Source organism: Saccopteryx bilineata, chromosome 2 (genome assembly GCF_036850765.1).
Source record: "Saccopteryx bilineata isolate mSacBil1 chromosome 2, mSacBil1_pri_phased_curated, whole genome shotgun sequence".
In the NCBI taxonomy this organism is placed as follows: Eukaryota; Metazoa; Chordata; class Mammalia; order Chiroptera; family Emballonuridae; genus Saccopteryx; species Saccopteryx bilineata.
In genome coordinates this window covers 250,293,416-250,511,532 of record NC_089491.1, presented here as the reverse complement: position 1 = coordinate 250,511,532, position 218,117 = coordinate 250,293,416, and the positions used below count along the sequence as shown (strand labels likewise).

General features: G+C 43.5%; 2 protein-coding genes, 1 long non-coding RNA gene and 1 pseudogene across 9 annotated transcripts; 3 read left to right on the top strand and 1 right to left on the bottom strand.

Moving 5' to 3' along the window:
• Positions 1-5,097: 5,097 nt before the first annotated feature.
• SPECC1L (sperm antigen with calponin homology and coiled-coil domains 1 like) lies at positions 5,098-147,859 on the top strand. 3 transcript variants are annotated; one of them, XM_066260035.1, is made up of 17 exons: positions 5,148-5,221; positions 6,407-6,484; positions 39,897-40,086; positions 48,242-48,395; positions 56,159-57,792; positions 59,072-59,279; positions 67,328-67,401; positions 68,518-68,693; positions 75,255-75,418; positions 76,554-76,645; positions 83,973-84,063; positions 96,785-96,868; positions 100,563-100,719; positions 104,448-104,550; positions 142,247-142,363; positions 143,482-143,541; positions 145,264-147,859. In XM_066260035.1, the coding sequence occupies exons 3-17, from the start codon at positions 39,934-39,936 to the stop codon at positions 145,351-145,353; spliced, it is 3,357 nt and encodes a 1,118-aa protein (XP_066116132.1). In that variant the 5' UTR covers positions 5,148-5,221; positions 6,407-6,484; positions 39,897-39,933; the 3' UTR covers positions 145,354-147,859. The 3 variants fall into 3 exon arrangements, with proteins under 3 accessions (XP_066116131.1, XP_066116132.1, XP_066116133.1); XM_066260034.1 differs by lacking the exon at positions 6,407-6,484 and having other exon boundaries at positions 5,098-5,221; XM_066260036.1 differs by lacking the exons at positions 5,148-5,221; positions 6,407-6,484; positions 39,897-40,086 and adding an exon at positions 42,389-42,480.
• Positions 22,754-22,853, top strand: LOC136327964 (U6 spliceosomal RNA; annotated as a pseudogene).
• Positions 147,860-152,651: 4,792 nt separating the features above from the next.
• On the top strand, positions 152,652-170,322 carry ADORA2A (adenosine A2a receptor). Of its 5 annotated transcripts, none has more exons than XM_066260028.1 (3): positions 152,652-152,720; positions 161,325-161,901; positions 168,885-170,322. In XM_066260028.1, the coding sequence occupies exons 2-3, from the start codon at positions 161,579-161,581 to the stop codon at positions 169,789-169,791; spliced, it is 1,230 nt and encodes a 409-aa protein (XP_066116125.1). In that variant the 5' UTR covers positions 152,652-152,720; positions 161,325-161,578; the 3' UTR covers positions 169,792-170,322. The 5 variants fall into 5 exon arrangements, with proteins under 5 accessions (XP_066116125.1, XP_066116127.1, XP_066116123.1 ...); XM_066260030.1 differs by having other exon boundaries at positions 152,680-152,744; XM_066260026.1 differs by having other exon boundaries at positions 152,690-153,027.
• Positions 170,323-189,982: 19,660 nt separating this feature from the next.
• On the bottom strand, positions 189,983-213,449 carry LOC136325515 (uncharacterized). Its single transcript, XR_010729266.1, has 4 exons — positions 210,768-213,449; positions 196,614-196,741; positions 190,211-190,309; positions 189,983-190,060 (listed from the first exon to the last, which is right to left on the bottom strand). It is a non-coding gene; the product is annotated as an uncharacterized lncRNA (long non-coding RNA).
• Between the last annotated feature and the right edge of the window lie 4,668 nt (positions 213,450-218,117).

Sequence of the window (218,117 nt, the reverse complement as noted above, 5' to 3'; positions counted from 1 at the left end):
AGAGAGAGAGAGAGAGAGGAAGAGAGAGAGACAGAGACAGAGACAGAGGCAGAGAGAGTCAGAGAGAGGGACAGACAGGAAGGGAGAGAGATGAGAAGCATCAATTCTTTGTTGCAATACCTTAGTTGTTCATTGATTGCTTTCTCATATGTGCCTTGACCAGGGGGCTACAGCAGATTGAATGACCCCTTGCTCGAGCCAGCAACCTTGGGCTCAAGCTGGTGAGACTTGCTCAAACCAGATGAGCCCGTGCTCAAGCTGGCAACCTCGGGGTCTCGACCGTGGGTCCTCTGCGTCCCAGTCCAATGTTCTATCCACTGCACCACCGCCTGGTCAGGACACTTAACTTCTTAACTAAATGAGGGAACCAGTAAGATGTTACCATCAGGGCCCTGGCCGGTTGGCTCAGTGGTAGAGTGTCAGCCTGGCATGCAGGAGTCCCGGGTTCGATTCCCAGCCAGGGCACACAGGAGAAGCGCCTATCTGCTTCACCACCCTTCCCCCTCTCCTTCCTCTCTGTCTCTCTCTTCCCCTCCCGCAGCCAAGTCTCCATTGGAGCAAAGTTGGCCCCAGGCGCTGAGGATGGCTCCATGGTCTCTGCTTCAGGCGCTAGAATGGCTCTGGTTGCAACAGAGCGATGCCCCAGATGGGCAGAACATCGCCCCCTGGTGGGCGTGCCGGGGGATCCTGGTTGGGCGCATGCGGGAGTCTGTCTGACTGCCTCCCCATTTCCAACTTCAGAAAAATACAAAAAAAAAAAAAAAAGGATGATACCATTAGTTCAAATGAGAATTCTAAGATACTACCATCAGTTCAAAGGTGAATTCAAGTCAGATACATTTATAAATAAAAAAAAATTGAAATAAACTTGCAAATGGAGGCAAAGCTATCTTTTTCACTATTGGGAGGGTTGTCCTTAGGTAAGAATTATTTGCATGTCCCTAGACAAGAATCATTTACATTGACACGTTTTCTATAATTTACAGAGTTGTAAAAGAGCTCAAAGACAGGAAAAGGTCTAAAGGCCCCACAGAATCAGAAGCAGATAACTCAAAGTGTATTTTGCAAGAACACATAGCTTTCCATTGGAGACACCAGCAATCTTTTAATCCAATTTTCCTTCCACTAATAGCTTACAATTGGAGACAACCCAAATGTCCAATAGGAGAATGGATAGGGTAAATTCATACAATGGAATACTACACAGCAACCAAAATAATATTCATTTTTCACGCCACAGATATTTGCAACAGGATGGGTGAATCTCACAGACCTAATGTTTGAGTGAAAGAAGGCAAACACAAAAGAATGTACACTCGTGGTAGGCTGAATAATGAGTACCAAAGATATCAGGTCCTAACTGCTGGAACCTATAAATGTTGCCTTATTTGGAAAAAGGGTCTTTTTTGCAGATGTGATAAATTAAGAATCTTATGATGGGGGATTATCCTGGATTATCCAGACAGACCCTAAATGCCCTCACAAGTGTCCTTATGAGGAAGAATCAGAGGGAGATTTCACACACACGCATGCATACACACACAGAGGGAGAAGCTATTGACGCAGGCAGAGATTAGAGTAATGGAGCCACAAGCAGAAGAATACCAAGAAATGCAGGTTTCAGGCAGAAATTAGAAAAGGCAAGGAATGAATTCTCTTCTGGAGCCTTTGGGGGAAACTCATAGCTGCTGACACTTCGTGTCCAACTTCTAGCCTCCAGAGCTGAGACAATATATTTCTGTTGTTTTAAGCCACCCAAGTTGTGGTAATTTGTTACAGTGGCCCTAGAAAACCAATACAATATGATTCTACTTATTTGAAGTTCCAGATCAATCCATATTAATCCTGAGTTTGCATGCCTGGCTGATACTCTATTCATTGACCCAACCAGCCAGGGCTAATTTTGAATTCAATGTCAGAATGGTGACTACTTTTGAGGAGAATGTGTTTTTGGGGGCAGGTAATGGGAAAACTGCTAAAGTTATTTTTCTGGAATTTTCACTTTAGGATATCTCACTGAGTTGTACATTTATTTTGTGCCCTTTTATATAAAAGTATCTTTTAACAGTGTGTGTGGCTTGTAACTGAAGTGCTGGCACTAAACAGTTTTGTTCTATTTCTGCCACTTGCTAACTGGGCAGCCTTAGGTAAGTGAAATAACCTCTTTGAGCCTCAAATTTGTCCTCTGCACAGCTCTTACAGGGCTGGAGTGAGGATCTAAATTATGTTAAGTCCTTTTTGAACAGCAAGTGCCTAAACAGATGCAACATTAATGCACCTCACATTTACCAGGCACATGCTGGGTGCTGAGCCATGAACGCCACATATTTTAAAATGTAATTCCGTGAAAGCCATACAATGACCTATGTACATTATGCATTATCCAATAAAAATTTGGTGTTGTCCTGGAGGACAGCTGTGATTGGCTCCAGCCACCGGCAACCATGAACATGAGCAGTAAGAAATGAATGGATTGTAATACATGAGAATGTTTTCTATTTTTAACATTATTTTTTTTAATTAAAGATTTGTCTGCGAACCAGACACAGCCATCAAAAGAGCCACATCTGGGCCCTGGCAGGTTGGCTCAGTGGTAGAGCGTCGGCCTGGCGTGCAGGAGTCCGGGTTCAATTCCCGGCCAGGGCACATAGGAGAAGCGCCCATCTGCTTCTCCACCCCCCCCCCTCCTTCCTCTCTGTTTCTCTCTTCCCCTCCTGCAGCCAAGGCTCCATTGGAGCTAAGTTGGCTCAGGCGCTGAGGATGGCTCTGTGGCCTCTGCCTCAGGCACTAGAATGGCTCTGGTTGCAACAGAGCGACGCCCCAGATGGGCAGACCATCGCCCCCTGGTGGGCGTGCCGGGAGTTCCCCATCGGGCGCATGCGGGAGTCTGTCTGACTGCCTCCCCGTTTCCAACTTCAGAAAAATACAAAAAAAACCCAAACAAAAAATGCCACATCTGGCTCGCTAGCCATAGGTTTCTGACCCCTGTGCTAAGCCCTCTCCATGTATTATCTCATTTAATTCTCACAACAACCCATAATAGCACCCATTTTGTGGAAAAATTGAAACAGAAAGACAGCTACCACATGATAGAGCCAGGATTGAACCAGGCTGTTTGGTTATGAGGATCAGGACCTTAGACCTCCACTAGGGCTGAATGATTGTTTTCAGAGCATTAAAACATCATGGCTATGCTGGTTTTAAAAAGAAAGGTACAGATCAGCATGTATAATAGACTATGATTTGTGTAAAAAAAAGAGAGAAGCAGAAGAACATATCTGTTTTTACTGGATCTTGTTAATAGTCATAAGGTATCTCTAGAAGGATATAAAGAAACTGAATACAGGCAGTGGCATCTGGGAAGAGGAAGTACAGGAACAGATGCTTTCTGAATTTTGAAATATGTAAACATATTTGAAATGTATTCAGAAAGAAATTTAAAAAATGAATGAAATTCAAACAAAGACCATAAAGGAATTACATGAACAACTTTATGTCAACGATTTAGAAAACATCAACAAACAGACACTTTCCTGCAAAATATAACTTAGTAAAAATGGCAGGAAAAAACAGAAATTCTGTTTAGACCTAGATCCATTAAAGAAATGAAATGCTTAGTTTAAAAGCTGCATCCTGTCCCCTCAATGATCTTACAACAACAACAAAAAACAATGAAAAACACCAAGCCTGGATGATTTTATAGGCAAGTTTAGTAAACATTAAAAAAAAAAAATTCTGGCCCTGGCTGGGTAGCTCAGTTGGTTGGAGTACCCTCTCAATGCACCAAGGCTGCAGATTTGATCCCTGGTCAAGGCACATACAAGAATCAACCAATTAATGTGTTAATAAGTGGAACAACAAACCAATGTTTGTGTTTCTCTTCCTTCTTCTCTCTCTCTCTCAAAATAAATAGGTAAAGAAAAATAACAGAAAATTCTGATCTTATACATAAACATATCTCAACTTATTGTGCACATATTATAAGCTTAATCCTAAAACATAAATGGGCAGTACAAAAAACAAAAGTATAACATAATCTCACTTATGCACAATTGTGTAAAAATGCTAAATAAAATATTAGCAAATGGTCTAGCAATGTATTAAAAATATATCAAGACCAGGCAAGTTTTCTTTTTTTTTTTTTTTAGAGTGCCATCTCAGAAACTTTACTGATTGATTTTAGAGAGACAAAGGAAGGGAAAGAGAGAGGATTCATTTGTTGTTCCACTTAACTGTGCACTCATTGGTCACTTCCCTTATGTGCCCTGACAGGGATGGACAGCAACCTTGGTGTTTCAGGACCACGGTATAACCAACTGAGCTAACCTGCCAGGACCAAGCAAGTTTTCATTCTCCTAGGAAATTAAGATGATGTAATAAAAAATTTACTAATGGCCCTGGCCAGGTGGCTCTGTGGATAAAGCTTTCCGAGGTCCTTGGTTTGACCCAGGATCAGTGCAAAAATGAGAAGCAATCAAGGAGTGCACAACTAAATGGAACAATTAAGTGGAACAGTGAGTTTGTTTTTCTCTCTCAAATCAATGGGGGAAATCTACTAATGAATTTTAGATTATCTAAGGAAAAAACTTGTATGATAACTGCGACCTAACAGAATTTCCTTAACTTGATAAAGTATATTTAGCCTCATTCTTTTTTGGTGGCTCATTCTGTGTTCCCTGCTGCACCGGGAGCGCCAGGAAGGCAGGACTTCGGTGTTTATTTTACCACCATCTCGTTCATGGCTAACACAGTCCTCGGCACACTGTAAATACGCGATGGTGGACCTTTGAGTTAAATAAGCCTCTGAGACGAAGGACCTCCACACTTATCAGGTGTCCGCACACAGCGAGCTGGAGCTCCAGGGCGAGGCCTAACGCGTTTGCATAGACTGCCGGATCCCTCTTCGCGGCCAGCCAGACGGCAAGGAACAAGAACAACCCAGAACCTGCGAGTGGAATGGGAGGGGCTGCAGGCGTCTGCGCGGCAGCGGGCTATAGGCGGGGCCTGAACGGCGCCTGCTCAGTCGGCAACGGTCGTGTAGGGTGGGCAAGAGGCGGGCAGAGGGCGGGGGCTGCGAGGGAGGCAGGGCGGGGCAAGCGAACGGCGCCGCGGGGTTGGCTGCTGCCCTGAGGCCGGACTCAACGGATTCGGGCCGTGCCACCGGGCGACCCGCCGCCCTGCCCGGTCCCAAGCCAGCGAGCGAGCGAGGCGGCGCCGCGCGGTAAGAGCCCGGGCCCATTCCCCTCAATGTACGTTGGCGGGCAGTCCATCTCCTCAGCGCCGCCCGCGCGGCCAGGCCCAGGCGGCCCCGCAGACCCCAGCAGGCCCGCGCTTGCGCTGTCCCCTTCCCAGGCCCCCAGACCATCCGGCGCCTGCGCCGTCCCCCTCCCGGGTTTCCAGGCCGACCCAGCCAACGTCGCGGACGGTGGGTCTGTGGGCTGCCACTGGCCGGTGTTGGGACCTGGTAGTGGTCCCCACAACCGCCTGTATCCTCTGAGCCGAGGTGCAGGACTCGATCCTCGCATTTTGCTTTCTCCGTGTCGCGGAGAGGCCGGGCCGCCGCCTGACCGCCCTGGTCCTCTGGTTTCATGCTCCCGGCGGGAAGCGCCGTTCTGGGGCCCCGAGGACGCGGTGCGGGGAGCAGGGCCACGGGCAGCGAAACCCACGCCTCCTACTGGCTCAATTTCTGCCCTGGCCCGCGCCTCCACCTCGTCCCGCTCGGCTGGGAGGTCAGCCCGAAGTAGGCAGAATGCCCTTTTTCCTTTAGACTTGGTTAATTGCATCAGGTTAGATGTGACAATCTGGTGTTTTGTTGAGGAAAATTTTGCATTTCTCGAAATCTGGTAATTGTATGTATGGTTTAAGCAGTTATTTTAGAAACTCGATAGTTCATCCTTGGGCAGCTTCTCTGGAGGTGTCTGGAAAAAAGATCAGTTTCCACGTAGTTCCAGCCTATTTACTAAACCAAGTAAGAGTTCCTGTGATCATTCAAATGCAGAGAACCTTGGTTTTTTGATGCCTTTGATAATCTGTCGGCGAGGGAGGACCCAGGAAAACTTCCCATAAATTCACTTGATTACAGGGCAAAGGATGTTGTAAAAGAGTATCTCAAGCGGTTGATAATGTTATCCCGAGTTTACAACAAATTCATAAAACTGAAAAATGTTGCAGAACCCAACTGCGTTGGCTGTTACCCAGGAGGGTACATCTTGAGATGAAATCAGAGTGTGTTTTTAGATACCACCAGACCTCAGGATAATATAGGTTATTAAGTAGCCAAACCAGTACAGAAGGGTATATGGTGTAAGGAGAAGTAGAGTATTGATCTGGATAAGATTGTTTCTATAAAGAAATGGCTGATCCTAGAATGTTTTTCTCTATAAAACAGTGTCTCTTTTTGATTTAGTATGCACCACACAGAGTCTTTAAGACTCAGCAACTTTGGTAGCTGGGAATGCTGCTTAATTGCCTGTTCATAGTCCAGGTATGTGGGGATTTTCTTGACATTTCAATAAGAAAGTGAATGTTGTGCCATAAGAAAGCTTTATCACTGTGCCTTGGTAATAGTCCAAATATCTCAGTGTCAATCAAGTGCAGTATCATAGTGAGTGGGTACAGTAGTTGTGATCAAGGTGAATTTTGTATCAGAATTTTTATTTTAAACCTGAACTTTTAGGGTGTGTTTCTGCAATGCAGTATTAATTTTTTTTTTTTTTTTTTTTTGCGCGTGCCAGAAAGAGTGAGAGGAGACAGATAGCGACAGACAGACAGGATAGGAGAGAGATGAGAAACATCAATTCTCTCTCGTGGCACCGTAGTTGTTCATTGATTGCTTTCTCATCTGTACCTTGATGGGGGGAGGGGGATATAGCAGAGCAAGTGACTCCTTGCTCAAGCCAGTGACCTTGGGCTCAAACCAGCACCTTGGGCTCCAAGCCAGCAACCTTTTGGATCAAGCCAGTGACCAGGGGTCATATCTATGATCCCATGCTCAAGCCAGCAACCCTGCACTCAAGCCCGTGCGCCGGCACTCAAGCCAGTAACCTCAGGCTTTCGAACCTGGGTCCTCTGCATCACAGGCCTATGCTCTATCTACTGGGCCACTGCCTGGTCAGGCATAGCAATATGTCATCTTGAGATAGGATTTTGCTGAAGCAGAGGTTCTCCTTTTAACTGACTTGACATAGTACATTTTATATTTCCAGTGACTCAGATGGTAGTATTGCTTCTGTTCAAAGTTACTATCAGGATTGGATTTTTATAATATGTGAGTTGCTGTAGAGCTATATACATATTTAAATCAGATGGCTAACTTGTACGTGGTGTTATGCAAACTGTCCAGCACAGTAGAGGAACGGTGTGACCTGGTGTCAGTAGGCTAGAGAAATCCTCTTGGCTTTATGGTGTTGGACAAATCTCTACTCCTTTCTGGACCTTCATTTCCCCATTTGTGAAGTGTGGGGGTTGAGAGAGGAGATGGAAAGGAGCTTGAGTTGCCAATTTTAACATTTAATGGATTCTTGCTTACAGAGTCCTCTAGCTAAGGGGAGTCTTCTAAATTGGGGAGAATTGGGTCTTCTCACCAGTTCCAGAACATTGTGGTCCCTTCTCAAAGATGTGGACAGGGGGTAGCATAAGTTGGTGAGAACAAATTTTATAGATTCTTGGTCAGGCCCCTGAAATGGGATGTTGAATGGCCTTAGTGTATTGAGAAAAACAAGGAAAATAATGAGGTTTTACATAACACTAAATTTATTCAGTTAAAGGACTGACCTTTCTAAAAGAGTGTCATTTTCTCTTGTTAAAATTAAGTATCTTTAATGAAATCATGATGATAGTAAATGGTGGCACTTTATGTGGTAATTGTATATAGTAAATACAAGGTTGGTTATCTTATCAGAATAATATATATTTAGAAACAAAAATCTAACCATTATGCTGTTCATTTGAAACTAATGGAAAATAATATTAAATGTAAACTAATTGAAAAACATTTTTAATTAAAAAATAGAAATTAATAAAAAGAATGAGCGTGTACAATGTATTGTTTGTAGTTGTTAAGAAGTTTGGAAAGTTCCTTGGCTTGCTGCTAAGATTAAAATACAGATTATTTTTAAAGAGTAAATATGAATTTGTAGTCGTTAATCACAATCTACCTACAACCAAGAAAGCTGTATTAAATGTGCTTGGTATTAAAGATGTTCCTAGTCTGATAATTTTTTCCTATTGAATAAAAAAAGTTAGTATATTTTTTTATGTGTGCTTGTTCCAAGAAAATAAGCCTAGGAAATTTCTCCTGGTGGTTGGAATTATTAGTGCTGAATAGACTATCAGTGAAGTTAAAGAACTTTTATGGGGGGTTCTCTGTCGGCTCAGAAATATTGTAATATTGTGGCCTCAGCCTATTTGAAACAGAACAACCATCAAGATATTAGGCTTAGCTCTGGCCATATAGCTTGGTTGGTTGCAGTGCTTTTCAGCCACCGGTCTGTGGTGCCAATCTCTCAGAAATTTTGTGCTGGTCTGTGGAAGAGTTCACCACCTTTTATAACTCTTTTGAGGACCAGCACAAAATTTCTAGCAGACTGGCAAAAACATTGGGTTAGAGCAAATGCAAAGGTTATGGGTTCAGTTCCTGTCTGGGCACATACAGGAATAGATTGATATTTCTGTCTCTTTCTCTCCCTTCCTTTCTCTCTAAAATCAATCAAATTTAAAAATATAAAATAATTTAGGCTTATGTGTCAGCTGGTTTCTCAACAGAAACCTTGCAGGCCAGAAGCAATTGGCAAGAAATATCCAAAGTGATGAAAAGCAAAGACCTACAACCAAGATTGGTGTACCCAGCAAAGCTATCCTTTAGAATCAAAGGACAAATAAAGAACTTCCCAGACCAGTATTATATGAAATATTAAAGGGTCTTCTATAATAATAATAAGAAAATACATTAAAAATATGAACAATAAAAGGACAATAAATACATTATCTATCAACAATTGAACCTAAAAAAAACCCCAAAATAAATAAATAAGCAAAACAGAAACAGACTCATAAATACCAAGAACGTTTTGATGGTTGCCAGATAGGAGTGGGGATGGGGGATGGGTGGAAAAGTTGAAGGCTTGAGAAGAACAAACTGGTTGTTACAAAATAGTCATGGGGATGTAAAGTACAGCATAGGGAATATAGTCATTAATATTCTAATAACTATGGTGTCAAATGGGTACAAGATTTACTGGGATGATCACTTAGTTATGTACTGTTTAATTTCTAGGGTGTACACTTGAAACTAATATAATAATGTGTATCAACTGTAATTGAAAAATAAAAATGATTTAAAAACAACAAAAAAAGAAATTCGGTCTACAGATTGTGTTTCAGATATGCTTGGGGGGGAGTGGCTATGATCTGTTCCAAAATGAATGTAACAGATGACCTTTTTGTCTCTGAAGTCTTTAAAATTCATCCTTGTCTGCTGTTAATAGAAGGTAAGATTTAGAGTTATTATAAATCTCTTTTTTTGTACTCAACAAAAGTACAATATATCAAAATGTCTTGTACAATTTAAAAAATGTCTTGAATTTAAATTAATAATTCAGCCTCTAATTCTTCATAATACTCATTTCTACATTCAAAAGACTGACTGCTTTCAGCCACCCCTGAGTTCTCCATTGTCAAAGGATAATTTGGTAACCCTGTAAAGGAAATTTGTCCAGGAGAGGAGTGCAGTATTAAAACAGTGTTTTTCCTGACATTTTCCCACATCTTCATTGTAGTTGTTTTCTTTACTCTTTAGTTAAATCCAGAGGTTTGCGCTTGCCTGTCTTTCCAAAATACAGTCTGTTTATAATCACCCCCTCCCTCCCGCACCCACAATTTATTATAAAATACTTCAATGGCTCTCACTGTCTTTTTTGTTTTTTGACAGAGACAGAGTCAGAGAGAGGGACAGATAGGAACAGACAGCAGGAAGGGAGTGAGATGAGAAGCATCAATTCTTTGTTGCAGCACCTTAGTTGTTCAATGATTGCTTTCTCATATGTGCCTTGATGGGGGGGGGCACTACAGCAGAGCAAGTGACCCCTTGCTCAAGTGACCTCTGGGCTTAAGCCAGCGACCTGCACTCAACTCAGTGCCCTCGGGATTTCAAACCTGGGTCCACGTCCCAGTCTGATGCTCTATCCACTGCGCCACCGCCTGGTCAGGCTCTCACTATCTTAATAATCAGGTCTACGAATCCTTAGCTTGGTATCCAGGACACTTCATCACTGGGCTCTGGCCTCCACTCTCATCCTTCTCCCACCTCTTTTTAGGTGCTTCATTGAGCTTTGTTGAGAACTCTTGGTCCCTTGAACGCTCTCCAGTCTCCTTGTTCTCCTCTGCTGAACTGTTGTTCTCTCTCTTCATCTGATTATCACCTTTAAAGCTTAGGTCAGATAGTTCAGATCCTAGAAGACATCCCTTATCTTATCCCTTCCAGACTTGACCAGCACCCTGTCTAGTTAGGTTTTGACACCCTGTGTTTTTTCCTGTTCCCTTCTCTAGCCAGTGACACCACAGTGCATAGCAGAGTGTCTGGCTTGAGGTAAAGTTACTTGGTGGGTGCTAGGCCTGTAGGGGCTACGAGAAAGAGGACCACTTAGTCCCCTGGTTGGCAAACTGCGGCTCGTGATCCACATGCGGCTCTTTGGCCCCTTGAGTGTGGCTCTTGCACAAAATACCACGTGCAGGCACTACCTTAATAAGGAATGTAACTACCTATATAGTTGAAGTTTAAAAAATTTGGCTCTCAAAAGAAATTTCAATGGTTGTACTGTTGATATTTGGCTCTGTTGACTAATGAGTTTGACGACCACTGATTAGTCCCTGCCCTTAAGGAGCTTTTCACTCCAGGGGCACTTGACTTTACCAACCTTGAGACATTTCCCAGTCATGGATAACAGCTTGCAAAGTCCATTTAATTATATCTTAGTGTCTAATTCAAATCTTATTTTTTTAAAAATTTATTCATTTTAGAGAGGCTGGCGGGAGAGAGTGAGAGAGAGGGAAAAAAAGAGAGAAGGATGGGGAGAGTAGCAGGAAGCATCAACTCCCACATGTCCCTTGACGAGGCAAGCCCAAGGTTTCTAACGGGCAACTTCAGCATTCCAAGTAGATGCTTTATCCACTGTGCCACCACAGGCCAGGCCAAATCTTATTTCTTTTTTTTTTAAAGGATTTTTATTTTTTTAAATTTATTTATTTATTTTTACAGAGACAGGGAGAGTCAGAGATAGGGATAGATAGGGACAGACAGAGAGAGATGAGAAGCATCAGTCATTAGTTTTTCATTATGACACCTTAGTTGTTCATTGATTGCTTTCTCATATGTGCCTTGACTGGGGGGGGGGGTCTACAGCAGACCGAGTAACTCCTTGCTCAAGCCAGTGACTTTGGGTCCAAGCTGGTGAGTTTTGTTCAAACCAGATGAGCCTGCACTCAAGCTGGCGACCTCAGGGTCTCGAACCTGGGTCCTCAGCATCCCAGTCTGACGCTCTATCCACTGCGCCACCACCTGGTCAGGCACCAAATCTTATTTCTTGAAGAAGACTTTGTCTCTAATATGAAGGTGACCAATTGTCCTCCTTTAGGGAAGACAGTCCTTCTTTTGTAAGTTTTGTCCTCCCTCAAAAGGTGTCTTCCTACATTTCCTCCTTTTTGATATTAGAAGACTAATCTGTAAATGTCCATATTCGATCGATGCAGAGTTGACCCATTGTGTGTGATGTGATGTATTTGTATTTGACATGATGATTTGTCAAGATCAGTACAGTGTGGTGAGACGCGATTATGAGACGTATACGCTCCACACAGGCAACCTTGAGAGAGCGTGCGACATACCGAGCATGCAAATGGCTTTGTGTACTCTTACTGAAACACAACACGGCACATACAACATTATAGACTCATGATTATTTCTTTCTCAGTGAATATTCAATCATAGACAGGTAAACACAATTCACATTTTATTAATTCATTATCTATTTAATAATTTCCAAATACGTATAATTTTATTTACAACTATTTTCCTGAAATTCAAATTTTAAAGTGGAAACCTAACTTCAAACCATATCTATTAATAATGCATTTTGATTAAATAGTTGGATAAAACACGTTTTTTAATTAGAAAATGATAGGTACCCGAATATCACTCCAAATTAGTGGTTTTGTTTGATATTTAGTTTTACTAAATGAGTACTATTTTCTTACAATTATTTAAAATTAATAGGCATATAAGCATAATTATAACAAAATATTACAAATGTTTTTATTATGCATTTATCATATTATAGTGTATTATTATTGCAATGAATACAATTTTTTTATTTACAATATTGTTTTCTTCAGTTTATTTTTGTCCTCCTTTTCATTGTAAAAAAGTTGATCACCTTACTAAAATCTTTTGTGTCGTCCAGAAACCTAGCTCTAGAAGCAATATGCATTTTACTTCCCTTTTTTACCTTGTATACTTTCCACCTTGAGTTTTTTCCCCCCTTTAATTTGATGTGCTTGGACAGTAAATGTTGGAGATTAAGATAATGATAATAGGTTTCAGGGAAGGGGGTTGGCGGAAGGGTATAGAGGGACAAATATAAGGTGATGGAAGATGATTTGATTTTGGGTGATGGGTGTACAACATAATCAACTGTCCAAATGAGGTGGTTTACCCAAAATGTATGTACTCTTGTTGATCACCTGTTGAGTTTAATTTTCTAAAAATAAATAAATAAATGAATAAATAAATAATAGATTTCACCCTGGCCAGGTGTCTCAATGGATAAAGCATCAACCTGGTGTCCCAAAGGTCACAAGTTCGACCCCTGGTCAGGGTATGTCCGAAAAGCAGCCAGTGAGTGCACAACTAAGTGAAACAACCAGTTGATGGTTCTCTCTTTCTCTCTCAAATCAATGGAAAAATTAAAAAATATATATTGTAGTTTAAAAAAAAAAGATAATAGATTTGAAGTTTCTCTACTGCATATAGCTTACAGAAAACAAAAGGTTTAAAGAGGGAAAAATACTTGGTCTCTTGAAAAACCCCATACTTCTTTTCAAAATATATTGAGCTTACACAAAAGAAAATAAGACCCTGCTTAAGCTCAGGAAGGAGGCATGCAGAGAAACTGACATGTGCTAAGATTTGTTAAGCAATATCTGTCAAAAATTAAAGTCCCTTTTTTCCTTTCACCCTTCTCACATTCTAGGGAGAAATCCCTATTGAGCAATTTCCCAGTGGCACCTCTTCCATCGGGAGTTCCCAGGGCAGTCTTCTAGGGCTGCTTTTTTCCAGAACAGTGATAATTGGACTCGTTCTCCCAAGAGATGCCCCTTTCCTCCCAGCTATCCGTGTCATGAGTCCCACTCCCTTCTTTTCCTGGAAGATTCTCCTTGTCATGTTTTGGTTCTACCCCACCAGGCCCAAGAATTCTTGACCAGGAGCTTTCAAATTTTCTGCTTTTTTTTTTTTAACCATTGGTGGGTGTGGGTCTGTCTTAAATCTCTGTACCTGTTCTTGTTCTTCCTCTCTGGCAGCCTATCCTGAAAGATAAGTGTTTATGTCCTTGGTGGCAAAGTTTATACTTTATAAATTGCATCCACAGCTGAGAGTGCTTTGGGGTGGATATGATAAAAACTGCCAGGCCCATTCAAGAGTCTCGTTTTCTTCCTGAACCTATGTATATTTATTGTATTGCCCAATGAATTATTGAGATTGTACTCTGCAGTAAAGTCTACTTTAAATTATTCATGTAGGCCCTGGCCGGTTGGCTCAGTGGTAGAGTGTTGGCTGGTGTGCAGGAGTCCCGGGTTCGATTCCTGGCCAGGGCACACACATCTGCTTCTCCACCCCTCCCCCTCTCCTTCCTCTCTGTTTCTCTCTTCCCCTCCTGCAGCCGAGGCTCCATTGGAGCAAAGTTGGCCCGGGCGCTGGGGATGGCTCTATGGCCTCTGCCTCAGGCACTAGAATGGCTCTGGTTGCAACAGAGCGACGCCCCAAGATGGGCAGAGCATCGCCCCCTGGTGGGCATACTGGGTGGATCCCCGTCGGGCGCATACGGGAGTCTGTCTGCCTCCCCGTTTCCAGCTTCGGAAAAATGCAAAAAAAGAAAAAGAAAAAAGAAAAAAAGATTATTCATGTTGATGTTTAGGAAAAATAATTAGGGTCATCTAGATTGATTATGCTTGCAGGAAAAAAATCCATCTTCTCTTGAAAAGCAGATTATATTGATATGCAGCCTAATGGGCCTGCACTAACAACTCTCCATTGGCCCTAGAAGTAAAATAAGCAGTTAAGGTAAAAGTTCCTGCTCTGATTTTTTTAATTTGACTTTGAAATGAAGGTAGAAAGGTATATTTTAGACACAAATGTACTCATTTTCCTGTTACCCCTCCCCCAGGTCATTGGCTTGCTTAGCCAGATACTACAGTCTGGGATAGAGATTGATCATAATGGAATACAAATCATTTGTTAATCAGGATTTCACTGTAATGAATAAACTATTATTTTGCAAAACAATTTTTGGCATTTTAGTTACTAATGTTCCCCTTTTTTAAAAGATTTTATTTATTCATTTTAGAGAGAAGGGGGGGAGGAGCAGGAAGCATCAACTCCCCATATGTGCCTTGACCCAGCAAGCCTAGGGTTTCGAACCAATGACCTCAGCTTTCCAGGTTGATGCTTTATACTGCACTACCATAGGTCAGGTCTAATGTTTCTTGTTTTTAGATTTAAAAGAAATGCAGGCCCTGGCCGGTTGGCTCAGCGGTAGAGCGTCGGCCTGGCGTGCGGGGGACCCGGGTTCGATTCCCGGCCAGGGCACATTGGAAAAGCGCCCATTTGCTTCTCCACCCCCGGAGGGGCAGAGCATCGCCCCCTGGTGGGCAGAGCATAGTCCCTGGTGGGCGTGCCGGGTGGATCCCAGTCGGGCGCATGCGGGAGTCTGTCTGACTGTCTCTCCCCGTTTACAGCTTCAGAAAAATACAAAAAAAAAAAAAAAAAAAAGAGATGCAGCCTGCAAGTTTGTGTTAAACTAGTATTTTATTATTTATTTATTTATTTGCATTTTTCCGAAGCTGGAAACGGAGGCAGTCAGACTCCCGCATGCACCCGACCGGGATCCACCTGGCATGCCCACCAGGGGGCGATGCTCTGCCCCTCTGGGGCGTCGCTCTGTTGCATCCAGAGCCATCCTAGTGCCTGAGGCAGAGGCCACAGAGCCATCCTCAGCACCCAGGCCATCCAATGGAGCCTCGGCTGCGGGAGGGGAAGAGAGACAGAGAGGAGGAGAGGGGGAGGGGTAGAGAAGCAGATGGGCACTTCTCCTGTGTGCCCTGGCTGGGAATTGAACCTGGGACTCCTGCACGCCAGCCAACACTCTACCACTGAGCCAACCGGCCAGGGCCAAACTAGTATTTTAAAGGTCTAGTGTAGAATATAAATGTCAGCCAGAATGCCAGCAGCTGCACTGGGATTCTTTGTTACCTCCTCCTGCCTTTGCTTCTGACTCTCCCTCCCCTACCACATGTGCTTAGTTGGGTTGGGTTCCCAAACTTTATTTATAAAATGACTTTAATTCACAAAGTGTATGAAGTGTGTGTTAATAGTACTGTAGAATCTAATAAGCACCTATAGCAGCATAATTGAAAAAGCTTACATTTCATGTGTACCTTTCATTAAATGTCCTCTCAACACATCTTGAGGTAGTTAGAACAACTGTTATTTTCCTTAATTTTGTAAATAAGGAAACTAGATTAAGAAGACAGAGCTAACCAACGGCCAAGCTTGAATCTGAACCTAAGTTTCTAACTAAAAGTCCTATGTTCTTTTCACTGTAATATACTGCCTTTCAGCTAGAATGCATTTGTCATATGATTGAAGGAACTACAATGCTATTTAGCCTGGAGAATAGGAAACCTAGGTATGGCATTGTTCTTTTGTAATTAAAATATTTGAAGAGCTTTCACATGGGAACAGATGGATATTTTTGTATTTTGTGTTGCTTTTGCAAATACTCTGGTAAGTGGTAGTTATAGTTGCACTGACATTCGGTTCCATATATGAAAAACTGCCCAAGAATTGAACTGCCCTTTAATTTACCACCTAGTAACAGGCTATGGGGGGTGTGGTAGGATGATGAGTGGGGGATTAAACTTGATGTTTGCTGTCTTACCAACGTCTACTTCCATCTTTTACTTTCCTTGACTCCTCCTTCTATACTCTTTCATTTTTTTTCTTTAAAATTTTTTTACTTACTGATTTTTTTTTTTTTAAAGTATAGCTTGTTTTTATTTTCTTATTTTTAATTTTTATTTATTTATTCATTTTAGAGAGGAGAGGGGGGAGAGAGAGAGAGAGAGAGAGAGAGAGGAGAGACAGAGAGAGAGAAGGGGGGAGGAGCTGGAAGCATCAACTCCCATATGTGCCTTGACCAGGCAAGCCCAGGGTTTCGAACCGGCGACCTCAGCATTTCCAGGTCGACGCTTTATCCACTGCGCCACCACAGGTCAGGCTTACTTACTGATTTTTGAGAAGAAAGGAGAAACATTGATTTGTTGCTCCACCCATCCATGCATTCCTTGGTTGATTGCTGCATATGCATAAGTGGAACAACAAATTGATATTTCTCTCCCTCTCCCTTCCTTTTTCTCTAAAATCAGTAAAATAAATTTTTAAAAAATTGTCAGAGCCCAGAGTTTTTATATATATATATATTTTTTCAGTGGTCAAGTGTCTGTGCCATACTCTGTCAGAACTGAGGTTGGGAGATTTTAAATGATGGGGTTAGCTGAACTGAAAACAGAGGTCACTTCCAGGTAAGAGAAACAAGCAAGTGAGAAGTAAGCTAGGAGAATTCTCCCCGTGTAAATACAGTATGATGCTTTTAAAAATAATTGTTGAGGCCCTGGCCAGTTGGCTCAGTAGATAGAGCATCGGCCCAATGTGCAGATGTCCTGGGTTCGATCCCTGATAAGGGCAACAAGAGAAGTGACCATCTGCTTCTCTTCCCCTCCCTCTCCCCCTTCCCTTTCTTCTCTCCTGCAGCCAGTGGCTCAGTTGGTTCGAGCATTCGCTCTGGGCATTGAGGATAGCTCCGGTGGTCCAAGTGTCCGCCCCAGACAGGTTATCGGATGGATCCTGGTCGAGGAACATATGGGAGTTTATCTCTGTATCTCCCCTCCTCTCACATAAAAAAATTATTGAAGTTATACCACAGTTGTTTGGAGCCATTAGAGGTCAACCATTGTGAATATCTGAATAGCCCAATAAGGCCAGTGCAAGAACTTCACATTTCAGCTTATGTGTGATGATGCAGCAGCCCTCCCCACCCCACTAGAATGCTTGGTGAATGAGGAGAGAGGGCATAACTACTCTTACAGGCAGCTTATTTGATGTACAGCATCTCTGATTATTAGCTGCCTTAGAAATCTGTCTCTTGATAATGGTCACTAGTGCTAATCTATTCCTGCATCTTGGATCTTCTCAAATTTGAAAACAGCTATTTTCACTTGCTGACTTCTTTGAGTTGTTTCTAGAGCCCACTGGACTAGAGATATGCTGCTTATTAGATTCTTTCCTGGTATTCTAGAACTGTACACAGTGCCCCACAGATCCTCTGAGGAGCAGAGTCTAACTGGGATTCCTGTCTTCCTGGATCCAGACAGTGTAAATCAAATGATGTATTTCAGCTCAGAACTGTATTTTATTATTAACACGCTTGGAGCAGACCTGCCATGCAGTCAGTGGTGACATAGTAAACTTATTGTCAGCCAAAACTTCCACATTTCTTCATAGAAGCAAGCCTTCCAGAGGCTTTCTTTCACAATTTTCTTCTTATTGGAACTTGTGGACGATCAGATCAAATTTTGACTTTTGATAGCTCTTGTACCCTTCCAAAATATGCTTCTTCTTAATTGACCCTTTAAATTAGAGATGGTTCTCATAAGTAAATAATCAGTAATAGATATGTAAATTAACTAGATGGTGGCATTTTTTCTCAATGTATATATATATTGAGCACCATGATGTACACTTAAACTATCTTATAATTTTTTCAGTTATATCTCAGTAAAGCTGGGAAAAAAATTGGGAGATGAAATAACCATGTTTACAGAAGGTGAGGGTTTCTTACCTGGGACTTGAGTCATAGAGATCAGTCCAGATTGCATGAGACATACTGGTCTGTAGTTTTATTTTTTTGGTAATATCTTTGTCAGGTTTTATTATCAGTAATGCTGGTTTCATAGAATGAGTTGGGAAGTATTCTGTTCTCAATTCTGCGTAGAATTTGTTTCATTTCCTCTTAAATGTTTGTTAGAATTCCCTAGTGAATACACCTGGGCCTGAAAAAAAGATTTATTTTTAAGTGAGAGGAGGGGAAATAGAGAGACTCCTGCATGCACCCTGACAAGGATCTACCCAGCAACCCCCATCTGAGGTCGATGCTATGCCCATTTTGGGCCATGCTTGCAATGGAGCTAATTTTAGTGCCTGAGGCGGAGGCTGGATGGAGCCATCCTCAGCACCCAGGGCTATGTACTCAAATCAGTCGAGCTATGGCTATGAGAGGAGGAGGAGGAATAGAAGGAGGAGGAGGAGAGAGAGAGAGAGAGAGAGAGAAAGAAAGAGAGAGAAAGAAGGGGGTGGGGGTGAGAGAGGCAGATGGTTACCTCTCCTGTGTGTCCTGACCAGGAATTGCAACCAGGACATCCACATGCTGGACTGACACTCTACTGCTGAGCCAACCGGCAGGGCCCTGAAGTTTTCTTTATGAGAAAGTTTTAAACTATGAATTCAATTTAGTAAATGAATATAGGGAGGTACTTATATTCATTAGGTAACAGATACTTACTTTTAATTTTACCTTTTTTAAAAAAGATTTTATATATTGATTTTAGAGGGAGTGGAGAAAGAGAGAGAGAAAGGTGGAGGGGATAGGTAGGAAGTATCAGTTCATACTTGCTTTTCATATGTGCCTTGACTGGGCAAGCCCAGGGTTATGAACTGGGACCTCTGTTTCAGGTTAATGTTTTATCCACTGTGCCACCACAGGTTAGGCTATCTGTTACTTCTTTTTTAAAAAATTTATTGATTTTAGTGAGAGAGGAAGGTAGAGAGAGAGAGACAGGAACATCAATCTGTTACTGTATATGCCGTGACTGTGGATCAAATCAGCAGCTTCAGGCGATGTGCTAACCAACTGAGCTATCCAGCCTGGGCTATCTGTCATTTCTTGAGTGAATTTTATAGTATGCTTTTCAAGGAATTTTGTTTCATCTAAGTTGTTGATTTTATTGGCATAAAGTTGTTTATGGTAGTCTTTTATTATCTTTTTATATATAGCTGTAGAATCTGTATTATTGTTATCTCTCATTCCTGATGTTGATAATTTATGTCTTTTTCTGATGTGTGGCTAGAGACTTAGTCAATATTGTTGATCTTCTCAAAGAACCCACTTTAGGTTTAATTAATCTTTTTCCCCTTTTTTGTTTTATTGGTTTTTGCTCAGATCTTTCTTTCTTTCTTCTGCTTACTTTGAGTTTTTTTTGTATTTTTCTGAAGCTGGAAATGGGGAGAGACAGTCAGACAGACTCCCGCATGCGCCTGACCGGGATCCACCCGGCACGCCCACCAGGGGCTACGCTCTTGCCCACCAGGGGGGTCGCTCTGCCGCAACCAGAGCCACTCTAGCGCCTGGGGCAGAGGCCAAGGAGCCATCCCCAGTGCCCGGGCCATCCTTGCTCCAATGGAGCCTTGGCTGCGGGAGGGGAAGAGAGAGACAGAGAGGAAGGAGGGGTGGGGGTGGAGAAGCAAATGGGCGCCTCTCCTATGTGCCCTGGCGGGGAATCGAACCCAGGTCCCCCGCATGCCAGGCCGACGCTCTACCGCTGAGCCAACCGGCCAGGGCCGCTTACTTGAGTTTTATTTGCTCTTTTTCTTGTTTCTTTTTTTCTTTTTTACTTTTTTTTTTTTTTTTACAGAGACAAAGTGAGAGTCAGAGAGAGGGATAGATAGGGACAGACAGACAGGAAGGGAGAGAGATGAGAAACATCAATAATCAGTTTTTCGCTGCGACACCTTAGTTGTTCATTGATTGCTTTCTCATATGTGCTTTGACCGTGGGGCTTCAGCAGACCGAGTAACCCCTTGCTCGAGCCAGCGACCCTGGGTCCAAACTGGTGATCTTTGCTCAAACCAGATGAGCTCGCGCTCAAGCTGGAGACCTTGGAGTCTCGAACCTGGGTCCTCCACTCCCAGTCCGATGCTCTATCCACTGCGCCACCACCTGGTCAGGCTTTTTCTTGTTTCTTAAGGTAGAAACAGGGGTATTGATTTGAGACCTTTGTCTTTTCTAATATAAGTGTTTAGAGTTATAAATTTCTTGTTAAGTAGTGCTTTAGGGGTGCTCTACAAATTTTGATACGGTATTTTCATTTTCATTTTGTTATAAACATATTCTAATTTCCCTTTTGATTTCTTTGACTCATGTTTTATTTAGAAGTGTATTAGCTTTCAAGTATTTGAGAATTTCCCAGAGTTCTTTCTGTTATTTTCTAATTTAACTAATAAACAGTCTTATAAAAAACAACACAAGTACAATACCATTATCTTATCTTAAAAAGCATCAACTTGAAAGACTGCAGAAGAGATCAGGGAGAGCTCTGTCAGTCAGTGAGTGAGATGAAAGGCCAGGGAATGACTGAAGGAAGTGAATGAAGTGAGAAAGGGATGAACCTAGGGACAGAGGTAAGTAAGTTTGTAGCTGACTGAATAGAGGAAGTAAAGGGAAGGCCATGTTGAATTATACGTCAGTGTGATCCTGAGCAGTGGAGGTTAGGATTGGGAGAAGATGGCACGCACTAGACTGGAACAATTAAACTTTTGGTTGCTTGGAAGAACCCCTGAAGCTTCTCTGCTTAAACCCATGAGTAGGTAAAGCCCTGGGGATTGTAATGGTCAGAGAGTGTTATAGTTCTTCTGCTAGTACTGTGAGGAGATAGAAAGTTTAGGATAAAGGGAGATTTGCCTTTCTGGTTGTTGTGAAGAGGAAAGGACACCAATGCTCTTGTACTTCTATGTACTGAGTTCCATTCTTGTTAGTTTATGTATGCTTGATGGGGTTCTTGTAGCAGTTCTATGTGGTATTCTTTGTACTTACTGATGAGAGAACTGAAATTTGGAGATGAGTAATGTGCTCAGAGCCACATAACTAGTAAGTGGTAGAACTAGCGATTGAACCTAAGTTATAACTGAATAATCAGTTCTTTCCACTAGGTATGTAAATTCATGAGTATGTGCCAGCAAGTGTACCAGTTTGCTATTCAAAGCCTGCTTTCTGGTATCATGTGCTGTATTTAGTGCAATGGCAAAAAATTATGCTGTCCTCTTTTTAATTTTATTATTATTATTATTTTATTTTATTTTTTTACAGAGACAGAGAGTCAGAATGAGGGATAGACAGGGACAGACAGACAGTAACAGAGAGATGAGAAGCATCAATCATTAGTTTTTCGTTGTGCATTGCGACACCTTAGTTATTCATTGATTGCTTTCTCATATGTGCCTTGACCATGGGCCTTCAGCAGACCAAGTAACCCCTTGCTTGAGCCAGCGACCTTGGATTCAAGCTGATGAATTTTTGCTCAAACCAGATGAGCCCACGCTCAAGCTGGCGACCTCGGGGTCTCGAACCTGGGTCTTCCGCATCCCAGTCCGATGCTCTATCCACTGCGCCACTGCCTGGTCAGGCCCACTGTCCTCTTTTTAAAAAGCTGTTGATTTTGTTTTGAAGTCCTTATAAGGGATGGCTGTTTTTTAAGCTAAAATACTCAAATTACAGACATACCACATTTTATTGTGCTTTGCAGTATTGCATTTTTTACAAATTTTATTACTATATTTGTTATGGTAATCTATGATCTTTGATATTACTCTTGTAATTGTTTTCAGGGTGTCACAAACTGCACCCATGTAAGATGGTGAACTCAATTGATAAGTTTGTGTGGTCTGACTGCTCCACCAACCAGCTGTTCCCTGTTTCTCTCCTTTTCTTTGGGCCTTCCTATCCCCAAGGGACAACAATGTTGAGATTAGGCCAGTTAATAACACTGCAATGGTCTTTGAGAGTTCAAGTGAAAGGAAGAGTCTCACTTGTCTCACTTGCTTTGCTTTTATTTCCTTAGAATCCTTTTTTTTTTTAATGATTTTAGAGAGGGGAGGGAGGGAGATAGAAACATCGATTTGTTCTACTTATATATGCTTTCTTTGGTTAATTCTTTTTTTTTTTCCTTTTTCTTTTTTTACAGAGACAGAGAGAGAATCAGAGAGAGAGATAGACAGGGACAGACAGACAGGAATGGAGAGATGAGAAGCATCAATCATTAGTTTTTCGTTGCACATTGCGACACCTTAATTGTTCATTGATTGCTTTTTCAATATGTGCCTTGACCGCAGGCCTTCAGCAGACTGAATAACCCCTTGCTCAAGCCAGTGACCTTGGGTCCAAGCTGGCGACCTCGGGGTCCCAAACCTAGGTCCTCGGCATCTCAGTCCGACACTCTATACACTGCACAACTGTCTGGTCAGGCTCATTGGTTAATTCTTGTATGTGCCCTGACTGGGGATCAAACCTGCAACTTTAGTGTATTGGGATGACACTAACCAACTGAGCTACCCGCTAGGGCTACGTCTTTCACTTTAAATCAAAAGCTGGATGGCTTGCTTCAGCAGCACATGTGCTAAAATTGGAACAATATGAAGATCAGCATGACCCCTGCACAAGGATTACATGCAAATTTGTGAAGCATTTCATATTTTGTACAGTGTCCTGGTGGGCATCCTCACACCCTTTGATTAGCTCAGAAGAAATATGAGTCAAAGCACAGTGGGTGGTAATTCAATAGCAAAATTGTGACTTTTCACTATAAAAATACTCATGTAAGGCAGTCTGTGAAATGAAAACAAAGCTATTATAACTGGGGTACTTGTGCTAATATGTTAACTAGTATTTCCTTCATATACCTTAAAATCAAAAGCTGGAAACGATTAATCTTAGTGAGGCAGGTGTATCAAAAGCTGAAATAGGCTGAAAGCTAGGCCTCTTATGACAGCCAAGTTGTGATGCAAAGGAAAAGTTCTTGAAGGGAATTAAAAGAACTCCAGTGAACATATGAATAAGAGCGAAAGAGCTTTATTGCTGATATGGAGGAAGTTCTCGGTGGTCTGGATAGAAGAAGATCAAACCAGCCACACCATTCCCTTATACCAGTGGTTCTCAGAACCTTTCTAATGCCGTGACCCCGCAATACAGTTCCTCATGTTGCAGTGACCCCAAACCAAAAAATAATTTTGGTGGCTACTTCATAACTGTAATTTTGCTACAGTTATGATTCGGAATGTAAATACCTGATATGCATTATGTATTCTCATTGCTACAAATCAAATAATTTAAACATAATGATTAATCACAAAAACAATAATTATATATTGAGAAATATTTATTACTAATGGACCTCCTTACCTAGTGTTTTGGGGCTACCATTCCGTAAATAGCTGCTTAACTAATGGATCTGTTTTTTCCAGATTAGTGGCAAGTTTTCTATATAGAACAGTGTGAACTATGTCATAGGATACAATGCAGTTTCTGCACAGCATGGTCTCTTTCAGGGCTCTTTCACACTATAAAGCAGCAGTTTCTGCGGTGGAATCCACATCTCATTTACTTCAATGCCAAAAACCGCTGATTTCAGCAGTTTCCTCATTCAGAATATGGGAAAATAGTGGGAGATATGGGAGATAATTATACATTGGGGAACAGTGTGAACTATATCTTATAGTGGTCTCTTATAGTATAAGACTGATGTAGTTCACACTGTGTAAATGTATGATGCTTTGTGTAAGTGTAAGCTGCTTTGTGTACTGTGTAATGATTACATACAAAGCACCTTACACTTACACAATATTGTGTGTATGGTGTGTGTACTGTTTTTACATTATTAACCTTTTTTACACCAGCAGGCTGTCTCGCAGGCTCTCTTGGCTCTCTGCCTCTTGCCTCTCCGCCTCCTAGGCTTCTGTCCTCCGGTGCTTCCTGCACCCGCCCACTGATGACGTCAGCAAGCGCCGGACACATGTAATGCGCTGCTATGGACTGTGGAGCGTGTCTCCCCCTCCCCCCTTAGGCCTTGGACGGATGATGCAATCACATCTGCGCATGACCGCAGGCATTCAGTTTGGAACGCACGTCCATTCAAGCTGAATAACACTGCTGCAGACGGTAGCGTGGCTTCTCAGCGGCTAAAGCCATCAGAAATATGTATTTTCCGATGGCTTTAGGCGACCCCTGTGTTTTGGTGGTTCGACCCCCGCCGGGGTCGCGACCCACAGGTTGAGAACCGCTGCCTTATACCAAAGCCTAATTCAGAACAAAGCCCTCACTCTTTAATTCTGTGATTGTTGAGAGAGGTGAGAAAACTGCAAAAGAAAAGTCTGAAGCCAGTAGAGGTTGGCTCATGAGGTTTAAAGGAAAGAAAGAAGCTGTCTCATAGCATAAAAGTGCAAGGTGAAGCAGCAAGTGCTGACCTAGAAGCTGTAGCAAGTTATTCATATCTGGCTAAGATAATTAATGAAGGTGGCTACACGAAGCAACAGATTTTCCATGTAGACAAAGCAGCCTTATATTGAAAGAAGATGACATTTAGGACTTCCATATCTACAGAGGAGAGGTCAATACCTGGCTTCAGCGCTTCAAAGGACAGCTGACTTTTTTGTTAGGCGCTGATACAGCTGGTGACTTGAAATTTAAGCCAGTGCTCATTTACCATTCCTACAGTCCAAGGGGTCTTAAGAATTATGCTAGATCTAGGCTTAACCAGGTGGTGGTGCAGTGGATAGAGCATCGGACTGGGATGTGGAGGACCAGGTTCAAGACCCCAAGGTTGCCAGGTTGAGCGCGAGCTCATCTGGTTTGAGTAAAGCTCACCAGCTTGTGCCCAAGGTCGCTGGCTTGAGCAAGGGGTCACTCGGTCTGCTGTAGCCCCCTGGTCAAGGCACATATGAGAAATCAATCAGTAAACAACTAAGGAACCGCAACGAAGAATTGATGTTTCTCATCTCTCTCCCTTCCTGTCTGTCTGTCCCTATCTTGTCCCTCTCTCTGTCTCTCCCACACACACAAAAAAGAATTATGCTAGATCTACTCTGCCTCCGCTCTGTAAATGGAACAACAAAGCCTGAATGATAGCATATCTGCTTACAACAGTTTAGTGACTAAAGCCCACTGTTGAGACTTACTGCTCAGAAAAAAGGATTCTTTCAAAATATTGCTCATTGACAATGCCTGTGACCCAAAAACTCTAATGGAAATAGATTTACAATGAGATTAATGTTATTTTTATGCCTGATAACATAACACCCATTCTGCAGTGAGATACTTCAAGTCTTATTATTTAGAAATACACTTTTGTGAGACTAGCTGCCATAGAGAGAGACTTCTCTGATGTATCTGGGCAAAGTAAATTAAAAACCTGGAAAGAATTCACCATTCTAGATGCCATTAAGAACAGTTATTATTCATGGGAAGAGGTCGTAATATGAACATTAGAGTTTGAAAGAGATTGATTCCAACCCTCATGGATGACTTTAAGGGGTTCAGGACTTCAGTGGAGGAAATAACTGCAAATGTGGTGGAGATAGCAAGAGAACTAGGATTAGATATGGAGCTGGAAAGTGTGATTGAATTGTGGCAATCTCATGATAGAATTTTAACAGATGAGTTGCTTCTTATGGATGAACAAAGAAAGGGGTGTCTTGAGAGGGGATCTGTGCCCTGTGAAGAGTCTGTGAAGATTGTTGAAATGACAACAGAGGATTTAGAATATTACATAAATTTATTTGATAAAGCAGTGGCAGGTTTTGAGAGAATGGTCTCCAATTTTAAAAGTTCTACTGAGGCCCTGGCCGGTTGGCTCAGTGGTAGAGCGTCGGCCTGGCATGTGGAAGTCCCGGGTTTGATTCCCGGCCAGGGCACACAGGAGAAACGCCCATCTTCTTCGCCACCCCTCCCCCTCTCCTTCCTCTCTGTCTCTCTCTTCCCCTCCCACAGCCGAGGCTCCATTGGAGCAAAGATGGCCCGGGCACTGGGGATGGCTCCATGTCCTCTGCCTCAGGCGCTAGAGTGGCTCTGGTCGCAACAGAGCGACGCCTCGGATGGGCAGAGCATCGCCTCCTGGTGGGCGTGCTGGGTGGATCCTGGTCGGGCGCATGCGGGAGTCTGTCTGACTGCCTCCCCGTTTCCAGCTTCAGAAAAATAAAAAAATAAAAATAAATAAAAATTCTACTGAAAAAAAAATAAACAGTTCTACTGTGAGTAAAACTATAAAACAGCATTGCATGCTACAGAGAAATCATTTGTGAAAGGAAGAGTCAGTAGATATTGCAAATTTTATTGTTTTGTTATTTTAAGAAATTGCTAGTGCCACCCTAGCCTCCAGCAACCAGCACCCTGATCAGTCAGCACCCATCAACATCAAGCAAAACTCTCACCAGCAAAGAGATTATATGACTAGCTGAAGGCTCAGATGATGGTTAGCAATTTTAGCAGTATAGCATTTAAGGTGTATGTATTGTTTTTTAGACATAATGTGTATACTTAATAGTACAGTATAGTGTAAACATGATTTATATGCACCAGGAAACTAAAAAATTTGTGTGACCTGCTTTATTGTGACATTCACTTTATTGTGGTGGTCTGGAACCTAATCTGCCGTATCTCCAGGGTATGCTTGTACTCATTTAGTCAGTAAATCAGATTAGATAGGCAATATTCTCAGAGACATGCATATGTGTCTAGGGTTTTGGTAATGTTTTAAATATAAAGAATAGTTTTTTTTGTTTGTTTGTTTGTTTTTTGTTTTTTTTTACAGAGGCAGAGATAGACAGGGACAGACAGACAGGAACAGAGAGAGATGAGAAGCATCAATCATCAGTTTCTCGTTGCGCGTTGCGACTTCTTAGTTGTTCATTGATTGCTTTCTCACATGTGCCTTGACCGTGGGCCTTCAGCAGACCGAGTAACCCCTTGCTGGAGCCAGCGACCTTGGGTCCAAGCTGGCGAGCTCTTTGCTCAAGCCAGATGAGCCCGCGCGCGACCTCGGAGTCTCGAACCTGGGTACTTCCGCATCCCAGTCCGACGCTCTATCCACTGCGCCACCGCCTGGTCAGGCTAAAGAATAGTTTTGAAGGCTTAGATTTTAAAGATTCCCATCTGCTAAGTTGGGGGCAAGCTGCTGTGATGTTTGTATGGTAGACTACCATACACCTGTAATAGTAGTAACCTTTTACTGAAATTCAAATTTTATTAATATCATGTAATAGTGTTCTGAAATTTTACTTTTTAAAAATTAGATGAAGCATTAGAAAGAAACACTTACTTTACGTATTCTTTACTACCTGATTGGTTATGTTATGTTGAGATTCTGATGTGAAATTAAGCTTTATTGCTTGAACTTGTAATACATTACTCATGTAGTAAAGACACACAGTTTGATCCTACATTGGTAACAGCGGAATCAGTGTAATTGAGTTATATGGTTTGTCTCAGCATTTTAATACGGAAGTGTGGACCAGGAGGACATTTTGAACTCAGAAGACAGTGCTTTCTACTGTTTCCTCTTTTTCCCTCTTACATCCTCATTCTACCAGTAATGAGTGAATAGAAATTCTCCACTCTGTTACAGGATGTCTTACAACAGGCTGTGAACTATTTTTTTAATTATGTCTTACTGTTCAATTATAGTGGACATACAATCTTATATTAGTTTTAGGTTGCTTCATATATACAGCATTTGCATTCTAAGTGAGGCCTGTGGGAGAAGCCTGCAAACCCTGCCCTCTGAGGGTGTAGTACGTGCTAGAAGAATTACAATCTAAGTGCTGAGGCTTCATGAGTAGGGGAGGGAGGTGTTAATATGGGTGTTGGGTGTTGGGAAACATATGCTGGGCTTCTAGGGGCTTGAGCTGCACCTGTCCTTTGAAATTGGCTTTGAAGGAGGAAGGAGTTTCCAGTTAATGGACATTGGAGTGGGGGAGTAATACACCAGTTGGAATGAGCTGCATGAACCAGGTAGTGACTGGCACAGGGTGGCTAGTTTCATGAAAGTGAAACAGATGTGCTGCTCTGAATTTAAGCTGTGTGGAAGGGAGTTCCAGAGAGTGGTGCTTTTGCAATCGTAGGTCAGGAGGTTTTGTGGAGGACTGATGTCAAGCAAGGGGATTCAGGCTTCATACTCTTGCTGGTTATGGCATAAAACTTCTTCCCATCTCCTTTTGTTATGGTTCACTTTGTATATTATTTCTTGTGTTCTGTTACTCCCTTCACCATTGCCTTTTCTTTTCTCCCAGTTTGAGGATCTGGGTGCCAGGGCTAAACACAGAATGCCCAGTTACATTTGAATTTCAGATGACTAGCCTAAGTATGTCCCACATGTTGCCTGGATAAAATGCAGTGAGGTGAGTGCTGTGATACAAGTTCCAGAGAGGAGAGCTGACTCTTTTTCTAGAAGAGTCAGGGACTAAGGAGATGGCATTCAAGCTGAATCTTGACGTGCTGTGTGAGCAGTTAGTTGTCAGCCAAGAAGATGGTAAGGGGCTTTCAGGGAAAGGGCCCTGCAGGAGAAGTGTGGGTATTTGAAAGAGCATGACTGTTTGTGTGTAAAAAGGGATACTAGGTGGGTAAAGTGGATGGGCCCAGGCCTGGAGGGCAGCCTGTTGGGAACTGAGGCTTTTGGTCTGAGGTAGGCCCTGAGGTATTACCTGGCAGGGGAGTGGCAGGTGGGCTTTGTGCTTCAGAGTCTGGGGAAGCCGCGTGGTGCAGGAGGGTTGAGAGAGCAGGAAGAATATCAAGAGACTCTGGTCCTTGTCCAGCTGTACTTCTTCCCCGACACAGAAACACAGAGAGGCCGAGCAGGGCCGGCAGGGGTGGTGTCGACAGAGAGGAGGAAATGCTGTAGGCCAAAGACCTTCCCTCAGTTGCCAAGACACAGCTCCATCATTTTTAAGTGTCTCTGAAGACAGAGTGCCCCCAAAGCCCTCTGTAGTCTTACCATATAGGCCACCCCTTGAAATAAAGTTAACCCAGGGAGTTAGCGAGCTGTGGTGATATGGCATGGGATTTGGATTTACACATCTTCAGACAGCTGCTCTAGCCTTTGCCAGCTGTAGGAGGCTCTGGTTAGCCTTTTTATGGTGGACCTGATGGTCATACCCGCCTCCTCGGATAAAGGAGGATTGAACGTTTGGTTTGGAAGGACTTACTTTGTGCCATTAGCAAAAAAAATTCTCATCTAAAATTTTAAGCTTATTATTTTTTAAGGATTTTTAGTGATACACCTCAGTGATTAGTGAAGTATGAAAGAAAATATTTCATTTTGTATTTCAGATCAGAGTTATAAGCATACAAATATATCAAATTAAAAATATGGTTGACAGTTAATTTTATGAATATAATTGTACAAGTTTATAACTGCCTGCCAAAAATTTGAGCATAAAACCATGGTTTACAAGTATCCTGAATAAATGTTTTCTTTTTATAAATATTCAGAAACTGTGGCTGAGGAAGGATCGGTCAGAAGAGACTCAAAATTTTTTGCATTCTGGGATTTTAAACTTTGGGAACCAATTTGTTTTGGACTAAATCTGGAAAAATCATTTGTGTGCTGTAGCCAGAAATTCTTTTAGGCTGTCCTTTTCCAGCCTTGTCACTTGTGTGGAATGTTAAGTATTGTCAGTAGTTTAAGGACCTTTCAGCAGCTTGTATTACAATGAGAGATCTCCAGAAATGAATCTGTAGAGATCTTGCTATGAGATTAGGTTTTGTGTTTTGTTCTTTGAAAAGCAGTAAGAGGGAACAGACTTAAGGTTTTAAGTATGAAAAATCCAGGCAGCTTTTAGTTGTTGCTAAATATTTCCTTGTGTTAAATCTTGTTAAGTATTGGAGAAAAATCATAAATTAGTATGAGTGGACTTTTCTGTGGCCAGAACCAGTGGAAAAAGAGTTGTGCTTTTGAATTTTTGTTGCAGATAATTAATTCCCTTTTTCTAGCATCCTATTATCAATAATTATAGTTTAGAAGAAAGAGCTCAGACTTTGGACAAGCTGCTGACCTCAGTTTCTTCCTCCTTTCCAGCCCTGTAGAGCGATTACGAGACTCAAATGTGCTGATATGGTGCAGTGAGTGTGGTGCAGTGTGGTGCGGTATGGTGCGGTATGGTGCGGTGCAGGCCTTCCCCATTGGCCAGCTGGGGGCAGTCTCTAGAAGCTCACTCTGGTGTCTAAACAATAGCAGCATTGACTAAGTGGCTCTACCTCTTCACTACTCTCTGACTCCCACTTTCTCAAAGCCAAATTTTTGAAAAGTTCTTTATCCTTCATCTCCTACTCAACTTTTCGTCTCATTCCAGTGCAGTCTGACTTTGTCTCTGTGCTTCTACTTGGAGCTGTTGGCTTGGCTCACCATTACCTCCTTATTGCTACCTGTAGTGTCCATCAGGTTCTGGTAGGGTAGCATGGCTTTCTCATGTTATTTCACCTCCAGGCCCCTTCACAGTGTGGCCAGGCACAAAGGAGGTATCTGTGAGGGAAAAAGGGTGGAAATCATGGAGGAACTTGTTTTTCCTCCTGTGACCATAAAGGTGGTTAGGAGAGTGCACACCTAGAATCAGGAGAGGACACAGGTGAAGTTCCTTCAACTTCACGGGGCTAGCGGTAAAGGTGGAGGAGAGGTGGATCTAAATGCCATCTTTTCTCAGTATGTCATTTGCGTTATTGCTTTCTGGAAACAGGTAGAACTACCATATTATATGTGCATATTAGTTGATAATCACACCCTAATTTTTCATGCCTAATTTTAGGCATGAAGTAAAACGTCTTAAAAATGAGAAAATATATTGCCTGACCAGGCGATGGCGCAGTGGATAGAGCGTTGGACTGGGATGCGGAGGATCCAGGTTCGAGACCCCGAGGTCACCAGCTTGAGCGAGGGCTCATCTGGCTTGAGCAAAAAGCTCACCAGGTTGGACCCAAGGTCGCTGGCTCGAGCAAGGGGTTTACTCGGTCTGCTGAAGGCCCACGGTCAAGGCACATATGAGAAAGCAATCAATGAACAACTAAAGTATCACAACAAAAAACTGATAATTAATGCTTCTCATCTCTCTCCCTTCCTGTCTGTCTGTCCCTATCTATCCTCTCTCTGACTCTCTCTGTCCCTGTAAAAAATAAAAAATAAATAAAAAAATAAAAAAATGAGAAAATATTATGTTATCATATAAGTTAGTAAGAATTGAAGTATTTTGAGCAGTAATGGACTTTTGTGTGTGGATTCAGACTAAGCAGAGGATTGCACACCTGAAGACATCTCACCCGGGCTCCTCTCACCTTCCTGTCTCTGTTTTGTGCACTGTGAGTCCAAGCCCACTTGCACATGGACTGTTTTGTGTTTGTTTGTTTTTTACAGAGTCAGAGACAGACAGACAGGAACGGAGAGATGAGAAGCATCAATTATTAGTTTCTCGTTGCGCGTTGCGACACCTTAGTTGTTCATTGATTGCTTTCTCATATGTGCCTTGACCGTGGGCCTTCAGCAGAGCGAGTAACCCCTTGCTTGAGCCAGCAACCTTGGGTCCAAGCTGGTGAGCTTTTTTTTTTTTTTTTTTGCTCAAACCAGATGAGCCTGCGCTCAAGCTGGCGACTTAAGGGCCTCGAACCTGGGTCCTCCGCATCCCAGCCCGATGCTCTATCCACTGTGCCACCGCCTGGTCAGGCTGTTTGTTTGTTTTTTGATATGACAGGTCTCACTCGGGCTTTTCCTCGGAGTAGTAAGCCTTGACTTTTTCAATGAAATTTCACTCCAAGTCTGTCTTTAAAATGTATACATTTAAATGTATTTTTCTGATTGTGTGTTATTATTCACAATAAGTGAGATTAAAAACATGTATATGTTGAGGAATTCAGTATAGGATCAGTTTAGTGCATTATAATTTATTTAATGAAAGCATTTTTTATCGAATGTTTTCAACATTTTGTTTGGTATTTTTAGTACATGTGCTTTTATCAGATTGGTTATTGGTTTTGATTGATTTAGTAGCATTTACGTACTGACTCCATTGTAACAATTTGCTAAATTTCAGTTTTCCCTTGACAGTGTGATTTCTTCTCCTCGGTGCTTTAGGTCTGTTCTTAGTTTACAATTTTAACATGATTTCTACATTTTAAATATGGAGTTTGTGAAATAAAGGAGATAAATGTATTTAGATTGGTTGGGTCAAAACCCTTTTTGGATTTTTAATATGATATTGATAGGTATAAAAATCATAACTAATAAGCATTTTCCTTTTTTTTTTTTTTTGTATTTTTATGACGTGAGAAGCAAGGAGGCACAGAGACAGACTCCCCGCCCGACCAGTATCCACCCGGCATGCCCACTAGGTCACGATGCTCTGCCCATCTGGGGCATTGCTCTGTTGCAACTGGAGCCATTCTAGTGCTTGAGGCAGAGGCCATGGAGCCATCCTCAGTGCCTGGGCCAACTTTGCTCCAGTGGAGTCCTGGCTGTGGGAGGGGAAGGGAGAGAGAGAGAGAAAGTAGAGAGAGAAGGGTAGAGAAGCAGGAGGGCGCTTCTCCTGTGTGCCCTGACCGGCACGGGAATCGAACCCAGGACTTTCACATGCTGGGCCAATGCTCTACCACTGAGCCAACCAGTCAGTGCTGCATTTTCCTTTTTTAAAAGAAGTTTTGATTTCTGGTTCTGAGAGCACAAATCATAAAATAGAAAATTTGAATTTCTGAAAGAAAGATTCTAATACATCCTCCTCACCTTATAAACAAGGTTCAGAGCATGACTTGGTTAAGGTCATATAGACAGCAGACCTGTGACTACAATCTACCTCTCCTGATTATTGTTCTAGTGAACTCCCTACCAGTTTCATTATTTCCTGGTATATAATTTTCAGTGTGAAGAATCAGAAGCAAGTATTATTTGTTGACATCTGTGCACCGTAGTATATAATTTAATGTAAGTAGTAAGTAAAGACAATCTTTAGTCATTTCTTATTATAAATAGTCTTTCGAGTTGCTGTTTTTATTTTAATAAGGCATTAGTCATAGTTGGGCATACAGTGTGTGTTCTATAAATTACGATAGCTTACATTTATCCAGTCTTTACTCTGGGATGCCACCCTTCTAAGCACTTTAGGTTCATTATTTTATTTAATCCTCTCAACATTCTTTTAAGGCAGGTAGTATTATTACCAGCCTGTTTTACTTATGGGGAAACTGAGGTTTCAAGGAGGTTAAGTAACTTGCCCTGTAATACAGATTTGGTCAGACATGGTGGGGCAGTCTCCCAACTACTGATTCTTTAAATAAGCACAGTGGATTTAAAAATATCAAATAACAGTTACATTTAAATAGTTTTAAATAGCAGTATGTTGGGCAGATAAAATATATTATGCTCACTTTGTTAAAGATGGCACTGCCTACAGGGAAGCCTTTCAGCCAGGTGATATTAATGTGTATTGGGGGTGGGCTGTGGGCAGGCAGGATCCTTGTAGCCTGGGGCTTGGTTTTAGGGCTAAACCTTTCCCACCCTTTTTGATGTGGGGTAGTGCAATCCCATCATGCCTCAGATAAGTGACTTTGTATTAGAGACTTCCCTATTTTGTATATTGGATTAAAGGTTTTGATTTCTACACTATAAAATGGGGGCAGAACGGAAGCTTGCTCTCTTAGTTCCTGAGATTAGCATTAGAGGAGACAGCAGAGAGCAGAGAGAGGCCACGTGGAGACCAGGAGAAGCAGCCAAGATGGTGGAGTGTTGAGTGAGAAGCCAGTTTGTGCAGAGTTTGTGCAGGGAGAAGGAAGGAGATGGGGAACAGAGGTGAATAAGTCTGGTGAGCTAGAAACCTTTGATCCTAGGAAACTTGGATAAGTCAGTAGCTTTGTGAGCACTGAATGAGTGGGTTTTGGAGCCCAGTGTGTGTTTTACTTGCCCACCGGGTACAAGCTAGGATTAAAGATGATGGCCCATCAGTTTTTGGCTCCGTTGTTTCTTTACTGACTGTCCGAATCCAATGCAAACCTGCATGGGTTAGGTGGCTGTGATGGTAGCCTTGGCTACTGGCTTCACACAGTACATTTTATATAATAGAGGGAAAACATGATTTTAATTGGAGGTGAATAGAAGAGTTCAAAGGAAAAAGTAGTGAGTGACAGCAATCAAGATCCTGGCGTGACAATAGGCAGGAGGATTGGAGACCTCCCTGTAGTTCCACCAAGGATTCCTGTCCCAGACTCTGCCAGGGCTGAAGGTGCTTCAGAGCTCCCTCATGGTTTCTAGGACACACTATGTGCTCCACTCAGGATGAATCCTTCTGGATGCAATATAATGACATTTAAGACAAATTCTTGAGGTCCTTTGGCATTATTTCTGACGCTCAATTGGTATGTTTTTATGGGTGGATGGTTTGGGAGGGTGGAGTTTCTGAATCACTGAAAGCAATTACCATCCCTGATCTTGGATTGTTACACCATTTTTCTGACATTTGAGCCCTGGTAGAGTAACTTCTGGAATGAGTAGTCAGGATTCTTTTTCTTGGTTTATATATATTATTTTGTACAAGAACTCTATAAGTTAGGTTTTATTGACTCCTCTTTACAGGAGAGGAAACAAAGTTGCAAAGATAAGAAGTGAAGAAGTGATTTGAGAGATTTGCCCTTGGTCACACAGCTTGATGTCAGAACTGGAGTTTGACCTGACCAGGCGGTGGCGTAGTGGATAGAGCGTCGGACTGGGATGTGGAAGGACCCAGGTTTGAGACCCCGAGGTTTCCAGCTTGAGCGTGGGCTCATCTGGCTTGAACAAAAAAAAAAAAAGCTCACCGGCTTGGACCCAAGGTCGCTGGCTTGAGCAAGGGGTTACTGGGTCTGTTGAAGGCCCGTGGTCAAGGCACATATGAGAAAGCAATCAATGAACAACTAAGGTGTTGCAGTGAAAAACTGATGATTGATGCTTCTCATTTCTCTCTGTTCCTGTCTGTCCCTATCTATCCCTCTCTCTGACTCTCTCTCTGTCCCTGTAAAAATAAATAAATTAATTAAAAAAAAGAAAGAAAAGAGAACTGGAGTTTGAACATGGCTCTCCTGTGTGGCCCTGCATTTATCATATTTATGGCTTGTCTGACTAGCTTCTCTGAGATTGGCATTGGCATTGGCTTGCTGTAGCACAAAGTAAGTATTCAATGAATGTTGGGAAAATGATTTGCTTTATAAGCTTTTAGTAGTCATTATCCTTCAACAGTTGATGCTTGTGATAAGATTTTTTTGTCAGTGATGTTGCATGTGGGATTTCCTATAAATGGCCTCCAAGATATTTTCCATTTTAAAGTCTGTGGTATGATTTTTAAATACTATTTTATGTACCGTATGTGGAAGGTAGGAGATGGCTCTTTGTTTTCCTCAGTGGGCTTTAATTATGTGGTATCTTCAACTGTGTAAAGGAAACTCAGGCTTCCTGTGAGGCTGTGGATGTGTAATTAGCTGTAGGCAGAGCTCCTGGAGCAGTAAATCCTGTCCTGAGGAGCCTGAGTCCTGGAACATCCTGCTGTGAGTTCTGGCCACCCAGACTGGAGCCTTCTTAAAAGCAGGGTTATTTCTATAAATGCGAGCAATTGTGTCTCTGCCCATACTTAACAAATAATTATTTAAAATTAAAAAGTAGCAGGTATCTATAAATTAATATGTAATTTCTCTCATGCCCAGGGGACTCTAGGAGGTTTCTAGGGAAGGTCTAGGCCAGCAATTTCTTCTTAACTAGGTAGTGAGGTTGGGGGGGGGGGGAGGGACAAGACCTATTAGTAAATTATAGGATTATAGTTTTTTAGGATCCATGCCCTTAATAGGGGTTTTAGAAAATTGTGGAAGCGTTTTGGGTTTTGGTTTTTTGGTTGTCTCAGTGATTGGGGGGCATTTAATAGGTCAGGGCTATGGATTCTAGACTCAAGTGACAGTTCTGCAAAGCGAAAACATTTTCTGTGAGCTGCATAACTTTGTAATATGTTACTGAATAATTTATGCAGGTTGGGAAACTGTTTATGGCTTCGCCTAGAGGCTCTAATTCCATTTTACATAAAGAAGTCATTTTTAAAAACTTTTTTTTTGTCAATATGGAATTTTCCAGGAATGCAATGGGGGGAGAATTGGAATTGTTTTGTCCTAAGCTCTACCAAGTGTATTAGGGTTCTCCAGAGAAGCAGAACCAATTATGTGTATAACACACACATACATTGGCATACCTCAGAGCTGCTGTGGTTCAGTTCCAGACGTTTATAATAAAGTGAATGGTAATCTTTTTGCTGGTAGAGGGCTTTGCCTTCAGTTTGTAAAAACAGACAAACAAAAAAACTCAGCATCTGTGAAGTAAAGTGAAGTGCAATAAAACGAGCTATGCCTGTTTATGCACACACATGTGTCAAGAGATTTATTATAAGGAGTTAGCTCACATGATTATGGGGTCTAGGAGTCCCAAGATCTGCAGTTGGCAAGCTGGAGACCCTGGAAAGATGATGGTATAAGTTCCAGTCTGAAAGTTGGCAGGCTTCAGACCCAAGGAGCTGATTTTTCTTTCTTTTTTTATTTTTAATTATTTTTATTTTTTATTATTTATTCATGTTTGAGAAGAGAGAGAGAAGGGGGGAGGAGCAGGAAGCATCAACTCCCATATATGCCTTGACTGGGCAAGCCCAGGGTTTTGAACCGGCGACCTCAGCGTTCCAGGTCAACACTTTATCCACTGTGCCACCAGAGGTCAGGCAGGCTGATTTTTCATTTGGAGTCCAGAGCAGGAAAAGACCAACATTCTAACTCAAGTAGTCAGTCAATGAGGAGTTCCATTTTACTCAGCCTTTTTTTTTTTTCCTATTCAGGTCTTCAATAAATTAGATGAGGCCCACCCACTTTGGGGAGAACAGTCTGCTTTATTCAGCATATTATTTCAAATGTTTATCTTACCCAAAAACATCCTTACACCAGATGTGTGCTGGATCATTATGATAACTGTTTAAACATTTGAGGAATTGCCAGACTGTTTTCCAAAGTGGCTGCACCATTTTATATTCCCACCAGCAGCATGTGAGAGTTCCCATCACCCTATCTCCTTTCCAACCTTTGTTGCTATCTTTTTATTATAGTTATGCTATTGAGTGGAAAGTGGTAGTTCTTAGCAGTAGAAAAGGGACAGTCTACTACATTGTACAGTATAGCTACCATATAACTAAGTTTAAATAAATTAAAATTAAATAACATTTAAAAATTAGTTTCTCAGTCAAACTATCCACAGTTTAAGTGCTTAATAGCTACAAGTGACTAGTGGCTACTGTATTGGACAACACAGACACATATAGAACATTTTCATCATTGCAATAAGTTCTATTGGATAGTGCTGGTGTAGAAAACGTTAATTTGACAGTGAGTGGAGGAGCAGGCAGAAAATGGTAAAGGGTTTGAGTGGTGTTACAGAAATCAGTGCAGGCATGAAATTTGGACAAGAGAAGAATGAAACTTTGGGGAGCCATTTACAAGATACGAGACTTAGGAAAGGTAATGTAAATGTAAGGGAAAGTGAGAAGTTGAAGGAAAGGTTTTTTGTTTTTGTTTTTTTTACAGAGAGAGGGATAGACAGGGACAGACAGACAGGAATGGAGAGATGAGAAGCATCAATCATTAGTTTTTCGTTGCACATTGCAACACCTTAATTGTTCATTGATTGCTTTCTCATACGTGCCTTGACCGCGGGCCTTCAGCAGACCGAGTAACCCCTTGCTTGAGCCAGCAAGCTTGGGCTCAAGCTGGTGAGCTTTTTGCTCAAACCAGATGAGCCCTCGCTTAAGCTGGCGACCTCGGGGTCTCGAACCTGGGTTTTCCGCATCCCAGTCTGATGCTCTATCCCCTGCGCCACCGCCCGGTCAGGCTGAAGGAAAGGTTCTTAAACAATTTTTCTACAGTACCTTGAGTTTATGGTGGATCCAGTCTAGTTCCTTCATTTTATAGGTGAGAAAAAGCATAGACTTACTGGCTGGCATGGAGCAGTATAACTGTACATTGTGCCTTTTGTGGGAAGCAACTTGACTCTATCTTGGTCATTTTCAATGACCTGTGGGAAAGTGTAGGAAATAGACGGCAGAGCTGAACTAGTGGGAGCAGTTATAATAGGCAGATTACCCATGTGGAACAGGAAGGTGGAAAGCAAAAGGGTTAAGAGTGGATAGGTAATTTGTTACTATTGAAGATATACAGCATTTTCAATAAGAAATAACAAGGAAGTTGGATAGAGAATAATAAGGCTAGAAAAGAGAGTCTGAGGTTTTGCTGTTTTAATTGATGTTAATCATACGCTCTTTTGCTCTGAGGCCTTATCACTTAGATGGTAGAGCAGAGCCCCCCTTTGCTCTGTTTCACTGTCCTGCCACCAAACCAGTTGGTACAGTTTTATTGTGTCAAGGCAAGATAAATCTGGAGTGTTAGAGCACAGTCTAGGTAAATACTCATTAAGGCTATTAGAATTAGCATCTTCTTTTCAAAAGGAGTCTCTCTTTGTATTAGTGTATAGAAGTCTTCACAAAAATAGCCTTTTGTTTCTCAGAATCATTATACGTAAACCTCCTTGCATTCAAAATAGGCTTTGTTTTGTTAGATATATTACTCTACCAAAAACAGTCCATGGTGTCTTTCCAAACATATTAATGTAGTTACTGCTTATCTAGCTCAGTTAATAAAGGTATTTGGCTGCAGCTTTGTGTCCTGCCAGTGTTATTCCAAGTCCTCTTAGCTGTGAAATCAAGTATATAGTTAAGTCCTCACTTAACATTGTCAATAGGTTCTTGAAACTGTGATGAAATGATGTATAACAAAACCAGTTTTATCACAGGCTAATTAATTTAACGAGTTAAGTTTCTGGTGGCGCAGTGGATAAAGCATCGACCTGGAAATGCTGAGGTCGCCGGTTCGAAACCCTGGGCTTGCCTGGTCAAGGCACATATGGGAGTTGATGCTTTCAGCTCCTCCCCCCTGTCTCTCTCTCCTCTCTCTCTCTCTGTCTCTCATTCTCTCTCTCCTCTCTAAAATGAAGAAATAAAATAAAAAATTAAAAAAAAATTAAAATTAAAAAAAAAAAAAGAGTTAAGTTTCTATTGATGTTATAATGAAATGACATTATAGGACCTGCTGTGCTATGTAGCACTTGGGTATAAGATTTGTTGTCATATTCCTTATGTATGTATGGAATTTTTTAATTTTCTGTACCAAAAATGGAGGCAAATGTTCTGATAAAGAATTTTGATGCTGCCTCTTGGAAAAAAGAAAAAAGCTGCATGGGGAAATATGTTTGGATCCTGACTGTGGGGATTTTACAACAAATATTTGTAATTAAGACTTTGCTGAATAATTTGGAAAGTATAATCATCCCTAGATACCTGCAAAAATGTCTAACTCTCAAGCGTAAGGATGATTATTGCTTCATTAAATGCTAAAGATAATGTACACTGTTGTATTTAGCCATTTTCATTAGTGATCTAGGTTATTCTTTTTACTGACTGAATTAGAATACACAAAATAACTTCAAATTAGTAATATTCAAGAAGGAAGCCTTCTTGAATAGCGTTCATTAACAAGTCTAAGAATATTTCAACTTTTCTTTTCTGTAGCTACATCTAGCTTTCAGACATTTTTATTTATCACAAGGTAAAATTCTTCAAAAATCAATTTCTAAGGAGCTTTCTTTTAGTTTTGTTCTCAGTATACCATTTCATTCCACAGATTCGCTTGTAAATGTATCACGAAGAGGCAGCCCAGAATGAAGAAAGCAAGCAGGAGTGTTGGCTCAGCGCCTAAAGTGTCTGGTATAAGCAAAACACAAACAGGAGAAAAAACTAAACCTGAAAACAGCTCTTCAGTGTCTGCAGGAAGCAAACTTATAAAACCTGGAACAGCAACATCCTTGTCAAAGGTATTAATTTGGCTATGTTTGAGTATGTGATGGGTTTTTAGGAGGTGAGGATCTTAATATGATGTTTGATTTATTAAATAAGCATCATTTAGGGTTCGCCCTCTACTGGTGCTTGGAACAACTAGCCTTTGAAGAGCTTTCACAGCCTGTTGGACTGAATTGGTGTGTATGGTCTGTGTTTACGAATGAAATAAAATTGTAGGCCTATTGTAAAACAAATCATTGAGCACCTGCCTCGTGCAAGGCTCTGTGCTGGTGTGAGCTAGAGGTGGAGTCTGCCTTCAAGGAGTTTGTGGAGTAATGGATAGAGGTGAGTCACATAGCAAATAACTAAAATACGTGTGAAAAAATCAGATGTCCCAGGAGAGCAGGAAAACAGTGTAAGCAGTTTCAAATAGGAAAATGTTGTTTCTAGTCAATGGTTTATACTAGGTCTTAAAGGATGACCAGCCAGTAACATTCCTGAAACCCCTAGACAGGAGTTTTACTCCCACCATACTCCCTTATATACCATAACTGTTATTCTTTTTCTGACAACTGATCCAGTATTAATTCTAGTTATAATCGGATGATCCTAAATTTTTTTATAGTCCTTTTTAGGCTGGCTTAGTTCTTGTTAGTATAGGATAGTGATTCATTAGATCAGCTATTTTCAACCTGTGTGCCGCAAGAATTTTTAAAACCTGCAATACTTTACTGTTTAGTCAGGGGCACTGACCATTTTCCCCTTAGATTGTCAAATAAAAAAAATGACAGCAACTGCCTGACCTGTGGTGGTGCAGTGGGATAAAGCGTCGACTTGGAACGCTGAGGTCGCTGGTTCGAAACCCTGGGCTTGCCTGGTCAAGGCACGTATGGGAGTTGATGCTTCTTGCTCTCCCCCTTCTCTCTCTTTCTCTCTCTCTGAAAATTGAATAAATAAAGTCTTTAAAAAAAATTAACAACAACAAAAAAATGACAGCAACCAATACAACAATATCTATCCAGCATGAATGAATCAAAATTATGCCTATTTTTTGGTCAGATTGGCAAAAATATAGTATTTTGTTTGATGTACTGTGGAATTTTAGTAATTAGTTTGTGTGCCACGAGATTAAAAAGGCTGGAAATCGCTGCATTAGATCATGGGCTTCAGGAGCAGACAGATATGGGTTTAGTATATGCTACATGGGGCCATGGTCAGGATGAAACGAGGTGAATATATAAAAGTGGTGGCCCTGGCCAGGGAGCTCAGTTGGTTCGAGCATCATCTTGATGTGCCAAGATTGTGGGTTTGATCCCTCATCATGGCTCATACAAGAATCAACCAATGAGTGCATAAATAAGTGGAACAACAAATTAATGTTTCTCTCTCTCATCCCCTTTCACTCTTGCCTCCTTCCCCCCTTCTCTTTCTCTCTAAAAATTAATTTAAAAAAAAGTTGTTAGTACAGGGTCTGGCACACAGCAAATGCTTAGTAAATGAAGCATTTTTAGTGGTTCACTCTAGAAACTATTCTCTAGCCCAGGATGGACTCCTGTAGGTAAGTATTCCCTGGGTGTTCTCAGTGTCGGTGTTGGTTTGGACTATCCAGGGGACAAGATGGCTCCAGGTCAAGTCTTACGACATTGCACAGAGATTCATATGGTCTTCTTCCGACCTTTCTCAGTGCAGAATTCACTTGTTCTTTGTTTGTTTGTTTAAGGTATATGGTGTTTTGAGTGGAAATTTTAACTCGGTGGAGAAAACCTGGAGAGTGTTTCTACTAGTCTGATAGGAAGAAACCAAGCACTACCTGAAACATGATCCATTTAAAAGTCTTTTGTCTGCATAGAGCTTTGATAGATCAGGCTTAATTATTTTTAGAAGTACCTCAGAGGAACAGCTGGTGAGGGATTTCTTTATATGTGTTGAAAGATCTAGCAGGAAATGCTGGTTTTTCTATTCCAGGATTGTCGAAACTGAACCCAGACTTACCCCATGGACTTGGAGAGCCCCCAGATTTTCTCCTTGCTACTTCCCTTATGAGCTGCTGGTGTCATCCTGTGGCCTGAGGGATGGTACCAGGAGTAGACCTTTGCCCTACTTTCATTAGTCTTAATCAGCACCGTGAATTTTTTCATTGGTGGCAGTGCTGCCACTCTTTCGTGTAAGATAGCTGACATTTTCTGATCTAACTGGTTTACTCAGTTTCTGGGCTGTCTTTGGAGTGGAATGCCTGTTTGACCTGTTATTTACGCGACTGGAAGAACAGGTTGAAACATTGGCTTTGGATTTACACTACTGCCTTCCTTCTGTTGCTTCCTTATCAGTGGCAGGCAGTGTCTTTGAAGGTTTACAATGGAGTGTGCACTGTGCAGGCGTGTCAGATCTGAAGCTTGGATCCAGAGTTGCTAGTAGTTTGGTATTGAACAGTGAGTACTTTTTCATTGTAAAGCTGAGCTGAATACCTGCTGTGTGCCAGCACATACATGCCAGCTGTCCAGAGCTTTGGCTCTGCTATGTTGACTGGTTTGTTTAAGGAAGTTCTGTGTGTGTGTGTGTGTGTGTGTGTGTGTGTGTGTGTGTGTGTAGGGAAGGTTGTAGAAGAGATGAAGATACCTGGTAACATTTTACCTGGACTGGAGCAATTGCTTTTACTCAAGAGAAGAGAAAAAAGTCTTAAATAGAAATTGAAATAAGACACAGAAGAAACAAAGAAAACTGACAATAAACAGAAAAATTGAAAAAACTAAAAAGACTTAGAGACTCACAAACTGAAGTGTTACTTTATTTTTCTAAGTTTTCATATTTCACTGTGGTTCTCTAGCATATAGATACCTCCCCACAACTTGAACTCCTGTAACTGTGATGGAACATTGATGATGAACCAGATGAATGAAGCGTTTGGCTTTTAATTATTTAAACACCACACACATTTACTCATCCTCTCTTGTGGACACCCACGTGTATGAGTCTGTCACTGCACAGTGTTTTCGTGACACTTTCCTTACAGTGGTGGGGTACTGGTACTGGGATATGCCCTTCTTTACCTCTCTCATTTCCAATGTTGTTTGAGGCTAGATCTAGCTGAGTGTATGGGAAAGGATCCAAAGGACCTCACTGCTGAGTGGAGCTTTTGCAAATAATAAAATGAGGCACTACTGCTATTTCTATTGAGTTTTTGGGAACTTGTTCCCATTCTTTTTTTTCTTTTTTTAAAAAGATTTTATTGGGTGACGGGTATGCCACATAATTGAATGACAAGATAACCTGGAGATGTTTTCTTTGAACATATATACCCTGACTTATTAATGTCACTCCATTAAAATTAATTTTTTTAAATTTATTTATTAAATTTAATGCAGTGACATTGATAAATCAGGGTACATATGTTGAGAGAAGACATCTCTAGATTATTTTGACATTTGATTGCGCTGTATACCCCTCCCCCAAAGTTAAATTGTCTTCTCTCACCTTCTATCTGGTTTTTTTGTGCCTCTCCCCTCCCCCCACCCCTCACTCCTTCTTCGCCCCCTCCCCCTCCCCCCTCCCCCCACCCCCCACCCCTGTTGCCATCACATTCTTGTTCATGTCTCTTGAGTCTCATTTTTATGTCCCTTCTATGTATGGATTCATATAGTTCTTAGTTTTTTTTCTGATTTACTTATTTCACCCATTAAAATTAATTTTAAAAAGATTTTATTTATTCATTTTAGAGAGGGGAGGGAGAGAGAAAGATAGAGAAGGAAGGGAGGAGGAGCAGGAAGCATCAACTCCCATATGTGCCTTGACCAGGGAAGCCAGGGTTTTGAACCAGCTACCTCAGTGTTCTAGGTCAATGCTTTATCCACTGTGCCACCACTGGTTAGGCATCCCACTCTTGTCAGTAGCTGTGACATGTGTCTTGGGGCCTTTGTATGCTTAATTCTTTCTTGTCATAGCCAGTGGAAAAGATTATTTTCCATGTAGAGATGGTTTCCTACCTGCCTACACTTTTCAAGTTTCACACGCTGCTCAGGTGTTCATGTTCATCCTGGTAGAAGTGATGTACTTGTTCACTGTACTAATGAGAATACTTTTGTAAAAAAATTGACAGCCTGACTGACGGTGGATAGAGCGTCGGACTAGGATGCGGAAGACCCAGGTTCAAGACCCCAAGGTCGCCAGCTTGAGCGTGGGCTCATCTGGTTTGAGCAAAAGCTCACCATCTTGGACCCAAGGTCGCTGGCTTGAGCAAGGGGTTACTCGGTCTGCTGAAGGCCCACAGTCAAGGAACATATGAGAAAGCAACTAATGAACAACTAAGGTGTCACAATGAAAAACTGATGATTGATGCTTCTCATCTCTCTCCATTCCTGTCTGTTTATCCCTCTCTCTGACTTTCTATGTAAAAAAATAAAATAAAATTGATAGATGGGAATTAATAAGCTTCAGATACTTCAGTTAGAATCTATCTAAATAATTGATGACTCTTGACAATTATTTGTAATTATACCTTTTTAGTGTAAAATGAGTTAACAATTGGATTGAACAATTCATCTCTGAAAGTTAAAAGGTAAAAATTTAAAACTAATCTTGAATTTTGAGATGAAGATGCAGACTGTGAAACTTGGACTTTACCTTGAGAAGCATGTATACTGTGGTCGTAATATTTTATTATTTGTAGTTGGAATGTTTCTACCAAATGATTTGTATTTTGCATCTCTTATTTAAAAATGGTTAAAAGTCTGTTTCTTCATCAGTTTCATTTTTGGTAGGCTGTTGCTTATGGAGGATGTTTACATGTGGGAATGCACATGTATTTACAAAATGGTGTAACAAATAAGAGAAATAGGAGTAAAAGTTTACAAGCATCTGTGTTGAGCTTAATCACAAAGGGATCTTACTCTGCAGCCACCACCCACTAAGAAAGAGAGCAAAGCTCAGTGGCTCTTGTGTATCCACCTCTCAATCATTGCCTTTCCTATCCTCTTCAGTGTAGCTACCGTTCTAAAGCACCAGAGATAAATTTTGCCAGTTTTTTATTTTTATGTAAATGTACATTTGATTTTCTTAGCTCAGCGTTGCAGTCATAATACTCATCCATATTGTTGTCTGTAGCAGTATGTAGTGCCTTCTTCATTGCTGACTACTAGTTCATAAGGTGAATGTGCTGTAAGTTGTTTATCTATTCTGCTGTTGATGGACATCTCGAGTTTCAATTTTTTATCTAGTACAAATAATGTTATGAACATTCTTTTATTTTAATGTTTATTGATTTTAATGAGAGAGTAGGGGAGAGAGAGAGGGACAGGAACATCATCTGTTCTTGTATGTGTCCTCACCAGGGATTGAACCAGCAACATCTGTATTTCAGGACAATGCTCTGACCAACTGAGCTATCTGGCCAGGGCATGAACTCTTCTATGTATATTTTGGTACACATGTGCACCAATTTCTTTTGTCTCTATAACTAGAAATGAAATTACTGAGTCATGGGGTGCATAGTATTCAGCTTTAATACAGGACCAAATCATTTTCCAAAGTGGTTACCAATTTACACTGCTAGTGTTCCACATTTTCATCCACATATACTTAGTCCTCATTTTAACCATTCAGTTATGTATAGAGGGATTTCAAAGTGTTTTTAATTTTTTTAACTTAATTTTTTATTCAGTGAGAGGAGGGAAGGCAAAGAGACAGAGTCCCCCACATGTGCCCGGGATGGGATCCACCCAGCAAGCCCACTAGAGGGTAATGCTGTGCCCATCTGGGGCATTACTCTGTTGCTCAGCAACTGAGCTCTTCTTAGCACTTGAGGCAGAGACCATGGAGCCATCCTCAGCAACTGGGGCCAGCTCGCTCCAATGGAGCCATGGCTGCAGGAGGAGAAAAGAAAGAGACGTGAGAGAAGCGAGAGAAGGAATGGGAGAAGTGGACAAGCAGATGGGTGCTTCTCCTGTGTGCCCTTACCAGGAATCAAAGCTGAGACATCCACACTCCGACCCGATGCTCTACCACTGAGCCAACCGGCCAGGGCCAGTGTCTTTGATTTGTATTTGTATTATTATCAAGGAGATTAAGTTCAAGAAAAATTTATATATGTATGTATATACATATGTATATAGGGAAAATGACTAACCATGGTAAAAGGTTAACATGCCAAGAATCTCAATAAAGAGTATACTGGAATTCTTTGTACTAGTCTTTCAACTTTTTTTTTTTTTTTTTTTTGTATTTTTCTGAAGTTGGAAATGGGGAGGCAGTCAGACAGACTCCCGCAAGCACCCGACCAGGATCCACCGGGCATGCCCACCAGGGGGCGATGCTCTGCTGCAACCAGAGCCATTCTAGTGCCTGAGGCAGAGGCCATAGAGCCATCCCCAGCATCCGGGCCAGCCTTGCTCCAGTGGAGCCCTGGCTGCGAGAGAGGAAGGAGAGGGGGAGGGGTGGAGAAGCAGATGGGCGCCTCTCCTGTGTGCCCTGGCTGGGTATTGAACCCGGGACTCCCTCACGCCAGGCCGATGCTCTACCACTGAGCCAACTGGCCAGGGCTAGTCTTTCAACTTTTAAGTTTAAAATTACTTATAAATAAAAAGCTTCTAAAAAATTAATTTTAAGTAGATTGAGACTCTGAATATAAAATGTAAAATACTAAGGCTCCTAGAAAAAAGTATAGGAGACTATCCTGACCTTGGAATGGGTAAAGATTTCATAAACAAAACACACATACACACAAATCTAACAATAAAGAAAAGATAAACAATTGGACTAAATTAAAATTAAGAACTGTTTATCAAAAGATGCCATTAAAGGATTAGAAAGAGAAAGCACAGAGTGGGTGAATATCTGTGCAACATGTATAAATGACAAAGTGTTCACATCTAGAAGAGGTAGAAAACTATAAATCAGTATAAAAAAAGATGCTGCACTACCTCATAGCCATTAGGATAGCTACTATAAAAAAAACAAGTAAGTGCTGCCAGGATGTGGGAGAATTGGAACCCTTGTGCACTATTGGGAGGACTGTAAAATGGTGCAGCTTCCGTGGAAAGCAGTGTGGTGATCCCTCAAAAAATGAAAAATAGAACTATCATCTGACCCAGCAGTTCTACATCTGGGTATATACCCCGGGAAAAAGAATTGAAAGCAAGGTCTCAAAGAGATAGTTGTATACCCTTGTTCGTGTCTATTATTCACAATAGCCAAAAGGTGGAAGGAACCCAAGCGGCCATGATCAGTGGAAGAATGGGTAAGCAAAATGTAGTATATACACATAATGAAATATTATTCATCCTTAAAAAGGAAGGAGATTCTGACCCATTCTATAATGTGGATGAACTTTGTGAATATTATGCTAAGTGAAATAAACCAGTCACAAAAAGACAAAGACTGTATGATTCCACTGATGTAAGGTACTGAAAACAGTGAGATTCAGAGGCAGAAAGTGAAATGAATTGTGGTTGCCAGGAACGGGGGGGAGGAGGAATGAAGAGTTCTTTAATGGGGACAGAGTTTCAGTCTAGGAAGATGAAAAGGTTTGGAGATGGATGGTGATGATGGTTGCTCAACAGTGCAAATGTGCTTAATGACTCTGAACTGTACACTTAAAAATGATTAAAATGGTAAATGTTATGATATTTTCCCAAAAAAAAAGTCTTACAATTTTGGTTGAAATTAGACTACTAAAAAATTAGGTAAGAAAACATTTCAGAGTAATTTTTTTTAGGTAGTGGCTCTATCATTGAATCATTTTAAAGCAATGCAGATTGTTTGAGATTCTCATTGATATTTTTCTCTAGAAATTGAGAGATGGCATTTCCTGTGGCATTATAGCACTTTGCTGAGGTAACCCATGTAGTATTGCTCAAGTGATCTCTGTTCATAGGTCGTCGTGTCCTATATGAAAGAGTAAGTAGCAGGAAGGATGTCTTTACTTTTTCCCCATCCCTCAATGAATCTGGTTCGTGTGAGCACACAGTAGGCTTTCATAAAATTTTTAATTACATATGTGATTTCTGTATTTTCAAATGAAGTGTGAGTGCTTACAGCTTATAAACCAGTTGAGAGTTCTGTTTCTGTAGTATGATGCACTGCTTGCTGGTATAAAGTCTTTGTAGAACTCAATATAAATCAAGAGCTTTATTTAGTCTCAAAATATTATTTAATCTTGCTTCATCTAGTCAGTTTATTTTGATTTTCTGTTGCTTCCAGACCAAGAGTAGTGATGACCTTTTAGCTGGAATGGCTGGAGGGGTGACAGTGACTAATGGTGTTAAAGGGAAGAAAAGCACCTGCCCTTCTGCAGCATCGTCAGCATCTGCCCCTGCCATGAGCACCGTGGAGAACAAATCCAAAGTTACCACAGGTATGTGTGGCGTTCAGGCTAACAGTTAAATTGCTTTTTGTTTAACTAGGCAAAGTGCAGTGATATTAGGGGTTCCATCTGATAGAAAATTCAAACATGTATAAAAAAATAAACTGATTGGTATTTCATCCCATGTACTCATCAACTTTATCAACTGCTGGCCGGTCTTGACTCATTGATATCCACATTTTCTACCTTATTATTTTGAAGTAAATTCCAGACGTCCTATAATTTCATCCACAAATAGTTCATTATTTTTGAAATATAAGGATTTATAAAAGAATATAATCACAATACCATTCTTAGTCCTTAAAATAATTGTTCCTCATATTGTAAATTATTCAGTAATTGTGTATTTAAATTTCCAACTGTCTAATAAATATTATGGAAATAATTTTTTACTATCTGTTTGAATCAGGATTTTTTTTTTTTACAGAGACAGAATGAGAGTCAGAAAGAGAGATAGATAAGAACAGACAGACAGGAGCCTGACCTATGGTGGCGCAGTGGATAAAGCATCGACCTGGAAATGCTGAGGTTGCCAGTTCGAAACCCTGGGCTTGCCTGGTCAAGGCACATATGGGAGTTGATGTTTCCAGCTCCTTCCCCCCTTCTCTCTCTCTGTCTCTCCTCTCTCTCTCTCCCTCTGTCTCTCCCTCTCCTCTCTAAAAAAGAACAGACAGACAGGAATGGGAAGAGATGAGAAGCATCAATCATTAGTTTTTCATTGCGACACCTTAGTTGTTCATTGATTGCTTTCTCATATGTGCCTTTACTGTGGGGCTACAGCAGACCGAGTGACCCCTTGCTCAAGCCAGCGACCTTGGGTCCAAGTTGGTGAGCTTTGCTCAAACCAGATGAACCCACGCTCAAGCTGGCGACTTTGGGTTCTCGAACCTGGGTCCTCTGCATCCCAGTCTGACGCTCCATCCACTGCGCCACCTTGCCTGCCTGCATGGTCAGGCATGAATCAGGATTTATTTAAGATCCATATCTAATAATTGATGATGTGTTTCTCTTAAGTCTTTTTTTTTTAATATAAGATTTTATTTATTGATTTTAAAGAGAGGAGATTGGGTTGGCGAGAAGTATCTACTCGTAGTTGTTTCACTTTCGTTGTTCATTGCTTTCTTGTTCAAGCTGGCGACCTCAGCATTCCAGGTCGATACTCTATTCACTGCACAACCACAGGCCAGTTACATCTTTTTTTTTTAATGTATGGGTTTATCTCCTTTTTCTCTTGCAATTTAATTTTTGTAGAAGCTGGTTGTTTGACCCGTAGAGTTTTTTCCATGATCTAGATTTTGTCACATCTCCTTGATATCCTTGACTATATTCCTTTGTTCTCTCAGTTTACTTTAAATGTCATTGGATCTAGAACCTCAATGGCACAGATTCAGGTTCTGTTGGGAATTGTCCATCTGCAGAAGACACATCATTTCTAGTTGTCTCTGTTTCCATGATAGGAGCTTTTGATCATCCATTTATTTCAATTCTGCTGTTAGTAGCAGTTTGTTAATATTGGGGAAAAATTTATAGCATTCCCTTTTTTCCATTTGCAGTTGTTTCTCCCAATCTTGTTACTTGTACCTTTGAAATTGGTTACTGATTTATTATCCCCTCTCTATTTTTACGGAGATCTACATCTCACTCCCAGAATGTAGGACTTCCTTTATTTTCACTGCACTGCCTGTTCATATTCCTCCTTTACTCTTCCTTCTTCCTCATATGTTCCACTTATCATCTTCTAGATTAATTTTCATAAAGAGTCTTTTCCTTATGTTTCTTCCCTACTGAAGAAAATTTGCTGACCTCTGTGACTCACTGAATTCAGTGACATCTGGGGTGTTATAGAAACCTTTGCGGGGTACTTCTGTTAACTGTGTGGCTTTTCTTTACCTTGTTATGTGCCATGCTCACTTCTGCCTGCTCATCCTTTGCCTGTTTTTTGGCCTGCCGTAACTCCCTTTCCTCTAGGACACAAGACTTGCAAAATTCCTGTCTTTCTACATCATGTAGATCTTTTGTCCCTTGTTACTTCTGAGGCCCGGTGCCTGCCACATAAACAGCCAGTAGTTTATTTAAAAATACTCTTTGATTAGTTCTAGATGTCATTTTTCAAAGTAAAACATATTCTAATTATTTTTTAAGTGTTTGTGGGTATTTACACATATTCCTGTTATTTTTTTTTTAATAAATTTTTATTAATGGTAATGGGATGACATTAATAAATCAGGGTACATATATTCAAAGAAAACATGTCTAGGTTATTTTGTCATTAAATTATGTTGCATACCCCTCACCCAAAGTCAGATTGTCCTCCGCCACCCTCTATCTAGTTCTCTGTGCCCCTCCCCCTCCCCCTAACTCTCTCCCTCCCTCCCTCCCATGTCCTCCCTCCCCCCACCCCTGGTAACCACCACACTCTTGTCCATGTCTCTTAGTCTCATTTTTATGTTCCACCAATGTATGGAATCATGTAGTTCTTGTTTTTTTCTGATTTACTTATTTCACTCCTTATAATGTTATCAAGATCCCACCATTTTGCTGTAAATGATCTGATGTCATCATTTCTTATGGCTGAGTAGTATTCCATAGTGTATATGTGCCACATCTTCTTTATCCAGTCTTCTATTGAAGGGCTTTTTGGTTGTTTCCATGTCTTGGCCACTGTGAACAGTGCTGCAATGAACATGGGGCTACATGTGTCTTCACGTATCAATGTTTCTGAGGTTTTGGGGTATATACCCAGTAGAGGGATTGCTGGGTCATAAGGTAATTCTATTTGCAGTTTTTTGAGGAACCACCATACTTTCCTCCATAATGGTTGTACTACTTTACAGTCCCACCAACAGTGAATGAGGGTTCCTTTTTCTCCACAGCCTCTCCAACATTTGCTATTACCCGTCTTGTTGATAATAGTTAATCTAACAGGAGTGAGGTGGTATCTCATTGTAGTTTTGATTTGCATTTCTCTAATAACTAATGAAGCTGAGCATCTTTTCATATATCTGTTGGCCATTTGTATCTCTTCCTGGGAGAAGTGTCTGTTCATGTCCTCTTCCCATTTTTTTATTGGATTGTTTGTTTGTTTGTTGTTGAGTTTTATGAGTTCTTTGTAAATTTTGGATATTAGGCCCTTATCTGAGCTGTCGTTTGAAAATATCAGTTCCCATTTAGTTGGCTGTCTGTTTATTTTGATATCAGTTTCTCTTGCTGAGCAAAAACTTTTAATTCTGATGTAGTCCCATTCATTTATCTTTGCCTTCACTTCTCTTGCCATTGGAGTCAAGTTCATAAAATGTTCTTTAAAACCCAGGTCCATGATTTTAGTACCTATGTCTTCTTCTATGTACTTTATTGTTTCAGGTCTTATATTTAGGTCTTTGATCCATTTTGAATTAATTTTAGTACACGGGGACAGGCTGTAGTCGAGTTTCATTCTTTTGCATGTGGCTTTCCAGTTTTCCCAACACCATTTGTTGAAGAGGCTTTCTTTTCTCCATTGTGTGTTGTTGGCCCCTTTATCAAAGATTATTTGACCATATATATGTGGTTTTATTTCTGGGCTTTCTATTCTGTTCCATTGGTCTGAGTGTCTATTTTTTTGCCAATACCATGCTGTTTTGATTATCGTGGCCCTATAATATAGTTTAAAGTCAGGTATTGTAATGCCCCCAGCTTCATTCTTTTTCCTTAGGATTGTTTTGGCTATTCGGGGTTTTTTATAGTTCCATATAAATCTGATGATTTTTTGTTCCATTTCTTTAAAAAATCTCATAGGGATTTTGATGGGAATTGCATTAAATTTGTATATTGCTTTGGGTAATATGGCCATTTTGATTATATTTATTCTTCCTATCCAAGAACAAGGAATATTTTTCCATCTCATTGTATCTTTTTCGATTTCCCTTAACAATGCTTTGTAATTTTCATTATATAGGTCCTTTACCTTCTTTGTTATGTTTATTCCTAGGTATTTTATTTTTTTTGTTGCAATCGTGAAGGGGATTATTTTTTTGAGTTCGTTTTCTAATATTTCATTGTTGGCATATAGAAAGGCTATGGACTTTTGTATGTTAATTTTGTATCCTGCGACCTTACTGTATTGGTTTATTGTTTCTAATAATCTTTTTGTGGAGTCCTTCGGGTTTTCAATGTATAGGATCATATCATCAGCAAAAAGTGATACCTTTACTTCTTCTTTTCCGATATGGATGCCTTTTATTTCTTTGTCTTGTCTGATTGCTCTGGCCAGAACTTCTAGCACCACGTTAAATAAGAGTGGAGAGAGTGGACAACCCTGTCTTGTTCCTGATTTAAGGTAGAAAGTCCTCAGTTTTATGCCGTTTAATAGGATGTTGGCTGATGGTTTATCATATATGGCCTTTATCATGTTGAGATATTTTCCTTCTATACCCATTTTGTTGAGAGTCTTAAACATAAAATTGTGTTGTATTTTATCAAAAGCCTTTTCTGCATCTATTGATAAGATCATGTGGTTTTTGTTCTTTGTTTTGTTGATATGGTGTATTACGTTAACCGTTTTGCGTATGTTGAACCATCCTTGAGATTCTGGGATGAATCCCACTTGATCATGATGTATTATTTTTTTAATATGTTGTTGTATTCGGTTTGCCAGTATTTTGTTTAGTATTTTAGCATCTGTATTCATTAGAGATATTGGTCTGTAGTTTTCTTTCTTTGTGCCATCCTTGCCAGGTTTTTGTATGAGGGTTATGTTGGCCTCATAAAATGTGTTTGGAAGTATTGCTTCTTCTTCAATTTTTTGGAAGACTTTGAGTAGAACAGGAACCAAGTCTTCTTTGAATGTTTGATAGAATTCACTAGTATAACCGTCTGGGCCTGGACTTTTATTTTGGGGGAGGTTTTTAATAGTTTTTTCTATTTCCTCCCTGCTGATTGGTCTGTTTAGGCTTTCTGCTTCTTCATGACTCAGTCTAGGAAGGTTGTATTGTTCTAAGAATTTATCCATTTCTTCTAGATTGTTGTATTTGGTGGCATATAATTTTTCCGAGTATTCTACAATAATTCTTTGTATATCTATGATGTCTGTGGTGATCTCTCCTCTTTCATTTTGGATTTTATTTATTTGAGTCCTGTGCCTTTTTTCCTTGGTGAGTCTTGCCAAGGGTTTGTCAATTTTGTTGATCTTTTCAAAGAACCAGCTCCTTGTTTTATTGATTTTTTCTATAGTTTTTCTGTTCTCTATTTTATTTATTTCTGCTCTGATTTTTATTATCTCCTTTCTTCGGCTGGTTTTGGGTTGTCTTTGTTCTTCTTTTTCTAGTTCCTTAAGGTGTGAAGTTAAGTGGTTTACTTCGGCTCTCTCTTGTTTGTTCATATAGGCCTGAAGTGATATGAACTTTCCTCTTATTACTGCTTTTGCTGCATCCCAGAGATTCTGATATGTCGTATTTTCATTTTCATTTGTCTGTATATATCTTTTGATCTCTGCACTTATTTCTTCTTTGACCCATTCATTTTTTAGAAGTATGTTGTTTAGTTTCCACATTTGTGTGGGTTTTTCCCCCTCTTTTTTGCAGTTGAATTCTAGTTTCAAGGCTTTATGATCAGAAAATATGCTTGGTACAATTTCAATTTTTCTAAATTTGCTGATATTGTCTTTGTGGCCCAACATATGGTCAATTCTTGAGAATGTTCCATGTACACTAGAGGAAAATGTATACTCTGTCGCTTTGGGATGAAGTGTCCTGTAGATGTCTATCATATCCAGGTGTTCTAGTATTTTGTTTAAGGCCACTATATCTTTATTGATTCTCTGTTTGGATGACCGATCTAGAGCCGTCAGGGGTGTATTGAGGTCTCCAAGTATGATTGTATTTTTATTAGTTTTTGTTTTAAGGTCAATAAGTAGCTGTCTTATATATTTTGGTGCTCCTTGGTTTGGTGCATATATATTAAGGATTGTTATGTCTTCTTGATTCAACTTCCCCTTAATCATTATGAAATGACCATTTTTGTCTCTGAGTACTTTTTCTGTCTTGTAGTCAGCATTATTAGATATGAGTATTGCTACACCTGCTTTTTTTTGGGTGTTGTTTGCTTGGAGTATTGTTTTCCAGCCTTTCACTTTGAATTTGTTTTTATCCTTGTTGCTTAGATGTGTTTCTTGTAGGCAGCATATAGTTGGATTTTCTTTTTTAATCCATTCTGCTACTCTGTGTCTTTTTATTGGTAAGTTTAATCCATTTACATTTAGTGTAGTTATTGACACTTGTGGGTTCCCTACTGCCATTTTATAAATTGCTTTCTGTTAGTTTTGTATCTTGTTTGATTCTTCTCTTTTGTTTTTCTATCATTTGTTTTTGTTTGTGTTCCATACTTCTTTCCTCTGTTGCTACCTTTTTTAAGTCAAGTGTTTTTGTGGTGGTTTTTTCAATATTCCTGTTATTTTTATATTAAACAATGGGTTACGTTAATTGTTTTCACAGGTTTAAAATTCTAGCAGTTAAGTAATAGTGTGATTTGTACAGAATATTTAATTAACATGTCATCGTTATTGAGCATTAATTCAGCATCGTTTTCTAACAGAGAGGCAGTGGAGTATGCTGGTTAAGTTGCGGCTTCTAGAGCCTAATTGCCTGGGTTTGAATGTTGGCTCATCTGTATATTACCTGTGGAATGTTGGTAAATCACTCACATTTGTGTTAGTTTCATCTGTAAAACAAGATGATACAGCTCCTACCTTAGAATTTTGATGAGGTTCATATAAATTAATGTATGTGAAATGTTAATGCATGCATGTCCATGTGTAAGTACATGTTAGCTATTATTATTATTTATGTGGCATTCTATAATGTGGGAATTTTTGCATGTATCTTGATCATATTTTGGTGTTTGTTGTATATAGCTTAGATTTTTGGTTTGTCTGGAGGCTGGCTTTCCCTTTTTGCTCTCCCATGATCTTCCTTTACCATCTTTTTCTACAGTTAATTTGCCACCTGACTAGCTAATCCTAGAATCATCATCATCTAGCTTGCCCTAGAATATTATGTCCCTGACCACCTCTTTAAAGCCAAGATGTAGGTTTCAAGTTAATGTGTATAAGTTTTTAAAAAATGTAATAGCTAGGCCCTGGCTGGTTGGCTTACTGGTACAGTATCAGCCTGGCGTATGGAAGTCCTGGGTTTAAGTACCTGTTAGGGTACACAGGAGAGGTGACCACCTGTTTCTCCTCCACTTCCCACCTCTTCCCTTCTTGTAGCCATGGCTTGAATGAGCAAGTTTTCCCCCAAGCGCTGAGGATAGCTCCATGGCCTTGCCTCAGGCACTATAAAATAACTCAGTTGCTGAGCAATGGAGCACTGATCCAAGATAGGCAGAACATCAGCCCCAAATGTGGGTTGCTGGGTGGATCCCAGTTTGGGTGCATGTGGGAGTCTGTCTCTCTGCTTCCCTGCCTCTCACTTGATTAAAAAAAAAAGAACGAAAAAAATGTAAAAGCTATATTGAGATATAATTCACATTTCATAAAATTCACCCTTTTAAAGAGTATAATTTAGTGTGTAATTTCTTTTTCATTGGTAGTTAAAAGATGAATGATCTTTTGGTTTTGAGAAAAATGAATTTTATGGTAACCAGACTCTAAGGCAAGATTTATATAGGTCAAACTCAATGTGTAGATCCTAAGATTTCATCTTGTTAGACCTGGGACAAAAACTACATGCCTTTTTATTATTAATATTTTTGCCTTAACTTCTTTGTTTTAAACATGTTAGGCACAAGTTCTTCAGCCAAGCGGAGCACTTCAGCAGGTAATAAAGAATCCAGTTCTACTAGAGAAAGATTACGTGAACGAACCCGGCTAAACCAGAGCAAAAAACTACCTTCTGCAGGTCAGGGGGCTAGTGACGTGGCACTGGCTAAGCGTTCCCGCAGTCGCACCGCTACGGAATGTGATGTTCGCATGAGCAAGTCTAAATCGGACAATCAGATCAGTGACAAAGCTGCTCTGGAAGCCAAAGTGAAAGATCTTCTCACGCTGGCAAAAAGCAAAGACGTCGAAATTTTACATTTGAGAAATGAACTCCGAGACATGCGTGCTCAGCTGGGCATTAATGAGGATCATTCTGAGGGTGATGAAAAATCTGAGGAGAAGGAAGCTATTATTATTCACCAGCCAACTGATGTTGAGTCCACTTTATTGCAGTTACAGGAACAGAACACTGCCATCCGTGAAGAACTCAACCAGCTGAAAAATGAAAACAGAATGTTGAAGGACAGGTTGAATGCATTGGGCTTTTCCCTTGAGCAGCGGTTAGACAATTCTGAAAAATTGTTTGGCTATCAGTCCCTGAGCCCAGAAATCACTCCTGGTAACCAGAGCGATGGAGGAGGGACTCTGACTTCTTCAGTGGAAGGCTCTGCTCCTGGGTCAGTGGAGGATCTTCTAAGCCAGGATGAAAACACCCTCATGGACCATCAGCACAGCAACTCCATGGACAATCTAGACAGCGAGTGCAGTGAGGTGTACCAGCCCCTCACGTCGAGCGATGACGCCCTGGATGCGCCGTCATCCTCAGAGTCAGAAGGCATTCCGAGCACAGAGCGCTCTCGGAAGGGGAGCAGTGGGAATGCCAGTGAAGTGTCTGTTGCGTGCTTGACGGAACGGATACACCAGATGGAAGAGAACCAACACAGCACGAGTGAGGAACTTCAGGCAACTCTGCAAGAGCTAGCTGATTTACAGCAGATTACCCAAGAACTAAACAGTGAAAATGAAAGGCTTGGAGAGGAGAAGGTTATTCTTATGGAGTCTTTATGTCAGCAAAGTGATAAGTTGGAACACTTTAGCCGGCAAATTGAATATTTCCGCTCCCTTCTAGATGAGCACCACATTTCTTATGTCATAGATGAAGATGTAAAAAGTGGACGCTATATGGAACTGGAACAGCGTTACATGGATTTAGCTGAGAATGCCCGTTTTGAACGGGAGCAGCTCCTTGGTGTCCAGCAGCATTTGAGTAATACTTTGAAGATGGCAGAACAAGACAATAAGGAAGCTCAAGAAATGATAGGGGCGCTCAAAGAGCGTAATCACCATATGGAGCGAATTATTGAGTCTGAGCAGAAGGGTAAAGCCGCCTTGGCAGCCACATTAGAGGAGTACAAAGCCACAGTGGCCAGTGACCAGATCGAGATGAACCGCCTGAAGGCGCAGCTGGAGAATGAAAAGCAGAAAGTGGCGGAGCTCTATTCCATTCATAACTCTGGAGACAAGTCTGATATTCAGGATCTCCTGGAGAGTGTCAGGCTGGACAAAGAAAAAGCAGAGACTTTGGCTAGTAGCCTGCAGGAAGATCTGGCTCACACCCGAAATGATGCCAATCGATTGCAGGACACCATTGCAAAGGTACTGTTTGAGTAGGTGCAGTGTTCTGGGTTGGCATCATGCACCTGTGGTACATAGCTTGCTTACTGACAGCCAGCATCACTTGTATGAGGTGCCATTAACTTTTTTTAAGCTGATATTTTAAAGCTTGAGGATAGTTTTATTTTATTGGGATAAAGTGAAAAGTATTCTTATAATACTGTCACTTTCACTCGCTTGCATTTTGTTACTGTTTTTCTCCCTGTGAGAGGATAGGGCTAGAGTTTGAACTAATGACAGACTTTGGCCGTGGTTCTGGTTATACACAGGAGAGCATGTCATGGAATTTTACACCCTCATCTCTGATGTACTTTGGCATAAGAAAGATGGAGAGCCAGTATTCTAGGTGGAGTCTGCCACTTCTTATCCTGTTGTCTTTGTTGGTTTTCAAATACAGTTCTGTTGTGAGTTCAATATTTTTGAAGTATGATGGAGACTGCTTTTTCTTAGAGGACTATGGTTTGTTGCTGGTGGGACCTTTCAAGATCATTAGTCCAGTTCCCTTGTTTTACATGGCAGAGTAATTGTGAGGACTCAGAACTGTACTCTGAAGTTGCTGGTACTCTGGCCAGTGCTCTGTGCCCCATTGATTGCTGCTGTAGTATTTATTTGCATGAGTTATCTAATTAATCTATCTCGCATTCTGTTTCTTATTTTAGTGCAGTGATTCTTAAAGTAAGAAACATGAGTATGCCTTTGGCCAAAATTTGAATAATTTAGACCTTAATTTTTTTAGTAATGACTTCTAGAGATACAATTTAGATTTATTATTTTTGGAGTGTATATCTATCGATAGATATAGATAGATAGATATATTGGGGGCACTATGAAATAATACTTTTGCAATGACGGTATTTGAGGGTGTTTTGGTTTCCATCATTGATTTGATATGGAAACTGTCACAAATGTGAGGTCATTTTTGTGGGAGAGCATGTTAATCATTAATCAAAGGCATGCTTCTGGTCCAAACTTTGGAGAAGGGAAAATTTTCAAAATTTCCTCCTAAATAATCTAGTTAAGTTCAATGATTTATTAATGTAATTTTAGCCAGTGATGTAGTGACAAATTATGCTAATAAGTATATTACATAAAGTTCTATTGTAGAATGCTTTTTCATACTTCTGAACAATTATTACACTTATTTTAATTCATGTGGAGCAACTCACATTTAGCTTTCATTCAAAACCATGTATACCTCAGTTCTAGAATTTATATTAAAACAACTCTAACTTTTCTAATCTGTACCATCAATTTCATATAGGTAGAAGATGAATATAGAGCCTTCCAAGAAGAAGCTAAGAAACAAATAGAAGATTTGAACATGACATTAGAAAAATTAAGATCAGAGCTAGAAGAAAAAGAGACGGAAAGGAGTGACATGAAAGAAACCATTTTTGAACTTGAAGATGAAGTAGAACAACATCGAGCTGTGAAACTTCACGACAACCTCATTATTTCTGATTTAGAGAGTAAGTGATCAGGGAACAGTTCATTCCTTTTTATCCTACCCACTGTAACATGTCTGAATAGTTTCTAGTCAGTAACAAAGTATAAATCGGGAGATCTGATTGCAGTAGTTCAAAGACACTAGCAGTGGCTGGCAGAAATATGCATGTGGTAAAGTAGAATCCACACATTAGATGATTAATGATTTAAAGCATTACTTTAAAATTGTGCTTAATTATGGGAAATTATTCCACTTGATCTTAGCCAAAAGGTCGAGAAGTGATTTGGAAAATTAAAGCGAAAAGCTAATGGAGTATTATTTTTTCGATCCTAGAAAAAGCTATTTATTATCTACTTATAGGGATTACAAGTATATTGAAACAAAAAAGTATTGCTCCTTCATAACCTTGTGCCTAAGACACAAGTTTTTGTTTGTCCAATTTTCTTCCCTGCCATGGAGATTTTATACTCTGGTGGAATTGAGACTCAGATTTTAAGATACTTTGCTTTTTAAAGTTAAAGTCTTTAAAAACTTTTTTTTTTTAATTTTTTTATTATTATTTTTTTTTTTGTATTTTTCTGAAGCTGGAAACGGGGAGAGACAGTCAAACAGACTCCCGCATGCGCCCGACCAGGATCCACCCGGCATGCCCACCAGGGGCGACACTCTGCCCACCAGGGGGCAATGCTCTGCCCCTCCGGGGCGTCGCTCTGCCGCGACCAGAGCCACTCTAGCACCTGGGGCAGAGGCCAAGGAGCCATCCCCAGCGCCGGGGCCATCTTTGCTCCAATGGAGCCTTGGCTGCGGGAGGGGAAGAGAGAGACAGAGAGGAAGGGGGGGTGTGGAGAAGCAAATGGGCGCTTCTCCTATGTGCCCTGGCCAGGAATCAAACCCGGGTCTCCTGCACGCCAGGCCGACGCTCTACTGCTGAGCCAACCGGCCAGGGCTAAAAACTTTTTTTGTAGTTATTTCAGATGTATTTTAAAAAGTTATAAAAATAGTATAAAGCATTTCTGTGAGAAAATTTGATGAGCAGAAATTTGCATGATCTTAAACGGTCTTTCCACAGACTGTTTATTATGTTGTAAATGAGGAAAAAGAAACAACAGAAATTATACAGTGGAAAAAATGGGCCACATTTTAATGGGACGAGCATGTAAATGAGAGAGGCATGTAGCTATTGGACACAACATCAGCTGGACTGTACTCTGACTGAGGTGTAACTTCAACTAATCATAGAGAAACATGAAGCAGACGAAAAATGAGGCATGTTGTACTAATAACACAGGTGTGGGTGGTGCTATAATCCTTAAAAATGCCAATATTATAAAAGACAAAGGCTATGGAAAAGTTTTAGATTAAAGGGAGGCTAAGGAGACATGACAATTAAATGCATTACCTGTGCCTAGACTGGGTCCAGTACCATGGGGGGAAATGCTATAATCATTATAGTATAATGGATAGTATGTCGAAATTGGAGTGTGGATGGTAGAGTAGATGAACATATCAGTATAAATTTATGAGGTTGATGACTATACTGTGTTTACGTAAGAGAGGTCCCTATTCTTGGGAACCACACCCTAAATATTTAGGGATAAAGGACCATAGTGTATATCCTTAAAGGGTTCAGAAAATATTAGGAATAGATAGATATTAGGAATATCTATCAGTATATAGATATACAGAGTCAGACAACAATAGAAGATGGCAAATGATAAAACAAATGGGTAAACTTAACAGTAGGCAAATCTGAGTAAAAAGGTGTATGGGTGTTCTTTGTACTATTTTTCACATGTTTTTGTAAGCTTGAAATTATTTCCAAATAATATATTTTAAATTTCTTATGTATTCTTTATTGCGATTCCTAAGATATTCACAGATTTTAAGTTGTAATACACTTTATGATGCCCAGGTGGAGACAAGGAGAATGGGAATAACCTTTTGGGGGGAGCGTTGGTTAAAATTTTTAAACTTTTGGTTCATGATACTGCTCCTTTGAGCTCAAACCTTGACAGAGGGTTGATAATATATAATATATACAATTGAGCCAGATCTCATGTGCTATGGATGCAAAGGTGGGGAGGTTTGGACTATTTATCAGAGAGATTAGATCATTTACAGGGGCCCCAGACATGTTTTGTGGCTCTAGCTAGTTGACCCAGCACCTGTAGATTGACTTCAGGGTTATTCATAACACTCTGAAATATCTGGACATTAAATCAGCTGACTGGGACTTATTTCTTGGACATAGTGGTAGTCATAGAGATAAACTTTCTCTAAAGTTTTAAAGACCTTTTATTTTAACATTTCTCTGGAGTTTTTGTTTTATCTCTTAACTGAGAGGACTTTATATAATTTTACTTCTTAAATTTAGAACCTGAGAGGTTCTAAAATGTTTCATATTGCCTTGGAAGCTCAATGCATTTTTTCATGTGATACTAATAGCCTTTTCCCTCCTGAGACTTTTGATTTGAATGTGGAAGGAGTGACACCTTGTGGTAATTGTTAGAAAAATGTTAGATTATAAGAATTCTGGGGCCAGAATTTTATAAACCATTACAAAAATAAAATTATATTTACATTATATGGATTTTAATTATAAAATGGCTGAAAATTCTGAATAAATTTTTTAGCCATATAGCTTCTCTCTCCAGTTTTTTTAAATGAAATATTCAAATATACAGGAATACCACAAGAATGGTATAGTTAGCACCCATTGTCTAGATTTGACAGTTCACATTTTTAAATATTTCATGTGTATGTGTTTAACTGAACCAGTAACAGTAAGTTGTAGCCCTCATGACACATAACTTCTAAATATTTCAACATGTAACTCCTAAAACAGTCTCCTTATAACCATGATATTGTTATCACATTTAGTAAAATTAGTCATATTCCTTAGTATCATCTAATACCCGATTTTAAAATTAAATTTTTTTAATAAGAATCAGTAGCCTAACAAGTTTCATGCATTACCTTAGTTGTTATATCTCTGTAATCTGATAGAAGTTACTTTTTTTTCCTCGAGAATTCTAGCATTTGGGATTGATGCTAAGTCAGTACTTGCTTTAGGTGACTCGATGACAAGGAATACTATTACTGAGAAATTGAGATCTTCTGGGAACTGTTTCAGCAACTATTACTGTAGTCAATTTTAGAACTTTTTCATCACCCCCAAAAGAAACCTTGTCTATTAGTAGTCATTTCTCATTTATTTCAAAATGATCCTGAGTTTGGAATTAGTGGAGAGCTATTATAACTGTACTCAGGATGTAGAGGAAAATATGCTTGTAATGAATGAACAAATCTCAGCACAGCAATAAAAACTGTAAGAAAGACTTTGTAGGTATACTAGAGCTGGAAAAATTTAACAGTTATATAAAAAAGTTCACCAAACCATTTAAACAGCAAATTAGAGATATAACAGAGACTGTGAACTTGAAGATCAATCAGTAGAAATTATCCATTCTGAAGGGCAGAGAGAAAAAAAGATTGAATAAAAATAAACAAAAATGAGTAGAGCTGGCATTTCACCAATAGTGAAGGTAAACCAGGCAGGTCTGTATGTCTAGGCCCAGAGAAATGTCATAGATGAAAAAGAGCAAGTCATAGGACAGGAGAGTGTGAGCCATATGTGTTACATCTGTAATGAAAAACCATAAAAGCTTTAAATAAAACATTACACTGAAATGGTGTCCCTTAATAAATACTGGTTCCACTGTATTCTGTACAGTAAATTCTATAACTTTGTGATTTCTCTAAAATAATGTTGCATTCTTGAGCTAGAATCTTCTAATAGATTGACCCAGATCCTGTAGATAGTTTTTAAAATGGTCCTTCCTCATTTCTCTACTTCTAGAAATGTATCTTCAAGTAATACGAGAGCAATTGTGTAAAGGCACTCATGGTATTTATAACAAAAATTCTAATTTTGTTAATAGAAGTTTCTAAAACAAATCATGATATATCCAATAGATGGAATACTAACTCAGTCATCAAAATGGTGTTACAGATCTGTATTTATTGATAAAGATGTCCATAATCTACCACTAAGTAGAAAAGTTTTTGAAGCAGTATAATAGTTTAATTCCATTTTTCTTTTAAAAATATATAAACACATAGGATAATCTATTTTTGTTACCCTTTTCTGCTTTCAAGACTTACTGTGAGGTGTATTTTAGAATCAAGGGAGAAAAATTATATCTATCTTTTTCTCAGAAAATAAAAACAAATAAAATACATATAAAATATAGAAAGATAAAAATAGTAAATGGTTCGTTTGAAGCTCATTTGTGTCCTCTTTGTACATTAGGAATTCTGGTTTGAGATAAAGCTGTGACTGAATGGCTGGATACACTGCCTTGCCTCTCTTTCCTTCCCCCAGTGCATGGTATTTTAACTGATTAATTACTCTTGTCCTTTCCCTTTTTCTGAAAATTGTACCCAATATCTGCTGGAGGCACTTGACCAGATATAAGAGTCTGGCTGAGCCCTGGGTATCAATATCCTGAGGATTTTCTCAGATTTCATGAGGGCATGAAAAGTTGCTTGTGAACTCCCATCGTTTTACACACCCATGGTATCTGTCCAGTAATACCTACATGAGTGATAGACATATAACTGGAACCAGAGTGGAGGCCTAGCTCATTGTTCTTGATTTTTCATGGATGGCAGGTTTTGGAGGGAAAATATTATGAACCCCACTATTAAGTGGGCAGTACAGTGCCAGAATTGTTCAGAGAAAAATTGGTCTAATAGCAATGAGAACAGCAGTTTACCTGGTTTCTAGAATAAAAATAGCATTGTAAAATTATGTTATAAGTTGTAATTTAAAAATAAATGAAGTTGTAGTACTTCTGTTCTTTGATGGAGTTTAATGTTGCTTTTGAGTTGAAAACAGTAGATGGCAGTGTCTCTCACACTAGAATACCTTTGAAGGAAACTGCAATTAGAGGCTCCAGAGTGGAAGGCGTATGCTGCCCTTTTGTGTGACCGCTAATTGGGCCAAGCTACTTTTCAGGACAAGAACTTAAGCACATACTCCTTTGTTTCTAAGGAAGAAAGTCTATTGTCATAGACTGTCCAGTACTGATGTTACAAAGTGAAAATACAGTTATGATTTGTAAAGTTTAAATCAAATTTCCTAGAGATGTGTGTACTTTATTCTTTTTAAATAGGTCCATTGACTGCCAGCTTCTCTTCTGTTTAAAAGGAATACTATGACATGACAATAATAAATATGTAGTGTTGGGTGTAGCAGAATGTCCTTTTAAAAATAGTGATAATATGAATTCTGTGACCATGAACGTTGAGGTTGCTAAAGAGAAAAAGAGCAAAAGAAACGAATGAAATTTGGGATTTTATAATCAGTCTAAGATCATCATGAGGCTAAAAATATCTGAGAATCAAGATACCAGATGTAAAAAGTGAGCTATAGTAAGATTTGCTGTTGTTTCATATGAATTATCTAAAGATAGGTGATAGGTAGATGTGTCCTTTGTGATTAGAAGAAAAGGAAAACTGTTTTCAACAGAAGAGGAGAACTTACACTTTTTTATTTGCTTGCCTGTTTTAATTACAAAATTATTTTTTGTATAAGTGGATATAGTATAAATGAAAGATGTATTCCTTAGTGTTTTCAACACTAGAAATATTTCAGCTTCTATCCTTACTCCTTAATCTGTGGTTGATTATATCACCAAGACACTGAATCTGTCCTCATACAGAGCCAAGTTACCCTGCTGGTTCCAGAGTAATCCATAAGATACAAATTGGGTGTTGGACTTACCCATTCACCTTGGTGTTTCTTTGCCCTTAACCAAATTAAATGACCTGTTGACCCTTAGTTTCCAGGTTAAATTAGGTCTGAGGTTGTTTGTATAGAAACAGATTTATAAATGAATGAAATTTTCATATGGAAACATTCATCTTTGCTAGCTGGACCACAAGCCTGGCCTTTCTGTCTCTAAGAGGATATGGATTTCTTTTTCCATTCCCTTATATCAGCGGTTCTCAACCTGTGGGTCATGACCCCGGCGGGGTCACGACCCACAGGTTGAGAAAACCGCTGCCTTATATCTCATAAGCACCTAGAAAAAAACCTGATGCATGTATCCACTTCCCTGGTACAAAGAGATACTTAATGAGACTTGTTGAATTAATGAGTAAATTTGAATCCTTTTTCTTTTATAGACCCTAACTTTGTTGAAAAATTTTAGGGGTGCTGAGTGGAAAAAGTAAACTGCCGGGTGCCAAAATTGTGCAATCCCCCCCCCCATATTTTATCTCATTAATTTTTTAATTTAGCTTATAAAAATGCATCATTACTATATATAATAATGATTACACATATTGTTATCCTAGGCTTTATGTTGTTACTGAAATGAATTCATTCCATTTAAAAGTATCACAAAACAAATCAACATTAAATTAAAGATATAATGTCACAGAGGTTTCAGCAAGAAGAGGTTCCTGATGGAACTGGGAAGAAGACAGTAAGCAATGTAAGAAAAAATATTAGCATACTCATATGTTAGGATCTTGATTAAAAGCTAATCATTTGTTAGCTTAAGGAAGACTTTCTGATTATGTGTCATTGCACGCAGGTGTTCACTGTGCCTGGGTTCCTGCCACTAAGTATAAGGAATGGAAGGGAATGTTTACTCAGAAACATCATGTCTGTAGTTATGAGTTCTCTGATAAGTTAAGTTCTGTCAATGGAATATTAAAAAAAAGCCTATGTCATGATCTTAGTGTCACTTTCTTTTGCTACTTCCATAACTTTGCATTATACATTTATTACATTTACAATCTTACCATGTGTCAGGTGCTGGGGCTGTGAAGTCACCACACAGCTCCTGCCTTTGAAGTGTTTTCAGTCTTGCGGTAGACAGGTGTATGAAGAAATGTAATAGTGTTGGCAGCACCAGTTATAAGGCTATATAAGGCAGAATTGGAACCCAGAAGGGTAGGGATCTACTAGGGTGGAAACAGTTGGTAAAGTCAGAGTATTTGTCACTAGACGTGCATTTTCTGGTATCTAACCAAAGAGAAAGTCACCAGTTCCTGAGCTGTTGAAATAGCCAGCTGTGACAGATTTATTGAGCAAGGTCACCAGCACAGCACCCTCCTAAGGCGTTTCCTCTTAAGCATGAATTTTAGAGCAGAATCTCTAAATAGAATGTCACTTCCCCATACCTTGCTGGTTAGGTTACAAGGGGTCTGGCCTTGGCTGTGCTGTTATCCTTGCGTCCCCGCTCTGTCTGGTATGGTGGTTTACTTATTCATGTTCATTAAGTGTTTACAGTGGATGAAATTGTTTGAAGAAAATTTATTTTATGCAAGAAATAAGTTGAGTATTGATTTCCTTTATAAATATATTTTTATTTTGTAAAAAGAGTTCCCCTAGAATTAATGTAAATAGCAGTTCCCCAGGACATTAAGTTTGAAAAACATTTTAATTTACCACTTTTCTGCAGTTTATTTCAGTATATAAAGTAAGTTATGCTTGCATAAATACTTAGACTTAATAACCCTTGTGATTAAAAGTTTACATTGTAGTAGTAATTTTTATTTGAGAGCCAACAATATGTGTGGTTTTAACAACTGATTTTACTTAACTTTTCATTTCAGAATTAAGACTCTGAGAAGGAAGGTAATCCAGAAGTTGGATTTTTAAACTTGCTACTTTTTTTTAATCTTATTTTTATTAATTTTAATGCAGTGACATTGATAAATCAGGGTACATATGTTCAGAGAAAACATCTCCAGATTATTTTGACATTGGATTATGCTGCATACCCCTCACGCAAAGTCCAATTGTCTTCTGTCACCTTCTATCTGGTTTTCTTAGTGCCCTTCCCCTCCCCACTTGCTACTTTCTTTAGAAAGTAATATTCATTAATACTAGAGTGAACATTTCTTTTTTCTTCTAAAATTTTGTATTAAAAACAAAAAGTCTTCAGGCAGAATGACTTTTTTGAATGTCATATATAATTACCTCCTCTCTTTATATTCTTCTTTTTGAATACAGCTCTAAGAATAAATATTGAAACGTTTGTGATTTTTCAGATACGGTTAAAAAACTCCAGGACCAAAAACATGACATGGAAAGAGAAATCAAGACACTGCACAGGAGACTTCGGGTAGGATAAGTCTTTATGTATTATCTCATTAGAAAAAATAGTTTTCTGAAAGTTAAGCATAGGGCAGTCATTGACCATGTTAATGTTCATGTTAAGCTTCAAGTACAATTATAACATTGATGCCACGAGGCTTTGGGCAGAAAGCAGATGTCATCATTTCAAATTAGGACTGGCACTACATTCTGGGTAGGAGAATGTACTAGTAGTTTATGAGTGGTGATTTTAGAAAGATGGATTTAAGAAGCAAGTGTTAAATTTTGGAAAGAAAGCATATTAACTCTTTGAGGATAAAGTATCTGAAACCAACTCTTTTCAGTCTTCTGTGGATTTGATCAGCTTGCCAGCAGCTGTACACTCTGGTGCAGAGGGTGGGGGCAGCTGTGTCATAGACTGTCATGCGCTGTTGCTCAGGCTGCCTTCACAGTGTCAGAGCGTTGCTTTGGGGTGGCGGGCACTGGGCTTGGAAGTTGGCAGCTGTTGCTGTGGTGGACGTGATGCCCTGGGGAGGCTTCCCCAACCAGCCATACCCACCTCTGTCATGGCTGTGGGAAGCAGTGGACTGTACAGTTCCTTAGCTTTTCTCTTTGTCTCTTTCTGATTTTGTCTGCCTAGATTAAGTATAGTGTTTTTCTTCTGGCTTCCTCTTCCTTTTCCTTTACTTTTGATTTTTCTTTTCCTGTTAGATTTTGATGTCAGGATACTTGTAGTGTTGCACTATAAGATCTTTCATTATGGTTCACACACCATTTATCCACCTCCTTGAGCTTTTCAGAGGTAAAGCGCTATAAAATTTTCATGTTTATTTTCATAAGACTTACTTTGAAACTTGAATGAGGAAGGGAGACTTGATATTACCATCATTAATATTTTTTGTACATTTTTTGAATGCTTGATGCCTGAGACAGATTGCTAGGAAATCTTTTCCTCATTAAGAAGAAGCTCAATAATAATTGCATTACCAGTTAACTATAGATAATAACAATTCTCTGGGATTTGAACAAAATTTATAATTTGGGACAGTGCATTATAGCAACCTAACCATAAACACATTTTATTTTTTAAAAATAAGTCCTTATTGCTCTCTTTTGGGAATAAAAATTTAGTTTTTTAATATAGGAAGAATCTGCAGAATGGCGGCAGTTTCAAGCTGATCTTCAGACTGCGGTGGTTATTGCAAACGACATTAAATCCGAAGCCCAAGAGGAGATTGGTGATCTGAAGCGCCGGTTACATGAGGCTCAGGAGAAAAATGAGAAACTCACAAAAGAATTGGAAGAAATAAAGTCACGCAAGTATGTCTTGAGAAACCAATTGTGTACATGTGTTTTAATAGAGAACACTTAAATTTTCTCATGTGGTATTATGGAAAGAATGTGGGGTTTGATACTAGTATGACTGTGTTTGAATCTAGTGGAAGTTACTCAACTTTTCTGGCCTCGTTTTATGACACTTGTGAAATAGTGTTGTCTATCTGGTCTTTCAGAGTCGTCAGTGTCCATAATCATAACACCTCTGGAGGGGGCCAGAATGGTCCCTAGCGTAGGGTACACTATATGGTTCTCCCCTGTCTTCTAACCCCATATTCTAGCCCTGTGGCTTTTGTTTAGATTAAAGCCTTGTGATTAAGGATGCAGACTGGAGGCAGACAGACTTATCTCCCATCCAGCTCTGCCTCTTACTAGCTCCATGATCTTGGTCACAGCTCTTAGTTTGTTCATCTTTAAAATGAAGACAAACTGCTTGCTTTGCAGTGTTGTTGTCAGACTTAGATGAGATGTGCCTGCAGGGCCAGGACAAATATGCTTTAGCTAGTAGTATTAGAGACCCAGGTAAAGGATGCAAAGTGAATTTTTCTCCATCACTTACTTGAGGAGTTTTCACTTGTTTTTTGCTTATTACCACATGAATCTCTCCAGTGGTATTTTTTCTCATCTAACATTGAGATGATTGGAAACCCATAAAAAGTATTAGATGAGATGACATTTGTGATATGCTCAGAGTTTTTCAATGAGGCTCTTATCTAAGAGAGGGGGAAAACAGTTTTTGTGTTTGAGGTTATTATTACGAATTTGATTATTTATTACTTTGAGTAATTCTTAAGTAGGCGTAGGGAAAAAATTTCAGAAATATTTAACAGAATATCTGTGAAAAACTCATAATCATATTTTACTGTTGCCTAGCACTAGAATATGGCCTAGTAGACAGTGTTGCTCAATCATTTTTATTTGGCTTCCTTAAACAGAACATGAAACGAGGCAGAAGATTATTGTTTTTCCACTGGTATAAAACTCGTATTACATTACCTTTTTTTTTTTTTTTTTTTTTTTTTGTATTTTTCTGAAGTTGGAAACAAGGAGGCAGTCAGACAGACTCCCGCATGCGTCTGACCGAGATCCACGCGGCATGCCCACCAGGGGGCTATGCTCTGCCCATCTGGGGCGTTGCTCTGTTGTAACCAGAGCCATTCTAGAGCCTGAGGCAGAGGCCATAGAGCCATCCTCAGCGCCCGGGCGAACTTTGCTCCAATGGAGCCTTGGCTGTGGGAGGTGAAGAGAGAGACAGAGAGGAAGGAGAGGGGGAGAGGTGGAGAAGCAGATGGGCGCTTCTCCTGTGTGCCCTGGCCGGGAATCGAACCCAGGACTCCTGTATGCCAGGCTGACGCTGTACCACTGAGCCATCTGGCCAGGGCCTACATTACCTTTTTTATCTGTATACTCTGAAATGAATTGTGTATCAGAAATGTTACATTCAAAAGTTGAGTTTCTGCATTTCTACTTGTAAAGAATCATTCCAGGCCCTGGCCGGTTGACTCAGCGGTAGAGCATTGGCCTGGTGTGTGAAGGTCCCCGGTTCAACTTCTGGCCAAGGCACACAGGAGAAGCGCCCATATGCTTCTCCACCCTTCCCCATTTCCTTTCTCTCCATCTCTCTTCCCCTCCTGCAGCCAAGGCTCTATTGGAGCAAAGTTGGCCCAGGCACTGCAGATGACTCCATGGCCTCTGCCTCAGGTGCTAGAATGGCTCTGATTGCAATGGAGCAAAGCCCCAGATGGGCAGAGCATCGCCCCCTGGTGGGCTTGCTGGGTGGATCCCAGTTGGGTGCATACGTGAGTCTGTCTTTCTGCCTCCCCGCATCTTACTTCAGAAAAAAAAAAAGAAGAATCATTCCATTGGCTCCTGAAAGCTTGTCAGTCATTCGTGGAGATACATATTTAAAGGCATTGTGTCTTGTAGAGCAGCAACTCCCATAGTCAGGTCTGCAAGGGCATACTGTTTTCATACTAATACTGACATGTTGCTTGCCCTTTTCACTGTGTTGACTTTTACACCAATAGTGAAAAGCAAGTGCAAATTGTGGATAAATCATGGCCTTGGCATTGAATTATACTCATATTCATTGTATTCTTCACCACCACACCCTTGCATTTTCAAAAGTGCAAGTTTCACTTAAAAATATCCATGATGAAGCAGTAAGTTATTGATATTACTACATCTAGGTCCCAGAGTATACTCTTTTTAATGTTCTGTGTGACGAAATGGGAAGTACACATAAAGCACTTCTGCATATACCCAAGTATGACATTGTCTGGAGGAAAGTATGGTGTTGCTTTAGATTGTGCTATTTTCTTCTTTCATTTAATACCATTATTACTTGAGACTGACGACTATGAATATTGGTATTGGTGGCTATTTCTTTTTCTTTTTTTTTTTTTTTTTTACAGAGACAGGAGAGAGTCAGAGAGAGGGATAGATAGGGACAGACAGACAGGAATGGAGAGAGATGAGAAGCATCAATCATTAGTTTTTTGTTGTGTCACCTTAGTTGTCCATTGATTGCTTTCTCATATGTGCCTTAACCAGGGGGCTACAGCAGACTGAGTAACCCCTTGCTTGAGCCAGCGACCCTGGGTCCAAGCTGGTGAGCCTTGCTCAAACCAGATAAGCCCACGCTCAAGCTGGCGACCTTGGGGTCTCAAACCTGGGTCCTCCATATCCCAGTTCGATGCTCTATCCACTGCGCCGCCGCCTGTTTCTTGAAATTCATTAAGAGAGCCTGTCACATCTAGGAAAACAACTGACAGTATTTGTTGCCAGTGATAAAATAATGGGCTTTCAAGCAAATGTTAGGATTTTGGAAAACTTATATGTACCATTGCAAGCTTGGCAGCTTTCCATGTTTAAAGAGTTTACTGATGAGATCATTGGTAATATTAGCAAATGTGACTTCTAAAAAATAAATTATATAATGACAAGCATCAACATTTGGAAAATTCGTTTAATTTAGTGATCCATTATTTTCCATATGACCTGTGCATGAGGTAACAATCATGTATAGGTAAAAGATCCATTCAGAGTACAAGATAGACCAGGGAATTTTAATGGACAGAGTAGAAAATTCATTCATGTGCTTTCAGATTCCACATTGCAGCTAACTACCACTTATTGTGTTTTGGTGTAGTATCAAGGAAGAATAGCCACAGTTATCTAAAAGGCCACATTATTTTAATATCATTAAAATTTTCTTCCTTTTTCCAACTCTGTATTTGTGCAAAGCCTGCTTTTTTTTCACATTACAATACTTTGAATATAGAAGAAATGAAAACCTAGCAGTATTCTGTTAAATCGGACATTAAAGAGGCATGCAAAAATATAAAAACACTACTGATCTTTTTAATATTTTTTGGTTTTTGAAAATTTAGTCATTTTCCTTTAAAAATTTTTTAAAAATGTATTGATTTAGAGAGAAAGAAATATTGACCTTTTGTTCTGCCGATTTATACATTTATTGGTTGAGTCCTATATGTGCCCTGATTGTGGATCAAACCCTCAGCCTTGTTGTGTGAGGACGATACGCTAACCCGGTGGTTCTCAAACTTTTTGATGTCGGGGTGAATTAAAAAATCCTACAAATAATTGTAGGCGCACTATATACAAATTTCTGAGAAATATGTTAAAATAAGTCAAATATTAAAGAAAAAATATAAAGTCCAAGTGTTCTTTTATGGTAATTAAAATAAATACGACAAAATTAAATTTATTCTGACATTAAAAAACATTTTTATGTTACTTTTTTTTTGTATTTTTCTGAAGTTGGAAACGGGGAGGCAGTCAGACAGACTCCCGCATGTGCCCTACTGGGATCCACCTGGCACACCCACCAGGGGGCGATGCTCTGCCCCTCTGGGGCATTGCTCTGTTGCAACCAGAGCCATTCCAGCACCTGAGGCAGAGGCCATAGAGCCATCCTCAGCGCCCGGGCCAACTTTGCTCCAGTGGAGCCTTGGCTGTGGGAAGGGAAGAGAGAGACAGAGAGGAAGGAGAGGGGGAGGGGCTTCTCCTGTGTGCCCTGGCCGGGAATCGAACCCAGGACTCCTGTATGCCAGGCCGACGCTCTACCACTGAGCCAACCGGCCAGGGCCTATGTTACATTTTTTGAGTTATGCTTTATAGAATTCGTAAAAAAGAGGGGTTAAAAAATAATGACAAAAAAGTTACTTTTTTATATATATAGATACATTCTTGGTAAGATTTAGTAAATTCGGCAGGTCCCGGCACAAATGTGTTTAAGTTTTTTCATTCTTGTGTTTATGAGAAACATGAGCCTGATGTGTCCTAGCGATTTCTTCAATGTTTGGGCATATATTTGAAAGGCAAACTCTCATTTCCTCTTCAATACATTGAAGAACTCCTCTCTTTTTACTCTTAATTGTGTTGAGGGTAGAAAATCCTAATTCACATAAATAGGATGTTGAAAATTATAGTAAAATGTTCAAAGCCTTTTTAGATATTGCCACAAATTCTTCTTTTATAGACATCCAAAAGACTTCAAGAGACAATTCCTAATCATCAATGCGCAATCAGTGGATATAGCTTCCAGTTCTTCTTCTTCTGTTCATGTTAAACCAAAATCACTTGAAGCCTCCATGAATGGGTTTCTAATCCAATCGTATTGTTCAGTGTTAAGTGATGGAAAGTACTATAAATTAAATTCTGCCCGTCAGCCTTCAAGTCCTATTTTATTTACACTTAACTTTTGTTCACTTCCTGAATTGGATTCTTCAATATTATGCTTCTTTTTGAAAAATCTATCCAATTTATTTGGGTTTATTTACCTAAAAATAATATAATGATGTGTGCTAATAATAAATATAATAATAATGTGTTAACAAAAAGCAGTATTTCTGTAATGAAATGGTATAATAGAGTAACTATATTTATTTTATATTTGGGCACATGCTGTGAACCAGCGCAGCTAGTAATTCCAGGTCCCGAGTGGGAATGATGCGGAATTAAGAAAATATGGGGTCGGGAGAGCCCTGTAATTGCTGCTAGCAAGAACAAAGCACGCCCAAAAACTGCATCTTGCTTTATTTGTAGGGCAAAGTGAGGCCATTAGCAAATCAGTGGTCTTTGATCACATTTCCAAGGCAACCCAAGAATTTTACCAAGAGCAGAAAACCCCCCACCATACATATCATCTTAGCTTTACACCAAACAAAGGATAGAAGAAACTTGCCTCCGTTCTTTCAGGGGAACATAGAGGGTAGTATAAACAGTCCAGCACCACAGCTTAACAGCCTTTTGCAACCTAATCAGGCAAGTGAAGTGGAGGGTTGGGCAGACTGTCAGCTTACAGCCAATTCTCCACACCTGTGTCTCCCAAAAATCTAAACTCCAAAAACCCTGTTGGTTTTTTGGTTCCCAAAAGGCACATATTTCTCTGGAATACCATAGGGTGCACCTGGAAATCTTCTAGGGCGCACCAGTGTGCCCTGGCGCAAACTTTGAGAACCACTGCTCTAACTAGTTGAGCTATTATAGTTATTTCATAAAGTCCTGGGTTTATTTTTAGATTAATTAAATATTTTGAATATTTCTTAGGTTTAATTTCTAATATGGTAAATGTCAATAGATATAACCTACATAAAGAAAAGCTCTTTGGGGTTCTCAATAATTTTTAAGAGTGAAAAGGTGCTTTAAGACCAAAAAAGTTTGATAATCACTCTTGTACATGCTTTATTAAACTTTCTGTTTGTGTCTCTTATGGCAAAAAAACACTGTCAGAAGAGCCAAATGACATATTTTTCTAAGAACAGGATTAATTTTTGTTCACCTATAACTTACTTGATAGTTACATGACATGTATAAACCTGCAACTGAAATTTCATTCCAGATGAAACCTTATGCATTAGCTCAGTGAGTTAGAGCTGGCCTGAAATGAAGTGCAGTTGATTATTTTAGATGACTCATGACCCATCACACTGTACATCTAGGAGACTTCATGTTATTAATATGGGCTCGGTCTTTTTTTTTTCTTTTCGCCCTTTGTAGAAATTGTATTTAGAGACTACAGCAGTTTTAAAATTTTATTTTAAAAGTGTATATGGCCTTTGATTTCATTTCTTTGTATTTCCATGTGTATGCATGGCATATTAGATAGACATGATAGATTGTCTGTATGATATGGTGAGTTCCCAGACTCTCCTGAGAAGGCCGGGCCTTTTCAGCAGCCCAGAAGCTTGAGATTCCAGTACTGAGTCAGAATCTTGGCCAGTCCACCTCCCTTTTTACTGCTAATTGATTACTGATGTCCTCACCTTACACTTACTCAGATGAAAATGGAAACTGATGGTTACTTAACCTACTTAGGATAACCTGATATAAATATTTTAATGTCATTTCCTGGAATTTACCAAGCAAATGAGAATATTATACCAAGTAATTTACTCAGCTAAAACTGATACTATTTTTTATTTTAAACTGATACTTTTTAATGCTTTTTAGTTGGGAGGGGAAAATGTGTATTATCTAGTATATATGTAAAAAATGCCCCAATTTCAATATTGTTTTCAGGCAAGAGGAGGAACGAGGCCGGGTGTATAACTACATGAATGCTGTGGAGAGAGACTTGGCAGCCTTAAGACAAGGGATGGGACTGAGTAGAAGGTCCTCGACTTCCTCTGAGCCCACCCCGACTGTTAAAACCCTCATTAAGTCCTTCGACAGTGCATCTCAAGGTAATTTTTTAGACGTTGTGCCAAGGGCAGTCATAATTACTTACCGTATATTCTCTGGTCTAGTTTGATAATCTTTACTGTCTAACTCTCTAAATGTCATCAACTTGCATATAGTATTAGTGAGTTCACCTTACTATAAGGTGTTTTGTAACAGGAGATATAGGAAATTTTCAGCTTCAGAGATCTTGGTCTCAGACTTGTGCCTTTCCCCATGCAGAGATGTGTTTTCACACATGCCTGTGACTCTGAGAACCTTCTCTGTGCCTGAGAACTTCCAGATGTCTGACTTCAGCCCTTTCATTTCCTCCGAACTTTTTTCAGGCCTGTGTACTCAAATTCCTAGTTGACTTTGACATTCAGATGTTTCCTAGACATCTTATGTCTAAAACCAAATCTTGTTCCTCAGCTCTAATCTTCTCTGTGTTAGTGGCACACCGTTCTACCTACTTACTTAAGCCAGCATCTAGGAATCTTCCTTCTTCCTTATATCCTTTTTCTTCCTTTGCATCTAGCCCACTAGCAAGTCCTCTTAATCCAACCTCCAACGTGCATATCTTTGCTTTGTCTGCTTCCCTCTATCTCTTAGTGGCATAATCAACTAATAGTTCAAGCCACCATCAACTATTGATTTCTGTAACCTCCTAATTAGTCTCATTTTATTTCATGATAGATCTTATTTAAAATTATTTACTTGCTTTATTCTAGTGAGAGTGAAATTCAGATACCCAGATGCTGACATGGTTTGACTCTGCCTTCCCCTTAACCTCATTTGAACCACTTCACCCACCTGCCAGCTGCGCTGCACTTTGGGTCCTGAAACAAGTCAGGCTCTGTATCACATACGCTTTCTTCTGCTTGAAAGCACGCCCTCCCCACCTTCAAGCGACTGGAAAAACCATGGTTGGAAATAAACATAACTTCTGTAGGGAACAAAAAACCCACCTAGTGGTAAGGGCAGCACTGATTGCTGGGCAGGCATGGCTGTGAGTGTCTGGTGGGGGTGAGCATCAGCCCGCACAGTTTCTAGAGGAGCTGAGAGCATTGGTTTAGTGAACCCACAAGGAAGACCAGTTACAAAAGCTTCCACTGTGCTGTATGCATTCATTATATACTTGTTTGTTTGTTGTTTTCCTAGTACCAAACCCCACTGCCGCTGCAATTCCTCGGACACCTCTGAGTCCCAGTCCTATGAAAACACCCCCTGCGGCAGCTGTCTCCCCTATGCAGGTGAGTGCCTGTGATTGCAGAGGCTTGGGGGTCTCCGCATCTGAAAGGCTGTCCTCTTCAAAGTCATTTACACTTATGTCAGGTTGTGGGCAGAGGCAAATGACTACTGCATGAAGGATACAGTTGGATTTCTTTTTTGCTAAAATACTGTGAATATTGCTAATTGAAATAAAGTATGTAGGAGTGACGTCACGGAAATGGCGCCGTGAGCAGCGCGTCCGACAGCTCTCCCCTAAATCACAACAAATTTATCAACTAGAAACAGAAAAATTTATCCTCGGAGCATTCCGGAGTTCCACACAAACTGATAGCGAAAGGACTGTTATCACTTGAATCTGAGAGACGAGGGTGTGGAGGAATTTACCGCAGCGACGTTCATTCAAGCCTCGAGGAAGTGCGCCTGTGTGCTATCAACAAGACCACCCTCAGATGCCGATAAGAAAGAGGAAATCGAATATTATGGATACAAAAGAAAGAGAGGTAACACAAATAGATGTGGAAAAATCTATGGAGAAAAGACTTAACATATTGGAAGCCTTGGAGCTAAATGACAGAGAATTTAAAATAGAAATCTTAAAAATACTCAGAGATATACAAGAAAACACAGAAAGGCAATATAGGGAGATCAGAAAACAACTCAATGAACGCAAAGAATATATTACCAAGGAAATTGAAACTATAAAAACAAATCAAACAGAAATGAAAAACTCAATTCACGAGCTGAAAAACGAGGTAACAAGCTTAGCTAACAGAACAGCCCAGATTGAAGATAGGATTAGTGAAATAGAAGACAAACAACTTGAGGCACAACAGAGAGAAGAAGAAAGAGACTCAAAAATAATAAAAAACGAGAAAGCCCTACAGGAATTGTCTGACTCCATCAGAAAGAATAACATAAGAATAATAGGTATATCAGAGGGAGAAGAGAAAGAAAATGGAATGGAGAATATACTCAAACAAATAATAGACGAGAACTTCCCAAGCCTGTGGAAAGAACTAAAGCCTCAAATTCAAGAAGCAAACAGAACACCGAGTTTTCTTAACCCCAACAAACCCACTCCAAGGCTCATCATAATAAAGATGACACAAACCAATGACAAAGAAAAAATTCTCAAGGCAGCCAGGGAAAAGAAGAGTACAACATATAAAGGAAGGCCTATTAGATTATCATCAGATTTCTCAGCAGAAACTCTACAAGCTAGAAGAGAGTGGACCCCAATATTTAAAGCCCCGAAAGAGAGGAACTTTCAGCCAAGAATACTATACCCATCAAAGCTATCCTTCAAGTATGAAGGAGATATAAAAACATTCACAAATACAGAAAAGATGAGAGAATTTATCAACAGAAAGCCCCCACTCCAGGAAATACTAAGGGGGGTTTTCCAACCAGATTCAAAGAACAAAAGAAAACAACACCACAAGTAACAGCTCCACCAAGAACACAATAAAACCAAACTTAAACTGTGACAACAAAGGAAAAAAAGGGGGGAGAGGATGGAGATTAACAGTAGCAAAGGATGATGAAGTGCAGAAATACTTATAAGATAGGGTACTACAATGAATATGGTAGGTACCCTTTTCATTACTTAATGGTAACCACCCTTGAAAAAACCACCACAAAAACACTGGACTTAAAAAAGGTAGCAACAGAGGAAAGAAGTATGGAACAAAAACAAATGATAGAAAAACAAAAGAGAAGAATCAAACTAGATACAAAACTAACAGAAAGCAATTTATAAAATGGCAGTAGGGAACCCACAAGTGTCAATAATTACACTAAATGTAAATGGATTAAACTTACCAATAAAAAGACACAGAGTAGCAGAATGGATTAAAAAAGAAAATCCAACTATATGCTGCCTACAAGAAACACATCTAAGCAACAAGGATAAAAACAAATTCAAAGTGAAAGGCTGGAAAACAATACTCCAAGCAAACAACACCCAAAAAAAGGCAGGTGTAGCAATTCTCATATCTAATAATGCTGACTACAAGACAGAGAAAGTACTCAGAGACAAAAATGGTCATTTCATAATGATTAAGGGGAAGTTGAATCAAGAAGACATAACAATCCTTAATATATATGCACCAAACCAAGGAGCACCAAAATATATAAGACAGCTACTTATTGACCTTAAAACAAAAACTCGTAACAAAAATACAATCATACTTGGAGACCTCAATACACCGCTGACGGCTCTAGATCGGTCATCCAAACAGAGAATCAACAAAGACATAGTGGCCTTAAACAAAATACTAGAACACCTGGATATGATAGACATCTACAGGACACTTCATCCCAAAGCGACAGAGTATACATTTTCCTCTAGTGTACATGGAACATTCTCAAGAATTGACCATATGTTGGGCCACAAAGACAATATCAGCAAATTTAGAAAAATTGAAATTGTACCAAGCATATTTTCTGATCATAAAGCCTTGAAACTAGAATTCAACTGCAAAAAAGAGGGGGGAAAACCCACAAAAATGTGGAAACTAAACAACATACTTCTAAAAAATGAATGGGTCAAAGAAGAAATAAGCGCAGAGATCAAAAAATATATACAGACAAATGAAAATGAAAATACGACATATCAGAATCTCTGGGATGCAGCAAAAGCAGTAATAAGAGGAAAGCTCATATCACTTCAGGCCTATATGAACAAACAAGAGAGAGCCGAAGTAAACCACTTAACTTCACACCTTAAGGAACTAGAAAAAGAAGAACAAAGACAACCCAAAACCAGCCGAAGAAAGGAGATAATAAAAATCAGAGCAGAAATAAATAAAATAGAGAACAGAAAAACTATAGAAAAAATCAATAAAACAAGGAGCTGGTTCTTTGAAAAGATCAACAAAATTGACAAACCCTTGGCAAGACTCACCAAGGAAAAAAGGCACAGGACTCAAATAAATAAAATCCAAAATGAAAGAGGAGAGATCACCACAGACATCATAGATATACAAAGAATTATTGTAGAATACTCGGAAAAATTATATGCCACCAAATACAACAATCTAGAAGAAATGGATAAATTCTTAGAACAATACAACCTTCCTAGACTGAGTCATGAAGAAGCAGAAAGCCTAAACAGACCAATCAGCAGGGAGGAAATAGAAAAAACTATTAAAAACCTCCCCCAAAATAAAAGTCCAGGCCCAGACGGTTATACTAGTGAATTCTATCAAACATTCAAAGAAGACTTGGTTCCTGTTCTACTCAAAGTCTTCCAAAAAATTGAAGAAGAAGCAATACTTCCAAACACATTTTATGAGGCCAACATAACCCTCATACAAAAACCTGGCAAGGATGGCACAAAGAAAGAAAACTACAGACCAATATCTCTAATGAATACAGATGCTAAAATACTAAACAAAATACTGGCAAACCGAATACAACAACATATTAAAAAAATAATACATCATGATCAAGTGGGATTCATCCCAGAATCTCAAGGATGGTTCAACATACGCAAAACGGTTAACGTAATACACCATATCAACAAAACAAAGAACAAAAACCACATGATCTTATCAATAGATGCAGAAAAGGCTTTTGATAAAATACAACACAATTTTATGTTTAAGACTCTCAACAAAATGGGTATAGAAGGAAAATATCTCAACATGATAAAGGCCATATATGATAAGCCATCAGCCAACATCCTATTAAACGGCATAAAACTGAGGACTTTCTACCTTAAATCAGGAACAAGACAGGGTTGTCCACTCTCTCCACTCTTATTTAACGTGGTGCTAGAAGTTCTGGCCAGAGCAATCAGACAAGACAAAGAAATAAAAGGCATCCATATCGGAAAAGAAGAAGTAAAGGTATCACTTTTTGCTGATGATATGATCCTATACATTGAAAACCCGAAGGACTCCACAAAAAGATTATTAGAAACAATAAACCAATACAGTAAGGTCGCAGGATACAAAATTAACATACAAAAGTCCATAGCCTTTCTATATGCCAACAATGAAATATTAGAAAACGAACTCAAAAAAATAATCCCCTTCACGATTGCAACAAAAAAAATAAAATACCTAGGAATAAACATAACAAAGAAGGTAAAGGACCTATATAATGAAAATTACAAAGCATTGTTAAGGGAAATCGAAAAAGATACAATGAGATGGAAAAATATTCCTTGTTCTTGGATAGGAAGAATAAATATAATCAAAATGGCCATATTACCCAAAGCAATATACAAATTTAATGCAATTCCCATCAAAATCCCTATGAGATTTTTTAAAGAAATGGAACAAAAAATCATCAGATTTATATGGAACTATAAAAAACCCCGAATAGCCAAAACAATCCTAAGGAAAAAGAATGAAGCTGGGGGCATTACAATACCTGACTTTAAACTATATTATAGGGCCACGATAATCAAAACAGCATGGTATTGGCAAAAAAATAGACACTCAGACCAATGGAACAGAATAGAAAGCCCAGAAATAAAACCACATATATATGGTCAAATAATCTTTGATAAAGGGGCCAACAACACACAATGGAGAAAAGAAAGCCTCTTCAACAAATGGTGTTGGGAAAACTGGAAAGCCACATGCAAAAGAATGAAACTCGACTACAGCCTGTCCCCGTGTACTAAAATTAATTCAAAATGGATCAAAGACCTAAATATAAGACCTGAAACAATAAAGTACATAGAAGAAGACATAGGTACTAAAATCATGGACCTGGGTTTTAAAGAACATTTTATGAACTTGACTCCAATGGCAAGAGAAGTGAAGGCAAAGATAAATGAATGGGACTACATCAGAATTAAAAGTTTTTGCTCAGCAAGAGAAACTGATATCAAAATAAACAGACAGCCAACTAAATGGGAACTGATATTTTCAAACGACAGCTCAGATAAGGGCCTAATATCCAAAATTTACAAAGAACTCATAAAACTCAACAACAAACAAACAAACAATCCCATAAAAAAATGGGAAGAGGACATGAACAGACACTTCTCCCAGGAAGAGATACAAATGGCCAACAGATATATGAAAAGATGCTCAGCTTCATTAGTTATTAGAGAAATGCAAATCAAAACTACAATGAGATACCACCTCACTCCTGTTAGATTAGCTATTATCAACAAGACGGGTAATAGCAAATGTTGGAGAGGCTGTGGAGAAAAAGGAACCCTCATTCACTGTTGGTGGGACTGTAAAGTAGTACAACCATTATGGAGGAAAGTATGGTGGTTCCTCAAAAAACTGCAAATAGAACTACCTTATGACCCAGCAATCCCTCTACTGGGTATATACCCCAAAACCTCAGAAACATTGATACGTGAAGACACATGTAGCCCCATGTTCATTGCAGCACTGTTCACAGTGGCCAAGACATGGAAACAACCAAAAAGCCCTTCAATAGAAGACTGGATAAAGAAGATGTGGCACATATACACTATGGAATACTACTCAGCCATAAGAAATGATGACATCAGATCATTTACAGCAAAATGGTGGGATCTTGATAACATTATACGGAGTGAAATAAGTAAATCAGAAAAAAACAAGAACTACATGATTCCATACATTGGTGGAACATAAAAATGAGACTAAGAGACATGGACAAGAGTGTGGTGGTTACCAGGGGTGGGGGGAGGGAGGACATGGGAGGGAGGGAGGGAGGGAGGGAGAGAGTTAGGGGGAGGGGGAGGGGCACAGAGAACTAGATAGAGGGTGGCGGAAGACAATCTGACTTTGGGCAAGGGGTTTGCAACATAATTTAATGACAAAATAACCTAGACATGTTTTCTTTGAATATATGTACCCTGATTTATTAATGTCATCCCATTACCATTAATAAAAATTTATTAAAAAAAAAAAAAAGCCCTGGCCGGTTGGCTCAGCGGTAGAGCGTCGGCCTAGCGTGCGGAGGACCCGGGTTCGATTCCCGGCCAGGGCACATAGGAGAAGCGCCCATTTGCTTCTCCACCCCTCCGCTGCGCCTTCCTCTCTGTCTCTCTCTTCCCCTCCCGCAGCCAAGGCTCCATTGGAGCAAAGATGGCCCGGGCGCTGGGGATGGCTCCTTGGCCTCTGCCCCAGGCGCTAGAGTGGCTCTGGTTGCAACATGGCGACACCCAGGAGGGTCGCAACATGGCGAAGCCCAGGATGGGCGAGCATCGCCCCCTGGTGGGCAGAGCGTCGCCCCTGGTGGGCGTGCCGGGTGGATCCCGGTCGGGTGCATGCGGGAGTCTGTCTGACTGTCTCTCCCTGTTTCCAGCTTCAGAAAAATGCAAAAAAAAAAAAAAAAAAAAAAAAAAAAGAAATAAAGTATGTAAATATCAATTGTGTTTTTCTGAAAATCTCTAATAGTGATAGCTAACATCTGTTGAACCTTACTATATGTTCTACACTGTTCCAAATGCTTTAAAATGTTAACTCATTCAATCTTTATAACAACTATATTGGGTATTAGGTATGGTTCTTATCCCTAGTTTTCACATGTAGAAACTGAGGCCCAGAAAGGTAAGCAATTTGCCAAGGGTCGTACAGTTAAGTGGTAGAGCTGGGCTTTGAACCTGGGAAGTGTGGCTTCAGAGACCATGCTTTTAAGCACTATACTAAGATACTTCTGTAGGTTGAATATGTAGTTAGCATGTCTCAGCCTCTGCTGCATAACAAATCACTTCAAAGCTTAGTGACTTAAAACAGCAATTTTACTATTTTTTCTATTTCTCTGTGTTGACGAGGCATTTCTTTGGCTTTGGCTGGGATCATTCCAGCACCTACCTGCACCTAGCTGCGGGGAAGGGGGGCTGGGGCCTGGGCTCAGCAGGGATGCTGGGTGCTCTCTCGGTGGGCTTTCTCAGGCTCTCTCAGGCTCCTTCAGGGCATGGTGTCTCAAGCTCCAAGAGAGTAAAAGCGAAAAGTTAGCAAAGCCTGTGAAGACTGAGGTTTGGAATTTGGACTGTGTCACTTCTATCCCATTCGTTTTGTCTACACAAGTTATAAGGCCAGCCCAGATTCAGATTGGGAAGGTCTTCACAAGGCACAAATTCAGAGAAGTGTGATTTATTGGTGGCTGTTTTGTAGCTGTCTAGCACAAGGGCATGGCTGGTCTGTTATAAATGAGTTTCAGAGGTGCTCTTGCCACTCTGGAAATGCAGATCAGAATCAGGACAGGTGCTGTTACTCTGTCATGCTTAAGTGGCCCTCTCATTGTGCCCTTGCTGATAAGCCACTTTTGAAAAGAGGGGTTGAGGTAGAGAGAGAGTTTTAGCCTTAACAGTTTGGCAGCTATAATGCAAATTCATAACTAAATATTTATGTAACTTTGATACTGTTCATCTTGTGATTTCAGAGACATTCCATAAGTGGGCCAATTTCTGCACCCAAACCCCTGACAGCCTTGTCAGACAAGAGACCAAACTACGGGGAGATACCTGTGCAAGGTACATTTCACATGTTGCATTATTTCACTTGTTATTAATTCTTAAAATTCTGACCTTTTTTGGCTAAACTGTTATTTATTTTTGTTCTTGACATTATTTAAACCAGTGTAGTATACTACATCTTTATCAGAAGTTTACTCATAATATGTCTTAATTATAAATGGTGAGGCTAGTTATTAATAAGTGCATCTTAGAGGACAGCTCTCTCGTAGCATCATGATAGGTAGTAGAGAGTTGCTATTTTGCTAGGCACTGTGATTTTGTAGTTTTTCATGGTATATGGATTGTTATCCCCATTTTATGTATACTAAGAATGAGGCTTCACAAAGTATCTTAATACAGTTAACATAGTTACTGAACCAGGGACCTGGGCATTCTCACTCCAGAGCCCACTTTTAAAATCTCTGTGCTGCCCATTGTTCATAAGAAGAAACTGAGACTCGCGGATACAGTACAGCAATTCTTTGCATTTGTGAAGGGGCTTGCTCATTTTCACACAGCTCTTTGTGGTAGAGCCAGTACCAGAACCCAAAACACCTCCCTTTTGGGGTCAGGCTCTTTCTCTTACCTGTACTGCATTACATGTGGTGCTGAAGAGCACTGGGAAAGGGGCTCGTGGCATTGGTGTGGTGCTCTGGAAAGCAGCACTTCGTTTGGGGTAGGTGTGGAGGTGCCCAGCAGGAGTGCAGGGCACTCAGCAGCCTAGAGCCCCTCTAGGATGATACAGGCCAGTCACCTCCATGCGTTCTTTGTGCATTCTCTTGGTTATAGCAGTTAGGTGTTAGGCTCTGCCTGAAAGACTACGAAGTTTTGATAGATGTGGGGAAGAAATAAACAGACTTGTGAGAATAATTTCATTGAAGAACCTAGAGGATTCCATGGGCTCCATTTACCCCCAGTGCAGGAAGAGTTCAATTCTTAAATCCCTCTCTTCTCAGGCCCTCTTCAACCTTGCAGTCATTCACCCTTAACTATTCCATCAAGATATTTTTTTAAGATTTTATTTTAGAGACAGGGGAGAGAGAGAGAAGAGAGAGCAAGAGAGAGAGAAGGGAGGTGGGGAGAAGAGCAGGAAGCATCTCTTGTCATAGTTGCTTCTTGTATGTTCCTTGACCGGGCAAGCCTGGGGTTTTGAACCAGCAGCCTCAGTGTTTCAGGTCGACACTTTATCCACTGCACCACCACAGGTCAGGCTCCATCAAGCTGTTTTCATCAATGTTGCCAATCATGTTTTGTCACTAATCCAGTCAGCCTTGAGTCCTAATCCATGAACTGTCAGCAGCAGCATTTGGCCCCGTTGAGCACGCCCCTTTTCCAGGATGTTCTTTTGGGATTTCATGGTACCATAGTATTGCATCTTTTCTTTCCTTCTTGGCTGCTCCTCTGTCTCCTGGTCTTCTGGGCTTGTTCCTCCTCCCTGACCAGTAAAGGTGGTGTGCCTCAGAGCCTGTCCCTAGGCCTGTCTTCTCTCTGTCTGTACTCACTCTGTCACTGTATCCTGTCATTCTCTACCTTTAACTACTATTTTTATTCTGAGAACTGCCAAGTTCATATCTCCAGCCTGTTCTCCTCTGGACTCTAGATTTATATATCTATTTGTTTATTTGACATCACTGTTTTGATATTGAATACTCTCAGACTGAGGTTGTCCAGGACAGAATTCCTACATTTTTCAAACTTCTTCAATCTATAATTTGCCTTCTCTACCTCAGTTAAGGGCAATTTTATTTTCCAGAAATGTTGGCATCATTCTTAATTCCCTTTGAGACCTGTCCATTTCTTTAGGGAACCCCATTGGCTCTACTTTGAAAATAACATCCAGAAATGGAGCGTTGCTCTTTCTCCACTACCACCTTCTTGGTCAGAGCCACACGACTCTCACCTGGATTCCGGCATAAGATTTCTCATTCCTTTTTCAGTCTATTTTTAATCTTATAGCCAGCATAATCTTGAAAAAGATAAATTGGAGCATGTCACTTTACTCAGAACCATCCACTGGCTTCCATTTCTTTCAGAAGAACTGGAATTCTTTTAGTGGCCTCCAGACCCCCCTAGTCTGGCCCCGTTGCCTCTCTGGCTATATCACCTTTCTCTCTTGGTCTCTGCCCAACCACACGGCTTCCTTGCCATCCTGGGGCACTCAGGCCCTCTCCTGACTTAGCGACCTATACTGGCTCTTCTTCTGCTGTAACACTTGTGCAGGAGGCAGGCTTGCTCCTGCAAGGCTCCACTCACATTTCACCTAGGTGAGGGCTTGAATACCATATTTATGATTGTAATCCACTCTCTTCTCCATATACCTTTCTCTGATCTCTCTCTCTCTCCTTTCTTTAACTTTAGCACGTATCCCTTCTATATACTATATAGTTTACTTATCTATAACTTTTACTAGTTTTTCCCTGTTCCCTAGTTGTGAGGTTCATGAAGTCAGGGCATCCTGAGCACCTATAGTAGTTTTGGACTCTTGTGTTTTTTTTTTTAATAAATTAATTTTTATTTAAATGGGGTGACATCAATAAATCAGGGTACATATATTCAAAGAAAACATTTCCAGGTTATTTTGTCATTTAGTTCTGTTGCATACCCATCACCCAAAGAGAGATCGTCCTCTGTCACCCTCTATCCAGTTTTCTTTGTACTCCTCCCCCTCCCCCCCTCCGTCCCTCCCCCCACCCCTGGACTCTTGATAAGACATATGAGATGAGTGAATAAAATAAGAGTTAAAGCATATAAAATGCTAAGCATGAATTTTAGCCAATAGAAAATACTCACTGTTAGATTTTATGACTGTTTTTGAGCTTCTTAGCATATGTGACTGAGAATGATGGCTCTTAATTATCTGCAAGTAAAGCAGTTCAGTTAATTGCAAGGCAACTGAGGTCTGCAGGTTTTGCTGAGCTGCCAAGATGTGGCTGTGAGAAAGCATAATACACATTATGTTTTGGGCATGTTAAAAGAGTGCATGCATTGAGAGCAAAGATGGAAGCCAAGGGTTTAGGAGCAGTCCCACTCTCCCCTGCCCGTTACATGTGCCCAGTTCTGGCAAATAAAGTCAGCCTTTTGACCTGCAGTCACAGTCACTACAGTTGGAGCTAGGAGCCAGGATGCCACAGCCTTTGAAAATGTGTATAATCTTGAGCTTGTGACAGCCCTGTGTGACAGGCCCCTATCAGGAGAGCATTGAGGTAATCCTGGGACACTAAAGAATATTGAGTCTCCAGGTTTCAGTTGGCTCTGGAGGAGGGCAGGGATGCTCCAGTAGGAAATGACTCAGGGCCTTTCCAAACCTCCTAAAGCCAACCCTCAGGGCCTCCTCCCCACTTGACTGACCCACTACAGCAGGGGTAGTCAACCTTTTTATACCTATGGCCCACTTTTGTATCTCTGTTAGTAGTAAAATTTTCTAACTGCCCACCAGTTCCACAGTAATGGTGATTTATAAAGTAGGGAAGTAACTTTACTTTATAAAATTTATAAAGCAGAGTTACAACAAGTTAAAGCATATAATAATAATTACTTACCAAGTACTTTATGTCAGATTTTTGCTAAGTTTGGCAGAATAAATCTTTATAAAACAACTTACTCTAGCCTGACCTGTGGTGGCGCAGTGGATAAAGCGTCGACCTGGAAATGCTGAGGTCGCCGGTTCAAAACCCTGGGCTTGCCTGGTCAAGGCACATATGGGAGTTGATGCTTCCAGCTCCTCCCCCGTCTCTCTCTCCCCTCTGTCTCTCTCTCTCCCTCTCTCTCTCCTCTCTAAAATGAATGAATGAATGAATGAATGAATAAATAAATAAATAAAAAATATAAAAAAAACACTCTAGTGAAATCTTTTTATTTATACTTTGGTTGCTCAGCTACTGCCCACCATGAAAGCTGGAATACCCATTAGTGGGCGGTAGGGACCAGGTTGACTATCACTGCTCTTCAGGCTCATCTCAGTTGGCTCACAACAGGGCAAGGTTTACCAAGAACAACCAGTACCAGCAGTGTTGCTTGAATTCACCTATTACTAAGACTTACCTGAGTCACTGATAAAATATGGAACCCTGGGCCTTACCTCAGATCTGTTGACTTGGGGGAGTTTAGAAACTTCATTTTTACAAGCACCCTAAGTAATTTTAGGAAAGGAAAAATTGGGAAATTAGGCAAAGGTTTTTTTTTTTTTCACTTTTCCTATTGCTTTAGCTTTTGTGGGTGGGGAATGGGGTTTGAAAGGTTTGTAAGCCAAGGTTATTGAAGACATAGACTGAATATGTTAAGTGTCTTTTAGGGCCTGCTGAATCAAATCTTTTTGGTTTTTTTTTATTATCTGGTAATATAGCAAATGATAATGCCATTGGGGATGGAGTGTGTGTGGTCAGTCTGTGTTAAGCCTTAATGGGCCTTAGTGGAAACAGTGCAAATATACACAGAGGTAGACACACTTAGTTGAATTTTTATCTGAGAATTTGTTGATAGTGAGATCTTAATCTTTCACAGTCACTAGAGAAAGAAACCACTTACAAAACTGAGAACAACCGGATGATTCTTGGTCATAAAAGGCTACCATGGCCTGACCAGGCGGTGGTGCAGTGGATAGAGCGTCAGACAGGGATGTGGAGGACCCAGACTCGAGACCCTGAGGTCGCCAGCTTGAGCTGGCTTGAGCTCATCTGGGTTGAGCAAAGCTCACCAGCTTGGACCCAAGGTTGCTGTCTCGAGCAAGGGGTTATTGGTCTGCTGTAGCCCCACGGTCAAGGCACACATGAGAAAGCAATCAATGAACAACTAAGGTGTCACAACGAAAAACTGATGATTGATGCTTCTCATCTCTCTCCGTTCCTGTCTGTCTGTTTCTATCTATCCCTCTCTCTGACTGTTTCTGTAAAAAAAAAAAAAAAGGCTACCATGGTTATCCAGACGGTGAAAGAAAGTAGGATTTCTGAGCTCTGTCTCAAACTGCTTTTTTTCCTTGACTGTTTCTTTTATCTTGGCCTAAATAAAGAAAAACAGTCTATAATTTTCATTTTGAAAATTTTAGTGGTTTCATTACTTAAGTTTAAAACAGTGCTGCCTCTTGTTCTACTACACTTAGGGAATTTATTGGGTTGGTTTTTTTTTTTTCCAGTTAAGTACTTTATAATAGGTGTGGGGGTTTTGTTCCATTTTAGCATCATGCTTGTATGTCACTTGCAGGAGAAGGTTTCAGACCAGCAAAATCTTATTATAAATGGACTAATCAAATGCCCTTTTGTTATTATTGTCAGCAGTTGAGCTAAATTGCTAGGTTCAGGACTGGTGCTGCCTCAGTGACTCTTTATAGGTAGAATGTGAATTAGTGTTTGTGGCCAAAGCAGTAAATCTGCTACTAGGTAGGTACATGGATACAGGTAGTTGAAAAGGTCTTTACTATGCCTTTCTTTTTTCTTTTTCTTACTGTCTCTGTTTGCATAGTAATCTTAAAAGGTCCAGAGTGTTAAGTGAAAACCCTAGCTGATGGTTCAGAGGGTTGGAGAACCTGGGGTTGCCCCATATCAGCACAACCTTGTGAATGCCATGTCTGTGCCACCAGCTCAGACATACAGATATCTGAGAAAGCTGATTAGTCTAAGTGAAGTCATGTTCTGTAAAGAAATTAATACTGTTATTTGTCCAAATTGCATTACATGAGGCTTGGAGATATAAAAAATTTTTTAAATTCAGTATTTTGAAAAAATTGATTTATGGTAAGAGTACATATAATAAACATGACACAAACTTAGAAGATTTTACTAGAAAGGCAGACCTTTGATACTTTGTTAAAAGTTATCTCTTTTAAGTTAAATAAAGAAAAGAAAAAGTACCTTCTATTTTAAAAGTTTCACAGCAGTTCTCATTCTCCAAAGGGTAGAACTGAATTGGATTCTGGCTCAGCCCTAGATCCAGCATGGTGGGGAAATCGCCAGGAGAAATTCAGATGGAAATCTAACCTTCTGTATTTTTAGTCTAATGGATATCAGTTCACTTATAAAGCTTCCCATCCCCATTTTTCTTCTCTTCACTGTGGTTCTTGATAAAGTAACTAGCCTATTTTTTCCAACATATTATTATCGTATGAAATTTTCAAGCATACAGAAAAATGGAAAGAAATTGTGCAGTGAACATTTACCTCTCACTACCTAGATTCTATAGAATTCCTATATTCTTAAATGTTTTTATTTAATTTATTGGGGTGACACTGGTTAACAAAATTATACAGGTTTTAGGTGCACAATTCCACAACATATCATCTGTACATTATATTGTGTCTTTTTTTTTTTTTAGAGATAGAGACAAACTGACAGACACAGGAAGGGAGAGAGATGAGAAATATCAACTCATAGATGTTCATTGATGCTTCTCATACATGCCTTGACCAGGGGGCTCAAACTGAGCCAGTGACCTCTTACTCAAGCCAGCGACCTTTGGGCTCATGTCAGTGACCATGGAACCACTTTGATGATCCCACACTCAGGCCAGCAACCTTAGGGTTTCGAACCTAGGACCTCAGTGTCCTCGGTTGATGCTCTATCTACTAGAGCCACCACCAGCTGGGACATTTCCATCTTTTTAAAATGTTTTTCAAGATAAGTTGCAATCAGTATACTTGAGCATGTCTTGCAATATTTAAAGTGTTCTCTCTGTTTTTAAAAACTCTTCCTTTTGAGGCCCTGGCCGGTTGGCTCAGTGGTAGAGTGTTGGCCTGGTGTGCAGGAGTCCCGGGTTCGATTCCCGGCTAGGGCACACAGGAAAAGCGCCCATCTGCTTCTCCACCCCTCCCCCTCTCCTTCCTCTCTGTCTCTCTCTTCCCCTCCCGCAGCCAAGGCTCCATTGGAGCAAAGTTGGCCCGGGAGCTGAGGATGGCTCTGTGGCCTCTGCCTAAGGCACTAGAATGGCTCTGGTTGCAACAGAGCGATGCCCTAGATGGGCAGAGCATCGCCCCCTGGTGGGCATGCCAGGTGGATCCCGGGCGGGCGCATGCAGGAGTCTGTCTGACTGCCTCCCTGTTTCCAACTTCAGAAAAATACAAAAAACTCTTCCTTTTGAGATAAGTTTGGACTTACAGAAGAGTTCCAGAATACTATAGTTCTCTTATACCCTTAACCCAGATTCCCTAATATGAACATCCCTCATAACCATCGAATAGTTACCAAAAGTAAGAAATCAGTATCACTGAAATGTTATTAACCCAAACTACAGACTTCATTTGGATTTTACCAGTTTTCTCACTGATGTTCATTTTCTATTCCAGGATCAGATTCAGGTTCCTACTTTGCATTGGGTTGTCTTATCTCCTTAAGTCTCTACCAGTCAGCAACAGTTTATGTCTTTTCTTGTCTTTTGTGACCTTGATACTTTTGAAAAATACTACCCAGTTGTTTTTTAGAATATCACTCAGTGTGGGTTTATCTGATTTTTTTTTTGTTTGTTTCTCCTGATTAGGTTGAGGTTATGTGTTACTGGGAAGGATACCACAGAGGTGATGTGCACTTTTAAGTGTATCATATCAGGGGACACATGTCAATATGTCTTATTATTGGTGATGTTGACCTTTGTGACTTGGATAAGGTGGTTGCCTGCTAGTAATTAATAAATATTCTATTTCTGCTTAAACTCTCTCTCATTGATTTTAGCATCTGTGCCTTGACAGATTTTTTTCTGCAGCAGTTATTACTGTGATGTTGTAGTGCTGATTTTTTAAATTTCCTCCTTTTTGCAAGGAATTATTTATAATGTTATTGCACTTATATTTATAGCATTCATTTATATTAATACAGACTCATAGACATTTATTCTTTGTGTTAAAATCTATTACTATTGTTATTTTGTTGCTCACATTATCCCACCCTTGGCCATTGGGAGCTTTTTCATGTTGATTGCTTGCTCTTTCAATGCATCATTCCCTGCCGAACCCCCCAAAGCATTTTCTTACTTTTGAGCATCACAAGGTGACCCAGAATTGTCTTTTTCCTGCATCAGCTTTGGAATCAACTATATACTTCTCCAAGTACCCCTGGTTACTTTTATTAGAGAATGGTATTTTTGAAAACAAGATCTGGATGCTAGATGTACTTATTGCTACTGAGGTGCCTCCAGTCCCTTTCTGGATAGAGTTAGGACAGTTTTATGTATGTATAATCAACCCATGCATACACAAACCACAAGTTACACTCATGCCTCTAACTCCAAGCCAGCACCAAGAGTGCATTCTAGCATTTTCCTTTTCCTTACTTGTAACTTCTTTCTTTGGCCAGTGAGAAATCTGGCTCTCATTATCTACATTATGTTTGTTTATTTCATGACTAATATACAGTGGTTTCAAAATTGTCCCTGTTTTTAAATCCACTATTTTGCCTATGAATATGGTTAGGGAAACAATAAAAGGACAACTGCCTGCACCAATTTATTTCTATGATTTATGAAATAGAATTAAATAGCAGACCTAGTGTGCTCGTGTTACTGCTGTCTGTTGTAAGTGAAAAGAATATCTCTGTGTAGGTTTATCCTTTTATCTTAGCCCTGGATCTCATCTGTTTGGGCTTTCATAAATGCTATTAGCCTCATGCTATGATCCCTTTCCTCCTGTGTCTTCAGCTTTACCTTCTCTACTGGGTCCCCCTTCCATTGTCATTTTAAAATGCTCACATCTCTTCTTTTTATTTATTTATTTATTTTTTAATTCATTTTAGAAAGGAGAGAGAGAGAGAGAAGGGGGGAGGAGCAGGAAGCATCAACTCCCATATGTGCCTTGACCAGGCAAGCCCAGGGTTTCGAACCGGCGACCTCAGCATTTCTAGGTCGACGCTTTATCCACTGCGCCACCACAGGTCAGGCCACATCTCTTCTTTTTAAAGAAAGAAACCCTTACCTGCTACCCACCTCCTCTAGCTACTATACTTTCTCTACTTTTCACATACATTTTGTCTCCTTCCTATTTCCCATTCATTCCTTAATACAGGATATTCTTACCTTACTTCTGTCCCCAACAATGTATTAAATTGCTTTGACCAAGGTTCAGCCTCCTTGTCACCAATTCATTATCTCGCCATCAGCTATATGCTAATAATTTCCAAAACTAGATCTTTACGTTGCCTTTTCTTCTGAACTCCCTCACTAACTACCTGTTCCTCATCTTTCCCTGGGTATCTTATATGGTTCTCAAATTCACTGTGTTCTCATTTCATTTCCTCCCATGATACTTTTCTACTTTCTTATCTCTGTACCTAGAACCTCTCTCCTTCTCACTTCTGTATCTAGTAGGTCAGCAAGCCTGTTGATTCTGCCATTTTGAGGAGCTCCTGAATCTTTTCTCTCTCTCTTGTGGTACCACCCAAGCCCCTAGTCCAAGCCAATTTTATCTCCTCTGTACAGTCTAACTGTTCCTCCTTCAGTTCACTACAGCCAAAAAGATATTAAAGTAATAAAACTTGTATTGGTTCCACATTGCTAACAGTAAAATCCAAATTCCTTCACTTGACCTGAAGCACCTGCATGCTTTGCCCTTGCCTGGTCTGGCCCTCCCAGCCTGCCTCTAGCCTTACCTGCTCCTCTCTTCCCCCTGCCCTGTGGATCTCTTTGGATGTACACTGAACACTCCACTCCATGCTCTTCTTTGCCTGTATAAAAGCTATTAATTATCCTTCTAGTCTTAACTGAGATGTCATTTCCTGCAGAGGTCTTTCCGGATCTCCTCTGAAGACCGGGTTACATCCTTTGCTGTGTTCCCAGAGCCCTTGTATTTGTTCTGTTCTAGCATCCTCCACTTGAAGTGATTTTTTTTTAATCTACTCTAGACTCCCGGTTCCATTGGGGCAAGTTTCCTGCCTCCTATCTTCCTTTCTCTCTGACCTTTGCACCCAGCCCCGTGCCTAGCAAGTAGTGGAGACCCAAATAATTTTTGTTTAATGACTGTATTAAAGACAAGAATAGCTCCATATGGCAGTAGTCTTTATTACTGTAAAATATAATCTCTCCTGCCTGCCACTTGCTTGTGATACACTCATCTTATTTCCTGAAGAGGGCTAAACCAACAGTTTGACATAAAGGTTGAATCCAGCCTGCTTACAGCAGTAGATGGACATGCATTCTTACTGTAACAGTGCCTCTGAGCCCTCGTTTGATTCTCAGTGAAAATACTTCATGACCTGGCAGCAGACTGTGTTGTGCCAGTGGAAAGTTAACACAAATAATTTAAAAATGACTAATAGCCAATTTGGGTTATTTAAATGAGAGCCATGAAATATGTATTTTTTGTATGTTTTCAGAAACTGTCTGCTAAATTAAGACAGACTTGGATTTGTAGACATGCAGTAAAAAAAAAGACTTAACCAGCTGTTGGGCAAATGAATCAGCAGTACATTTCATGAGTTTTGTTTCAGTTCTGTGCCTAGAGGGTACAGTGCCAAAGAGGAAGATATAAGACAGCTTAGAAACACTTTCCATGTAGGGCACGACAAAGGCTATGTCCGAACTAACACACATTTTGATTCATTTGTCTTTATACCCTTTGTTTTCGCTTTCTTCATTTGCTGTGTTCTTTGGAAGATTAAGATTTTAGGGAATGACCAGTTTCATATTTGCAAAATGGAAAATTTAATTAAGTAAAAAATGTTGATTTCTGTTTCCAACTATTTCTGTATGCTACTACTAAGTTTGTTTTGTCTGTCAGACTTTGTGTTTAATAATGCTCTTCCTGTGAGAATGAAAGGCACCTGGCGACAGGGTTTAGGACTGATGAATGCTTGTGTGTAGGCTTTTTTTTGCACAGAGGCAGTGTTTGTTCATGATAAGAATGATGTAATGATGCTAGGCTATATAAGTCCTCTCTTCATTAAGAAAGTAAGTTCCTCCTTCCCACTCCCTTCCAATCCAAGTAGTTTGTAATTACAACCAGATATTTCTCATGTGTTTAGAAAATAAATTTTAAAATAAAAGATGTGCTGTCCTTGAAAGATAATGTCATATGCCATTACTTTATTTATTTATTTATTTATTTTCATTTTTCTGAAGCTGGAAACGGGGAGAGACAGTCAGACAGACTCCCGCATGCGCCCGACCGGGATCCACCCGGCACGCCCACCAGGGGCGACGCTCTGCCCACCAGGGGGCGATGCTCTGCCCATCCTGGGCGTCGCCATGTTGCGACCAGAGCCACTCTAGCGCCTGAGGTAGAGGCCAGCCACAGAGCCATCCCCAGCGCCCGGGCCATCTTTGCTCCAATGGAGCCTTGGCTGCGGGAGGGGAAGAGAGAGACAGAGAGGAAAGCGTGGCGGAGGGGTGGAGAAGCAAATGGGCGCTTCTCCTGTGTGCCCTGGCCGGGAATCGAACCCGGGTCCTCCGCACGCTAGGCCGACGCTCTACCGCTGAGCCAACCGGCCAGGGCGGCCATTACTTTTGACAGCATATTAGGAGAGGGAATATTTTTAAAATTGTTAATTCTTAGAAAGAAGTACTGAATTTTTTTTTTTTTACTAGCAATAAACTGTGCCTTTTCCCTTTTAAAAAAATGTGTGCTAGAGGGACTTTCTTGGTCAATGAGACTAATAGTCTTCATTAAGTATAAGAGGTGGTGTTTCCTCTCATCCTAATCTACCATTCCTGATACACTCCAACCAAGCAGAACACATCTCAGCTGTCCTTGTGCTTGTTGGCTTAGCCTGACGACAGCCTTGTTGGGATTGTAGCCCTATGTACGTATAAAGCGTGCTGCTCTGTTTGGGGGCTCCCACCTCAGGGCAAACAGGTCCTGAGAAGGCAGTGTTGAAGCTAGACCTGCAGGATGATAAAGGTAGCCAGGATAAAGAGGGAATAGAGGAGGAATACAGGAGATGTAGGAACAGCTGTGCCAACGTTCAGGGGACTCAAGAAGCGCCCTATATATACATCTTGTGTTTAGAAAGCAAGGGAGGATTAGAGCAAGGTGAGGCTGCAGACGCAGAATGTCTTGGCTGAGTGTTCAGAGATGTCTGACGCTTCCTTGTTTCCCTCAGACTAAAGTCCACATACCAGGTGATGAAGTCTCTCTTCAGTCAGCCTCCTCCTCCCTTTAAAGCCCATTTTCCTGCTACCTTCTCTGTTTCCCATGCGCCCAATGTTTTAGCTGTGCTAGGATTTTATTATTATTCATCTTTAATGACCTTGTACCTTTGCTCTGGGTATTGTCTGTCTGAAATACTGTTAGCCACCCCTCTTCTCTACTAGTAAAGCCCAGCTTAATGTCATTACAGTGTGCTGTTGAAACCTTTCCTACTCCCTAAAATTAAAATGAATGGCTTCTCCCTCTGTGGTTTAATAGCACTTCATCATTCTAGTATTCTGATTAATTCCATCCTGACCTGTCTGTTATATTTACGTATGGCTTTCCTGCTAACTATGTAGACACAAGGCAAGGCTTTTATTTAGTTTCTACTTTTTATACCTAGATATAATAGGGGATCTTCGAATTTTGGTTGAATTGCATCGAAGAGGTAAATAGCAGTTGGTGATTTAGAAGCATTTTCATCTGTGTTAAATGTCTCATCCCTAGAAATAAAACATTGAATGAAATGTTTTCCCAAATGTTCCTTGTCTACAGAAGTTGTTTAGTATTAGTAGACCTCTGGGGAATTGTGAAAGGCTGAGTGTCAAGGGTAAGGGGAGTAAAACTCACCTTCTTGCTACCCTTGTTATGTCAGTGTTCAGTACCAGATTTCTTTATTGTGACCCTTTCCACTTGGTGCAGAGCATCTACTAAGAACATCTTCAACCAGCCGACCTGCTTCTCTGCCAAGAGTACCTGCCATGGAAAGTGCCAAGACCATCTCAGGTGATGACTTTTTTTCAAAATTCCCCTTTTTATTCTGACAGAGACAGATAGAGGGACAGATAGGGACAGACAGACAGGAAGGGAGAGAGATGAGAAGCATCAAGTTTTCGTGGCAACACCTTAGTTGTTCAATGACTGATTTCTCATATGCACCGTGACCAGGAGGCTACAGCAGAGTGAGTGATCCCTTGCTCAAGCCAGCATCCTTGTGCTCAAGCCAGCGACCTTGGACTTCAAGTCAGTACCATGGGGTCATATCTATGATCCTATTCTCAAGCTCAAGCTGGATGAGCCCATGGTCAAGCCGACAACCGTGGGGTTTTGAACTTGGATCCTCTGCATCCCAGTCCAACTCTCTATCCACTATGCCACCACTTGATCAGGCTATTCAAAATTCCCTTTTAAATTTTTTTTTTTTTTTTTTTTTTTTGTATTTTTCTGAAGCCAGAAACGGGGAGAGACAGTCAGACAGACTCCTGCATGCGCCCAACCGGGATCCACCCGGCAGGCCCACCAGGGGCGACGCTCTGCCCACCAGGGGGCGATGCTCTGCCCCTCCGGGGCGTCGCTCTGCCGCGACCAGAGCCACTCTAGTGCCTGGGGCAGAGGCCAAGGAGCCATCCCCAGCGCCCAGACCATCTTTGCTCCAATGGAGCCTTGGCTGCGGGAGGGGAAGAGAGAGACAGAGAGGAAGGAGGAGGGGGGGTGGAGAAGCAAATCGGCGCTTCTCCTATGTGCCCTGGCCGGGAATCAAACCCGGGTCCCCCCCGCACACCATGCCGACGCTCTACCGCTGAGCCAACTGGCTAGGGCCTCAAAATTCCCTTTTAAAAGACTCAGTAATGGTATTGAATACCTGCTCTTTAGACTTACTTAACTTTCCTTGCCTCTGGCTCTTGAGTTGATTATTTTTCATTCTGAATTACCCTTTTTGTATCTTTCAGATTTATAGAAGTGATATGTCCTGATTTAAAAAACTAAACTAAACTTAAATAGTGCTGTTCACTTAAAAAGTATTTATTAGATGCCTAGAGTGGGTTAGATGATGTGCTGAAAATATAACTTCATAAAAAGTGTGTATAGTTGTGAAAGATTAGAATATTTATTCCAAGGTGTGTCATGACAGTTTTTGAAGAGGTATTTCAGAGCACATAAAAAATTCTCTGGAAGCCAGATTTTTTCCAGTAGGATAGAGCTGTTCCATAGCGATAAATTTGGGGGGCCTACTTTGCCTGTCTCCTGGAGTTAACTCTTCAGTTTATCAGTTGGTCACGTTATTTTTCCTCTATGGCCTTTTCTTTTTTTTTTTTTTTTAATTTTTTTTTGCATTTTTCTGAAGCTGGAAACAGGGAGAGACAGTCAGACAGATTCCCGCATGCGCCCGACCGGGATCCACCCGGCACGCCCACCAGGGGGCGATGCTCTGCCCATCCTGGGCGTCGCCATGTTGCGACCCTCCTGGGTGTCGCCATGTTGCGACCAGAGCCACTCTAGCGCCTGGGGCAGAGGCCACAGAGCCATCCCCAGCGCCCGGGCCATCTTTGCTCCAATGGAGCCTTGGCTGCGGGAGGGGAAGAGAGAGACAGAGAGGAAGGCGCGGCGGAGGGGTGGAGAAGCAAATGGGCGCTTCTCCTATGTGCCCTGGCCGGGAATCGAACCCGGGTCCTCCGCACGCTAGGCCGATGCTCTACCGCTGAGCCAACCGGCCAGGGCCTCTATGGCCTTTTCTTACTCTTAATAGCTCAACTAGAAATTGGACCATGAGGCTCTAGCTAGCCGGACTGGCTCAAGCAAGTTGGCCCCAGGCACTAGGGATGGCTTCCTGACCTTAGGTGCTAAAAAATAGCTTGGTTGCTGAGTAACAGAGCAACACCCCAAATGAGCAGAGCACCACCCCATAAGGGGAGTGCTGGATAGATCCCTGCTGGGGTTCATGGGGGAGTCTGTCTCACTGTCTCCTCTGTTCTCAGTTAATAAAAAATAGGTATTAGACCATGAAAGGAGAAATCCTATAATTCTGCCTCCAACAGTTAACATTTCATTTATATGTGGATTGAAGTTAGGCAGTTTTTATACGTCATAGCTGGGTCTTTAAACCAGTGGGGAAGGCTCTGGTTGGGTATCTCAGTTGGTTGAAGTGGGTTGTGGGTTCAGTCTCAGTTGAGGCACATACAGGAGTCAACCAGTGAGTGCATGAATGGGTTGAGCAACAAGTTGATGCTTCTCTCTCTCTACCTCTCCCTCTAAAATCAATAAATAAGTAAAATTAAAGAAAATATATCAGTGGAAAGTCTGGCCAAAATTATCATCCCAAAGCCTTTTCCTATAACAGAATTAACAGAGTTCTTCCTATTCTTTCTCAGTCTGTTTACTCTATTTTTATAAAAAGTGTTTTCACCTGACCTGTGGTGGCACAGTGGATAAAGCATTGACCTGGAACACTGAGGTCGCTGGTTTGAAACTGCGGACTTGCCTGGTCAAGGCACATATGGGAATTGATGTTTCCTGCTCCTCCCCTTACCCCTCCCTCCTTTCAAATGAATAAATAAAATCTTAAAAAAAAAAAAAAAAAAAAGAAAAATCCTTTAAAAAGAAAGGTGTTCTAATTCAGTTTCTTAGCATATCACTAAAAGATACTACTGATTTGAGGCATAAAGAGATGACGTGAAAGAGAGAACACTGAAAAAAAATAATTATAAAATTACATCAGAATATGGAAGTACTTTATTATTCTAATAAGTTCATGTAATACGAGAAAGCATCTGTCTCCTCTGGATTTTTTTCTAAAGCGGTTTTATATTCTGATTGTGGTTATTCAAGGGAGGCAATTTCACTAATCAGGGCAGAAGTGATTGATGTGTAACATTGATTGCATTATAATCAGCCCAGAGATGATACAGTTAATGGCTCCCTCATTTCCACTGTCTTCTGAGGTAAGATAGAATTTGTCTGAGGTCAGGAATTGTGTCTCACTGTGTCTACTTCTCATTGTGCTCAGCCGGGCGTTGTGAGCATCTGCTTGTACTTAGCACGTCATTGCTAGAAAACTGCTTTTATTGTGGCTCTGTTATCAACCGCTGAAGTGGCTACTTCCTCCCAACAGTTCTTAGAGCTTTCTATAATTCTAACAAGATACAGTGCCTTACTATGCCTGCTTTCAAAGTCAGACTTTTCTGATTGTTTTTAATACTCAGTAGCCAACTTGACACCTTTTAGTTTTCTGTCTCATTGATTTATGTTTTTTAAAACATGGCCTGACCCAGAATTAAGCATACCTCTTTTATGTCCTGTTAACAGTGTTTTTGGCTAAATTCAGGAGGGTCATGTTGATTTTAATGGAGAATGTGTAGTTGTCGATTACTGCTTTAATTAGCGTTTGGTTTTTTAGATGTGTTTGTGATTGAACGAATGAATACTTACTGTGTGCTAGGTAGACACTGTGAGTGTTGCAAGAACAGGCTAGACACACTTACCATCAGGGACTATGAAGTTTAATGCATATTTCAACTACTGTACCTTTTTTATACCTTTTAATGAAAAAAAATTAGTTCTTTCAACTTATCAGTAAGATAAAGAAAATTTTAGTTTTCCTTCCTTTACGTTAATTTCTCCTTTTGGAAGCTGCTAGAGAAAATGTCTTGAACTCAATTTAAAATGTTTTTGCTATAAAATGAATAATGGCTGTCTTTCACAGTGTCTCGACGAAGTAGTGAAGAGATGAAACGAGACATCTCTGCACCTGAGGGCGCCTCACCAGCCTCTCTTATGGCTATGGGAACCACATCACCACAGCTTTCCCTCTCCTCCTCCCCCACGGCGTCCGTGACCCCCACCACCCGAAGCCGGATAAGGTAGAGAACAGTTAATATTGATGCATGTTTTCTCACCTTTCCTGGCCTTTTGAGAGTAAATGATCAAGTTATTAAGGAATGCATTCAGGCACTGATTTTTTTTCTTTGTGTGTTATTAAGTATTTTCTGATCTCCTCTTCTGTGCCCGGGCTTAAGATGGTACAGAAGTAAAAAGTAAAACAAAGTTAAAGAGATAGTTCCCCTCCCCAAGCAGCTGGTGTTTCTGTTTTTGTTTTTGGTTTTTTAAATTAGAGAATGGTTGAATGCAGAAGTAAATATTGTGAAATTCAAATACTGGGGGTGTGGGTGGAATGTTAGTGAAGGTTAGAAAAGTGGAATTTGAGTGGGGCAGGGTCGGGAGGGTAGTAGGTGGGGCGGGAGCACAGGCATCATTGTTCGAGGCCAGTGATTTGAGTGAATGTACAGAGAGGGTGACTATGCGAGGAGGTGGTACTACGCACACAGAGAGGGTGGGTACAGAAAACCAGAACAGGGTGTGTACTTGTTCTGTCCAGGGCAGTGGGGAAAGATAGGCCGGGTAAGGTGTGACTGAGCAGTGGAGTGTCTTCAGAGTCAAGTGTGGAATCACTTTGATGTGGTAGCAGTTCTGAGATGGGGTAAATAAACTAGTGTGAGAAGGTGATGCAAGGATTATTCTACCCTGAACCAGAGTTGAGGGAGCAGCTAAAGGATAGTCTGATGTTTCTGGGACAAAGTTATCAAGTCTGGACCAGGGTGATACAGTGGAAATGGTGAAGGCAAGGTTGGACTCAAAGAAGTTTTCAAAGGGAAAGATTAATTTTGGCAACAGATTTTTAGAAAAGGAATGAAAGAATGAGAGCCACCGAAGAGGGCTCTGATTGTTTAGACTGGGAGCTGAGAACAAGAGGCTATTCTAATGAGAAACGGTACATGAAAGTGTAATATATTTTATATCTATTCCTGTTTCATTTATGTCAGAAGCCATTTGGGACTAAGAAGTATTTACAATTTTGAAGAAAATAATAGACATAAAAAATTTAGTATACAGGGGGAGGGGTACAGAGAGAACTGGATGGAGGGTGGCAGAGGACGATCTCTCTTTGGGTGATGGGTATGCAACATAACTAAATGACAAGATAACCTGGAAATGTTTTCTTTGAATGTATGTACCCTGATTTATTGATGTCACCCCATTAAAATAAAAATTTATTTATATATTAAAAAAAAAAAAATTTAGTATACATTGTTTATGGGAGTGAGGAAAAACTCTTTTAAGTTTTAGAAATTAAGTATAAAGAGTAATTAAGAAGGATTAAGACATATTAAGAATTGAAAGTAGGATAGGGATAGGTTTCAGAAATTTAGCCATATATCGACTTACAGGTTTGAGGATAAAATGGAATATTTGGCCTTTTATTTATTTATTTTTTTTTTTATTTATTCATTTTAGAGAGGAGAGGGAGAGACAGACAGAGAGAGAGAGAGAGACAGAGAGAGAGACAGAGAGAGAGAAGGGGGGGAGGAGCTGGAAGCATCAACTCCCATATGTGCCTTGACCAGGCAAGCCCAGGGTTTTGAACCGGCGACCTCAGCATTTCCAGGTTGACGCTTTATCCACTGCGCCACCACAGGTCAGGATATTTGGCCTTTTAGATTCAAATTATATACTTCTTATTAAAGTAAAGCCCTGACTCTAGGGGACCAATGACTTAGAATAGTGGTCCCCATAAGCAGAGCACCGTTGGAGCCAGTAGAGGTGCAGTGATGCGGATAGCTCACTCTCTGTCTTGCTGATGCAGGAGAGACCACTGTTCGTACTCGTCTTTGAACCTTTGGGAAGGACACCCACTATTCCTGGCTCCCTAGTTCGAAGCTGTGATCTTCAACAAGGCATCCTCTGGCCTTAGTGTCCTTGTCTTACAATGAAGAAGTTATAAGAGATGACTCTCAAGCTCTGGAAGACTCTTTCTGCAGCTTCTTATTGTGTCCATAGAATTTACTGTTTTGAAGCTTTCTCTGCTGTTTTTTTTTTTGTTTTGTTTTGTTTTTGATAAAACAGACCTGGTGTGAGCAAGAGTGAACCTTTCACATTGACTGTGGTATAGTTACTTTTATTTTGAGCATAATAGAGATTTTGGGGTTTTTTGGCTTGCTTTTTTGCATTCATTCACTTTTCTTAAATTTATCTTTATTTTCTTTTTCTATGTTTAGTGGTGTTATTAAATAAACAAACTTTTTTGAACCCTTTAAACCAAAGCAGGAATCTGGTGGGCTGGTGCAAGGATATAATGGTGTGTTTCTTCAAAGCCACAGTCTAACTGCATGTTGAATATTTTTGTATTTTTCTTTTGGTTCTAAGATAAGTAGAAATTGGTACTATTTCGGTGTACCTCCCAATTGGAAAAGCTTTTAGTTCTAAGTGTGTATTCTTTGATTTCCTAATATCCTGAAGTTGTAAATACAGACAGCATTGATGTGCTGAGGAATACTAACCCACTTGTAATGCAGCAATCTCTAGGGCACTTACTGGGCTAAGTTTATGGGGCTTGGGACTAGCATCTTTGCTTATAAAGGAAGCACTAGAAAATAGACCAAACGTTAGGAGTAGGTCATTTGTCAAGGAGCAGGTGCTATTATTTTATAAAGCACTCTCTCTCCAGGAATTCCTTAACATTTTCTTCTACTTCTGAAGCAGCTACTGAAAGGAAGGGTTTGGTGCTAGATGAGTATGATTGTACGCTTCCTCTGCTCTGTCACCAGGGTGATCACAAAATCTTTTTTGTTTCAGTTCCTGGCCTGGAGCTGGATATTTATTCTGCCTCCAAGTCAATTAACTATGCCCTCGTCCTATATAAAATTTTAAGAAATGAGTTACATATAGCCATTGATATTTTGTTTTCAAGCTTCTTTAGTAAATTCTGAAGTTCCTTGAAGAGGCAGGGCCAGCCCCTCTATTATTCACTGTCCTTTGCCCAGCAGTCACATTGGTGGTGCTCCATAAGGGGTTGTTAAATGAGTGAGTGAGTTTACAGAAAAATTGCATTCTCTATGCAAAGTAAAATTCTAACTACCTACAGTCAATAAAGAGTGTACAGTTTAGCAATAAAACACATTTGAGATATTTTATGGATGTTTTTAGTGTTTATTGCCATCTTTTGTCTTACTTGTTTCTGATTGTAAGCACCTAAATGTAAGGCAGGAACTATGCCTTATATAATTTTTCACCTTGCATAACCTTGTCCTTTGTGTTTATAATAAGTGGAGTTTTTTTAGAAGGTGAAATAATTATAGACATAAAGGTTGAAAACAAAAATGAGTAAAATAAAACCAAAACAAAAGGATTATGGAAGGGTAAGATATGAATAAAAAACAGCCATGACAGTTTTCAGAGGGTGCCAATATCAGGTTGTTTTCCCCCTTCTGAGCATCCTGGATGCATTCCATTAATGGGGAATGCATGCTTTACTGAATCTTTGCCAGTGTTCATGTGGGTAAATGAATGAGTCTCTCCCTTCAGATAGCAGAAACTCCTGGCAGTGGTGGGTCGTGTGCACCCTGTAAAAATTGATAGGTAAAATCAAATGAATGAAAAGATACATCTTGCCTTTGGATGCCTTAGTATATGCATTTATCCTCTTCAAGAGTACAGACCAACACTGGTCTTTTCTGTTTGTTGGATTTCTGGTTTACAATGGTGCTCAAATAAAAAATATTTCAACTTTGGGTTTCTTATTTTTACTTATCAGGGAAGAAAGGAAGGACCCTCTCTCGGCATTGGCAAGAGAATATGGAGGATCAAAGAGGAATGCCTTGTTGAAGTGGTGTCAGAAGAAAACAGAAGGCTATCAGGTAACCATATGGGTTCTTTGTCCCACATGAGCAAGTGCCAAATCAAGTGCTGGAGTGTCAGAGCACACAATGTGTCTCATGTTAGAAATGGTGAGTCCTATACTGAATTTCAGGAATACATTTAACACGCTGAAAGTCTACTCCAGGTTTTGTGGCGTGTCACTTATATAAGTTTCTTACCTTTCCAGAGTCGCTAATTTTTACAGTACTCTTATTCTGTTGCTATGACACTTTATTTTAAGTCTTGGTTAAACACTTTTGTTGAGATGTCATAAGAGTGAAAATTATTTATCTTACTTTAAATTAATATTTTAATTTTTATTTAATTCTTTTGGCTGAGTTGTTTTCCATAGTCTTTCCCCCTTCCTACTGTGCTGTCTTTATGCCCCAATCATTTCACATCTGGACTACTTTAATAGCCTGCCCTTCCCTTCCCTGTTTGTGTCTGTCTGTCTGTCTGTCTCTCTTTTTCTCTCTCTCCTCCTCCTCCAATTTTTACTATTTTAAGTGATTTTAAATATGGTATTTGGGAAAGAAATCCTCATTCTACATATAGTGGAAACCTCTAAAATATATCCATTAGACTACTACAAAGTGTAGTTTAGATTTCCAGTGTCTTCACATAGGATTTTATTCATGAAGATTTCCCAGCCTGCAGCCGTGTTCTCAATTGCTGTTTCATATTTTGGTGCAACCACACAGAAACACAACATGAGAAGGAAATTAAAGTTCTATATTCTTGATCTCATCATGTCAGCTCTGTCTCACCAAAATGACATAAAAGAACTAGCTATAACATTTTCTGAGTATTTTTATGTGAAAGAAGTAATGGAGTAGTGGAGGAACAGGTTAAGATCTGCCATAAGTAAGTTCCTTTTGGAAAATTTTTTTTCCTTCTTTTCCTAGTGAGAGGAGGAGAGATAGAGAGATAGACCCCCGCATGCACCCCAACCAGGATTCACCTGGCAACCCCCATCTGGGGCCATGCTTTCAACTGAGCCATTTTTAGCACTTAAGATGGAGGCTCCACGGAGCCATCCTCAGCACCAGGGACTGATGTTTTCAAACCAATTGAGCTATGGCTGCAGGAGGAGAAGAGAGGGGGGTATGGTGGGGGAGGGGTGGAGAAGCAGATGATTGCTTCTCCTGTATACCCTGACCGGGAATTGAATCCAGGACACCCACACACCAGGCTGACACTCTACCACTGAGCCATCCAGCCAGGGCTTGGACAAATTTGTACATGACTTCAGGCAGTGATCATCAGCTCATTTAAGAGTAAAGAGCCAAGTGTATTGCAGTGGTCCTTTAATTCTCAGAAAGTCATAATAGTCAATGGGGATTTGCTAAGTGTTCATATGTCTCCAGCTTCCATTAAATAAACAAAGGAGACTAGTAGTGTTGGCTAGGGTGTGGAGAAACTGGAACCTTTGTGCACTGCAGTGGCTGTAGAAAAAAGTATGGTGGTTACTCAAAAAATTAACCATAGAAATTACTATATGATCCAGCAGTTCTACTTCTAATGTGTATATACCTACCCAAAATAATTGGAAACATGGACTGGAGGAGATATATTTATACAACCATGTCCATAGCCACAGTATTATAATAGCCAAAAGGTGGAAGGAAACAGTCCAAGTGTTCCACAGATGGATGGATAAACAGAATGCAGTATACATGTACTGTGGAATAAAATCCTTAAAAAGGAAAGAACTGCCCTGGCTGGTTGGCTCAGTGGTAGAGCATTGGCCTGGTGTGCAGAGGTCCCGGGTTCGATTCCCGGCCAGGGCACACAGGAGAAGCGCCCATCTGCTTCTCCACCCTTCCCCCTCGCCTTCCTCTCTGTCTCTTCCCCTCCCGCAGCCGAGGCTCCATTGGAGCAAAGATGGCCCGGGCGCTGGGGATGGCTCCTTGGCCTCTGCCCCAGGCGCTAAAGTGGCTCTGGTCGTGGCAGAGTGACGCCCCGGAGGGGCAGAGCATCGCCCCCTGGTGGGCGTGCCGGGTGGATCCCGGTCGGGCGCATGCAGGAGTCTGTCTGACTGTCTCTCCCCGTTTCTAGCTTCAGAAAAACACACACACAAAAAGGAAAGAACTTTCAGCACACATTGCAAATGTGAATGAATCTTAAAGACATTATACTACATGAAATAAGCCATAGACAAAAGGACAAATATTTATAAGTCCACTGACATGAGTAGTCAGATTCACTGAGACAGAAAGTAGAATGGTGTTTGCCAGTGGTGGGTGGCAGGGGCCAATGAGGAGTTACTGTTTGAAGGGGACAGAGTTTCAACTTAATGCAAGATGAAAAATGTTCTAGGGATGGATGGTGGTGATGGTTGCACAGTAATGTGAGTGTACTTAATGCCACTGACTGTACATTTAAATATGGTTAAAATGATTTATGTTTATGTATATTTTGCCACAAAGAAAAATTACTTAGCAAAAAGATAAAAGGTAAATGGTTGGGTTACAACTAGATAGAAAATCAGCAAGGACATAAAAGGCTTGAACTATATACTATATATCATATGTGGACCATATACTAACTAGACCCAGACCTAATAAGACATCTATGGGGCACTTCACCCCAAAAACAGCGAGAGTACACAGCGTTATCAAGTGTACAAATACTATTCCAGTATAGGCTATATGTTGAGTTAGAAAACCAGTCTCGGCCCTGGCCGGTTAGCTCAGTGGTACAGCATCAGCCTGGCGTGTGGAAGTCCCAGGTTCGATTCCTGACCAAGGCACACAGGAGAGGCGCCCATCTGCTTCTCTACCCCTCCCCCTCTCCTTCCTCTCTGTCTCTCTCTTCCCCTCCCGCAGCTGAGGCTCCATTGGAGCAAAAGATGGCCCGGGAGCTGGGGATGGTTCTGTGGCCTCTGCCCTAGGCGCTAGAGTGGCTCTGGTCGCGACAGAGCGACGCTCTGGATGGGCAGAGCATCGCCCCTGGTGGGCGTGCCGGGTGGATCCCGGTGCATGCGGGAGTCTGTCTGACTGCCTCCCCGTTTCCAGCTTCAGAAAAATACAAAAAAAAAAAAAAAAGAAAACCAGTCTCAATAAATTTTGAAGTATTGAAATCATACAAAGTGTCTTTTCTGATTACAGTGGAATTAAAGTAGAAATTAATAACAGCAGGAAAATTTACAACATACTAAAACTTTTAGGAAGTGTTGAAAGCAACTCTCTGAGGGAAATTTATAACTATAAACACTTACCTTAAAAAAAGGAAGGAAGGAAGGAGGGAAGGGAAGGAGGGAGGGAGGGAGGAAAATCTTGCCTGACCTGTGGTGGCACAGTGGTTAGGATGTTACCCTGCAATACTGAGGTCGCTGGGTTCAAAGCTTCTTTGAGTTGATGCTTCCTGCTCTTCCCCCAACTCTTTTCTCTCCCCTCTCCCCTCTCCCCTCTCCCCTCTCCCCTCTCCCCTCTCCCCTCTCCCCTCTCCCCTCTCCCCTCTTCTCCTCTTAGCTTGTCCCCCTTCCCTCTCTCCCTCTCCCCCTTTCCCTCTCTTCTCTCCTCTCTAAGTCAATAAATAAAACCTAAAAAAACCCCACCTTAAATAAGTAACCTAAACTTCTATCTTAAGAAAGAAAAGAAGAGAAAACTAAACTCAGAGCAAGCAGAAGGAAGAAAATGATAGAGATTAGAGCAGAAGTAAAGGAAATAGAAAATCAGAGAAGATGAAATAAAACCACAAAAGTTTATTCTTTGAAAAGATGGTGAATCAGCAACAGTTTGGCCATATTGACAAAAGGAGAAAAAGAGAAGACTAAAATTACTAAAGTCAGGGAAAAGAGACATGACTAATAATTTTATAAGAAAGAAAGGATTAAAAGGTAATAATACTATGAACAATTGTATGCTGGAAAATTAGATAAGTTAAGGGAAATGGAAAAATTCCTAGAAATACATAAACTATCAAAATTGACTCAGGAGAAAGAAAATCTGCATAGACCCTGCAACAGCTAAATAAATTGAGTTAGTAATCAAAAAACTTCCAGTAAAGAAAAGCCCAGGACTGTACAGCTTCACTGGTAAATTCTACCAAGTTTTTTAAAAAAATTAACATTAGTCTTTCTTAATCACTTCCAATAATACAAGAGAGAACACTTCCTAACTCATTCTGTGAGGCCAGTATTACCTTGATAACAGAGTCAGAAAAAGATAATTACAAGTAAATATGACTACAACACAAAAACCCTCAACAGAATACTGGCAAATAGAATCCTGCATTAAATATAAAGAATTATACACCATGACAAAGTTGGATTTATTCCAGGAATGCAAAGTTGGTTTGACCTATGAAACTTAATGTAATGAATCATATCAAAGAATAAAGGGGAAAAAATCATAAATAATCTCAGCAGATGCAGAAAGGATATTTGACAAATTCCAAAGCCCATTCATGATTTAAAAAATAAACAAACTAGGAATAGAAGAGAACTTTTTAACTCTGTTAAGGGGCATCTATGAAAAACCCACAGCTAATATACTTAATTGTGGAAGACTGGATGCTTTCCACCTAAGATTAAGAACAAGAAAGGATCTTGTCCACTTTGACCACTTCTGTTCCACATTTTCCTGAACATTCTAGCTAAGCCACTTAGGCAAGAGAAAGAAGGAAAAGACAGGAGGAAGAATAAAATTATTTGTTTGAACTGATGTATGGTGGTGCAGTGGGTATGTATTGACCTGGAATGCTGAGGTTGCCGGTTCAAAACCCTGGACTTACCTAGTCAAGGCACATATGGCAAGCAATCAGTGAACAAGTCAAGTGTATTAACTCTGAGTTGGTACTTTTCTCGCTCTCTCTCCTTCCTTTCCTCTCTGGCTAAAATCAGTAAATAAGTTAAAAAAGAAAATAACTATAAAGCTATTTTAAAAATACAAGTCAATTACTTACGACCTTCAGTAAATAATTTTAAGTTTTTTTCATTTACTGGTATGCACTATGCAGGGGAAATATGTAAAACAGAATCATTAACATATAAAGAACCTATTGTACACTAGACAGTGTTATGCTACAGACACAACACTCCCTTCCTTGCTTCCTATGATCAGTTATATAATGACATGTGTATGGCTTTTTGGTTTGTCTGGCTTTTGTTTCCTGTGAGACAGATATCTGTTCTTGCTGCTTAAAAGTAGATAGGAAACTGGTTCTTTTATTTAAAGGTCTGTGAATAAAATTGGATATTCTAAATGCATAACTTTTCTGAACTGAAAGTTATATCTGATAGAGCTTTTAATTTGTCAAGAGCTATATAAGAAGTGCCAGAGCCCTTTTCTTATCTAGCTGTAAATATGGATGAGCATACCCATCTTTTGGAGCTAGCCGTTTGAGACCAGTCCTTTGGTCTCTGACTACTCACAGTCTGCAGGAAAGGGCAGGTTGTGACACTTGACCAGCTCACTAGAGCAGGAGCTGTTACGTGACAGTTAGCACGTACTGTTCTCTCAGGCCCCAAATGTATCATTAGTGCTTGGACCATGCATGCTTTATGTCTAGGAGCTGTCTAATTGACGGAGATAGATTCCCTAATACCCATATCGTCTTCCTTTAACTCTCTTAAGAGTTATCCTAAAATAATTGTACTAATCACTATAATGTCATTAACTATCCATTACAAAACAAGCCCTTGTGAGTTGGCCTTTTATCTAACAAATACATTTTTCTCTCTTAAATTGGGTCCTGCCACTTATTGTTTACTGATGTTTTAGAATACAAGAATATTACTGTCAAAAGGGCCTTAACATTCTGATTTACTGTCAGGTTTACAAATGTGGGGCTGAAATCTCCACAAGGATAAATTACTTCCTCAAGGCTGTCGCATGAGTTCCTGGCATCACATGGACAACCTTCAGAACTGTTGCTTTAAGGATTAAGTTTTCCCTTTATTTTAAAGTCAGTACCTCAGTTTGTATAGTTATGTTTTAAAATTAAAATTTAACTTAAATATGCAGTTAAGTCTAATAATCCTTAAATATTTTTAGACAGAAGTGATAGTCTGCTGCCCTATTCCATCATCTCTGTAATCTCTGCTTCCCAGAGACAGCTACTTTTGGTTCTTGTAGTTGGTCCTTTGGGGATTGACAATAGAAAATTGATAATACAAGAGTAATCAGGTAATAGAAGAAAACAATTTATATTTTTACTTAAACTTTTTTTGTTCTAAATTTCATATTTAACAACTTCTCTTGTAGCTTCTAAAGGTTAATTTGAGAGAGCTTTACTTTTGGATGAAAACTATCATTGTTTTCTGATAAAAAGCCAAACTTAGAAGTGGATTGGTCAGTACAAAGAATAATGAAATCAATCTATGCAAAATAGCTTTAATAAATGAACAAAAGCTTTTATACTGCCTGAGGTAATTTAATCTTGAATAGGCATTAAGAATGTACAGGTTTTGTGTTGTTTTGTTTTGTTTTTTTGAGAGAGGTAGGAAGAGAGACAGGAATATCAAGCTGCTCCGGTATGTGCTCTGACTGGGGAATCGAACCAGCAACCTCTGCACCCCAGGATGATGCTCCAGCCAACCAAGCTATCCAGCCAGGGCTTAATTATTATTATGGCTTAATTATTATTATTATTATTTTTTTTATTATTTTTTTTTTGAGACAGAAAGGAAGGGAGAGAGAGGAGAGGGGGAAGGGAAGCCTTCATTTGTTGTTCCACTCAGTCGTACATTGGTTGCTTCCCATGTGTGCCCTGACTGGGAATCAAATCCACAACCTTGTTGTTTTGGGATGATGTTCTTAACCGACTGAGCTAGCCAGCCAGGGCCAAGAATGTACAGTTTTATTGAAAGATTTACTCATTAGTGCTTGGGCCAAGCAAGAAAAGATTGTGTATTTATTAGTGGAGATTACTGGAATCAGAAGAATTGATGGGCATGAATGATTTAGAAATGCTATGCTTTCCTTGCATTCTATTGGCTCTTTCTAATATAAAAACTAATTTATCAAACATATATTAAGCTCTGTGCCAGATAATGTGCTGAATGTTGAAAGAGAAATCAGGATATAAAAAGGTAGTTGCTGCTTGACCAGGCGGTGGCGCAGTGGATAGAGCGTAGGACTGGGATGCGGAGGACCCAGGTTCGAGACCCTGAGGTCGCCAGCTTGAGCGCGGGCTCATCTGGTTTGAGCAAAAAGCTCAGCAGCTTGAACCCAAGGTTGCTGGCTTGAGCAAGGGATCACTGGTTCAGCTGTAGCCCCATGGTCAAGGCACATTTGAGAAAGCAATCAATGAACAACTAAAGTGCCACAATGAAAAAACTAATGATTGATGCTTCTCATCTCTCTCCGTTCCTGTCTGTCAGTCCCTATCTATCCCTCTCTCTGACTTTCTGTCTCAGTAAAAAAAAAAAAAGATAGTTGCTATTCTCAGGAAGCCTTGGACTAGTGAGTGAAATACACATCAACAATTAAAATTCAGTATAGACTTCTCTCTATGGTTATGCTAGACCAGGGGTCAGGAACCTTTTTGGCTGAGAGAGCCATGAACATCACATATTTCAAAATGTAATTCCGTGAGAGTCATACAATATATTTAACACTAAATACAAGTAAATGTGTACATTTTATGTAAGACCGACACTTTAATGTTTTTTTATTTTTATTTTTAAGACCGACACTTTTAAAGTACAATAAGTCTCAAATTCTTTTTAATAACGTTGTTATGCTGTTGCTAAACAATGATGAATAAAGTACTTTTTACCATTAATGCGACTTCTGGTGCTGCATAGTTTTGCTGATGGCTTTGTAGTCTGGTTGATATATGGTGAGGTTAAGCTTCATGCAGGTGTTGAGACTTCCATCCATTAAACGTGATCGTAGGTTGGTCTTAATGTTCTTTAGATGTGAGAAAGACTGCTCACATGCATACGTAGAGCCAAACATTGTCAGTACAGCAATACTCACATGCTGTAGTGTGTGGTATGTGATGGGAAGCACATTCCAAGTTTTGACAATCAACTGGTCCGCGGGTTGAAGTTTTTTCATTTCTCCCCACTTGTGTTTGTTCGCCAACTCTGCTTGCTATTGTGCAAGTCTTTCCAAATCTTCATTCAGTGACTTGAACTTATTCACCCCCATGTCTGAAGCCTTCAGGTCAGCAGCTTGTAGCTCAAAATCTCTGACGGGGACACCGGGGATGTAACTCAGGTCAGCGCTGTCCACTGCACACTCGTGTGGATGGGTGATGAACTTAAAAAGACGAGTGCGCTCACAAAATTGTCCAAAGCACACTTTGAATGACTGCAGGAGACTAGATGTGAAGCCCGCTAGCTGCTGGAGATCAAGATGTGGAGCAGGGTCACTTGCTGTGCATGCATCTTTAAACTCTCCCAGTTTTTCAAAGTGTAGTAAACGACCTGTTTCAGTGTCTGCAATGAAGAGTTCCAGCTTGTTTTCAAATGCAAACACTGCTTGTTGAAGGGATAAGACTGTATTTCCAATGCCTTGCATTTTCACATTGAGCTGGTTCAGATGTTTAGTCATGTCCACGAGATAGTAGAACTTCAGGAGCCACTCAGTGTTAGCTAACTCAGGATGCTGGATGTTTTTCATTTCAAGAAAAGTCCGGATTTTGCTCAGACAAGCTGCGAAACGGCTGAACACCTTCCCTTTTGACAATCAATGCACATTGCTGTGCAGAAGCAGACCAGAATAATTATTCCCAACTTCATCCAGCAGTGTCTTAAACTGGCAATCATTTAAAGCACAGGCAACAATAAAATTGACCACCCGAATGACCAGCAACATCACCTCACCAAGCTGCTCGCCACACATCTGAGCACAAAGCGCCTCCTGATGTAGGATGCAGTGAAAATTTAGGATGGATCTCTTTTCATGTTCATGAAGAAGCTCTACGAATCCTTTGTTTTTCCCCACCATGCACGGAGCACCATCAGTATACACCGAAGTAAGTTTATCCATTGGTAGATTTTTTTTCTTTAGTGAACTCAGTGAAAGACTTGAATAAATCCTCCCCTCTTGTTGTCTTTTTCATAGGCAAAACAGTAAGACTTTCCTAACGTAGTGTGTCACCGACAGCATACTTTGCAATCACACTGAACTGGGATAAATAGCTTATGTCTATTGACTCATTCAAAGTGAGAGAAAAGAATGATGCTGCTTTTATGTCCTGCACTTGTGTTGCCTCAATTCGATTTGCCATCATGATGGTACGATCGTGAACAGTTCTTGCCAACAGAGGCATGTCTTTTATTTGTTTGATTATCTTGTCTTTATCCGAAAAGTCGCCAAAAAGTTCATTGGCAACATCAAGCATGAATGTTTTGGCATACTCCCCATCTGTGAATGGCTTTCCGTTTCTCACAATTGCTAAAGCACCAGCAAAGCTTAGCCGAATTCTAGTCACCTTGTTGGGTCCAAACACGGAGTTGCTGCTGACTAGCTTGTACTCTGCACAGTAGCTCTTGACATGATTTCTTCCTGCTGTCCCCCGCTGGATATTTCGATGCAAATGTAGAATGGCATGTATCGAAGTGCTGCTTTATATTTGACTGTTTCATCAATGCAATTTTATCATTGTATATTAAACACACTGCAGAACCTGCTCTCTCCACAAAGGCGAATTCCTCTGTCCATTCCTGCTGAAAAGTATGATACTCCTCATCTTTTTTTCTTTTAGCCATCTTCTTCATCAAGAGGGTTTTTGCAGTTAGCTAGCTGACTACTTGATTAAAAGGAGGGAAGTTTACTTCCTGACCTCACAACAACCCGTGTATGTTATGCATTATCCAATAAAAATTTGGTGTTGTCCCGGAGGACAGCTGTGATTGGCTCCATCCACCCGCAACCATGAACATGAGTGGTAGAAAATGAATGGATTGTAATACATGAGAATGTTTTATATTTTTAACATTTTTTTTAAAGATTTGTCTGCGAGCCAGATGCAGCCATCAAAAGAGCCACATCTGGCTCACGAGCTATAGGTTCCCAACCCCTGTGCTAGACTATCAGCCCAAATCTGCTGACAACTACTATAAAAGTTGTTTTAAAAAAACAACAGGCCTGACCTGTGGTGGCGCAGTGGATAAAGCGTCGACCTGGAAATGCTGAGGTCGCCGGTTCGAAACCCTGGGCTTGCCTGGTCAAGGCACATATGGGAGTTGATGCTTCCAGCTCCTCCCCCATCTCTCTCTCTCTCTCTCCTCTCTAAAAATGAATAAATAAATTTAAAAAAAAAAACAACAACTTTGAAAGCATTAGGGATTAACCAAAAGGCCACCAGAACAAATTTGGCAGGTACCAAAATTGCAGAGAAAAAGAAAACACATTGAGTTGAGCCCTGTATTTGCCCCTGTTTTTTTAAACTCTTAGAGCATTTGCCAACTCCTGGCATGGGGCAGAGGCCAAACAAAAGGCAGTAGTCCAGAACTTGTTTCAGAATAACTAAATAGGAGGACTAAAATTTGAATTCAGATTTGTGAAGGCATCTAAGATCTGGGGGTCCAGAGTCCCAGTGAAAAGACAACCTCAGAGTAGTGAACTCAGTATTTTACTTAGTTTTAGCCCTCAAGGTATTTGTTACATCCTCAGATGTGTAGAAGTAGAGCAATTCAGCAAAAAACTGCTGTCATGAGGATAAAAATAGGCACAGTTCTTGTTCTCAGAGTACGAGAGAGACAAAAATGAGAGTTCAAAGCCAGCCAAAGAGGAATGACCCTGGCAAACACCCCAGGATTTCAGTAGAGACCTCAAAAGAACTATACCTTACAAATAAGTTGGGTAGAAGAGATCAACTTGAAATTCAGCTTCAAAACGTTCCCTCATTAAATCAAGGTGATCAGTGTAAGGTATTTTTCCCCGCCGAGAAGGAAGGAAGGGGCCATAGCCGCGAAGTATGGAGTAGTAAAGGCTTTATTTAGTACAGCGCATCCCACCCAACGAGATCCTCTGGTCCCGGGGGACAGAGGCCAGAGGAGTCCCACGGATTAAACTACGGGAGGGATATTTAAAGGGGTCCTCTAGGGTGGGTGAGCTAATATGACGTGTTGAAATCTCACTGGCTGACGGACGGTCGCTCTTTTCCCAAGGACCTCTGGGAAGTTTCTTTTGACGTGCTTGGTTGTGGGTGACCCTAGCCAAAGTTCCCAGGTCTGAGTTCCTCACATGGCCTTCCCCCATTATCCACCGATCTTACAATCAGCCCTTACTCTGGTTGCTTACCAAAAGAAACTTAAAACCTCTCTGGGGGGAGATGACATCGTCCAGCCCCTTATACTCTTGATACGCAATGTCTCACATTCCATCAGAAATACCAGGCATGCCAAAAAAACATGATTAAATGATTGAAAATTAAGAGAAATAATGAATAGGAAAGAACTTGAGGTGATCTAGGTATTGGAATAGATAGGCCTTTAAAATGACTGATTAGTGTGTTCAAGAAAATAGAGGAAGAGATAAGAGTTTTACCAGGGAATTGGAATCTATAAACTAGAAGTTTTAGAACTAGGAAGTACCAAAGCTGAAATTATTAATTTTAATACCTTCATTTAACAGTACACTAGACACAATATTTGTGAATTGAAGTATTAATCAGTTAAAAATATCTGCAATGCATTGCACTGAGAAGTGAAAGATGTAAAATACAGGAGTATAATAGACATATGCAACATAATAGAAGGGATAACACATGTATTATGAGAGTCATAGGGAGAGAGGGAAGGATAGGAGTGTTATAGTAAAACTGCTAAAAATCAAAGCCAGTGAGAAAAAGCATAAAGAAAAAAGATATTAGCTTCAGAGAGATAATGATAAGATTGGCAACTGACTGCTTAATAAGTGAACAAAAACAATTTACCACCAGCAGGCACACTCTGAAAGAATGAAAGGAAATTCTTCCAACAGAAAGAAAACAATCCCATAGGGAAACAGAATTGCAGGAAGGAATAAAGAACAGTGGAAGGAGTAAGTATGTGGGTAAACATAAATGAATATTGACTGAAGTGTAATAAAAATGTCTTATTTAAAGACATTATACTTAAGTTTTGCCACGGACCAGCGCGGCTCCTAATAACGGTGCGGAATTAAGGAAACACACTTTGTCAAAACAAAAATGAGGGGACTGGGAGGACTCCTCAAACTGCCTGGCAGTATCTGAGTGCCTCATAGCCCCAGTTTGCTTTATTATATAGACATATGCAAATCAAGGACCCTGATACAAAGTTGCACATCAAAGGCTAAGACAGGAACTCTCCCAAGGCAAAAACAGGATACGTTAGTGAAATTTACAAACACCTGAAACAGACAAAGAGTCAGAGGAAGGGCATGTATATTGTTTCCTGCAACCCAAGGAAGCAAGTGGAGTGGGTGCAAATACTCAGCATCAAAGCCAAACATGGAAATGGAGGGGGGAGAACTTAGCCTTTTGCTAAGCCTCAATCTGTAATGGCTTTTTGCCATTAACGGGTCCACAACAAAGTTTATAATATAAGACAAAATGGTTCAAAAGGTTGATTGGGTAGTAAATATAATTAACATATTGTAGGTCCTTGCATGTGTCCAGAAAGTTATAAGTTATTTTTTACTTGAGAGACAGGAAGGGAGAGAGATGAGAAGCATCAACTTGTGGTTGCATCACTTTAGTTCATGATTGCTTCTCATACATTCCTTGACCAGGGGACTCAAACCAAGCCAGTGAACCCTTGCTCAAGCCAGCGGCCTTGGGATCATGTTGGCTACCCTGGCTCAAGCTAGCAAGCCTGTGCTCAAGCCAGATGAGCTGGTGCTCAAGCTGGCAACCTCAGGGTTTTGAACCTGGGTCCTCAGGAGTTCTAGGAAGACACTCTATCCACTGTGCCACCATCGGTCAGGCATAAAGTTCTCAATATATGATAGATATTAGTACATTAAGGATCACATGCTATAAATCTCTAGGGCTATACTGTCTGATACAGTGTTTATAGCTATGAATTTCCCCCTAACATTTTTTTTTTTTGCTGTGTCCTGAAACTTTTGGTATATTATTATTTTTAAAATTTATTTGTAATTATTTTCTAATTTTCTTTGTGGTTTCTTTGATCTTTTGGTTAAAATGATATATTTTATTTATTTTTTTATTTTTTATTTTTCTGAAGTTGGAAATGGGGAGGCAGTCAGACAGACTCCCGCATGCGCCTGACTGGGATCCACCAGCATGCCCACCAGGGGGCGATGCTCTGCCCATCTGGGGCATCGCTCTGTTGCAACCAGAGCCATTCTAGTGCCTGAGGCAGAGGCCATGGAGCCATCCTCAGCGCTCGGGCCAACTTTGCTCCAGTAGAGCCTGGGCTGCTGGAGGGGAAGAGAGAGACAGAGAGGAAGGAGAGGGGGAGGGGTGGAGAAGCAGATGGGCCTTTGTGTCCTGGCCGGGAATCGAACCCGGGACTTCCACACGCCAGGCCGACGCTCTACCACTGAGCCAACCGGCCAGGGCAAGATGATATATTTTTGAATGTTAAACAACCTTGATTTCCTGAAACAAACATCATTTGGTCATGATGTATTATCCTTTTCCTATATTATTAAATTCAGTTTGCTAAAATTCTGTTTAAATATTTGCATCTGTGTTTATGAGGGATGTTGGTCTGCAGTTTTTTTTGTTTATAATGCCTTTACCAATGTTTGGTATCCAGATAATGTTGATCTCATAGAATCATTTGGGAAGAATTCTCTCTTCTTTAGTTTTCTGGAAAAGTTTATGTATAATTGGTATTATTTCTTCTTTAAATGTTTGGTAGAATTTTCCAATGAAGCCATCAGAACCTGGAGTTTTCTTTTTTTATTTATTTTTATTTTATTTTATTTATTCATTTTAGAAAGGAGAGGGGAGGAGAGAGAGAGAGAGAGAGGAGAGAGGAGAGAGAGAGAGAGAGAGAAGGGGGGGAGGAGCTGGAAGCATCAACTCCCATATGTGCCTTGACCAGGCAAGCCCAGGGTTTTGAACTGGCGATCTCCAGGTCGACGCTTTATCCACTGTGCCACCACAGGTCAGGCCAGAACCTGGAATTTTCTTTGTGGGAAAGTTTTTAACTAAAAATTTAGTTTCTTTACTAGATATAATACCATTCAAGTTATTTATTTCTTCTTGAGTAATCTTTGGTTGTATCTATCAAGGAGTCTGTTTCATCTGAGTTGAATTTATTGGCATAAAGTTATAATATTTTCTTACTATCTCTGAGATTTTTGTAGAATCTGAAGTATTGTCTCTGCTCTCATTCTTGATATTGCAATCTACATTCTCTTTTTCTGATTAATCTGGCTAAAGGTTTATCAAATTTATCTCCTAATGAACCAGTCTTATATTTTATTTATTGTTTTTGCTTTTCTATTTCTTTTGGTCTGTACTCTGATCTTTTTATTGTCTTTATTCTGCTTACTTTGGGATGTATTTGCTCTTCTTCCGTAGTTTCTTAAAGTAGAAGTTATCTTGATCTGAAGCTTTTCTTCTTTTCTAGTGTAGATGCTTATTGCTACAAGTTTTCCTTAAGCACTACCTTAGTCCCATCACACAAATACATACATACATACATATATATATATATATATATATTTGTATTTTTCTGAAGCTGGAAACGGGGAGAGACAGTCAGACAGACTCCTGCATGCGCCTGACCGGGATCCACCCGGCACGCCCACCAGGGTGCGATGCTCTGCCCACCAGGGGGCAATGCTCTGCCCCTCTGGGGCCTCGCTCTGCCGCGACCAGAGCCACTTTTGCGCCTGGGGCAGAGGCCAAGGAGCCATCCCCAGCGCCCGGGCCATCTTTGCTCCAATGGAGCCTTGTCTGCGGGAGGGGAAGAGAGAGACAGAGAGGAAGGGGGGGGTGGAGAAGCAAATGGGCGCTTCTCCTGTGTGTCCTGGCCAGGAACCGAACCCGAGTCCCCCGCACGCCAGGCCGACGCTCTACTGCTGAGCCAACTGGCCAGGGCCACAAATACATATTTTAAGAGAGAGAGAAACATCAATTTATTGTTCCACTTGTTTATGCATTTACTGATTGAATCTTGTATGTGCCCTGACTGGGATAAAACCTTGGTGTATTAGGATGACACTAACCAACTGAGCTACCCAGCCAGGGCCTTACCCTTTATGACTTAAATTCATTTTTAAATTTATTAAGGCTCATTTTATGGCCCAGAAAATGTTATATAGTTGTTTGTTTGTTTGTTTTTAAGTGATATTCTGCTATCGGTGGAGAAATGATTTGTAAATGTCAGTTAGATCCCATTGGTTGAAAGTGTTGTTCACATCTGTATCTTTAACTACTTTGTCTACTTTGTCGATTGTTGAGCAAGGCATATTGGAAACTCTTGACTATAGTACAGATTTCTTTATTTCTCCTTGTAGTTCTAATGGTTTTTGCTGTGTGTATTTTGAAACTCTTATAGGTGCAATATTAAGGAATATGTCCTCTTGAGAAATCAACTTTGTCATTATGACATAAACTTCTTTATCCCTGATAATATTCTTTGCTCTGAAATCTATTTTGTCTGATATTAATATACCTACTATAGCTTACTTTTGATTGCAGTTAACATGATGTGTATTTTTCTAGTATACTTCTTATAGGTAACATATAGTTGCATATTACAATATTACTGTTTTTTTTAATATTTTATTTATTGATTTGAGAGAGAAAGAATGGGGAGGTGGAGCAGAGTAGTTGCTTCTCATATGTGCCTTGACCAGGCAAGCCCAGGGTTTTGAACTAGTGACCTCAGCATTCTAGGTCAATGCTTTGTCTGTCTACTGTGCCACCACAGGCCAGGCCCATATTACTATTTTAAAAGTTATTTCTTAATGATTACTTTAGGGATTACAATATGCATATTATCACAATTCATTTAAAGTTTTTCTGACTTGGTTTGGTAAAATATAGCAACTTTGTTCCAGTGTAGGTCTATTTACATACTCTTCCTTTGTGCTATTATTGTTATCTATATTAGATTTATGTGTGTTATAAACCCAGTAGTGCAGTGGTATAAGTATTGCTTCATACAATGTTGTTTTTTTAAAAAAAAATTAAAAAAGGAAAGTGATGAGAGCAGTTTCAGCACAAGTGCCACAGGCCCCACTGTTCTTACCTGGAGTTTTAGTTCCTTTATATAAATAATGCTGCTCAATTTATTTGCCTCTGACTAATTTCTAGAGCCCTGGAACGATTATTTTGGACAATTCTGTCCAGTTTTTTATTTGATTTTTAGAGAGAGGATTTGTTCATCTATGCTCCACCAGAGTTCTTTATTTTTCTGACCCTCTGAGCAACAACATAGGAGCACTTATCCTTTTGTTTCCCAGAATTGTATCCCTGTGGATTGAAGAGTCAGTAGAGTAAGAACTACTGGACACATAAAAATAGCTCAGTCCTTTGCAGCTTCCTTTGAAATATTAGACTGTCTGTAAACAAATAGGAGAAAAGGAAAGTTCTCTGAATATGAAGTGTTCATATGATACTTGCTAGTGTCTACCTCAATAGCCCAGGCTCTTGGTGTTAGCCACACTCTCTTGGGCTAAGTACTCATTCTCAGCAATTCAGAGTTTGTTTGTTGTTGTTTTTTTACAGAGACAAAGAGAGAGTCAGAGAGAGGGATAGACGGGGACAGACAGACAGGAAACGGAGAGATGAGAAGCATCAATCATTAGTTTTTCTTTGCGCATTGCAACACCTTAATTGTTCATTGATTGCTTTCTCACACGTGCCTTGACCACGGGCCTTCAGCAGACTGACTAACCCCTTGCTGGAGCCAAAGACCTTGGGCTCAAGCTGGTGAGCTTTTGCTCAAACCAGATGAGCCCTCGCTCAAGCTGGTGACCTCGGGGTCTCGAACCTGGGTCTTTCGCATCCCAGTCTGATGCTCTATCCACTGCGCCACTGCCTGGTCAGGTAATTCAGAGCTTTTTGAGTGAGTGAATTCTCTGTGTATTGGGAGCTTCCCTCATCTGAGGAGATTGGCCCCCAAAACTCAGGTTTTTTGCAATTCTTTTTAATCATTGCATGCTGGGAGTGGCCAGGGCATAGAGAAGCATGCTCTGCGAGGTCGGCCCCTTGTCCACTGTCTGTCCAACATTGAGAGCAGGATGTTATTTCTATTGATACCTCTCCTTCCCACTTTTAAAGAGGTCTTCGTCTCCCTCAAGAAAACATCAGAGTGCCACTTCCCCCAATCCTTCCTTCTCTTTCTTCCCTATCCTAGCATCCTCTCTTTGTGATTCAAGTCAGAGTTGGGGTAGGGGTGGGTGGAATGGGAAAGGGTAGGAAAGCTGGGAGTTCTGCCAGTAGACAGAGAGCAGTTAAAATAATGCATTCAGAATTCCTGATAGTCAAAGCAAAGTTGACTTGGTTTAGTTTCCTCTTTTATAACTGGAATCTTAGGTCACAGAAATGGCTTCCCAGAGTTTAAAAAAAAAATCTTTTTTAAAGGTGCAAGCAGTAGATAAGGGTTTTGATCTAAATCAAATTTAGGTTGAAAGTCTTTTTTCTTTTTTTTTTTTTACATTGTCACTTTGCATGGAAACTAAGTTCCAACAGAAAGGTCTTATTGTTTGTAAATATCACTGTGTTCCAAGACTTAAAAATACTTGAACAAAGGGTAGAAGAATGGTCAGATTTGTAGTGCCACCCATTCTTTATGTGGACTGACATATACTCACAAGTTCCCTACAATAAGGTGATCAAAACTGCTCTGGTCTAATCAGTCTTCATCCTAATGACATGGTGTCTTCATCCAGAAAGCTTGCAGCAGCTGGGCAAGAAGTTCACATGTCTTCAAGGAGCCACCAGGGAATAGAAAGAGCTCACATCATGGCTCTTCTTGGATTGTGTCCTCTGTTTTGCACAGTAGAGGTTAGATGATCAATTCACAGTCACAGTGGAGTGAAAGAACTGTTTCCTGTTTTCAGGGGTTTCCTTTTAATGCCAAACATAGCAGCTGGGAAGCAAAGTTTTCCCAGAATCACAATGTACTTCTTACATTCTGTTTAAACATGATTTGACAGCAACTGTTAACATCTATTTCCAGAAATGTCAAGGCTGTAATTTTTAAAATTACAGTTGACCCTTAAAAAACCCAGGTTTGAGGCCCTGGCCGGTTGGTTCAGTGGTAGAGCGTCGGCCTGGCGTGCGGGAGTCCCAGGTTTGATTCCCGGCCAGGGCACACAGGAGAAGCGCCCATCTGCTTCTCCACCCCTCCCCCTCTCCTTCCTCTCTCTCTCTCTCTCTTCCCCTCCCACAGCCAAGGCTCCATTGGAGCAAAGTTGGCCCGGGCGCTGAGGATGGCTCTGTGGCCTCTGCCTCAGGTGCTAGAATGGCTCTGATTGCGGCAGAGCAACGCCTCAGATGAGCAGAGCATCGCCCCCTGGTGGGCATACCAGGTGGATCCCGGTTGGGCACATGCCGGAGTCTGTCTGACTGCCTCCCCGTTTCAAACTTCAGAAAAATACAAAACAAACAAACAAAGAAACAAACAACCCAGGTTTGAATTATGTGGACCCACTTGTACATGGATTTTTTTTTTTCAGTTGATGCACGCAGTTCACAGCCGCATTGTTTGTGGAGGACAAGCTTAGGTTTTCTGTGGATTTCGACTGTGCAGGTGGTCGGTGCCAACTCTCACATTGTTCAAGGGTCAACTGTAATTGTTTAGTACCATTAATTAATTTGTTCTGGCCCTGGGTGCTGAAGATAGCTTGGTTTATTTGTGCATCGGCCTCAGACGGGGGTTGCGGGGTAGATCCCAGTCAGGGTGCATGTGGGAGTCTCTCTATCTCCCCTCCTCTCACTTAAAATTTTTTTTTGTTGGCCCTGGCCGGTTGGCTCAGCAGTAGAGCATCGGCCTGGCGTGCGGGGGACCCAGATTCGATTCCCGGCCAGGGCACATAGGAGAAGCGCCCATTTGCTCCCCCCCCCCCATTCGTCTCTGTCTCTCTTCCCCTCCTGCAGCCAAGGTTCCATTGGAGCAAAAATGGCCCGGGCGCTGGGGATGGCTCCTTGGCCTCTGCCCCAGGCGCTAGAGTGGCTCTGGTTGCAGCAGAGCGATGCCCGGGGGGGGGGGGGGGGGCAGAGCATCGCCCCCTGGTGGGCAGAACTTCGCCCCTGGTGGGCGTGCCGGGTGGATCCCGGTCAGGCGCATGCGGGAGTCTGTCTGACTGTCTCTCCCCGTTTCCAGCTTCAGAAAAATACAAAAAAAAAATAAAAAAATTTTTTTGTTGTTGTTCAGTGTCTTCGTGTATGGTCGGAGACACTACTCAATCAAGTGTTTTACCCCCCTGGCTGACCCCAATTAGCTTTTCCTATACCAGGTGAAAGATGGAGGAATTGTATATATGGAATATCAGTTCTTACATGCTGGTTTTCACTTCCCTCACGGTGACCATCTTTCAGAGCTACACTCAGGGAGCTACACTCAGGGCCCCAGATTTGGAAGGATATTCAGAAATGGAGACCTTCTGTCTTTGTAGCGGAGGCATGGACTGTACACAGCAGTGGCAATCTGTCACATGTACCTGTTCTGACTTCCTCAACAGAGTGGGCTGGTGGAAGTGCTAGAGGTGGGAGGGGCCTATGAAATTTAATGAGGCCATAGAAGCTTGTTCTCTTTAACTCAGGCTTCTGTTTCTCTTCCCTTCATCCTTTCCCTGTTTAACTCCCACTAATAACTGGGAAAACCTGCTGAAGGTAGTAAAATGGTTGGATTGCCAGTGCTCTTGGTTAGTGTTAAGGTAATTTTCTCATGAATTCATTTGCTTAGGTAAAATTTGAAGTAATATTTACTTGAATCAGCACCCAAAATTCCATTCTCAGAAGTTGGAAAAAGTCAGACTTGAGCATACCTCTAGAACCCTGCAGACCCAGGCTTCCATTTCACCGGTCAGGGAACTGCAGATCTGAAAGGGGCACAGTTACCAGGTGTTGGTGAGGACGTGGAACAACCAAATTCTCATTTGCAACTAGAGAACATGAAGTATACAGCCATTTTGGAAAACAGCTTGGCAGTTTCTTATAAAGTTAAATACTTATCTATTGCATGACCCCGTAATTCCACACCTATCTTTATCCATAATAGCCAAAATTGGACACACTCCATTCCACTCCACTCCACTCCCCTCCCCTCATTATTACAATGGAATCCTATTCAGCAATGGAAAAGAACTAACTATGGATACACATGTAACATGGATGAATCTCAAAATAATTATTCTGTGTGAAAGAAGCCAGAAAAAAAAAGAATATGTTTCCATAATTATATATAGAGTGGGGCAAAAGTAGGTTTACAGTTGCTCATATGGAAAATACAGAAATAAATAAATAAATAATAATACAAGAATAAACTCTGTGTTTTGCATACTCACAACTGTAAACCTACTTTTACCCCACCCTGTATAATGTTAGAAAATGTAAACTCAATCATAGTGATGAACAGATCAGTGGTTTCCTGAAGGGCAAAGGTAGGCCAACTTTTGGGATTGATAGAAACGTTATATTGATATATCTTGATTGTAATGATAATTTTATAGGTATATGCATCAAAATGCATTGAGTTGTACACTTTACATACATGTACATAAGTTTTACCTCAATAAAATTGTTACTTTAAAAAAAGTAGCATGCTTGCCTGAGATCAGATGATTGGGTCTCCTTTTTCTAAGCCATCCTGCCTCCCCAGCAGTGTTGCAGACTCTTTAGAAAGTTTTCAATAGGTAGGAATTTTCATTATGAGTAGTGCTGAGAAATAGAGAAATCAGATAAGCAACATTTTCAAGTTCTGCTTAATTGTTTTGCTTAAAGCGGAATCATTGCCTGACCAGGCAGAGGAACAGTGGTTAGAGCACCAGACTGGGACATGGAAGACTCAGGTTTGAAACCCCGAGGTCGCTGGCTTGAGCTTGGGCTTACCAGCTTGAGTGTGGGGTCGCTGGCTTGAGCCCAAAGGTTGCTGGCTTAAAGCTCAAGGTCACTGGCTTGAGCAAGAAGTCACTCGCTCCACTGTAGCCCCCCCCAAGGCACATATGAGAACACAATCAATAGACAACTAAGGAGCTGCAACAAAGAATTGATGTGTCTCATCTCCCTTCCTGTCTGTCTGTCCCTATCTGTCCCTCTCTCTGACTCTCTCTCTGTCTTGGTACAAAATAAAAAGTGGAATCATTAAATTATCTTTCTCAAAGAATCTTTATATGTATATTATCCCAAGTAACATGTTTCTTTTATCATGAGAAATCTTGTTTTCCTTGTACTTCATCCACTTTGGATGAGGTACCAATATAATGTGATGTCCACAGAGGAGTTGAAATTTGACAGGCTAATTTCATTTTATACATGATGCTCTGGCTTCTCACAAATGAATTTAGCCTGAGGTCATTCAGGAAATTTAGGGTGACCTCTCTGTTGAGGCAGGTTATTTGTAAAGATGCTGTATTGCTGTCTTGATATATAATTATGGAAAGGGTAATTAACCATTAGATAATGTAGGGAAGAGGAAAGAGGAACTACAGTTAACCCTTGAACAATACAGATTTGAACTGTTTGGGTTCATTTATACGTGGATTTTTTTCCTCGATAAATGCAGAGGGTTGACTATGCATTGATATACGTATGCCCTTTTATTTAGGGGACTTGAGCATCCATGGATTTTGGTATTCTTGGGGATCCTGGAAACAATTCCTCATGGGTATAAGGGCTGTCAAAGTTTTTGAGGGTCAAAGTTATCTGTAGATATTTGAGTGCTTGGGGAAACATTAAGTATAGTTTCCTTTCCAAATGGGCTCTTTGGATTCAGGAGAAAGAAGCTGGTCAGGTTATCTACTTTATAGTAAACACCACCTCCAATGTTAATGCCTTAAAATAATGATGACATTTAGTTAACTCATGAATCTATGATTTGAGTGGGGACTCAGTGGGGACAGTTCATCTCTACCCCACAAGGCACTGAAGGGCTAGAACCATCTTGGGCTCCCGTTCTCACATGCCTGGTGGTTGATAATGGCTGTTGGCTGAGACTTTCACTGAGCTATGACTGGAAACCCAAAAGCAACCTTTCCACATGGCCTGGACTTCCTCACAGGGTGTTGTTGGCTATATTCTAGGGCAAACGTCCCAAGAGGGAAACAGGCAGAAAACCCCTCAACTTTTATGACCTGATCTTAGAAGTCACACAGCATCTCTTCTGTCACATTCTATTTGTGAAGACAGTCACAAAGGCCTGCTTAGTTATAAGGGACGGGAGACAGCACTGGTTTATGGGCACAGCAAGTCTGTTGCTATGGCCATTTTTGAAAAACTCAATCTGCCACTGTTGTCTCTTATTTAAGTAAGTAGAGAAGCTAATAAGTAATGTGACATGAACTTGGCAGAACCTTATAATGATTAAAAAAAAAAAACATTGCCTCACAGATGAGAAGGAACCTGGGTAGATTAGTGACCATTTGGTAGAGGATTCTACCTTATGTAACCTGGGTGTGTTTGCCTCTGCAGGTCTGTTGTAGCAAACCAACTGGGTTTAGCTTGTATCTTGAAACACTCAGGGACGTGACCCTGTGACTGTCAGAGCCCACCCAAGGTGCTGTCCATCAGGCAGGACGTTTCCATCAGAGCCACTATGACTTTCTGGCCTGCATCTGGTTCTGCCATGTAAACTCTGTGTTACATTTGGTTGCAAACTCGGAAATGCCAGGAGTAAGTAAAAAGCTGAAAGGCTGAGGGAGCCTGTTTGGTACCTGCATGTGATTGTAGCCCTGGGATTTCTTTTTGTTTGTTTGTTTGTTTGTTTATTTTAAACATGTTTGAGGTAGAATTGACATATAGCAAACTACACACATTTAAAGTTCACCGTTTGATGGCTTTTGATATATATGCCTGTGAAACTATCCCTACACGTGATGAACAAGTTTTATCTCTGTGGAAGTTTCCTCAAGCCCCTTATACTCCCTCTGTCCTGCCTGCCTCCCCTCCCACCCACCACCATCCCAAGGCAACCACTGAACTGCTGTCGCTGGATAGTGTTTGCACTTTTTATAGTTTTTTATAAATGCAATTATAGCATGCACAATTTTGTGGGGGTGAAGGAGCATTCGGGCTTTTGACACTTGGTATAATTATTTTGAGATTCAATCATATTGTTGCATTTATCAATAGTGTATATCCCTTTTTTCTCTGAGTAGCAGTCCATTTTTTTACTATACCACAATTGATGCATCCACACAACTAGTGATAGACATTTGGGTTGTCTCCAGTTATCGGTTATTTTAAGTAAAACTCCTGTGAACATTCTCGTGCAGGTGTTTGTACGGACATCTGAAAAGTGGATTGGCTGCATCATGTGGTAGGTATAGGTTTAGCTTTTTAGGAAGCTGCCAAGCTATCTTCCAAAGTGACTGTACCACTTTATATTTTCACCAGTGGTGTGCAAGTGTTCCAGCTCCTTCACCTTCTTGCCAAGATTTTGTATGGCTGGCCTTTAGCCATTCTAACTGATATATAATGATATCTCATCATCGTTTTAGTTTCACAATGGCCTATGAATTAGTGGTTCTGAGCATCTTTCCATGTGCGTATTTGCCATTCATATATCTTCTTTGGTAAAGTGTCTATTCAGACTTTTGCCCATTTTCTTATCATGTAGTTTGTTTTCTTAACTAACTTTTGAAATTTCTTTTAAATATTCTGCGTATAAGTTCTTTATAAAATATATGATTTGAAATTTCAGTCTCTTAAAGGTATCTTTCAAAACACAAACGTTCTTATTTTGATGACATCTGATTTGGACATTTATTTTTTTTTTATGGAGCATACATGCTTTGTAAGAAATTTTTGCCTAACCCAGGGTCCCAAAGATTTTTCTCCTGTCTTTGGAAGTTTTATAGTTTTAGATTTTACATTTAGGTCTGTGAGCCTTTTTTTTTAAATGTTTTTATGGGTTTTTTTTCAAGAGACAGATAGGAGTGGAGAGAGATGAGAAGATCAACTCGTAGTTGTAACACTTTAGTTGTTCATTGACTGTTTCTTATACGTGCCTTGACCAGGGGACTCCAGCTAAACCAATGACCCCTTGCTCAAACCAGTGACCATGGGGTCATGTATGTGATTCCACACTCAAGCCGGCAACACCACGCTCAAACTGGTGAGCCCATGCTCAATCTGGATGAGCCCATTCTCAAGTCGGCAATCTCAGGGTTTTGAACCTGGGACTTCATCATCCCAGGTCAACACTCTCTCCAGTGTGTCACCAATGGTCAGGCTTGGGATTCATTCTGAGTAAATTTTTGTGAAAACTGTAAGTGAGCTTAATTTTTCATCATGTGGACTCTTACATAGTTGGGAAGGATGACATGTAATAGAAAATGTGACCAAATTAAGAGCTGCCACTTAATACCAGAGGTGAAAGGAAGAGGACATATCTGTACTCCAAGAGATGTTGCAAAGCAGAGAGAAAAAAGAGCAATAGTTTCATTGACAAGACATTTTGATTGATTATAGGTGAATGGATTTTGGGTTTCTGTTAATAAAATGCACCATAATTTTCACCTCAGTAGTCTGGTGAGAAAATTAATTGTGGAGGAAACAAAGGCTGTGACCTTGCTGGGCTAGGTATCAGACGTTAAGTTGCCAGTGGGGCAAGGTCCCATCGTTGGCTGTGGTAACAAAATGATTTTTGAGGTGTGTGCCTGCTGTGCAGGTGGCTTCTTGTGGATGTAGCTCTGTAATGCAAACTCCCCTTCAGCATCTAGGCTGGTGAAAGTGTTAACTTCATTTCTTATTTTTTTGCTCTAAATCAGTCATGAACTCTGTTGAACGCTGTGCACAGAGAAGTCATTAAATACAAGGAGGGATATAATGCAGTCTGGAGCATGACCTTTGCCCTCAAGGAACTCGCAAATTATTTCTTTTTTAAAAAACGTTTTTATTTACTTATTGATTTGAGAGAGAGAGAGAGAGAAAAAAAAATATTGACTTGTTGTTTTACTTATAATATTTATGCATTCATTTGTTGATTCTTGTATGTACCCTGACTGGGGATCAAACCTGCAACCTTGGCACAACAGGACAATGTTCTAACCAACTCAACTACCCAGTTGGGGCTCAGAATTATTTCTGAAGCATAATATTTCTAGGCCTTTTAAAATTGTACCCTCTTCTGGGCATAATTTAACTTTTTCATGAGTTGTATTTGTAATTACAAGCATTTATTACTGTGCTATGTGGAGTCTAGTTTTGAGGGGCCTTTGTATGTCTCAGATGCCATCACATTCCTCATTTGGGTCATCAGCCCCTCTCTCTGGCTGCATTCTGATGTGTTTTATACCAAGAAACCAACAAAAAGGCTTTTAATCAATATGATGGTAAAATAAAACCAGAGAAAGTAGGTGTGGGGTCAGGAGAAAGTGTCACATGCAGGGCCCCAGTGTAACACAGGCCCCCCTTCTGGGTCCCTGTGACAGTGCCATCATGTTCTTCCACTGTGGTACTGGGTTATATTTGGTCCAAAGAAAAGTGTTTTACCACACCCCTTGTTGTACTACGGGAGAGGTTGGCTAACCTTTGAGTTTGGAGCTCCGGAGAGAAAGAAGTACAGGAGGGTGGGTGGTACCACAGGTGTGTCTTTCTTATTGATTGATTGATTGATTGATTGTGGCAGAGAGAGGGACAGATAGGGACAGACAGGAAGGGAGAGAGATGAGAAACATCACTCTTCGTTGAGGCTCCTTAGTTGTTCATTGATTACATTCTCATATATGCCTTGACCGGGGGCCTACAGCAGACCGAGTGCCCCCGTGATTGAGCCAGTGACGTTGGATTCAAGCTGATGAGCCTTGCTCAAACCAGATGATCCTGTGCTTAAGCTGACGACCTCAGGGTCTCGAACCTGGGTCCTCCATATCCCAGTCTGATGCTCTATCCACTGCACTACCACCTGGCCAGATGTGTCTTTTTTAGATGTTTTGCAGTTTTCCTTCTCCCAAAAACGGTATTGTAGGTGTAGAAACTAATATACTGACAGATTTAAAAGAATGCTTCACTTCCTGCTATTAGCAATGAAATAAGTTCATCTCAAGTTGAGCACGCTATATTGAGCATCTCTTTCTGAGGTCATTTCCTGCCCAAGCTCCTGCAGACTGCGGGCCACTTCACATCCAGGCTGCCTTGTCCTCTGTGGTTCCAAGTCAGATAAGTAGTCTTTCCAGGCTCACATTCTGTCTGGGCACATACATCAGAAAGTGTTCTGAGGGGCAGGATGGGCGGGTAAACTTCCTCTGAAATATGAGTAGAGGAGAATAATGATGCATCCAAATGGGCATCTTCCCTGCTCGGGTTCACCACCAATGCTGTGTTCTTAATCTTTTTCCCTATCAAATTAATAGGATACGATGGTCTCTGTATAGTAGTATTCTTTTTTGCATAGGTTATATTTTTTAAATTTAAGGGTGTTTGAACTAGTCCGGAGATACTCTGTATCTATCCTTTCTGCTGTCTAAAGTGTTCTCTGATCTTCTAGCAGCCCTCATTTTTAGAAGCTGGGACGTTGTTTTCTTGATTTAAGCTTCTCTCTATACTGAAGCACTCATATTCTCTGAATTTTCTCTGCCTTCTTTCAGACTTTTTTTTTTTTTTTTTTTTTTTTTTTTTTTTTTTACAGAGGCAGAGATAGACAGGGACAGACAGACAGGAACGGAGAGAGATGAGAAGCATCAATCATCAGTTTCTCGTTGCGTGTTACGACTTCTTAGTTGTTCATTGATTGCTTTCTCATATGTGCCTTGACCGTGGGCCTTCAGCAGACCGAGTAACCCCTTGCTGGAGCCAGCGACCTTGGGTCCAAGCTGGTGAGCTTTTTGCTCAAGCCAGATGAGCCCGCGCTCAAGCTGGCGACCTCGGGGTCTCGAACCTGGGTACTTCCGCATCCCAGTCCGACGCTCTATCCACTGCGCCACCACCTGGTCAGGCTCAGACTTTTCTTAAACCACACATTTTTAGCAAATCTTGCCGAGTGCTTGAAGAGTGTGCCACGTTTTTTGTTCACTTGGTGAAGAATCAGCCTAAGAGAGAGAAAGTCTTATAAGTGCTGTCCATTGCAATAGGCTCATTAGAAACCCACAGTGGACGTCTTTGTGACTGCTGACAGAATCATCAAACCTTTATCTCTGGCCCAAATGGCAGGTGTGCCGAAATTCTCTGGGTATTGACTAAAGGAGAGGGGCTCGGAACCAGTGTGGCACTTGTCTAGTACTCTCTAAGCTCTCTACGGGCATGAAGAGCAGTCCCATTTCACACCTGTTTGTGTTTTAGAATGGGGATGCAGAAGGGGACAGTATATGTCGAGCTCCAACCAGAGATGCTGTTTCATGTAACTTGCCAACACTATTTCACTAAATCCACATACTATGGTATTTTTTCTGTTTTACATATGAGAAAGTTGAGACTCCTCCAGTTTAAACTGTATGTTCATTCCTGTAGCTAGTAAGACATGGCCCCAACATACAAAGCCCAGGTCCATGGGACTTTAAAGCCTACGATTCTTCTGCCACGCCCCTCTACTTTACAATGGTTTATAGAGAGGTGGCTTTCAAGTCATTATAAAGAATTTCTTAAACCTAAAGTGGAGGAGAAGGCAGCCTTCTGAAGTTAAGAGCTCCTTGTCTGTCACCAGAAGGTTCTAGCATAGACTGAAGAGGCTTTTCATAGAGTAGGCATTTGAACAGGGATTCCGTGTGAGTCATGGCTACTTACTTTGGGCAGCCTTCACAGCCCGTGCCACCCAGGTTATCCTGCATCTGTCTGTTTCAGCGCCTGTGTACAAGATTGGTGACTTTTGTCCCATAAATGTTTTGGAACACTAATTTTCTTGCCCTAAAACACGCCTGTTCTCAAGGAAGCTTTAGGAGATGAGGACGAGGAGACAACTTCTCTCTTCTTCCTTTTATCAAACCTTTCCCCAGAGCACGCACAGGAAAAATGTTGTTTGAGGGTTACTGTGAGTGTCTTCTTTAGTGGAAATTGCATTTTAGTGGGTAGTAACCACTGCCAAAGCTAAACTAAATCTAGAGCAGGCAGAACCAATTCCTCAACTGCTAATAGGACTGCTCACACATGCCCAGGACTAACGACTCAGCTGTCACTTAGCCAGTGCTCTCACCTACTGGCTCTTCTTGGTGGCAGTTTCCTGAACTTTCAAAAAGACTTCATGATTCCTGTTTGCTGTTCTACAAAAAGTCCTTTTGGAGGGGTTTATGGAAAACAATAGGACATTAACCCTGTCTCTCGCAGTGGTATTTGCTGACTTATTCCGAACTATCCCCTCAAAATAGGCTCATTTGACTAAAAAAGTTGTAGCACATTAAACCCCAATGTATTATTATACCTTAGGTTTTGTTTTTGTGAAGCTTTGAGATAGTTGGAGCTGCCTTAGGCATGTGCTCACTATTTTGAGCATATCGGGCAACATCATTGTGGTCAGTTGTGGCCACTCCTCTTACAGAGTCCCAGGCAGCTTCCCCCTGGTCACAGAGGATGGTACACTCGGTTCTCTTTGAGTTACCAGAGTTGCTCACTTTATCCTGGCAGTGTAGGAAGCAGATTGATACCTGCCTCCTACCTTTAGCTGCTTGTTTTTAAGAAATTAAAAAGAAAAAATGTTTTAAGCATGGCTTTAATAAATTTCCATAAAACTTACTCATGAATCACTGTGCTTAAGCACGTAACTTCTCAGTTAACATTCTAGGATAAGGTAGTTGCTTATGAGATCTACTGGATGTATAGGCTATCTTCAGAACGTCTGCCAATTATTTTTATTGTGGTAGCATATACACATCAAATCTATCACTTTAGTCATTTTTAAGTGTACTGTTCAGGGACATTAAGTATATTCACAGTATTATGTATCCATCACCACGGTTGAGTTCCAGAACTTTTCATCATCTTATACCCATTAGGAGACAATCCTGTTCCCCTCCCCCAGGCCCTGACAACTGCTAGCCTGCTTTCTAGCTCTGTATTTTACTGTTATGGGTATTTTATATAAATGGAATCATATAACATGTGGCCTTTGTAAATAGCTTTCACTTAGCACTTCGCATAATGTTTCAAGATTCATCCACATAGTAGCATGAGTCAATACTTCACTCTTTTTTATGGCTCAGAAATATTCTATTGAATTGATATACCAGATTTTGTTTATCCATTTCTCCATTGGTAAACATTTGAGCTGTTTCCATCTTTTAGGTATTTCAGCTATGAACATCCTGTGCAGATATTTATTTCAACACTCATTTTCAGTGTTTGCAGGTGTATATCTAGGAGCAGAATTGCTAGATCATGATAATTCTGTGTTTAACCATTGCTGAACTGCCAAACTTTTCCACAGTATCTGTATCATTTTATATTCCCACCAGCAGTGCACATTGTATGAGGGTTCTAATTTCTCCACACCCTCACCAGAACTTGTTTTTCCCTTTTTTAAAATAATATGCATCCTGGTGGGTGTGAAGTAGCAACTCACAGTTTTGATTGCATTTCCCTAATATGACTAATAGAGTTGAGCATTTTCTCATGTGTTATTTGTCTATCTTCTTTGGAGAAGTGTTTATTCAGATCCTTTGCCCATTTTTATATTTGGCAACTGGTTTGTTTGTCTTCTGTTGTTGCATTGTGTAGGTTTGTTTTTCCTGGAAATTTTCAAATATACATTAAAGTAAGAGAATAGTAAAATGACCCTCCTGTACACATCGCCCAGCCAGAAGTCACCAGCACATGGTGCTCTCATTCCCCAACCCCACTCAGATCATTCCAAAACAAATAAATCCCAGCCATTTAATGTCATCACATACTTAGACGGAGTTCGAACTTCCTGATTAAATCAGTTTTACAGTTGATTTGCTTGAGTTAATACTATACAAGTAAAATTCACAAATTACATTTAGATAATATGCCTTTTAAATCTGTTTTAATCTTAAATCTTTCCTTTCTCCCACCCTTGCTTTCCCCCCCCTTTCAATGGTGTGTGTGTGTGTGTGTGTGTGTGTGTGTGTGTGTGTGTGTGTGTTGGAGGAACTGTATTGTGTGTCCTACAGAGCTTCTTCATTTTAGGTTTTGCAGACTCCATCCCACTGGTGCTGTCCTTAGTATAAACCATAGACAGCTAGAAGTTTGATCTGATTGTGGGTCAGCTTTGTGGCAGAAATACCTGAGCTGTGGAGTTGTGTCTGCAGGGAATGTGGAGTAAGACCTGCTCTTTCTCTCTTCGATGTCACTGCCACCAGAATCGTTATTGCCAAGTGCTGCCATTCTAATTCTGTTAGTCACTTCATTCCTTAGAATTCCTTTTCACAAAGACACTCTTCAGTGGTTTGATTGCCTTGATGTCTAATTTGATCAGGAAAGTTCCATCTGGCACGTGATTCTCTCCCTTGATTTGCCAGCACTCAGTTTGGGCTGGGGCACTTCTGGGAGCATTGGCATGAACTCAGGGGTTTAACTTCTTTAGATGTTCCCATCTGATACACTTGCACCCACCTTTAGTTTTTAGATCAGTGGTCCTGCCTCTCGTCTATACACTCAGGTCATCTGGGGGTCTGTAAAGGAAATGATGCCCCTTTCATTTGGATGCACTTCCCTAGAGTAGAGCCAAGCATATGTCACCCTGAAAGGCTTTGTGGGAGATTCCTATCCACAGTGGGGACTGAGGGTCCTTACTGGAACCTTCCCCCTGCTCTACTCCCCTGCCCCGCCCCCAGGGACACAAGATGAAGAACTGTGTCTTTAGGGTTGGTGGCTCACCTTGGGCTGCCTGCCCTGGCTTCCTTCCTTCCTCCCTATTTAACACTTGAACCTCATGATGAGTGAGCTTCAGACTCTCCCTGGACACATGCCACTTCCCCTTCCCTGACCTGGAGCAGAGCTTGGCTAAACTTCAAAAGGAGATAGCACTGAAGTCCCAGGGAGACACCCTTAGATCTGCAGCCAGCGCAGGTCTGCCGATGTGCCCCACGGCAGCCCTGGGCACCACGCAGGCTTCTGCTTGTTACTTCAGGGCCTCTGGGCCTTCCTCATTTAACACTGACTACTGGGGGATGGTGAAAACCACCTTTTGGTGATTTTTCCCCCCTCTCTTTTAGACATTACATCCACCACACAGAAATGCACGCCCTTACCTGCTTCACTCCAATTCACAAACACCCTCCAACCCTATCCCATGTTCTGGGGCTGAGGCAGCTGAGGCACTGAGGATAGGTGTGTTTGTAATTCACTCGTACCTCCTAAAGGGCAAGCTGTGAGCCTGAGTATGTGTCATTCCCGTAATCGATCATGGGGAGGACCCTGCCTGCCTGTGTTTGGACCTGTGGACAGGCATGAGGAAATTGGTGCTTGCGTGTGTTAGCAGAGAGATGAATCATGGTTTTTGGCTTCTTGCCCTGTACCCATAAAAGTGGCATTTCCTTAAATAGATTAGGACTTTAATAACTATTTAAAGAACATTGGTATTTAGGGTGTATTTTATGGCCCTTAACTAAACTCCAGACAAATTAAGACATTTTAAGATGTTTTATGGCTTTTTTTGGGGGGGAGGGATGGAGATTTGTGTAATTTCTTGGCTCTTACCTCATGCCTCAACTATTGGTACATATAAAGGCATCCTGAAGAGGGGCCACCTGAAGGCCACAGAGGACAGCGTCATATCTAAAGTCACAGGAGCAAGGAGAGGAGCTCTGTCCCAACTCAAGCAGCAAGTAGAAAATGCCCAGCCAGTTCCACAGAGGATATAAGGGTGTCAGGCGATTTTATGTCAAAGTTTTTATGAGAGTGGAAAGGACAGCAGATGGCCCTGTAAAACAGGCCTTGTTCGTCTGCCCCATCAGATGATTGAGCCGACATTTCCTGGATGGAAGGACGTGCGCCTTCGGGAGAAAGTGGGGCAGCACGCCTCGTTTGAGTCTGCTCACGGCTTTTTTGAACTTTTGTTCTGGCACGTATCATAGCCCTCTTGTTTGTATCCACCCTGATCCAAACATAGACTTATCTTGTACAGCAGAAAAGACCTGCAGTGACCCAAAAACTAAATGCAAAATCTGAATTCATTAATTAAGAACTTTCAGTATAATTGCTGTGTATCTTTGAAAAAGAAAATTGTTTTCCTTAGAGAACTTAGTACTGTTGCCTGTGAATAGTAAACAGTAGTCTTCCACTAGTGGGCACATTCCCCTCAAAACAGTGAGTTTTGGGCTTTAAGAATAATTTATTTTAAAAGTTCTGGCTGGCCTGCTCTAAAAACTGTAGATATAGGATCCAGAACACATGCCGAGTGGAAGGCCCCAGGCCCTGCAGCCCAGCCCTTAGTTAATCTGCAGGGCATAAACCGGCCCTTCTGCCTGGGGAGAGATGTATTTGGAAGATAGATTTTATAATCAGTGCGTTTCCTCATGCCCTGAAAATGCCACTTTTGAAAATAGAAATTCCATTTTTGACAACCTTCGAGAAATAAACATGTTGTAAAAGTCTGTCTCTGAAAGTTGTAAAACTGTCACAGATCATTTAACTTCATGTTGCGGTAAGTTTTTAGAAATTTGTAAATGGCACCTGACAGGCAGTGGCACAGTGGATAGAGCGTTGGACTGGGACTCAGAGGACCCAGGTTTGAAACCCTGAGGTCACCAGCTTGAGCATGGGCTTATCTGGCTTGAGCCAAGGGGTCACTCGGTCTGCTGTAGCGCCCCCCCCCCCCCCCCCCGTCAAGGCACATATGAGAAAGCAATCAATGAACAACTAAGGTGTCGCAATGAAGAATTAATGCTTCTCATCTCTCTCTCTCCCTTCATGTCTGTCTGTCCCTCTCTCTGTCTCTCTCTCTGTCACACACACAAAAAAATGTAAATGCACTCTCCACAGTAACTTGCCATTGCTCACCATGATTAACAGTAAACCAAATGTTAACAAAATTTAGGACATTTTTCAAGTCTTCTTGTCCTCTCAGCAACACTCCTGCTTCTGACCATTTTAACTCTCTTACTTTGGATTCCGGCTTTTCTCCTGCCTGTGTGACTGTCCCCTCAGTCCCATTGCAGGCTTGTTCTCTGCACAGTTCTTACATGTTCCAGTTCTAAAGGGCTTAGTCTGAGACCTTTTTCCTGCTCATAGTCCACTCCAGCCATCCCTAGGTGACCTCACCTGGACTCTACTTCAGTCACTGTCTTTACATGTTTATTTCCCCCTGTACTGCCCCTCCTGGTTCTGGACCCTCATGCCTGCACCATCAGGTGTCTCCCTGTGGGTGTCTCAAAGGCACCACGAAGGTAACACATCAGAAACATGTTTCTACCCCATTGCATTCTGCATCCATAATGGACCGCACTGACGTCCATTTCCACTAGCAGAAACCATGGCCATACTTGGCACTACACGTGCTCTCCCTCCTTATACCCAGTCTGCCTCCAGCTCCAATCTGCTTTAGCTCTAGTCCTCATTTCTTTCCCCACCCACCACCTGAGGCCTTCCCTGCCACCTCTCACAGAGGCTTCTGCAGTTACCACCCAGCTGCTCTTAATGTTCCCTGCCCTCAGTACAACCACACTTCCCTTGAAGCCTACCCTGAACCCAAGTTCACATTGGGTCCACCTGTCCTTCTAGACAGCCCCCTCTAGAATAGCTGAGGTCTGATCCAGAGCCTACTACCAGGTGAAGACTCATTGAATGGTCAAATAAATCCTCCAAAGATTAGTTTGTCCCCAGTTCCTCCATCCACAGGCTCAGCTACCCATCTCAGGGTGTTGCCCCGAGGCTTCAGTGCCCTGATCCTTCTCTCCCGGGTTAGGTCTCCTTTACCATTGGTGGAAGAGCATGGCTACAGGCACGTCACTGTTTTCTTTGTAGGCCCACAAAAGATGGAGTCACACTGTTAGGCCTCACCGCTCCTGCCAGAAAGGCACACTCTGCTTTGTGACATTTGAATCACTTTGAAACAAGTGATTGATTATAGAGCAAGTTTCTTACCAGTGTGTTTTGAATGAATATTTAGGAGTTGGGAATTTGAGGTAGCTTGTTATCTAAGTTCCTCGTCCAAACCTTAGAGAAAAAAGAATGCATACTACTCCCCACACTTCATGTGGGTTGATCCATATTTTTATGTGAAAATCCCAGTGGATGGCAGAGATTTACCAGTTACCTAAGCACAGTGAAGGTCCAGGGAATTATAATTATGAGGCCAAGAGCAGGGGCTTCAGTGAGGAAGGAGCAGCCTGGGCACATTGTCAGTGATTCTGTTGACTAATAGTGTTTCAGATGGAATCGGTGCCATCTGCTACAAAGCATCATCTATCTCCTCTACAAATAGTTAACAGAACCATAAAAATCCCTCACATGTGTAGACCACCTTATAGTTTCATAGTGTTAACAACTTGTTATCTTATATGGGCTGGTGTTTGTACACCCACTTTATAGGTGAGAAGCTGCTCCCTGGGGGGCTGGGCATCGGCAAAATCCAGGGTCAGCACTGTAAACCTGGCCCTCATGAGTAGGTAAAGGAGTCAAAGTTACAGGCACCAGGAAGCGACAGGCAGATTGAAATACCTGTGCCTGTTGCCACCCTACACAGAAAGCAGCAAGGGAAAGTGTAGCCCCAGACCTCACACAGGCCCTTCTGTGGAGTCCAGGCAGGGAGCAGAGGAGTGAAGGAGGCTATAAACTCGTCTGCCCCTCTGGTCTCCATCACCAAGAAAACTCAGGGCCTTGGGGTCACTGCTCTGCCCTGGAAGTCTGGAACCCGCACGTGGCCTTGGGCCACGGCTCCCCATGTGCATGGCAGTACCTGGAGGACAGACCTGCAAGCAGGAGCCTTGCTGGGCACTGGTCACAGCTTTGGGATCAGTGGCCTTCATTGAGCAGGAAGGGAGCTGGTTCCTGTGGGAGCAGCCACTTCTCTGACTGTTTAATACTATTTTGTACCTTTTGTACGTACATTTGTTTTTATTGACCCTGCCATATTAATGGGTTGTGATAGCTGTGAAATTAAGAGCTCCAGAGAGAAAGCCAGGGGAACTTTCCTGTCTTCTCTGTGCTTTTCAGCATTAGAGAACCAGCTTTGTTATTTATGAACCTCTATATTGCCTGCTTAATTTTCTAGTAGTTTGATTTTTCAACCTCAAACATTAAAAACAAATAGTGAGATGGGGAGCGAAGGGTGCAGGCCTGCTCTTTTAGATTGAAGGCCTCAACTGCAAGGCCTGGCTTATTCCTCCAGGGTCCCTCTGGACCAGGTAAGGGGGCACTCAGGTCTCACTTGGGTTTGGTGCTTGTTGAAGTTGTCATCTGCTGGGTGGGATGCCAGGTCTGGCCCCCTCCAGCCTCCCCGGGGGGAAGGGAGGTGGTCACCCTGGGCAGCTCACCTGAGTTTGGGCTTGAGTTGTCTTGATTTGAAAGTCTGGTTGTCAGGTACTTAAAAGTTAACTCCCCTACCCTGGAACTCCAGGAGCCATTGTTTCCTCTTTCTTTAAATTGCTTTGGCATGTTTATAAATGAAAGTGCTGCTCTGACTGAAGATTCCAGGTTTGGGGTTGGGTTTGTCTTGAGGAAGCTGGGGAAGGCCGGGGTTCCCACAGCTGGGGAGCTGGGGCACAGTGGTTTCCTCTTGCAAAGAGCCTTTACTGTGAGGCACAGTGAGACCAGGCACGTAGGCGACTCTGCCAGAGACGCCTGCCTTTCAGCGAGCTGGAGAAGGGGCCGCAGTGGCAGGAAGTGGAGATTTGTTTTCCTCCAGAAGTGAATGTGACCTCCGGGGGCAAGCAGAGGAGTCCTTGGCAGCATATGCTGCCGCTGGCCTTGCACAGAGCTGGTACACATCATTAGGAAGCTTCTTGCCCTGCAGCCCATGCAGTGATGCCCGGTATCCTTGGCTCTTTCATTAGGGCCTTAGTCATGGGGACTAGGAAAGCACAGTTGGGCTTGGGATTTAGACCTGACTTTGAGTCATCACCCAGATTAGCTTTGTGGCCTGACCCTCTCTGAGCCCCAGCCTCCTTACAAGCTCCTGGGTGATTTTGAGAATTAAATGACATACTTTCTGTAGGATGCTTGGGACAAGGGTTCCCATCCCTGCCCTTCTGCTTCCAGCCCAGCACCTTGGACAGGTCACCTCCCTTCCCTGGCCCTGGTCTCCCAGATGGATTCCATGCAGATGAGGCCGAGGCAGGCTCTCTGCAGCAGTGACTGGCCGCTGGTGGGTGCACCTTCATAGGAGGCAGTGGGTATTGCTGTCATCAGAGCAGCGGCCCCATGGAGGGTGGCCCGAGCCTGTTGAGAATGTAGCAGGATTGTGTGTTAAAGGCTGGGAAATGTGAGCACTGCAGTACTGAGGTGGGTGTCACTGGACGGCTGGCAGGTGCATCAGGTGGCAAGTTCACTGCAAGCTTACTGCAGCCTTTCCCTGTGGCTCTTGGCAGGTTTGTGTTCCTTTGTGCCATAATCTGGTAACTTCCCTCACAGCAGTTATGAACAATGCCGCCAGGCCAGAACTGCGAGCTGGCTGCACCAGATAATCAGCTTACTGAGTGGAAATGACCTCTGGAATAATTGTCCATAGAGCTGCTGCCCTTCAGAAGGCTTGTATTTGTGTAGAAGACCCCAGCAGGCAGCATTCTGGGTGCCTGCAGTCAGGGGCCAGTCGTTTTGATGATGAAACTTAGGAAGAGTCTCTACAAAGGGCCAGCCACTTGGCCTGGTCCCCATCCCCCTCACCTGCTTTCATCTATGAGCTGTAGGTCCCCTACTTGGTGTCAGAACCTAGCAGTCTTTAAAAATGGGGTTAGGGGTGGCAAACTTTGTAGAACTAACTATACAAATACAAATTGCATCAATATTCTGTGATCATGGGTTCTGGGAAGAGTGAGAACCGTACCCAGGAGCTGATGGTTTTCTTTCAGTGATAGATGTGGGCTTTCTCAGTCACCTGGGAAGCCAGCCCTTGCTGCAGCTGCAGATGGCATGAGATCAACAGTGGATATAAAACAAGAAGTGTCTGGGAAGTGCTCTCTGTATCATTCTGTGGCATTTACATAAAGTGTGCAAATTTACAAAATGTAGTTGTGGAGTTTTATCTTCCAAAGGATTCTTACAAATAAGGATAAGGTGATCTACTAGCCGAATTGCATTATCATATAATAAAATATCCTGAATGATATATTGCTTTTTTAGTTGTAAGTAATTTAATTTTAACATGGAGTAAGGTACCTCTTAAAAGTTCAGATGGTTCTCAGAGAAGTGTAACACAGCCACAGTATTACTTGGCTCCTAATATCTCCTAATGCAAGATGGTGGCTGTTGATGCCTTCAGAATACAGAGTCCCTAATCTTTGTAAACATTTACCTTGAGTCCCTAATAGAGGAGGTCAGACTGAATTGGAGTGTTTCTTAACTTAGTGTCCCAAGAGGCTGCAGAGCTGTAGGACATGTGCCCAAGGTTCTTAAGGGGTGAGGGTAGGATGGCTCAAATTTTTGCCACTATGGTGGCAGCAATCTGGAGGTGGTGGGTGGGATGGAGTGGGTGAGAGGGCCAGTCACCGACGCAGCCAGGCACTTGCTCCCAAGGCTCACCCTGCCCAGGATTTGAAGGCTGGGTAGCATCTCAGACCTCCCTCACCCTCCACAGTGTTCTTCTGAGATCTTAGTATGTGTTGCTTACGTGTTTGTCTTCTTTTCCCTCAGAATATTGACATTACAAACTTCAGCAGCAGCTGGAACGATGGGCTGGCCTTCTGTGCCCTCCTGCATACGTACCTGCCAGCCCACATCCCATATCAGGAACTGAACAGCCAAGATAAGGTAAGGCAGTTTGCGAATGTCCTAGCGCCTGGCACCCTCATCACAGGGGCGGCCTGGGGCAAGAAGTAGAGGCAGAGGCTCACATAGATGGGAACACAATGTTGGTATTCCACACACCACCCTGCTGGTTCATGGTGGCTTTGTTCTGGCTTGGTCTTGTTCTGGATCTAGATTATTTGTGCCAAGTCAGCCAGACCATGACCCACCTTGGGTGGAACATTTGCCTGGTCCAGAATTTCCCAAGTAATGACATTCCCAGTGGGAGCCGAAGGTCCTTCCTGGTGATAACATTTACGATCAAGGGCTCCACCATGAAGGTGTACCTCCACCACCAAGGAGGTCCTGGCCTAAAGCTCGGTTGTTAGAGCATTGTCCCTGACACTCATCAGGGCTCATACAGGAACAGTCACTGTTTATGTCTCCCTCTCTCTCTTTCTCTCTCTCTCTCCCCCAGCTCCTCTCCACTCTCTAAAATCAATAAATTAGAAAATAAAATACAAATTGCAAACATAAAAAAAGAAGAAGTAGCCAAGGAGAGCTGCTCAAGGCATGAGTTGAGTTGGCAGCAGCAAGCACATCAGGTAGCCTCCTGCCACCTCTGGAGACAGGCTGTGTTCCTTGCAGACCTGGCTGTGTCTGAGGTGTTCCATTCAGGAAGCTGCTTGGGGATAGAGTCAGGGCATGGGCACTGTGAGAGGGTGCAGGCTCAAGCTCTCCTCCAGTCCCCGGTGCACCCCAGTGTCATCCCGCTCATGCCTTTCAGACAGCACTTGAAGGTTCCCATGGGGAGAAAACTTTCTGGATGTGTGTTTTTTTATTAGCTTTTAGGGTTCAGATGGCTGAGGGCTAATGTGTTGGAAGTGATCCTTTTCTGTAGTGAAGAAAGGAGTGTTTAGGATCATTCCACAGCTGGTTACTAGTGGAGGAGGCGGGGCCTGTGAAGGGGCAGCAAGAACACTGCTGGGCCCTGGGTGTCCGTCGGGAGTTCTGAGGACCCCCCTCATGTGCTGTGGCACCGAGTGGAGGTGTGCGCCCATCCTTCCCCAGCGTCACGTGTAGTCCCAATGGCCTTGTCCTGGCCTTGCTTGTCTACTCCACTCACACAGTTTCTTTTACAGCGAAGAAACTTCACCCTGGCCTTCCAGGCAGCAGAGAGTGTTGGCATCAAATCCACACTGGTAAGCCCCCATCTCCCTGAGGAGTCACTGCCACGGCCCACCTTGTCATTGGGGAGTGCACTGTTCTTACGATGAGAGAGGCCTGGGTGGCAGGCTCATAATAAGGAGGCAGTACAGGCCTGCGCCAGCCTAGCCAACTCTCCATTGGGTGAGGTACATATAGGGTCTCATTCCTGCCCCTAGGCACCTATGCCTCACAGGAAGTGTCCCCAGCAGGTGCCTCAAGGGGGGTGGGGCAGTCCTGGTTGCAGCCCCAGCAGCCTTAAACCAGATTCTTCCTTAGAGTCACATTCTTCTTAACTGAGTCTTTGGGTTCAGAAGAAGAATACAGTTTTATAAATGTCACTGTCAAAGGCACATTCTAATAGTCTGTCTGAATGTGCCAAACCAGAGGGAGCGGGCGAGTGCTAGCCGTGGGCAGGTGGCTTTAGAGGCTGAACAAGTAGCTTCTGCGCCTCACAAAGGTCATGGTACGAGAAGTGAGTAGTAGAAAACCCACATGTGTTGGGGTCTTGTTTAGGCCTCTGCTCGGTGTCTGTAGCCACGTGGGACAGAGGTGTTTCTGTCAGGATTACTTGTCGCCCACTCTGACTTGCTGGGAGAAAACACTGCTCCCGAATGCAGAGCCGCTCTTCCACACCTGGGGACCCTGTCGTTAAATAACTGAGTGCTGAAGGGTTTATAGGATCATCAGTGCACAGCGCAGGGTTTCCACAGAGTAAAGAACCCATGTAGCCAGCTCAGGGATCCCAAACTCTCCCTTGGGTGCCACCTCCTCATCCACACCCGTCAACCTGACTTGTAAAAACAGGGTAACTTTGAGGAAGAACTACATGCCAGAGTGTTCATAGAGACTTCCATAAGTGTATCTTCTGAATTCATAGAGATATATTTTTTAGGGTGGCTTTTATTCATTTGTATATAGAGAAAGAAAAGTTATTGTTATTAAAATATTTTCCATTATCTGGATATTTTAAATTACACATAAAGTTATGTATAAAAAGTAGACGGTTCCCCATCCTAAAAAATCTTTTTGTCAAGATTCTTATATTATCGTTTTTTCATCCCGAGTCACCAGTGGTTGGCCTTTCCCCCTCACCCAGGGAACCTTGCAGAACACTGTTTAGATTGGCTCCCTAGAGAGTTGAGATGTCCTGCAACAGCAGGTCTCCTGGAGGCCTCCAGTCATAAATCAGTGTCCAGGGTGTCCCACATTGGTTCTTCTCTGTCAGTTAACATCTCACAGATCACTGGGATTCTGTGAACAGAGAACGATACCTTTGATGACTTCCGATGATCACCATTATGAAGGGCATTAGAAAGTTTGAGTTCTGGGAGCCCTCACTACACAGGCCCTCCAAGGACAGTGATTGAGGTGAGAAGGGCTCTCAGAAGTGACCGTGGGAGGGTTTGTGAAGAGGGGCAGGCAGGGGAGGAGGACCCTGGAGAATATGAGACTCTCCTAGCCTTGGGGAGCAGGAAGGCAGCCCTGGTGTGGGACTTGAGCAGGGGTGGACAGCTTGGGGATGACGCTGACTTGCAGGGAGTAGGTGCTTCCTAGGGCACTTGGTAGAAATGGCACAGGTGTCTTGGCCAGGCCTTTGACATGTGTCATCAGGCTTAGAGTAGAAGTCCACCAAGGCCCTGCCCAGCCCTAAGAGCCCATGTTACCGTGGCCAGGAGGTGATGGAATTCTAACCCAGCCTCTTCCTTCTCTGCCAGGACATTAATGAAATGGTGCGAACTGAACGGCCTGATTGGCAAAATGTGATGCTATATGTGACGGCGATCTACAAGTACTTTGAAACCTGAGTACACAGAGGACCCTCCCTATTTACCAAGTGACACAAACGCCAGTAGCTACGCGCCTGTAAAGCTTTCAGCACCTCTCCAGGCTGCCCCGCAGGCAGCGTGTGCGCCCTCAGCCCGGGGCTTCCAGGTTGGGAGAACTTGGGCCTGTATGGGCACAACTCACTGGGCTCCTCCCACATGACCTGTCCAGTCAGAGGTCAGCGTGGGCTCTGCATACATCACGCACGCTGACTTGCTGCTGAAGTTCTCCTTTTGGAGAGAATATTGAACTGTTAGTGCTGCGGGGTATTGAAAGTAGGCGCATGTACAGTAAACTTGGGAAAGGGGCTTCGGTTGTGTCGACAGCTCTCGGGGAACTCAGTGTCTCCAGAGGTTCCTGCTTCCCGGCACCAGGCAGGTGGGCCTCAGCGCTCTGCGTGGGCTTATTTCAAGGAGTGTGTCACCACAGCAGTGGGACAGGCACCCCGTTCATGTGGCAGGGCTGTCCTAGCCAACACCACTGATGTAATGGATGACGGAGACCTGCACTCCCTGCTCCCTGCGCCCCTGAACAGTCCACATGGCTGCGCCTCTGTTGACGGAAGACGGCCAGGACCCCTTGCTGCCGCTCTGCCGACCTGCCCCCAGCCTTGCAGGGGCCTGGGACCCAGCTCTGACTTCAGGTTTCTGGACAAGAGAATTGATCACAAGGAATTCTCTAGTTTAAAAATGTTCTTTTTCTAATGAGCAATATTGAGGAAAAATAGCTCCTGTTGTATTAGCACCAAAGTTAAATTGTTTGAGTAAGCTTAGAGATGAAACAGAATCTGGACATGAGTGAGCATGGTAAAAGCCAGGAACGAAGCTGGAAGTAACAGGAGAAACACTAACCAACTTGCGGGAGCCCAGACAGTGTAATTTAAAGTCACTCTCAGCTGCCTAGATGTAACCCTCTTAGGCAAGCATTTAAGGAAGTGCCTTAACTCGCCTCACAAGAGTAGTCACTACACGAGCTCGGAGGCCGCACAGCCTGGTGATGGAGGCAGTCCCCTGTCGTGCCACCCTCTCCATGTTCCAAGCAACAGGCTGCCTCACCACCACCACCCCTTCTGCAGTTAGAATTGAAGCCTTATTTTACAGGGTGTTCTGTGAAGTGACCCTCAACAGGGACTCGACCCTTCTTGGAAACAGGGAGCCCAAGTCTCATGTGCATCTAACCTAGTAGCTGTTGGTGTGAAAGATGTCAAGACCTGTTACTTACAGAATACAACTCTGTTTAGCACCTGGAAAGTAACATGAGGAAGAGCTGTCACCAGTGTAAGCAGGGTCGCTGCCCAGTCACAGATCAAGGAGGGAACTTGCAAAAGGCCACCAGCCAGTATGGCCTGAGAGTTCTGCATTCGAGCATGGGGTTCTAGACTAGGAGTTTAACATGTCTGTAGCCTAGAAAAGAATGTGATTGTTATGAAACGGGCTGTGCGTGTGTTTGCAGCCAGGGTCACCAGGTGGCTGGTGACTGCCCTTCCAGCCTGTCCAGATATCCTAACCTGGCTGCTCTGGCTGCTGCCTGAATGGGAGGCTTTTTGTGGAAGGCCCACTCTTGGCTAAGGAAGGAGAGGCTGGTGAGTGGAGCCCAGGCCCGAGCACAAAACAGACCTTGGTAGACACTTACCCCGTCCTGCCTGCCTGGTTCTGTTCTTGTCTGTTGCTCTGTTGACGGGTGCTGTCCCCTGAGGGACTGTTCCGGTGAGAGGAACTGTCTTGAAGGCTTTCCACACTTGGCTCTCTGAGCCCTCCCATTCGCCCTCACAGAGGCACCTGTCTGGACCCAGTGTGTCTGGTCTGCAGCAATGATTTTTGTTTATTTATTATGTTGGGGGGAGGGACGTCTCATCCTACAGAAAAAAAGACTTTCTTGGATCTGTAGTTCACACCTTTGTCCCTCCCTAGCCAAGTGAGTCAGCCCTGGGAGCTCATGCTTCATGCCGTTGGCGGGGAGGGGATCTCCAGTGTCTTTTGGAGGAGGGTGGCCACTGCTGATGGGCTGTGCCCACATGGCTGGTATTGCCCAGCATCGTGCCTGGGGCCAGTGATGGGGCAGAGGGTGGCCGAGGGAAGGGATTGGCTCAGACCCAGCCTGGGGACCTACCTGTATCCCTAACTACAGGCTATTCAGGAATACCTGCCATGGCTGCCCACATTTGCACATGAGGGTCCACAGGTAAGAAGATTCCAGAAGTGTGACATTTTGCTTTTCCTAATAGGATCCTTATAACATTTGGATGATTCTAGATGGCCACATATATGATACATACCTAAAAGTGATACTCTGAGGTGCTTTTGGTCCATGGCACCTGATGTGAAGCTTCCAGAAAGTCATTTTGCCTTGTTTCCTTTCAAGCATAAGCTTTATAACAAAAGGGCCAGTTAACGTTTCTATTTCTCTTGCCCATAGGCTTCTGCTGATGATATTTTTTAATTTTGTTCTGTTAAATATTCTTGAATGTATTAAAATTGCTGAAACACATCAGGCTTGGGCTTTCCTAGTTCGCAACCTCCTACTGCTCTCTGACCTCACATGGATGGTACCCTGGCTGCCTCCTAGGACTGGCTATGGCAGGGAGGGCTCCCCAAACCAGCCTCCATCCCCTCTGGTTTGGGAGGGGGACCTGATAGGGATCAGGAAAAGTCCCTCCCTGGGCTGCAGTGCACAGCTGTGGCCTTAGCCAGGTGCCTGGACCTAAGATAATGTCTGGCCCAGGTGAGCCTAGAGGTTCTGCGACAGGTGCTGACTCCCCAGGAGTGCTGTCTGAGCTGTCCACAAGGATGGAAGGCCCCAGCATATCCCAACTGTAGCCCAAACACATGCTGCTCTGAGGTTTGGAGCTTTTTTTAGAAGTGTGTCTTCTTGGAGATAATTTTCAGAGTATACAAAATTGTAGTGAAATCTAAAAAAAATAGTCGATAATTATACCACTCAAGCAACCAACCAGACAAGCTTTTTCCTTCTGTGCATCTTGTGTGGAATGATTATGAATTCATGAGCACAGCCGGAACAGCACTGCATCTTGTCACACTGTACATGTTACATGCAGAGAAGCCTGTGGGGCCACCTCCTACTTTGTATAGGTGATCTGAGGTGCCCTTCCTGAGCCTGCAATCCCCTCCCCAGAGTCAAGGGTCCATCCAGTAATTGACTCCTCAAGGCCCAGAGCCCACCACCTGGCTTGAGCTGTGTTAACTGTGAGCCCCCCAGGCATGCTGTTTGTGGGTGCCCACTGTGGCCTGGCTTCCAGAGCACAGTGCCCAAGTCCCTGGGTCACAGGGCTGAAAGTGGAAAGGACAGCTGCGACCGCTTGTGGCTCCTCACTCACTAGCCTGGGACCTGCGGCTATAGCTCTGACATGGAGCTCATGTCCTCGGCTCTACTGTGTCAGTATCATTCTGCTGTGGTCATCTCGCTAGATGCTGCTGTGTCGGGCTCTGCGTGGCATGGACACTGATCACAACAGTAGAGGAGTCCAGACACCCAGGTTGTCATCCCCCACACATACACAGACGTGCCACCAACACTTGTGATAGGTTGAGGCTGTTCCCATCTCTGCAATATCCTGGACTGCGCTACCCGGCATCCTGCTCTCTGAAGTGGGGTAGGGTGGTGCCTGGAGGAGTCCTGGGACAGGTGCAGGAGGGTGGGGGTCACTTTCATGTTCTGGCAACTGCTGTGAGCAGTGTCTGGGCTCCTGGGCTAGGGTGTTGAATGACAAGCCCTGGCGTGCACAGGGCTGTTCCTGCCCACCATGTAGCCTAGGACTAGGCCCATGCCCATCTGGGCCTCAGTTTCCACATCTATACAAATGCATCCAAATCAGCTCAGAGACACAGGGCTCCTAGTAGGGTTGCTGTTTGGCCCCCAGAAGCTGGTACAGGCTCAAGCATCTGCCCTGGGACTGGGCTAGAGAACAAAGGTTGCAGCTGGGGAGCTTCTCCGGGTATGGTCTGCCTTCCTGGGCTGCCCTGGTACGAGCATAACAGTGTGAACCCCCACACACACACACACTTCCTCAATTCCAGAGCCTCAGGAAGCGTTTGGTCCCCTCCCCTTTGGAGAAGTTGGTGAGTACCTCATGGTGGCCTGGTTGGTTCCCAAGGATATGGCCCCAGCACCCACTGGTGCTTCATCCTGGGTCTGGCATTTCTCCCTGATGTGGCCCAGCTAGCCCCACAGCAAACAATCAGGGGCCAGAGGCCACGCAGGTGCATCCTGGACAGGAACAAAGAGCCAGCGGAGTGGGGGTGGAGGGTGTCTGAGAACGGAATCTGGAGCAGGAGAGCCCAGCTGGCCCCTGCTGCCTGGCCCGAGGAGCCTGGGCCTGGACAAAAGGAAGGGCGGGTGCCCAAAGCCTTCAAAGCCTGGCCTGGGGCTGCTCAGGGAAACCAAGGCCCAGAGGTAGAAGGTGGGGTCTGGCAGGAGCATCCCCATGCCCACTGAGGAACAGCAGGCCTGTGACCTCCACGCTTGGAGCTCCTTCGGGTCTGGAGGCCAACCCAGGCGAGGGCTCCTGCCCAAGGGCCTCCTTCAGCCTCTCAAAACAGGAGGGCACAGGGGTGGCGAGATCTCAGCAAGACCAAGACCAAGGAAGTAGCCTAAGGCTCCTAGTGTCAAGGTGCAGGCCCCTCAAGATGTGGGGGATACTGCACAAGAGGGTCCCCCAGAAGAGCCTGGAGAAGATGTGGGTCAATGGTGAATAAGTATATTCCACAGAGGAGAGTTTGTGAACAGCCCTCCCATGTGTCTCCTGTCATCACTGAACTGTAGGGTCTCCAGCACGTTCCGTCTTTGGACAAAGGCCACACTCGAGACCTGGACAAAGGCACATGACATAACAGGACCATTGGATCAGCTCCCTCCACTAACAGACTAAGCTGTAGGGAAAGGCTGGGGCCTGGTTCTACCTCCAGGGTAAGCAGGGTTCTGGGGGCCCGGGGATCTGGCTCTGGGGCTGAAGGTGAGCCAGGCCCTGCCTGACCACCCTTGGCTTGAGGACACAGCTACCCCAGGCCTGAGGTACCCACACTGAGATGTGGGGGGGCTGCCCACTGGGCCTCAGAGGTGAACTTCAAAGGCCTTGGCACACTGGCCCTGAGGATGAGCTGCAGAAATGGACCCTTCAGTCCCTGAGCATAGGGAACGGCCAGTGTGGGGCAAGTGTGGCCTGGCCACATGTGGGGAGGTCTGGGTGGGAAGGGCACTGGGCCCCAGAATGAAAATGGCAGGGGAGAGAATCATTGGGACTCATGCTGGGGGGTAGGGGACATGAGTGACCCCTGCGACTGGCTCAATGTTGATCTCTGCCCCATGAACCCCCATAGTCCTTTCCCAGCCCCAGGTAACTCAAGGCAAGCTATGCCTTGAGTATTTGTTGAATGAGGACCTGAATGAATACGGGCCTAATGGGTGGGGATAGGAGGTTTTGTCTCCCTACAAGGAATTTGCTCTGTTCAAAGGCTCAGAAGCAATGGTAGAACGCAGAGAGACTGGGTGAGGGTCCTCTGGCTGGGTAGTGGCCCTACTTGGTACCTCATGGTCTGACTCTGGCTCAGCTCAGGAGGTGGCAGGGGAGAAACAAGACAGTCCCATTTTACAGGTAAAGTGAGGCCCGTGGGGAAGCCACAGCACCAAGTCAGCCCAGCTCACAGTCCCAGGGTCAGTGTCCCCTCCTGGTGGGGGAGCTCCCTCACCAGGGTAAAAAGGACCTGAGTAGGTTGGGGGTGGGCTCCCGAGCTCCTGTCCCCCTCACTGGAGGTAAATGGGGGTACGGGGAGGGCATAGCCAGCTGGGACTCCACAAAGGTCAGACCAGGGAGGAGTGGCAGTGAGGTTGGGACAGGGCCAGGACAGGGGATGTTCCCAATTCAAACGTTTGTCAGGCATGCTTCGCCCCTCTAGGTCTTGAGTTTTCCTCCAGTTGTGTCAGAGTCCTGACCTCTCCCAGCTTGCCCTCCTCTATATCCGCACCAACCTTGGAGAGCCCCCACTGTACATGAAGGGAGAAGGGGAACCAAGTTGGCTGAATAGGGACAGGAGCCCAGGCTTTGGCCTTGGGAATGACCTGGGGAAGCTGCTGGGGAAAGGCTAAGAGTCAGGGCAAGAGATGGGCACAGTTGAGCACTCCTCGGATGTGCTGGCCAAGCACTTGTGCTCCCACTCCCCACCTGCTTGCTCCTCCAGGCCCAGCTGTGCAGGAGATTCTTAGCCTGGCCCTGGGCAAACCCCTCTGCCCTCTGCTGAAAACCCACTGCCCCCAGGACGTTAAAAAATGTAAGGGTTCCTGCTAGCCTTTGGTCAACTGGCTGCCTGATGCAGTTCATCCTGTGCACAGAATTGAGGTTTCTTTAAGACTGTCCAGATGTGAAGGTCAGGGTTCTCTTGTATGGGTGGGTTGGGGCCGGATGTGAGGTCATTACAAATTTAAAGTCTCCAGAGCATGGGCCTAGGGTTTGGGGCGAGAAGGACGCCTCCTCCAAGGATCTGAGATTCCAGGTTAGTCTGTGGTGCAGAAAGTGACTCACGCTCCCTTTGCTTGGAGAGGTATAGGAGGGGGACACAGGGCCTGACCTGGCTCCAAAAGCTCAGCCCACAATCTGGGCTGGAAGAAATTGGGGCCAGCTTCTTAGGGGCATCCTTTGAGCTGAATGAGGTGCCACCTCCTTCAACCACCACCAGCCCAAAGCAAGATTCAGGGAACAAGGCAATGCTGGGGACCAGGCAGGGCATGTCTTTGAGGGCCCCGAGTGTGGTAAGCAGCCTGGACTTTATCCTTCAGGAATTGAGCCATGGAAGAATTTTTGGAACAGTGGGCACAAGGCACTTCTTGAGTCACAGCTGGACATTAGGGAGGAGATGATCAGGGTCACCGCCCGGACCCCAACCCAGCTCCGACGATTAGAAACAGAACTTTAGGAAGACCAGAGTGGCCAGGCCAGCCCCGGGCTTCTTGAAGGGGAGGGAGTGCGGACTCAGCCCGGCGGGGTTCACTGGGCGGAGAGGGGGCTTCTGGGGCCGGAGACTCCTCAGAGGGAAGTTGGTGTGGTGCTGGAAAAAGTGGAGGAACCGACGGAGCCTGGGAGAGCAAGCTGGGGCTGTGGGCGGGGGCGGCAGCGCGGCTCAAGCCCTACTGGGGGCATCGCCGGGCCCTCAGGGCCACGACACCTGTTTCCCGCGGACTCCCGCGTACTTAGGTCTTTGGTTTACCGGCGCGGCGGGGCGGGGCGGCGACAGCGTGGGTCTCGGAGCCACCTGCAGGGGGCGCCTGTGAGCGGCACGGCCCGGAGCTGGAGCCTGAGCGGCAGCCGAGACCGCGGGAGCCGGCGCACGAGCGGCAGCCGGTCAGCAGGGGTCCCGGGTACCGGGTACGGGGTCCAAGGGTCGCGAGTGGGCTGCGTGGGACCGTCGGGGGCTGCCAGGCCAGGGTAAGGGCCGGACGGCTCGAGTCCCCTCCCACTCAGGGTACCGGCCGCTCCGACCCTCTTTACCCGCCGCCCGAGAGGGAGTTCACAGGGCTGGGGTCCGAGCCTTTCCCGGCGGCGGCGACTGAAATGGCGGGTGCCGGGCGGCTCAGGCGTGGTCGAACATCCTAAACCCGGTCCCGGACAGCGTGCGGACCCTCGAGGCCGCCCCAAACTGGCCCGGAAGGTGCGTTTGGGTCGGCAGGGAGGGGAAGGGGTGCGAGAGCGCGGCAGCCACAGCGGCGGGGGGTGAGGGTTGGCGTCTGGACCCGCAGGTGACAGGCGGGGACCGTCTGTCGGTCCGTCTGGGCGCCACAGGCCGGCCCCAGGGTGCCCGGGGAACCTTCCGGGCGCCAGGCCGGGGCTGAGCGGGGCTGGGGTCGCAGAGGCGCTGCCTGGGGGCAAGCAGGTGGGACGCGGGGACGAGAGGGGACTGCCGTGTGTGGCGCAGCCCGGGGCGGGGCCGGTATCGGAGATGGCACGGCGACCACACGCTCAGCATCCCGCACGCTGCGGGCGCGGCGAGAAAGGAGAGCCAGGGACGGCAGGCTGAGCGCGGCCACGTCCCATGGACGGTAGTGGCGGGAACACGACTTAGGGGACCCAGGAGAGGCCAGACGACGGGCGGGTTGAGTGCGCGTCTCGGACTGGCCCTGGTAGGCTGCCAGGCTGCCCGGGCAGAGGTAGGAATGGCGGGAATGGTGGCGGCAGGACAGCCCAGGAGATCGAGGAGGGGGCCGCGCGCGGGCTGTGGAGCAGATATCTCTGAGTCCTGGCACGACCCCTCGGCTTTAGGCATTAATCTCCCAGTCTGTACAATGGGAAGTCGAGGGTTCTGCTGGAGTGGGCTGAGGGAGTTTGGGGGAGAGAAGCAAGAAGCTGGAAGGCGAGTCTTCCCACCCCCCTTCCCCCAGGACTGGAGTCAGGGCTGGTTCCTGGGGGAGGAATAGGCTACTTGCCCCCATAGCCAGCTCTCCCTCCCCATCGTAGTCAGCACCCAGGCCCGTTTCCACCCACAGGGCCTTATGCTCCCCTCCCCTAGGCCTCTGCTGTCCAGCTGCCGTGGATGCCATGGATTCCCAGCTTCTATACCAGCGGTTCTCAACCTGTGGGTCGCGACCCCGGTGGGGGTCGCGACCCACAGATTGAGAACCGCTGCTCTATACCCTCCAGAAGACTGTATGTCACCTGTACGCCCAGCCGGAGCTGTCCCTTGGTGTCCCGGCACTGGGAACCATGATAGGGAGCTTTTGGGAGCACAGTGGTCCTAGGAGGCTGCAGCGGGGTCGCGGGCTGCTGTGGCTGGTCCTGGAAGCCTGGGGTGGCTGGCAAGGCTCTGCCCTCTGGGACTGTGCCTTATCCCAGGTCTTGGCATGTCCATGGCAGAAACTTTTCCCCTAGCAGTGATGTCAACACCTTCTTGCTCTGCCCTTGCCCTTTAAGATCTCCCTGGCTCTCTCAGTTCTTAGTGTCCCTCAGACCACTGCCCCTCTGTCCCCATCCCCTCATGCTGATCAGGTTCTGGGCTAAGCCGGCTTCTTGTTCATAGCCTCAGGGAGGCTGAGGGCAGCCCAGGTAGCTGGCAAGAGATAGGCTTTGGGCCAGGCTGGTGCTGGGTGGCCTTTGGGGACTTGCATATTGCCTTCCTGATGTTAGCCTTGAAGTGCAGGTCCCCAGCCACACCCCTGGTCCTGCACCCTGAGAGCCCACAGCCTAAGAGGGCAATGGCTGGCTCCAAGGACAACCCAATGGACTGGAGGTTTTGTTGCCCAAACCTTGGTTTTGGTCTTGACTTGGTTGGAAGCCTTGGACAAGTCACTCTCCCTGGAATCCATCTTCTCATGAGCTTTGCTTACCCTGCAGAGTTGTGGTGGAGAGTCAATGAGAGACGGACATTGGCTATGGGGGATAGGGAGAGGCAGGGCAGGCAAGAGGACAGACCAGGGTCTATGTTTCAGCTGGGGAGCTGTGGAGGGGGCCTGTTAACTGAGGGACATGTGGATTGTAATTGAATTGGGAGCAAGCACTTGGCTTTAAGGCATTACATCCTGCAAATTTCAGAATCTCTAGGTTGTCATGGACAGTGCCTGCTGTGTAGGACCACAGCCCTTTCGTGGCTCTCCACAGTGACCTAAAATCCCACAGTAGCCCTTACAACATCTAACTTGCCTAATTTCTGAGCCACCTTACCATGGATAAACTAGAAATGCTACCCCAACCATTTTACGGTGTCTCTCTTGTCTGCTGCAGTTCAGGCTGGGTGCTGTAAGATGTGTACAAGTGGGAGTCGAGGGAAGGATGGCCAGGCTGGCAGCACAGGCAGGGACGGTGGGTGGAGAAGGAGTGAGGGGGCACTGGAATCAGGTGCTGAATTGGCAAAAGGGATGAGTCCCAGCCCCCAGGAAAGGAGTCTGGGCCCAGGGAAGCACTGGTGGCCACTGAAGGGAGGGGTTGCCCTGTGGTCTGGAGTTGACAGGGCAGTGGGTACAGTGCCTGAGGTGGAACCCTGCAGGTCTGTGCTGGGCCTGGGTGGTGGAAGGGAAGTGCGGAATGGGCAGGAGCTCCAAGCTGAGATGCAGAAAGGAGCCCCTGGGAGAACACTGTCTGGGCAGGGCCCAGCACAGACCTGGGCGGGGAGAGGGGCATTTTAGTGGCAGATGTCCGCCAGCCCAACCCACAGAATCGTAAAGGAGCCCCTGTGGCTTGGAAGCAGTGGGATTCTGCCAGAGACTGGAGGGTCTGGGTGGAAGAGGAGAGCAGCTATCTCACTCCAGCCTAGGGAAGCGGGCGCCCAGGGAAGAAAGGATGCTCAGCTCTCCGGGGGCCCCCTCAGGCCTTCTCTGACATGCTCTGAGCCCCTCACAGGCTGTTGTCTTTGCCTGGAATTTCTCCCTCTCTCTTGTCTCTCTTCCCTGTCTTCCAAGTCCAGCCCAAATGACCTCTCTGCTGAGAAGATTTCCAGATTCCTTTGGGCTCACACCTTCTGCAGAACAGGCCTGTTTCAGAAACTGCTGGGCAGGGGCTGACGCTGTCTTTTTGCGGCTCCCTCCTCTGCTGCTGTTCAGTCAGCCCACTGTCTCCTGGAGGAGAGGCTGCCTCACGCACCACGGGGAGGTGGGCAGCATCACACTGTAGCTCCCTTGGTGTCTGGGCTGGTGCTCTCTGCCCAGAGCCCCAGGGCTGGTATTTTTCTGCTCATCTGCCACAGGGGCTTTCATCTCTGGCCCCTAAGCGGCCTCTGCAAACTGCGAGTGGGGCATGAGGGGCCCTGAGTGGGCTAAGCAGTGGTGGGGCTGAGTGGCCCCGGGCCCAGCCCATAGGCCGTGCTCTGGTTGGTCCGGCCACGCCCCCCTTCAGCCTCCAAAGCCCCATCATCACACCTCCAGGGTCCCCAGGAGTGGTCTGCCTCCCTCCTGTCCTCACTGAAGCCACTCTCTGGGGGCACCAGCAAGCCTGGCACTGCCCCTTCAACAGGCCAGGATCCCACCCCAGCCCCACAGGGTCTGTGTTCTCAGGGCCATCTAGAAGCCCCTCGTCCCACCATCTTCCCTGTTCAGGCATCACAGTGCTTGTCACCCCACCATTAGAGGGTTCATTTGGGGGTCTGGGTGCAAAGCACTCCCCCGGCCTGCTGTGCACACGTGAGGAGCCTCCGCACAGAGGGGATGCCTCTTGTGCAGGGTCTCAGGGAGTGCTGGATGGAGCAGCAGTGGGCCCATCACGGTTCCTTCCACCACAGAGTGGACACCCAGCACTCTGGGGTTGAGGGGTGGCCCCTTGGAGGGGGCTGTCAGGTGAGGTGGCAATGAGGGGGTGAGTGGCCACCTCAGGCGGGGTCAAAGGGGACCTGAAGCCTCTCTGGCATCTGGCCTGGACATGTGGGAATGGGGAATGGAAGGGGATTCTGAGAGTCCAGTGGGGAGAAGGGAGCTGGGTCAGGCCCTGCAGTGCCAGGGGCTGGTGATGTGGAGTCTGCTCTGGGGGCCAGACTCAGTGTAAGAAGCTGGCTCTCCGCCCTGTTCCTGCCCACATCCTGCCCCCAGGGGCAGAGAGCAGCAGCCACACTCCCAAAGGGCAGTGGGGGAGGGGGCACCATTGGGTAGGGGCCCAGCCTGCACCAAGTTCCTGAAGCTGGAGCCACCAGCAGCCCTACGGGAGGGAGGGAGGGAGGGAGGGAAGAAGCGGCTGTGCTTGGTGGCTGCTCACTTCTACGAAATACTGGAAGACACTTGCCCAGACGAGGGGTTTGGCAGTCCCCAGACCCTGGGGTTCCATGAGGCTCACGCCCAGCCTAGGACACACCGAAGGCCAGCCATGGCAGAGGCGGTGGAAGGCTGGTAGTTGGGAGCAGGAGCTGAGCTGCCTGTCTTATTTCTTTGCTTGTTGCCCCCTCCACTCTGACTGAGCTCCTGTAAGACAGATGTCAGTGCTTCTTAACCTGTCACTCAACTTTCTCTTTGTAGACTTGGTCACTTTGTGAAGTTTCTGTGGGAATTTTTCCGTGTGGTCTTCAGATCCCCAGTTGCACTCCTGAAGCACATCAGGTCGATTGTGTTCTCTATCTCAGCCCCTCCGTTTTTTCTTTCTGATATTACTTCTTGATTTGATATTATTTCATGTTCATATCTGCCTGTTCTTGTTTCATTTCTGCCGATTGATTCATCAGTTCTTATTCTTGTTTATGAATGTTATTCCTTTCTTTATCTCTTTGAAGAGCCTAAATGTCTTTGAAAATCACCAGGGTAGCAGCTGGCTCCCAGGACCTTCTCATGGGACGCATCCTTCTAGATCCCCTACTGTTGGCTCAGGGGCCTGCTGGGACCAGGCTTGGCAGCAGGTGGCACAGAACTCCCTGTGGTCCAGCAGCTGGAATGCTGCCTGGCACTAAGTAGGTATTTGGGAAACATTTGTGATGAGAAGATAGTGGAGGATTTTAAGGCCAGGATTCAGGAGCCCAGGAATGGGCCCAATATGGCTGCAACAGGTGTGAGTCACTAGTTGGGTTAGGTATGTTGCCCTTAGCCACGCCCAAGAGCAGATGTGCAGGGTCCTGCCTGGAAGCTGGCTCTGGAGGGTTACAGCCACCATCTGGGTATGTGTACAGAAAGCCTCTCTAGTCTAACATACAGGGAGCCAGAATTGGGCCAGGAAATATGTGGGTTTTGATTAAATGGAGTTTTAATTAAAGTGGCCAGGCCAGTGAGGGCGAGGAAGGTGGAAAGAGACGGCCATTGGAGTCCAAGTGCTGGGAGTCCGACGAGCCATCCTTTCAAGGCTTGTCGTGCACGTTCCCTAGCACGTGTCTCCAGTTTGTATGGGACAGCTTCTGATCTCTGTTCTGCAAGGGACAATCACAGGGAAATAATACATGATTAATATTTAATTTCCCCTCCTGGCTAGCAACAGAAGACTTGAGGATTAATTAGACAGACAGAGCCAACAGAGGATTAGGAAATTGCCGGATCCTGGACCCACCCCTAACCCCCTCCCCACAGCTCCGGCCTTCCTGTAGCTCTCAGAGGCCTCTGAAGGAAGGGAAGCAGAGAGGGGCCCTGAGGCCCCAGGAAGTCTTCCTGCTGCTATGTTTTCCACGGGCAATTCCCCCAGCTCAATTCTACCCTTTTATGCTCACAGTAAGCCTGGGAGGGGTCATTAACCTCTTTGGGGCTTAGCTTTCTCATCTGTTCATGGGGACAGTAAGACCACAGATAAATCCTGATGCCCCTGTCAGGCTGCACAATCAATTTCAGAGGGTCCAGGCAGGTAGCCCCTGGCAGAGCACAGGGTTTGGTGGCTCTGTGGTAGCTGGAGACTGTCTCAAACGGACTGTGTGCAGTGATCCCTAACTCCTGTCAATAACTTGTTAGTAGCTTGAAACTACCCGTAATGGGAGCATTTATACCACAAAAGTCTGGCAAAGGCCATAGTCATGGCGCCCCCACCCCCAGGCCGACTTACCGGCCTAAGACTGGGAATTTCCTAACCTTCCTGCAGAACCCGGTCTCTTCCCTGTGTTGCCTGCCATGTGGTACCTCCACTCCACTGATATGCTCTGCTTGGGCTGGGAGATTCTGGTCTGGCAGGGGCCCAGGTTGCCCGTGGGGCCAGGCCCACCTCGCCCGGGATGTCTGGCAGCACCTGAAAGAGCCTGCAGGAATGCTGTAGCAAAGGTGGGTGGGGGGCCAGACATGCGACTGAGCAGCCTTTTTGGACCCAGTGGGCAGGGGCATTAGATGTTTTTAGCTCCTTGCAAGGTTGATCAGGGGAAGAGGAACTTGCACCCATTGCATCCAGTGCAACCTGTGGGAAGGTGGGGCCAGGAGAGGGGCACACATCCCAGCAGGATGGTGGACAGCAGGAAGGCAGTTTCAATTTAATCAGGAAGGATGTTGGTCCCAGGCACTGCTGTTCAGCCTGGGAGCCCAGAGCACAGCAGGTGGGGGGGGGACCCTGAGGACTCGGGGTGCACGGGCAGGTACCAGGGGCTGCAAGGAGGGCTTCACTGAACAGAGGCCTCGACTGGGCCTGTTGAAAGCCCTCCCCCACCGGACATCCTGCCTTACAGGGAGTCAGCCTGGCATCCAGGACTGGTGCTGATGGTGTGATTGGGCAGCCCAGCCTCCGCTCCAAAGAAAGGTGGCACATAATTTGGTCAGGTGAATCGTTGATGGTCCCATCTCATCTGTCCCCTGGCAGAGCCTTCTGTATCTGGATGATTGTCTGGAGCCAGATCAGGTTTTTAGCCTGGGCTAGTCAAATTGGGAGAGGTTGTGATACCCCTCAGTGCCGATTCTCCCACGGAGGCCGGTGCTGGGTCAGGAGGACAGCAGGTGGCTGTGAGGAGCTAGGAGGGTGGGCAGCTGGTTGGTGGTGGGAGGCTCCCCAGGGCTCCCTGGGCCTAATTAGACAGTGGCCTGCGGCTGCTGCTGCTGCTACTGAGTAGGGGAGGCTCCAGGTAGGAGACAGGCCACTTCCCTTCTGCAGAGCAAGGATGAGGCCCTGGACACACTAGCCTCTGCAGTTGGGGGGATGACCACCGAGGGACATTCTGTGTGGCCAAGGGTGGCACAAGGAGATGTGGTCTGGCCAACCTCTGCATGTGGCCTGGGAGAAGCCACAAGCTGTGGGAACCTCTCAGGTTTTCAGGGACGTGGCCTCCTTTCTTCCTGCTCCTGGTGCCGGGTGCTCTGCTCCTAGCCTCCTAGTGGCATGGAGAACGCCCCCTCGGGCTCTAGCCTCCTGAGACACATGGAAGGGAACTTGGGGCTCATCCTTTGCATCCACCTGTCACCTCAGAGAGGGTGGGGGTAGCCTGGCCTTTGGAACAAGCGGCCTTCTTCCAGGTGGGCATTCCCACTCAATCTCCCATTTCCTGGAGGAGAGAGGGAGGATGCAGCCCCAGAGCCCACGTGCAGGTGGCTGAAAGGCTTCCGGCCTCTTGTCCCCAGGCAGGCAGCAGCCACTACCCATGCACACCTGGGACCGCATGAGAGCCCAAGCCTGGAAGAGGGGTGGATTTGGCATGGGGGGCACACATGAGCACACATGAGTGTGACCTGTTGGAATAGACGCAGTGGGAAGAGGCCCCGGGGCTGGCAGAGGGATAGAGACCATCTCACATGCTCAAGGGGGTCCCCTGGGGTTTGAGTTGGGGAGACCAAGACTTCTGCTTCTGAGGGGTGTCAGTAATCCCTTACATTTGTATGGCATTTTGACTCTAGGAAGGCCCTTTCAAAACTGTTTACAGTATTTCCTTCTTATAGAATCATGAGTGAGAGCTGAAATGGCTGCCAGAGGATATGTGGGGTCCGACCTCCTCACAGATCAGTAGGGAAACTGAGGCATTCTTTTCCACCGTCTCCCAGCAAGTGCTGGCACTAAACTGAATTCAGTCTGTCCTGGTGTCAGCCAATCAGAGAAGATTGGGGAGCCGGTGTGGGAGGAGGGGCATGAGGTTGCTGCCCCACCCAGATGTGTCCGCCCCACCGCCCTGTGCAGCACCCCTGGTGAGGCAGGAGGGCTCATCTGCTGGCAGTGGGAGAGAGGACCAGACAGCCCCCCAGATCCTTCCAGACGAGAGCTCTCGGGGTCCTTGAACCTGTCCTGACCTGGGCAGTGTCAGGAGGTGCTGGTGGTTCCTGGGGAGAGCTCTCCGGGGATGGAGCTGACTGAGAGGGCTGAAGGAGAAGGTGGGTGGATCTCGGAGAGCCCCACGAGCATGAGCAAGGGGCCCTTGCCAGGAGGGCTGTAGAGGTGGCAGTGAGTCAGGGACCAGGAGGCTAACAAGGCTGCCACAGAAGGCTGAGAAACTGAGCGGCGGGGGGGGGGGGGGGGGGGGGGGGGGACGACTACCATGAGCGATTCAACATTGAAGGATTCTGGGCTGCCCTAGAAAATAACAGCCTGGGGCTGATGGCCTCTCCGGGAATCCGGCTGTGCCTGCCCTGCAGCGGTCCAGCTCCTCACGGGTTTCTCCTTTGGCAGGTGCCTCGGGAACTCTGAAGCTGAGCCGAGCCAACATGCCGCCAGCACCCCTGGGAAGGGCCTGGTTTCCGGAGGCTCTGAGTCAGCTGTGCAGAAGCCCTTAGGGAGCACCCCTTGACTAGCAGTCGCGCTCTTGGCTCCTGCGAGGAAGGGGCTCAGGGGCCTGGACAGGGCCGGCTGCGCTGCAGCTATGGACCGTGAGCTGGCCCGGCCCACGTCCTTGCCGACTCCCTTCGCCTGCAGCTGTGACCGCCATGGGCTCCTCGGTGTACATCGTGGTGGAGCTGGCCATTGCCGTGATGGCCGTCTTGGGCAACGTGCTTGTGTGCTGGGCTGTGTGGCTGAACAGCAACCTGCAGAACGTCACCAACTACTTTGTGGTGTCACTGGCCGCAGCCGACATCGCAGTGGGGGTCCTAGCCATCCCCTTCGCCATCACCATCAGCATAGGGTTCTGTGCAGTCTGCCATAGCTGCCTCTTCTTTGCCTGCTTCGTCCTGGTCCTCACACAGAGCTCCATCTTCAGCCTCCTGGCCATTGCCATTGACCGCTACATCGCCATCCGCATCCCGCTCCGGTGAGCTAGGGGCTGGGGTGGGCTGCCCTGCGTTCTCTGTCCAGTCTCACCTTGTGCTGAGTTCACATCTCTGCAGAGGCTGCCAGAGTCTGGCCTGTGCCCATGATCAGGGTGAACCCAGGGTTAGGGTTTTGTCTGTGGTATCAGTGTGTTGAGGTGACTAGTTCATCAGCCTGGGGCTGCCCAGGGCTCAGCACATCACCAGCAATCATACCAATCTTGCTGATCCCTGTGGACAGAGGGCACCCTGGTCTCCCCCAGGCTCCCCCAGGGTGGAGGCTGCCATGCTCCAGCTGTCGGCAGATGTGTGTGGCCCAGGCCCGGGCAGTATTGTCTGGACTGTTACTCATGCAGCGTGATGCTGGGGCGGGGCGGGCACCATGGGAAACCACAGGATCTCCAAGCTAGAAGCCCGCCCGCCCTCCTCTGGCTCCTCTGGGCAGGCCTCGAAGTTTGCGCATTAGGAAGATGACCCAGAGAGGGGAAATGACTTGGTCAAATGCCACAGTGAGTCATTTGAACCTATATGCAAATTCTGTGCTCCGTGGGTCCCCAAGTGCTCATGGTTTTGGAGACAGCCTGTGTAGTTAGCCTGGTAGAGGGTTTTTTTTTATGATGAATCTTTTGTGAAATGACTTCAGCTACTTGTGTAAGTGAAGACTTTCCCTGAGGCTAAGTTTTCTTAGTGTGGCCTTCTCCTACTCAGCCATGGATGAGGCTAGGGAGTGTCCCTTCCGGGGGACACCCTGGGGCCTCCTCCCTCATCTCCTTGTCCCTCCATCCCAGAGACAGCCTGGGTGGCTGCAAGCTCTCAGGAAAGGAAGAGGGTACCCCACCCCCTGGCCCCCATGGTGAATTCTTCCAAACAGGTGGGACCCCGACCCGTGAGGCAACTGAGGGAGCCAGTTGGAGGAGGAGCAGGCTCAATGAGCAAATGGAAATGTAGAGCGTCAAACCCAAGGGGACCCTTTAGAGGTCATTTCCTTTCCTTTTCTGGATGGAAAAATGTGGCCCAGAGAAGGGGGCCAGCCCTCAGGGCCACACAGTGAGTTGGTAGCACAGCTGCGCCTGGGCCTGGGAAGAAACATGGCATGTCACCGACACTTCAGTCTCTGGGTGACCCTTGTCTCCCAGAACCTGCACTAGGTGACCATTCCTATCACCTGACCCTAAGAGGAAAGCAGACACCCTTGTCATGCTGCTCAGATGAGCAGAGAAGCCTGGACCCCCTGTGGCCCTATAGGATGCTCTGCATCTCAAGAGAGCCTAGGACCCTTGTCAAAATAGAGGGCCACCTATGTGGCAGAGCGGGACCCAGAGTCCAGGCTCAGAATGCAGAGGGGTCTGTGGGCCGGCGGGGGGAGGAGGGTTGGAGAGCAAAGGGTTGGTCTCCACTGCTGGGGGCTGGGGCTGGGCCAGCCCTGGTCAGGGAGCAGAAGCCTCCTTTCACTTTCGTCCCTGACTGAAGGACAGCAGCATTCAAGGGAGAACAAGGCTGCTGGTCCAAATTGAAGAGCCTGGGCTTCTTTCTCTTGTTTCTGTTTTCTGAGAATCAAAAGAATGACTCCCTGACGTAGGAGGATGGGTCGTGCTGTGTTACTGTGGAAAGTCGCTGTCCTCTGGGCCCATTTCATCTGTAAGAGGGGCAGGCCTCTCGGAGTTCACAAAGTGTCATGAGAGTCCAGTGAGCGGATGGGAGTGACAGGGCCTGAGGAGGGTCGGCGGCTCGGGTGGGTGGGGATTCAGCTTCTTCCCAAGCGGCTGGAGGTTTCGAGCTCGGCCCCTGGATGGAGCCATGAACCTGCCCCCACCCCCATCCCGACACCCATGGCCTTCTAGAACAGGACCTAGTTCCACCCAGACCGTGGCCATTTGAGCTCCGCTTGGTAAAGCTTTGAAAGGCCCAGCCTGGGTCTCTTGGATCTGGGAGCCATAAAGATGAGGATGAGGATGATGGCAGCCTTCCTTTCAGGCAGAGAGCTTCACAGTTACCAGAGGACATTTGTGCAACAGGATCTCCTCTGATCCTCACACAGGCACTAAGGGTCCTGGGCCGGGAGGAGCCAGGGAGGGTGAGGTATGTGAAGGTGTCTTTGTGGGGGCTCCTCAGGGAAAGCTGGGCATGAGGGGTAACTAGTTGGAGGCACATGAGAGCCCGGAGCTTCAGGCAGCAGGCTGGGCTGCAGTTCCTGCCCCTCCTCCTTTGTCCCCTTCCAGCTGGGAACCCAGTCCCCTCTGGTGCCTTTTCCCACTCCACTTAGTAGGTCCATCTGGCTACTCTGCGGTCTGGCCTCTGGCCCATGCTCTGGATGCCTGGCTTCAGGTCTGCACCACTCACCATTACTTGCTTTTTTTTAAAAAAAATTCACTTTCAGAAAAAAATCTGCCTGACCAGGCGGTGGCGCAGTGGATAGAGTGTCGGACTGGGATGTGGAGGACCCAGGTTCCAGACCCCGAGGTCGCCGGCTTGAGCGTGGGCTCATCTGGTTTGAGCAAAAGCTCACCAGCTTGGACCCAAGGTCACTGGCTCGAGCAAGGGGTTACTCAGTCTGCTGAAGGCCCGCGGTCAAGGCACATTTGAGAAAGCAATCAATGAACAACTAAGGTGTCGCAATGCGCAACGAAAAACTAATGATTGGTGCTTCTCATCTCTCTGTTTCTGTCTGTCTTTCCCTGTCTCTCTCTCTCTGTCTCTGTAAAAAAAAAAATCTGTGTGCTCCTTCCCAAGTGCAGGGACCGTGGGGGGCTAGGGCAAGGCCTAGTGGGGAAGTTGGTGAGAAAGAAGCCTGCCCAGAGGCAGAGATGGGAGCCCAGTGGACTGAGAGGCCAGGGCAGGAGACAAAGGCTCTTTGCCCAGGGAACTTTCACAGCTATTATCTCCTATCTCTTATGTTAGCCCCTGATGAACATTCTCTGTCCTTGGGATATAGGCTGAGTACGGGGCAGCAAGCCTGAAGTCATACCTGATGAATCACCCCATTGGTACAAACCTGAGTGCCTTGACTATAAAGAGGGCAGGATCAGGAGAGAGGGCTCCCTGGAGGAGGTGATGCTGATAGATCTGGCAGGATGGGTATGTGGGGGCAGGTGCAACAGGAGGGGTCCAGGCCTGCGCAGAGGCCCCAGGAAGGAGTGAACCTGTGGGTTCTGGGCCAGGGAGAGGTGGTAGAGACGAAGAACAGGCAGGCAGGGCAGTGTGAGGCCAGCTCAGGCTAGCTGGTGCCCAAGATAGTATTTGGGCTTTACTCACGGGTCAGTGACTCTAATTTTGGATCACTGGCTCCTTTGGACAACTTAGGGAAGCTCCCCTTCTCCTCAGTGTCAGGCAAAGGTATATAAAACTCCACCTGGAATTGGGGTATTCTTGGACTATGGGATGAGCCCTCAGAGTGGGTAACAGGGAGCCCCCAGAAGGGATAGCCTGTGAGCTGGAAGACACAGAGAGGCAGAGGTATGTCCAGGTATGAGCAATGGCTCTGGTACCTGCTTCCTGTGACATCTCTGGGCTTGCTGGAACATGCTGATGGCCATGTCACCCCTTCCACCCAACAGTCTATGTCTGGGGCCCAGGAGGCAAGATGTGACTGCTTTAAGTCACAGATGCAGCCCAGGGGACTCTGCTGGGTCAGGCTGTGTTTCAGCCATTGTTCCATTTGGGCCCCAATACTCTTCCAGCTTCTTGGGGACCTGAGCCCCAGGCCTAAAGCCTAAGGGCTTTATTTGAATAACAAAATAAATCTGGTATCTTTTAACAATAAATAATACCTGTGTTAATAAAACATAAAAAAAAAAAGAACAAACAGTTGTATGGCAAAAAAATGTCCCTCTTGCCCCCTGCCCCATCTCCATTTCCGTCCAGGAAGGCATGTTGGGAATCCTTCTAGAGATGTTATTTGCACACATAGATAAATGCTATTAATGTGTGTTTGTTTCTGTCCCCACAAGGGGCTTCCTTTGAGAACACAGTGGCAGGCTTTCCCTCGACAATTGGACAGACCAGAGATTTTCAGATCACGTCTGCAGAAGCCTCAGGCTGGGTCCCGCCACAGTGAATGTTATTAAGCGCCTCCCTCCCCTTGCAGCTCCACTTCATAACTGCCTTAGACTGTGGGCAAGAAGGTCTGCTGCTGCTGGAGAACAATTTGAAAGCCTCCAAAACAGGTGGTTTCCAGGGTCCTTTACGCCATCCCTATAGCTGTTTATTTCTGCTTGATTGCCTCAAATCACAGCAAGCTCAATACTGCCTGAGACAGCCTATTTCTCCCATGAACAGTCTAGCTAAAAAGGTCTTGCCTTGAACGTTGCTGTAATCTGCCTCCCTGGAATTTCCACCCACGGATTCTACATTCTGCCTTAGGGGCCTGTGTTCATGGGCCCCAGATTCTTTTTTTTTTTTTTTTTTTTTTTTTTTTTTTTTTTTACAGGGACAGAGAGAGCGTCAGAGAGAGGAATAGATAGGGACAGACAGACAGGAACGGAGAGAGATGAGAAGCATCAATCATCAGTTTTTCATTGCAACACCTTAGTTCATTGATTGCTTTCTCATATGTGCCTTGACTATGGGCCTTCAGCAGACTGAGTAACCCCTTGCTCAAGCCAGTGACCTTGGGTCCAAGCTGGTGAGCTTTTGGCTCAAGCCAGATGAGCCCATGCTCAAGCTGGTGACCTTGGAGTCTCGAACCTGGGTCCTCCGCATCCCAATCCGACGCTCTATCCACTGTGCCACCGCCTGGTCAGGCGGGCCCCAGATTCTTAGTCCCATTTTACAGATAATGAAACTGAGGGTTAGAGAGGCAGAATGACAGGAACACCCTAATGCTAGAACCCAGGGATGCTATATACTTTTCTTAGGAAAATGTTAAAATTAAAAACCTGTATTCAATTAAATGATATAAATTAGTATTTATAGAGTACGAAAAAACAAAACAAAATTAACAGTGCCTGGCACAGAGCAAGTGCTATATAAGTATTAAATGAAAAAAATAAAATAAAAAAGCCTGTGACTTTGTATTTGAGGCTGCAGAGTATGAGAGCAGCTTGGGCTCTTGGTAGACATGCGCAAGGCCAGGGCCCTCTTCTTGCTCTGCCTCACTGTGGACACCAGCCCCGCTGAGTGGGGCCACCCAGTGACTGTGTATTCAGAATTGACAGTTTCCTAATCGACAAATGTACCTCGGCTTGAGTTGCCTCTGGTTCCTGGAGCAGCCACAGCAGGTCCATTCCTCTCCTTGGGCCCCACCTATGAAATGAGGGCTAGAGAAGGGGTCCAAAACCACCAGGTTTTTGTTGTTGTTGTTTTCTTAGTTTGAGCTAGCTGACAAAATTTAAACCATGGGAGATTTTACCCAGAAAACCAGCTGCTGGCCCCTCCTGAGATCCAGTAGCGCTGGGCGCACATTTCTTTGCATGCGGGGAAGGGCCAGCAGCGGTAGCCGGGGAGATGCCCGCCAGCCTGCCTCACTTGTTTGTCACCTGCCGGCCCTGTGTTTGCCACCCATAGATTAGGTTGTTCCTGTGACTGCTTCCAATTCTGGAATTGAGTAAAACGCATTTTCCTTGGCACCTACTGTGTCCCTCTCTCCATGACGGTCAGGCAGAGGTGGATGCAGGAAGTCCCTCCCCCCAGGGCCCCAGCCTTGGGGGTGTCGGGATGGGTTGTTCTCCAGGAGGGGGATGGGTTGCCCTCCAGGAGGGGGATGGGTTGCCCTCCAGGAGGGGGATGGGTTGCTCTCCAGGAGGGGGATGGGTTGCCCTCCAGGAGGAAACCCCCTGAACTTGAAGAATGAGTGGGGTTTACCAGGTAGAGAGGAGGGCAGTCAGTTGCAGCCAGACCCTGAACCGTTAAACAGAAGGCCATCCTCAGAGATCACTGAAGTCGCCTTCTTCAATTAGAAAGAGGAATTTTTGGTTCTTTTAATAAAATCCATGCCACCTTTTCTGCGGGCCTGGGGTCAGCTTCTTGGCCAGCGGGTCAGGCCACTCCCTGAGTCTGGGACCCAGTCTGGCTCCCTAGAGCAGGGACTTTGAACAGACGTGTTATAGGAGGCACACTGGTGTGCCGTGAGAATTTTTAAAACATGCAGTACCTGAGGGGACTGACCTTTTTCCTTAGATCACCAAATCAAAAAATGACAATAGCCAATAGAACAATAGCTATCCAATTTGAATGAATCAAAATTATACCTATTTTTTTTGTCAGATTGGCAAAAATATATATATTTGGCGGTATGCTACAGAATTTTAGTTATTAATTTATGTGTGCCATGGGATGGGCAAGGTTGGAAATTGCTGGTCTAGAGTCCTGAGGGGTTTCGGGCAGATTAGTCCTCTCTGGACCTCTGTGCCTCACGCAGTGCTTTCCTTCTGAGTGTTAACACCACTGTCTAACTGTGAAAACACACTCACCTCATCTCTCTCCAGAAGGCTGTGGGAAAACTTGGAGGAGAGAGAGGGTATCTTATTTGGCCTAGGACCTTTACTTCTCCTTTATCCCCTGTGCCACCCCTCCTGGGGCTTCATGAGACCCTAAGTCAAGTGGGGAAAGCAGAGCATAAAGTACAAAAGACGGGAATCAGTGACAGGTCTGAGCTGGCTGGCTCTGCCCCCAGCCAGCGAGCCCACCCTCCTGGCCCAGGCCCCCTGTAAAGGGAAACCTGTTCCAGATTTGAATAAAATCAACGAGAGAAACGATCATTTCTCTCCTCCCCAATTCCCCAAATCCTTGCTTATTAAAATCCTCACACCAAACTAATTCAGTCTCAGGACTGTTATAATACTATTCAATAACCATCTGTGCAGTGGTTTCCCTTCCCAGGGTGTCTGATCTCCCATTCCTCCTGTGAGGTCCAAGCCAAGGCTTGGCCTGTCACTGAACAGAAGAGGATACTGAGCCTAGGAGGCAGGAAGTAGTGTTTGGGTTTCTGACACTTGGCTCTGCCCAGCCCTGGTTCCTCAGGCCTCTGACTCTGGTCTCCTCTCCCCAGGTACAATGGCTTGGTGACCGGTGCGAGGGCCAAGGGCATTATTGCTATCTGCTGGGTGCTGTCCTTCGCGATTGGCCTAACCCCCATGCTGGGCTGGAACAGCTGCACGCTGCTGACGGAGGATGGAAACAACTCACAGACCTGCGGGGTGGGCCAGGTGGCCTGTCTCTTTGAGGACGTGGTCCCTATGAACTACATGGTGTACTACAACTTCTTCGCTTGTGTCCTGGTGCCCCTGCTGCTCATGCTGGGCATCTACTTGCGCATCTTCCTGGCAGCCCGGAGGCAGCTGAAGCAGATGGAGAGCCAGCCTCTGCCGGGGGAGCGGGCTCGGTCCACCCTGCAGAAGGAGGTCCACGCAGCCAAGTCGCTGGCCATCATCGTGGGGCTCTTTGCCCTCTGCTGGCTGCCCCTGCACATCATCAACTGCTTCACCTTCTTCTGCCCCGAGTGCAGCCATGCCCCGCCCTGGCTCATGTACCTGGCCATCATCCTCTCCCACTCCAATTCCGTTGTGAACCCCTTCATCTATGCCTACCGCATCCGTGAGTTCCGCCAGACCTTCCGAAAGATCATTCGCAGCCACATCCTGAGGCAGCGGGAGCCCTTCAAGGCAGGTGGCACCAGTGGCCGGGCCTTGGCAGCTCATGGCAGCGATGGAGAGCAAATCAGCCTCCGCCTCAATGGCCACCCGCCTGGGGTGTTGGCCAATGGGAGTGCCCCCCATCCTGAGCGGCGGCCCAATGGCTATGCCCTGGGGCTGGTGAGTGGAGGGGGTGCCTGTGAGCTCCGTGAGGACATGGGCCTCCCAAACGTGGAGCTCCTCAGCCACGAGCTCAGGGGAGCATGCCCAGAGTCCCCTGGCCTCAAGGGTGTCTTGGACCAGGATGGAGCAGGCGTATCCTGATGAGCCACCAAGTTTGCCCCTTCTTGCGGGAAGGATGTCTTTCTCTTTCTGGTTGGTGGAACCAGTCATGTCGGGAGAAGAGTGAATGTGCTGGGAGACCCTTCTCGTGGCTGGTTCCCACTTTGGACTGAGGAGGGAGCCCTGGCTGACCCAGCATGAGGCCCAGCAGCAAGGGTTTGGAGTCCAAGGAAGTGGACGTTTCATGCTGGGAGACCCTGCACCCGGCCAGGGCCACAGCGCCAGAGCATCTTGGCTGGGCAGGGCCCAGTCATGACTTCGGGAGCATCTAGAAGTGTCTCCTTGTCTCTGCAGAGCAGCTGTGGCAGAGCAGGCTGGCTGGCCGTGGGGCTGGGAAGTGGCTCCAATCGGCCCCTGCCACATGCACCACCCTCCCCAGACTTTCCAAGGGTTCGGAGATGCTGTGTCTGGAGGTGGCATTTGACTATTTTCCAGGAGAAAATGTAGGCGTGAGGATATCCTTTTTATTTTATTATTGTCCTTCCCTGGCTGCAGGGTCTGTCGTTGGTCCTCCTGCTAACCCAGCACCAGGAGTCAGCCAGGGGTCCCAGGCAGCCCTCTCCGCTGCTGTAAGCTGCCCTGTGCTTGTTACCCACTGGCCCCAGGGCCAGCCCCTGGGCTGACAGAGCTGGGCTGGAGAGTGCTGACTTGTATGGAACAGTGTCAGAAAGTGGGCCCGGGAGGAGGTTCGGGTGGCCAGCCATGGGGTGAGCCTGGGGAGCGCGGAGCTGCCCAGGCCGAGGCCCTATTTAACTGCCTTTCCTTCTAAAGGGAATGTTTTTTTTCTGAGATAAAATAAAAATTGAGCCATGTTGTGTTTTAAGCTTGTCCAATGAGAATGTGTCTGAGTTCCTTCCCCTGTTCCACAGCCGGGCCAGGCACATCTGGGGGGTGGGAAGGTGTGGCATGTGTGACAGTGTGTGCTCATGTATAGACAGACAGACACGCCCTGCCTGCCCAGGGGGCTGTCCCAGGCTCTCATCCTCTGAGTGGAGAGACTTCCTGGTTGCACCAGAATTCAAACACCCATGCGCAGCCCCCAGACCTGTGCCCCTGCGAGAGAGGGGTCGTGGGAGGAGGGGGCTTTTACCCCAGCTGCGTCCCCTCAATGTGGGGACCAGGCTCCTCCCTCCCTCATCACCTTCTAAAAGTTCTTCAAGGAAGAGATCTTAGTTTGTCCCTGCTCAGAGCTGTGCCCGCCCTCCCCACTGCACTGCTCCGCCCTTGCCCTTCCGTTGAGAGGCTGCAGAGGGACCTGGGGAGTGATCTGGGCTGGAGCTAAACTGCCTTCCCCTGGAGTCACCCCTCTGCTCCTCCCAACAAAGAAACCTATACAGAGCAGGTGCTTCCTGCTCAGCGCCTGTCTCAGGCACCTATGGAGGTGATGCCATCCTTCTGTGATGGAGAAATTTGAGGCCAGGGGGAAATTAGCCACCCGCCCCAACCTGAGGGCTAGGCACACTCAGGCAGGGCCTGGGAAGGAGGGGGAGAGCTTCAGGGGGAGTCCTCCAGTAGCTTCATTTTATAGATGGCTAAACAACAGAGACTAAGCAGCCTCTTTTTTTTTTTTTTTTTGTATTTTTCTGAAGCTGGAAACGGGGAGAGACAGTCAGACTCCCGCATGCGCCCGACCGGGATCCACCCGGCACGCCCACCAGGGGGCGACGCTCTGCCCACCAGGGGGCGATGCTCTGCCCCTCCGGGGGTCACTCTGCCGCGACCAGAGCCACTCTAGCTCCTGGGGCAGAGGCCAAGGAGCCATCCCCAGCGCCCCGGCCATCGTAGCTCCAATGGAGCCTTGGCTGCGGGAGGGGAAGAGAGAGACAGAGAGGAAGGAGGGGGTGGGGATGGAGAAGCAAATGGGCGCTTCTCCTATGTGCCCTGGCAGGAATCAAACCCGGGTCCCCCGCATGCCAGGCTGACGCTCTACCGCTGAGCCAACCGGCCAGGGCCTAAGCAGCCTCTTTTGAACAGAGAGGTTAAGTACTTGCCCCAAGTCACACAGCTAGTGAGGGCAGAAGTGAACTTTAAACCCAAGTCTGTCTGAATGCAACAGTCATGCTTTTCTTTTCTCATTAACTTACTTCAACCACATTGTAAAGTGTAAAACAATACCATGTCCCCACCCCTCTGCTTAGAAAGTGAAACATTCTGACTAGGGCGGAAGCATCTGACCCCTCCCCAGGTCATGACCCTGCTGTGGCAGGCACCTAGAGACAAGCTCCTTCCTGGATTTCACCTGGTTCGTTAGGCATCTCGATGCTTTTACTACACAGATGCTTATGTAAGAATCCCCAAATCAACATAGATTGGTTTGAGCTCTATTTTACTGTCACATCAATAAGAGGTCCTCTAGACTGGTGGCACAGAAGAGACACTTAGTACGCTTTGAAAAGCTCGACAGCCTGAGCCCTTGCCCCAGAGATGCTGGGGGGACCCCAGCAGCAGTTATTTCCCAGGCGCTCTCATGGACAGCCAGGCTATGAACCACTGAAATGATTGCACAAGCACACCCCTGGCCGCCGGCTTCCTCCTCCCTCCCACACTCCCTGCTCTGCACTGGCCGGGGGTGGGGTGGGGGCAGGGCAGTGGACCACTGTGTGCCTGAGGAGGCCAAGAGCATGGATGTCCTCACGACCAGTTGGTGGAGAGCGGCCAGAAAGAACCACAAAGGTAGAGAAGGAAGACTCAGGCTCTCCAACCTTTTCTGAGGCTTCTTGGGAACTGAGCTTTGGATGCTGGGCTACTCAGGTGCAGTTTTGGGGGTTGAGAAGGACTGGGCCAGGGACTCAGGAAAAGCTTCCAAGTACAACTGAGTCCCAAATCCTCTTGGGGCCAGTCCATAGCTCAGCTCAGGAGCCCAGGCCCATGCGACCATGCCTCTCTGGGTCCCATCTCCACCCACACTGTGCAGGCTCCCACAGTGAGCCAGATCATGAGTGTAAGAGCACATGCAGACACGTGAACAGATGCACGTGTTGCTCCCAGACTGGAAGAAGATACAGGTATGTGCACTGGAACGGATATGTGGACAGTGCTCACTTCAACAGGAGGAAGTGCCCACAGCAGCGGCATCAGGGAGGCGTGGCCTGGCCCCGCAGTGTGCAGACACATGCCTGCTCTGGGCCAGGCTGCCTGGGGCACTGCTGGGCCTACTCTGAGCCCTACAGCTCCGTCCAAGGGCCCTTCTGCCCTCTCCCTACTCTTTCCAAAGGCCCCTGTCCCGGTGGGGGCCCCAGCCCCTCTCCACGGCAGTGTGCTAGGGCTCACAGGGAGGCCAGTGAGTAGAGACCTTGCTCAGGCTTGGTCCTGGCTCATCACTGGCTCCCACCGGGGACAGGCCCTCTAGAAGTCTTCCCCTTTCTCCTCTTCCACTCACTACCTATCTTGAATTCCTACCTCTGTGGCTCTCCCCATTTGTGTTACTGTCTTTTCCTCTGGGAAGCCTCCAAAGTGTCCTAGGCTTCTGGAAGCCTGCTCAGGGAGAGGTGTAGAGCCTCAGTTCTAGGCGTGCTGACCAGGGGCAAGCTCTGGGAGAACCAGGCAGGGCAGGGATGGGGGCAGCCCGAGAAGTAGGAGGAAGTGAGATATTAATGCCGCCCCCTGGGTCTACTGGGCTGGGCATCCCAGAATCGGGACACTGGCCTTCTTTTCATCTGTGGTGGGGAGATGACCCCACAGGCTCAGGGCGGAGGGACATTGCTGGGCGGCCTCCCCCATGTCTGGGGCCTAAGGAAAGGCCTGCCAGGGATGCCTCTCTGGGCCTAGAACCTGCTCCCACCCTGTCACATTGTGCAGTCCCCTGGCATGGCAGTTCTTGCAGGTTCTAGCTGCAGTTGGTACTCTATCTCTGAACTCCTGTGCTGGGCTCAAGTACTGCCTGAGCATGCTGGGTGACACCCCTCTGCTAAAGGGAGAGGTTATCCTGGGAGAAAGAGGACCTGAGGTCTGCTGTGAGCAGGTCGCTCCCCCAGGGCCAGATCTACTCTGAGAAGTGGGAAGTGTCAGATTACTCCTTCTCCCGCCCCACACCTACCTCTCTGTCCTGAGGCGCCCCTCACTACAGCTGTCACTATTGGTTAACAGTAACTGTCACTGTTGGGACAGCCCATCAGGCTACAGAACTGGGGAGTGGGCACGAGAATGTCAGACTCACACAGCCAAAGAGGGACGAACACAGGACACAGAGCCTGGGTGCAGGAGGCCCCTTTCTGGATGCTCTGGCTGGAGCCTTTGTTTCACCAGAGGAGAAAGTGCAGCTCTGGGCAGCAGGGAGGCTGGGCTGGTGATGAGTGGGACTAACCTAGTGTCCTCGGAGGGAAGGACTTTTGGGAAAGTGCAGTGGGAAAGGCTTTCATAGAACCATCCACATTTTTTTTTGCCTTGCCCAGGTGTGTGTGTGTGTGTGTGTGTGTGTGATTTTGCAGGATGAGCCATCTGGACTGGCACCTTGAGACCAGTAAACTGCCAGGGAGGGCTCGGTTAGGACAGAGCAGCTAAAACTTGAGCCCCATCTCCTGATTCTGTCTCCCAATGGCTTAATGAGCACCTGCTTTGGAGCACTGAGCCTGGGGGGCACCGGGGTGGGGTGCACAGGGAGCCACCAACCAACTAAGGAGAATAAGCCAGAGGAAGCCTGCCCTGGCAGCCGGAGGTGAGGGCCATGAGCTCACAGGCTCTGGGAGTTCTCAGGAGGAACAGGTTGCATCCAACTGGGGACTCAGGCAGGTCAAAGTCAAGTTAACTTTTCAAGGTAGTTGGCTCTGGGCCAGCTCTCCAAGGGGTCGGTTAGGAGACCGAGAGGGAGCTAAGTGAACGCTCAGTGCCTGACTTACACCTGCCTACACGGCATTATGCCATCCATCTACAGGCAATTTTCAAGTTAAAATGTTGTCAGAGGGCTGTCACAGTTTTGATCTTTCTTTTCTGTTCATCCACCCACATTTTCTAGATGGGTTGGAAAAGAGGGTGCGGGGGGTAGAACCTGGTTTAGATTCAGAGGTTTTTGGAATTGTTCAAGTTAGACAGGATTTTTAAAAAATGATCTAGTTTTCTCTTCGGAAAATTCCTGCCCGGAGCCCAATGTCACAATCATTCTGTCAGTGGTAGAGACTGGCCAGGCATTCTGCAGTTATCCCCAGACTATCTCTTGGGGTTTCGGCTTGACTCTCTTTGTGCCTTGGCCAGAGATACATGACAATCCCTCTGCTCGCTCCTTCCAGCCAGAGAGCTTCTCTGAGCTCTCCGAATAGGGATCAGTGCCAGGTTCAAACCCTGGCCTTGCCACAGAATGCTTCTTTTATTTTTTAATTTATTGATTGATTTTAGAGAGATAGAAAAAGGAAGAGAGAAACATTACTTTATTGTCCCACTTATTTATGCATTCATTGGTTGATTATTGTATGAGCCATGAACAGCAATTGAACCCACAACCTTGGCTCATCAGGACGACTCTCTAACTGAGCTACCTGGCCAGGGCCACCACTGACTTCTTCTCTGACTGTGGGCAAGTCAGACACACACACCAGCTTTTAGATTAAATGGAATAATAAATGTAAAAGTGTTTTGAAAGGTTTTTAACATAAATGCCCAGGGTGATCATCAGTACTATAACAGATCCCCTCTTGATTCAGAAAACACAAGACGGTAAGCAGGCCTAGCTCTGGTGTCCTTACTGTCAGGAGTGGAAAGGGAGCTAGAAGGGAAGAGAGGCAGAAGGGGAAGGAGGGCTGCTTACCTGGTTTCTATATGCTGCTTACTGACATTGCCCAGCCACTGTCAGAAGAATAAACACCGTGAGGGTGAATTTAAATCACAGATCTTGGAAGCCTTCAATGTCTTTGGGGGCTGGGAAGTGGGTGTGGGAACCTGCAGATGACTTAGGCAGGGACACTGGCTATGGGTCAATTGCTGCCTTCGGCCCCATCCTGTCCCATATGTTTATTAGTCTCAGATCCAGTCTGGCCAAGCTGGTTAGAGCATCATCCCACTATGCTGAGGTTGCAGGGTTCGATCCACGGTGAGGACGCATACAAGACTCAGTCAATAAATAGGTTAATGAATGGAAACAACAAATTGGTGTTTCTCTCTCCTTTCTTCTCTCTAAAGAGTCAGTTAAATTTTTTTAAATAAAGTCTCAAATCCAGAGGAGTTGGGGTTTATTAAAGAAGTAAACAGAGAAGGATTTAGTAAACGTCTAGGCTGACAGAATCAGGATTCAAAACGACCTTCGGGGGCTAGACAGATAAACTGAGCAGAGATCAGTGTAAAAGTCCTACACCGAGTCTGAAAAGTGAATGTGCAGGGAGGAGACATCAGTTCATGTCATGCAGTTCAAAACAACATAGATGCTTCAGCGGCTAAGTTCAGCATTGGCTAACTTTGTGGGAAATGTGGAGAAAGAAGCGCAAATTAGTCAACAGGAACCCCAGGCTGGGGAAGCTAACAGGAATCCTCAGGTAGGAGACTGGTGTTTGGTGCTCAGTGACTCAAGCTCAGTTCTCAGCACCACAGCTGATCATTGACAAACTGAAACCCCCTGTGTGGATGTGCCTGCCACAGATGGTAGTCTTCAATTACACCTGGCAAAACTGACAAGTGGCTGAATGAAGGCGATCAAGACTGGGAGGGTGTGGAAGCTGAAAGACATTGGAGGAAGTGAGGTCGGAGATGACTTAGGGAAGGTTAGGGCAGCAGATGAGCAGACCAGAGAGGGAACGGGCTCCCCCTGTCCTGTTCTGAAGGGCACAACGAGGGTTGGTAGGACAACCTACAGGAGCTACAGGGTTCGCAGAAGCTCTGGTGGAATGACTAGTTCACGTTCGAGCCCCCAGAGCACCACAATGTAATGGCTCATCTTCAGTGTACTCCGAGGGTACTGAGGCTCTCACTGCCCGAGAAGGGGCGTAGGCACCCTATGGGCTCTAAAGGAGCCTCCCTTGAATTGTGAGGGCACAGGCCAGATAAGGATGGCTCATCTTTCTTGGCCAGAATGGTCCATTTTAGGACCCTGGAAACCCAAAGCAGGAATGGGGCACAAGGCAGGTTATTGGGATGCAGGAATAAGAAAATAAGAAAAAAGACTTTGGCCGGGTAGCTCCGTTCATTAGAGTGTCATCCCAATATGCCAAGCTTACAGGTTTGATCCCTGGTCAGGGCACATACAGCAATCAACTAATATAAGCATAAATAAGTGGAACAACAAATTGATGTTTCTCTCTCTCACCCTCCCCCATCCTCCCTCTCTAAAATCAATAAATTAAAAAACATTTTTTAAAAGTATAAAAGAGTTATCACTTGAGTCAGTGTATGGGGATGGAGGGGAGACAATTACTTGGTGTGGACTGAAAGGAAGGAAAGAGGCCCAGGACCCAGGAACAACACAATACAGCCAAGGCCTGAAACTCCCCGCGCCAGCACCCCGCGGAGTGCACCGCTGTCCGGGCAGCTGGTCGTGGGGGAAGCCGTGATCAGGGAAGCGTGTGGACATCTGGTAGAGAAGCCAGAGGGGCTGGGATAGGATAGGAACGTTTCATGCAGCTCATTAAGCAAACTGCCAACTTTACACAATGCTCTACCAGTGAGGGCGAAGTGCGAGAGGGCCTCACCCACCCCCGTGCTACCCCGTACTTTCCACTGCTGCTCGTGACTTCCCTCAGCCTATCAACGGGCTCCTTTCCTTATCTTCCAAAATGCATCTATTGCATCCTGCTAATTCTTCTTTTCAAATATCTTCTGAATCTGTTCCATCATCCTACCCCCCCCAGGACCCCACCAAAAGTCATGGTGTTAGCTGAGCCTCATCTTCTCTCATCCACCTTGGTAAGCTCCAGACTGACCTCCCTGCAATGGTCTCTTTTTACCACAGTCCACTTAGCCCTGCAATCAGATCAATCGTCACGAAGAACACCTCCAACCATGTTCCTCCCTGCTCCAGAACATTTAGTGGGCCCTACATGGGTGTCAGATCAAGCCTCACTCAGTATGTGTAAGGCTAGGGGCCACTGCCATCGTGGCCATTCACATGCAGGTTCTCATTAAATTTGGACAGACGGTAAAGAAGCAGCAGAGTCAAAAACTGGTGGGCCATTCCTTTATTCTAGCCTCGCAACTGGCTGGTGAGTAAAAACACACAGGGCCGGCGGTAGAGCATCAGCCTAGCATGTGAAAGTCCCGGGTTCGATTCCTGGCCAAAAGTTCCCATCTGCTTCTCCACCTTTCCCCCTCTCCTTTCTCTCTATCTCTCTCTTCTCCTCCTGCAGCCAAGACTCCACTGGAGCAAAGTTGGCCTGGGTGCTGAGGATGGCTCCATGGCCTCTGCCTCAGGTGCTAGAATAGCTCTGGTTGCAGTGGAGCAATGGCCCAGATGGAGAGAACATCGCCCCCTGGTGGGCATGCCGGGTGGATCCAGGTCGGGCACATTCGGGAGTCAGTCTCTCTGCTTCCCCCCGCTTCTCACTTCGGAAAAATACAAAAACAAACAAACAAACAAAAAAAACCCCACACACAGGGCACCAAAACCCACTCACATCTTCACCAGTTCTACAACTGGGAGAATTTTTTCCGATTTTTCCTAGAATCAGAGGCCCTCCTACCAGTGTCAGCAGAGCTTGGAAGAGCCCTCACCTCTGTTCCCCATCTGCACACCTTCTCCCTTCTACTCTCTGCACAAACTCTGCAAAAACATGGCCTCCCTCTTCTCCTTTCTTCTTAAAACTTTTTGGTGTGAAACCCCTCCTCCAGCATTCATTAGCATAACAAAGCCCCTTCCCAAGCAGGAAGGCAATTAGCAGTTTCACCTGGCAGCACAATTTACCTGGGCAGTGGCCATTTTTAACAATAAAAGTGAGCAACTCAGAAAACACAAATTTTACAAACTCATTTGCCTACCAGTAGGCATTCAGGGCCGCAGCTGTGTCCTCCTGCCCCGCCCCCACCCACCCAGTTCCCCCCTCCTTGATCCCTGATTGAGTCAAATTGAAGACCACCATCCTCTTCGCCCTCCCCTGCCTTCCCCTGTGGGGAAAGCCTCTGCCTGGGCTGCGGCTCCTCTGAGTCTCCACTACTCGAAACACTTCCTATCCTTCAGTGGCCCCCTGAAGAACCATCTCCTCCAGGAGGCCTTCCTGGACCTGCTGCTGGAAGCCTTCTGAGTTCCTTTAGCACTTAGTGTCTGACCTATACACTGGAAGTGGTCATATCTCTTCTTTGCTAAGGTATGTCTTACTTCTTGGATAATGTGCTGGTTTTCACCATGTGTGTTCCAGCTCCCTCCCTAGACCATAAGTTCTAATCTCAGCCACAGGGTCCCAGAGAGTAGAGTGGGAATAGTATCTCCTTCATCCCAGGGCTAAGCACAGTGAGCATGAGATAAGGCATGCTGACCAGATGTGGTAAGAAAGATCATGGCACGAAGCTGGAGGCCTGGGTTTTAGTGCTTTGCTGGTATGAATGGCTCGTGTGACTTTGGGTACTGTGGGTATGTTTCCTTTCCTGCAAAATGACGAAGCAGATGGGTGGATCCTCTGAGTCTATGTGACTGGGAACTGACGCAGCCCTAGGCCTGGCTAGGGAAGGATCAAGGAAGGCTATGGAACAGCCCTTGGAGGGAGAGAGGAAGAGGGAGATGGGGAGCTAATAGCTCTGGAGGAAGGAAGGACATGCTGGGCTAATGGGATAATTGGATAATCCTCAGAGCTAGGGGCTGCCAGGCTGGGCCAGCTGTTCGAAGCAGACACAAATAGCACATGCAAAACAAGTGCAGACACTGGTGCAGGAAGCAGCTTGCTGAGAGATATGGGGGAGGGGTGGTGGTGTCCGGAGGGTGGGGATGGGAGTGGGAGGGAAACTGGCGCCCTCCTCCCCGCTTCTGTGGGGATGTTGAAGACAGGCCCTTAGGGACCCTGTAATAAAGATTCCATTTAATAAGGGCTATAGACCCATTTCTCTATTAGGGGACATTCTTAGAGATCCTGGCCTTAAGGGTGTCCCTCCACCAATAGGACCATGAATGCCTCATCCCTGCCCATGGAGGGTTATCTACAGATGGGTCATCTGTATGGCAATGCCTATGGAAAAATTGCTGGACAATTGTAAAGTAATGATTTTGGATGCAGGGCTCAGAGCTCCCTTCAATTCAAGCTAATAAATGGATCTGTCAGTGGGGTTGGGCATAGAACAAAAGAAACTGGGGACGGGGATCTGGTCTAGGAGTCAGAAGCCTGGCCTCTAGTCGCAGTCCTTCCTGCTGGGTCACATAATTGATAATGTTATCTCTCTGGACCTCAGCTAGCCCATGCATAGATAGAGGGTGACATGAGATAAAATGAGATCATGAATGGAAAAGTGATCTGAAATTTACAGGTGCTCTGCAAAGTACTTTAGTCCCAACTCTGTGCCTAACTCTGTATGATCTTAGAAAGGCTATTTACTTTCTCTGAATTTCAGTTTTCTCTTATAAAGTGATGAGACCAAACTGGATGTTCTTTATTTTCCCTTTTAGTTTTAAAGATTCTAATTCTTATAAAAATAGTATATTTATATTTGTGTATACTATAAGGAAAATATAAGAAAGAAAAATTGAGGCTAATATTATTCATGAATATAGATATAAAACACTCAAATTAGCAAACCATATTCAGCAATGTATAAAAATTACACAAATCATGACCCATTAAGATGTATCCCAGGAATTCAAGGATGGCTTAACATTAGATAATCTATCAATGTTATTCATATTAATCATATTAATAAATCAGAGAATATTATAGGAACATCTCAAAAGATTATTTTGATTTTAAAATGAATATCCATTCATAGTAAAAACTCTTAGCAAACTAGAAATATAAAGGTATTTTCTTAACTCAATAAAGGGTTATTTTCCTACAGCAAACATACTCAATGGTGAAATATTAGAAGCTATTAGAAGCCTTCTCTTTCTAGTAAAGAAGCCCACTATTCTATTCAATATCGTACTAAAGGTCCTAGAGAGCAAAATAAAACATGAAAAGGAACAGACACAAACCTGGGAAAGAGAGAAAGTGGCATCATTTGCAGTTGACTTGATGGTGTATATAGAAAAATAAAAAAATTTTCTTTGAAGTATTATTGGGACACATGAAATTTCATCAAAACTGTTGAATATAGATCAATATAAAAAATCAACTGCATTTTTACATCGCAGCAAAAACTGTTTTAGAAGTAATTTTAAAATATTTTTTATGATAGCAACAAAAACTAGAAGGTACTGAGGAATATATCTAACAAATATGCACAGAAAAGGAGACTCAAATCGATGAAGGGACGTGCCACGCTCACGGGTGGGAAAGAGTCAAAATTGTAAAATCGGCAGTAATCTCCAAGTCAATTTGAAGATCACGTGTAACTCCTTTAAAAAGTCCTGATAGGGTTTTTTCTGATATTTGACAATTTTGATCCAAACACTCATGTAAAAACAACAAAGTCTAAGAAGAACCACAATAGCTTTCTTCCTTTTGAAAAGGTGAAAATTCTCCCTAAGAGATATCTAAAGTATAAAGTTCACATCATTATAAAAGTGTGGGGCAAGAACAGGCAGATCAACAAAGGGAATGGGACATAAAGGTTAAAAAGTGTTAATGTGGTAGAGGCCAGATTGCAAACCTCAGAGAAAGGATGGAGTGTTCATTTAACATAATGGAGCTTCTCTATAGAAAGAAATAAAAGTGGAAAAGAACTTTAATACTTTTAAAAGCAAATATACGATCTTTTAAAATACTTTTTAAAAAAATATACGATCTCTGGGCCAACAGCAATTCCACTTCTGGAAAACAAAGCAGGATTTCAATGAGATAGACAAACTCCCAAGTTTATCACAGTATTATTCACAATAGCCGAGTTGCGGAAACAGCCCAAAGGCACATCAGCAGATGAATAGATAAAAAAGATGTGGTACATTTACACAATGAAATATTATTCAGCTATAAGAAAGGAGGATAGCCTGACCAGGCGGTGGCGCAGTGGATAGAGCGGCGGACTGGGATGCCGAGGACCCAGGTTCGAGACCCCGAGGTTGCCAGCTTGAGCGCGGGCTCATCTGGTTTGAGCAAAAGCTCACCAGCTTGGACCCAAGGTCGCTGGCTCGAGCAAGGAGTTACTCAGTCTGCTGAAGGCCTATGGTCAAGGCACATATGAGAAAGCAATCAATGAACAACTAAGCTGTCGCAACAAAAAAACTAATGATTGATGCTTTTCATCTCTCCGTTTCTGTCTGTCTGTCCCTATCTATCCCTCTCTCTGACTCTCTCTGTTTCTGTAAAAAAAAAAAGAAGAAAGAAAGAAAGAAAGAAGGATATCCTGCTATTTGCAACATGGATAGACCTTGAGCACATTATACTAAGTAAGGTAAGTCAGAGTAAGACAAATACTGTATAATATTACTATCTGTGAAATCTAAAAAAGTCAAACCTGTAAAAACATAAGAGAGTAAAATGGTGGTTTCCAGGGGATTGTGTGGGGGGATAAGACTGATGACATTTTAGGGTACAAACTTGTGATGAATAATAAACCATAGAGATCTAATGCACCGTTTAATGAATATAGCTAAATGGCTAGTCATATTACAATATATAAAGGGATCAAAATAACAAGCCATACACCTTAAACTTACACAATGTTCCATGTCAATTTTTTTTTTTTAATTTTTTTTTTTTTTTTTTACAGAGACAGAGAGTGAGTCAGAGAGAGGGACAGACAGGGACAGACAGACAGGAACGGAGAGAAATGAGAAGCATCAATCATTAGTTTTTCATTGCACGTTGCAACACCTTAGTTGTTCATTGATTGCTCTCTCATATGTGCCCTGACCGCGGGCTTTCAGCAGACTGAGTAACCCCTTGCTGGAGCCAGAGACCTTGGATTCAAGCTGGTGACCTCGGGGTCTCGAACCTGAGTCCTCCGCATCCCAGTCCAACGCTCTATCCACTGCACCACCGCCTGGTCAGGCCATGTCAAATTTATTCAGTAAAAAAAGTTGTTTTGGTTTTATAAAATTTTTATTTATTTATTTATTTTTTTACAGAGATAGAGAGAGAGTCAGAGAGAGGGATAGACAGGGACAGACAGACAGGAACAGAGGGAGATGAGAAGCATCAATCAGTTTTTCGTTGCGACACCTTAGTTCTTCATTGATTGCTTTCTCATATGTGCCTTGACCGGGGGCCTTCAGCAGACCGAGTAACCCCTTGCTCAAGCTGGCGACCTTGGGTCCAAGCTGGTGAGCTTTGCTCAAACCAGATGAGCCCGTGCTCAAGCTGGCGACCTCGGGGTCTCAAACCTGGGTCCTCCGCATCCCAATCTGATGCTCTATCCACTGCGCCACCGCCTGGTCAGGCAAAAAAGTTTTTCAATAAAGTTCAATCTCACTAGCACTTACAAAAAGGCAAATAAAAATATATTTTGCAGTCATTCCTAGTTAGCCAATTGACAACAATTTTAAAAGGGCAGATAGAGGCCCTGGCTGGTTGGCTCAGTGGTAGAGTGTTGGCCTGGCGTGTGGAAGTCCCAGGTTCGATTCCCAGTCCAGGCACATAGGAGAAGCACCCATCTGCTTCTCCACCCTTTCCCCTCTCCTTCCTCTCTATCTCTCTCTTCTTCTCCCGCAACCAAGGCTCCATTGGAGCAAGATTGTCCCGGGTGCTGAGGATGACTCCATGGCCTCCACCTCAGGCACTAGAATGGCTCCCATTGCAGCAGAGCAATGCCCCAGATGGGCAGAGCATCACCCCTGGTGGGCCTGATGAGTGGATCCCGGTCAGGTGCATGCGGGAGTCTGTCTGACTGCCTCCCCACTTCTAACTTTGGAAAAATACAAAAAAGGGGGGGGGGGCGGGGAAGATAGGGCCTAATCATATGATTGGAAGGTTGGGGCCTTATAAAAACTGTGGTTATTTTCTCTAAGGAAATATCATACAGACAACAACATGAATGGACTCAGTAGGTCAACACTGGTTCTGTACTCCAAACTAAATTTCTTTATTTTTTTTCATTTCAGTGAGAGGAGGGGAGGCAGAGACAGACTCCTCCCACATGCACCCACCCGGGATCTACCCAGCAAGCCCACTAGGGGGTGATGCCCTGCCCATCTGGAGCCCTTGCTTTGTGTATCTGGAGCCATTTTTTTAGCACCTGAGGCGGAGGCTCTGGAGCCATCCTCAGCACCAGGGGCCAACTTGCTCTAATTGAGCCTTGGCTGCATGAGATGAGGAGAAGAGAGAGAGGAAGAGAGAAAAGCGAGAGGAAGAAGGGTGGAGAAGCAGATGGGCGCTTCCCCTGTGTGCCCTGACCAGGAATCGATCCTGGGACTGCCACACGCCAAGACAACACTCTACCACTGATTCAACCTTCCAGGGCCCCAAGCTAAATTTCCTTAGCTATTCCTAGCATATGCTTCGAATCTCTACCTTTTGTGCCAGTGTTCATGGCTATTGTCCTTCACCTTGCTTTTAGCCCAGCAAATCTTTTTTTTTTTTTTTCTGTATTTTTCTGAAGCCGGAAATGGGGAGAGACAGTCAGACAGACTCCCGCATGTGCCCGACAGTGATCCACCCGGCACGCCCACCAGGGGCGATGCTCTGCCCACCAGGGGGCAATGCTCTGCCCCTCCGGGGGCGTCGCTCTGTTGCAACCAGAGCCCCTCTAGCGCCTGGGGCAGAGGCCAAGGAGCCATCCCCAGCGCCTGTAGCCCAGCAAATCTTAATGATAAAATTCAAATTCAGCTTCCTCTTAAAATATCCATGGGTCTTTTTAATTTTGACATTACAAATGAGAAAAACAAGACCTGCAAAGGTCAAGTCATGCCAAGTTCACCTAGCAGGTGAGCGGCAGAACTAGAACTGGAGTCTGGTCTTGACTCCTTGTACCACCTAAGTCTACAGGAAATCTCAGAAAATGAGAAATACAGAACTCATCCTACCTCCAAGCTGGGGGCACTCTGTCCCTCAGACACCCCTGGATAGCTTTAATCTCAGCTGCTACAACCCCTTAAAGATGGAGAAGTGTTTAGATCTGGCTTCACCACTAAATCTCTGCATGACTCAGTAAGTCAAACATTCTGTGCCTCAGTTTCCTCATCTGTTAGATGCCAATAATCTCAGCCTCGCTATCTCGCATGAGCTCATTGGTAGAATCAGAAGAGATAAAGGACAAGAAACTATAATATAATATAGAATAAATGAGAAATCATTAACTTTTTATAATTCTCAAGATGCAGAAATGCCTCCTCTCTAAAGGATAATGGGAATCCTAATCTGGAAATAAATTTGATATGGACAATTTTGCTACTGAAGATAAATGAAGCATGGCAGAGGAGTTGGGGGTGCTGGCCTTATATTCCAGAAACAGGACTCTGGAAGCTCTGCTCCCTTGTCCTGCCTCCCTTGCTTGTAGTCTCTGTGCCACTGAATTTACTGGCACAGGGGGACTAGCAAGCAGCCTGGGGTCCTTGGAGGCAGGGCCCTTCAGCCCTGACAAAATATTGACATTAGCCAAGATGGTCTTCAAAATCTCTTCCCTGTGCCCTTTCTCCTTGTTAGCCTTCACGACATCTTTCCTGGGTTACTGGGGGGGGGGGGGGCGTATAACTTCCTCCCCTCTACCAACCACGGTTAGGCTCCCCACTATTCAGGACCTAACAGGACCCCAAGGTTGGGGACCGTGCCTGGCCCCATCTTGGCAGCGAGTTTGTACTCAACAGATGCTGGACTGAGTCAAAGGGATGCCTGTGTGCCTTCCTCCTTAACCACAAGCTTTGTGCTGAGTTGGGACTCCTGCTCACCAAGAAAGCATCTGATGAGTTGCTTCCCACACACTGTTGGGGACCGCTGCATGTGCCCTCCCCTCCCAGGCTCTGTGGATTTTCCAACAGACCCAAGGAGTGTGCTGGTAAACCTGGGGGATGGTGACAGAGGGCAGAGCGGGGAGGAGTGCATGCGCCCGGACACTGCTCCCTGCCCTGTCCTCTGTGGCACGCCACCGTGTCCCCTGATGTGGGCAGGCAGGTGGCCTGGGGTCCCCAGGGACAGGGCTAGCACCAAGAAAGGCTTTAATGTTGAGCAGGTTATGCTACTTTTCTTTTCTCATTCTTAAAATGGAAAATTTCCTGTCTTCCTGCTTTACAGAGGCTGCAAGAATTAAGTGTGAATTAATTAACGAAGAATTAAAGAGTAAATGTGAAAATGAGTAAGAAGGGAGACAGGCAAAGCATCTCCCAAGCCAGGCTGATGTGCCAGGCTCTCCCGCCTGTGATTCTTGGGCTACCGCCAGCTTGGACTTAGGTCTGGCTGCGTGGGGCCACCTCTGGCGGCCTTCCTCTTGCCTGGAACAGGGACATAAGGGCTAACATGGGAAACCCTGCCCTCCTGAGTGACCTTTTATCTACACAGGATTGTTTCTCTGCCAAATAGACCAAAAGGAAGGAAAGCCAGTAAGATATTAGTTCTTTTCTTAGCTCCTAAATGGCTGACATTTCAGGAAACCCAAATTCTGAATGGGACCAAAGGGGATTTCAATTCATCCTGCCTGTCGGCAGGCATGCTTAGCCTTGCGTGAGGACTCGGCTACACAGAGCATGCTTTTAGAGATTCAGGGAAGGCCCTTGTCCAAAAACCTCTTCCAGACTTACTTGCTCATGCTTGGAAATCCATCATGCAAGCTTTATTATTTCTTTGGCATAAGCCAAATGTGGTTTTTTGTCTTCTGTACAATAGTACAAATTGCACACATAACATCATATCAGTCACTTCAGTTGTGACTAGAATAAATTGGCCCTTTCCTCAGAGCAGGCTCAGACAGAGAGGAAACTAGAACATTGCAGGCAGCCCCTGGGGCTGGAACATGGGAAGCAGGTAGACGAGAAAGGGTATACAGGGGAGGTAGAGCTAATGACGCCTTCCATCTGGACAGTCAGGCATGGGCCCCAAAGTACCCACAAACCTATATGTAAAAACAAACAAAAATAGATCACTTTTCTGATTCCGTTTATGCTAGCCAATGCAATTAATCTCTAGTGGCAGCAAGCAGATCAGTGGTGGCCTGGGCAGGGCTGGAGGAGGCAGTGGGGAGCAATAACCAAGTTACATGGGGGAATTCTGGGGTTGAGGAATATCTAGATTGTGATGAGAGTTTCAGGAATGTATATATGGGTTAAAACTTATTAAACTGTACACTTCAAACATGTATAGTTTATTTATAGTGTGTCAATTATATCTCAATAACACTTTAGAAAAGAGAAAAAAAAAGCTACATGGCCCCAGCTGGATAGCTCAGTGCTGTTTGGACATGCTGAGGTTGTGGGTTCGATCTCCAGTCAAGGCACCCACAAGAATCAACCAATGATGACATGAATAAGTAGAACAACAAATTGATGTTTCTTGCCCTGGCCCGATATCTCAGTTGGTTAGAGCATTGTCCCAAAGCACAGAGGTAGCTGGTTCGATCCCCCATCAGGACACATACAGGAACAGATTGATGTTTCTGTCTCTATTTCTCTATCTCTCCCCACTCTGCCTCTCTCACTAAAATAAATAAATAAATTGATGTTTCTCTGTCTCTGTCCCTCTCTCCCATCCTCTCTTTATCTGAAAATCAATAAATTAAAATTAAAAAAAGAAAAGTTACGTGAGTACAGTGTGTCTGCTGAACTGCTCATTTTACACACCTCCGGTTAATTCCGTCAGGAGTGAGTGTTTTCCAATAGGACACACACCTCTCTGAGAATCAGGTATTTTCTCTGTAAGGTGGTATAGATGAATTAGATGTTCCTAAAGTTCTATCCAGATATCACAGTCTAGGTTGTAAGAGTCAAATATATTAACTGATAGCAAACCATTATGAAGGCTCAAAGGCTTTGATACAACTATAGAGTAGGAATTATTAAATAACCAATTAGCCTGACCTGTGGTGGCACAGTGAATAAGGCATTGACATGGAATGCTGAGGTTGCTGGTTCAAAACCCTGGGCTTGCCTGGTCAAGGCACAAACAAGAAGCAACAACTCTGAGTTGATGCTTCTCATTCCCCCCCCCTTTCTCTCTCCTCTCTCTAAAATGAATAATATGAATAATAATAATAATAATAAATAGCTAATTATATAGAGATACTGGGTAAAAATTATGGCTTAAACACATGCATTTAATTTCACTATATCTAAACCACCACCAGTAGGGTTTTTTTCTCCAGGAGTAAAGTCTCTAATGGGAGCTCTTAGAAACAAAAAAGTATACCAGAGCCCTGGTCTGATAGCTCAGTTGGTTAGAGCATCATTCTATGTGCCAAGGTTGTGGATTTGATCCCTGAGCAGGGCACATATAAGATTCAACCAAGGGAATTTCCCAGAAAGTAGAGTAAAAAGATACAAGAGACCAGGAAAGAATAGATGAGAAATTCATTCCAATAGCTGAATAACAAGAGTTTTAGAAACACAACAAAGGATATAAAATACTTCAAGAAGACACTCCAGAATCAAAGGAGAAAGATTTCAGATTGAAAAGGCCATCAAGTGGCCAACACAGTACATATATTACTGTAAAATTTCTTAACAGTGGGAACAAAGAAATCCTACAAGGTCACGTGCAAAGAAGCTTTGGCTTCAACAGCAACCCTAGAAGCTGGAAAACAATAAGCCACGCTATCAAAGTTCTGAGACAAATTGACTTCTTATCAAGAATTCCAGCCCTGGCCAGATGGCTGGGTTGGTTAGAGCATCATTCCAATACACAAAGGTTGTGGGTTTGATCTCTGGTTGGGAATCTCTGTCTGCCTGTCTCTCTTCCTCTCTTTCTCTCTAAATCAATAAATAAAATTAAGAAAAAAATTTCACATAACCTACCAAAAGTTGGATGTTTTCAGACATGCAAGATTTCAAAAAATTTTCCTCTCAGGCACTCTTAGGAAGTTCTAAAAAATATATGTCATCAAAAAGAGGGAAGAAAAGAAATGGGATCCAGGAACAGGGGATTTGACACAGGGCACGGGCAAGGGGATTCCCTGGAAGACGGTCAAGGGGGCTGTAGGGTGGAGCCTGCGGTAGCACCCCACAACAGGAGAGAAGGCTCCGGAGACTTTCCCAGGAACATGTTGAGAGGAAACCTGGACAGCTGGCAAATTTTAGGGTTAATTTGTGATAAGAGTTTAGAAACCTAAGTGTGTGAAAAAACAAGATAATCAAAACAAAGATGTTGGAACAGAAAAAGGCATCATAGTTGACGATATGGCTTAGTTGTATGTGGTATTTGCATTGTCATACTAGCACGTGCACTAATTACTGATCTAGCAGAAATGACACTATAACTACACTGGGAAGGAGGGGTCCTGGGAGGTGTGTATGTGTACAGGGTATGAGTAGAGACCAGGGCAAGGGTGCTGAATCCTCATCTCCCACTACAGGAAGTCAACAGATAATGCTGGAACTGAAAAATTAGGAAGTAGCAATATAAATACGTTATTTATAGATAGATAAGAGAGTTAGTTAAACAAGTTGAAAATGGTCCCTTTACAGAAGGAGAAATGGGGGTGGGGGTGGGGTGGGGGGAGGCTGAGAACCATGCTTTGTCTTGATAAAACTTGTAGAACTTAAGTTATGTGCCTATAAAACTCTGATAAAATTTTAAATATAGTAATACTTTTAAAAATGAATATGGTGCAGGGGTGAGGAAATTAACCAGTGTGCAAACAGGTGTTCTACATATAGGTACCGACCCGCTACCTCTGGCGTTATGCCTAAGGGTGCTTCCATCTGGAAAGTAACGTGGGACCAGTCCCCTACAGGACTCGCTGACTCCCCAGTAAGTTCCATAGCCTGAATCTCAGTGTCTCCCCTTGAGGACCCAGATATAAGGAATGGTGAAGGTTTTGTGAGCAAATGTCTATAGCAGCGGTTCTCAACCTGTGGGTCGCGACCCACAGGTTGAGAACCGCTGGTCTATAGGATACCGAGTAGGCAGAGCCTAGATCTACAGCAAGCTGCTTCGGGTCCTCTGGAGAAGAGCCAGGGGTAGAATTGCAGTGAGTAGGACAGAAAAACATGTGATCTGCTAGTAGCAAACATGCTAGCCCCAGCAGCATGAGGAAAGCAAGGAGGAGGTCCTGCCTGTGGCTTGGCTGGCACCCTGTGTAACAGACCTTGATTCCTGTATACTTACTTGGGCCTTAAATTTCAGTGGAAACTGGAGCATTTCTGCTTTGGGATGTTGAAATAAGGACTGCAGGAGGGTGGTTTCTGAAAGAGAATCTTGTTGTCAGCACTGCATAGGGCCCGATGGCAGGCACAAACACCCTCAGGAGAAGCCACACCCTCATTAGCAAGCTGAGACAAACCATGCTTCAGGAAAACTTACAAGACAAGGTATAGTGTGGAAGAAAAACACACCCAGAACTAGGAAGTCGGCTTCCAGATCCCCTAGCCACTGCTTGCTTTGTGACGCTGGATAGGTCATTCATCCTCAGGATTCACGTTTCTGTAGAAGAACTAGACAAGGGGTTTCAAGGGTTTATTCCTAACACATAAGAAGGTAAACTCCATGAAGACAGGGACTGTGTCTGTCTTGTTCACTGTGGATCACATATTGCCCTCTGTAAACCTGCTGTGCTCCCATGCTGGGCTAATTTGCATGGTGGAAGAAGAAAGCAGAACCTTTTGTGGGAGCTTTTTTTTCCTCCCTCCCTCCCTCCCTCCCTCCCTCCCTCCCTCCCTCCCTCCCTCCCTCCCTCCCTCCCTATCTTATTTTTCATTCCTTTGGGTTTCCTCTTCTTTTGTTGTTGTTGTTTCTGTTGGCAAGATACATCCAATGACTGGTTTTTTTTTAAATGAAAAAAAGGACCTCGCACAGTGCCTGCCACATAGCAGTTATTCCAACCATTTGTCCAATGAATAAAATGGAAGATAAAGACAAAAGACAGTTTATTAGACTCTTAAAACTGAAAAATGAGCCCCGTCAATGAAATTAATCCCAGATGAAGAAACAAAAGTCTAGTGAGGAGGGAAAATGCGTTTGTGGTCACCCCAGCTAAGTAGAAACGGAGCTAGCCTCAAGTCCCAACACTGGGAGCTCAAAGGAGGGTAGGTCAGGACAGACTAGCCGGAAGGGAAGGAGCCACATCTTTCACTATTTAGAGGAAAACATCAGTGTATAAAAAAATCTGAACTAACTAGTAAAATTTGGAGCAAGATGTAATGAGAAGAGCATGCAGTACTTGCTTCAAGTCCCATCTGTGCTACTTAACTGTGTGACCTTGAGCTAAACTACCTAATCTCTGAGTTCATTTCTTTCTCTAAAAAGCAGGGGAAATAATAGCATCTATTTTACAGAACTTACATTAAAATAAAAATAAGTTAGATATGGTATGTGAGGAAAATATTTTGCAAGCTACAAAATATCATATAGAGCAGTGTTTTCAACTACTAGCCCACCAGAAATTCGGTGCCAGTGTAGAACAATCTTCATACAACATCAAAGTGGTTAAGTCTTCTGCGGACTGGCGGTTCAAAACCACAGATACAAAGTGTTAGTCTGTTTGGCCATGATCCCTCCTGAGTAATTTCTCACTAACTAATCAACATGGATTATTAATGATGATTGTTTTTTTTTTCAGCCAGTTGTCACTTTTAAACACAAATGGTAAGGATCTTGGTGGGTGGGTAAATTTTGATGGAGTAGAGCAGGAGAAAGACGTGGGCAGTAGAGTCTACGGGAGTTGGTCCTGTGTAGTCAAAAGCAGATAAAACTAAGGCAGACAACCACAGAGAGGGCTGACCCAGGAGCCAGAACACTGTGATTGGGAGGAGAACCTGTGAACCCTCCTGGTTGGTCTCATCTGTTAAGGAGAAGTAACATTACCTCTGCTAACTTGGAGGCAGGCTATTGTAATGTCATGTGAAATAGTAGATGTGAAGAATTTTTAAGAATTATCCATCACCATCTCTGCAAATGGGAGATTAACATTTCTTTAGAAGAATATGGACGAGGGAATAGGAGGAGTCACATGCCTAATAAACCTTGCCCACCATTATGGATGGAACTGCGTTGACTCCCTTACCCCCTCCCAATTCTTATAGTAAAGCATTAACCCCCACTGTGACTGTATTTGGAGATAGGGCCTTTAAAGAGGTAATTAAGGCTCAGTCTTCGAGGTATTGGTGCTCTGTGGTGTTGGAATCTTGTTGCATGTTGGCTTGTGTGCACATGCACCAAAATGGCAACAACTATACCCAACAAGCAACCCAAAGCTATGGGGCCTACCCCACCCAGCCTGGGCAGGTTTACTATCAGCATAGCAATCAGCCCTATGGACAGCAGAGGTATGGTGGCGATAGCCAGTCAGGGGAGGCTTTAGGCTATGGCTAGAGCACCTGTGGTTCCAATGGACAGACCCAGGACACAGGCTATGGTACTCAGTCAGCTCCCCAGGGGTATGGCTCAACTAGTGGGCTATGGTGATGGCCAGAGTTCTTAGTGGTCTTGTGGGGAAGCAGTCCTACCCTGCCTGTGGCCACCAGCCCGCTCCTAGCAGTTATAGCAGTAGGTAACTAATACACAAGACCTGGTTAAAATTGCGCCCCTGAATTTTCTTTTACCCACCCTGGCCCAGAGCAACTTCTGCCTCCTTTGAACTTGATGTAGTCCTGTTCTTCTCATTGGCCATTTTATACTTTAACAACATTAGTCACCTTCTGTCCTCTGTGTTACTGGTCCTTTCCAAGTAACTCAAGATCAAGAACTGCTTAAATTTCCTGTGCTCCTGTTCAGAAGTATTTGGCAAAGTAGAGAAAGAGGCTTTGAGAAGGTAGAATTTTGTGTCAGAGAAGGGCTTGTAGTTCATGTCTGGTGGCGGATTGAAGTGTAAGTTAGAACAGGGACCATAGCTTGGGAAGAGCTAATTTTTGGTCTCTATCAAAGTAAGGCGTGAGCGGCTAATACTAACTGGCCAGTCCTCCTTGTAAACTCCTTCTGGCGATTTCCTTCTTATTGTGAAGAGCTTAGCCTTTTGTTGGTAGTTGGGAGAGGCAACAGAGAAAAGGCCGTTCTGGGGCACAGGGGTCAATTCAGAGGAGGGAAGCCAATTGTTTTCTCAGGGCCCCCCATCTCTTATTCTTTCCAGGGCCTCTGCCTCAGGACTGTGCTGAAGCCCATTTCCTACACGTAGCACCATTTATTGAAAACACACAGCACATATACACAAAAAACCAAATGCAAAGGAAAAAGGGGGGAAAGGGCTGCTGAAGACCAGAGTCACAAAAAGTTCAGTCTAAGAATAGACAAGAAACTCTGAGAGCCGCTTGGCTATGTGACCTCCTGCAGGGGCCTGGCAAGAAGCCCAACCCAGCTTTGTTTTCTCTACAGCTTTACAAAGAAAAAGCACTAGCTTGGGAGTTGGGAGATCTGGGTTCTAGGCCTGGCTCTGCCAGTGCTTTCTTCTGTGGCCTGGGTGAGGCCCTTCTTCCCCAGGCCTCCGTGTCCCATTTGTGAAATGGAAGGGTTGGACTGGACTCCAAGGCATTCCAACTCCGATATTGAGAAGAACACAAAGGAAAACAGAAAGAATGCTGGCTAGCCTGAGAACCAGGAGACCTGACTTCATTCCTCCATTGCTTCAAAAAATATTTCTTGAATACCTACTATGTATCAGGCTTGGTGCCAGAGATATGATGGTGAGTCAACAGACATGGTCTATGTTCTCATGGAATTTCCAACTACTGGGGGTGCAGGGGAGGAGAAGGAGATGCACTGTAATCAGTCACAGCAATGAGGGTATCATTAGTGCTAAGAAAAGCACAACAAAGGAAAGATCAACTGGGTTCTTGGTGACAGGGATAGTTACAACCTTTATCATCAACTTCAATGTTCTGTGATCCAATCAATAGGCATATCTCTCTGGAAGGCTCAGAGACACTTTGAAGAACTCACATCTCATACCACAGTCTTTTTTCAGCTCAATTAGTCCAACCAACCAACAGCCATCTATTGGGTTCCTATACAAGGAATCAACAACCCAATTCCTGTCTTCCCGGAGCTTGCCCTAGTGTGCAGAATGAACCCATTAGTTGACAGAGCTATAAAATGTCTCACACCATTTTCTAATTGTCTGCTTTATTATTTTAAAATTTTTATTGATTGATTGATTTTAGAGAGAGAGAGGAAAGGAGGGAGGGAGGGAGGAAGGGAGGAAGGGAGGGAGGGAGAGAGAAACATCACTTTATTGCATTCATTGATTGACCTGATATGTGCCCTGACCAGGGATCAAACCTACAACCTTGGCATAATGGGATGATGCTCTAACCAACTGAGCTACCTGGCCAGGGCACTAATTGTGTGCTTTAAATAATAATGTTTATAAGAGTTAAGAATCAAATAGGGATTGGAATGTGCTAGGGTAATCAGAGACACTTTCTTGGAAGTCAAAATTTAGATATGAGCTGGAGGTTTGTTGCATGGTTTCAGGTAAGCAGAAACTATGATATTGGGGTACAGTTGCCTCATTCCCCACTTCTAGACATTATAGGTACATAGGACATACAGAGAGATCTAAAGGGGGATATTCCTAAACCCTTTTTTTTGGCAGGAGGGAGTCAAACCCTACTTTTGTCAAGGAGCAAGAGACCTTTTCTGTGACTGACTCTGAATACTGTCCCTTGGAGTGGGAGGCTTGCTTCTGAAGGACTTCCTGACTTGGGGTGGACACCTCACCTTTGTGAGTCTGTTATCTGATAAAGGGCTTAGATGTATCCAGCATCCCTCACAGCCCCCATATAGATGGCTAAAATCTGAAACTTTTAAAGAATTATTATTATTATTATATTATAAAACTTGTGGTTACTGCCATGGAGTATGAGCTGTGGGATCTCAAACAATTTATTTATTTTCTTTTCTCTTTTCCTTTTTATTGAATTTATTGGGGTGACACTAGTTAACAAAATTATACAGGATTCAGGTGCACAATCCCACAACACATCATCTATACACTGTATTGAGCATTCACCCCCCAAGTCAAGTCTCCTTCTAAGACCATTCATCCCTCGCATCCTCCTTCCCCACCCCCATCCTCCCGGCAACTACCACACTGCTGTCCATGTCCATGAGTCTTTTTCTCTTTTTCTCAATCCCTCCAGCACACCCCATTCAGCCACCCGACACCTTCTACAGCTGTCTTAGTTTTCTAAACCTGATTTACTTTCTTTTTTAGTTTTAGAATAAAAAGTAATACAGGCACATGATTTGAACAATCAGACATTACAAAATACTATATAAAATGGTTGTAGTTTCTGTTTGAGGGATAGAAAAGGTTGGAAATAGTAATGATGGTTGCACAACATTGTGGATGTAATTAATGCTGTGATAGGTATGCTTAAAGATAGTTAAAACGGCAAATATCATGTTAAATATATTTTACCACAATTAAAAAAAACAACAATGTAATAAAGAACAAACCTAAATGGTACACTTTAAATGATGTATTATATGACTTGTATCTCAATAACATTGCTGGGACAGGGAGAGAGTATACACACAAAAAAGAGCACCTTTTCTATCCCCACCCAGAACCTCTGTCCCGCTTCTCAAGAGGCAACTATTTATTTCTTGCCTCTCTTTCTAGAAATAGCCTAGGCATAAACTAGTATGTTTTAAAATCTATCATATATTTTTCTTTGAAGACAAATGGAAGAAGTAGTATTCTGATTGGGACTGAGTTATTTCACTTAATACTGTATTTCAGTTTGCTGCATATGAGCACTTGCAAATCCACGCCATTGCTTTCTGCTCTTGTGTCACCTTCCCCTGTGGGGACCTATCACAATTTGCTTAATGAGTTCCCTAATTGATGAACATTCTGATTGTTCTTAGTCTTTTCCTATAGTGAACAGTGTTGCAGCAAACACCCTGGCACACGGGGCTTGAGGCCCAGGCACAAATATGTCACCTATAGGATAAACTCCCCGTTCTGCCATTGCAGGATCAGAAGGCCGATGTGTATTAAATATTAACGTTGCTAAATTGACTTATCTAGAGTCTATACCAATTTATACTCCTGCCAGGAATTCATTCATTAACATTTAAAAAATATTGGAGTGCCTACCACGTGCCAGGCACCATTCTAGGCCCGGAGCACTCAGTAAATGAACAACCACCACCAACAACAAAAACAAAATCCATTTCCTAATGGAGTTTACAGTCTTGTAGGGAAAAGAGGAAATAAAAAAAGTAAAACACATAGTATTTATTTAGCTATGGCTAAAATAAAGCTGAGAAAGGAGCATTGGTCAGGGGTGGGGGTTGGTGATTTAAATAGGGTGATTAGGGCATGAGAACACTAAGCTTCAGTTTCCTTATCTATAAAATAGGATAATAACAATACCTAGCTCATAAGGTTATTGAAAGAATTCAGTTAAATTATATCTGGTACATAATAGTAAACATTTCAGAAATAACAGCTATTGTTACTATAAACAACCTTACAGCTGAGAAAACTGTGGTCTAGGGAGGGACAATTTGCCTAAGGTCCCAAGGAAAATTAGCGGTTGGGTAAGAACCGGAACCCAGGCCTCCTGCCCCTCCACGCCGAGTGCTTCTGAATATAGCAGGGGACCAAAAGCGCTAAGAAGACGTCCTCACAGAGCTATTAACGGGCAACATGATTTTAAGTTGAAGAGCTCTCTGAGAATGTGATTTTCAGTATCAGCAAAAGGGGAGGGAAGGTAGGGGAGTACATGAGGTACTTCTAGGAGAAGCAGGCCAACTTCACTGCAGCCGAAGGCTGAGCCTGCTGGGGTTACTCACAAGACGTTCAGATCCAGGATGCTGCTCTCCGCCAAAGGCAACAAGCTTTCTGGCGGCTGCTGGCCCATCTGCTCTGATGAGACTCTCCCAAACCCTGATCTCCCATTGGTTTCATTCCAAGGAATCTCCTGGAGAAAAGATAAGCAGTAGTTAAATCACAGCTGTAGAAATATGTTCCAGAGGGGCACTTGTATCTGTTTGGCTGTGTGAGATTTTCAAGTGAGCCAAGTTTGTGGTGGTTGTCTCTCAACTCTGTGCCTTTTCCTCGCCCTGTGGCGCCTTCTCTCTCTGTCCACAACCAGGTACCCGCTGCCTTCCTGCACCTTCTACGTTCACAGAGCCCTCTTCCTGCCTGGGTTTTAACCTTCCTTCACCTCCATCCTGTCTTCATTGACTGTCTCATTCCCTCCACTCACGCTAAGCTTTTCTTTAAAAGAAGATGCTCATCCTGGCGGAATGGCTCAATTGGCTAGAGTGTCATCAGCTACGCCAAGGTTGTAGGTTCAATCCCCAGTCAAGGCAAATAGAAGAATCAACCAATGAATGCATAAATAAGTGGAATAACAAATCACTTTTCTCTCTTTTTCTCTGTTCCCTCTTCTCTCTCTCTCTCTCTTAAATTAATAATAATAAAAAATGGTTACTAGTTTAACAGAAAGTATGGAGCAGGATTCAGAGAAGTCAGTATTCTGGGTTTGACTTCTGTATGAGTGCTCGTATGAACTTGGGCAAATCAATTACATTTTCTGGGCCTCAATTTCTTTATCTACAAAAATGTTGTATATCATCTCACATTTCAATATCATGGAGTAGATTATTCTGCAAAGGGCAGAGACCCCACTTATCTACCTAAAGACAGAAGAGGACACTGGAGAGTAGTGAGGCCAAGGGAAGCAATGTTCAGAGTGGAGGCACCAGAACCAACAAACTGCTATTAGAAGGGTGTGTTATGAAGTTCACTGTCTGGCAGATGGCATCCGGTATCTAATTCTGGGTCAGCGATAAGGGAGTTTGCACTTGGACAAGAGGCCTAGGTTTTGAAGTCTATTCTTGTATGTTACATGAATTGTACCACATTAAAGACTTCAATGCAGGACCTTGCCTGTGGTGGCACCGTGGACAGAGCATCAACCTGAAATGCTGAGGTTGTGAGTTTGAAACTCTGGGCTTGCCTGGTCAAGACACATACTACAAGCAATCAACTAAAGTGAAGCAACTGTGAGTTGATACTTCTTGCTCTCCCACCCCTCTCTCTGTAAAATCAATAAGTAAAATCTTTTTAAAAAAATTAAAATAAGGACTTCAATGCAGGGGAAATCCAGACCATCTTTGGACCACACCATATCTACCCTTGAAAGGAAACAAGAAGTAAAAAGAGCTTTGGCCTAGATGACCAACAGTTAGTTGAACATCACAGCTCAGGGCTAGCTGCAAGTTTCCCTGCAAGGCTTAGAAGAGGAAAAGCGAGAAACATTCAATCAATTCAGGGATGCCCTGGCCAGATAACTCAGCTGGATTATGCATTGTCCCAAAACAGAGATTACCAGTTCTATCCCTGGTCAGGGCACATACAGAACAGATTGATTTTTCTGTCTCTCTCTCTCTCCTCCTTCCTCATTCACTAAAAATCAATAAATAAAAATATATAAAATAAATAAATAAATAAATAAATAAATAGGATCTTAAACTCAAATTTGGGAAAGTGATATATGCAGATTGTTAGAATGTGTGAATTTCCCACTTTTGTTGAAACTGATGCCAGTTACATTAACATATGAAGCTTCTGCTGGAGTAATTTAAGAAAACTGAATAATCTTAGTGACTATCGCTAATGTGTGTTATCTCTCACCGTGGCATCCATAATCTTAACTTTACCCATAGAGAAAGGCATGGAGGGTGGAGACTTGAGATTCTGAGTTCTGAAATAACCTGTAACAGTCACTGCATCATTGTTCCTGTCTGGAAAAACAACCCAGACCCCTCGCTTTTCTCCTTTGATGTCCCGCAGTTGAGTTGATAACAAACTCTCCGGGCTGAACGGGTCCTGCAGCAGTGCTGGTGCAGCAGCAGCACGGGCAGACGACACCTCTCGTACTGGGGTTGGTAAACAGAGCAAGCCTGCTCAGACCCTCTCCCTGCGGGGACACAGACGTGGTCAGACCTCCAGAGTCAGCGCTGCAGCTGAGCAGGGAAGCACTGAAGGAAGATGGCACTGTTTTCATGGAATCTTCAGTGACTTTCCACTGAGCTGTGGGAAAATTTGACAGTTGACTGTGGCTGAATCATAACCCAGAGGTCCTGACCACTCAGATCTTTGAAAATTCCTTTCATTCCTTTCCCAAAAGGGGAACCTGGCAAACTAATTGGTTAATTCCACTTACTTCTGTTGCAAGTACATGTAGGTGCAGAATTGTGTGCTTTCTTCAGTGGCAAAGGGTGTCAGAATAACAGCATCCACAATCTGTAATTAGTATGTCTTATCTTTATCTAGGACTTACTGTTGTCGGGTCCTGTGTGTGTGTGTGTGTGTGTGTGTGTGTGTGTGCGCGCGCACGCGTGAGACAGAGACAGAGAGAGGGACAGATAGGGACAGACAGACGGGAAGGGAGAGATGAGAAGCATTAATTCTTCGTTGCGGCACCCTAGTTGTTTATTGATTGCTTTCTCATATGTGCCTTGACCTGGGGGGGGGGGGGTTACAGCAGACCGAGTGACCCCTTGCTCAAGCCAGCAACCTTGGGTCCAAGCTGGTGAGCCTTGTTCAAACCAGATGAGCCCACGCTCAAGCTGGTGACCGCGGGGTTTTGAACCTGGGTCCTCCACATCCCAGTCCAATGCTCTATCCACTGCTCCACCGCCTGGTCAGGCTATCAGATACTTTTTATAAAAGGTTTCTTTTCCCTGCTGAATCTTCATAATCACCCAGTGGAGTACTTACTATCAGTATCCCTAGTTTACAGATGAGGAAACTGAAACCCAGAGAGGCTAGCAACTTGCCCACAGTCACACAGCTTGGATACGAGGTGTTGGGATTTAACCTAAGCATTCTGACTCCGGAGTCTGTGCTCCTAACCACTCAGTTGCACCGGATCCAAACACCAGCACAGGCATTCTGAACTCAAAGGCTCTTCAGATACAACAGATCAACCCCCAGACTTTGCGGCTGAGAAAACAGACCTAATTAATGAGCTAATGGGAACTACCAAGTGACTAAGCCAGAATCTGAGGCAGTTCTCTTCACTCCAGAGCTCAAGGCTCTCTCTGCTATATCAGAAGGCCTCGGGTTCTCCAAATCATCTTAAGATCTGGAGTTCTTTGATACTTTTTCCTTTATTCCTTAGGAAATGGAACTTAAATTTATAGAAACATAAAAATACTTTCATATAGTTTTTCTGCGATATACTGATCTCCCATTCCTCCCACCCCTTTTTAAAGGCTTTTTTTTAAAACTTGGCTCCTTTATGATGTCTCCTTTTTTTAAATCCCAAGAAATGACAACAGTTTCAGGTAATATTTTATATATATATATATATATATATATATATAATCTTTTAACCAAATTTTACATCTTTTACCAAACACTGCTATTCAGCTATGATTTCAAATTGTCAATCATCCAATTAGTGTTTTTAATCTCACCCTACCCTCCTCTGCCTCTCCCTCTTAGGAGATGACCAGCTAAGGCTCAGTGTATCCCCTCAGTTCCTGTGTGCAGGCCTCATTTTGCACAAGTTGTTCCTTGCATTTTGCCTTCTGTCATGGAGAGAGATCTGTATTTCTCCCTGAGTAGTCTGTATACCATGACTTAGGCCCCATTTCTTCTCACCCTCCTCTATATCTAAACCAACAAATTATAAAGAGGTTGAGAAAAGCTTGGAGACAGTAACATGTGGCAGAAAGAGTTTGATCTTTGCAGTTACACAAATCTTCACCCATCTGGGCAAATTAGTTAACCACGTTGAGTCAAGTGGATAGGATAGCTCACTTCAAGTTGGTGAGGAGAATGGAATGAAAAAACGTGTAAAAGGTTAGTAGATCACCTAGCACAGGGAACACTGCATTCTCTCTTCTGGCTCCTCCTCCTTTCTACCAAAGTGTTCAAAAGAGCCTCATTTTTTTATTTTTATTTTTTTAACAGAGGCACAGATAGACAGGGACAGACAGACAGGAACGGAGAGAGATGAGAAGCATCAATCATCAGTTTCTTGTTGCGCGTTGCAACTTCTTAGTTGTTCATTGATTGCTTTCTCACATGTGCCTTGACTGTGGGCCTTCAGCAGACCGAGTAACCCCCTGCTGGAGCCAGCGACCTTGGGTCCAAGCTGGTGAGCTCTTTGCTCAAGCCAGATGAGCCCGCGCTCAAGCTGGCGACCTCGGGGTCTCAAACCTGGGTCCTTCCGCATCCCAGTCCGATGCTCTATCCACTGCGCCACCACCTGGTCAGGCAAGAGCCTCATTTTTTAAAAAAAATTGATTGATTTTAGAGGGACAGAGAGAGGAAGGGAGAGAGAGAGAAACATTCATTTGTTGTTACACTTAGTTGTGCATTTATTGGTTGCTTCCTGTATGTGCCCTGACTGGGGATCAACCCCACGACCTTGGCATTTTAGGACAATGCTCCAACCAACTGAGCTAACTGGTCAAGGCCAAGAGCTTCAATTTTTAAAAAACCCTATCGAGGCCCTGGCTAGGTGGTTCAATGGATAAAGTGCTGTCCTGGTGCTACGAGGTCACAGGTTCAACCTTGGTCAGAGCACATACAAGAAGCAATCAATGAGTACACAACTAAATGGAACAACTAAGTAGAACAAGTTGATGCTTCTCTCTCTCTGTCTACCCCCCACCCTCTCTTGGAATCAATGGGGTAAAAAAAAACCCTATCTTATCCTCAAACAATGAACTATTCTTTTTCCTTCCTGTCATTCCAAGCTTATTCAAAGTTATCTTCACTGTTGTTCCTTCCTTCTCCCAATTCAATTCATTCTGGCCACTGTAGACTGACCCACTAGGGACCAGCTTAGCATGTTTCAGTACTCTCCTGAACTCTGAATTCAGTACACACTTGTGAATTGACCCCAAAGCAGCATTAGGCTGTCAGCACTCTGACCTTGGGCAACCTACTCATTTCTGCATGTCCTCTAACTTCTCTGAACATTTCTGTCTTAGTTGCTTTCTTCCTTTCCTCACCCTGCGTCCTGTCTCTGGGTGATTGTTCACTCTCACTGTTTGCTAAGATTTCAAACTCTTGCTCTCTCTAGTCCAAATTCCAATCTTTAGGCCCCAGACCCGAGTTTCCATCTGTTCACAGAGATCTCTTTGGAGGTTCTGTGGGTACATAAATCTCCAAATTTGCCTTTCTCCCCCTTCATGTCTATTTCCTAAATGGTGTCACCATTAAACTAATGCTCAAGCAAGAAGCCTAAATCATCTTGAATGTTCCTGTCTTCTATAGTCCATATTCTGTATTTGAGCGGCCAAATCCCTTTGATTTTTATTTCCAAAGAATCTGCTGAATTTACTCTATTTCTAGCGCTTTGGTTCAGTCTCAGCTAATGCTACAGACTGGAAGCTCTCACTTCCAGTCACTCACCCTGCCGATCGGATCCATGATTTATCTAATTAATAGATCTGAGTATATTCACTACCTGCTCTAAAATCTTAAATAGCAGTGACCATATGAAATCCTAATATTTATATCTCTAGCTCCTTATTAGAATGGAGGCACCTCTTATTAATTATTGTATTGCATTGCATACTCGGGTACATTGAACATGCATCGAGAAAGTTTATTAAATGAATGAATACAGGCATACCTCAGAGATATTGTGGGTTCAGTTCCAGATCAACACAGTAAAGCAAATGTCACAATAAAGTGAGTTGTGTTTGTTTTGCTGGCAGAGGGTCTTGCTTTTAATTTGTAAAAAAAAAATCTGTGAAACAGAGTGCAGCACTCTAGAACAAGGTATGCCTGTACCAGCCTAGTAGAGAATATGAAAGAAATATAATATGGTCCTTGTCCTCTAGGAGCTTATATTTCTTTGGAGAGACAAAATGAACACAAGAAACTATTAAGCCCCCAAACTGAAACACAAATTCTAAATGCCAGAGACGTTCAGGAAAAAGAGAGGTGAGTGTGAGGTGGAGTTGCTGGTGAAGACCTCCCAGAGGAGGAGAGACTAGGGAGGATCTTAAAGACTGGGCGGGTTTTGTGCGGGCGTGGTGGTAGGGGCGGGATGCCCCAGGACAGAACTGGCACAGTAAAAAGTACAGTGTTTGTTGGGCAAAAAGGAGCCTGGCCTTTTATGTTAGGGAACATGACTCTATCCTAGAGATAAGGTGGGCCAGAAGACAGAGGACCTCAAAAGTCAGGAAAAAGGGTGTTTGTCTAGAATAAGAAAGTGGTCACTTTTTTGAGTGTTCTAATAAACCAAAAACTGTCATATACAAAAGCTATAATTATACAAAAACTACTTTTTGATATACACACATGCACACTCCTTTAATGCTATAATCCTTTGAGATAGATGCTATTATCCTTATTTTACAGATAAGTAAATTGAGGCACAGAACCATTAAATAACTGTGGCTCAGGGCCACACAGCTTTGTGCAAGGTCCTGTACTAAGCACTACCAATACAGATAAATAAAACAGTTTCTGCTTTCAAACATCTCAAAAAGGCAGGTACACAAGTGACCCCCCCCCTTATAAACAGTTACTTCTAAATCAGTGCATTACGTATTGTAACAAAAATACACACAAGATGAAAGTATCCTTTCAGGAAAATTAAAAGTATTAATTTAAAAGTTTCCATTGGAAGACAGAAACACTAAAATGAGAGAAATTAGCTTAAGCTAATACAGTAGTCCAGGCAAGACCCAGTGAGGAAGGCGATGATGGATGTTGCAGTCAGACCAGAAAAGAATCAGAATGCATTTCTAAAGCAGAAATGATAGTAACAGGTTTTTTTATTTTTGTTTTCATTTCTTTTAGTGAAAGACAGAAACAGAGAGACAGAGAGAGGGACAGACAGACAGGAAGGGAGAGAGATGAGAAGCATCAATCTGAAGATAGACTGAGTTAAGGACAAAGTAGGGCTGCTCTGTTCTGGGAGAATGTAATAGACTTTACCATAATAAGATTTAGAAATGAGACTTTTAAAATTGTTAGTACCCAGGCCTGAGTTGTATATAAAGAAAGAATTTTTAAATATTTTCATTAACTCTGTGGCAGCAGCATGACCTCTATGTATTGTCTATGGTTTTATTTGCCCCTCATGCTCTGTAGTCTCTATTAACAATTCTGCTTTGCATCATCCTCTCCGCAGGAATGAGGTGTGATTATAACGAAACAAAGCTGAAGTTTAAACATACAAGAACTTATCTAACCAACACTGATTCCAAAAGTGCTGCTTTTGCTCAATGCTTTTCTGAAACTCCTCTGTTGGAATTGCTCTTGGGGTTGATCTATAATCCAGACTTTATGGTCACACTTTGTTAACATCTCTAACTGATCACCCATTAACTTATCTCTGAGTTAACTTTGCTTGTTTTTTCAAAAACTAAATCTACCCTCAAAAAAATAAAATAAAATAAAATAAAATAAAATAAAATAAACCCACTAGCTTTCTTAAGCACAACACTAAGATTATTGCAGAGGTTGGGCCACAGACTCTGTAAGCAACTTAGAGAGAGGCTTTCCAAATATTCTGAGTGGCAACACCACTGTGGGGAAGGGGTGCCCCTACCCAGAGTGGGGCAGTACACCGCTAATTGTTTCACAGACCGGCTTTCCATTTAATCCTTGGAGCAGCCATCGAAGCAAGAACTTCAAGAACTGTATTATCATCTCATGCGAAAGAAGAATGAAAGGAGGTCCAGAAAAGTGAAGTAACTTGTTCAGGGTTATAAAACTAACATGCAGCAGGGTGAGACTTTAAAACCTTCTGATTTTACTACTCTATCATGGTGCTTCTGATAAAATAAGAACACTCTTCCCAAAGGATAAGAAAGTTACTAAATGGGATCGTTACTATGGCCATAGCTTTAATACTCTTTCATTTTCATTTGTTTTTCCACCACTTTCTGTATTGATTAATTCAGGAAAATATTGAAGAAAAGATGAACAACCAGCTATGAAATTTTGTCACAGATTTCAAATTAAGTTCTACCTTGTAGAAATATAGAATGTTAGAAGTAAAAATGTTTTTAAGTCATCAGGTCTGACTCCCTCTGATTATAATATTATTAAATGGTTTAAGTATGTTATACTCCAGGTCAAAAAGCAAATAGTATTTTCTTCTCCTTATGTAAGGGGTTCAACCGAAGGCTACTGTGTACTGTATTCATCACTCTCAGTTAAATACAGACAGTAAATTTTACTTATTCCTCCTTTAAATGCTCCTCATTCACCACTGGAACACCATACAGCTTTATGACGTTTATATTATCTTAAACTGGGTTGGAAGCCTGCAGGCTTGAATTATTTAAGGAAAAAAACATTTCCACTTGTCCTGCCAAATGCATTGATCAATGCTAGCTTAAGTGATGTAATCATCCCCTCTCATTTTGTAAGATCTACTCTCTCTTTTCAAGTGACTAAGCAGTATGCAATCTTCCTTCCTTTAATTGGATGATTTTCAGGCTTGTCTTATCCTTCCGGTTTTCACAACTTCACACAATCACTTTCTCTCGGGAATACAGCAAAGAGTTTCATGGCTAGAGTCATTCTTCAGCATACATGTCTCTAGACCTCTCTAGATATCTTCATATGCTGGTGCAGTGCAACCCTTTATCTACTGTTCCAGACAGACTGGCTACCCAGCAGTGACCACTTTTTTCTGCTTGCTGTCTTGCTTTTTCCTTCTTCTTGGATTGACCTTCCTGTGTCCTTCATACATCCTTCTAGCTCAGAAGTTTGTTCTACCACCTCTGGACTTTTGGTAATGTTGTCACCTAATAAAAACACAGCTACTATTTATTAAGCACTAAACATGTGCTGTGTCTGCAGCCTTATATAATGCAAACTATCCAGCTGTCCCTTACTCCTTCATAACACATCTCCTCTCTCCCCTATAAAGTCTGTCACTTATAGGTCTCGTATAGTGCTTGACCCACAGCAAGTGCTCAAAAAATAGGAGCCATTATTATTATGATTATGAGAACAAGCACCATATGACTTGATCATATTTGATCATAGTGCCTGGCCCTGTATCTAGCACATCCAACACATCTTTATGAAACTAACCAATGAAGAGAACAAATGTTCGATGGCTATAAGATCCTCTGAGGAAAGCTGTGCAGCCTTCCATGGACTAATGAAACCAACTCTTCAGTCTGCACAGGAAAAGTACCCAGTTAACAGAGATGAGGCTGGGAGCCCTGAAACAGCCTTGAAGTCCAGCAGGCCATGTGGCACCAGGTTCAGGAAGGTTTTGCTGGCTAGTGGCTGCAGAGGCTGAGATGGGAGACAGCCTTCTGTAGATTGCTCCAAGCAAAGGCCTATCTCAGTTTGACTCCCTAAGAGCAGCCTGCATAGTCAGACTAATCCCTTGTTCAGGAGGAAACTTGGGATTATAAGAAAGGCTCCTGATGAAGAAGGGGTATGATTCTTAGAGAACTGAAGCCTACACCTACAGTACCCACAAAGACCCAAAGGTAAGGTTCTGGGGCCTTGGGATTTAGCAGTGGCAGTCCAAGAAGTAATCTGTGTTAGAGTCTGGGAATAGCTAGCAGGGCCCAGCAAAAAGAGTGAGACTCAAATCCAAATTCAAGTCCTTAGTAGTGCTAAGTTTAAAGGGGGCAGTGCACTGGGACACCAGAGAGAAACTTGGGTTTAAAGAAACAAAACACTGCTTTATCTACTGAACTGGAGTGCAAGAAGGCTAAATGCCCCAAACATGGCAGACTAGTATTCGATTTGGGGCCTTAATTCAGGAAGGGGTAACAGCAAGGTTTAGTTCTGCTTCTGCAAGGGCTGAGATCTGGGACTACGGGCACAACTTGCCAGTGGTAAGGTTGTTGATGTGGCAGGAAATCTGATCTGTTAATACAATACTGCAAGTCCTTCACAATTAGCAGACAATACAGCCTCCCAGAGCACAAAATCCACTTTGCTTCAGTGTTAAGGATTTTGAGATGCGTTTTCTAGAGATGGTACAGTACGGGACACAATTGGTTTGGCCTGGCTTAAGTATCTAATTCTTTCTATACACTTGCTTCACCCTTCAGCTGTTACAGCTGTGTACCTGCTCTATCTCTTCATCCCCATATGGTTATCCCCCCCGCCCCACTGAGCCCCAGACACAACCATTTCTAAGTTGAAATTACTTTTTACAACCATGAGATGGTTGTTTCATCCTCTGATTCTGGGACCAGAACTCCTGTCACCACTCACCATTAGGTCCCAGAATCTAACTAAGTCCACATACACTAGCAATGAAAGTGGCCCTTTTCCTTGAAAACAAACCAAACAAATACACTACTACTACTACTATTAATAATAATGAAATCTTTCTACCACTTGGTTTTTCAGTAAGATTATACTTCTCGACTTTCATTTCTTTATATTCTAAACTGCTTGTCTTATATTATTTTATGATCTGTTTGTGGTTTGTTGGACTTAATATCCCTGTTTTTTTGGTTCCTGTTAAAGCAATATACTGGTTCAACTACCCATCTGATGACTGATTTTCTTCTACAACACTCCCACCAAGTGGTCATTTGGGCAGTACTTGGACACCCAGATTGACTGGGAACTCACCGCCTGCAGAGGCAGTCTATTCATCTTTGGATCACCTGTGGGAAATAACTGTTTCGGGTTAAAACATGCCTGAGTTTCTATCCACTGACTCCAGCTCCTCTCTCATGGTCCCTTCAGATATCCAAATAAAGTAAAACTATCCTTCCTAAGTTTATATGCTTTCTTTTGCTGGATAATTATTGTCAATGTTTTCAACCATTTGTTATTGTTATTAAATGTTCTTACCAAATCATCTCTTTTTATTTTTCTAGATGTATTTACTGGATCTGTATGCCTCCTATCCAGCCCAGAGCTAGATACATTCCAGGTGTTCTCTGGTCAGCATAGAACAGAGTAGGGTAGTCACCTCGCTTTTGTTCTGGACTCTATGCCTCTCATAATGCAACCAAAAGACTGTATCAATTTTTTTTGACAGTCAACTCACTGTTGACTAATACTGAGCTTATAGATAACTGAATACCCCTAAATGTCTCATGTATTGTTGCTAATATTGACATAATTGTTTTAGGAGGAGAAGAAAGAGATAGTGAAAAATGTTTATTTGCCACATAGATACTTCATGAAACTTGGGTCCCAAAAATTTAACCTGAGATTTTGCACTCTTTATTTACACTTATTTTTTAATTGAATGTATTGGGGTGACACTGGTTAGCATAATTATACAGATTTCAGGTGCCCAATTCTACAACACATTTCTGTATAGCATATTGTGTGTTTACTCCCCAAGTCAAGGCTTTGTCCGTCACCATTTATCCCTCCTAGGGATTTTGCATTCTTAACGATGCTTAACAAATATCTAATTATTTCTACACATTTAGGCTGTGTACAGCTGTGTACCTGCTGGGTCTCTTAAACCCCATAGTTATTTTTTTTAGTTTCCTAGCCCAAATGATTAGACAAACTAGTGATGGGTCATGGACTAGATTTCAGCTTAGGCTAGTGTCAACCAATAGTTGTTGGTGCCAATTCAACACCAACAGGGATCCCCAATTTGGAGTGTGTTGAAGGAAATTTTATTTGGTACAAATAGCTCAACAATAATGCAGTGCGGCTGTGCAAACAGCACTGTTGTGGAACAGCTCCACAGTGTTATAACTTGTCTGTGAAACAAGGTCAGGCAGCCCTGGGGCCAGGTTCCTCTCAGGTAGGCAGCTCCATTTGGTGATGGCTTGGTAATGGTCTGGTGTGCTCAGCTCTACTCTGCTCCACTCTAATCCAGCCACAGAAACAAGTCTTCAGTGGAAAATGCACTCCCATAGTCAGAAGAGAGCTGGCTTGTATAGATAGATGGAAGTCCTGGGCCCTAGTATCAGACTGGTCTATCCTCATGCAAATGAGGATGCTAAATCTTCACAGTTTGATTTGTCCAAAGGCACTGTCCTGAGTGGTCAGAATAGAGTTAGTCTGGTTGATCAGCTCTGATTGGAGAAGGAAAGCCTCAGTCCTATAGGTTTAAATAGGACTCCAGGAAGCCTTTATAAGGGCTAGCCTGCAGGGCAAAAACACAGTGCAGACAGGCAGTTTGCACTGAGGTTTCTCCTGGAAGTACAGCTTGTGTGAGAGGTCCCTGTGCAGAAATGGCTGCTAGACCCTGCTTATTTATTTATTTATTTATTTTTACAGTTTAATCCCAGTTAGCCACCAGGAGCCCTTCTTAGTAGCTGTCCTTTTTTAAAAAAAAAATTTCTTCTCAGAGTTCACACTAATCAGCTTTGCTTTATTTCATGGCCTGGGACTACAGCCTTTTTCAAAATTACTCATCTTTCAAATGCATGCTATTTATCACCAGAAGAACTGGTAGGAAGAATATAAATGATTCAATGCAAAGCATTATTACCACTACAGAAATACCTCAAAGCTAAGTATCCAGTACATTAAGGATGGCATATTTATCATTTCCCATGGGAATATTATATTGAACCACCTTTTCCTCGATTAAAAATAACATCTTATAGACATAGAGGTAACGCTGTATAGATTTTTCTATTTTTAATTTTTTTCCTCATTGATTTGAGAGAGAGAAAGAGAGAGAGAGAGGAAAGGAGGGAAGGGAGAAGGAGAGAAGCATCAACTTGTTCCACTTAGTGTTCCATTTAGTTGTGCACTCATTGGTTGCTTCTCATATATGCCCTGACTAGGGATTGAACTTGTGACTTCAGTGCACCCAGACAACACTTTATCTACTGAGCCACCTGGACAGGGTCTAAGATATTTTAACTTAGCTTATTTTGTTCTTTCAAATCAAAGGAAGTGGTTATATTATCCTTATTTATAGATGAAGAAACTGAGACTCAGAAAGTTCATGACTTGTCTATGGCCACATGGCTAAAAAGGGGTAGAACCAGCGCTGAACCTCGAGTCCTTCATTTCTAGTCCAGTGCAGTTCCCACTGACCCTGCGTGGCCCAGGTCTGGCCTTAAGGCACTAATATCCAAAGAGTTCTCCTCTAGTTGTTAGGCAATATGTGCTCTACTTGCCCTTCCATCCAGATTTTTAAAAAAGGATCTCAGTGAAAATAGTTGTTATAACACTTAAAAGATGTCAAACTCTAGAAATCATAAAATCATAGAATTCATGAGACTTAGTCCAATACCTTTAACTTTATTTATTTTTATAGGTTTTTAAAAAATATTTTATTCATTCATTTGACAGAGGAGAGAGAGAGAGAGAGAAGGGAGACACAAGGGTGAGGAGCAGGAAGCATCAACTCCCATACGTGCCTTGACTGGGTAGGTCCAGGGTTTCGAACCTGAGCCCTCACCTTTCCAGGTTGAGGCTTTATCCACTGTGCCACCACAGGTCAGGCCAATACCTTTAACTTTAGAGATTAGAAAGTAGTATCAAGTAGAGCTCAAGCTCCAATGACCTAATAGCAAAACTGGCATTAGAACCTATTTATATACCCAATTCAATGTTTTTCTATCACACTATACTGTTTCTAGAAATACAAATAGGCAGCTATTACCTATAGTTAGGACATTTCTGAAAATGGGGTCTGATATGTACTATCTATAACTCAAGAATGTTACAGCCATGGATCCCACCAAACTTCTAATCCATAGGAATATGGGCCAGGAGGCTAATCAGAGAAGCATGAACTGTGACATTCTGAACCAGCAACTTCCAAATAAACAAGGCTGTGTTATATGCAGTAGCCCCTGATGGTGAACTCCTTCCACCATTATTGTATAAACCATTATTGGAGTCACTCAAGAAGTGGGACTACCTGTGTCCTAGATCAGTGATTTTCAACCTTTTTTGAGCCGCGGCACATTTTTTACATTTACAAAATCCTGGGGCACACCACTTACCAAAATGACACAAAATGACACTCTAACACAGTACATATTATACATATAGTTAATAATATAATTTCTAAATGTATTTATACTCACTTAGTGTGAAACGTGGGCCTGTTTCGATGAACACAAAAGGGATATCCTGGCAGGAATGGTAGAAAGACACACACGAAGCTCTTCCTCAACAGTTCTCAGTCTCTCTCTGTTTTTAGTTTTTATCGCAATCAAGCTTGAGAAGCTCAGCTCACATAGATATGTGGTTGAAAACGGGAGCAATGTCAAAATAGCTTTGTTGGCCGGAATGGGGAACTCCTTGGCAACAGATAACCAAAAACTGCCCAAAGGAAGATCAGCAAACTTTAGCTTTAAACCACAATCTTGTTTCAGTTCAATGAGTTCCTCTTGCTCCTTCAAAGTCATGTCCTTTCCAGCAACGGATACTGAGCTGTATAGGTTCCTAACCCAGTCAAGGCATTCTGTGAAGGCTGAAGAGAAATAAAATGACAACGTCTTCTCAAGAGTTTTCAAATGTCTGCCAATCACCTCGCACATTGCAGCAGTGTTGCCATCATGCTGTTTCTCGGTGAGCGGGAACATCTCAAGGTTGCCATGCTGCACTTGTTGTTGCCAGAGCTACACCTTTAAACGGAATCTGTTCATTTTATCAGTGCTTGTAAGCAGGTTTTCATTTTGGCCTTGCATCCGTGTGTTCAGTTCAGATAATGAAATATATCAGCCAGGTATGCCAGCTTTGCACACCATTCATCACTTGCAAGCAGATTTGAGTAATCGGACCTCTCGTTTGTCAGAAATACTTTAAGTTCCTCTCGCAACTCATACACACGGGCCAGCACTTTGCCACGTGAAAGCCACTGGATCTCCATGTGGAGCAATAAGATTTTATGTTCCGCTCCCATTTCTTTACACAAAGACGCAAATAAGCAATATCTCAAAGGTCACGTCTTCACAAAGTTCACTATGCTCACAACATCATCCAACACAGGAGCTAGATCTGCTGGTAAGGTCTTTGCAATGAGGGCCTCACGGTGCAAAAAACTGTGCATAACAATAACATCTGGGTTTCTTTCTTTGCCCATACTTACGAAGCTTTTGATGCGCCCGACCATGGCTGCGGCTCCATCAGTGCAGACACCTGTGCAGTTTTCCCATGTAAGCCCACTTTTATCAAGATATTCCGAGGTGACCCAAAATATTTCCTCTCCTGTTGATTTTTCTGGCAGTGCCTTGCAAAATAGGAAGTTTTCTCTAATGGCTTCCCCATCCACAAAACACACGTTGGCCAAGAGCTGACTATGTCCACTAATATCCATCGACTCATCAAGTTGCAAGGCAAATTTCTTACTGATGAGCACCTTTCCAAAACAACAGTTTCAATGTCCGCAGATATGTCATCAATACGTCTGGTAATTGTGTTATCTGAGAGAGGCACTTTAGCTATCTCTTTGGCTACGGTAGGGCCAAGCATCTCATTTACAATGGCTTTACAAGCTGGCAGTATTAATGTTTCTGCCACAATGTGGGACTTTTTTGATTTAGCTACGAGTTCAGCAACAGGTAGCTAGCTTTGAGGGCTCTCTCGTTTACCTTTGTGGTTTTTCTCAAAAGAGTTGCCCGTTTCTCATTGTTTGTACATAAGTGAGCCATAGTTTGGGGACCCATGTTTAATTTCCCCACGGCACACCTGACCATGTCTCATGTGGCACACTAGTTGAAAAACACTGTCCTAGATGACCAGGATACAAAGAGAACTTACCAAAAGGAGATAGTTATGAATCTGCCGTAGCCAAAGATGGTCTTTTAAAAGAGCAAGCTAAATAAGCAGCTACTGAGATAATGTGTAAAAAGGATCTGGTAAGTAATTATATAAATACTAATATAGTGTTCAATCTGGTTCAACAATAATTTATTGAGCACCAGTTATAGGCAAATGCTGTAGATTTGAAGATATGCCATACTTCTATCCTTAAGAAACTTAAGAGATTAGCCTGACCAGGTGGTGGCGCAGTGGATAGAGCATCGGACTGGGATGCAGAGGACCCGGGTTCGAGACCCCGAGGTTGCCAGCTTGAGTGCGGGCTCATCTGGTTTGAGGAAAGGCCCACCAGCTTGAACTCAAGGTCGCTGGCTCCAGCAGGGGTTACTCGGTCTGCTGAAGGTCTGCGGTCAAGGCACATATGAGAAAGCAATCAATGAACAACTAAGGTGTTACAACGCACAATGAAAAACTAATGATTGATACTTCTCATCTCTTTCCGTTCCTGTCTGTCTGTCCCTGTCCATCCCTCTCTCTGACTCACTCTCTGTCTCTGTAAAAAATAAATAAATAAATAAATAATTTAAAAATAAATAAATAAAAAGAAACTTAAGAGATTCAACATTAAGTCAATACAGAAGTGTGAACTTAAGCAAGCCTGAAGGAGCCAGGAAAGGTTTTATTGTAAAGGAGACACTTGAATCAAATCTTAAGGTTTGGGCCTGACCAGGCAGTGGCGCAGTGGATAGAGCATCGGACTGGGACACAGAGGACCCAGGTTCGAGACCCCAAGGTCGCCAGCTTGAGCACGGGCTCATCTGGTTTGAGCAAAGCTCACCAGCTCGGACCCAAGGTCACTGGCTTGAGCAAGGGGTTACTCAGTCTGCTGAAGGCCCACGGTCAAGGCACATATGAGAAAGCAATCAATGAACAACTAAGGTGTCGCAACGAAAAACTGATGATTGATGCTTCTCATCTCTCTCCATTCCTGTCTGTCCTTGTCTATCCCTCTCTCTCTCTCTCTGTCTGTGTAAAAACAAAACCAAACAAAAACCCCCCAAAAAACAAAAAACTTAAGGTTTGGGTAAGATTTATTAAGTGAAGAAAAAGCTGAGCAAAGACAGAGGCATTAACTGGTGTGAAGTGTGTGTGCAACTTGAAGCAATGTGACAATGCTGGAGCTCAAAGTATAAGGCAGAGAAGAGTAATAGCATGATATGAGGCCAAATCTAAGGGCCTTATACCATGACAATCTGAGAGTGTCATGAACAGATCATCCTGGGAACCAAGACCGAGGAGGAATTTGAAATTAGGAGGCAAGAAGACTGATTACGAGCTGGTTAAAGTAATCTGGAAGATAATGAGAGCTTTTACAAGGAATGTATAAGTAGCAATAGGAATGTATAAGATGAATCAGATAAGCCATATTCCAGGGGGAAAATGAGGCTATTGAATGCTGTTCCGTGCAGGGTGGGATCTTCTGATTTAAATATTTCTATCAGGGCCTCTCCTCATGCCTGGCACTTTGACCATCAGAAGTTCCTTCTGTAGGATCTTTAAGAGCTCCCTACTGGCCCTGGCCAGTTGGTTCAGTGGTAGAGTGTTGGCCTGGTGTGTGGATGTCCTGGGTTCAATTCCCGGTCAGGGCACACAGGAGAAGTGACCATCTGCTTCTCCACCCCTCCCCTTCTTCTCTCTCTTTCTCTCTCTCTCTTCCCATCCCATAGCCATGGCTCGATTGGCTCGAATGCATTGCCTCTGTAGAGCCTCCGCTTCAGGTGCTAAAAATAGCTTGGTTACAAGCATGGCCCCAGATGGGGAGAGCATCAGCCCCAGATGGGGGTTGCCAGGTGGGTCCCAGTTGGAGCACATGTGGGGATCTGTCTATCTCCCCTCCTCTCACTTGGAAAAGAAGGGGGGAGAGTTCCCTATTAAAATGGGGTCGATTGGTGCATTTTAATGTTGTTCAGCTAACATTAAGTGGATTATTAAAAAAAAAATAGATTGTGAAAGTTTACTGGGAATAGAGACCTTACAGGGAGAAGCAGGGTTAGTCATGAGGGCAAAGCAAGGGATCCAAAGCAAAAACAAGGGACAAAATGTTCAAGCTGTTAAGAGACAAAGAAACTTCATATGCTACCATTTTGGCTGGGCTGGTCCTGCTCTGCTACAATAAACATCTTCAGTCAGCTTGAGTGCATTATTCCCAAGCTCTTCCATGTGAGACTTTTAAGTATGCATAAGGATAATAATAATAATAATAACTATAAAATAAACACTAGCAAAGCAAGAACTATGACTTCTGAGCTAAGAAATCCTATGTAGAAACAAGTAGTTAACCCAGAAACTGGGCCTTTAGAAAGTTATTTTGAAATTGGGTCATCTCAGATCTTTTCCCCCTTGACTGTATTTTCATTTCCAGTAAGTGTCATGCTTAACTTGGAAATATGACAAATACTAAGAACCTTTACCCCATAGTTCACAGTATTATTGGGAGGATTAGATGGAGCAAAAAGAGGCAAAACTTTTGTGTACTTTAAAATGCTAAATGAGGGCATTAACAGTCCCTCTGGCTCACAGGATAAAAAAGGAAGGTGGGATCTTCTAGTTACAGCCCCTACAATCATTGTTTACCAATGATGATCATAAAATTTTAGACCTTCAGCCTGACCGGTGGTGGCACAGTGGATAGAGCATAGATCAGGGATAATGAGGTCCCAGGTTCAAAACCCTAAGGTCACCAGCTTGAGCCTAGGCTCACCAACTTGAGCGCGGGGTCGCTGGCTTGAGCCCAAGGTCACTAGCTCAGATGGGCATCCTCTTCCTCCCGTCAAGACACATATGAGAAGCAATCAGTGAACAACTAAGTGCCACAACTACAAGTTGACGGTTCTCATCTCTCTCCTTTCCTGTCTCCCTCTCTCTATCAAAAAACAAAACAAAACCTAGAACTTCAAATGTTGATGAGTAGAACCCACAGTACAGGGGTCGGAAAGCTTTTTGGCTGAGAGAGCCATGAACGCCACATATTTTAAAATGTAATTCCGTGAGAGCCATACAACGACCCGTGTATGTTATGCATTATCCAATAAAAATTTGGTGTTAAAAAAAAAAAAATTTGGTGTTGTCCCGGAGGACAGCTATGATTGGCTCTAGCCACCTGTAACCATGAACATGAGCAGTAGGAAATGAATGGATTGTAATACATGAGAATGTCTTATATTTTTAACATTATTTTTTATTAAAGATTTGTCTATGCTTGACTGGGCGGTGGCGCAGTGAATAGAGTGTTAGACTGGGATACGGAAGACCCAGGTTCGAGACCCCGAGGTCACCAGCTTGAGTGAGGGCTCATCTGGTTTGAGCAAAAGCTCACCAGCTTGAGCCCAAGGTCACTGGCTCGAGCAAAGGGTTACTTGGTCTGCTGAAGGCCCACGGTCAAGGCACATATGAGAAAGCTATCAATGAACAACTAAGGTGTTGCAACGCGCAACGAAAATGATGGATGCTTCTCATCTCTCTGTTCCTGTCTGTCCCTGTCTATCCCTCTCTCTGACTCTCTCTCTCTCTCTGTAAAAAAAAAAAAAAAGAAGAAGAAGAAGAAGATTTGTCTGCGAGCCAGATGCAGCCATCAAAAGAGCCACATCTGGCTCGCGAGCCATAGGTTCCCAACCCCTGCCACAGTACCTTAAATACCTTCCCTAAGGATTAAAATTAATGCCCATTGTGAATTTAACAGTAACACCTAACAATAGATACTAATACATTTTTAACAAATGTGCTCTTTCTATAAAACCAGCCTCTATAATGAAATTCTTTTGTTACAGATAAACATGGAAATAGAGGAATTTATATATAACTAGATTATTAGAATCATATTTTATTAGAATGAGGAAAAGCTAGATCATCTCTAATGACTGTCTTCCCATCTTCCTCCCCTCCTCTGCCTTTCTTATAACAGGATAACAAGTAATGGTAGAACCCAGACTAACCTGCAGATTTCCTGATTCCTGGTCTAAGACTCTCTTTAATAAAATAAATTTCAATAAAATATTTCAAACAAAGGAAAGTAAAATAACAAAAATGCAGAGTTTTAAATGTCGATATCAGCCTGACCAGGCAGTGGTGCAGTGGATAGAGCGGCGGACTGGGATGCAGAGGACCCAGGTTCGAGACCCCAAGGTCGCCAGCTTGAGCGCGGGCTCATCTGGCTTGAGCAAAAAGCCCACCAGCTTGGACCCAAGGTCGCTGACTCGAGCAAGGGGTTACTCGGTCTGCTGCAGCCCCACAGTCAAAGCACATATGAGAAAGTAATCAATGAACAACTAAGGTGTCGCAACGAAAAACTGATGATTGATGCTTCTCATCTCTCCCCGTTTCTGTCTGTCCCTATTTATACCTCTCTCTCTGTTTCTGTAAAAAAAAAAAAAAAAAAAAAAAAGTCGATATCGTATGCTTAGACTCTTTTTTTAAAAAGAAAACATTATATATCAGCACATGATTCCTATTCCTCTGTCCCATTTCCCTACCACCTTCTACAACCACCATATTGAAGTTGTGGTGTATCCCATCCTTCCTGTTCATGTTTATATACACTTACCAAGTGATTAGATACCCATAAACCACGCTATGTTGCCACAGAAAGGGAGAGTCCCCCACCCTAGTATGTCTACATGCATTTAAAACCTTTGAGGTTTGGCTGGATATTTCAAAAAGAAACTAGGGCAAAGCTTAAAGTCTTTTTTAAATGATTGCCACAGAAGAATCTAGCGAAGTGTCTTATTATTTAAAAGTGAAAAATAAATTGGGAAAATATAACAATTTTAATACAAAGTTTTAAATCCTTCTCAAGTTAGAGTTTCATACTTGTGAAACCCTGCTTTATAATGGCCTAATATAAATGACCTGTCACCTAACAATAGGGAAGGATGAATTAAGCAATTTAACTAATAATGATAGTTTCTACTTCTGCTTCAAGGTCCAGCACAAATGTCACCACCTTAATGAATCTATCCTTGATCCCATCAGAATTAATTCCTTCAACAATCATTTACTGAGTGCCAGAGCCCTATATAAATATAAAAGCAGATCGACCCAGTTCCTGTGCAGAGCTCAGAAATAATTACACAATAGAGTTTGATAAATGCTCTAATAGAAGTATTCATAAAGGGTTAGTGGAGTCCAACTTTTCCTGAAGCAATTGGAGAAGACTTTCCAAAGGGAGTGATATTTGAACTGCATCTTAAGGATGAGCAGGAGTTCACAAAACAGAAGACAGAGGTCATTCCAGGTAGGGAGACATTGAATGAGAGGGTATAAAGGATGGTAAGATATTAACTTTAGAAAGACAACTAAGGATAGACATCAGAGGTGACTTAGAAGATTGGTAACATTCAAGCAAAAGATGACATGATTGCAAGCATGAAGTGGGAGGGGGAAGGATTTTAACAAAATTCAGGAGATAAATTTAGCAGAACTTGATGCTCAACCATATGAAGGAAAGAAAAAATGTGAAAGGAGTTGGGGATGACTTCTCAAGTCTTGGCAAATGGGTGGGCAGTGAGGCCCTTAACTAAACTAGGAAATACCATACAGAAGATAAAAGCAGTTGAAGTATTTTGAGTCAACAATGATGCCTTTTCACTAGGTCTTAAATGGTTTCTTTTTCTAAG

Bases quoted from the DNA above. Each gene is read 5' to 3' on its own strand.
- SPECC1L (XM_066260034.1), top strand. From the start codon at position 39,934: ATGAAGAAAGCAAGCAGGAGTGTTGGCTCAGCGCCTAAAGTGTCTGGT. The intron at 67,402-68,517 runs GTAGGATAAGTC...TTTTTAATATAG, and splicing joins CACTGCACAGGAGACTTCGG to GAAGAATCTGCAGAATGGCG. The intron at 142,364-143,481 runs GTAAGGCAGTTT...TTTCTTTTACAG, and splicing joins AACTGAACAGCCAAGATAAG to CGAAGAAACTTCACCCTGGC.
- ADORA2A (XM_066260028.1), top strand. From the start codon at position 161,579: ATGGGCTCCTCGGTGTACATCGTGGTGGAGCTGGCCATTGCCGTGATG. The intron at 161,902-168,884 runs GTGAGCTAGGGG...TCCTCTCCCCAG, and splicing joins GCCATCCGCATCCCGCTCCG to GTACAATGGCTTGGTGACCG.